Source organism: Rhyacophila brunnea, unplaced genomic scaffold, assembly GCF_057557595.1.
Source record: "Rhyacophila brunnea isolate RB1 unplaced genomic scaffold, BYU_Rbru_1.0 scaffold_22, whole genome shotgun sequence".
Lineage (NCBI taxonomy): Eukaryota > Metazoa > Arthropoda > Insecta > Trichoptera > Rhyacophilidae > Rhyacophila > Rhyacophila brunnea.
The window spans coordinates 24,471,659-24,757,947 of NW_028232882.1; the positions used below are offsets into that span (position 1 = coordinate 24,471,659).

General features: G+C 35.7%; 6 protein-coding genes across 6 annotated transcripts; 3 read left to right on the plus strand and 3 right to left on the minus strand.

Moving 5' to 3' along the window:
• Window positions 1-10,179: 10,179 nt before the first annotated feature.
• On the plus strand, window positions 10,180-23,046 carry Nup75 (nuclear pore complex protein Nup75). The gene is made up of 9 exons (XM_085949732.1): window positions 10,180-10,314; window positions 10,414-11,124; window positions 13,398-13,520; window positions 14,347-14,574; window positions 15,300-15,409; window positions 16,591-16,829; window positions 17,373-17,591; window positions 19,679-19,778; window positions 20,990-23,046. The coding sequence occupies exons 1-9, from the start codon at window positions 10,261-10,263 to the stop codon at window positions 21,207-21,209; spliced, it is 2,004 nt and encodes a 667-aa protein (XP_085805858.1). The 5' UTR covers window positions 10,180-10,260; the 3' UTR covers window positions 21,210-23,046.
• Window positions 23,047-23,535: 489 nt separating this feature from the next.
• LOC147070262 (uncharacterized) lies at window positions 23,536-40,203 on the minus strand. Its single transcript, XM_085949753.1, has 7 exons — window positions 39,951-40,203; window positions 33,820-34,285; window positions 32,807-33,076; window positions 31,851-32,049; window positions 30,680-30,769; window positions 28,198-28,344; window positions 23,536-26,323 (listed from the first exon to the last, which is right to left on the minus strand). Exons 1-7 carry the CDS (start codon window positions 40,098-40,100, stop codon window positions 26,185-26,187), a joined length of 1,461 nt encoding a protein of 486 aa, XP_085805879.1. The 5' UTR covers window positions 40,101-40,203; the 3' UTR covers window positions 23,536-26,184.
• Window positions 40,204-60,179: 19,976 nt separating this feature from the next.
• On the plus strand, window positions 60,180-85,574 carry LOC147070263 (uncharacterized). Its single transcript, XM_085949752.1, has 7 exons — window positions 60,180-60,406; window positions 64,829-65,306; window positions 69,871-70,152; window positions 72,114-72,318; window positions 76,912-77,001; window positions 80,207-80,353; window positions 83,442-85,574. The coding sequence occupies exons 1-7, from the start codon at window positions 60,269-60,271 to the stop codon at window positions 83,587-83,589; spliced, it is 1,488 nt and encodes a 495-aa protein (XP_085805878.1). The 5' UTR covers window positions 60,180-60,268; the 3' UTR covers window positions 83,590-85,574.
• A 2,274-nt stretch (window positions 85,575-87,848) lies between these two features.
• Window positions 87,849-197,370, minus strand: l(2)gl (LLGL domain-containing protein l(2)gl). The gene is made up of 24 exons (XM_085949726.1): window positions 197,244-197,370; window positions 189,325-189,415; window positions 123,157-123,334; window positions 119,868-120,117; window positions 119,008-119,195; window positions 117,989-118,165; window positions 116,871-116,959; window positions 115,000-115,291; window positions 114,294-114,495; window positions 106,286-106,517; window positions 105,988-106,092; window positions 105,436-105,595; window positions 105,187-105,341; window positions 104,329-104,479; window positions 103,628-103,728; window positions 102,993-103,097; window positions 102,343-102,486; window positions 101,964-102,145; window positions 101,640-101,733; window positions 100,100-100,207; window positions 99,669-99,842; window positions 98,651-98,801; window positions 96,635-96,678; window positions 87,849-93,003 (listed from the first exon to the last, which is right to left on the minus strand). The coding sequence occupies exons 2-24, from the start codon at window positions 189,406-189,408 to the stop codon at window positions 92,863-92,865; spliced, it is 3,507 nt and encodes a 1,168-aa protein (XP_085805852.1). The 5' UTR covers window positions 189,409-189,415; window positions 197,244-197,370; the 3' UTR covers window positions 87,849-92,862.
• Window positions 197,371-198,639: 1,269 nt separating this feature from the next.
• LOC147070265 (uncharacterized) lies at window positions 198,640-209,976 on the plus strand. The gene is made up of 10 exons (XM_085949485.1): window positions 198,640-198,840; window positions 198,927-199,074; window positions 200,257-200,303; window positions 201,734-202,022; window positions 203,112-203,217; window positions 204,314-204,422; window positions 205,660-205,816; window positions 207,241-207,331; window positions 207,520-207,619; window positions 208,816-209,976. Exons 1-10 carry the CDS (start codon window positions 198,715-198,717, stop codon window positions 209,713-209,715), a joined length of 2,073 nt encoding a protein of 690 aa, XP_085805611.1. The 5' UTR covers window positions 198,640-198,714; the 3' UTR covers window positions 209,716-209,976.
• Window positions 209,977-218,487: 8,511 nt separating this feature from the next.
• On the minus strand, window positions 218,488-224,776 carry LOC147070266 (uncharacterized). The gene is made up of 2 exons (XM_085949766.1): window positions 224,642-224,776; window positions 218,488-222,182 (listed from the first exon to the last, which is right to left on the minus strand). The coding sequence occupies exons 1-2, from the start codon at window positions 224,659-224,661 to the stop codon at window positions 220,523-220,525; spliced, it is 1,680 nt and encodes a 559-aa protein (XP_085805892.1). The 5' UTR covers window positions 224,662-224,776; the 3' UTR covers window positions 218,488-220,522.
• Window positions 224,777-286,289: the final 61,513 nt, after the last annotated feature.

The window sequence follows — 286,289 nt, forward strand, 5'->3', positions numbered from 1 at the left end:
ATTTCTTCGCGGGCCGCAGGTTCCCAATGCCAAGATTTAAAAAGTGTTGCCAATTTTAATCCGTAACCGTTTGTTTTCTGATTGTCTATCACCAGACTGTCTGTGGTTTGTTAGGAATTATTTTTCGTAGATAAAATAATATAGCAGTGAAAACAACACAAGTTTTACGTTATCTTTTATGAATTTCATAAATACAAATAAAAAAATAATTGATAAATCTCTCATTATCTAATGTGTAAACTAACAAATTAATCAATGAAAATGTTTAAAACAATTACAGATTTTTTCGGTCCAAATGATCAGGTATTAAAACAAATTGAATTTGCATAGTGATTGACGGACGAAATCTGGCAACTCGAATGCCAGCGCTCCATTGGCGAGCCAAAAGTCCGACGACAATAAGTCTTCAGATTTTTCTACGTTCTGCTACTGGCCAACAGACGTTCAACGAAACGAGTATATAATTAATTTGACGAGTAAAACAGTCGACTTTGACAGCATAGATAATATACGTATATCTGACAGTTAAATCGTGATGGCGTTAAATGATACCGACGTTTTATGTTTTTTGGGTTATTGGGTGGCAGATAATGTAATAACGAAGCAAAGGGTACACAAATACTGGGTGAAACATTGGATAAGGAAACGAACGACATTATCCCACACAAATTTAATACGAGAATTGCGTTTGCAACCGAGCGATTTCCGCAATTATTTGCGAATGTCGGAGGATGTATACACAGAACTGTATAATTTGGTCTCCCCATTTATTAAAAAAAAAAATACTATGATGAGGGAAGCTATTTCTCCTCATGATAGATTATGTGCAACCCTGCGATTTTTGGCTGCCGGCGGAACATTCACTGACTTGCATTATAGAACTGCGATTGGAAGACAAACTCTGGGCAAGATAATTCCCGAAACTTGCCAAGTCATCATTGACGTTTTGAAAGGAGAATATTTCAAGGTGTGTATTATATTATACGTCATCTAATAAAGTTGGGCAAATTTACAAATATATCATTAACAAGTAGACATTGGTTGGTCTTATAAAGTGAACGTTTAGTGGATTGTTTTACCTATATAAATCATAGACGGCAACATCATAAGAATGGCAGACAAGATGCATTTGAGATAGGTATATATATAGTCACAAATAAGGCCATCGTTGACATGCTAAATATTCAATAGACCATTAGAATGCTGTACCTAGCCAGGACTCTCCATATAGGCTGTAAGCAAGCTGCTTAATTATTCCTGTTGAATGTATTGTAATACTAGTCATATTCTTCGAAAAGCAAGCATGGAATTTGATTTCTAAATGAGGCCACATAATAATATAGGTTTGCTAACATAGCTCAAATACTTACCATTTGTTGTATCGCTTAAGCTAAGGTTTATAGGCATAAAAACAAACAAAAAAACAAATATTTTTACAAGATATTTATTCATACAAAAAACATTAATTTATTATACCGGCTTTTGTACATTTTTGCTTAATATACGATAAACTGGTTGAGTATGAACAGTAGTTGCTGGCGTTATTTTGTCACTTTGTCCCATAAAGGCAACTTCATGCATCAGCTTCTCGGCCAGCAATCTTTGTCCCTGTGGCATCGATCGTAGTTTCATGGCCATCATTTTGCCAAAAACATCAAATTCATCTTCAGTCTTGCTTAGTTTGTCGGTGATTAATTCTAACACTTTGTTGGCGCTATCATTCGATTTTTTTCGTTTGAACGATGGGGGTTCTGGTGCTCTATTGAGATTCGACCTTGGAGTAGTCGACAACGTGGATGTTGAAGGCGAATATTCTATCTGTAAATAAAATGTTGATTATTTTTTGTTGCAGTTCCCTGATACGCACGAAGAAATGGAGACGATTGCAGAAGAATTTAATAGTAAATGGCAATTTCCAAATTGCCTGGGCGCAGTTGATGGGAAACACATTGCAATCGTGCCACCTGCAGGCGCCGGCTCCCACTTTTATAATAACAAACATTTCCACAGCATTGTTTTGATGGCGATTGCAAATGCTAATTATGAATTTATTTATGTTGATGTTGGAACAAATGGACGTATTTCTGATGGAGGCGTACTGAGAAAATCTGATTTTTTCAAACGTTTAGACGAAGGCAGATTAAAAATACCTGCACCAAAAAAACCTACTGCTAATTCTGATGCACTGCCATTTGTTTATATTGGCGATGAAGCCTTTGCATTACGTAACGATTTCATAAAGCCGTATTCACAAAGGCAATTAAATCACAGTAAAAGAATATATAATTATCGGACATGCAGAGCCAGGCGAATTATAGAAAATGTTTTTGGCATTTTAGCTGCTAGATTCCGCATTTTTCAAGCTCCAATAAACATGAAAATTGAAAATATCAATACAGTTGTATTAGCTTGCTGTGTGCTGCACAACTTTCTTCGTCGCAAATCAACACATTCTTATACTCCTTCTCATGACCTTGATAGGGAAAATCCTGAGACAGGTTTAATAGAGCTCGGACTGAGGTCACAGGACACCTTAGCGCCTTTGGAAGCAACGACTAATCGGAACTCGACTGCCAATGCTAAGACAGCGCGAGGAGATTTCGAAAAATATTTTAATACTACCGGGGCTGTCACATGGCAAGAAAGTATGATAAGCAATAGATAAATTAAACCAATGTAACAGTTTAGTTAAAATGTTTTACCTCAATACAATCTTCGTTGTTTAACGAGTTGGAGTAACTCTCATCAGGAGACATGTTTTCCAAATCGTCCGCCATGCTGGATATTGAGCTCGATTCTGTAAAACAAAATGTAAATTGTTAAAATACAACATAATACTCAAACTTGTTTTTTATTATCTCTCCCCTAAGTACCCATTCCTTCATACGGTTAATATTGATATGATTATTTATATTGGTATAATTGGTGTAATCCAGTATATCAGGTATTTTCAAAATGTGTTTTCCGCTGTATTCCTCATAACCAAACTGTACCATTAATTTTGATTGATGATTGACGATTTATTGATTGTCTCTGAAGGAACCTAACTCGAGCGATTTTTGATTTCATGATCATTTCTTTTCTTCTTCTTTCGACCATGTCCGATCATAATATGGACCTCCACGGAGTGGAGGTTTGTATTGACAGATTTTGTTTTTACGAGAAATGGATGTCAGCCACTTGCTCAACATATTAGGTCCATACTCTGACTCATACACAAATTGAAATTCAATGTGTACTTGTCAGACCCAGGATTTGAACTTGGGACCTGACCACGACTCAATAAGCCGCGCTTCCACCGCCATGATCGTACCTATATATTATTATTTCTTACCTACCTCAGCAAAGAATAAATAATTTTATTGTGACTAGAAATGATTCATAGCTGTATGTTTTAATTGCTTAATAGTAGCTAATCTAATGCGATGTCACTTTCAGAGATACGACAATGTCATAGTCTGCACGTGTATAATAAATAGCTTTAAAGCATTCCCTCGTACCTATATATTATTATTATTTATTACCTACCTCGGCAAAGAATAAGAAATTTTATTGTGACTAGAAATGATTCATAGCTGTATGTTTTAATTGCTTAATAGTTGCTAATCTAATGCGATGTCACTTTCAGAGATACGACAATGTCATAGTCTGCACGTGTATAATAAATAGCTTTAAAGCATTCCCTCGTACCTATATATTATTATTATTTATTACCTACCTCGGCAAAGAATAAGAAATTTTATTGTGACTAGAAATGATTCATAGCTGTATGTTTTAATTGCTTAATAGTAGCTAATCTAATGCGATGTCACTTTCAGAGCTAGGTATGACAATTTCATAATCTGCACGTGTATAATAAATAGCTTTAAAGCATTCCTACGTACCTTCCATTTGGTCGTTCAAGAACTCCAAATTTTTATAGTACCACAGTTTGGGTAGATAAACTGCGTCTGTGCCGGCTCCGCTTCGATATGATGTCCTTACTTTATTTCTCTCCTTTCTGTAACCCGACCTCAATGTCTGTATTTTCTTTTTAACATCGTCGACCCTTGCCTGCGGCTCCACCTTGATTAAAATCTCCAAAAGTTCCGCATACGCCAAGGACTTGGCATCACGATTCTTGTATAGTGGGCTGGTCGTCTTCCACAACGATGGGTTGTCTTTAAAACAACTAATAAAATCTTCCAAGAAACTTTTCGAATGCACTCGTAGATCTACCATTGTTGTTATCGATGTGAGATGTCCGAACACTTTGAATGACAGTAAAATAATGATGGCGCTGTCGTCCGTCGGCATAGATATAAATAATGTGACGGTAAAGCGTGGTGAACGTACGAATTTCAGCGGCTCGGCGAGTAAAATATCAAACATGTTTGAAATCCAACGAGCCTGGTCTGCGGATTAAAAAGTCCGCAGACCTGGGGTGCTCCACGCGAAAAAAAAGTCCGAAGACTGTAAATCGTCTGACTTGCGTGCCAATGGAGCGCCGGCAGAAGAGTGCTAGCGCTCCATTGGCGAGCCAAAAGTCCGAGGACAATAAATCGTCCGATTTGTCTATGCACTCCTACTGATCAACGAACGAATAAAAAAGTCGAGCTGCCAAAAGTTGCGATTATCGTAAAGTCTTTCGATAATCCTATAATGTTGTGTTATGTATATGTAGACTTGATTTATATGTAGACTTACGCAATAATTTGGACCGAAAAAATCTGGGTTATTGTTTTAAACATAATCATTGATTAATTTAACAAAATTAACAATTTACACATTAGAAAATGAGAGATTTATCAATTATTTTTTTATTTGTATTTATGAAATTCATAAAATAAAACGTAAAACTTGTGTTGTTTTCACTGCTATATTATTTTATGCAAGTCTACATATAAATAACACAAAATTATAGGATTATCGGAAGACATTACGATAATCGCAACATTTGACTTTTGACAGCTCGACTTTTTTATTCGTTCGTTGATCAGTAGCAGAGCATAGACAAATCGAACGACTTATTGACCTCGGACTTTTGGCTCGCCAATGGAGCGCAGGCATTAAACATGCTTGAAATCCAACGAGCCTGGTCTGCGGATTAAAAAGTCCGCAGATCTGGGGTGCTCCACGCGAAAAAAAAGTCCGAATACTGTAAGCGCTTGGCCGTAGTCATGGGGCGTCTTCGACGCGGAATTGGCGCGGGGACGGGCACGGGTAGAGTGTCCGTAGTAGCCCGCGCGCGTCCAGTCGTGTTCAGCGTCAAATCAGGGATAGGAAACCATAAACACAGAAAAGTTTTTACTGGAAAACTCCTATTTGAAATGGCAAAACTTTGCACCAAAATATGGGGCCAATGAAATCAATATGGAAAGCACTAATTTAGCAGAAGAATTTTATAACTTATACTTACAAGAAACTGCGGGAACAACCAGACAAGTTTTTCGAAAAAGAGTAACATGAGAAAATATTTGATTAGGTATATTCTAATTGATCTAAGTTTTTATCTATTCTTTTTGAGTAATTTTTTGCGATCCGACTATCGCCTTTTGGCATCTTCAAACACCACCAATGGTGAATATACACTGTCATCTGATACAGTTAATTCCTGTTTATTTGGTAAATTTATATTTATGAATTTAAATTCAAATTCCATCAAGTACCCTTGGTCGATTTTATAATTTGATTATATATTGGATAATATGTAAGTTAAAGTTTAAAAAAGACTTTTCGGTTCATATGGTGTGAATGTAGGTGTAGAATGTACGCTTCATAACTTTGCACCCCGGCTCTAGGGTGGAAATGATGTACCTACTTAATATATTTTATTTTTATTATGTTTATATTTTTTTATTAAGGAAAACAAACAGTTACATAGACTACAAATATGTATAAAATAGACTAGAAAAAGATATTGCAACAAGCAAAGTTTCCATATAAATTATAATAATTATAGTTAATCATATTAAAATTTAAATACAGAGAAATTAGATAAAGAGATAAATGAGAAAGAATATTGAATAATTATAGACAAAAAAAAACATTTTTTTATGTACCTACCTTTATAACTATAAGTAAAATAAGTATACAATATTATATGTGCGTTAAGAATTATTGAAATTTAAAGATATTATTTTTACATAATATATATTTATTTAGTACTACATATTATATTAATACAAGTGAATATATAATTTTTATATATATTTGATATAATTTTATGCGACGTAATAAGGCAAAGAGGCGTATCAGTGTAGTGAAAAGTGCAACGTTATAAAACGTATACCTACTTTACATCACTTCGCACTATCTATGCTTTGTGAAAATAATACCATAAATACACTAGACGCACGCGGTAAGCTCATGATGGTTTGAGACACCCGCAACTCGCTCGTTTCCCGCGTCGGTGCCCGTCCATTCAGTGCGGACACCTCTATGCGCGCAGTATGGGAAGAGCCCGCCGCATGTACGATCTTGCCTGCGTTGAGCTAGACGCGCCAAAACAACACGCGCGAACACCCGTCCCCGCGCATTGTCTACGGACACGTCGAGACGTGTTCATACGTTTGAGTTGCCCGCCCCGCCGCCGCCCCGCGCCCGCCTAACCACCACGGACGAGCACTAAATCGTCTGACTTGCGTGCCAATGGAGCGCCAGCATAAAGCGTCAATTACATTGAGCTTTTTTACGAGCTGTTTATTGGTGAATTTACAATCTGCCTGTAAAGTCGCCCAGTGTACTCATCGAACAAGTTAATAAGCAGGTTGTAAACACTCTACCGAGAAAAATTGAAAACCGGTCAACTTTACACGCTACACGCCGGCGTGTGGGCCTACTGCGTCTGCGCAGTAGAGCGCAGTAGCAACCTCCCGGTAAAAAACGAACTACGTTCTGTCAAAATAGTCGCTGGCTTGTGGCTTCTCAGCGAATGGAAAGTTTTGTGTATAATCATCAAAATGTAGCTGAATCGCCCGCTTTTAAATTCGCCAACAAACAGCTCGTAAAGAAGCTCACTGTAATTGACGCTGAACGCATGCTCAGGAGCGTACGCGCCGGAACCCTTTATTGAGCGCGTAATATCACACGTGTCAGATGTCTGGCTGCTACAATTAACATGTCAACTATATCCTACGCAATAACACAACGTTTTGAGCATGTTTTGAGAAGCGCGCGCCGGGGTTGAGCGTCTAACGGCATATCGCACCTTCATTACGGCGTGATCGTGTGTCGTTGGAGCGTAGAACAGTTCAACGGTTTTAGTGAGAGTGTGTGTGTGTTATTTTGACACACTGCATTTTGAAAGTTAGCTCAAACACAGTTTCGTAAACAAATCATTCTTGAGATAAAACAATTCAATAAAATCCTTCCGCAAGCAACATAACCAAAATATAACGCGTGAACAAGTTTAGCTTTATTTTTATTTAATTATAAATGGATATACGAAGAAGAAATATTACACTAGGTAGCTGTAGCTTGTGCTAGCGCAAGTATGAGTTGTCAAAACAAAAAACGAAAAGTCTGGGTTAAAGACTATAGACGGTGTTTTGGTCACCTACCCTTCATTCGTGAATTACGTCAAAACTATCCCGATGATTTAAAAAAATATTTACGAATGAACAGTTCAGCATTTGATTTATTACTATATAAAGTTAAAGTTAAAATTACAAAACAAGATACTCTTATGAGAAAAAGCATCAGCGCGGAAGAGCGTCTTACAGCTACACTTAAATTTTTGGCCACAGGACGATCATTTGAATCTCTTCAGTAATCAGGAACCAGGAACCAGTAAACAGGAATCATCTCTTAGTATACTCATACCAGAAACGTACAAAGCCATCTATGAAGTACTTAAAAAGGTAAGGAATTTTAATTAGGTACACATGATGAGTCGGTAAACTTTATTTGTTATAAAATACAAATTACAGCTAGGTATTTATAGTGAAAAAATTGGTAAAATTGAAAATAAAAAAGATATAATATTATATAGTTAAGACATAATATGATTAAATTAATTTAAAAAATACTAATTCGGATCTACAGATTCATAATATGTTCGTAGATCTTCATTTTCTTGGCCAAGATGCAAGGACGACGGTTCTTCGGTTTGGAAGGACGAAAATTCATTTGAATAAAACGAAGAAGACGTTCCCGGTCAGGTATTACATTCGCCGTTGTAGGTATACGTCAGTTTCTTCGTTCAGTTTTTCTTATAGACCCATTTTTATATGTGCTTCTGCATAAATGGGTTGCACAGATTTCATTTTTTGTTGTTTCTTAGCCACACATATTCCAGTAGCATCATATTCGCCGATTTATTGGGCGTTTGCCTTTAATGTTACCGTGCAAACATTAAAGAAATCAGCCTGGGAATTAGTCGCCTTCCCTTTTCTAGTTTGTGTGGTTGGCTTAGGAGTGGTCTCATTGTCGTCAACCTGGAATAAATATAATTATAACACGTTACAAAAATATTTTAATTTCAGTTTCCAAATACAAAAGCAGAATGGACCAAGAAGGCGGACGAGTTTCAAAATAAGTGGTAATTTATTATCTGTGGAGGTGCGATGGATCGAGTACATATTCGAATAGTGCTGCCACCACATTCTGGAGCAACATATTACTACTATAAGAACTTCTACATTAATATTAATATATATTATATATAATAATTACATATTACTTAATACTACTATAGTAATAAAATTAATTATAACTCACTTCTACTTTGTTTATTTCCTAGCTCACGGTCGGAAAATCCTGGATTACAGATTCATCCTCAATACTCCCGATCTCCTCACTCCCGTCAATATCAATTTCTATCACCGCATCCATATTTATTTGACATGCTAGAAAACCATTGCTCCTTCGTGAAAAGCAGCAGATCGTAATACCACAATGATGGCTCATATATTTCATCTTTTCCGCTACCGCTACGTCGACTTTCCTCTACTTTTTTTTAAACGCTTTCCGAAAAGAACCCCTAAGGCTTTGATTTTTTTTATCTACAAAGTCTCTATTAGCCTCGGGTAATCCTCTCTCCTTGCAGAAATGAATTATGTATACGCCACATCGCGTAAATTTCTATTTTTATATGCCGTTGATTTGATTCTCCACAAACATGGGAATATTTTGTACATCTCCATAATATCTGTAATAAATTGTCGAGAGAAATCGCGAACGTGGTAAAACGTATTAAATCGTAGTAAATTATCCTTATCTATGGTATGCAAAACGATTTGACGTACGGCAGTCGGCACGCGTGAAAGATTAAACGTGGTAATGCGTCAACATTGAGCTTCTTTACCAGCTGTTTATTGGCGAATTTAAAAGCGGGCGAATCAGCTACTGCGATTTGATGATTACACACAAAACTTTCCATTCGCTGAGAAGCCACAAGCCAGCGATTATTTTGACGGAACGCAGTTCGTTTTTTTACCGAGAGGTTGGTACTGCGCTCTACTGCGCAGACGCAGTAGGGCCCACACGCCGGAGTGTAGCGTGTAAAGTTGACCTTTGAGGCTTTCAACTTTTCTCGGTAGAGTGTTTACAACCTGCTTGTTAGCTTATTCGATGATTACACTGGGCGTCTTTACAGGCAGATTGTAAATTCGCCAATAAACAGCTCGTAAAGAAGCTCAATGTAATTGAGGCTTTACTCATAATTATTGCCAGGTCGTTTTCGAGAAAAATATTAAGTGAGCTTATATCGACTTAAGTCCGCTGATATTAAAACAGCAAGTTTTAGCACTGGCCGTGTCGCTGAAAATCGGGTGTCATTTTAAGAAGCATATGATTTAGCCAGTAGTATACAATGGTATTGAAATTGATTGTGCTAATAAACAAGCACATTCGTCAAAAAATAATGTAATATAAGCATTACGCATGCACACGATCATTCCCGTGCGACATCGCGCACACGAGGTTTTCACGCAGACAAGATTGTGTGTGTGCAGGCAGCTCAAGTGTCAATTTGATTAATGAATAAGTGAACGTCTATAGCAATACCAATAATTTATATAGGTAGATATCTGATTCTATTTTGATTTAATTTTATACAATGCTTAGATTTTAAAACAAGATACCTAACTATTGTAGGAAAAATAATTCCTCACAGACCACAGACAGTCTGGTGAGTCTGGTGATAGACATCAGAAATCAAAAGGTTACGGATAACAATTGGCAACACTTTTTAAATCTGACAGTTATTTGGCATTGCCGCCTAACCGTAGTTTTATAAATAGAATATTCGATTGTTAATTTACAAAAACAAAACACCACATGCACGGCAATATAATGGAGGATACTACAAATATAGGTTTATTGAAAACATATGTGAGTATGTCTACATGCATGCTTCGATAGTTACAGTTTACCCGAAACTTGTCTTGACTTAACCTGTACAGTGTTCTTACTTTGCCTAATCTCTTCCAGATAATTCCCGACGACCTGTGTCGAAGGGCAGGCTTGGGCGCAACATGGATAAAAGGAAACGAATTAGCAGTGTTCCCTTATCAGCACACTCCGATCGGAGCGAAAGACAAATTGAGCCAATTCATCCCGTGCGCGCCGAAAATTCACATGCTCCGTCAACAAGTCACCTTATTTCACCCGATAGTCCGAAAACTCGTCAACGAATCAAACGGTACATTCTTATTACTGCAAAAGATCGTCGAGAAATCAAATCAAGGGGATATACGAACGGAATTGCTCAAGATCTCGCATCAGTACCGCGCGATTATCAGAGCGTGTTTGGAAAACTTGCAGGAAGCAAAAGAAGCGAGTAAAAACAAATTAGAAAAAGAAGAATTGACAGTTTGTGTGACGATATTCTATTGCATCGAGTGTGTGTGGCACCTCTGTGAAATCTTGTACATAGACAAGATACCTGGGGACATAGTGCTACCGCAGTTATTGGAATGGGTGCGATTGCATTTTCCAAATCACGAGCAATCGGCTACGAATATTCTGGAGGCCTGCGAAGTGGGTGCAGAGGAGAATCCAGAGTATTGGAGTACCGTTACCGGGATGGTGATGCAGGGTCGGATCGATATCGCAAGGGGTCTGATGAAATTGCACTCAAATACCGACAGTAGTCATTTTAAATTAGCCGAATCAGTTCTGAGAAGTATGCCCACATACAATGTAAGTTATATAGTCTGATTAGCTAACTATTTAAATCTAAATTGGATAATTTTTTCATCAAGCGATAGATACCTAATTATGAAATAACACAAAACAAAAAATATTTCTTGAAAAAAGAAATGTAGGTAACTTTCTTTAAATCACTTATTTGTCTCTTCTGTACAGAGATGAGGAGTCTTGAGAGAAGTTGTCAATGTGGAATTACCATAGTTTAACTCATGCATAATGAATTATTGAATTTGGTTGTCCAAATTTAAAACATATAGCCCGACAACAAGAAATCGGCGATAACAGGAAGTCGCATGTAGAAGACTTCTAGTGATGTACCTGTCATGGCGACAATGCGTGCTAGAGGCGTATTTAAATAATAAATCGGTTCTTTTTTTATATGTGACTCCTTTTCTTTTTCGCAAAATTCCTGATCGTTTTAGACATATTGTTATTATAAATAGCTTCAAATTACGTAAATTGACAGATCTGATAATGATAAATTTGGGGGCATTCCTCATTTCAAAACGAACGTGCGATTAGCTGCACTGGAGGGGGTTTTTAGTTCACAATTTTAACACATGAACAAGAAGTTCTTGTTCGACAGTAGCAAGGGACATTTTTTTAAAATACGTTTAATTGTATTTAAAAAAAAAAAATTACCTTATTTTCAAGATATTCAACATTAAAAAACCTAGCAACCACGCCTTGCTGATGTTAACAAATTCACTACCTACACAGTATCCATCGAAAACAATTTTGTAACCACGTTGGGTGCCAACTTACACTTGCTGGGTTATACTTTTGGATTGTGGCATTCTTTTATATTAAATTATGGTATTCTTGTTAGATTATGGCCACACTGATTTCAAGTGGACTTTTATTTCATTCTGTACTTATAATACTAATTAACATAATTTGATGAATACAAGAACATTGTTTTCACAAGTGCAATAAATTATGTAGTATTGTAATTATCTAAAAGTACTTGTTTATTGATATTGAATTACATTAAGTAAAATATATTTAAATAATGATTAAAGATGACAAATTTATTGAGTTTTTTCCCCACGGTGATTACATACCCAGACTTTGGAAATTTATACTCAAAAAACAATATTACTACTTTACTACTGACATCTACCCAATAAATATTTTATCCATTTGACATTACTATAATTTTAACAACACCACTGTGTTTTCAATTTAGGAATCCATTATTTCTTGCATATTGAATACCATATTGATTATTATAGTCTTACCATTTTATCTCGGCTACGGACGTCATAACGGCGATCTGGGTAACTACGGACCCCCACTCTCCGCACTTTCTGGTATAAATCTACGGCCCCGACTCCCACTATAGTCAGCAACACTGCATACAGTGATATAAAATCGTAGCTAAGATAATATCGTCCGTGTTTTGTAAAAAGGGCGAATTAACCAAAATGCTATTTTACAGGAGGATTTTTAACTGTTGACATTTATTTGTTAATTACCTGTGGATGATTATAAATATCTAACAAGTTTATAATAAAGCTTAGAAAGAATACTGTCATTATAATAGGTATTATTATATAATATTTTAAAAGGCCTAATATGTCACATTCGCTTTTTATTCGTAATACTAAATGAATATTCGCCCTTACGATTATCGTTTTTAAGTACTTTCCTGTGGAGATACAAATTCGCCGTTTTTACACAACAAAGCTAGTGGGGTTCATATTGTATTTTCATTAAAATCTCGATTTCGCCAAAATGGTTGATTCGCCCTTGTTACAAAACACCGACGATATGATAGTTCTAGTATTATAGTAAAGGCCATAAAACAGTGCAACGAAACCAAAACCAAATTTTATACATCAATAGGAAGTTTAAAATTCTAGATAATACATATTAATTATATTATTTTATGATATTATAGCAATGGGTTTCATAAAAACATGTTTTTTTGCCAGGTCCCTTACTAGGTTTTGAATTTTGACAGTCGAAAAATTGGCAATGCTGTAAGTAGGTATAGAAAAAGAGCTAGGTAATGTGCGAATGGGACAGCTGCTGGTTTGGATTTAACCATCTAGGTGTCGTACTCGCAAGACCAAAAAGACATGGCAATGGATGTGAAACCAACTGGTATCGGAAGAATGGGGAATGTCTGATATTTAGTGGCGATTTTTTAGTCTCACATTTCTTTCGTTCAAGAGAATTTACCCTACCACAACTTTAAAGCTAAATTTTCGATTGTACAAAGTTGTAGTGATATCTAATCGTTTCTTTCTTCATTTTAGGCGTACAGCAGTATATCGTTGAATGAATTTACTGTGAATTGGAAACATTGGCAAATCGACTGTGAGGCTATGATCAATTCAAGCTCGTTTGAATCAGAACCTCGTCTAGAACACATTATGAGAGTAAGTAAACCTTTGGTTCTATACGTTTATCCTGGATACAGCAGCAAACACATTTTGAAAATAGCCGATATATTGGATTATTTGTTAGGATAACCTAACCTAACCTAACCTAAACTAACCCAAACTAAAGGATAACCGACTTGTACCAAACCTTTTAATTTTGTAGGTAAAGGTAAATTACCATTTTCACATAAAACTATATTATCACAAGGCACTTCACAGTTTTCATCTGGTAGAAGTCGTTTTACCTTTTAAAATATTGTTAAGAGTTCTCTCATCGCTGGTAAATGATATAAACAATGTGTCGTTAGTAAAAATTACGTACATTAAATGTTGTAAACAGTTATGTTGTTAAGGCTATACTTCAGTTGAGGCATGGTCTAAAAAGATCCAGACTAGGCGATGCGCGGATTGTGCAAATGACACGAGCCGAACGAAATATAATTTGTCATAAAAATTCCACACGTGTCCATTTAATGTTATGTTATAGTTATATTAGTAATAATAATAGTATATTCATTGACATGTTTTCTTTTTCAAGTAAATGGGTAACGTTTTTTAGTAATTTTTACGCGATTTAAGAATATATTCCTCCGACACCATCACAAAACAAATTGACATGCTTACACCTCGACTGTTAGTCTCCGATTGGCGACGAGTGAAAAATTTCATCCCACCTACTTTTGAAAATTATTTGCCGTTTCACTTATGCATGCTCTTAATAATTTGTGATAGTTGACTATAGTGGAACAACTTAACCTTCAAATTGCGCAAATTGCAATTTCTTCTACTGCGCACGAATTACGTAGGGTAAAATGAATTACAGCTCGTAGCAGGACAGAAAGGTGCAATGGAAGTAGCCCGAGCAGAATGCCCGCTGTGGCGTGATCTCCTCGGTGCCTGGATGCTCTTTGTCTCTCCGGGGGCCCGCCGTGGCGACCTTGGTCGAATCGCCAGGGCCTGCTCTACCATCCGGCCGCACGGCTCTCCCGTACCAAAAGCGACTCAAATGGACACCATTATTTTGGCTCTCATGGAGGATGATCTTCATCAGGTTCGCGCTTTGTCTAAATTATTTCAAATATTCCCAGTAATTTGTGGCGTTTGTTACTTTACAGATACACATTTCTGATCGAAGCTATTCTTGAAGAAGACTAACGTTATGTGCAATAATACGGGTCTTGATCCAAATCACCCTTTAATTGACAATAGGTGGAAATTTAGGAATGTCATAACACTAGACCGCACTTGATTAAATACGGTCATGAGCTGTCTACCTGCCGTGCACGACTATTAGCTACACACTTGCCCATGGCCCCCACACCTGAAGTTGGCCCCCAGGCCAGGATCTTTGATGGGCCCCCTTACCTATCGCTAAGGTTAAAGGCAGCTTGACTCTCCTGTAGCGTTTTCTAAATGGTGTTCGATTTAAAATTAAGGATATTCCATTGTATTTTTGGTAATTTGAATGTATCGTTGAATACATTCAGTCGAGTTGTCGAGTATCAACACACAATAATCAAAAATTGTGTTGCACAACTACATTTTTTTCAAGTAAAATTGCGCAGCGATCAGAATCGTGATGTGTGTTTATCTCACTTATCTGGTCTGCGTGCCACACTAGGCTCCGAGGCTAGAGTCCTGTCAGCCCCCCTCTTATGGGGGCCATGCACTTGCCTTCCAGTTACTAGAGTCAGGTACTTGTCTAACGCGGTCGTCAGTCATATACTTGACCCTGTGGGAATCCCCAATTTACGTCTTTTATTATTACGCTTGCAGGTACTACATGAAATACAGCACATGTCGGATAATAATTGGTTCGCGACTCACTTAACAGATCTCCTCATGCATTGTCACAAACTAAACATCGTGGATGAGAACCAAACCAAGTATGTATTCTATCGATCATTGCTTCTGTGTAATTTTCTTCTTTCGACTGCTTAATCTACAAACCAGCTAACTGCACTTTTGACCAAAAAAGGAGATTTTGATGGCATTTTGTTATAAAGCAAGCTTTCTATGCTCGTACAAAATTTCCTAAACTCCTAAACCTATAAATAAATGGGTTATCATTTTTCACACAAAACAGCCAACTCGAGGGCTTAGTGTCAAACAACACTATCTACAAAAGTGCAACTTTACAGGAGAGCCAAAATTCGTTATTTTAGATTCTTGTAACTCAACAAGGGAAATGTTTATTGAAAACCCAATGTTAATATTTTATAATTTACTGTGTATTGTACATTTATCTTGCTTATGATGATGTTAAAATTTATAGGGATAGTTTAAAAAAAATATGATAACAAGGGTAACTTATGTAGTTAGCGTTAAACTTTACTGACGATTTAATAAGAAATTAAAAAAGATTGACATAACGTTGTTTGACTATCATGTAGCCGTAAATGTAAAATAACGTTATCTCAAAAAAAAAAAAAAAAACACTTTTTTGTAGATAACGTTGTCTGACTTTAAGCACTCGAACTGCAGGTGCCAAATTTCAAATATCATAAATGGAACAACTCCAGTTTTTTATATAAATTTCCTATATATATAAAAGGGAAGCTAAATCGTGTATTAATTATTCATAGTGCAGCTTACAGCAACATACTATAGTTTTGTAACAATTGTTAAATTCAGTTTGATAGTTAAATTATTAAGTTTTTTCTCCTTCCTGAACAATTTGCCCAAAAAGAGTTAGCCGGTTTTCCGATTAAGCAGTCGTTATGCTCTTCCTATTCCAACGAACTGTGATCTTCTCTTCGTGCCGTCTTCTATCGAAGGTTGGTGCCCAACTATCAGTAGGTATACCTCCCTATCCTGGGCCAGTCGTATCAGATCCCCAACGCCCAAGAGAATCTTCTTCCACATACGCTTTTACCTCCTAACTTTCCCTGCATTTTGAAGAGTAAATCACTGAAACTATGACTGAAGTATGCAGCTTTTCTGCTCTTGATACGATATCTACGATATCCATGTTCAATACAGAAACACGCCTTGTTCTAAAATAATTGATCATGAATTGCCATAAAATGAACACTGAATTTATTAAAGAGTTCCAAATTATTTTCAGTGTAACACATCAGCTCCGCGACAGTCTGGTCTTGGACTATGGCTCGTTACTGGTCGGTCATAGATCCCTCTGGCCTGTTGGTTTTTCCTACTTGGGAAACTGCCCGAATCGCAGTGAGGATTGCGGCAACGAAGGGCTGTACAGAGCCAACCTCTTAATGGCTCGCCTGTCACTGGGATCCGAACAGAGGATTATGAAGATTTTGAACGAGGCCAAGAAGTATAATTTACTCGATGTTGGTAAGTGTGAATTGAATCATATATCTCAATGCTTTGAAGAATATTTTGTTTGTTATAACGTGATCGATAAACATTTGTAAACAGCCATCATTTGCCTGATCATATTCAGCGGTCATCGTTATTTTTTAATTTGAATGAACTAAACCAGGTTTCCCAAGCTTTTTTCATATACGTATAGGAATTCATATCAGTATAGGAAGGTGGAGGTATTGATTTGAATTATTTGCCTCTTTTGAGCAGTCTAGCCCTCTTCAGTCTTTTTCTTCAGCCCTTTCTGATTATAGGTTCGGGGGCAAAAGTGTTCATATTTTATTTTTATCCACGGTTATATCTGTACATTTATATTCGAATCGTATCAAACACTCGCATTCCTTTCTTTCAGGCCATTTACACTACCGTGTCAAAACAAGTTTTACATACTTACAAAAAAAACATTGACAGATTGCAGATACACTACATTGCCAGAATGCCCCTGATATATTATATAACTATTATAATGCAGTGATAGAAAAGAATAAAGTATTTAATTTTTGATTATTGCAGCCGAAAGTATCTGCCAGCGTCAGGCGGTGTCATTGGCTAGCAGAGGACGGACGGGTGCTGCCCTCGGCTGGGCTCTTAGAGGCCGAGCCGCTCCTCTTGCTGCCAGGTTGGCCGACACTGCACTCAGACAGTATGCCATTACTGGCCGCCTCACCGACACCGATCTAGTGGGGACCCTCGGCCCAGAGATGATGCTCAGTGACAGACTTGTCTTTTTAGGTAAATAATCAAACTACACTCTTCAACGGCACATCGGTTGAAAAACACTGCATTAACCTGTCTTGTTACTGTGGTAATAAACTCCATTCCGTCCAGTGTCAGAGTTGCGTGATTTGACCATATTTTAAAATGGAAATAATGGTTTTGGCAAAAAATATAGGTTTATAAATATGTCGTCATTATCTACTACAGTAATCTCTCAGTAGTCCGCCACCCCAAAAACCAAAGTGTCCAATTAGTAAAAGCGGCGGATTATAGTGCATACATACAAAATATGGTAAAAATTAAAACAGGTATTTCGTAAAAATAGTTTTTGTGAGAAATTTGTATTATCAAATTACCGTTTTATTTATAATCAAAATCAAGTATTTACTAAATTATACATATATTATTATAAATTAAGTTTATTAACTAATTATTAAACAGTAAGACACACCCAGTTGTTCAGTGAGGCAGATATTCTTGAATGGGTTAGGATTCTTGGCTTTCCCTATGACCAAAAGCTTCATTTTGTGTGTCCCTGTTGCTTTGGAGCACAGCATAATTGTGATGCGGTCCTTGGGCATTTCCTCCCTGGTACATTACTTTCTTTGCGATGAACGTACGTTTTACGAAGGAGAAGTTTCCAAAATAAACCTGTCTCATCTGCGTTTTATACTTGTACGCGGCGGACTACTGAATTTGACAATCGAATATCGGCGAATTATAGAGCTGGATTTTGTGCTTTCAACTAGTAAAAATAACGGCGGATTATAGTGGTTGTCGGATAATCGAGCGGCGGATTACTGAGAGTGTACTGTATTTGTTTTATTGATATTCCATGAATAGTTAAAATATGAAGTGGATGTAGTGATATTAAATGAAATATAAAATATCTACTCATCCGTGTAACATGACTTCACAATCACAGAACGGGAAAGGTTAAGGAAGTAGGGAGTGAAGATGTTTCCTAGAGGTGACCGTGACCGACATTTGGTTGTAGTACTTAAGCCCATATTCCATTGGCAGATTGCGTCTGGCCCGATCCTCTGCCACGACTGTCAAACTCTATTCTCTATGGTTTTCAAGGATCGTGAGCGATCGGGTCGAAAGTGGAAAATTTTCTATTATCCGTCGTGCGATCCTTTCATTATCAAGCGAAGATTGCCGAAAGCGTACGAAAATAGCCGAATATGCGCCTGAGTCATGCAAACGGTCGTTCATTTCATTCTACTGGTCGATTTCAACTGAACAACTACAAGATGGCGGAAACTTAAAAAATATATATGGAGTATCACCGAGGACACAGTCCTCGTCGAATAAATACACGCCAAAGATATAGTGTGGAACGTAAAAAACCCGCCATATTCAGTGTTTTCGTTTACCCTGAGCCTGAGCCAGTTGAAATATAGCCATACTCGCTACAATAAATTAGTCTTTGGATTATTCGATTTCGATATTCGAATTACTCAATTGGTTTGGAGATTCAAGCTCGCCCAGTTATTCATGATGTAAATTAACAATAAGTATACAAACTTTCTATAAATGTCAAACGGCCGCATACATTTTAACAGATCTGATGCTCGCTAGGTTTGACAGCTGACAGCTCAGTTTTGTTGATGTAAAATTGCGCGGGAATGCGTTCAGTGTAGCCACCAATCTAAGAAATATCTAGTTTTCACTCAACCTATATTTTTAATAACAGCAACACTAGTATTATTTTAACCAATCAAATCAAGTACCAACGAGATTGAATCGTTGCGTGTAATTGCAAATAGCTAGCGACAACGGTTGGCGTCGATCGTTGGATCGGGTTGGGTCTGTGCGTCTGCCAATGGAATATGGCCTTTATGATGCCGTGCAGCCCTTGTAGTCCAGTACGGAAGGCCTTTAATTCGTGGGCTCTGGGTTTAATCCTGGTGAGGTCACAATATATTTATGTGATTTTTCAACGCCTGGGTGTTTGTGATCGTTTCACCTCACTATTGTTGTTGGTATTGCTACACATTTGTAGTGCTAAAAAGAATATTTATATCATATTTTTTACATGCCCTAGATACAATTCTTCCATTATTATGTATTGCTAAAACATTTTCTCTTGTTTTCAGCAAAATATTGTGAATTCCATCGTCTAAACAAGAACATGGAACTAAAAGAAGCGGGGAATTTACTAATTTCGTTGTTGGCTTCCAAAATCACTCCCAGCTAGTAAGTATTCTACATTATGTATTGTGAAATTCCAATTTTGCTACTGCAAACAATCTATGCATGCGTAAAATATCCTTAGTTTGTATGGATGGATCCTTTGAAATGGAACATCTGACACTTTCAGGGTGCACGATAGCGCTTTTGAAAGGATCAACAAAGTTTTGTATACCCGGAATCTGCCGTGTTGGTAATCTGTATTGGTAGTATTGGTAGCCTAGAAGAGGAAATAAAGAGAAAAATTGTACAAGTCAACAAATGCCGCTCTAGTCTAACCAAGGTGTTTTTTTTTTTTTTTTAGAATTATTAATAACCATGTCCTTGCTTTTTCGTACAAGGTGGTTGTTAGTAATTTTGAACAATCACAAACACCCAGGCTTTGAGAAAAACACATAAATGTTTTTGTCATGACTGGGAATCGAACCCAGAACTCGGGTGGAAGGCCAGTGCCTGCTACTGCACCACGAGAGCCGCCCTAACCAAGGTGTTACAGTCCAAGGCATGGAACCCACATTTGTCCCACAGGAAATAATCCAGAAGTGTCAAATCGTACGACCTTACATGCCAATTGACAGGCCCATTTCTCAAAATCAACTTAAGTATCACTAATTTTTGATTTCAAAAGGTCATATTAAAATCGCTTCTTGTCTCCATTGACCGTAACACAAGCTCCGGCCTCATTTTTGAGGAAATAAAATTCGATGATGCCAAATGGTGCATTTTTGTAGATGGACTTGTAGGGTTCCTCTGGATTGGTTTCACACCATATGCGGCAATTTTGCTCATTAACAAACCCGTTTAGTCAAAATTGAGCCTCATCACTGAATGCAATTTTGCAGTAAAACGTCTATACGTTGCGCGAATCGACAACTGATATTCCAAGTAAATTTAGTAGCGTTGTTTAAGCGTGACGTTATTTATGATAATTTACCAGATTATACTGATCATAAATGTCATACTGTGAGTGCAGTACCGCAGTTCAGTTTGATAGTTAACCCTTTCATAAGTTCTATCTATGTAAGCAAATTTATAATCAAGAGAAATATTTAAATAAAAAAAAAATGGAGGCAACTGTTTGTTGAAACCAATACCCTCATTTATAAACTTAATGGGTTAACTGAGTTTTTTGTGCTTACTTCACTTTTCCGCTCATGGTATTATTAATTATTTACAACCGAATAAAAATACTGATAAGATTTCAATTTTATCTACAGCTTTTGGGTGACGCTTCTCTCGGACGCTCTGCCTCTGTTGGAATGTGACAGGCCCATCTTCAGCACGGATGACACCTTCGAAATAATGCACTGCGTGGAGGAGAGGATATCGGACGGAGCACTCGATGACAAACTGGAAATGCTACGGATGGCCCTCACCAGGAACCTCTCACGGACTCTTCTTTTAGACGAAGAAGAATACGAAAATGGAGACGGATAGTTCCTACCCTTGTTATGTTTAGGATTTTTTCATGGTGATTCGCAGTGGTAATTAGCTGATAAAGCAATGAACATTGGAATGCATGATTTTGTCATTTTATAGTCAGTTACTCTACCTACTTGTTGGGTTTCAGATTTTGCAATTTTGCACATGTATTTATGTATTTGTAACTGATCATCTGGTCAGAAAATCTGATCACTTATCCTATTAGTCAGGTTGCACATACAAACTCGTCTCTACTTCAACACGTCGAATTTGTTGATATTCGCAAAACAAATTAATTAATATTAATTAAATTAAAACAAAAAAATGTAACTTTATGTACCGCTGCACACAGCATTGCTAAAACATTTTTGATTGAGTAAAGCAAAAAACATAGTCAGCATGTCGAACATAGCAAATGTTGCAGCGATGCAAGCATAGAAGCTACTCTTTGCGGTTAGTGTGCACACACGTGGGGATGGTTTTCAGGTCTAACTGAGGTAACGGAAAAATTATTTAGGTAAATAGAATATTTCTTTTTCTTAGTATTCGTTAGGACCTCATAACTGAGGATCGTGACCTGAATGATTTGGCTGTCAAACAGCCTTCTCAACAGGTTGTCCCCATTCGTCTAGGTGTTGTACGACACCCCATGGCACTCGTAAATTGGTGTGACCTACGGGGTATCCAATGCTCGCTTTAATATTCCGATGCGTTATGTCTAAAAGACAAGACAGCGCAGACGACACAAACAGACACAAACAATCCTAAGATCCTCTTAATTATGACTAAGACACGCTCTTTTGCTAACCACTTGTGCAGTTTGCAATAGCTCGTAGGTGAACACCCTTAGTTACACTGTGTCACTGTCACATCTGTGTGCATGGAAGAGAGTTGCAGCATTGCTGGCACTTTTGATTTATGGCCATGTTGCAATTAAGACAATTTTGTATGTGCAACAGGGCTGAGGGAAATCAAATTTATATCTACAGCATTTTTTTTATGACTTCATTTAAAGTTAAAATGAAGATTGCAAACAAAGATGCTGAGAAAAACCTTCTTGTATAGAAATGTAACCTAAATGTATGAAATTGAAGCAAAAAAATGACATCTCGTCCACTGAATAAATTAGCTACCAATGACTGCAATGCAGGTTCATTTGCAGAGAATTTCACTACTGCTGCTATGACATTTATTTGCCGATTAGCAGGTTATATAAGGATAATCCATCACGATAAGTAGTCATTCAATAATACTACACTTCGGCATTATTATGTCGTTGAAAAATCCTGTAAAATTTGTTTAAAACCGTTAAAAGCACTCAATTAACTAATCAAAATGAACATTAAAAAATGATAGCCATTTTACGTGAGTAAGATAATCAACGAATGACAAGTGAGTGATATTAATTAACCAACTTAACCATGCTTCATGCGTTTGTTAAATAATTTAAAATACCATAATATATGGCTCTTTCTATTTATAGCCCAAATCCTTTGGGTTTAAACAAAGGTATTGAACTGAAGCATTTTCTATTCATGAATTCCAGAAACTTTCACGGAAAATATTCTCTCGGACTTTGTCGGTATTGTTTTCTTGGGAGAATTTCGTCCAATTTTAGAAGTATTGTAATTTTATTGTCACATCACCATGTATCAAGAGGCACCATGTGGATCACGAACTGTGGTTTGCTGACTTGTGTACTAGGTGAATCACTATTGTTTAAATCTGAAGTCAAACTGTCCAGATACTGTATCCAGAGCCTTATCATTTATTTTGTACGTAAATTTCCAAAAATGTTTTGTACCGTGTACTAAAACTTTTGATGAATAAAATGATATATTTTTAAGTAAAATTTGTTTTTTGTTGAGAACACCGTTGAGATTAAAAACAACAAAGCACTAAGCAAAAAAATTAGGTTCCTACTGTATGTAAATTTTCTTTTTTTTTATGCATTTATGGCAGACAATTACCTAATAATTTACCAGAGAACACAAAAATAATGAGAAGTGAGTTACCTTCTTGGAATAGTTGTAAGAAGATACGACTCTTGAGTGTGGAGAAATATGGGAAAAACTTAAGCATGTGATTAAGAATATTATCGCACTGCCAGACCTTCACTGACGTAAGTCTGAATTTTGCTGTTTTGAGTTATGAATGCAGTTCAATTACATTTTTCTCCATCTCAGGAGAACACTGGCGTATCTCTAAAAATATTATTTAACGAGATATACCCCATAACTCCAGTGTTATTTTAAATAAATTGAGTCGAATATCGAGAAGAACACTCCAGTAACTCTGGTACTCTTAAATGAATGCCACTAGAAAGATATATATTTTTAAAATTCTACAAAAAAAAATGGACGTTGTAAAGCCATTAGACATTAAATCAAGTACCATAAACATGGTTCAAAAAGTTTGTTTCGGCTCTCTTGGAAAATGGCTGATTTTGACTTACGTCAGTATAGGTCTGGGGGTGCGTTATGTTATTTTCAATATTTACATCTGCAACGCAATGCGTATTTCTTGGGTTTTCGTAAGTCGTAAATGAGCTTCAAAGCCATGGTCCATGGCAACTGGTTTTCCCATTTATATCTTATTAATCTGTTCTGTGATAATTACCAATGGTAAGACAAACATATTATTACCGTTGAATATAATTATTATGTAGTATATATTCCCTGCGCCGCCTCTGTTCTACATATGACACTGAAACTGGAGCCATGACAATATTTTGGTTGTCAACTAACCAGCCATAGTTTAAAATTGAACGCTTTATTAGCGAAAATTCAATAAGTCAGTTTGATAATGAGAGATTAAGGAAATGCGATCATGCCAGAGATACGGACACTAAACACAGTCACAAACCAGTCAATCGGGAAACTACAGACGTGTGTAGGGACAATAGGACGGGCTAACGGTGGCAATGGTTGGAATGAGGCTGTAACGGCATTGAAAGAAAAATCTAGATAAAAGAGAATTATATTCAAGAAAAGGCCAGTGGAAAAGCAACGCACACGATGGGGTGATAACATTACAAAAGATGCCAATCAGCTGCTAAAAATCAGGAACTGGAAGAGACGTGCGGAGGACCGTTCCGGCTGAAGGAGGCCAGGGCTCGACTTGTGCTGTAGCGCCATCGAAGAAGAAGCATTCACATGTACATCATCATTAGCCTGCTTTAATTCACCGCTGGAAGAAGACATCCTCAAGCTCTTTATACTGAATCGTAGTATTTCGTCAATCCAGCATACCTTAGGGCAGCCTTTTAGTTTTATTATATACCTCGGATACCACTGAATTACCGTATTCCTCCAGAAACCATTGTGTCTACATGTCCAGCCCATCTCCATTATAAGGGTTTTGATACCCTTATTTGAAATAGGTGAGGTAGACAACTCACATGTACATATCAGTTAAATTAAAAGAAAAAATAACGATCTCTTGTAAAAATATATTTTATTTAATAATTAGTACTCACATGGTGTACAATTTATTTATTTACAATATTTTATTAATAAATTAAGGCTTGTCGGTAATCGTAAAAGTAAAAATATGTACCGACATCCATTAACACATCAAGTTTACCGATTAAGAATAAAATGACCTTTATTTTTAAACCCGTTCAGAAAATACAATTATTGATAGTAATTACAGCCAAAATTATAGAATAATAAATAGAAGTTTTAAAATATTTTACTAGGTTTGTAAGTACTGAAAATACATAGAGATCAGTGGCGTGCGGTCCATAGATGCTGTGGATGCGGAGCATGCCAAAATATATTTGTTAAAATTGTATATATGTACTGATAATATTATGTAGGTAATATTATGTTTATGTAGGTAGTAAGAAAGAAAAACATGTTTAAAGTGTAAAACTTGTTACAAAATTCAATCAGTTACAAAACGCGTAGTGGCCCAAGTAGACAATAATGTGTATGTATTTTTTTGACAGCACATCCACTGTAAAAAGTCACCGCATCCCACTGATACACATGTAATTTCCCCTATAAATTATAAACATCAGAGATTGTTGTTTATACAAAAGAGCATAACTGACCACTTCCAACTTTACAGGAAAGCAATTTGTAATAAGAAATTTATGTATTGTTTTCTTCATACATTTTTCATTAACATCCTTGACAAAAAATAGTTCCATAAATCCCGCTGGCTAACTTTTGCTAAACTGAAGACAAGATTCTAAACAATCTACCATCATAATTAACTAACAAAATGTTGTCCCTTACACCTTTCTAAAAATATGTTATAAACATTAGTGTGAGGCATCATAGTTTTGATAGAAAACAATACATATTCAGACTGGCACCGAGCTCGCTATCCGAATGGGAATGGCTGTAGCAACATTCAACTTGATGCGGAGTGTCTGGGACTCACGATTGTACTCGGTCAAAACCTGCTGCCTATTCGACGCTTGTACTGTGACGGTGCTGATTTACGGTAGCGAACCATGGCACCTTACGAAGGCTCAGAGCAACCATATAGTGAGCTTCGAAAACAGATGTTTGCGACGGATACTGGGTGTGCGGTGGTATAACTTTAGGAGCAACGAAGAGATAAAGGAACGCACCAAGCAGCCTGTCATCACGCTGAGAGTGAAGAGGCGACGTTAGACCTGGCTCAGCCACGTGCTGTGGATGCCAGAAGAGAATTTCAACCTGGCTTGCCTATTCTTCAAGCCAACCGAATTCCGGCGTCCTGAAAGGCGGCTAAATACTATCTATATACTGTATACGGCGGATCTGCGGGATGCGGGTTTGACCTGGAATGATGCAAGAAGACTGGCGAGCGACAGGGATTCTTGAAGGCGCCTCGTTGTGTCCAAGGGGCGGATATGGCCGAAGAAGAAGAAGAAATTGTAGTGCCGGAGTGGTTGTCTCAGATTCAAACTTAGTTTATTTACGACGCTGGGATATTATGAGGATCAACTTAATTGTAATTAGCTGCCATCGTAGATATTCTTGTCCCGCAAGTGTTACGTGCCCAATGTTTTCATTTCGTGAGCAGTTTGCTGGTGTCGATTGCGGTGATCAGTGCGTCCAAACTTTATGCCACAGTATTTGCAAGCGTGCTTCTTCTCCTTTGTGTGAGATATCATATGAATTGTCAATGCTCTGAAATCAGACACAACGTAAGATTGTTAACGTTTGACCACATGCAGACATCTGAATGTTATGTTAGCCTTAACTAGGGCCGTCATGTCAAAATAAAAAGAACATTTGTTGGTAATTAGTAAAATTCTCAAAAAAAACTATGCTGAAAATGGTGGTTAAAATATTGCAGATATTTTTATGTATTCTAATCGCCAATCAGTATTTAAAAATTCCAATTAGGGAAAATGGATCGAATGGTACGATATTAACAAAAATTATCGATACTGGTATCATATCAGAAGAAAAGTACCGGTCAAAAAGGATCAATGTTAAATTTGATGACGGCGCCCTAGCATTAACAAAGATCTTTTTATAAGATTAATAACACGTTGCATGATTTTCCCACTTCCGTTAAGCCGCTGATGTTGGTGCCAAAAGGTTAAGGGTTAAGCGTTCCTTAAATCCAATTAGGCACTTATAGCTCTTATCTTGGCTACAGACGTCAAATGGGGAACTGCGGTCCCCGCACTTTCAGGTGTGCATCTATGCCCCAGACCCCCGTTATAGTCTAACACTGCATGCATTAAGTCAGTTTGACAGTAGCAATTTTTAATGTTTCGACTCACCCAAAAGAGCCAGAACCTTAACTGAAAACTTTTCCTCGTACATAAAATAGCCGTCCTTATACGATAAATTGACATTTTCAAATGTTTAGTAGATATACAGTACACTCTCAGTGAACCGCCGCTCAATTATCCGGCAACTACTATAATCCGCCGTTATTTTGACTAGTTGAAAGCACAAAATCAAGCTCTATAATTCGCCGGTATTCAATTGTCAAATTCGGTAGTCCGGCGCCTACAAGTATACAACGCAGATGAGACGGGTTTATTTTGGAAACTTCTCCTTCGTGAGACGTACGTCCATTGCAAAGAAAGTAATGTACCAGGGAGTAAAGTGCCCAAGGACCGCATCACAATTATGCTGTGCTCCAATGCAACCGGGACACAACATGAAGCTTCTGGTTATAGGGAAAGCCAGGAGTCCTAAGCCATTCAAGAATATCTGCCTCAATGAACAACTGGTTGTGTCAAGTGATTTACTGTTAATAAACTTAGTTTATAATTAATTACAAGATAAAAAGAACTTTTTATATACATTTTTAAATTTTCTGTGGAATCATATAAACTTGACTTGACTAGCTTAAACGATCAAAAAAATTTGTCCTTGATAGAAATAATACTGAAATGTCATATTGATTTCCATAGTAACGCACGTATATATTAATAATTTAGTTGCTAGGACCCCAGACCTCTAGCCACCTCTAGCAACCAATAATGGTGTCTAAATAACTTTTCATACAAAACAGAATTAACTGAAAATGAATTCAATTCTACTTAAAGATGGCTAAAAGTATTAAAAAAATGCATTGGCATTGTGTTCTGATATATTCTAAAAGTTTCAAATGTCTAGCTAGTCGGGAAGTTAGTTAAAAATCGATTGCAAGATTTGTACCGGACAAATAAGAATACGAGCTAAGAAAAATGTTGAAATAATGTATATAATTTAGTAAATACTTGATTTTGATTAGGTATAAATAAAATCGTAATTTTCTAGTACAAATTTCTCAAAAAAACTATTTTTACGAAATAGCTACTTGTTTTAATTTTTATCATATTTTGTATGTATGCACTATAATCCGCCACTTTCACTAATTGGACACTTGTCTGGTTTTTGGGGTGGCGGATTACTGAGAGAGTACTGTAATTTTATTTTCACATTCAAGCACTCATGCGTGTATTGAAATAGCCTAGGGTATTAGAGAAATAGGGATAAAAATGTTGTACATATATGTTTTGGGGTATATACACAATATAATTATTGTTACAACTTACCCGGGAGTAAAGAAGCTATTTTGGCAAACTTGACATTTGTAGTTTTTTATTCCGGAATGTTTTAGTTCATGACCCCGGACGGTGGAACGGGTCGCAAACATCTTATCACATATTTTACATTTATAACGCTTCTCTTTCGTGTGAGATCTGAAATATATATGTGACGATAAAAATGTTAAAAACCAAAGAGTTTGGATTACAAAACACATAAATAACAATTGCAACTACATACATTGAGAAGCAGGGAAATTGCAATTACTATCAGGACAAGAGTTTGGACCATATTTTATTAAGGATTTAATTGCGACCTCCTGTCACCTTTCAATTCCTTGACGTTCTTAGACATTTGCAAGTCCTCTGTACCGCTCAAATCTGGGACATTGTACCACTATGTGAACAATGTCCTTCAAAACATCACATTCATCGCAGAGCAGCGAATTGCTTCTCCTCATGAGAATATCAATTTTATGCGCATAGTGTGGACTGCTTTTAGCTTCAGCATCAGCTTGTGCTCGTTTGTGTTCAGAGGCGTCCAACGATTTTAGTGTGGTAGACACAGAAAAATTTATATTCTGTACGTTGGCTTATTGAATACAGCACAGTAATACATAAACTATTGTTTAGAACCACCACCTTTGGCCACTGGCGAAGGATCAAGGTAGGCTGTTGAGATCCAACATAAATAGTGCACACTAAACTTTGTCAGTCATACTTATTTGTTTTCATCGAACTAAGGATACAAATTACAGATGGTGCTGATTACTTTTTAAAATTCAATTAAACCCTGCCTACGGCCTAACTTTGACTTTATGAATGGAAAAATATATAATATTTTAAGCTGATTTAAGCATTGGCGGCTTAATCCGGAATAAACTAGCAGGTCAATTTTGAATATATTATTTTAATTTGCCTTTTCGTTGTATACTGAAAAGACGTATTGCAAATTGACTTTTTATACATTATAGAATAAGTGCTAGAAATTGTTATAGGTAGGTACCTACTTACCCTTCAAAAAATGTCCGTTTTTCATAACGCCAACCCATCGTTAACCGAAATTGCACACAACGCGTTATAATTTTTTGTAAATTAGGTCCACTTTTCTTTCTTTGCGTTTTGAAAAATCATCAATCACACGATTATAAAAATTGTCTATTTTTCCCACATATTTTTTTTCAATACTGAGCATTGCAAGAGCGGTCAGTCTATCCTGGCCCTATTGCGTAGAAAGGTTTTTATTCTTTTGAGAGTGGAAAAACATCTTTCACTTTCAACTGTTGTCATTGGTATGACGCAAATAAATTGGAGAACTTTGATCGACTCGGAAAATGTTTCGATGAAATTATTGCTGAGTAAAAAATGTAGAAGAGAAACTGCACTATTAGCGCCATGCAAATCATCTCGTTGATAAAACACCAATAATTCAGTTTTTAACTTGATTATGTTTATTTCTTCTAACAGTTTTACCAAATTTACTTGACGTGTGGGAAAATTATTTTTAAAATCAGTGTAATTTTCTTTATTGAACAAATCGGATATAATGGAATGATCGTTGGTTGCGAATCGTGCTTCCATTTCCATTATAATTGTATCACAGACTTCAATTGCTACTGCGTGCGTACTAACTGCTTCACAAAAATGTTATAAATCACTAAAAACCAAACGTTGTGTGTATATGCAATAACTGCACCAAAAACTCCTTACATATGATTAAAATAACCAAAGGCATTCATCAAAACCTGTCAACGAATCCGAACCGCATACACAGTTGCGTCTTGAGACCAATTATCTAGTCAGTGTTATCATTCTGTTTCATTTAATTAGGTGAAAAAATCTTTTGTCTCACACTCGGGCATTGCCGATATTACAGTAATTCACGCACCGTTACAAGCTTCGATCTCGTATTTTGTGTTATATCGATCTCTGTCTTATGTATGAGAAACGAGAGAGAAAATTTTATAAAAATATTCAATTTGGGTCAATTTTCAGACTGCCGGCGAACACAATATTTTTGTTCGGGGAATTATCGCCCAAACAAAAAAAAGCCCCATAGACTGGGTCGACACAATATCGCGCGCCCTATAATTTCAAATCCACCGATTATTATTAATATTATTATATATGACATTGCACATATTATTAATATTATTATGTCGATTGTAAGGTATTTATTTTGGCAGGTCAATGACCGAATGACCTAAGCAAGGAGCCGCCAGTGGATTTAAGTATTATTAATGTATTAGGCTGATTTTCCAGTCATGTTGACCGTCGGCGCTGACGACGATGCGTAGCTGCTCGGCACTGACAGTCAGGCCAGACTCACTGCAATGCTCATTGGCAGAGAAGACGCGTACGGTCGGCGCCGACGCTATTTAGTACTGAGCAATCAGCTTTGTTAGGAAACACTACATTTTGATAATACATAATATTCGCCGATCAGCGCCGACGGTCAACGTGACTGGAAAATCAGCCTTAAAGAACTCACATTAAATGGGTGTTCAGACGGTCAATTCTGAAAAATCCCTTTGAGCAATATTGGCAGATGTGACTTCTTTCCATATCATGATCTTTTCTCCTAAAAACAGAAAACAAGTCTCCAATTATCGACTCATCCAACTATAACTTACTGATGATCCACGATATCTCAAACCTTTCTGGCACACAAATAGAAAGATAAAAGGGTCCATTTCGAAAAAAATATCTGTAATATAATAACTACTGAATAATATATACACAAGATTTAAGAATGTTTGATTCTTATTATTGAAAATACATAATTTTGAAAAACCGCAGAAACATACTGATCAGGAAAAAAAGTTGGACCGATTGGGATTCGATCTCACGTCATTTACCATCCAAGTGAGTTAGACGGTTAGCTTGTCCATTAATTTGCGCAAATCTTATAAACTCGTGTGGAATGGGTCAATTCAGCTCTGTAGACTGGACGCCAGACATCCGAGTCCCGCTACAGATGAATGTAATACTACAGATAAGAATTTACATATGTTATAACTTGAACTTCCAAGTAGACAAGCAAGTCTGATATATGTAAAATATCTACCTTTAATAAAGTGAGGTTTATGATTGCTGCAAAGGCTCATGTCGATGGTGTGCTTTCAAATTACAATATTTCACTGAACTGCAGTGATATTTCATAATAATCATTAGAAACTCGAATTTTTGATTGCCACAATATAATATACAACAAACCTTCAATACTACAATCAAAGGATCGATGACATTGCCCAATATTACAATCTCAGATATTGCATAATCTTTTTGATACATTGAAAGTTTGTGTGATAAACTGTGCCAACTGATTTAATCACATTACGCAATTTGCGGAATATCATCCGATTAGTAAATATTATTGTATAACACCCATAGAGGTATTAAATAAAATAACACCCCTGCAGTTCAGTGCAACATTACAATATAAGCCTTTGCAACAACAATAAATCTCACTTTATTACAAGGAGAGAGATACTTTGCCTCTACATGCTAATTCAAGATGTAAAATACGTATGTGTATTTCTTTGCAAAGTTCATTCATCTATGTGGCAGCCCAGATGTCCATCGTCCAGATGTACTGGCCAAATTGTCTTAGACTGAAATTGAAAAGTGTAATAGTATGTTGGTAATGTACAATGACTTACACATGCTGGTTGCAGAGAGATTGTGAGCGGAAAGTCTTCCCGCAATGCTCACACTTAAAGGGTCTCTCTTTGGTGTGAATGGTCATGTGAACGTCCAGTTGCCCCTTTAAAAAGTATTTCTTGTCACATTGCATGCACGCAAATTTTTTTTCCTTATTGGAATGCATCTGACGGAAGTGATCGGCGCCGGCGACGTATCCTGGAACAAAAACCAATTAATAGTCAATGCAACATGAATAAAATATGGTGATAGTTTAGTAAACTGTATTTACTTCGGATGGGATGGTGGACTAGAGGACCCGGGCACTCACCTTTTGTTGTCGGTAGGCAGAGAAAGTCCTTCACTCTGAACTCACTAGAGGCACACATCGTTTATTTATGGTTGTACCACTATTTACATTGATAACTTGGTTGCTGTCAGATCACCTGTAGTTTGGTGTTTATTGTATGAATGTTGACTGTGTCATGGTTATTGAAGTACTAATTATGATATACCCGGGAGACACATACATTGGCAATTGTTTGGTGGGAGGTGACAATGAAATAGGTGCTAGCAAACTATAATCAGAGACATTGAAGAAAACCATCTCTACCAGACAGTGCCTATATGTATGAAAGAGACGCTGGCAAAAAAGGACTACTATTTAATTAGTTTCAATTCATTTGTAGCAACCTCCCTGCATTCGTGAAGAGCTGCAAGCATTTCACTAGAATTTAATATATTCACCAAACCAGTAAATTCTATAAATTTTATTGTTGTGCTGAATTCATGGTTGACAAATCAAATGTAGTTTTAACTATAAATGGGATATTGTGACAATATGTATACACAAATATTATGACTGAAATATTTTTATCTAGTTTTCTTCAATCCCTTGTCAAAATTATACCATACAAAAATCAGCAACCCTTCATGCATCAAAATGACCAGAGTACACTGTACAATATTCACTCACTTTTTTGGCATATTTTACAAAAGTATCTAATGTTTAAATGTACTCTCTTTATATGCTTTGCCCGAGATCCGTACGTCAAGAATGTCTTCGAGCAATCGGCGCACGGCAGCTTCTTTCGGTTTGCGTCGTGTATCTTCATGTGGTCCTTTAGATTCGCAACAGTCTTTCCGCACACCGGGCATATCGTCGGTCCTTGATGTCTGAACGTTGGTACCGAAGCCGACTTCTCTATTCGTTTCATCTTCTGCTTGACATTCACTCCATTTGTGTCTGTAATAATATAAAGGATTATAAAATAATCATAAAAAGATGAAACTATTCAAGAGACAAAAGCCTTGTTATAAACATACCACTGCGAGGCTATTCTAACATATCACTTAAGATATAAAAAGAGCTAAATGAGATAAATATGTCACATTTATCACTTTGCATTTTCAGGCAGTTAATTATTACAATATTTTAACTGTCTGAACTATCAAAAAGTGCTTCCTTTTAACAGCCCCTCTCTTGGCTGTGTTAACTTTTAGAGCAAGATAGTGTATGTCAATTACATATTGAAAATTGAGGTGGGCCGCCGCCTTAATGTATAGATCCCCGCGAGCTGTTAAATATCGAGCGACTAGTAGTAACATAATATCGTGGGTATACTGCCAAAAGTTGGTAAGTCTCGAAATCATGTTATAGAGTAATTGAAATTTGAAGTTAGACATGCCCTCTAAAATCAGGCATAATGGTGCAATCGCAATGATATAACTAATAAAATTGTTTACGTTGATATGTTTGACGTTTCAATACAAAATTTTGGGGTTCGGGTAGATACGCCAGCACATACTCGGATTTGACCGACATGTCTACCAAACTAAACTTTCGCCATATTACGTATTTACCAATTATTGTAGATAACCACCGATACCGTCTTGTGTATGGAATGGCTTCCGTGTTAATTTGGACCAATGAAAATAACGGAAACGTGGTAATGTGCTAACTATTGAGAATAGCTTCAGTCTACTTACTGTTATTTTTTTGTGATTTGCTTTTCGGAGCCTGGTAATCATTTTCATTTTTTACTGCGGTTGAAACCGCCAATATAAGAGGCTTACAATCATCATCATCGTAATCATCAAAATCGTCAAGTTGAAAGTCAGGATGTTCCGGCAGGTCATAATCATTGATTTCATTTTTCTCTAACATCACCGAACAATCATTAAAACTTATCGTCGTGACTTTTGTATCGATGCAGGGGTCAAAGTCTAACAATGTGGTGCCGTCAATAACTATGTTGTCATTGTCTATGATTTCCTCTTTGATGTCTTCTAATTTCAACACGGTGTCGATTTCTTCTTTTTTATCAAGTCTGTCAAAATGCCTCAGCAGTTTCTTGAGTGACCTCTGTGCCAAATATCTAAACTTGAAGATCGCTGCTATTTTTGAGTGGCATTTGTAGCAAATTTTTGGAGGCAGACCATCTCCCTCGGTCGCCTGTAAAGTTGAAAGTTATCAAAATTGAATTATTGTAAGCAGGTTGGGTTTTTTCAATCAATATGCCCGAGGGATGAGTGAACGACTAATGACACTCCTCATAAAGTCGCTGTTAAGCTACACCAAACATGTCCAATGCATTGATCGCATGATAGATTTTGGTTGATCGCACCATAAATCCAAATGTAAAATGTAAAAAGTGTTAACATTCAGTTGTAATCTGATTTCACTGAAATTTTGAAGGGAAAGCATTAACCATTCCCATTTTTATTTTCTTAACCAGCATACGTGAAAATTGTTTTCAAATTAAGCATGAGGAAGCCCGTGTGACCTCGTCGTATCGCATAACTCATGGACTGTCACAGGAGTGAAAGAAAGAGATGTGAATCCCTGCACTTTATACTGAGTCGTAGATTCTCCTTACCGTTGCGCAGTAGGCTCTTAAGTATATCCATAGTAAGTAGGAGAATGGTGCAATGAATGCCCAAAAGAAACCAAATCTATCAAAATTTTCACAATGAATGGGAAATTGTAAATTGAAAATTTAGTATATATATTATTTTTTATTCTCTTATAAGTACAGTAGAACCTCGATATAACGGAATTCGGATATAACGGGTAAAATATCCGGTTAAATGCTAACATTCTTAAAAATATCCTGTTAATGTTATACATGTTTAAATCCAAGTGTCACCGCTTGTGAACAATGTTTTGCGCATGATAATCACATCATACCTCTCGCACTCAAATTCGAATCATAATGCCATCCTGCACATAGACTGAACGTAGCACTGAAGCACGTCGACATCGACTTAACGTCGATATTAACGTAACTCCACAAAGGATGTGTCTGGATATATCATCCGAAGACGAATAAACAGGAGTTTGTTTGTTTTTATATAACGGACTCGGTTTTAACGTACACCCCCTCACCCACATTAGTCTGTTATAACGAGGTTCTACTGTATTACTACTGTATGTGTTTTTCTGTTTTAATTATTTTTTATAGCTCTATCGAATATATTTTTCATAACTGTATTTAATATGTTATTTAATTGTGCTTTTTATTGGAACAATCACTTATTCTTTTATTTGATCTCATATTGTATTCCTTTGTGAATGATCCTGTTGGTTGATCTAAATCAGTGGTGCACAAGCTTTTTGAAAGAAGGGCCAATTTATCCATTTTCTAATTTTTCACGGGCCGCAAAGGGTAAAAGTGTTGAAAAATAATGATACAGTTATACTAGATGAGATATACATTTTATGTTTTATTTTTAATTTAATAGTTTATACATAATTTTATCAGCAACTTCAATCACTCTCCACTCTGCATTACGTGCATATTTGCACGATGGAACTTAGTAGTGAGATTTCTGATACTGCATACTGGCACCAAGCATTTTGATGTCGGGTTCAATGTTTGTGGTAGCCATCCTCAGTACAGCACTGAGGTTATCATTATTCAAGCGGAATTAGTATTTTTTCTGTTAAGACAAGTGATTTTTTAATATCAATTCATAAACGTCGTGCACTGACAAAATTCCTGGAGAACGAACACTAAAATGCGCTTTTTGAAAACAATAATCTAAAAATAGACTGCACCTGCACCACAGACGGTGTGACTCATTGTAAAAAGATGAATTTCGGTCGCAAATCTATACCATACATAATTTGTTCACATATGGAACACAAATTTTTATCATATTCAATGAATAATTTGGTGATGAAGTACTTGTTATTTTTGTACTTGCAACAAATGCCATTTCATGCCGCGTTTGTGCACCACTGATCTAAATAAATAAATAAATTACTTAATAGATAAATAAAAATCTTTGTGATAGTGGATGACAGCTGTTGTTTAATTTATGATACTTCAGTGTCTTTAATTGAATATAATATGTTTCTTTAGGTCACAGAACAAATCTCTATATATATAAAAATCTCGTGTCACGATGTTTGTGGTCGAACTCCTCCGAAATGGCTCGACCGATTTTTATGATTTTTTTTATGTATATTTGTTAGGTATGAGAATAGGTCAACAAGTATATTTCATACCGCTAGGTGATTAGGGTATCTCTATCCAGAAAATTTTTTCTTTAATTTTTTTGAAAATTTCTTTTTGTATTTTTTTTATTATTTTGCATCAAAAAATACCTATAACCCCAAATTTTCACTCTCCTACACCCACCCTCCCACTTTTTAATCGCGATTTTATTATTTTTGTATGAACAAATTTAACCGTCGTTCGTATTTCAAACAGAACGAAATTATTTATGTTGTTGAATGACAGATGGCGCTACGTCCGAGAAGAATTCAAGAGAAGCGTCGCGTCATTTTGACATTTCATTCGGCATATCACAACGCAGTGCGTGCAAAATTTTGTACGATTTATTTTAATTTATCTATTTTTATTTGCGTGTATTACAGTGCACAATGCCATCAAGACGCAAGGGGGGGCATTTGGGCCGTCTAACGAATAAAGCAACAAACATGCGAAATAGTAGAGCAGAAAGAACAGACGAACAAATCCAACAAGATAACAAAAACGTGCGTGTAAGCATGTCGCAATTGCGTGCACCCCAATCACAAGAGGCACGAGCTGAACGAAATCCACAACGACAGTTGGAACGGAGCCAAGCGCGCCGGTTCGTAGTTAACACACGCAGAGCAAATGACCGACAATGCCAACAAGTACATCGAACATTTACATCTGCTTCGTTCCTTCGTCTCGCATTCGAGTACGAGCCAGATATTGGAATATTCCGCTCATCCGAAAGTACTGATTGGTGCTATGGACAAAGAATGTCCCCATTGTCATGCGCTCAAATTCAAACATGAGTCAGCCGGGATGTGTTGCGCATCAGGAAAAGTGCAACTACCAGAAATTGAGATACCACCAGAACCATTGAACGGCTTGCTCATCGGCACGATTCCAGATTCAAAACTGTTCCTGAAGTCCATTCGCACATTCAATTCATGCTTCCAAAATACTTCGTTCGGAGCAACAGAAATAGTTTACAATACTGCGGCAAATGGTCAACAATTCCATTCTACGTTCAAAATCAAAGGCCAAGTATACCACAAAGTAGGCTCATTGCTGCCAATGCCAAACGAACCACATAAATTTTTACAAATCTACTTCATGGGCGGTGAGGACATCAATCATGTGGATGCACGTTGCGGCTACAATAGCCTCAATTCGCCTAATGCCAGGCGCATCGTCGGCGAACTGGACGCCCTGTTGAATGAGCACAATGAATTATTGAAATTCTTCAAAGCACACGGGCACGAATTGCAAAGTGACAATCACGCTATTGTCATCAATCCTGATAAAACACCAGCTGGAGAGCACGTGCTTCGATTAAATGCGCCTGTTGTTGACTAGATTGCTGGAATCATGGTTGGCGACCGCACATCGACGCGAGAAATCGTGATTCGAAGAAGAAACAATAATCTGGAGTTCATCCCTGACACACACCGTTCATACGACGCTCTCCAATATCCGCTAATTTTCTGGAAGGGACAAGACGGATATTGCATAAACATTAAACAACGAGATCCTGTCACAGGTAATTCATTCATTATGAACATCATTACTCATTTTGAATTGAGAAAATGAATGGTTGATGTTTTTTTGTTTTTATCGGCGGTCATCGTCTACAGCGCTCTATTCCTCTTTCTGTCATATATCCCATCCCCACACACTTACGATACATTCGTTATTTTTTATTTAACAACCTAAATATTCACTAGAAATAATTTATATGGCAGAACAACGTTTGCCGGGTCAGCTAGTTAATAAATATAATTCAGATAGGTTATCTAGGTACAATGCACTACAACCAATATGAGTATCCTACGAAAATGAAACACACATTATAGACGTACAATAGTGTGTTGTAACCTTCAAATATACCAATATTGAATGAGCGTCAGTGGATAAATTGAGACCAGTTGTCAGAACGAAGTACAAGCTTAGAATGACGTATTCTTGACACGTGTTTAAGTTTAACGATATTCTTCCACACTCGAGATTGGTTGCCTGTTACTCCACACCAGTTAGATTAATGCGTTAATTCAGTATGCATTAATTCTGTGTTCCCTGCTTTAAATTGAAGAGTGTATTGGATTATAGATCACAGCCTACTTGTAGCTAGACATGCCTGAGCTACATCCGCCATTGTGAACATGCACGTGTAGTAATACTGCTTAATAATTAAAGTGTACAAATTATTTCCATGTGCAGGGCTAATGCATCTATTGTCTTTGGCCGCTGACGCTGACAATGTTTAGTTTTTAGATCACGCTTACTGTATCATTCTATCTCGCTTGACACCCATTCCACTCTTTATTGTTTCCTGGTCAAGCTTGCTGGATGCTTACTTATAATCAGTGCTGCAAACGGTACCAGGACCGAATCTCGAGAGACTGAGACGCTTTAAATTCGAACTGAAACTCTTGATTCCGAATATTGAAAATGCCGAACTGGATCCGGAACTTTTTAAAAATGAGCGAGTTACAGAGTTGTTTCTTAATTTTTGATTCCAGTGTTGAGGTCAACCCAGATATACTGATACTTATATCGTTTTTGTGACAAAAAACCATAACCCAAAACCTAACACTGCAATAAGAAGGTTGCATTAGGTATTTGATCTCAAAACACCTTAACCACAAAAACTATAGGTACAAGTCGGTTATCCTGGATACAGCGGCAAACACATTTTGAAAATAGCCGATATACTGGATTATTTGTTAGGATAACCTAACCTAACCTAAACTAACAAATAATCCAGTATAGGTATAGGCTAGGTGCTTTTTACTGGTTCTCCGTCATCGTAATCTGTCAGTTGCCATTTTGAATTTTAGCTATCTTTTTGTCATCAAATTATAGTACGCGGTCCAAGCCATTATGGTATTTCGGCAAAAATTATAGGACGTGTAGAAAATGAAAGTTTTTTGTTTGTCACATAAACATAACGGAGAATTCGAGAAATTCCGATGCCCTGCTTAATTATAACACCTCTTACGACCGAAAAATGCTAACACCGGCCGCCGTCATTAACCGTCACGTTAGTTTTATAGAGTAGGTATACAACGCAAAACCACGTCCATAGACTAATATCGCACACTGAGATCTTATATTATTTATATTATACACCGTCCCTCGCTTCACATCCCTAACCAAACCGGCAAAAATTTCAAAGTTGTGGTATTTTTAACGTACCATACTTTTTTAATAGTACGCGGACGAAAAAGTAACTTTTCGAATAGTACGCGAACCAAAATGTACTATAATTATAGTTCGGTTGGCAACACTGCGCTCACTGACAGATGACAGCGGCCGGTGGCGGAGAACCAGTAAAAAGACCCATAGGCTATTTTCAAAATGTGTTTGTCGCTGTATCCAGGATGAACGTATAGAACCAAACTATATGTCTACGTCAACCTTGCAGCGTTACTACAACACCGATCTACATGCCGCATGTCTGGCATGGAAAGAGGCGCGCAACCGAGGGAAATACCACATAATATATAGCGGAACGGAGTGAAGTAAGAAGTAGTCTGGATACGTAATAGACAAATATAGATCGTCATAATATATTATAATAAAACAACTTTATTTTATCAGTAAATGGTCTAATAATAAAAGTATATCTCTCACCGACATGGCAAATACGCTATTTATCACTTCATAGCATGATACTCTGCCATCGCTACACGTTGTTGAAAAGATATTGTGATTTGCTGAGGCATCTAAGCAAATGCGACAAGTTGTTTCTAAATTTAGTTCCATGTTTATTATGCCTCTCATCCACTACTTGCGGATTTCCATAATATTATAATACCTACCTAATTGTTTTTTTTTATTTATTAATATTTTGACATTTAACCTGACAACCTGTTGACCATAGACTAATAAATAGTTACGGGCAATGGGCATCAGTGTTGCCATATTTTGAAAGTGGAATTATAGTACAGTGCCTTCAAAATTATAGTATTTCGGCCAAAAATATAGTACGCGTTGTGACCAATAATTTTCTGCATTTTCAAAAAATTAAACGTGGGGTAATTAACGTCTTGTTTTTTTAGACAAAACATCCATGAAGGGTAATTAACGTCTCGTTTTTTTAGACAAAATTCAAATGTTAAGTCAGTGGTTTCCAAACTTTATGTTACTAAGCCTCCATTTAAAAAAAATCTAATCTAGGCGCCTCCCCCTCCCCCTTATTTCATTAAATAATACAGACACATTTTTAAATAGTCAACAATGTACCTACTTACGAATACAACAAAAATAAACAAGGTTTTATTACTTATATTACATTATTTTTTGACGAATGTGCTTGTTTATTAGCACAATCAATTTCAATAGTAGTCAATCCAAATTCATCTTCGTTCATTGACAAATGGATTCTATCATGGACCCCACATCCTGAAGCGGACCCACCGGGTCAGGATTTTTCAACCACATATTCAATAGCTCCAAAATAAAGCAGTACCGCAGGCGACTTTTTTTTACTATTAATAAAATTAATGAAAAGTACATTAGCAAATTCACCAAGAACTCAGTAAATAGATTTTTGTTTGCTTCAATATATCTGGCGTAGAAATATTTAATAGTGGAGACATGGAGAGCTTTTTTTTTGTCATTTTGATTTCCTAAGTTCCAATTTTTTATGAATGCCTTCACTTTGTCGTTTTAAATCAGTGAATGCATTAGTGGTCCTTGGATTGATTTATTCACTGAATTTTTTAAATTTCAACCAAATAGACAAGTTTAGCAATAAAATTATAGTTCCTAAACAAATTTGCCTCAAATTTCAACATTATGATTTATTTGACCCTTTTATTCCATTTTTTTTTACGAGATACCTAGCCATTGCGCTTGACAATAGTATAGAAGTGAGGGATTATAAAATTAGTCTCCACATTGGCAGAAAGGTTTTGCAAACAACCTTTTATGGGACTGTTTTTTGTGTAGTTTATAACTAGCGGCCGTTTTACTATAAACTATGCATTTGCAAACTGCAAACCTGTGGCTACATTAATTGTGTTAAGCTTTTCGCGCCTCCCTTTGCAATATTCCGCGCCTCCCAGTTTGGAAATCGCTGTTTTAAGTAATTAACGTCACCTTTTTATAGACATGGGGATTTTTTTTTTGCTTCTCACGGATTATTTTGGCGTTGTTTTTCTTCTATTGGGAACTTTTTTTCCGATTTCTCAAAATTATAGTATTTTGGGCGTACTATACCTGTTTTATATCGTACATAGTACGTAGACGAAAATTATAGTACAAATACAATAATTATAGGGGTGGGAATTAATCGCACAATGCAATAATCAAAATTCACAAAAAAAAAATAACTTTAACATTTGGAAAGTAGTTTTCACATATATTAAATGATTTCACAAATAAATAGATGAAATCACATAAAATAGTTTGTTTCACAAAACAAAAATCATAAATCACTCATTGTAAATATAAATTCACTCAATTTTGACAACTGCACACATTTGTAAAATTGTTCATCACAAAGAAAAGGTAGAAATTCACAAATGTCAAACTAATAATTGTAGCAGCAATACAATTTATTAGAAGGCAATCGCAAAAATGATGCTTAGGTGTCAATATAATTAATGTTTAACGCAGTAATATAAATATGTGTATATTCGTGCTGCTATCGTTCATATATTATTTGATGTAAATCTACAACCAAATAACACCACCTAGGTATATCTTTTTCGGTTCATCGATATAAATTTTGGTAAATGTGGCGCAGATGCCGTCATGAGATTGTATAAGTATCATTTTTGAACTAAACCTAGCCTAACCTATTATAACGTAATCTAACCTAATATAACTTAACCTAACCTAACCCAACTTAACCTAACCTAACCCAACCTAACCTGACCTGACCTATCCTAACCTAATGTCACCGACAGGTTTTTCTGCCCCTGTGGGGGGCGCTCCCATAAGGAGTAGTGCCACCCAGCCGCTCGGTCTGACCCTGGTAGTCAATGCGCCACCGATGAAATGATGATGACCCTTGGCAAAGCTGAACAAAATATTTCATATGTTAAGTCCCGCAGTTTGCTCTGACAGGCCCCACGGCTTCTCAGAGTGAACTGTGGATGGTTAAGTCGGTCGCCACAGACCATGTAAATAAAGGTAATAGGTAATAGGTAATATAGTATAAGATTGAATTTTTTTGTCGAATATAATATGGTAAAGGGTAATTAAATTAAATATGATTTGTTTGTAATGATAATGTATAGTGTAAATTGTAATATAATATTCATATGTAATGCAAAGGATAAAACAGTAATAAAGGGGGACTTATGGATGGGCGTTAATGGTATGTAATAATTTAGGTAGTTAAGATGTACGTAATGATAAGAGCATATAGATCGATGTCGCTACGCGTCGCGCGTACACGGCACAATAATTGTTAACATATGCTCATAGGCCTGTTGCGAAGGCTCCCATTTGTACGTATGTGCAATCACAAAGCATAGCAACACGTAGGCAATCATCGATCCGATTATAATCACGATCCCGCGTAATTAATTTGCATATCAAATCCGATTTTAATCCGCGGCCATTCCGCGCGCGGCGTTTCCGAATCGGTATTCTGGCAGCTTTCCTGCTCTCACATACGACGGCGTCTCTGTCGTATGTGTAGAAATCGATTTCGCGATACAAATTTGCTCGCTTTGCAGTGACAGAGCCCCACACATTCGCAGACTGGCACTCACCGCGAACAGTCACTTTAAGCTCCGATACGTTACTACAGTTACTACATACAGTTACTACTGAGATTATATTATATACTCTGATAGTAATAATCAACTCGATAAATAATTCGATACGAATTACGTTACAATAATTCGAACAAATTCGATACGAATTCCGCCACCTATCTTGAACGTCACAACGTCGCCAGCTTGCTCCGCCACCTCCGCCGATTAATTTTAATACGAAGCCGCCACCTTCGTTGAAATAATTCCGCCACCTCCGCCGACCCAGCCCGCCACATTTGGATGCCAACGCCATTACGATCGCCCATCCAGAGGACATTGATGCGAGTTCCGCCACCTTTCTCGAACGCCATAACGCCGCCATCTTGCTCCGCCTCCACTACCGATTTATTTCAATACGAAGCTGTCACCTTCGTTGAAATAATCCCGCCACCTCCGCCACTTTTGGATGCTGCATCGCCGTTATCATCGCCGATCTGGAGGACATCTGGTGAATATCTGCCGCCATTGATGGTCTTTTTCAAGATAATTATCGACGGCCGACCGAACTAGAACTTCTCTGAAGCCTTCATAACGACGAATAGAGCAGACACATTCAGATATTGTTACCGATATTGCGCTGTAGTTCGATAAGCGAGTCAAGATGAGCAAGATCCCCTCGCTTACCGGGTTACTGAACCCGGACTCACATGCGCCGATTGATGACAACTTTAAATCCGACCTGACGCAAATCCATGGGCTGAAGAGGAAGCTGAGAGCGGCAGATTTTGCCTACATCTACGGCTTTCTCTGCATCGCTTATGGGGTCCTGCCTCACGAGTCACTGCCAGATCTCCAAAAACAAAAGGATAAGCCAGAGAAAAAAAAGAAACCAAAATCAAACATGCAGAGAGTCTTGGAGGAAATTGAGGCCATCAAACTAGTTAACTCTGATCACGCCAACACGGAGGACGACGCTGACTATGAGGACCTAGACATAGATGACTCAGACTACTTCAACGATGAATCACAGACCACGGATGCTGACAAACCCGCTCAGGCCCCTGCTGAGGCTACCGCCAAAGCCCCGGCCTCAGGCGGCCCTTCAACATCCGCCGCCAAAACCACGACCAGCTCCGAAAAGATGGACACCACTCCTGCGGTGCCATCAATTCCCAGCACTAGTAAAGACATACCAAAAACATACGCAGCTGCAGCCAAATCAGATGCAGCCGCAGCCAAGACCAAGAGGAGTGAGGATGAAGAATACTATAAAAGACTAAAAGCCGTCAACGATCGCTTCGATCGAGAAGAAGACGAAGAAAAAGAAAGAAGAAAGATCAGGAGAGCTAGCAAACGCCTAGCTACCGAAAGCCCCGATCTCAAAATTGCAAAAAAACCAGCAAAACAGACACCTAAAAATCCAGACATGCCAAGCCTCAAAACGGCAGAACCAACAAACGATAAAAAAACAGACAGATCGAAAAAAACTCCGCCTATCATCCTACACGATAAAAAAGTATTTAGGAATACAATGACCAAGCTGAAAGACGCCGGTGTCACTATTTCTAATGCAAAAAATATCAAGGTAGGAATCCTACTCACCCTGCCAGATTCAGACTCCTACAGGCTAGCAGTACGGATCCTGGACGCAGACAAGACTGAGTACCATTCATATAACCTCCATGAGGAAAAACCGCTAAAAATAGTGATCAGAGGTATCCCTGAAGAGACGACTGCCGAAGAAATTCGCAGTGAACTCATTACACTGGGATACCCGATCAAGAACGCCTTCAGGATGACCCAAGGGAGCCAGAAGAAACAGATCCCGCTGATTCTCCTCGACGTCGAGAAGAGCGGCGACGCCAAGAATATCTTCAAGCTCACCTCCATCTTCGGATTATCCATCCAGGTGGAGCCGCTGCGCAGAAGAACGGCGGATGGACAGTGTCATCGCTGCCAGGGCTTTGCCCACTCCGCCTCCTGCTGCCATGCAACTCCGATGTGCGTCCGATGTGCCGGCGAACACCTCACCTCGGACTGCAAGAAGAAAAATACGACCGATCCCGCCAAATGCGCCAACTGTGGTGGCCCACACCCGGCCAACTACAGAGGATGCCCAAGGCACCCCAAACACGCCAGATATGCGTTTACAAACGCCGACAAGCAATTTCAACAACAGCCCAGACAACGCGAAGAACCGCAAAACACATTCAGACCAGCTTGGATGAATACCACCACCAGAAACTCGGAGCCAGACCAAATCAATGAAGCGCTGATGGCGCTCAAGAATGCCATCGATATCGCCAACGAACTCATGAAAAGACTAACCAGCAAAAGGACCTAGATCCAGACCAAGATAGATAGAAACGAACGAGCGCCGACAAGAGTGAAGAAAGAAGAAAGAAGAAAAAGAAACACTATTTTAATTCAAACCAACAAGCCATGATGCAGACATTACAGAAAAACCCGCAAGGGAGGAGACTTCCATCACACGCCATCATACAGATGAAAGGGATATGGGGCTTGCCCCGGTGCCCTACACGCCAAACATACCACAACACAACATGACAGAGCCCCTCTCGCTCGCGTGTATGACGGCATCACGCTCACGCACGACGGGAGAATCGGATCAATGATTTTGGTCGATCAAGGAGACCACGTACTGGAATAAAGTGCGGGAAATCTTTGATCGGCTAGGTATGAGTATGTACTAAGCAATTATTACTGCCTATATGTTTGGTTGACGGAATGACATCCGTCAACTAGTCGTAAGTATGTGCCTGTGGCGACACCGAGCTATATTAGTTGTTAATGTAAGAAAGATTGCGCGACCAGCACATTTATATATTAGAATCAAGTAACTTCCCCGCTTGATATTGTTTAATATTAAGCTTTTATTTTGTAGTTAAATTACCAATCTACCGAGTTCATGTTTTTGGACTAACGTCAAGTAGGTATTCAGGCCGTCGGGGCGCCTCAAAGTTGAGCCCCCCAACGGTAGTTGGCCGAAGGATTGGTATGCGCTGTCGTAGGCCCGGTGCCGCAAATATGTCAATTTAACCACTGGCATATGACGCCTTATCATCCAGGCTAACTTTGTAGTACTCTTGTTTCTGAGTGAGAGGTACCTTCGCGCCGCTAGGGCCCGTAAAGCCGGCCGCCGCGGGAACGCCCCTCCCTCAGCCATGAAGAGCGCCACCACGCGGGGGGTGTGCTGTATCGATAGGTAATTCAACCACAAATCCGTGGATGCCGCACACGCCTTTGTAGGTGCGTTTTTCGTGGGGCTGGCCCAGAAACAATGCGGTACTGCTACAGCAATTACGCGCTCTCGGTACTACTAGGTACTCGAAGTACGTACGTGACGTGTGAGCGACGCCGCCCACCGGCGAGCGTCGACTCGCGCCCATAATTTTACTTAGTCGGCCCTTACGTAGATGTCGCGGGTAATTAGTCATTGTACAATTTCCGCCACTCTCGTAAGGAAACCGTTAATTAATTTTGTCACCCGAAAAACGTTGAGCTAAGGGATGAAATCGGCCAGATTTGCATATAAACCCACTATTTTTAATTTCATTATCAGTCTTCGCTCACATTTACGACCCTGAACCTGCGAAGGTCAGCGGCGTATTTTATTCTCACTTCTCCATACAAGTTTGTCAAAACTTGAGAGGAGGTACTCACCGTAGTTCGAAATACCTACCGGTCGATACCTACCTGCAAATACCTACTGTCAATCTGACAGCTCAGGTCGCGAAGTGTCAGTCAGCGACCTAGTCATTTTTTCGCGTAAATTTTATCTTTCATTATTGGACCCGGTCCTCAACCTTTTCCGTACAGTGACCCGCGCTCGTGCAATCTCGCTTGCAACCTATAATAAATAATTAGTTAAATAAATAAATTGTGTGGTTCTATAAATAACTTTATATAATAATTTAGTATTTGATTATAAACTTTAATAAATTGACTTTTCCCGTTGTTATTGTGGTTATGGTTCAATAAATTAGAAACAATCTAGTAACCTGGTGTTTTTCAATAACTATAATAAGTGCCTACCTGTTCTTCCAAAATTTGAATGTACCTCCACTCCAGGCCCGGAGCTAGCCGAGGATTCGGAGGCCTACATCGTGGCGCCCAACATTATGGTGCTGTCCAGGTCGCATAAACCTGGTCGGATCCCAAGCCCTGAGATCCACTACAGCATCAAATCGACACCTCCTACGTATAGTATTGTAACTTCATAATCGCAACTTTACAGGAGAGTGGTTTAAAGATACAAAAGCTTGGTGTAAGTCGACCTTTTGAATGTTTTGCACCAAATTTGGGATGTCTATTGTCAATTATAAATAGATTTGTTTTGCATTTAAGGATATCTAATATTTTTTGTGGTTTATCAGAAAATGCTGTTACAACATTATACTGCGGAAAAGAGTTTGTTCGAAATATTGTATCAAGCACATACAATAGTTTACGGCGGAACCTCTTACATGCATTTAGTTGTATGTGATACTTATCATAATTTACGTCGTCCTAGTTTTGTTGAAATATATTGTATATACTAAAAACATTTCGTTACCTAGGATTTTTTGCGTATTTTAAATCATAATTCGGAAATAACAATAATTAAAAATTATGGTATGGGTCGTCAGACAGGTAGGTTGGAAAAAATACTCTCTAAATAAAATTACTTAATAAAACATAAAATAAATTTAAGTCTTTCATGACGTGATAAAAATTAAACATTCAGACAAAAATAGAGAAGAAACAATTTCAATCAAAAATCCAATTCAAGGAAGTATGTAAATATTGAAATAAAATTAAAAGCAAAAAATAAAAATTACAGTCACTTCAAACCAACGTTCTTACGAATTCTTGGTAAATTAATATATCAATAATATCAAAGTAAAATCAGACAAGGGAATAACAATGGGTGATTAGATGGAAGGGTGCACTTCAGGTTAAAATATACGTGAAACTGAAAAAAAATCATTATGCAACTATATTTTTAGTTTGGAATTAATTTTCAATTATATGATGTGACAAAAGAACCATGCAAAATTTAAAACATACAACCAAAAAGAAATTGTTTACACTGGCATATTATTAATTATTAAGCTGATTTTATTTTCATCCTACGAGAACACAATTTGGTATAGGTTTTCGTATTCACAAATAATAAAATCAATCTTCCTCAGAATCTGCTGGTGGAATTTTAGTGGTAGGTATTGACATGTATGAAATTACTGAAAAACTCGATATAACTCCAGGAATGATTCCACTGTTACACATATTCAGTAAATCATCTGTCTTAGCTTTTGGAATTGGCAACATTTGTGATTAAAGAAAATGAAGTTTCTCGTTGCGTGGGCTAGGTGTTACTTTTCACGACCATGGTCGAGTAGACAGTGCTAGACAAGTCGCACTTGTAATTAATCTTAAACGGATCATTGTGATTTATAGTAATTTGCATTAGTCCATAATATATGATATTTTAATAGAGCTCTGAAATCAAATATGTCTACGTGATTGATCCCTACCACATCCTCGGGTTTTCTCTCTTGTTTTGCCCATCTAACTAGACAGTACCGTTCTGGAGGTGCAAAAATTTGTGTGTTTTTTGAACATCTTTCAATCAGGGCTTGAGCGCAGTCCTCTTCATTTTGCGTTTGTCCCCATTCCAAAAATGTGTACTTTACATTAACATTATATTTATGGACCGCATACAGTCATGTTAAAGTCATAATTAATGCGATTTCTGTTTGTTAGACCAAAACCTGAAGTCTTTTGCTCATTGGGCACAATATTTGGTTACAAAATTAAGTAAGCAACTTGAGTCCTCATTTGCACCTCGTTTGCCTTCAGCCTTCTGCTACATGTATAATGTAGCAACCATTTGTGTGAATTGAAAAACAGTGAAATTGAAAACCGATAATTTACGTTTATAATAAAATATACTCAAATTCCCGTGAAGGGCATTCTGCCATTTGATGATTGAACATCATGTTTATCAAATAATTTGAACTGACGATCAAGGTTCTTGCCATAAACTGGGAGTTGCTCAGTGGATGCTACTCTTACTTGTAAGTTTTTGAAAATGTGACATTGGTCACACTGGTCCTTTTTAGGGACATAGTTACACAACACAATTTAAAATTTTCATTGACTATGAATAATTGATAATGCCTTTCTGTTTGAGCTTTATGTGTGTATATTGTGGGTTCATACCATTCATTATATAGTTTAAACAGAGGGATAAAATCCAGGTCGCCATCCAAGTAAAATTTGCTTGATCGCTGTCGAACATAATATGATTCGTCCGGTTGGATGGACTTAACATGGTCGGAAACACTGATTTTCATATCATAAGTTAATACAACATTATAATGTTTGTGTCGACTTCGTTGATCAGGTATTAAAACGCAAGTTTCATTATCCACCTTGTCCAAAGCTGTGCATACGAATTGGTTACAAATAGAGAATGTAGCTAGAAACTTTTTTTGCAGACTTTTACCAATTCTATGTTATTTTCATTTCGTCAGATGACATTTAATGGTAAAACTTCGCCACGACTGAGTTTCAGTAAAAACTCTGCATTGCTTTTCATTTATAATTTAGCTACATATTTCCACTTTATTTCGATCACCCAAAACCTTAACCATTAAAAATGGGGGGTTTTTTTAAGGATTATAAATCTCATGCCTTATGGTAACAGTACCTCTTCAGGTGATTTTTCACAATAATAGCTCTATATAATTTATCCAATTACTTTTACTATTAATCTTTTCGAGAGAATGTAGTCTGTTTGTATCAGCAACGCTGGCACTAGTCTCATCATCGTCACAAATAATGTCTAAAAGTTCCATTATCATATTTTAATTAGCACCTGAAGGCAGTGGTGACTCTGTAAAAAGCAAAACAACTAAATAAACATGAATTTATAAAAGTTATCACACGTATACTATTGCAACTAAAATTGTATGTCGCCGTATAATATGATAAGTACTACATACAATTTATTTTACTAAAATAAGCACGACGTAAATTACCATAAGTGATAGATACAATATTTTTTTTCAGTTTTTTCCGACGTAAAATATGGTAAATATTACATACAATAATAGTTACAAGCAAAGAAACGACGAAGACAATGGTAAGTATTACTTACGATACTTTTTGTTGTCGTACGAGAAAAAAATTAAAAATATTAACTTACCTTGAATTCTAAAGTCACAGTTTCCCTGGGTAGAATTTATTTCGTCCATTGTTGTTTTACTATTATTATCCGTTTCTATAATATTATACGCTGTACTATTAATTGTCCCATCTGGCCTAATCACACATTTTTGTGAACGCATAGATTTTCTATCAATTTTTGTATTCTTGACACTAAAGTGCTGTAGAGGCGGGCATATTGCGCAATTTTCATTGGCATTGTCTAGATCTCTTCATTATGGTATTTAATATTTACCAAATCATACAAAAAATACAATATAACCAAAAGTTCACACTGGTAGCGGTGTGTCACCTCCCGTCCGAAGTGAAGTATCGTAATTAGCAGTAACAATACACCCGCGCGGCAAGATCTCCGTGTGTTTCCCGCGTATAGTATTGCTAAATACTTTACCATACTTCACGTCGGAGAAAATTCATGATATTTGAGATACAATAATGTGCAATGCTTGAAAATCGCACTTATAATACAAATTTTGAAATTCTGTAAATGGCATCATATGTAATACATACTATGGATACGAAAAATGAAAAAAAGTGAAAAACGTCATTTTGTTAGTTACAATAGTATACGTAGGAGGTGTCGAAATATAAATAAAATAGTGAGTACGATTTTTTGGTAAAATAACATTTTGTGTACCAAGCTCACAGGAAGAGCAGAGTAGTGCAAATAAGTGTAACTTCAGACATTTTCAAAAAAACTATATATTGTGAAAAAATTAAAAACACTTATAAAAAAAATTTTTTGTGTAAATTTAAAAACACTTATAAAATTTTTTGTGTTAAAATAAAAACACTTATAAAAATTTTGAATAAAAATCAAAAACACTTAGTGAAATTTTTGAATATAAAATACTTTGAAAATTTTTCGTAATCAAAAACACTTGTAAAATTTTTCGGAAATATAAAAAAAAAAAAGACAAAGATTTTCGTAATTAAAAAAAACACTTGTAAAATTTTTCGGAAATATAAAAAAGACTTATAAAAATTTTGGGAACAAGATAAAAACACTTAGTGAAATTTGAATATAAAAAGACTTTGAAAAATTTTCGCAATTAAAAAACACTTGTAAAATTTTTCCAAAATATAAAAAGACTTATAAAAATTTTGAGGAAAATTAAAAACACTTGTGAAATTTTAAAAAAAATAAAACCCGTAGACTTATAAAAATTTTACGAAAATAAAAACATTGTGAAAAGTTCGCGTAAAATGCCATGCCAAATTTGGCACCTTAGAAGACTACGGCCGAACAAAGCGACGCAGCGATGCCAAACAAACGCTGATACCATCATATAACTTGTCAGCATGCGTAGGCAGGAGCCAGGATCGGTGAGACCCTCGTATACAGATTTACGGGGCGAAACATGAACGAGCAGACGAATCCGGACAGGAGTCCGCGTGCGAACGCGAACGCGGCCCCTGCGGGACCAGAGGCATCTGAAGGATGGAAGGCAGCCGTGGAGAGTGCAGCTAACACGCCCGGCACCGCATCATCAGCCATGGAGCTGACGATGGTCTTCTGTCAAGAATAGTGTCAGTGGGTGAAATACGAAATGATGAATGGAGGACATGCATCGAGTGCCATGAAGGTGGACGAATATTATTGACTTTTCTTTGAAAGCGTAATAGATATATTCCTTTTTTTGTAAACCTGAATAAAATTTATATGTCATGTCCAACTTTACTAGGTACTGTCACATGTTATTAGATTTAGGGGTTTTGCATAAGTCCAGCGAAGCGGGTGAGTTGCACAGTTGTATCCGAACGTAGGTGGCATGTTTTGAGCCGGTAACCGTTTGGACCAGAGCCATGTGTCTAACAACACAGGAAATTAAAAAAAAAAAAATATACACGCATCAATTCGCTTCTCTTTTCTGTTGAAAATAAATCATAGCTTAGGATTGTTATCTTAGCAGGATTAGTAAACATTAAATCCCAAGTCTGGCAGCAAATAATATTAAGAAAACAAACCGTAATATTAAGTCAATTTTAGTATGAAATCGCCATGCTTTGATGTGGACATACCAAGGCCGACGCGGTGGGCGGCGCGAACCAGCTGCCCGCCCGAAGGGTGGAGGAGGCCGCGGTGAGACTACAATCGAACAGCCGTTCGACAAACGGTAGGTCCTCTGTATCGACGCCGAAGCTGGCGTCAACATTGTGTAGTAAAATAACCGACTAACATTGTGTCAACTCTGACTAATAATTATTATGCTAACCGATACAGCTGAATCTAGCACCCTGTGTAATTGATTGGTGATTAATACTAAAATTGAAACTAACAATTAAGAAAAAAATTAATAGTAATGATAATTTTAAATGTGCATGGGAGATTTTTATTAGACATATAACTGATAGAAGCGGAGGCGGCGTGTTGCATCAATTGCCGTAGCTTCTGGTGGCTTTGACCACGCGCTCAGGCGAGACACGACGCCCCAGAACCTGTGCACCGTGACTGGGATGACCAGGCGGAGGTGGCCGGAGTGCCCCTCGCGTCAAAGACCATCGCCAGGTTCACCGTGACAGGGGAGATGTAATCTTGGTCGGCTAGAAACGATCGCCCAAGACATGCCATTGAGGGAGCCTGAAGTGATCGCGAGCGCACTGTCGGGGCACACTGGAGTGCGTTGATGTGTGATAGTGACACGTCGCCTCATACAAAATAGGTTCTGGCAAGAGTGGCGGGTTGCGTCATTTGCCGCAGCTTCTGGTGGCTTCGACTACGCACGTAGGCGAGGCACGACGTCCCAGAACCTGTTCACCGTGACTGGGATGACCAGGCGGAGGTGGCCAGAGTGCCCCTCGCGTCAAAGACCATCGCCGGGGTTCACCGTGACAGGGGAGATGTAATATTGGTCGGCTGGATACGATCGCCCCCAAGACACTGCATCGAGGGAGCCTGAAGTGATCGCGAGTGCACTGTCGGGGCACACTGGAGTGCGTTGATGTGAGACAGTGACACGTTACCTCATACAAAATAAATTCTAGCAGGAGTGGCGTGCGAGCGTCGCCAGCCTGAGCTTCTGGTGACCTTGGCGGTGCCCGTAGGCGAAACGCGACGTTCCAGAACTCACGCACGGCGTCTGGATGATCGACGAAGTTGCGCGGAGTAACCTCTCGTCCAGTGATCGCCGGAGGCTGCCGTGGTGAGGGAAGGTGGAATCCTGGGTAGCTGACTCGATCGCGCCCAGGACAGAACGCCGCGGAAGCGTAGGACTAGCCATGGACGCTTCGTAGGGGGGCGCTGGAGGGTGACGGTGGACGGCCGTCGCACGTAGCTCATGTGCAGCGTAGCAGGATGTGTGATTGTTCATTTTAGGTTTCTTTTACAGGTTCTTTCCTTTTCCGCTTGGCAGGACGCACGGGAAAACGGCGCCAAAAAGGGTCCGTTCTACCGGCGTCCGCAGACGTACGGTAGGAGCCCGGAACTATACGTCGTTGTTTACTACCGCTATCCGGATGCGCGCAAGAAGGGTCACGCACGTAGGGCAACTAGTTATGGGTCAAAGGAGTGCACACCTTAGCCCAATAAAGCTCTCAAACAGAAGGCCCTTACGTGGCGTGACAGCAAAGACACCGCGCGCATAAAGGGGACAGAGGCCCAGGGTAGCGGAGTACTCACACGGGTATGAGTTGGGTTCCACCACGTCGAAATGGAGGAAGCGGAACGGCGATATTTTTTTTTTGTTTTTTTTGTTTCTTTACTAATATCTAATGCGCATGTACATTTTGTCTTCTTTGTTGTATATAAAATCCATGTATGTACCAGCGACGTCGAGGATACGACCGGGGGAATCTCCCTGGCGTATGATTCTGCAAGTCCCAGAACGGGCTGCCTGGCTCACACCGGGAAACCTGTACACCCCCCCCTGACGATGGACTGGTGGAAAGATACTTTCTTAAGATCTTGTCCTAGTAAACACTCCACGTCAGGAGGGTGACAGGCAGACTATTTCGTCACCAGCAGCCCGGGAATGAGTTACTCTTATCCTATTTTGCATTATATAAAATTTCGTTTTGTTTCTTATATTCTTGTACCCGACTCTGGGCCAATAATAAATAAATAATAATTACCCTTTCTTTTATCATGTGCATGCCGTAGCGTTTATGATTATTTTAGATATCTTCTTTTTGTACGTTTGATAATTATTTCGTTTTGTCTTGTACATGTACTGTTTTATTTTGTGAGGCGGAGCCAAGGGGGCCGGTGGCTAATTGAGGTCAGATCCTGGCGGTGGTTTTGCTTTGGTTGGGGGGATTTGTCACCGACAGGTTTTTCTGCCCCTGTGGGGGGCGCTCCCATAAGGAGTAGTGCCACCCAGCCGCTCGGTCTGACCCTGGTAGTCAATGCGCCACCGATGAAATGATGATGACCCTTGGCAAAGCTGAACAAAATATTTCATATGTTAAGTCCCGCAGTTTGCTCTGACAGGCCCCACGGCTTCTCAGAGTGAACTGTGGATGGTTAAGTCGGTCGCCACAGACCATGTAAATAAAGGTAATAGGTAATAGGTAATATAGTATAAGATTGAATTTTTTTGTCGAATATAATATGGTAAAGGGTAATTAAATTAAATATGATTTGTTTGTAATGATAATGTATAGTGTAAATTGTAATATAATATTCATATGTAATGCAAAGGATAAAACAGTAATAAAGGGGGACTTATGGATGGGCGTTAATGGTATGTAATAATTTAGGTAGTTAAGATGTACGTAATGATAAGAGCATATAGATCGATGTCGCTACGCGTCGCGCGTACACGGCACAATAATTGTTAACATATGCTCATAGGCCTGTTGCGAAGGCTCCCATTTGTACGTATGTGCAATCACAAAGCATAGCAACACGTAGGCAATCATCGATCCGATTATAATCACGATCCCGCGTAATTAATTTGCATATCAAATCCGATTTTAATCCGCGGCCATTCCGCGCGCGGCGTTTCCGAATCGGTATTCTGGCAGCTTTCCTGCTCTCACATACGACGGCGTCTCTGTCGTATGTGTAGAAATCGATTTCGCGATACAAATTTGCTCGCTTTGCAGTGACAGAGCCCCTCTCGCTCGCGTGTATGACGGCATCACGCTCACGCACGACGGGAGAATCGGATCAATGATTTTGGTCGATCAAGGAGACCACGTACTGGAATAAAGTGCGGGAAATCTTTGATCGGCTAGGTATGAGTATGTACTAAGCAATTATTACTGCCTATATGTTTGGTTGACGGAATGACATCCGTCAACTAGTCGTAAGTATGTGCCTGTGGCGACACCGAGCTATATTAGTTGTTAATGTAAGAAAGATTGCGCGACCAGCACATTTATATATTAGAATCAAGTAACTTCCCCGCTTGATATTGTTTAATATTAAGCTTTTATTTTGTAGTTAAATTACCAATCTACCGAGTTCATGTTTTTGGACTAACGTCAAGTAGGTATTCAGGCCGTCGGGGCGCCTCAAAGTTGAGCCCCCCAACGGTAGTTGGCCGAAGGATTGGTATGCGCTGTCGTAGGCCCGGTGCCGCAAATATGTCAATTTAACCACTGGCATATGACGCCTTATCATTCAGGCTAACTTTGTAGTACTCTTGTTTTTGAGTGAGAGGTACCTTCGCGCCGCTAGGGCCCGTAAAGCCGGCCGCCGCGGGAACGCCCCTCCCTCAGCCATGAAGAGCGCCACCACGCAGGGGGTGTGCTGCATCGATAGGTAATTCAACCACAAATCCGTCGATGCCGCACACGCCTTTGTAGGTGCGTTTTTCGTGGGGCTGGCCCAGAAACAATGCGGTACTGCTACAGCAATTACGCGCTCTCGGTACTACTAGGTAGGTACTCGAAGTACGTACGTGACGTGTGAGCGACGCCGCCCACCGGCGAGCGTCGACTCGCGCCCATAATTTTACTTAGTCGGCCCTTACGTAGATGTCGCGGGTAATTAGTCATTGTACAATTTCCGCCACTCTCGTAAGGAAACCGTTAATTAATTTTGTCACCCGAAAAACGTTGAGCTAAGGGATGAAATCGGCCAGATTTGCATATAAACCCACTATTTTTAATTTCATTATCTATTACTATTTCAACACTCGCTGACTGGCACTCGCCGCGACCAGTCGCACGTCAAGCGCTCCTGACCGCTCCGTGTGAACTACCTACTTATTCCGACTCGACCGATATTCGCCTCGATCAAGCTGCGATCGCACCATTCTGCAAGCAGCGCTACCAACAAAAAAGAAAAAATCAGCCCGATACGCCGCTCACACAGCGACTCTACAAAAAGACCATCACTACCAGTGAAGCACCTACCTACCAAGACCAAACACCAGCAGCGAGTTATCTCTCACATACCTACCATGGATCAAACCAATACCGACATCAAGGCGGAGCTGCGCAAGCTGTCCAGCATAAAAGCGCCACTGCTTCATGAATACCTACCGCTTCATATCTTGTTGCTGGCTGCGTTTCAAGAGCATGCGCTGGCAATCTCGAAAGCCCAAGCCTCCGCTCCGGCCCAAGCGGACGACCACAAAACGAACGACGATGATGAGGACCTAAAAGCCCTCAGGGAAATGGCCCTCAATTCAAAAGCGCCAAAATTCCCTTGCAAGGACACACAGACCCAATCTCACCGGTCGGCGGAGAGGAATGCTGACTTTAAACCAAAGAAGGCACCCTCGCTGCCGCCCGCCAAGAAGGAAGCCTACAAGATCCCAGCCCTCCGCAAATCATCAGCTCCGACACCTATGGAAGACAAAATTCTAAAGGTCGTCGTCAGAGGTATCCCGCCACATGTCAGAACGGATGACATCACAGATGACCTCCTCAAACAAGGACTGCCGATAATCACATCGACACGCATGACTCAAGGGACGAGCAATTATCCAATGCCGCTCGTCCTCGTCAAGCTTTTATCTACCGACAAAGGGCTGAAAATATTTACAACCCGACGTGTGCTACAGACAAGGGTGACAATTGAAACACCCCGACGCAATTACCCGGACAAACAATGCACGCGCAGTCAGAACTACAAACACCTGACACGTGACTGCCCAGCCCTACCGACCCACCAAACCAAGAAATTCCAAGCAGCCCACACTGCCAAATCTCAGCCCAGACCAAATAAAATCACTTGGAATCAAACCACACAGACTCCAAGTAAGCCAGACATACTAAAACCATCAGAGGATATCAACCAGACTCAACATCAGTCGACCATCGCCGCTGATCTGGCCAACAAAAAGATGAAAATCTCCCTCGACGAACTACTTGCCAAAGCCAAACAGACTATACAAAATAAGAGCGGAACACTCCACGAGAAACCGCCACCAAAAACTCGGAAACCCAAACTAACATAGCAGAGACACCGGAAGCGGAAACACACGTTGCTCCAATAACCGAAGTAACCGAGAGCCCGGATATTGAAACCAGCACGGACATAATCCGGAAATTACTTAAACAACTAGAAAACCGCCAGGCCACATCCGCACCGGTAAATGAATCAAGCGAGACACCGGAAACGGAACTCAATGAGACTTCAGAAACCGCAACATCTGAAACCCAGGAACCCGAACCCGAAGAAACCTCGGAACCTGAACAGACAAAGACCCCAGAATCGGATGTCGAAGAGATCCCGGAAACTGAAACATCGAATCCCCCGGATTTTGACTCAGATCCCCCGGATTTCGACTACGAAAAATTCTACGAGGAGGAAAGGATCGCACAAGCCAAAAGACTCAGGGAATCGGAATCCGAAAACGATTTTGAAAGACAGATCCGAGCAGCCACCGACGACCTGATACAACACAAAACAAATCACGATGAGGAATACCTGAGACACATTCTCATATATGCAGAAGAAACCAAGGCCGAATTAGGCCCCGAAGACTCTTACTCAGATACAAGAAAATATTTCTTCATGAACGACTATCAAACAGCAGCGATTAACCGTCTACAAGAACTCGGCAAAAACCCGGACGCTACACCAAATCAGAAGACAAAAAAAAACAGAAGAAAGAACAATCGCCGATAAAATGATCACAGATGACTCACCAAATCAAAAGAGAAAATCAAAGGAGAACAATCGCCAATAAACCTGCTACTCACCAAACGAAACAACGACGGACCCCCTTCCCAAGGCCACCATAAACCAAACGGCGGCAAACACATGATGCACGAAAACAGACGATGCAAAGAATGAAAAGGAGGAGCGAGCAATCGGCAATCGACGGACGGCCGAAAGGAGAATGTGCTAGCTTTTTTAATCCACAAGAGATAATCATAATCGAGACCACAAATTGGGCCTCGGCCCGGTCGCGAAGCCACCGAGGCCCAAAGAACTCAACAACGGTATTAAAAACAAATACCTCAAGGCAATCTGAGAGACAGTAACTAGAGATAACGGGGATGACTCCCATTGAGTCGGCGCCCCAGTAAAATAATTGCCATTACCCCAAGCAAGCATTTCATTATCAGTCTTCGCTCACATTTACGACCCTGAACCTGCGAAGGTCAGCGGCGTATTTTATTCTCACTTCTCCATACAAGTTTGTCAAAACTTGAGAGGAGGTACTCACCGTGGTTCGAAATACCTACCGGTCGATACCTACCTGCAAATACCTACTGTCAATCTGACAGCTCAGGTCGCGAAGTGTCAGTCAGCGACTTAGTCATTTTTTCGCGTAAATTTTATCTTTCATTATTGGACCCGGTCCTCAACCTTTTCCGTACAGTGACCCGCGCTCGTGCAATCTCGCTTGCAACCTATAATAAATAATTAGTTAAATAAATAAATTGTGTGGTTCTATAAATAACTTTATATAATGATTTAGTATTTGATTATAAACTTTAATAAATTGACTTTTCCCGTTGTTATTGTGGTTATGGTTCAATAAATTAGAAACAATCAAGTAACCTGGTGTTTTTCAATTACTATAATAAGTGCCTACCTGTTCTTCCAAAATTTGAATGTACCTCCACTCCAGGCCCGGAGCTAGCCGAGGATTCGGAGGCCTACACTAACCTAACCTAACCTACCTACCCCAACCTAATATTAGGTACCTAATAATGTAATCTTAGATTGTGATAATGAAGTATCAAAATCTATGAGCATTTCAAATTTTAAATTAACAATTATTGGATCGAAAAACCTATATGCAGACAGAAAAAGGTATTTATTATAATTGTCTACTGGAATAAACTGTTTTCGTAAAAAAAATCATAAAAGCTCATGACGGCATCTGCGGCACAATTACCTAAGTTTTAATTAACGTCACTTTCTAAATAGGTATTTATCAAAGAGATTTAGTATGTATAGTATTATTTGAATCTGAAAGTAGGTACCTAATACATACTTATGTTTTGCCAAAATATTGTTTAAAATCGTTAAACCTAATTTTCATAGTGTTTGTATTCTTTTACGATTAATTGGTTACAATAGTATATTGATACGTGAAGACTACTTTTTCCTTAGTGCAAATCGATCATTTGAGTGTTGTAGTTGATTTGTGAATATCATCCATTTCCGATGTGACGAACATCTTTTTAAATGTTGACAGCGCTTTGTGAAAACAGTCTATTCAATTGTGCGAATATATATTCCCCTAATTATAGTACGGTTGGCAACACTGATGGGCATATGAACATGGTTACAGGTGTTGTACACCTGGGTTGTCGTATTTTCCAGGAAATCAGTGTTTTCCAATATTAACTTGTATTTATGACATCGTGTACCTATTGATTTATTTAAAATTGTATTAATTGCTATGGCTTGTAATTTTCTAAAACCATAACCACCGCCACAGATCGCGTTGTCCCGTGTTATCGATTGTCTATGGTATAGGTATATATACTACATCTTATCTATGGTCTAAAAAGATGAAAGAAAAGTGACAGTTGATAATGTTTGATCAGCTTACCGATTAGTCTATGGCTTACCGCTTACCTATGATTTTGATGTTTTACATTTGACACTATTGTAATTAATAAGAAAATATTACAAAACTATAAACTATGGATTTCAATTTGGAGGGTACATGTCGAGTTTGCTTAAGTAACTTAGCGGTACACAATATATTTGTGTCGAAACGAAAACATGCCGATAAGAAAGTGACATACTGTGAAATGATGAATACTTTATTTTGTATGTCGGTAAGGCTATACAGATTTTTTTAAATTTACAATGTTAAACATATATATGTTACGCCGAATGTGCGAAATTGACTATTACATGAAATGGGCAAAATTTTGGCTAATTCATGTAATAGTCAAGCCCGTTGCCATATTCATGAATTAGGTAAATTATCTGCCGAGTGCGTGAATTCGCCAGGGTATGGAATTCTTAAACTGTCAACATGACAATAGAAAAAATAAATTTAATACGGATGGTTTTATTAGTTATAATTGGACATAATATAATATTATTATTATTAGGTTAGGTTTTTTAATTCTGAATTCAACTGAATGTCCATTTTGAGGTTAGCTAACAAGTGTCAAGAAACTATCAAATCATACTATCACAAACATACAATCGACCATTGCACGATTGATACCCAAGCACGAATCAAATCGCCAAAATACCTTTTAATAAAATTCTTCCGTTATCATATTATAGTTCTAGATTTTTTTTGGGTATAGTAAATGGATATGAACGTCATTGTAGTTATTGATTGGTATATTTTTATATAATCAATGACATTTGATACATTTGGTTAGTTTGATTAGTTGCAAAAAATACCACCGGAGCGCGACCATCTATTTTGACCAATGCATGAGCACTTGACACATTTGGTTTAGTTGCAAAAAACACCACCGTAGCGCTACTATCTAATTTGCCCAATGCATGAACTAGGCAGCAAAAATTACTGCCGAATTCACCCACTCGGCAGATATTTTGTCTACTTCATGAATAAGACAACGGGTTTGCATTTTTCATGATTTAGGCAAAATTTTGCCCATTTCATGTAATAGTCAATTTCGCACATTCGGCGTAACATATATATATTAACAGTATAGTAAGTATATTAGTGTATGAGTATAATGTAAAGCAGCGATGTAATACTTACTGGCCATCTTATAAAGTTCTTCCAAGTAAAGTAAAATCAGCATTGAGTATTTTCCCCCCATTGTAAATTTTCATAAAGTGAAAACGGCAGTTCGTGTAAGGTTATATTCTACACATGTCGCGTACTACACGTGGCTACAAGATTACTCATATAAATATGAGTTGTTAACCTAACCTAACCTAACCTAACCTAAAATTGAATGGGGATCGATGTCGGCACTTTTGCTTTGCCAAGGTAAAGGATGAAGCAAGGAACTGAGGAAGTTAGTAGCACCGCTTGGCTGGGGACTTTTTAGATTCCATAGTTGTTTGTTTCCAGCCAAATTAAATTAATATATAATAATTGGTGCTTTTTACTGGTTCTCCGTCATCTTTATCTTTCAGTCGCCATTTTGGAATTCAGCTATCTTTTTGTCATCGAATTAGAGTACGCGGTCCAAGACATTATAGTATTTCGGCAAAAATTATAGGACGTGTTGAAAATGTAAGTTTTTTGTTTGTCACATAAACATAACAGAGAATTCGAGAAATTCCGATGCCCTGCTTTATTAAAACACCTCTTACGACTGAAAAATGCTAACACTGGCCGCCATCATTAACTGTCACGTTAGTTTTTAGAGTATACAACGCAAGACTATGTCCATAGACTAATATCGCACACTGAAATCTTATATTATATAGATTATACTTACTACGTCCCAGTGGCGAAGGGTGGAGGTAGGCTGTTAAGATCCGCCATAAACAGTGCACATTAAACTTTTTCAGACATAGATATTTGTTTTCGTTGAAATAAGACTATAATTTACAGATAATGTTGGTTAGTTTTTAAAATTCAATTAAACCCTGAGAAACCAAGCCAAAATAGATAATAGTCAAAAAATACATGTATATCTATAAAATATCTAAAGTTATGCAATTAAATCATACATAACTTTGAATATTTTATAAATAGAATAATATTTTATATATATTATAGTTTGGTTTAGGCAGGGCTTAATGAATTTAAAAAAAATAACCAACAATATGTGCAATATGTATTTTTAATCCAACGAAAACAAATAACTATGAATGAAAAAGTGTGCACAATTTTGTCGTATTGCCCAAATTAGACCAAAACTATTATGGTTTCGTTTAGGCAGGGCTTAGTTGATTTTTAAAAACTAACTAACACCATCTGTAAATTGTAGTCTTAGTTCAATAAAAACAAATACATATGACTAAAAAAGTTTAGTGTACACTATTTATAGCGAATCTTAACAGCCTACCTCCGCCCTTCGCCACTGCTACGTCCCTTGCTTCACGTTATTACGATTTGCTGTGATTGAAGTACGAACATTTTACGGAACTTTAAAGATCGACAATAGAGACAACTTTTAAAGGCAATGAAATAAGCAATGGTGAATATTCGCACAACCGGCGAATTGAATTAATTCCATTTTTCAAAATTGTGGTATTTTTTACGTACTATACTTTTTTAATAGTACACGAACCAAAATGTACTATAATTATAGTTCGGTTGGCAACACTGCGCTCACTGACAGATGACAGCGAGCGGTGGCGGAGAACCAGTAAAAAGTTCCGTTGCATCTTACTGTCGAACAAGAACTTCTTGTCCATGTGTCAAAACTGTGAACCAACAATCCCCTCCAGTGCAGCTATTTGCACTTCCGTTTTCAAATGAGGAATGCCCCCAAATTTATCATTTCATTTATGTTCCCGTGGTGTATGCATCTATCAATTTATGTAATTTGAAACTTTTTATAATAAAATTATGTCTAAAACAATCAATAGTGATGTTAGAATTATTAATAGTAAACTTTTGGTTTATTGCGAAGAAGAAAAGAAGTTGCATCTAAAAGGAGAACCGATACATTATTTAAACATGCCTCTAGCATGCGTAGGCATGTAATGATAGGTATGTCACTGAGAAGTCTTCTACGTGCGAGTAGAGCGACTTCTTGTTATCACCGATTTCCCCTTTGTCAGACAATAGTGTTGCATTTTTCAACTCTCTAACACTGCGGATATATACTGGTAATTAACACTTCAGATAAATATTCCATTTATAGAAAATTCATACAGGATCTGAAAGGATTAATGACCAGTTCGCCAAACTCTGGAAGTTTTAGGCACTGGTTCATCAGAACTGACTGAATCTATCTGAAACTGAAACTATCACACTACTGAATATCACACAAAATTGTATCTGTGAATTCGGCTGATACCCAGTACAAATATTTTGCCATCACACTATGTGGTCATTTAAAAATCTATAAGCAAATCAAAACCTATCACAACCCTTAGCCGGCTTGCACATCACAACTCGCCTTGTGTGCCTGACCGCCATAAATCAAAACTTCCGAGAACGGGCAGCCGGTGTTCCATAATACAACCTCGCACATCTGCTTAGCGACATCGACATTCGCCGCATGGCGGCTGCTCCGAACGCGGCGACAGTCTGGAGAGAAATGGCCGATTGTGCGGCTGTGCGCATGCGCGGAGTCGATATTGGCCGATGTCGACATGCAGGCTCTGGCCAACGCAACTCGATGCATGCGGCAGCGTCGCAGTTGCATTGGCCAACCTGCGAAGCTCCATTTGATAACGTTTGTTTCTTGGTTTACGATGACGTCACATCGACGAATTCGTCGTAAGACGCATGCGGCGAGTTCTGATGTGCGAGCCCTCTTAATGATGTAGGAATAAGTATGTATGTTATACCCTGTTTACACTGCATGGATTTACTACTAACAGTACGTATTATCCCGGCCATAACAAGAAAATGCATGTGTAAACATATTATCGTGCAAGTTGCAAGTTTGCATGCATGGATCAAAAAGTTCAGAAGCTTCTGAATTTTCACGTAATAGTTGAGACGTAATGTATGCACATGCGCAGTAGAACGATAGTGGCGAATCTGCCGGGAAAAATATGAATTACAGCAGATTTTGACGTATACCAATTTTTACAAACGTGTCTCGCTTACGCTTGAAGAATGAAATTGGTGAGACAATCAGCACTATTACGTGTTACTGTTATTATGAAACAGTTATTATCGCGATGGTTTAATTTACACACTATTGGTGCCAGTAAATCCATGCATGTGTGCAGGCGCTATTATATTATTATGTTGAGTTTAATTTTTTTTAATTTCGAAACCAATTAATTGTAGGTATTTTGGTGCCGGCTTGACTCATTCAGTGCAGACCAGTTAATTACTATTTAATTACCACATTTAAATAACATGCTAATTTGGTACTGTTTGGTTATCAGGAATACAGAGGAAACACATTTTGAAAATACCTGATATACTGGATTGTTTGTTAGTTTGGGTTAGTTTAGGTTGGGTTAGGTTAGGTTAACCTAACAAATAATCCAGTTTATCGGGTATTTTCAAAGTGTGTTTTCCGCTGTATTCCTGATAACCGAATAGTACTGCTAATTTTATTGTATCTAATGCCTAAATAAATACACTACAATATCTTTTGTTTTCGTTGACCTCTATTTAGGTAAGACAGGATGATGGACTTCCTCCGAAGATTTGCAGTAAATGCTACACAGCAATATCATCAAATTATAAATTTAGAAATCTGGCACTGAAGTCATTCAGGACATTACTGGAACATTTTTCTACGTGCGATGTGAAAGATAGTGACATAAATGAAGAAATTGACATAGAATATAAATTGGAGGACATTAAAGATGAAGCTATCGACGAGAGTCACGATTCGACAGCCATCGAAGCGACATTGTCTTCGAAATGTGACGAAAGTGTTGATTATAATGCACTGTCAAGTAATAATTTCACCCAATGTTCGGTTGTAATAGAAAAAAAAGAATTTGACGATAATTATGAGTTTCCCGACTTTGCTAACTTTGATGATGATTGCGAAGATGCCAATGAAGAACCGCTGGTGTTGGAAGACTTAAAAATTGAAGAGGGTGTAATTAAAACACAGTCGACATTGAAGAGAAAAAAACTGAAAAGTATGTCACCATTAATCCAAATACAGTACACTCTCAGTAATCCGCCACTCGATTATCCGACAACTACTATAATCCGCTGTTATTTTTACTAGTTGAAAGCACAAAATTAAGCTATATAATTCGCCAGTATTCGATTGTCAAATTCAGTAGTCTGCCGCGTACAAGTATACAATGCAGATGAGACGGGTTTATTTTGGAAACTTCTCCTTCGTAAAACGTACATTCATCGCGAAGAACGTTATGTACCAGGGAGAAAAGTGCCCAAGGGCCGCATCACAATTATACCGTGCTCCAATGCAAAACGACACACAAACTGAAGCTTTTTATCATAGGGAAAGCCAGGAATCCTAAGCCGTTTAAGAATATCTGCCTCACTGAACAACTGGTTGTGTCAAGTGATTTACTGTTTAATATTTAGTTAACCCATTGGAAACAATTGGCGCCAATTTGGCGCTGCTGTTGACCAAGTGATTCTGGACAATCGGTGTCAGCTGTTTTAGTAAACTCTTGTAAAATTTACTACAAAATTAAATCTGCCTGTTGGTCCAAAATTTTTCCTATTTTAATCTGTCTTCAATGGGTTTAATAAACTTAGTTTATAAAAATATGTATAATTTAGTAAATACTTGATTTTGATTATAAATAAAACCGTAAAGCTAGTACAAATTTCTCAAAAAAACTATCTTTAAATACTTTTTAATACGTTTTAATTTTTTACCATATTTTGTTTGTATGCAGTATAATCTGCCGCTTTCACTAATTGGACACTTGTCTGGATTTTGGGGTGGCGGATTACTGTAGCTTGAATTATAACTGAAAGTATTCAAATGAACTGTTTGTACAACGACACCTGATGGCGATTCTACAACGTTTTTGATGTGGTTGAATTGTTTGTCAGAAAAATCTATGTCATGCATTGGGTCATTGAAAGATGGCGGCTCATTACTCTGGTTTGGTGTTTTTTACATTCCTTCTAATATAGTTAAGATCCAACATAAAACATGTTTGTTTTCATTGAACCAAGACTACAATGTACAGATAGTGTTCGTTAGTTTTTAAAATTCAATTAAACCCTGCCTTATTCAAGCCATAGTAGATAATAGTCAAAAATATTCGTTTACTGTTTGGTTAGGCAGGGCTTAATAAATTTAAAAAAAAATAATCGTCACCATCTGTAAAAATATTATGAATTCTTAATTCAACGAAAACAAATAAGTATGACTATTATATATTGGATTGCCCATAGCATACTTAAACTATTATTGTTTGGTTAGGCAGAGTTTAATTGAATTTTAAAAACTAACCAGCACCTTAAAATTGTATTCCTAGTTCAACGGAAACAAATAAATATAACTGACAAGGCTTAGTGTGCACCATTTATTTCGAATCTTAAAAGCCTACCTCCACACATCTTAACTGCCAGACAGTGAAAGATGTGGGTTCCCACTGGGAACGTTCTCAAATCTTGTGTATATAATAAATATTCAGTATGGAATGAAAAAATAATAAGTAAGGTGAGTTAGGGTAAGTGCGTCTACGGGGTAAGAGCGTCTATAGTCAATAACTTTTTAGTGTTTTAAATATAAGTTGTGACATCTGTGGGTATCTATTACACATGTAAATACACACACACCATCCAAAGATGGCAGTATAATAGCATTGTTTAAGGTCAGTATGACATTTCAAATATTGTCAGTTATTTGAAGTCAACGGCCGAGATCGACACATTCTTTTAATCGATCTGTATCTCGACAATCTTTCGTCCTAAACAAGTGATTTTTGGTAAGTACCTTTATCTTAAATGATATTTTGTTGTCTAAATTTAATATTTGCGATTATTGCCAATGATTATGTTTTATTAGACTAGACACACTTCCCCCGCCAAAAAATATCATTGGGGTAAGAGCGTCCGACGCTCTTCCCCCATGCACTGTTATATTTTTGTATGGATAAGTTTTAGCTAGTGAAGTGCCATGCAATCATAAAATATTAATTTTTGTAACTAATGTGTAGCATTTTTTCACAACTTCTAATTTGAGGCGTAGAGTTACTAAACCCGCTCCAGAGACTTTTTTGAGTTTTGAGTAAATCACGAAAAACTGTTTTGAGGATATTATGACGATTTAAGTGTATTTATTTTAATTAAGTATGTAATATATTTTAGAATTTACTTTATCTAGAAAATATTTTGTAGCCATTCTTACCTACTGGCAGCTGTATAATTTTCGCATTGCACCTACATATTTAGCTGTTGTATTGGTATGTAATATTTAAAAAAAATAGTGGTAGGTATGTACTTCTCTTGGAAATAAAATGCTTTGTGTTGCTACAAAGCATTATTATTTATTTAGAATAACAATAACACATTTAATAATATCAATAGCATAAATGAAAAAACCCAGCGGAATTAAGTACCTGCCTTTAAATAATTAATCACCCCATTACATGTCACTCAAATTCCATGAATGTGGGAAACCTACCATACCTACCAACCTATTTATTAAATGTAAAAATAAAATGATAATATTTTTAAGCAATATTATTTATAATCTACGTAGGTATATTAGTTATTTTATAGTATTAAATTCAGAAAACCAAATCCGACAACTAAAAGTCTACTTTTTAGATACAAATAGGTAATAGTGGGATTTTTTAAATTTATTTTAAAAACGTATTATAAAAATAACGGAATTTCTACAAGTACGATATATTAATAAACATGGGTAATTGAATTAAAATTCATTGTCATTCATATTAACGAATGATACAATTTCAATTTTTTTTTTATATGGCCCAGAGCGGATTTTGTAACTCTACGCCTCATTTTATTTAGTACTTATTATTTATTTCAAATTCTTGCCTATACCGACGTACAATACTAAAAGTAATAATATACATAACCGATTTCAGTGGGTATATACAATTTTTTTATTTATTTATTTTGTGGGGCGGAGATATTTTTTATCACATTGATTTCCTCGACATGTAATAAATGAATTTAATTTCGCATATAGTCACTATATTTTATATTGACAAATTCACTTTTATCAATATTTTAGTTAAATTGGAGAATAATTTGTTTCAGATTCCAAATTCCCAGGAAATTATGTTCGGAAGACAAAGGGGGGTGCTTCTTATACAAAGGACGAACTCTTTGAAGCAGTTGAAGTAGTAAAAAGTGGTCGTCTAAATGGTTACCAAGCTTACAAATAAAATAAAATACCGAGGATGACCATTATGTCTCACATAATTGGGAGGCGAGGTGCAAAGTCAAAAACTATGGGACGAACATCAGCTCTATCACATGAAATTGAAGGAAAAATTGCAAAGAATTTACACGTTATGGAGAAATATGGATTTGCTTTAACGAAAAAAGAAGTTATTGAACTAGTTTCGCAATATGTTGTAAAAAAATAATTTGAAAACACCATTCAAAAATGGAATTCCCGAAAAAAACCTCAAGCCGTCGAATATGCAAGGAAGAAAATTTGTGATCCTTTTATTATCAACGAATACTATGATCTACTTGAAGGCATACTTACAAAGCTGTGCCTTCAAAATAGACCAGAAAATATATATAATTTTGATGAAACTAGTTTTTCAAAAGACCCAAGTAGAACCAAAGTTCTGGGTGAAATTGGATTTTCTTCCACAAGGACGATCAGTTCTGCAGGAAAAGAGAATACGAGAGTATTATTAGGATGCAATGCGAAAGAGGATTAAATTTCACCCCTGATCGTATTTAAGGGGAAGTATGTATGGGATGAATGGACTGATAAAACCCAAACCCAAGATTTTTCAAAACTATTTTTATCGATTATGGTAAATTTTATGTGTTCCAATTACAATTAATGAATAAGTAACTGTTAACGATTTTACGTTGTATGTAACTTATTCAAATCTTTGACATGTGATTTTTCAAAACTATTTTTATCGATTTTGGTAAATTTTATACGAAGTGTTTTCGTATTACAATTAAAGAATAATCAACTTATAAGGATTTTATGTTGTACCTACACATAAAACTTTCCGGCAAATAAAATATCAAAAAAAATATTTGTTCTTTTTATTTTACCACAGTCACATCCCTAGTACTAAGTATGCCGCACTTACCCAACTTTTTTGATTTCATTTAATATATTCTATTTCTTAATGAAATTTACATGCATGAACTATCAAAATATTGTACTTCAAACATTCGATAATACTTATGTTGTCATATTTCGTTTATTAACAATATTTTGAGAGATAATGCAACTAGACGCTCTTACCCCAACCGGGGTAAGAGCGTCTATTCGCCTTGTTACATTAAAACGTTTGAATTATGATTAACCATTAAATATTTTAATGTAATGATTACAGTGATTGAAAAAGGGATAAATTGTTTAGAAGTCAACAAAAATTTCAAAGAGATATTACAATCCGTTAAGAATCACCATCCACTTAAAGTTCATCTCATCGATTTCTATGCCGCACTTACCCTAACTCACCTTAATTTAATTATTATATAATCTTTATTAGTCTTAAATATGTGTTAGTTTTTTAAATCGTGTCCTTTTTGTAGATGGATCACTAAGTGTCAAGAAAAAAAGAAAAAGTAGAGCAAAAGAGAAACCCGCAATTAAACAGCCAGTTGATAAAACTCAAGCGCTGTCAATATGCGACGTGTGTGGGAAGCTGGTGGTAGGATTAAAAGAACATCGAGAGATGCACAAAGAGTTTGAAGCCCGCAAAAAGTATTTCTGCGGAGACTGTCCGAAGATTTTCCTGTCTTACGGTGCTCGCTCGAGACATCGAAAGAATATCCACACCAATGTGAAATATTACTGTGACATATGCCAAAAACGTAAGCGGGAAATTATTACTCAATATACTTACATAGTTTAAAACTTAAGACACATGATTTTTTTTGAAAGATTCTACAACTGTCACTATCCGGACAGCACTTTACCAATTAATCATGTCAATAGTATGCATCCGTTAATATGGGTAATGTCATCTCCCGTCAAGTGCGAGAGCGAGAAGATGCTTCCTGTTCTCACTCAGTAGCCGGTTGCTGGTCATCGTCTGTGATTAAATAAACACCTCGGAATGGTCGAAAACGGCGATTTTTATTTGACTTATACTATTACAGCTACATTTTTATACAATTTTTCTAATTTTTGCAGAGGACGAGTTTGACACTTCGTCGCTGTAGGATTGGTTTCCCGAATAGATCAAATGTTCAGGAGACGAAAAACAAATTTCATAATCCTATATTTAAATACATGGAGATATTTAAATTGTTGTGCTGTGCTGTGTACAAAATATGCAATGTTGCCAGTAATTTTTTCAATGGCTGGGACTTACAGCGTTGCCGGATTTTTTTTTTTTTTCGTAATCGACCACTATGAGTCAGCTCGAAATGGTTCCGGCCTCTTTAGACCCCCAGAGGAGACATCCCCAAATAGGGACAATTTGGGGATGTGACAGTAACCATCTTTTGTAATTTGGAATAATGGTATTAACAATAAGTATGTACAGACCTACAAACTTATCTAAAGAATGGATGGTACCACAGTCGAAAACTACCCAATCAAGACTCGCAATTAGACAGAATCTGACATTCGAATGACGTTTCCTATATGGTGTCCATATGGTAGTTCATAGTTCCATTTTTGACCGTTCTTTAGATAAGTTTGTTTTACTGTACTGACCTTGATTCATAGATGAAAATTTTACAACCCACAACCAACATCTTTCAGCTGAGGTTTTCCAAATTATGTATCTTAAATCTTGCGTATCATTCATTAAATTAACAAATATTAGAAAGTGCAAGTATGTAAAACAACAAACAAATATACACATTGAAGAAGTTTCATGCTCCAAATCAGGTTATATTATATGGCAGGCATGTCCACACGTAGATCGCGAGATGAATTTTGGCCGATCGTACCATAAGGAATTGAGTCATGAAAATGTAAAGAGCGTGTACATACATTCAGTTGTTGAAAGTTGTTTTCAAATTAATTATGAGGAAGCCCGTCTGACCTTGTCACTTGATTTGTATTGCATCACTCACGGCCTGCTACAATAGTGAGAGAAAGACAAGATGCGAATGTGTTCTTCCCATATGTTTAGACGTAGCGATTAGCTGACATTAATTTCATTATTAGTAGCATAACATTCGACCGTGTTTAGGAAAAAGGGCGTAACCCTCACAGAACAAATTTTACAGGAGAGGCAAAAAACTGTTTTTGAATGATGTTGGTTCAATATTAAAAAAAAATAATCACAGACATAGGGTGCATGGTGATTAATGATTTGGTGTGATATCACTTCGATCTAATAATAATTTAAGAAGTTATTACAGAAAAATCAATAAAATTGACGGTAAATGCATTTTTCCTTAAATTAAAACTTAATTAAAGCCTGAATTTAGATAATAATTCGGCATTTGCGGCTTACTTCTTTTTTACAGAACGTACATTGTTAATATCTAATAAAAGCACTTTTCGAAAAATCGAGGGTTACGCCCTTTTTCCTTTAACACAGTCGATATGTTGCGATAAATGAGTGATGACATTGAAGAGTTATGAATGTTTATTAGTTATTACGAATACCAATATCAGGCATTTAATAATGTTTTTTTTATAACATCGTAAGAAGTACAGTGCACTTGTGTGGTGTAAGAGCAGCTGCCACTGTAGAGAATATGTGCTTTACATAATGTAGACCCAAAGTTAAAATCATCTTTATAACTCAAACAATGCAACGATCCGGTGCTGTTCACATAGATAGACTGACCTTAATGTAAAATTATTTCAGATTATAAAAATGAAAGGATTCACATAAAAATGAAGCACTCTGGTATTATCGAAGAAAAACGATTTGATTGCTCAATGTGCGAGAAAAAGTTTGCAAGGAAAAGCTTATTGGCTCACCATATGTTATTACACACTGATGAAAAGCCAGCCGAGTGCCCGGACTGTGGAAAGAGGTTCAGGAGCAAATCCATCTGCAATTCACACCGGTAAGTAGAATATACGTTTTATAACCTTGCACTTTTTACTACACTGATGCGCTTTGTGTATAGTACACAGAATGTGTCAGTGTATTAGTATGTATGGATTCCGTGATTTGTTGACGACGATCGATTAGGTAGATTCAGTACGCAACTGACCTTTGAAGTAGACGCACGCTTGTTTATTTATTGAAAAATACTGTGATCATAATGTCTGAAGTAACGACGTTAGGACAAGGAAAAGCATTGTGTGGACAGACTAAAGTGATTTTAAATGTTTATAAGTACATCAAAAAATCACGCGAGAACATAGAGGTAAATATTTTTTTATTTTAATGTTTTAAAATAGTACCTACTTAACCTTTTGGCTGCCGTAAAGAAGGCCTTGGCAGTACCTAACACGCCAAATATAATTTGCGAAAAAAAAAATCATAAATAACTCAGCATTTATCATTTGTTGTACCTCGAAAAACAGTTTTTCTTGAAAAAAATTAATTTTAAACTTTTACTTTCGGGCAGGGTTTGTTTTGACCGAATTATTAGTACTACCGAGATATCTCGTATCTGGCATAGCGAACTTGGACCGTTTGACGAGATATCTCGTCTCTGGCAGTGAACGGGTGTGATCGAAATTCTTGTGTGAAGTGAATTTTTTTAATATCACATCGTATATTCATAGACCTCCCTTTTTTTGTTTTTAGAGAAGGCCTCTTATTGACAAAGTGTCAATGGTTAAGTACTGGGATATCGCAAAGAACTTTAAAATCAACATTATCTTCGTATAACAAAAATGGAAAAGACGATGCCATTATGTCACGGAAGACGAAAAGAATTTTACCAAACAAAATCTCCTTTGACAGTTTTGATAAATGCATAATGAGGAGATGTATTTACGATTTTCGTATAAAAGAAAAAATGTTGCCTACCGTTCCAAAATTATTGCCAGTGTTACAAGAATCAATCAATTTTCGTGGCTCTGAATCAATACTCAGGAAATTGATAAAAAGTTACGATTTCGATGGCATAAAACAAAAGACAATTTAGATATTTCAAAGCATAAGCACGACATCGTATTAAAGAGAGCTTCATACTTAAGAGCAATAAAAAGATATCGAGAAGCAGGTAGAAGAATAGTATACATGGACGAAACGATCCTTCAAGAACATGGAGTGATACTTCTAATGAAGGACTTGTAAAGCCCATTTCAAAGGGATCCCGTTTCATTAATGTTCATGCTAGAAGTGAAACTGGTTTTATAATTGACGCTCTACTAATATACAACCCACCACAAAACCGACGACTACAATAACGACATAAATTACAACAATTATCAGAAATGGCTTACCGAAAAACTTATTCCCAATTTAGAACCCAGGTCTGTGATGGTCATTGATAATGCTTCATACCACAATAAAATCAATAATCCTGCGCTGATATTGAATTCGAAGAAGGCCGATATGGTTCAATGGCTAACTCAGAAGAGCATTCCTTTTTCAAATGCTCAAGCCAGAATTATATTGGGTAATACTATTAAACAAAAGTGTGTATAAGGAATACCCTATTGATAAATTGTTTCAAGACAATGGATACAACATTTTGCGACTTCCACTGTACCACTCAGACCTTTTCGATTCTGTTAACGGAACCACAGTAACTGCAATTTCCCATTCGAAGGCAAAATAATTTGCATGTCACAATCATCATTTCACAAATCATTTTGGTTAGAGTATTAAAAAATTAAAATTATGAAATTTGTGGACAATTTTAAGAATCCAATTAATAATGTGCCATCCATTAAAAATTGGATTCTTACTTTGGAAGGGATCTTGAAACTCTGGGATATGTTATATCAGGAAGGATTTGAGTTTTTAGCTCCTCGATGCTCCTCAAAGCTAGCAATGTAAGAAGCCATGTGCGCCGCAATAATATTCCAACACCTTTTCAGTTCTCCAGATCATTTAAAATCCTTTCCTCCAACACATGCTGTCGAGATACACAATCGGTAATATCTGCGAAAAGCTGGCGCCGTCGGTCTATTTGACATTTTATTGAAATTCTTTGGGCAAATTCATGTCGAACCACTGCAAATTGTCTGAAAAAAGTGATTTTAAGTGCTCATTCCGTCCCGAGACGGAACCGCACGGGACTGATGCTGCAACCATGCGCCATAGTGCTTAAAGAAGAAAGTTAAGAAATAATTTTTTTTTTTGTTTTTTGGACTGGCTCCGCTGTCCGCTGACGTTAAGCGCTTTGTGTACCCGCATGTACCAGTGCGAAGGTTGGAGTCTTCTAGTTTGGTGCCTAATGATATTAGTTCTCTTGTCGCTAAAGTATACACCGCCGGATATATAGTATGCAAAATTATAAATGTGTCTTGTGTGAATTGTGAGCAAACTGATCCTGCCAGAATGCATAGTTTTGTTTTAGCCCAACAATACACCGATAATAGTGGTTTAAAAAAAGTGTATAGATATGGCTCGCTGTTTTGATACAACAGGATCTTTGATTAAAAAATATTTGTCAGTAAATGTCTTTACATGTAATATAAAAAAGAAAATAAGTGTTGAAATTAAAAATAAAATTAACTTATTATTTTCTCTGTTATTATTTATGTGTGTGTTAGTTAAATATTTATACCAGTATTGAAATACATATTGTAACACTGGGTAGAATGATGTGAAATTCTTGTGGCAGTGCAGGCGACTCGTTTAGGTGTAGCTTAAGGCCCTCCTCCCACGGCGCAACTGAAATCTGACGGAACTGGTTTGTGAAGGAACTCATAAACTGGCACATGTGATGCTTTGCACACGGTGCTAATGAAACTCACTTGAAATAATAATCACATAACCTCAAACTGTCAAACTGGACCATCAGCTGTTTTGTACAAAAACCGACAACACGCACGCTGCTGCGTTTACTTGAATACAATTAGGTTATTTCAATTTTGCTTATCTTGTATTTTTGACGTCTTGGGTTGTTAATGGTTTTTATAGCATGACACTTGTTACGCAGTGCTACCAATTTTGCTAAGAAAATATGATTTTTCACCGAATCCATTGAAATTGGTACCACTGTTTTACGGTAACTGGAAACTTGAGAGACCGCGCGACTAGCATGTCGCGTCTCTTCGCGACCGTTTTAAAACTGAGAGATTCCAGTCTCGCCGTCAGCGAGCCGCCATTGAAATACATTAGCTAGATACTGGTTGGAATTTTAGTTTCAGTTCCATCGGATTTCAGTTTCTCCTTGGGAGGAGGGCCTTACTTTCAAATGACACTAACACCGTTGCAAAGTGATTTCATCGTGTCCGTAATGCCAAAAGAGTAATAATATGTCCTTCCTCTACCTCTGTATTTGCTATTTTACAGGAAATATTTTTCTTTTATTTTAATATGCACTTTAAAACACACCTAATCAGGTTATTAAACTTATTTTATAGTTAAGTAGGTATTCCCACTTATTTTATAGTTGTTACTAGTAATGTTAAATATTTATAATATGTATCTGTTTAAAAAAAAAAACATATTTGCATACACATTCTTCTTTCGACCATGTCCGATCCTAATAGAGAAATAATACGAATAATACGAATACGAGAAATGGATGTCAGCCACTTGCTCAACCTATTAGGTCCATACTCTGACTCATACACAAATTGAAAAACAATATATATACTAGCCAGACCCAGGATTCGAACCTGGGACCCTCGACTCTATAGGCCGGCATTTAACCCACTTGGCCATCGTGGGCCATTGTTTAAATAACATTTCAAAATGTGTTAATGCGAGCCAAACATATCTTTTGAAGAAGTCATTTTAAGATCAGTAATGCAATATTGACTTAAAATTTTATTTTTATTATGATTTTGTGGTTGTATTTTTTTTTATTTCTTTCGTTGTCTGTTATGATAGATAAAAATACATTGCCTGTGTCAAAAAGTTGATGTACCTACCTATTATTATAAAATTGTATTACTTTTATTACAAAATGTCTTGGTTTCATTGTTATTAAGTATTTATGATTGCAATAAATTGTATCTGATTGAAAACTGCGCGTTTTATTTATTTTTGATCCGAATTAATATTTTAAATTATAAATATAAATATTTTTTTGAATTCTGGAGGGAAGCTGATAGTCAAAATTGATAGTCACGTTAATAGATGGCCCCAATTATAGGGGCATCCTCTTGTATGGAACTTATGAATCTATATTATATTGTATATTATAATAGTTAATTATATACATCTGTTATCTATGTGGGTCTATTCTATGCTTATCGACCGCTAAAGTGATAAAGTGAAAAATATTATCAAACTTAGGGTAGGTTTTTATCAAAATATTAGCACTTATTGTAACAATTACACGAAGCCGGTTTTTATTGTTGCAATAAGTGCTATATTTTAACAGCACCTATCTTGCTGCTGTTAAAATATCGCACTTATTGCAACAATAAAAACCGGCTTCGTGTAATTGTTACAATAAGTGCTAATATTTTGATACAAACCTACCCTAAGTTTGATACTATTTATCAATTTAGTGTTCGATAAGTATAGAATAGACCCAATGGTACCAACTTAATTTTTTTTTTCTTCATATTTTCAGGAAAGAGGTACACGAGCGTCTTAAGCGACACATGTGCCAGTACTGTTCTAAAGGATTCTACGTACCAAATCGGTTGAGAGTTCATATGTTGTAAGAATTTCAACTTATATAATTTAATTTGTATGAAATTTTATATAATGTTATATTTTTATACCAAAGAGAATTTCTTTTGACTGTCCTGAAAAAAATTGGACTACCATTAGATAGCTCTTTTTTTACCCCCATATTATAGCCATGCTAATTATAATGTTACAAAAACACAAATGTTAGATTAATTACAAAGCAGAGTGAAGCACAAGGCACAACATATTTTTTATCAAGTGATGGATATCAGTGGCGAATGGTGAAGGTAGGCTGTTAAGATCCGCCATAAATAATGCACAGTAAACTTTGTCAGTCATATATATTTGAAGAGCTCATTATCAAACACGGCCAAGTCATGTTTTGGCCGATGTTCACTTTTTGATTGATTCCGGTAGGGAACTTCAATGCCCACAATTCAATATATATTTCAGTATCGAAAACGGCCAAGTCAGAGGCATCTTGTTATCAAAGCGGCCAAGTCATCAAGGAGCCAATCAGATTGCAGCATTTCAATTTCAGTTCAATTTGCAATTGGGTAATCTTTTGTATGGAGTTATTTTTGTTTGACGTTTAGCAAATTTAAATTTAGTGCCTGTTTGTTTCGTAATTATTAAAGTTAATTAGCATTAAAATGCAACAAGATGTCACAGACGTTACTCCCGATAAAGCATGAAAGCGTTTACTAAACCTGTATCAATGGAAAAGAACATTGGAACAGCAAAAAAGTGAGTTATTTAACACTACAATTTTAGGGAGCAATGTCAAACCATACCTTTTCTAACATAATTTCGCAGAAATAACATTAATTAAAAATACCTAATTAATTCATGCCTTTGTATTTATTTTACAAGATAAATGATAATTATTACATTTATGATACCATTTTAATAGTTTATTATGGCATCCCATTTACTTGCAACTCGTTATGTAGTTGAGATAATATTAACCAATTTAATCGACGTGGTATAAAGATGTGTTCGATAAAAATTCTGCTTTACCTGAGGTAAATGATAACCTTCCGGAGTGTGAGTGTTTTACGAATAGTCATATCCGCGAAGAAGAGACGAGTGTAGATATTATTAGTTCCATAGTAAATGGATAAGATGCCATTTAAAATAAAATAAAATTGAATGTACCCTATTTTTATAATAATTTATTTTATTATTAATCATTTGTGTTATTATTATGAACAAAGACCCTTGTATTGTGACAATTCGGTATTTTATTATGTTTAGCCTTAACTATCCAATTCCATTCTTTGCTCAATAAATAATCATTTTATTATAAGGATAATAAAAATAAAGCATAGCAATTTTATTATTTATTATGAATACAGTCATCATCATCATCAGCCGGGGTCAATCCACTGCTGGATGAAGGCCTCCCCAAGCTTTCTCCAACTCTCTCGGTCCTGTGTCGTTCGCTGCCACGTATTTCCGCCGAACTTTACCAGTTCGTCAATCCAGCGGCTTTTAGGGCGACCCTGTGGCCGTTTCGTACCCCTTGGGTACCATTGGATGACGGCATTTGTCCAGCGGCCGTCCTTTCGGCGAGCAATGTGCCCCGCCCATCTCCATTTCAGCTGTTTGGCAACGTCTATTACATCGCGTACTCTTGTCTGCTTCCTAACCCATTCGTTTCTCTTACGGTCCTTTCGCGTGATGCCCAACATGCACCTCTCCATGCCTCACTGTGTGACTCTTAACTTTTGGACATCTTTCGTGTTGAGGGTCCACGTCTCGCAGCCATACAGTAAAACCTCGTTAATAAGAATACGGATAATTCGAAATTCGCCATAATTCGAAATTTTCGCGAAAAAAAAGTCCCTTGAACATTATTTTCATATAAAACTATCGTTTACCTTTAATTCATATTTCGTAATTCGAAATTATTTGAGTCGATTCCTGGCATATAAAAATATTCAATAAATCGTAATAAAGTACTCTATTTCAAGAGCCAGTCATTGAAAATTGTGACAGACTTTTCTTAAACCATCATAAATTACTTATTTTAAGAAGGTAATAAAAATAATCCTGACATTTTATGACCCATTAACACACACGGAACCGGAAATGTGGTAGGCACATCTGTGATTGTAAACGATATTAATGAAAATCAAAAAAAATTTTTTTTTCAAAATTAATATTCCCCCCCATACATTTCATAATTCGTAATTCGAATTTTTTTTTTGATTTTCGGTCCCGTGGAATTCGTATTAACGAGGTTTTACTGTAATACTACATAATTTTCCTTTTATTTGATCAATCATTTGAATATATTTATTTTTAATCAATAATAATAAACGAATGATTGATAATGAGCTAAAATAACTCACTGCTGTAAAACTGAATTGCCCCTGTAAATTTTAATTTTAAATAACATTTCAACTCATTTTAGTTTCTAAAGCGGCCAAGTCAACACCTTAGTATCAAACACGGCCAAGCCATGTATTCAAGCTGATTTTCTGACAAAACTACGCATCTTCTATAAAATTTTATCTTTTCAATTGTTTTATTGAGAGTATACGAATAGATGTCATGAAAAGGTAGTCAAACAAACTTTCGCCTCCTGAAAAAAAAAGTGAACATGACTTAGCCGTGTTTGATAACGAACTCATTTGTTTTCATTGAAAGAAAACTACAATTTACAGATGGTGTCGGTTCGTTTTTAAAATTCAATTAAACCCTGCGAAAACCAAGCCATAATAGATTGTAGTCAAAAAACACTCGTCTATCTATAAAATATCTAAAATTATGCAATTAAATCATACATAACTTTGGATATTTTATAGATAGAATAATATTTTTTAACTATTATAGTTTGGTTTAGGTAGGGCTTAATGAAAAATGAATCAACAATATTTGTAATATGTATTCTTAATCCAATGAAAACAAATAAGTATGAATGGAAAAGTGCACAATTTTGTCGTAATTTTGCCCGAAGTATACCAAAACTATTATGGTTTGATTTAGGCAGGGTTTAATTGGTTTTTAAATACTAACCAACACCATTTGTAAATAATTATTGTAGCTTAGTTCAATAAAAACATACGTATGAGTAACAAAGCTTAATGTGCACTATTTATGGCAGATCTTAACAGCCTACCTTCACCCTTCGCTGCTGATGGATATATTATGCTCCATTGAAGTGAAAATGGTTGGTGATTTATTTTTATTTTGGTGATCACATTTTTCTTTCGTTTTTCTTGCAGGACACATTCAAATGAAAGGAATTACAAATGTGACATGTGTGATCAAATGTGTAAGAACCAAAGGACACTCCGTATGCATAAGTTGTTACATACCGGCACCAGAAATGTAAAATGCGAACTATGCGACAATAAATTCTATACCAAGGGGTAAATATAACCAAATGAAATATCTCGATGGCCTAATGTTAATATCCCGTAAGTGACTTTTTACAAATTATGTAAGAAGCTAAAGAAACTAAGTATTTAATATCCCGTATCTGACTGTTAATATAGCACACACATGTTGTAGTTACATAGCATGCCAATAACCTGTAACGTAAAGAGTGGTAAAGCAAAGCACATAACGCCTAATATAATGATAACATCCAATAAAATGTGATCTATATATATATATAGAAAGATAAACATCCAAATTTGTTATATTACTTACTATTTTACCTTTTACATAATTTGAATTTTGAAGCTGAATTAAACACACGTCATGCAACACGCTTGACAGCTTAGACACAAGATACGGGCTATTATAATATATACACCTGCAATATTCAGATACGGGAAATTACTAAAATGGCTGTATCATTTTTGTTAAAGTAACTACAGATACGGGAATTTCGCAGTCGATTGGCAGTATTTTTGTTGTTTTTACCACGTTTTTATTAGTTCGTATTCTTGTTTGTCCAGTAAATTTTTTTTCTTGTTTGTCCAAGATTTGTATTGGACGATTGAAGATTTTTAACTAACTTCCCGACTAGCTAGACATTTGAAACTTTCAGAATCTATCAAAACACGACGACAATGCATTCTTTTAATACTTTTAGCCATATTTAAGCAGAATTGAATTCATTTTCAGTTAATTCTGTTTTGTATGTTTCGGAAAAAATTCGTAAAAAGTAAAATACTATTATTGGTTGCTAGGGGGGTCTGGGGTCCTAGCAACTAAATTATTAATATATACGTGCATTACTATGGAAATCAATATGAAATGTCAAAATGACATTTCAGTATTCTATATTTATTCAGTATTTCTATCAAGTACAAAAAAAGTATTTATTAATAGGTACATAGAATTGTCAAGTTTATATGATTCAACAGAAAATTTAAAAACGTGGTATATAAAAAGTTCTTTTTATCTTGTAATTATTTGTATGTCAAAAAGTCATTTTCGTCATATAGGTCAGATACGGGGTATTAACATTAGACCATCGAATTCTTTTACCTTTGATTATCGCTTTATGAATATATACAAGACAGTGACGAAGAGTGGAGGTAGACTGTAGAGATCCCACATATGTAAATAGTGCACACGAAACTTTGTCAATCATACTTATTTATTATTATCAAACTAAGAATACAAATTGCACGTGGTGTTGGTTAGTTTCTAAAATACAGTTAAACCCCACCTCTAAGGCAAACCATACCTAATATATTAAAGATAAAAAATATTATGGTTTGCCTTAGGCAGGGTTGAACTGTATTTTAAAAACTAACCAACACTTAAATTGTATTGAAATTGGAATTGAAATTAAAAAGAAATCGCAAGAATATTCTTAAAATTTAGCAACTACACCATCTTCAGTATAGGTATTAGGTGTGGGGGTGACTTTGATACCCCGTATCAATGACGCCCCATACTCTAAATCAGCATGTTACACAAAAGTGTACTTCGCCTCAATAAATTTGAATTTAAAATATGAAAAAGAAATAGTGATATCACTATAGTATTTGAATAATAATTGGATTAATACGATATTAATAAAAGGGTACTCACATTTTATAGCTCTTCAAATAAGACACCAAATTCACCTTGATGTTTACGGATTCCGATATACAACAAATCGGACACTTAATTACCGTATTTGTAGTTTGACAAGTAGACCAAAGATGTATCTTTTATAGTAGAGTGGTAACTTATAATCATACCGTTACGGTGGGTACTGTGTTGCCAACAATGACATATTAAATGGACAACTCACTTCATACCCGGCGCGCACGAGAAATTGTACATGAAAGTCATTCACAGATGTATAGGTAGATGTCACGTGACCATATGACGTATCCGTTTCCATTATGCGATACAAGCTTCGAGAATTTATAGTAATATAACCTTTATTGTAATGGCGTATTAGTGTCATGACTCATTGCGTTAGAAACAGATTCTCAGTTACTTACGACTTCACGGAGATTAGACGCAAGTGAGCCCAGCGAATCGCAGGCGACTGACTGTCCAATGGTTCCTGTCATTCAATTGCATTGAATAAACATTCATCAATATCTTAAAATGGCATTTTCTAAATAATAAATAATACTAACACATGCAAAGTGATATCCCATCTTTCTTGGAGTGTTTAGTAGATTTTTTTACAATTTTTAACTGGGCACATTGGCATTTTGTAACACAATAATAACGGTGGAGTCGAAACCTGACAGTCAGAAATTTTATATGGGCAGACCCAGCGGTGTCGCCAGACCGCTTACAAGCAGAATGTTCATTTGAGCGTAGGATACCGATATTAAAATATGAATTTCGCCATCCGGCAGACTCGACACAAAGTGAGTGTCATTTTATTTTCTAGATGCTTCGTCCATATTAATGTCATTGGTTGCCAATTTCAAAACATGTTCAAAGTATCAAAGTAGTCCCTCGATTTCAATGACGCCCCATTTGACGGTGTGACGGTTTAAAAAATGAAAGGTAACAAAAATCATTCACTATGTTTTAACACTTTCTGCCCAAATTGGTCACCAAGATGCATTCAGAGTTGATGGCTTTGCACCGTGTTATTTCGAAATCGTGCAAAAAAAAATCATGTGAAAAGGGACTTCAGTGTATTGTATTTTTTTGTGGTATTATATGAGTTTTATCGGGAAAATCTTGATCCAAAAACACTTCAGAAAATGCTTCTTCGATTTCAGGAATTAACATAAACAGAAAATAAATTATAATACAAATGAGGAATTATTTTCACAATACATAATAATTATATTATGAGGAGCATGTGTTGTTAGCTAACGCAATCGAATACAATTAAAATAATATTTTGTTGTAACCGATTATTTCCAATAGCTGGTTAAAATCAAAACTCCGTGCATTAGTTGTTTAGTCATAAATCATTACATGCAATTTAAGATTGACGATTGCTCCGGACAATCGGTGTGAATCATTGAGTTTGCAAGTCTGCTCATGCATATTGATATCAATTATTGGATAACGTTCATAGTCTTGTAATTTTTGCAGGCGCCTAAGAACTCACATAATCTCAGCGCACACGACTGTAAAGAAACATCCATGCAAATACTGCGGTGTGATGTTTCGCCGCACGGAGCATCGGAACAGACATGAAAAAACTGCCCACGAGAACAAGATGGATAAATCAAGTGATTAAAAAAATTCACAGGTACTGTTCGGTTAAAGCGGATACAGCGGAAAACGCATTTTGAAAATAGCCGATAAACTGGATTATTTGTTAGGTTAACCTAACCAAACCTAACCTAACCTAAACTAACCCAAACTAACAAATAATCCAGTTTATCGGCTATTTTCAAAATGCGTTTTCCGCTGTATCCGCTTTAACCGAACAGTACCAATTCACACAAATAAAAAATAAAACAATTAATTAATGGTGTATACTTTATACCAAACTAACATAATTTGTTTATCTGATATACTCTTTGGCTGTACTGTTCTTTTCCAGCTCTCGAGCGACCTGCGCATTATAATTTATGTTCTCTATAAATGTTAAAAGGGAGTGTGCACCCTTGTTGAACCTTTTTGTACTTAAAACATTAAATTTCAGACCTGCGTTTTAAGTTTTGTACTACAGTACACTCAGTAATCCGCCGCTCGATTATCCGACAACTACTATAATCCACTGTTAACTTTACTAGTTGAAAGCACAAAATCAAGCTCTATAATTCGCCGGTATTCGATTGTCAAATTCAGTAGTCCGCTGCGTACAAGTATACAACGCAGATGACACGGGTTTATTTTGGAAACTTCTCCTTCGTAAAACATACGTTCATCGCAAAGAAAGTAATGTACCTACTAGGGAGGACAGTGCCCAAGGACCGCATCACAATTATGCCGTGCTCCAATGCAACCGGGACACACAAACTGAAGCTTTTGGTCATAGGGAAAGCCAGGAATCCTAAGCCATTCCAGAATATCTGCCTCACTGAACAACTGGTTGTGTCAAGCGATTTACTGTTTAATATTTGGTTAATAAACTTAGTTTATAAATATTTATAATTTAGTAAAGACTTGATTTTGATTATAAATAAAACCGTAATTTGCTAGTACAAATTTCTCTAAAAAAAAAACTATTTTTACGAAATAGGTACCTGTTTTAATTTTTACCATATTTTGTATGTATGCACTATAATCCACCGCTTTCACTAATTGGACACTTGTCTGGTTTTTGGGTTGACGGATTACTGAGAGAGAACTGTATTCCATTTGAGACATTGTTTGCGACCCGGGTTTCGGTATCTTCAGGCACTATGTGGTATGTGCACTCACCAAAAGGCAAATACATTGGCAGTGTGTATATTGGTAGAATTAAAAAAATCGTCTGGTATTAATAGATTATACTGCAACAATTATTGTGTAGGTCACCTGGAAAACATTGTAACCAACAAAACGGGCCAAGTTGACTTCAATGAAAAAACGTTTTACTGTAGCTTCCGGACAGTTTGATCTATAAAAAGTTACTCTAGGATTTTTTTTTCACGGCAAAACTATCGTGAAAGTTTGACAGTCAGTGGAATAACATTGTGAGATGACGGACCGTGGTGATATTATTGTGATGAGTCTCGGTGCTTCAAAACTTATAAGGGTAAAAACAACAAAATAAGTATGGAAAAGTAGAGGGATGTGAAGAACAAAATTCTCAGGAATGCCGGAAAGCCATACGCTAGCAGAAAAGGTTATAATGTACCAGCTAAATTACCTCATCTTTTGATAAATGGAAAAATGTACAACTAGCATTGTATGGGAATATTTTTTTTTGAGAATATGAAAGATTTTGGGTATGAGAGGCTCCACGCAAATGACTGTCGAAAAAAGAAAAATAATCTGATCTTGATGTGTTAGTATATAATATACCTTTGGAATATCAAGAGTTTTACGAGTCCTTGCTTACTGCGGAATGACCAATGGTTTAACTATACAGTGGAATAACGTTGTAACACAAATTGCGATGACGCTGAATTAGATATGGTGAAACATTGCAACCAACGTCAGTTACGTTTTCCACCGTTTTTTTTTTTGTGTTGAAATGCAATTTAGCTTTTATTTTTTAGTTTGAGGTCCAAGATAGTCGAATAAATTTTTTGTAATATTTTGTATAATTCTATATTAATAAATTACTGCAAAAATAAGAAAAATGTTGTTTTATTAAGTCATATTTTGTTGCTTACAACCCAATTGTCTAAAATTTTACTAGAGGAAAACTATAAAAAAAATAAACATTAAAAGCTGCGAGCTGCGGGTTGTACATTATTGATTGTAATCATCATTTACACGCATCAAACATCGATGTTATTTAATTATTTTCAAAAATATTGATTTTATAAAAAAACATGTCAACCAAAAGTTGCAGATTCTGGCTTCAAAATCAGCTTATTTTATATTACAACCAACAGGTTATGAAGTAAATACAAAAGAGGGGGAAAAAAACACCATTAGCCAAGTTTACACTCGGGACTTATCCATACGTCTCACGAATTGAACACATGGCATGCGTCGCCGGCCCTCAAATCGGTTTGAAAATGGCCGCCATTTTTTGATGAAAGTACTAGCGCACTGCGATCCGACCGCCTTGGATTTCTGTTCAACACCCCAGCAGCTTCGTATTTTTTCGGTAAGATTCGGGTCGTTCGTGCAGTTGGTTGTCAGTTGTCGTTGCCAATAAATATATTTATTTGAGTCTATTTGATCATATTGGATGCATGTTAGTATTGAAATATTACGATTTTTTGCAAAATGTCGACTGAAATGATGACAATGGATTGTATTGAGGAGTAAGGGCACATTGCGCATTATGGGATATAACCATAAAGACTATACGAACAAACTGAAGCGCAATGATACCTACATATTATTGGCAGGAAAGTTTGGAATGTCAGTTTTAGGGTTAAAAATAAAATAAAAAGCTTAAGATCCTACTTTTCCAAGGAGTACCATAAAACAAAGGAAACGAAGAGTGGCGCTTGGGCTGACAACATGCATGAACCCTCGTGGTTTGTATATGGGTCAATTGGCATGTCGATATCAGGGGTTAAGGAGTTCCACAAGACTAAGGAAACAAAGAGTGGAGCTGGGGCTGACAGCAAACATGAACCCTCGTGGTTCGCATACGAGTCACTGTTGTATTGTATATATTATCTAGTTGTAGTATTGATGTGTCGTATTATGTAGGTACCTACTTATAGATATCAATAAACCAATTACCTTGACGTAATCTTTCTAACATTCAATTACCTACCTACCTATAGCTTTTTAGCACCTCTGCAAGCATTATCGAAATAAACTGCTTTGATACTTTAAATAAATACATAAGCGACATGAAGGAATCACCGATAGGCAGCCAAATACCGAAGGGTGATAGCCAAATTTACTTCGGGCGGTATCGCCTCCCTTAATAAACGAGTATTTTGTTTTTCTATCTTTCTTTTTACCATTCCCAACAACATGTCAAAGTTTGCCTTTGACATCCGTGTAATGTTCTGAAAAACACACACTCTGTAAACACGCGCGTTAACATAATTTTACTCCCTACTTTAATTATAGTTTGTCAATTTATGGCTACGGCCGTATGTTGTAGCTTAACCACTAGGGAATGACAAAAGAAATGGCGTATTTCAAAAAAACACTACCTTATTCTTAGGTCAATAATTATTATAAAGCAATCATTATTCATAAGATGTTTATCACACTTGAATAGTCAAAGACATAGCTTATAATAAGTATCTTTAGAATTATCTTCAAATGTGTTAATCTTGCCGATTTTTTGAATAATAAAATGCCTAATTCTTGTCAAATTTGGGATCACAGAGATTATCAATATAATTTTTTATTGTGAATATTTTACAAAAATTATACTAATGGTTTCATAAATGCGTTTAAAAATTAATAAACGTAAAAAATCTTAACACCACTGCACAGTTATGTACCGAAATATGACTATATTCTAAAACATTAGAGCGAGAGGTTTAAAAGAATACTATTTTATGTAACAAAAATACTTTATGCAGTCATCAAATGTTTAAAATAACTATAAAGGATAATAAGGCTTCAAAATTATATAAATAGATTATCTACAACGTTTAAGGAGTGTCCAGGATCATGGTTTGAAAATACAATAAAAACTCAATTTTGACCGACGAGCATGTCCCCCCTTAAAGCTGGGAATTCGACACTGGTGTGAATATTGACAATTTGTTTTTGGTCTTTATTTTTTTCGTGTGCTCTACGAGTTTGGAAGTTTTGATCTATTTATACATTGGTGCGAAATTATATGTAAAATATGTATGTATTTCTTGTTAGATTTTAACCATACATAATATATGGAAAAAAACCCATCAAATGTAACACACATTGGATATTGGATGTAGTCAGTGGCAGGTAAATAAATGAAAGAAATAATTTGTCAGAAATAGACTTTTATTTTATTGTGACAATGTTAATATAAAAACAATATAATAATTGTGGTTTTCTTCCATTTTTTTTTTCAACAATGTCATGATAAAAACTTACATTGTGTTACATTTCAATAAAAATTCGCTTATAAATATATCAAACAATAAAAAATACCTACCTACGGGGGGAGGGGACGATAACTTTTCAAAAACTATTTCCAATATTTTAATGGTACAACATGATAATTCGTATTGATTCAAAAGTATGACAACAGAAACATTATTAAGAGAATTGCCATTCACGGGAGAAATACAATTATAATTCAATAATGGTAATACTTTTACTAAATGATTAAAAATTAAAAGCATGAAGAATATATTTTATAATAATATTATGTAAAAAAAAGCCTATGATAATAGTATAGTGACTGTACATAATATTGTATAATAAAATGTGAAAGAATCAATATAATAGTAGCTTTAAGAAGGAATGTGATTGAAAAAGTAAATTTAACCAATAAAATGATAAAAAAAAGTAGTACGTACAAAAATATATTATTTAGATTTTCATTTTAACACAAGGAAATTAATTTAAAGTGATATTATCAAGACAAATTAGAACTACAACTTATGAGAATGATAAAAAGCTAAATTTCCTTTAATGAGATTGGGATATTATGAATCGGTAGATTTAAATTAGAAAGTTATCGGCTTGTACAATACGTCCACTTGAAAATTGCTCTACACCTTTGAAGAAACAAAAACACAATAATATAACAGAATTTAAAGATAATTTAATTTATTTTATTACGCTGCATTTTTCAAAGTTTTAGTATAACAACATAATTCCACAACATTTAGCAGAATATACGGAGCGATCAGGTATAATAATAATTATTTGCCAACTGGCGACATTGACTGTAAACTAAATTTTTTTTTTTTTCTATTTCGAGATCAAATCAACTGACAGACTATAAAAAGACAACCGGAACTTTCGTTAAGTTCAATGTATTATTGAATATTTTCGAAAAATCTAAAATTTAGTTTCCCAAATGAGTGCTGGAGGTATCCGGAACTATTAATGGTTCCAAGAACACACGGGCAATAAGACAAATATTATAGAGCTTAATATAAACAAATTGGTAGGTAGGAAGCACAACACCAGCCTTATCTTTCTCATTAAGCTATTATTTTTAATTTTACTGATTTATAATTTCACTTCCGAGCTGGTTTTTTTTAAAATTATTACACAGTTACATAAATATTTGCAGAAATACACATTTTATTAGTTGAGACAGATTTTTTTTTAAGTTTGGGAAACTGCTAAATGGTACTTGAATGACATTTATTTATATCTCTATGATCTACGGCAGAATCAATAGTTACTGTATTCAATATGTATAAAAGAAGACACCAGGAATATTAATACGATAAATTATGTCACAAAATGATTATAAACATTGATTAAAATGATTTCTTATTAATTGAATGTACATAATGCAATGATTAAAATGAAGATTAATATGATTAAAAATAAAACACAACATGATTTTTAGTACAAAAAAGATTGTGATAAATATTGTTTTTATACAAGAAAATTATATTCCAAACGGCTGCTTAAGCTAATACAAGGTTGTATGTTACTTTCAGAACTACAGTATGATCCTACTCCTAAAGTATACATGACATCGTCAGTCCCGTCTTCTAAGCCTCACAAATAGAAAACAACAAATTATTTTTCAGCTAACAGAATAAAACGTCTAATTTTTGTGTTAATTAGGCCGAAAATTAAAAAATGAAAAAGGAATAACACATTATATGAATGGCATTTGTGAGGACACAAATTATTATGAGATTTTTGATGCAAGAAACACACATTTGATAATACTAATAGCGCCTGTACAAGTGCATGGATTTACCGGCAGCAATAGTGCGTATTTTAAACTATTGTGAAAATAACTGTTTACACGTAAAAGTGTCGACTGTCTCTCCAATTCATTCTTTAAGAGTGAGCGAGACTTGATGTTGTCATTTTATGGTACTATTTCGTACTATATGACAGGTAGTGAAAATCGGTCAACCTGAAAATTCATTCGTAATTCGTATTTTGCCGGTAGGTTCGCCACTATAGTTCTACTGCGCAGGTGTAGATTGAAAAAATCCTACTGTCGCATGAAAATTCAGAAGTTTCCAAACTTGCATGTAATCATGCCAACATATTTACCCATACATTTCCTTGTTATCGCCACGATAATACTTACTGTCAACAGTAAATCCATGCACGTGTAAACGGGGTATAAAGTCAAACAAGAACTTCTTTTCTTGTCCACGTGATAAAGAACGCCCCAAAATTTATCATTGCTCCCGTGGTGTACGGATTCATCAATTTACGTAATTTGAAACTTTTTATAGTAAAAATATGTCTAAATGATCAGGAGTGATGTTAAAATTATTATTAGTAAATTTTTGGTTTATTGATACATTATTTAAACATGTCTCACAACAGGTACGTCACTGAGAAGTCTTTTATATGCGACTACAGCGACTTCCTGTTATCGCCGATTTCTTTTTGTCGGACAGTAGTGTATTCATTTTTAAACAAAATGGGATTTGTGAATTTTATAAGATTGAATGACGATATAATATATAACTTTCAAATAATGTTACTTAACTTTCTATATAATGTAAAAGTGTCGGGGATACAGTAATCTTAATAATATAAACCTATAAACACTGGTAAATTAATAATAAAAAAATGTTACATACAACCTTGTGATTTTGAAAGCGCAATATAATTGGTTATAACACTAAACAGACTACATAATAGTATTTATTGAAGTGAAGACTACTATTTTAACTTTTTTTAAATTGTAATTGTAGATATAAAAAAGAATTGGCGTAAAATTATTTATTGTGATTTAGTAATAATAGTTATAAAATAAAAGGCAGTAGCAAAATGTATATAATTATTTATCACTTTAGTTGGATGGTTGATATCGTCTATATTCTAAATCTAAAAATAATAAAATTTGTGTAAAAAAACATACTTTTTAATTAAGACTACTTACTCTAAAAAAAAAAAATCAAAAAACGCTTGAACATAAGTAGCATTGTTTCAATAATAAATACTATTGTGAAACAAAATGAATGGCTGCCATGGGTAAATTAAAAATTAAAATATATATAATATTCATTTAAAATTATTAAAACAATGTATACACTATTTATATAATAATATAATCGTTATCGTTATGATAAAAATGCCTGACATATAATTTAATTAATCTTATAAAAATTAGCATACCAGGATAATTAAGGCGGGGGATGTTATAAAAAACGTACAAAAGCTACCATCAAATTAGTCGAGTCAAAGACTGCCGGACTCACTTAACTAAAATTGTATGGTGTTTTTTAAATGTTTCGGTTCAACGGGAACCGCTCGCTTCACTTAAGCATACCGACGATTCAATTAATACGAGAATCTCATTTAATGGTAAATAATAATACAGAGGAAATCGTGAACACATATTGTAGAGCTGTTTTTATGAACAAGCTATTCAAAATACAATCAATATTGACTTTTGGCAACACTATTGAGAGGCTATACCAGGAGTAAAATTAAAAATGGCCACCTTTTAACAGCTGATATTTGAAGTCTCAAATCTGAGTGTACTAAATGGTTATGCAAAACGATTAAGTTGACTAAAATGGCTATTTGAAAGAAGATGTTCAAGATGCTCCAAATTCACAAATATACCATGATATAAAACTAGAGTAGCTACACATCCAAAAGGTAGCTTATTGACGTCATCAATGGATGCATTATTGGCAGGTTACTGGTATAAGAGAAGGAATGAATTGTATCTGTAAGATGACTGATTTATTAGATGACAGATGCCACGCTCCCGTCTGAATGGGACTGTAGAAGATTGTGAATGTCAATGCCATTTTAAGCGATGAGTAAAGTTGTAGAGTGCCGCCATTTTGAATTTTATAATTGATATAATATTTAGTGCTTCACAATAGTATCGAACTGACAATATTCTTACATGTTTTTTTTTTTTATTGTACACATTCAAAACTCAATAATAAATTCTGTGACTGTTTCAATTAGATGCAAAATTACCGATTGTCAAAATTGAGAACCGAATTTAAAAAAAACCAAACGCACATTATTTTTAATATTACTATGTAAATTATTGTAACGCGTAAATGCTATGCAAAAATATCACTTCTTTTTATAAGGGCATAGGCGAAGAGTCCGTGTTGGAAAACTACGTGCAACCATTAATGTACTATTTTCATTTTTGCTTGCACTATGGCGATGGAGTAGCGTTCTATTTATAATTTTATTTTTAGGCATACAAATGAACCAATCCAGATTGCGTTATTTTTTTCATGTAAAAATTAAGATTATTTAAATTGGTAACACTGAAAGAGAAATTGTGAATGCGCATTTCAAAAATAGAACATAATAATTATTTAAGAGAGTGAAATACTCTTTGTATGATAGAATAAAATAAAAAGGACATAGGCTGTTATAACATGCAATTATTTGACAATTTTAGTAGTGTCCAATTTGAAATTCAGATTCAATGAACGTTAAAATGATAGATATATATTCACAATACAATTCTTCAAAAAGACAATGTGTATGTATTGGGATTTCGAAAACGATTTCCTATACATTTTCCCTTGTCAAAATATTCACTGGACAATTTCATCACAGCTACAAGGCTATATTATAATATACCCCACTCATGGAGAGAACATGTCATAGAAGAATTTAGAAACTTTTCAGTTCTCTCGCAGATTCACAAAATCTGGACGTACTGGACGTATACAATTTTCTAATGTAAACAACAATAAACGTGACATGTTTCTAGGACGAGGTATTCAGGATTGTCAAAAATTGCATGTGACACAATGAACCAAGTTTACAATTAATTGATATTCTGCAATCTGGATTGAACCAAACGGATGTTGATTGTTTAAATGCTGATATGGGAGGGGCGCATCGGTTAATGTGTTTCGGTGATGGTGACAGTCTCTGTCTCGGTGTCGTCTCGTGCCAGCGGCGCCGTGAGGGGGGTGCGGTTCCTCTCAAACATCTCCAAGATGGTCTTTGGGTCTGTACCGGCAGGTACCGTTACTGTGCTAGTCTGCGGAAATAGTTCAGGACAATCAGAATCACGCATTCATTGTTTACTGCAAAGCATGTTCATCATATTATTATACTTTACCTTGAAGAAATTATATGAATGTATTAAAAAGTTATTATGTTTTTTATTCAATACTGAATAGACATAAAGATTAAGAATGTTAGACTCTTTATTATAGAAAAATTCAATTTTGAAAAACCTCAGAAAAACACATATTATAAAAAATTTAAATAGAAAGTTGGACCACGATGGACTCATTCTTACATCTTTCACTTTCCGGGAGAGTGATTTGTCTCTAAGCTATCGATACGTCTATGAATCATGCAAATTATTTCATATACATATCTACGTTTTACCTGAGGTACTTCAAATAATTCGAGTCCCACTCGGGGTCCAACATTTTTTTTTAAATCTGTTTCTGCACTTTTTCAAAATTGCGTTTTTTTGTTTATAAAATTAAGATTTTTTGTTTACAATAACTATACATGGTTTACGAAACAATACTATCAAAATTATTTTACAAATAGAATTTGATTTTTGTTGCATATTATATTTTAAATAATGTAAAAAAGAGAGATTTACCGATTAAGCTATAGATACAATTTCTAATCACACCGAAACTTCCTCACAACTATGTACCTGAGATATTCATATTGGTATCATGTATCAAAGTAATAAAATAAAAAAATGGATAAGAAAATTAAGCGATTGTAGATAGAAAATTTATAAAAAAAACTGTGGTACGTAATTTGATTGTTGTAATCCGAAAACGGAATAAGAGTGTGATTATTTAAAAACTTACAGCCTAAGGAATAAATCAAAGATTTAATAATATTTACATCGATTAAAATTTGTTGTTTTGTGAATGTGTGAAAGTATAGTTGAATGTAGTGTTAATAAAAACTTAAAAAGTAAAACAAGATAATATGTATGTATATAAAAAAAACACAAATAATATAGAAACGCAGAACTAACAAAGGAAACCAAACCAAAGGTAACAGGCAGACAAAAAAGGGTGTGCACATTATCGTGAATAAAAAATATAAATACTTATAATATGTAATATTATATTGTGTGTTAGGGGGTTATAGTGATAAATAATTGTATAAAATTATGACATATAAACGATTAATTATTGTTTATGTGAAAGATTTCATGCTTATTCTGTGTAGTTATCTACGAAACGATAGATTCAACTAACTACCAATATCAATTCAATTTAAAGACGCTTGTCTCTGTTGCTTGAAGGTAAACATATCCATAGTGGTTATTTAAAACATAATCCAATGTTTGATTAATCAATGGAAATACGACGATAAACTAGAAAGGTTTGAATTGTTGCAAGAGCGGGAACCAAAGGTAAGCAACTAGATTTAGGTTTCACAGGATGCCTATGGTCGAATCTATCTTTCGAAGCGTCCGAATTAGCAAGTGTGGTATAAAATTTAATAAGTATTTAATCGATAATTCTTCAGTTTATTTCACATAATATCGTACCTTCGTCTCCGGAAGAAGTCTTAAAAACATAAATGAAATAGTAAAATGTCTCGTCAAACTGTGTAATTTTATTATTTCAAACACAAACAAAATCATTAACAGTTTAAAACAGTTAGAAAAAAAGAATACAACACCTCTCCCATTATTGAAAACATTCAACAATTTTTTTTCATTGTAAAAATGACAAACCATGGATGTACAATATAAACTTTGAAATTAGTATGCAACATTGAGGCATATATTAATATTACATATGCCAGTACACCCATTATCATATTATGCCAATATACCCGTAATAACAATAAATATAAGCAAAATAAAATTATGTAATGACACATTTATCAGTTTAATTAACTCATTTAGTGCTGACAACGCGACTGGCACGTTTGCATTACCTGGCCATTAGATATAATTAACATGATATTAAATGTGGTAATTAAATATTGATTAACAGGTCAGTAGTGATTGTGTTAATCAATTTCATTAAAAGGGTTTTGGAAGTTATAGATTGTTATAAATTGTGTGAAATTACACAAATGGAATATGGATATAAGTGGGTCTCAGTGGTTTTTTTCAAATGAGGATTGGTTGTTAGCCAGCTACTCAATGCGATGGGTCTATGTTTTACAGCACATATTAGAAAGACAATACGCCAATTCAATCTAGCTACAGAATTTGAATCAGGGCTTCGAAGCGTTATTTTTTTTTGTTTCAGTTTTCATTCCGGTTCAAAGAAAAAAAATATATATACCGGTTCGGTTCCGGTTTTCGTTTCGGAAAAAATAACAATTTTTCCAGTTTACGGTTCAGCTTGTTTAATTTTTAAAAGTTTTTATTTGTATTAAAATTTATTTTCTACCATAATTTAGAACATGTTATGGTACTTGTACGATAGCCCTGCGCCACACTCCGAAACCAATGGTTCTACTGCACCACACGGCCGTAGCCATAAATTTTTAAAATAATATATTATAAATTATGAGAATTATGTCAAGATGCGTCACACGATCGTGAATGATTTATTTGCATCTTGAATAATGATACACATATTTCAAATGAAAAACAACAGCATATTTATTTTGTATACATATCTATTTGCGCATGTTTGAATATTTCGAAGTCCAGATTTGAATCCACAGTATACAAGCAGACACACTGTCCACTACGCCACATCAGAGTGCTCTATATACCTGCTTATTCTTCCCCCTTGCCTTTACAATCCAGTGAGGATTTTTACTACCTTTTGGGGAAATTTTCAACAGTTTTGGTTCTTAACCACTTGTCCAACTGACAGTTGACACTCTAGATTCCTGGGAAGTGGTTTACCGGGTTTTTAAATTAGTTCACTATATTGTATAGACTTGTTATACATCGGAATCAGTAAGGTATGAATATAAATGAGTCGCTTAGAATCATAACTCACATATTGCAATTTTGTCATTTTTTAGTTAAATATGCCAAGTGATTCTAAATGAATTAATCTATATACCGAAAAATAGTTGAGTATTAAAAGTCAATTTAAACCATGTGAAAATCGTTGACAAAGTTCATTGTTGGTGTAATATGTCGTATATTTCAAAGAATAGAGTTTTGTCACCAACGCCTTCCTAACCAATCGGGGAGCTCTATTTCTCATAGTATGCTGTATGTCTGCAACGTTAGGAGTATTAGGTATATATATATAAAAAAAAGTTATTCGACTCTCTCACTCATTAATATTCTAGGGAGTTCAATACTGTTCTTCTAGATACAAAAAATAGTGCTCTGTTGGTTTTTAGCGATTATATCAAAACTTGATTTTTGAAATATGTGAGTTATGATTCTAAGCGACTCAAATGATGTCTAGACCTTTGTGTGTTTGTGTTAACAATAAAATATACGTTATATACTAATTGATTAATGTTTTGTACTACTCGGCGAAAACCGGGCCGCAAAAAAGGCTCAAACGGAATAGTAAAAAACTGAATTCAAATTCCATCAAGTACCCTCGTTCGTTAGTACTAATTTTTTACATGTTATATATTATGTTGTATGTCCATGGTTTTTAAGGCATTCAAAAATCAGCACATCCTTCAAAATGGGTGTGGCAAATTGAGAAGGAAAAAAAAACAAAAAAATAAAATGAAGATTATACCTCGACGCGGGTGATTTGTCCCTCTTCTCTGCTATGCTCTAAGACTACAAACAAAAACAAGCCAAGGATCAACAACACGGAAAGCATACCTGATGATGTACAACGTCAGGAAACAGATACACTAGAATCTCTTTAATATAAACAGAATCATTTCGACCCTTCAGCACCAAAGAAACCTATCTCAATTTTTAGGAATTTTGAGTTACATTTAGTACTGGACATAGAATAACATTGGAATGTAAATTTACTTGTGTTTGGTGTCTCCAGTAAAGTAGATGAAAATGAGATATGTTTATTTGGTCCTAAGGAGTCAATTTGTGTTCTTCATTTTTTAAATTTCTCAGATAGAAACTGGGGCTAAAAATTATTAAATAGATTTGTTGCAGCTAGTATTAGTGGCAACAACTGCCTGTTGGACGTAGGTGAATGATTAAAACAAACGAATATAACGATAACACACTTGGACAGTGATTAAAGTGTTATAATTTCATCATCATTTGTGGCACTAGAACCCTTGACGGGTCTTATCTCCTCCATTCTAGACTCTCCAGTTGCTTTGACCTAGCATACTTAAATCTCCTTTGATACATATCCACAGGTACGTTCTTCTTTCACAAAATGTGGCATCAACCACATATTTTGTTCATACAAATATTAGTTATGATTACAGACCCAATAATTTTATCGTATTTAAAGGTATCGCTACTTTACCATGCTGCAATTTCAAAACAGATCGATTGAATAATAAATTAATTCGCACTATTCATGTTTAGAAATTCTCAAATTTAAATTTTTTTCGCCAGTCGAGTACTGAGTATTTGCCACTGGCAAGTATTATGGTCGGTTTGCTGAAATTTCGGTCTATGCCTAATACGTTCACAGTGGTTTGAATTCTATTCCCACAGCCACAAACTCTGACCAAGCGATTCGATTTATGCTATCTTAAAAAATTTACTTAACCTAACCTAACATTCAGAAATTATTCCAGAGTTTTAAGATAAATAGACTTGCTCAAATTAAAGAGATTGTACTGTACAGAATCACAATAAACTTTTGGAAAAAATCTTCATATCAATCTAATTTACAAACATTGAAAAGTAGCAATTTTTAACTAATTAAAACAAACAGTTTTTAACTATGTAAATAAATCCCAAGATGGTTTTAAGCAGTACATAATTTATTTTACAATTTTCGAATTGGCGAGGTTCACAGCTGATTCTGACGCATCTTCAAAAATGTTTGTGATGAATAATTCTGTAGATGGGCCAGAAACAGCAGTCGAAATTACCAGTTAAAAAATTGTTGATTCAATTAAGAACTCTGCTTCAAAAAACCGGAGGTCTACCACGTATACGCCAGCTCGATCAATAAACCTTACAGTCATCGTGCGTGCACTAATACTTCAAATCAAATACATTACGATAACGTACATACTACACACTTTTTATTTTACTTCTCATAGTTGACTTTTGCAGCATAAATTATCGTGTAGAGATTGTTAATAATAAAGTTGTCATCATACAATAAAATATTACTTACGTAATTTGTGCAAAATTAGATGTTACATGTTCATTTTGAGTTAGGACAAAAACAATAAGCACGTTCGGTAACGCATATTATATTGTGACAATTTATTCTTAAGTGACAAGTGAGTGGGGGGGGGTGTGTTAACAATAATAATAATTATATTGTGACTGGATTGATAATTTAAAAAATGTGTGTATTTATAACAAACAAATAACCATTACATACACCACAACCTACAAATAAATTATTTTTCATTGAATTAAATAAAATTGTATTTTTACTCACTAAATTAAATAGCCACAAAAAAATTCATGACATATCTTGGGTCATAAAATTTTTCTTTACAGTTTGTAAAATTAATTTTTAAGTTGGTGCTTCTGAAATTCCTAAAGTATTACATACCAAAGTTTACTGTACTATATATAGACTTGACATAACATAGAAAATAATTTCAATGAGAAATCAGATTTGCTTTTGTTCAATACTCACTATTGTCAGTGGTGGTAGAATTGGAGTGGTGCGATGTTGTGGTGGTGTTGGCTTCCGTCGTGCCGGCAGGCTGTCCGGTGCTGGAATTACTGTTCAGGGTCGTGAGTGTCGTTGTTTTTACTATCACTGAACTCTGGTTGACAGATGAGGACTGAAATGGAACACAAAATTTGTGTAAACACGAAATTTAATTTCCTTTAAACATAATATTATAAGAGTTTGAACTACAACTAGAGAGAAGTCTTATGAACTTTTTGTATTACAGATGGTGTTCTCCAATGTTTTAACTATGATGGAATTGGTAGCCAAAAAAAAAAATATTAAATATAGCATCTTTGGGTCGTTTTGACATGTCATTATTATGTACGTATAGTAAAATCCTGTTAATTTGAAATTGACAGGGATGAAAATCGAAAAAAAATTATGGTTAATTTCAGTGGTGATTATTATGATCTATTCATCGAATTAGTGGAAATATCTATAAATAGGTTACATAAATTTTAGCAAATATTTCAAATTACAGCGAATTTCCAATTAACTGTGTTTGTATAAAGGTGGTGTTAGTGTAGGTATGTCATTTGTAAATTTTTGTGATTGTTCATCTAAATATTCCAAAATAATGATGATTCGATATATTTGTCTCTAAATGACGTGGTTACATTAACAGTCAATTATATGTAACTGCATTTGTAATATAATTAACATGTTTTGTTTCCGAAATAAGTGACAATAAAATGACATCCATCTTTATCTTGGCAATATATGCAACTAAAATGCTTGCAGCTTTGGACAGATACAGATGCAGGGGATAAGCGTATGAACTTTGCAACACATAAGTAAAAAATGCGAAATAACTTGTAGCTAATTTAATATTAGCTTAGTAAATTTTGTTCACCTTCACTTTCATATATTTAGGCTTCAACGTCTTTCATTGCGTATCATTAAATCCATTTTGCCAGAAAGCGGATTATAAGAAACCAATGATGAACTGACATGTGAATAATATCTGCCGTATTACCTGTAGATTGATTGTCCCCAGTCGTGCGGCGAGGTTCTCCGGACTGCTGGCTCCACTCCTGTTGTTGAGCGCCTGGATGAGATGATCTTTGACACTATCCACCGTGATGTCTCCGATGCTCTGCGATGACAGTGTCACGTTGTGCTGGTTCTCCTCTGCGGCTCCATTCTCATCCTAAATCAAATGATAGACATAAAGCAATTGGATTTCTTATTGGTATTATATTTTTGAAAATAAGTTATGCCAAACAGTCAGAGATTGATAACTACAAAGATTTATATAATTTTTAGAACTTTTAATAGTAGCCATAGAAAAGTTTTTACATGTTATAAAGGATGTATGACATACTGTTTGAGAATGTTTTGAGAATTGTCAAACTTTAATGAGACCTTTAAGCCATCTGTCTTTTACAGAGGTGACTAGACACTGACCTTGTGTTCTCCGTTCAGCATTGGCGCTTCATCAACAGTCAGATTAGAAGGAGCTGCGATGAGCCGCGCCCACATCGGCAGCGTCAAATAACACCGTGCACGCGTTACCTGCAGAAATATCATCGGTACAATAAATAAATAAGCACTGTATGAGTTACCGGATCTGTTCAAAATGATTCTTGATGGAATTTGAAACACTTCAGAAAACATAGTTATTAGCAATTATCCTTTACATGAATGACAGTTGGATTGGTAGCTTAAAGGGAAAGGTTTCGCTAGGTCATAGCTACACATATTGTCATTTAGAAAAACCTCAGAAATATAAGTATCCTCATTGATCTGTTTAAAACTTCCAATGTAACAAATTTGAAATTCTACAGGAGAGACAAAGAACTAAAAAATGAAGGTAGACTTTTTTGCAAGACTGAACGTTTTGATTTATCTAAATAACAGGTAGTGGAGAAGCTCTTCATCATTGAGTGTTTGCAACGGCTCAAATGTAATGACTGTGTATATTAGAGGTATTTTATTAAAACGAGACATCTTAAATCAGAAGTTTCTGTAAACAGGTATATGTCATATTTAATTTTGGTGGTACAGTAAAACCTCGTTAATATGAATTCCATGGGACCGAAAATCGAAAAAAATTCGAATTACGAATTATGAAATGTATGGGGGAGAAATATTAAAATTTTGAAAATTTTTTTTTTTTTGATTTTCATTAATTTCGTTTCCGATCATAGATGTGCCTACCGAATTGGGTCATAAAATGTCAGGATTATTTTTATTACCTTCTTTTGATTTTTTAAGAAAAGTCTGTCACAATTTTCAATGACTGGCTCATGAAATAGTGTACTTTATTACGATTTATTATATTATATTTATTGAATATTTTTGTATGCCAGGGACTCTGAAATCATTTCGACGAATTACGAAATTCGAATTAAAGGTACAGTTTTATATGAAAATAATGTTCAAGGGACTTTTTCTTCGGGAAAATTTCGAATTACGGCGAATTTCGAATTATCAGTGTTCTTACTAACGAGGTTTTACTGTATATAGAACAATGAGGATTTTACGAAACTATGCCGTCAAAAATGAACAAACTGAAAATATTTGATAAAAAAAAAACATTTTGACAGAATTGTCACATTAAAGGTTTAAAGAGCTCAACGACGATACGTATATTTCAGAGGTTTTTTCTAAATCATGTATTTTCGATAATAGTCAATCAAAGCTGATTATATTGAGTTCGTTAATATTAGTGTTGGTTATTGATTATCTTCAAATACAATGCGGCGACCTGTTCACAATATATGAAGATTTTCATTGCATATTTTGTTCAAATTAATACCATTTATTCCAATATGCAACAATCACCATTTTCTACAAACAGTTTACTATATTACATTCGAAGTATGACTAATAGCACTACCATTGCAGTTTACAGTTTCGTGTCACGGCTTGACGATTATATAGTGGGATATGGTGGACAATGAACAACAATCCTACAGAGTAGAATTGGTAAAAGAATGTTTACCTTATTGGCCGATACAGTGATGCGCTGCAATTCGGAAGAGGAATGTAAATAAAGGGCTTCGCCGTATTTCGAGAACGTCAAACTTGAAATTCCGCTGAAAAATAAACAACAAATTTTTCTACTAAATTAAAATAAATTTCTTAAAACGTAACATGCAACAAGAATAATAAATGCAGAGTGATGTAATGCGTATTAGACATAAAAAAAATTATGTCTTCTGATTGACCATCATTAATATTTACACAATTCATTAAAAATTGCTCGCTCCGCGCTAAATTTAATTGTTATATTTGCCGGATTACAGTGTTAAGTGGAATGACTAACTTGATATCCTCTTTCCGAACGGCAGCCGCGTTCAGTTGTCTCCGAAGGTCAGGCACGCTGAGGACGAGGCAGTCGCCCAAGTTTGTGAGACAGAGAAGGCAACACTCCGTGTGCAGACCTCCCTTTCCTGACACCGGCTCGCTGGGCATACAGGAGAAGTTCGCAAAGGCCATTCGTCGCACCTTAAAATAAAATCACCAATGAATGTTTACATTTATTACATTTAATAATTATCCTTAGTAACCATATTTTCAGCTTTAATTTCACATATTTAGTCTTAACCATCCCACTGATCGATAATGGAAATAATCTTGATACACTAGGGGTGCAGTGAAATGAAAAAGTTGGAACACCATTTTTTTATAAAATTTCCACTTACTCTGGCTCCTTCATGCGCTGTCAGCTTATATTTGCAGTATGGTTTTAACGAGGGCAGTGAGAATATCTTGAATTGTTCTTCGGAGGCGATGATCACTCGGTGCGGTTGGGTGGCGTCAGGCAGTGGCGAAACTCCTCGTTCAACCTATCAAAAACAAATATCAACTTGTACAATTATTGTTCCCAGCATTTATGCTTAATAGCGACTTCATACAACTTGTTTAGAATAAGACATCGACAAACTTGTTTTTGTGATCATTTTCCATCAAAATACATAAAAACTGAGGCAACTGCCGCAACTATGTTGATACTAAACAGAAAAATAAGACTGTATGTTTGCAAAGAGAGCATTAATTGTACGAAAGTAAGTCTGCCAACCGTATTTTGAGGTGATGAGTTAAAAGCACCACATGAATGCGTGTACTTTTATCAATTCAACAATAATCTGAGGCTATGGTCAAAATCTAAAAAAAAATAAGTCCATTTATTCTATGTGCAATTTCACATAATAACTGTAATGGTGTATAACTCCTAAATTGCCCCAAAATCATACAAAAATATGTTTGAAAAATGTATAATTAGATGTTGACACGACTGATTATATTTTACATGTGTATTTTTATTCTTGAGAAATAGAAATGAATAGCAAACCTCTAATGGTTCAGGCAGGGGTACTGATGATCCGTCCAAGACAGTGATGCCTATTACGGGGGCTCTGTGTTTCAATTGAATTTCTTTCGCCAGATTGCAGGTGACCTGAAAACAGAATAATTATAACTATGACAAGGTGTTTTATAACGTGCAGAATCGGGCGGAAGTTCGGATCTTCTTCAGCTATTGGCGTTGGTTTTGAGAAATTCCCCGCACTTTAAACTGAGGTGTAGTTTCCCATTACCGTCACACAGTAGGAGACTAGTTTGCGGATGAGTGCCTCCTCTCTGAAACGCTTTCTAAATTGCGTTACTTATTGGTAATCAGCTTTTGTAATGTAATTTAATAACAGAGAGTATTATCAAAACCACTACTACTTCAACGCACTTAGATAGGACACGTATAGCTTAACAGTCATAGTACATGGATGCGAATCCACAGAGGGCACAGGTTCGAATTTCTGGGTGTCATATTTATTTCAAAAAGATTTTTTCTACTGGTTACTTATATATTTCGCAGAAGCGTTTTCAAATTATGTATGTTCAATAAAAGAATGTTACATTCTACAATAATATAAATAATTAATATAAAATTTTAACATTACATGGTGAAGCTTGTAGTAACGTTAAACTAACCTCATCTTCCGCTCTTCTGTTGGTAGGTGGAACTGTGATGGTGAAGACGTACACGGTACCGTTATTGGTGCCTGCCCACAGGGTTGGGATGGTATTTTGAACTGAAAACAAAGGCAACTATTAATACGCAGAAGTTTTAATTTGTGATATGAAGTGGGTGAAGTGCACATTAGCTGAAATACAAAATATTTACGCACTTATGGATATGACTTGACATCACAGAATGACAAAGGTTAAACAAGATATATCGAGTGAACTTAAAAGTTAATTGGACTGAAAAATTTCACTTTGACAGTGTGAAAATACTAACTATTGTCCGACAACAAGAAATCGGTGATAACAGACACTGTAGTTGCATATAAAAGACTTCTCAGTGACGTGGCATGGCGGCAACGCTTGTTTAAATAATGTATCGGCTTTCCTTTTAGATGCGACTCTTTTTCTTCTTCGCAATAAGCCAAAAGTTTACTAATAATAATTCTTACATCACTCTTGATTGTTTTAGACATATTTTTATTATAAAAAGCTTCAAATTACATAAATTGAATTTACGCCACAAGAGCATAAAATGAAATGATAAATTTGGGAGCGTTCCTCATTTGAAATCGGGAGTGGGATTAGCTGCACTGGAGGGGATATTTAGTTCACAGTTTAAACACGTGGACAATAAGTTCTTGTTCGACAATATACATTGAACTCACCACTAACAAGGAAACTTCTTGCAAAGTAGAGGCATCGGACCATGGATCCATTGGAATCATCCACAGGGCGGGCTTCAATCTGTCTTTCAATCGGCTTTGCTTCGAGTGGACTGAACGAATCTCCTGACTCTGTTGTCTTTTTCGGGGCAGCCTGATTGAGAAAAGAGATCATAATTAGATTGCTTTAAAAAAACTTTCTCCATAAAACACCAAGAATATCAATTGCTTAGTGCACAGACACGTCTGTTAGCATTATACTTTTACGCTGGAAAAATATTTTATTTTCAAATAGGGTATTTGAGAAGATATTATTGTCTCATTTGAATATATTATGATAAGTCCATATCCATTTTGAATTCGATTTTCTACCAATTTGGATATTTCAAAACATACAAAACTGGACATACAACGTCTGTGCACTATCGATAAGCTCTAAGTGAGCCTGAACCTCGTCTGTCTCTTCTTCAAATAAGTTGTATTCGGTAAAACTATAGAATTTTGTTACGACCTGGGAAGAAGTAAATTGACAGACAAGAAACAGGGATTCATGAAGATATTGCATGCATGGTATCCCGAATGTTTCACTTATGAAGATTTCATGAAAGAAAAGGACAATGAATAATAATTTCATTGTAAATATTGTTATTAATATTTTTTTGTAGCCATTTAAAATATAAAATGACCATACATCCTCTTCATTGGATGATAATAAAAGTAAAATCACGCATTTTTTCTCCAAGACATATACTGTACAGTACATACATAATAGACTTTTTTTTAACAGGAATGATTTTTCGCATTCAACCCATTGACCCATCACTCGCAAGATCAAATTAAAGCAATAAAATAATTGTAAACCTGTGCAGGTGTTTTTTTTTCAACGACAGGACTGGGCGACGATTGCGGCTGCCTTCTCTGTGATCTTCCTTTCCTCAGTCTCCGGAAAGACTCCCGCAAGGATTTTTTAAAGGACTTGCGTCTAGAAATCGGAGTGTCTCCAGCGCCAGTGAGGTCTGCAAGATAACAGAACGATAAGAAATTTTATTAAAGCCAATTTTAATGGGACGATCATGTATACAGATGATTTAATATGCATAATAAACTAACCGTTGGGGTTTAGCGTGCATCTGATAAGAACGGGTGCGAGACGTCTATAATCGTAGAGCGCCAATCCGTGCGCCGTCCCTGCGGCCAACAGTCCCCACTCGGCTTGTAACGCGCAACATGTAACCGCTGCCGGAGGCACCAATTGCAATACACTTGAAACCTGTAACAAATTATAAGAAAGATATTTCAATAACCATTGTAGCTAATCAATATTTGTTTTCTATAAAATATAATAACAGTTACGAGCGGACATGAGCTATAAAACGAGGTCAAACATCGTTGAAAACCAACCAGAAAATTGAACACTCTTATAAAGTTGTCTATTTGCGAATATAAGGTTATTGTTTTTTTTTTTGTTAGAATCAAAGTCAGAAGATTAGGAATATATTGCTGTAAAACTGACTTCAACAAATAAATATACAGAAATCATAAAATAGCAAATTGTAGACTTTTTCATACATGTTAAGTTAGGTTAGGTTATAGTGTGGCATGAAAAAATATGGTTAATCTATTATGAGAGCAAAAAAGAAAAACGTCAAATGCAAATTTTACCTGGAAGCCTGGTGTCATAGCGATATCGCAGCCTCTCAGATTGAGCTGATCGTGTCCTTTCCATACGAAACCATCTCTATCCGACACAATGTTCATTGTGACAGACTGCAAAATAAAACAAACCAACATATTAAAATACATTGCAGTGAACGTTCAACAGTATTTTACTTTGATGTGGATTTATTTCTAAGACCAAAAATATTGAAGAAATAGTTTTTTTATGGCTAGTCGTTGCTAAACTCGGTTCAATTATGTTCTGAATGCAGAAATAAGTATGTAATACCACTTTTATATTTACCTTTACGGGCTTGGAGACTTGCTCCATACCAATATTAGCCGTCACAACATGACCGGCCGTCCCCGCGACGATGAGGGTACCAGAGAGTGGACACAGCGCAATCTTTTTTACCGCCAAACGGGGGTCGTCGCTGTACGGGTCGAATACGCCAGTCTTACGGAACGGAGGCCACTCCTCCTCATCGTCACCACTCTGCGGAGAGTCTACACCGTCGTCCACGATATCTTCACCGCTGGAATGATTAGTAAAGAATTGATAATCAATCAAATACATAGCTGTGTTAATCAGGTTAAAATTCCATTTATGATATGTTTTTAACCTTTAACTTACACTTAACTGTACAAAATATCATGGACCATTTTTTAATAAAGCTTTTTATGTTATATTAAGATTTACCTATACTTGGCACAAATCAACCATGATATAAGTAATAAGAGTCAGTATTTGTCGAAATTAATTATATAGTAAAGTATAAAGTGTGGAATATGCAGTGCGATTTACAATTGTTTTAATTAAAATACAAGCAGTTATGTCATTGAAAATTACCGTCAATTTTAAATAGAAATAAAATATTTGTTGTCAAAATGCATACATCATGCAATATTAGATAATATGTAGGGTATATATGTCACCTACTCTACATATTATATTTAAAAATTGTCTTATATGACAAAACATTTCTGGGAGTTATTGTGTAAACTTATATCTCCGTTACGAATATGAAATAGCTTAGTTCATTCGACAATCAACAATAAGTACAGATGTGTGAAAAATGTCAAAATGACTTTTTGATGTAATTTGAATAACAATCACTATATTTCTATGCAACAGGTTATATTGTCGTAACAACATAATACACATCTGGGTGACTTTTTGTCAGAACACATTTTACATTTCTAGAATACAATAAAATGAGAATCGATTGGCTGAAGTCGCGTGCATATATGACACTATAATGACTTGTGATTTTTGCATGCAGAATAATTTATTCAAAGATAGCATTAATGGTAAAATATTCTAACAAACTATAACATCAGAAAGCGACAAGTCCTAATTTTTCTAGTACTTTCAAGTTGGATCGCACATACGAACTCGCCTCAGCTGCACGACGAATTTCTCCGCATTTGACCTTCGTTGGCATTCGCAAAACACATGTAACTTAATGTAATGCCGCACACAGCGTCCATGCAACAGATTTGGCTGAAATAAGCATCTGGTCAAATATAGAAAATGTTCCGCGGTCGGTTATTTCTAATCCAGTTGTCAAACTCGCCGCAGCAAGATATGCCTAATTAATGTATGGGTCCAATAATCTACTTGCATGCCTCGTCATAATTCCATATGTGAAATTTATTTACTGAATTTTAATTGAGGTGTCAACAAAATTTCATTAGTTCTACGACAAATAAATTAAATGATCTACATTCTACACAATAATTAAATTATTTAAATAGATATAAATAACTATATGTAAGTAAGCAATTTTTTAAACAGGATGAAGAAAGCATACAACATAAATTATACAACATTTAGTCTACTACGTGACTTCTATATTGTGGCCGACACTTCATCACTGTCATCTGAGGAATTGATATTCCGCCTTGGCCATTCATGTACATCTCTATGTCACCGCTACCTGAATCCGTTCTTTCACACTACATACACTTAACTCCCGTGTAACAAACACTTGTTATATGGAATTCAGCTATAAGGGCATTGAAAAATAATTCAAAAAATTCGAGAAGATAGCTGATTCAAACACGGCAACTAGAAATTTATTTAGAACAGAACGGTGTACATAATAATATATAACTGGAATATTAGATAATCGAAAAATGCTGTAATTACACAGTTTTAATCATCTTGTAAACAGGAGTTTGAATACACATTTCCAATCAAAAATGCGTTGCTGGTGACAGGTAACGACAGCGATATGTAGCTTCACATGTCACACGTGACAGTTGCGTAGAACCAATAGTCACTGTGTTCAAATGGCAAGCTTTACAGACTTTTTTTAAAATACAAAAATAAGCCAGATAACAGTGAATCAGACATCCATTTTGACATACAGAAAATTTAATCTCCGTTAAACAAGAAGTAAGCTAGAAACACATTTTAATCGAGGGTTCATGATAAGCTTATGGCACGGCTAAAAATTGGTTAATTCCATTTTACTTGGTACATGTATCATTGATTTTAATGGTTTCTACGGGAGCTACAAATGACATGTAATTGACACAATGTTTTTGTAAATTGTCAGCTTTTATTTTGTTGAATGAGCTCACGTAACGTGATGATAAATAATCTTCATTTTAGATGCACAGCAACCTGACGTGTTGGTCACAATATAGAAGTCGCATCATACTAATTTACAGAACAAGCGACATTTTTGCCACACCGAGATAATTAAAATATGGTTTTATACTTTTTGTCTTAACTCAAAACCGACATGGATGAATATTTTCATGTGGTTATATTTTTCTTATTTAAGTTGAAGGTTTTGCTAAGAGGTGGCATTCATAACTAAAATGCCGCTTGATCTGTATACGGATAACATGGTCCAATCAGGATTAAGCCATTGTAACATAAACTTGAGTCAGTGAAACAGAAGGTTCACTAACTTGAAGGGATCTAGGTATTTGGCATAAACAACATAAAAAGTCCTTCAAGCAAAGATAGTGTGCAATGGATATCAGTGACAGAATAACAATGGGTACATGCAATTAAAGATGATTTACGGAAAAATTACTTTGCGACACAATATAACTGAAGAAAATTTATTTAAGTATAATATAATGTCTATATTCCGATCTTTTCATGAGATTCAGCGCTCCTCTTTGCGATTTATCCATTAAAACTTCTCACCCTCTACTCAATAAGTAGTTTTATCACCTGTCTCTTTCCCACATGAATTAGCTCCTTTTCTATCTCCACTACACAGTGTTGACATTAATTACAGTATTACTGTCCAACAAGAAGATTTAGGCACTAGCAGGTCGCTGTCGTCGACTAAATAGGAGGAGTCTTAGTAGTTCACAGTTTTAATACGTGGACAACTCGTCACTAACCGGAAGTCGCTTCAATCGAAGTGCGGTTAAAAATGGGAGGAGCTTGTTAGTTCACAGTTTTAACACGTAGCCAAGAAGATCTTGTTGGACAGTACATTGGTATTGGGACCACACTGAAACTATATATTATTATAAAATCTTCCAATAGTATTCGAGAGAAATCAATAAACTACATTTTAATGATAAACGAATGTGTAATAATAAGATGAAACCCTCCCTTTATTGATACATATTATTTAAAATATATTAAATTGCAGTTTTAGTATTCTGTCGCTAGATGCATTACGATCACCGGTAAAAAGAGAGTAATCTGAATTTACATTGACATTTCGTAGATTATGTTGCATGTTACATTGGCTATATTCTGATCTACATTTTTGACGGAAAGCACAAGGAAAAGAGTATTTCTAGGTTAGGTTTAGCACATACCTCAGAGCAATTCGCTTTAGCCCACTTTAGCAAGCCAAAAGCATTACACAGGCATTAGTATTGGATTAAATATGGTTAAGTTCACATCCAGAGGACAACAATAATTGTTACGTTACATAAATGCTACAGCGGAATCTCGATTTTATCTCTCATTAGGCCCAAAATATCACAAACAAATGCATAAGTTAATAAAAGTGATTTAACATCAATTATTTATTACAATTGTAATAGATTTTTGAGCTTCCACAGTGTGTTCTTCCTCCTTCTTTCCTAGACGTTTCATGCTCGTTGCAGAGGTAATGTGTTGACGATTACCTCTTGAGAATGGCATCTGCAACAAGCACGAAACATCGAGGAAAGTAGGAGGAACACGCGGTGGAAGCCCAAAAATCTCTTATGGTAACAAAAAACCGTGAAAGTCTCAAATATTATATTTATCATAACAAGACTTTAATGTAATTACAAAACTCAAAGCTAAAAGGGTGTAATGATTCAAATCGAAGAAAAATGCTTCATTGAAAATACTTTGCAAAAACCAGCCTCAGAATCATACTTATTCGAAAAATCTTGGACTGACTAGATAGAGTTCAAAGACGTATTACCGCATGCCAAACGGGTGTTTCACATATTGAATTACCAACTCATGTACTAGGTATAAACACACCACATTAGTGTGAGGTCCGATAGTTTTAACAGAAAATAATAGATACTCAGAGCGGCGCTAAGCAAAAGCAATAAAATATGCTTGGTGTAAGTGCATTCGAGAATAGCACCGTAACGATAATCACATTCACTCTGTTTAATTCCTGCGTTAATGGTTAATTTATTCTGATATATCCATGAAGATATTTTATAACAAATGCACATCTGAGATGTTTGCATATTCCCATCGCCATCTTACGTATTATAATTTTTATTGACAGAACAGTTGTGAATGAGAGAAAGCAATGTAATAGGCTTGATGTAAGCAGTCGACGATAGCAATCGTAACAATAATCCCGTTAGCCCTGTCTACGGAAAGAATTTGCATCTGAGCATTTTCATGGTTAAATGGTTCCAATACAGTGCTTGAGTTGGTAGGTTAATTGGTAAAGCACTCGCCCGGTATGCGATAGATCTGAGTTTAAATCACAGTTTAAACGATTTTTCTAGTAGAGGTATATAATAGTTTATGAGGCTGTTCCAAGATAATATGTATTTTCAATGAAGAAGTCTTGAATAAAAAATAATGGCAATGAAAAACGCTTATCGATACTATTCTATTACTCGATAAGTTTTGCAGTGCGCTCCCAATGAAAAGAATTTTGTAAATCACCGGCCGCCAATGATTGTTTTTATCTATCAAAGCGCATTAAAATTTCAACCAATCTCTTTCAGTACGACACTGTAATTTGGTTAAATGAATCATCAGCATGCCCGTTTGAGATTATTGACAAATAAATTAAAATCGAGATTTCCCTGACAGTCTAGTCACCTTAGGCCAAAACTCACTGAAGTCCTTATGAGAGAGTGAAATAAAATCGTAAAAGTTTAATATAAAAAAAAAAACTAGATATTAAAAATAAAAAACAATTAATCACAACGTCAACAAGAATTTAAACGCATAGTGAGCTTTGTGCTAAGTGGACAGTTTTAATAAGGTACGTGGGGTTAGTTTTTAAAGTGAGATAGATAAATGTATGTTTAATAATATAGACTTTCTATGATAAAACAAGGCTGACACTGAACTGTGATCGAAGCGTTTGCCATTGATTATCTTCAAATGCAATGTGGTAACCTGTTCGCAATAAATAAAGATTTTCGATTGCATATTTCGTTCAAATCATTACCATTTATGTCAATATGCAATAATCATCATTTTCTACAAACACTTTATCATATTGCATTCAAAGTATGAGCAATAACCAGCACTACCATTGAAGTTTACAGTTTCGAGTCACGGCCTAACTGTAATGGGGCTTGTGATAAATCAATTTTTTTAGGTTAGGTTAGGTCAGTCTCAAAATAGGTAAATATTTTATACTAATAATTTCTGGGAAAATATAATATATTACTATGTAATTGTGTTCATTTAAAATAGAGGCATTATTGATTGTAAAATTTGTCTTAATTCAGTGCTTTCATGAAGAACATCCAAAGGTAGTACATATTAATAATTATTCATTAGTTAACATCAACACAAAGTTAGTATGTAGTAAGATTGTCAATAACATAATATACGTCAGTATAATATTCCAATTCAGCTAGTGAAACAGAAAAACTTGTCAATGTTTTAATTTACAGCATATCCATTACACAACACAGCAAGAGTATTCTGCCAGCTAGATTTACTGCTAAATCCAAAAATATGTAAGTATCACGTGCATTAATTTATCTGATACGATAGAAACTAGTCTGTGCGTGTTGGGACTTGTGTTGTGGCAATACATACACAGTTTCGGCTCTGTGCGATTGTGACATTCAAAGTAACAACGTGGCAATCGGGTCCTCGTGTGAGTTTACTAATAAATTGTTTGATTTGGAGTACCGTTCAGTGATAAAAAGAATATCCATGAACGTATGTTGGTAGTTTATGGGGAGTATGAGTATGTATGCCCCTTATAACATAAAAGGCGGATTTTGGAGCAAGCGGATTAAGTAGAATAGAGAGTAAATTAAAGACGACCCGTGAAATCAACATGTTATGAAGATATTTGCAAGGATTTCGAGATATCGTTGAAGGACACGTGAATAACATGGATTCAACAGTCAGGGGTCTACATTCAAAAATAAATTGTTTTAATTTTCTTACTGAGGTGGATAAATTAATGAACACTCCTTATATGCATGACTGTTTCTTACATCAAAATTGAACATATATGAGGCGTCTAATTCCAAAAAGCGATAAGTCCACATTTGGTCAAAATCGAGAAAAAAATACGCACGTATTCTTTGTATAATTTTACACAATATGTATTGATCTATAAATTCCAAAACGCGACATAACCCTACGAAAAAAAATATTTTAAGTCTCTGTGTTCCGTGTTTCATATTATTTAAAGCTTGGTTGATTTCGCGCGTGTTTAAGTCAACCAATAAGGGAACGTTAAATATTGAAAAGGGCGTCTCCCATGCTGTAGCATCTGGTAAACTTATGACAGTGCCATGGAAATATGTGCCTTATGCGGGATAAATTAAAAAGTGAAGTACAAGTAGCGCTAAGTCCAATTTTATGTTGCCTATATTTATTACATTTAAGAGTTTATCGGCTGAAACAAATTGCCATTTGGTTCTAATTTCGACATAGAATACAACGGGAAAAAAAATCTCACGTTAAAACAAATAATTGAAGCTAGAAACATAAAAACGTTGTTTCCCGATAATATTGAATTGTGGACTTGTCGCTTTTTGTAATTAGACGCCTCATATAGTGGATTTATTTACTTCGAGAGAATCGGGTGCTGACCATTGGTTTCATCCCTTTCCAGGGAATGAATAAAGAGAATAAGGTGGGAAGACAGTTACAGAAATATTCGAATTTTGGTTTGATTTGACCATATTGATAGAAAAAGCAATTCATATTTTCATTCTACTAAGATTTCAGTCCAAGAGGAACTAATGGAGTTTAATGGAGGAGTTGTTGTGAATAGTTGGAGTCCAACGCAAGACTGTTAGTATGAAACAACATCAACTTGCCTATGGCTATCCCCGGAGATCATTGTCAAGGTTATAAGTCATTGTATAAGCTTAAATCTGCTTCACCAATAAACTCTCTCATAATAGATTAATTCAGATTAGGAATCACGGACATTTTAGTGTATACCAGGCAAGCTTAAAAAGTTGCTCACGAGCCACAACATTTGCATATAAATATTACAGCTATATTTAATGTCTGATGTATGCCGAAGAGAGTCGTAGAAGAGTAGGATACGGCATACAGATCAGGCCAATCGGGAGCAAGCCCTATTTGACCTACAGCACAGTAATTGAAGAGGAAGCCATAAATCATAATTTTTATAAATTTTTCCATTTCACTAACTAAACTAAATTCTCAACTTAGAAGTGTCTTGAAAAAAAACATGGGACCATAAAAAGTGCACTTGTAGGAGACATTCGTGAACATAAAACGTTTGATTGACGATGCTCTAGAGACAAATACAGGACATATTTAAAAGACAGGCAAAATATAAGTTTCCATATTGTGCAGTTGTAGTCTCTGGCTAACATAGACATGCTGTCCCCTTGTCTTGTCTTTGGCTTGTCCCGATAAATGCAATATAGGATGAGAATGGAACAGCATAATATCTTCTGTTTTATGCACCACGGGCTGTAATTTTCTCATCAGATTATTCAGCCATGTTGATTTTTACCACGGATGTCATCGGGTGTTTTTCAAATATATCGAATAGGTTAGTCTCTGTGTTCATATCAACACATAATATACCTAATATATAAGTGGTTAATGTTGGTACGTAATTGGTTTCATTTCATTCTAACAGGCATTACACTCAAATAACAAGCTGTTGAACTACCTGAACAGGTTAGAGGTGGAGAACTTGTAAAGAGGATTGAGGGTGACTCCGGAAGCATCCCAGAAAGCGACGGTGCCGTCCTCGTGTCCCGTCAAGAGCAGCTGACGAGTGTCATTGGGCTGTGCCGGCTTAGCGCACAACAGCTGCCCACCGGACACGGGCCACTGCGATTCTGAGTACAGGTGTTGGGTTTGTTTCTTTCCTGAAATATTGACAAGGATACTAAATAGGTAAATTATGATAGTTTCATGTCTCTATTTGAGTCAGCATCAGCAAGAGTCAGACAGAGAAAAGGTTAAGGTGACGCATCAGTGAAACGCCAAATAATTTTCAACTGTACGCGCGACGAAATTTTGGACTCGCTGCCATTCACTGAGAGAATGTTGACCCGGAAACACGTCACTTTGCTGCGTGATGGCGACGGGTCAATTAATTCTAAAATCGTGTAAAGATGACTAAAAACGTTACCCATTTACTTTAAAAAGAAAACATGTCAATGAATATATTATTATTGTTACTAATAGAACAATAAACAGAACATAAAATGGACGTATGTTGGATTTATATGACAATTAATATTTCGTTTGACAGGCGTCATTTTCACCCGCCACCCGCAATCCGCGCATCGCCTAGCGACGATCTTTTTAGACCGTGCCTCAACTAATGCATGGCCTTAACATGGTTGATAGAATAACAAATAACTTACCAGCCTGTACAATATTATTATAGACTTCCTCATCCACGCTGCTGACGTGATGTGAACAGGTAACGGCGGACGCATGCAATGAAACCAGGTACGGCAGGCGCATCATATTCCACGACGGATCAGTTAGATCGATCACTATGAGCTCCTCCTCTGCCAGTACCACCAAGGAAGTGGCTGGCTGACGAACACTCTGCGGCAGGAAAAGGCCAGGGGACTGGGGCCGAGGGGCGTCTACCTCGTCTTCAGATGCTGCTTCTGTTGGTACAGCTGTCGTTGTGAAGAAATCTATTACCTGTGTAATAAAAAAATAATATAAATATATTACTGTCTACCCATGAGCCATGATGTTAACATGTAGTTTAGGCCGTCCTAGGGTCGCAACAAGTAAATGCAGCCAAATATTGGACGCTACAAAACAATAATGCTATCATAACGAAACCATCTTCATGAAAATAAATACTATAATGGAACAACTTAACCTAGAAATTGTGCAGATTGAGATTTCTTCTACTGCACACGAATTACATAGGGTAATTTTAATTATTATTACCGATATTATTTCTGCTCTTACATGAAGCATTGTTTTGTTTCGCTCAGCGTCGCTCTAAGTACGTCATATTTTCTGTCAAAACTATCGAACTTCACGCTTATGTGGTATGTTTATAACACCTAATTAATACTATTGACTGAGAGTATTTGAATACGTGTATTAATTAAGGCGCTAAGTACCAAAAACAAAAAAACTGACATTTTTATAGAAAAGTGTTCTACATACTAACGCCAATAACTTCAACTATGGTCTAAGTGCCTCAAGCAAATCAAAAAAATACAGCAACATATTTAAACCTGTCGACGTTGTAAGTCCGTTGGCCTGTTTTATTTATAATGGTGTAAATAGCACTACAGTGGTCAACCTCATTCAATATAAAATGGCTGACGATGGTGTGTTGACACTTGCGAGTTCTTAATACCTAAAATTATAGAAGCTGCCGTGATTGCTTCACACTGTAAAACCACATTTTTCAAAAGGTCTGCTTCATGAAATTTTACTGCAATGACTCGGTATTTTGTAACTACAGGCAAAACTACTTTTTGGTACTTAGAGCCTTAATTAATACATGTATTCACTTGATGGAATTCGAATTTAAATTCCAATTATTGTTCACAGAAATATGCTGATACAGTAATTGAAAGATGTAACTATCTGTAATAAGAATATGTAAATCTTTTCTATATATTAAAATATTTTTATTCAGTATCGAGTCTAGAGTATAGATCAATTGAAAATAAGGTAATTTTTAGTATGTCTGGTAGTCATATGTGTTGATGGATATCAAACGCCGTAAAGTCCACATATTGAAAAAAATGACTTTTGATATACGTTTAATAGAGTATGCAAATCTGCACATTATGGTATACTGCAAACCCCCAAAAGTCCACTGTTTACGTATGAAATCACGTTTCGAAAGATCAATATTTTTTCAAACCACCTTAAGTCCACAAGCTAAAGGTGAACGATGGCACCTATCATTTTCCTTAATTTCTAAACAATTATAACATAAAATGAATGTAGAAGTGGATTTTGTGGATCCAGACAAAGCCAGAAAGAGGTCGAGCACCGAAGCTAAGAAGAAAAATCCTTGTAGCCATCGTGGGTATTAGATTCAATTATCTTACAATATCTCACATGTTACAACCATTTGTATTACAAGATATGATAAAACTGCATTTTTCTCAGTTTGACATTCAGTGGACTTTACGACGTTTGATATGTGTCAACACATATAACGAATGCATTCGGTCGAATAGGATATCATCGGCGACAACAGGATTGCCTTTATAAAGTATTGTTAGAGGTTAAATTTTCTTACCCTGCTTGTAAAGTCGAAGACGACATGTTTCTCATCCTGCATAACGGTCACGGTATATTTATCAGAATAGGATGATCTGGGCATGCCACCTGAAAAAGAAAGACGGCAACTCAGAGCAACACTAAAATTAATAGACTTGAGACAATCACATAGACGACCAGTAATCGAACCAGTAGCCCCCGGATGAAACGCCAGTGCCTTACACACCGGACTACGAGGGCCGGTTGAAAAACTATAGTACAGTGTAATGAGCTTATAATATTCAAGCAGATTTAAACTTGGCAAGCGATAATGTTTGATCGTTCTCGGCGATGGGTGGAATCCAAATTGTCCAAGTATCGACACCTATTACCTTCCCGACTTGCCTTCTTGGAATTTGGAGTTTTTATTACACTAAATTGCAGCCAACTAACTTTTGGTTGTGAGACTGTCAGAAGCCAGTTCCCGCCTAATCCCTGAACGACGGTCAATTTAGTGGATGTCAATGCTTTTTGATAACTGCAGTTTTATTAATTATATACTGAAACTGTTTCTTACTGCTTCAGGTGAGTTCTTTATTCAGTCGGTGAGGTTAATTGAGAGTTCCGAATTAAGACCACGATGTAGGGATAGTGATATAGAAAAATAAAAGTAATTGCTTTGTGAATGTCACGTAAATACATACAAGAATAATAAAATTATATCAAGTCAATATTTTTGTCAGTTTACTTGGTAACTCCCTATAAAACACGTTGTAACCCGTGTGATAACCCATTAATCTGTGATTTAGAATAACCTTAGACATATATTGTACCCCCGCAACTAAACCGCCACAAGTCCAAATTTACGTGTTTTGAGTTAATTACTACATTTCATTGTCTATCGTTCATAGTATATGTACTGAAAATTTCGTATATCTAAGTCATCAAATTCAAGTCAAAAATTCATTTAATATCTAAACATATTTCAAAAACACAGTACAAAAATGTGAAATGTTTCAAACCTGATTTTCTCTGTTTGACGTTTTTTGGATTGTGGCAGTTTAGTTGCGAGGGTGCGATATATCGAAGTAACAGAAACCGGATTCAATAGAACAAGACTTCATGTTTTACCATCTCGACTATGTAAAGAGATCTGACCTGCAAATATGGTGACGTTGTCATCGGACTGGCTGGACCGCTGCACCAGCTTCGTGATGGCTTTGCAAGGGAAGGGCCCGTAGGGTGTGACGGGGTCTCGGAAGGGCTTATCCGGATTTATCGCCAGTTCCCATGTCATGTATGAGCCGTCATTGTGTGATGATGTGAATTCGGTACCTGTAAAAATTATAAAAAATTATTACTACAATGTCATTAATTGTTCATTGTTTAGGTTTAGATAGACAGAGCCCTAAATATGAAAGTGATGATAAAAAAAGGGTTACTAATGCTAATGATTAAATTAGCTGCAATTCTGCATTTCAGATTTATTTGTGGTAGACTTATAGACCTTAACTTTGAAATTTCACAGGTTGCGATTTATTCTACAGCGCACGAATTAGAGGGTTGCTCTTACATGAAGCCTATTGCATCGTTTTCTCTCGCTTATCACTCTTAACTACATTATATTTTCTGTCAAAACACGAAGTTCACGCTATGTTTATATACCATATTATTGTCCAACTGTCATTGAACACAATTTTAGATTCATTCAATCAATTATATATATATGCCGATTTCCCCAAGATGAACCCTGAATGGACATGGATTCGATACGAAATGATCACCATCTTTCAATACGCTAAAGACCAAAATATAAATTATTCTATGCCAAGAAATTCAACCGCATTAAAGAATTTGTGGAATCGCACTATTAGTGCTGAAGAACAAAACGATCAAAGACTCCCTCCCCGCTGATTATAGCGTAAACTCTTAGTGACATAAACTATATCATTGGGATAGCGTGCAGATATTGTATGTCTAGTTTTTATACACAAAACAGTTGCCTGTATTACACTTATATATCAAGATAATATTGTCTCATCCAAATAGATAACATTATGTTAATTGAATAAATATGTACATTTTTTCAATGTATGTGAATATCCTAACTTAAATTTTCTCAAAACATGACTGGACATACTGGCATTAAATCGATATTGCAAATAAAGTTAGGTTACCGTTTTCATTCCAGCAGACGCTCTCGAGTTGTTGGTTGGAGACGAAGGTGTTCTGTGCGCGGCTAGCCTGACGGTCCCACACCACCATGAGGCCTCGGTTGTAGCCAATCAGCAGCAGGTGGGACTTGGTCGGGTGCTCACTGATGCATTCCACTGCACCAGGGGTCAGTTTGTAATCTTCCGGACAGCTGGAAACCATAAAATACAATGTTATAATTTTATATTATATTACAATTGAAATTTCGGTAACAGGAGTAGTAACTGTGATTATATTAAATCAATACAATAGTTAGTACATACTAAAATGAGTTCAAAGTGACTAGAGTCAAATGTCTGGTGTTAAAAAGAATTCGTAAGAAATTGAAATAAATGTGTAAAAAGCACTTTTGCAATTAATACTCCCCATATGACCCACCCACAATGGCTGCGCGGCTTGATCGTTGGCCTATAGCGTCGTGGGTCCCAGGTTCAAATCCTGGGTCTGGCAAGTACACATATTGTTTTTCAATTTGTGTATGAGTCAGAGTATGGCCTAATGGGTTGAGCAAGTGGCTGACATCCATTTCTCGTAAAAACAAAAGTTTTCAATAAAAAACCTCCATTCTGTGGAGGCCCATATAATCTTATTAGGATCGCACATGGTTGAAAAAAAAAATATGACCCATCTGGAAAAGAAATACTAATTTTACGTCACTTAAAAAATAAAAAATTATCAATCCACTTTTGAATGGATGGACTACGTCTTGGCCCAAACTCTATTTAAGAAAATAGAAGACAGCCCCGAAAAAAGAGATTACTAATATTGCCTTAGGAAATAGACACATTTATAAAAGCGTCAGGAGTCATATTATGCTACTCACTTTTGCATGACAACATCTTGGTAAATAATATTATCGCTCATTGTGAAGGTGGCCAGATCGAGCAGATAGATGTTACCGCCTTCCGTTCCCAGTAGCAGGTGGTCTCCGGAGGCCTCCGTGCATATATTGGAAATTCGCTTGAGCTTGCCTTCGAGGGCCTGCAACCCCACCTCCACCAGGGAACTTTCACTTGCCGTCTCCCACAGGTGCAAGGAGTTGTCGTCGCACAGGGAAACCAGCCGCCCCGTGCCTAAAAATATATCATGTTTGTTAAGAGATTTAATTAAAGAAAACCAATACTAAATCATACCCAAATAACGACAAAATTTTGATGTATTTTTACAATAATTATGGGTTGATCCTGTCCCAAAAGACCCAAAAGACAGCCCCTAGGTAAAATACCATAAAGCTGCACTCCCCAATCATTTTGACAAAAACATTTTTTTTACTTTGCAGAGTAATTTATTATCAAGAAATATTTTATTATAAATAATATGTACAGTATCCCTCAAGCCGAAAAATAGTTTCTATCAGTGGCGAAGGGTGACTTTTGGAAAGAGGTAGGCTGTGGAGATCTGATAAAAAGAGCACACTTGTCAGGTATACTTACGACAATAGTACGATATTTACTACTAATGCATAGGTACACACTAGTAAATGACAACGACACACTAATTCAATGAAACTTCAAAAACTCATTGACGACATAAAAATGAGCGATGTGTTTAAATTACGTATTTTTCAAAACATGTATACCCATCAAAAATCATTAGATAAAATTTATTTTTATTTATAAAAACAATCTATACTTGCTTATTTATTAATATTCGATTAAACGCCGCTGAAATAATTTTTTTAATTATCTAATTATTAATGATTTTGGACAAAGTGCGCAGTCGTGACAACATTATTATGCGCGAATGTTTTAGGCTCTGCGATAGGAGCTTACCTTATTTCGTTCAAATCAGCAGACTTGCTGAGGTTACGAGACGTAAAGTCCATACGAAAAAAATTCAGACTCATTTCACACATAATCGGAGATTTATTTACGTTGAGAAGTCGCGGCGTTTATTATTTATTTACGGCGCGCTGTGGTATATTTTTCCTCTGACCTCTTTGAAATCACGTCAGGAGTCAAGCAAGGATGTGTACTTGCGCCCTTTCTTTTTATCATCATGATGGATTTCATAATGCGTAAGACGGTTTGCCCCGACAGTGGGATACGCCTACATCATGATGACACAAGCGATCTATGCGAAGAAAGACTGTGCGACTTGGAGTATGCAGACGACGCAGTCGTGTTTGACTCGACGATCGAGAGGTTGGAGGTGACCGTGAACAGGCTAGCCGCGAACTCGATGCGTGTGGGTCTTCATCTGAATGCCGCTAAGACCAAATCCATGTGCAGTGCTGCTTGCATCGACGCCGACACTCCTCTGCGGGTTTCTGGTCTGCCCGTCGAGCTGGTGTCCAGATTCAAGTACTTGGGTGCCACGGTTGCCGATGATGGTGGTATTTCTAGTGAGCTTGGAATCCGCATGGGTGTGGCGGGCTCTGCGTTCAACCAACTTGGAGTCGCATGGAGGTCAAGGCTGTATTCTGTGAGGACCAAATGTCGTTTGTTTAACGCGTGCGTGCTACCTGTGCTCCTGTATGGCTGTGAGACATGGCATCTTACTAAGCTTCAAGAGTCACGGCTTTTGAGCTTTGAGAATCGATGTCTCCGCAGAATCTTAGGGGTACATTGGTACGACCGCGTTACAAATATCCGAGTTCGTGAGCAGACACAACAGCCTTCGGTGATTGAAGTTATCACGAAGAGACGATTCACGTGGCTGGGACATGTATTCCGGATGCCGCCAAAGAGTGCGGCACTTCGTACCCTTGTGGCACAGCCTCAAGGGTTCCGTCGCCGTGGCCGGCCCTCCCTCACCCTGCAGCGATGCTACAAAAGCGACCTACGTGCTGCAGGTCTGACATGGCGGGAGGCACAGGAGTTGGCGATGGACCGAGGGAAGTGGCGCCAACTTGTGCTTGCCCTATGCCCCAATGTTGGGACGTGACAGGGTGAAAGAAGAAGAAGAAGAAGTGGTATATTTTTTAATACCTTTGCAGTTTTGTAAACTGTGTAATACTGTAATACATTCCTACATATACGACATCTCTCGTTGGCAAAATAAATTATTTTTATATAACATAAAATAATGAAGTGATTAAGTATATATATATGTCAATATGCAATTAAAAAATATTTTTCTTTAGAAGGTATAGGCTTTAAATAATCGCCTAGTATGGAGTCTTCGCCACTGGTTTCTATGTTTCTGTTGTTTCTATGAAATGTCAATAAACTGGCATAATATATTGCACAAACCTTCAATAGATTAACTAAATAATGATCAATACAATTGCGCAATGCAATTGTTGGTCTTTACATTGAAGTTTTGTATACTATAATAATTATTGTCCCAACAATTGTTACTTTGGATTTCGTAAACATCTGAAATTAAAAATGCTATCTTCGACCACAAAAATTCAGATATACAAAATACTGCTGAGGCCAGTCATATATCCTTTGAACGATATTTGGAGCAAAGAATACAGGCGTAGGAACCCAACATAATCCAAAGCATAAACAACGAGTGGACCTGGGCCGACTGGCCTGGAATATTTTTAATGTTGAGAGACCCAAATTATGGAGGATGTATGAGCGATTGTAATCCCGGATTGGAGGAGGATCGCAGTGGATAAACTACTTGAGGAGGCTGGGGCTATCCCCGGGCTGCCGCGCAACGAATGATGATATTATGACAAAAGTTTATTGAAATACATAATGTGCAATTTACGGAATATTGATCCGTTTCTTGCGCAACATTGGAATGTGAAAACACAATATCGACATGAGTCTCTGCAACAATCATAAACTTCTCTTTATTTTAGGTAGAAGCAGTCCACATGCGTGGCGTGTGCGCATGCGCGAAATCATCCGCAGTGATCAATAAATGATCCAAAGTAGAACAAGTTCAACTTCATTCACTTTTGATTTCGGATGATCACTTTCAATGATTCGTTGATGAATGTGCGTTTACACGGGTCACTGTGGATGATTCCTCCGCGATGATCGTCAAAACTGAACCATGTAAACGGGACTTTACTATCAGAACTGCCAGGTGTTCGTTGGTCAATACAGTGACAGAGTAACATCATTTTTTCAAAATCTCCTAGTATGGCGGATGGGTCGGAGAATAGAAATGACAAAACAAGAAAGAAAGAAGAACCACTAAGTTCTCACCTGGTAGGAAGATAATCTGTGTGACGGCGATCTCGCCATTTGTGTGCTGGCCATAGAACTCGACTCCCGGCCTGCCGAACACTTTGATACCGCCTGACGCTGTGCCGATTGCCATCAGCCGCAGAAGCGGGTCCCACGCCAACGCCATGGGTTTGTTAGGGAAGCCATGTTGGACTGTCTGGAAACAAAGAAAATAACACGGTCAACAATCATGACAATACAACATATTGAATTCAAACGTCGAAAATGGTGGCCATTCAGATCTGACAAAAGAATATGGGTGCTTCATTTCAAAAAATATCTCTAATATGCCCTACGGAAATCAGAAAGTCATACCTAAAACCGGTGCAACTGATTTCATTGTCATTCCCACCGCAGACCCCTGCACTTTCCCATGTAAATTCCCCATGCCTAGGCAATCCACTCTTTGGTTCCAACAATGAATGCCTGCAACTACAACCACTGGTGGTATGCTCACTGACCAGTCGCACCAACAAGTATTTACCAATCATGTACACGTGGTTCGTCTTCCGCCCGGTGCTCTACTGTCTTTTAAACATGACGCAATGCAATATTAATTAATTCACACAAGTTTTCCGCTGCGGAAAGTGATATTCCATTCACTTAAATAATTTATGATTTTTTTTCCATTCCAGAACGGGGGAGGGGGGATTCTGGACTCGAGAACTCTCTCTTATGTGTAAGTACAAAGTACAGTAACTGTTAACAAGCATAATTCTTATCATCATCAGCCGGGATCGATTCACTGCTGGATGAACACCTTCCCTAGCTCCCTCAACTCTACTTCGTCCCTAGTTCTTGGCTGCCCCGTACATCCACCAGACTTAATAAGTTCGTCTATCCAGCTGGTATTAGGGCGTTTAGTACCCCTTGGATACCACTGTATGACAGATTTTGACCAGCGTTAGTCCACTTGCCGAGCGACATGTCCAGCCCACTGCCATTTCACCCATACATGCACACTCTAGTCTGCATCCTTCTTATACATACCTACCGTTTATATTAAATACGCTTTCGGTACTCAATAAGTTAGGGTTCATCCATAAATGACGTGATTTTCAGATTTTTTAACCTCCCCTATCCCAACGACGAAGTTTGGCGTCATTTATGGATGACCCCTAAATCAATACAATAAATAATTGAATGCATGAAGCAACTGTAGTAGATACGATTTGCTTTTTCCCATGGGATATCAGTATCTTCAATAATTATTGTAAAAACAGGTTTTAAACAAAAACGATAAAAAATCATGTAACACACCTTGTTATTGACAGACTAGTAATTTAACATGACTCATGGAGGGTTGAATTTGTCACCAAGAGCAAGTTAAAAAAAATAGTATTAACTGCAAACATGATAATTTGATAATATTGATAATACAATCATTGGTATCATGTAAAATTTTAAATATTAAATTGTTTATCATTGAATAAATACGTTTAGATATCTACACACTTTGTAAGGAATTGATTAGACTAAATTCACAGGAAGTTTACAAAAATAATATTATTTTACCGGGAATTTATTTATATTTAGAAACTCGTAAACATCTGGAGCCCAAAATATTACCGTAAAACGAAATTTCAGATATAATAATTATATTATACTTAAAAAAGTTTACATTATAAAAGTCAAAATATTATGTTTGTTTGATTTCATTTTCTTACTTAGACCCAAATGGCATAGGTACATATAAAAATACAAAGTTTATTTGATCAAATAACTTTTCCTACCTACCAATTCTAATTTTGAAATTTCAGGACAGGATAAAGTTTGTATATTTCGGATTCGAATTTAATTTATTTTGTTTAACCAACTTGACTGTCAGGATTATACTCGTTTTGACATGTTGTATGCCTAGATACAGATATGATAAAAATCTAATTAAATAGGTATTATTGTTTTTTTTAAGTAAGATATATGTATTTTATGCATACCTCGTGCAAAGCCGAGTACTTCGGCTAGTAGGTATCTATATTACACAAAACACCGCCCAAATGTGGCGACCACACGCACTAGAAATGGAACATATTGTTTTGCTCACGTTCACATTAAATTTGATAGTTTTTTTTTATCTTATGTATAGCCCCCACATGGGAGGGCTGACACGGCTCTAGCCTGGGGGCTCTGGCACAGAAGGGGCCCAGAGTGGCGGGTCGACCAGCTAAAAGAGATGAACACACATCACATATTTACTTTAATACTAAAAACTACTTTGCTTCAGGACTGTAAAATATTGAGAAAAAAAATGGTTGTGCGTTGCAATTTGATGTTATATAATGAGTGATAAGTATACTTAAATGATAATTCCCGTGTAAAAATTGAGAAACACTACAGTAGAGCATAACATAGCCTTAACCATAACCATAGCGATAGGTAGATGTACCCGCTAAAGATCCTGGCCTGGGGGCCCGTTTCAAGATGTGGGGGGCACGATATTATGCAGTTTCTTTTTTCGCGATATCTACTCTTTCGGTCGTTGTGCGGCAAATTTCGCCATAATCGAGTCGACCAATGTTATTTTTTTAGCATTGCGAATTGTGGCTTTACTGGCGTTTGAGCGCGTCATGTGTCTGACAGTATTCGGTAATCGCGATTTACCGGGCCTCTGCCACAAGGAACCTGTTTCGTCCACTATAACATTCCCAACTGATACAAAACATACACTCTCACATTTATTATACTTAGGTACTAACAAATTGAAATAGGGTTTTTTTCTTTTTTCAATTTCTCGCAGTAGTGAGAGAAAGACAATATGTGTTCCGGCGCTTTAAATACGAAGGCGTAGTTTTTGCAAATCACTCCCACCCCACCCTAACCCCCCCCCCCCCCCCAAATACATAAAGGTGTAACAAAACCCCCGCAAAACTTTCTAGATAAAACTACCAAATGCCTGGATTATAGGGCACTTTGGGATTATGTTGCGTTTACTTCCAATACTCTGAAATATATACATAAGTAAATGCTTCAGTCAAAATACATAACAGATTGTCAGTAGTTACCTATCTGCTTTGACATTATCCAAACAATTCGTTCGAAATAATATTATGTAAAGGTGAAGATGTTCCAGGTTATATAAAAATTGCGTAAACTGGTGTTTAAAAATATGTAGCAATAAATTTGGATAAGCCAAGTGCTGGGCGCAAACATGGCCGTAATGATAAATTGATAACGGTGTTGTCCCTAGATAAGAAACTATCACGTCATGTACGTGTGACAGGTAAAGCGTGGGATACAGGCATACTTGATCACGTTAACAGTTTTTTTTTATTACTATTTACATGATTTCGTTTTATTATGTTCAAATAAAGTCCGAACCATATAACGATTGAACACGCGGTATCTTTTACCATGTCATTGACATGTCGTACGGCGGTTACTCAATCTGAAAAAAATGGAAACAGCAGTGACGAAGGGCGCCTGTTGAAAGTAGGTAGGCTGTTGTAGATAGGTAACTGAAAAAATGTCCTGGAAGAACCATATTTACAGTAGGTACTTAAATACATTAAATGTCAACACTGCAGCCGATAAATTTTGTTATCATCGGATGCTATGTTTGTTATTGGTTACAATTTACAAAAGTAACAATGAAGCAGCTTAGAATACTACTTCTTTGTTGGGTTTGTTTTTTCAAGGACGAACACTTAGAACCTTGTAGTATTAGGCTCACGAAGTGTCAGTGAAGACGAGTGCATGCATTTTATTTAAGTTAATAAATCCAATTCAACATGGCTAGTGAAATTAAAGAAAACAAAAAATATTAGAATCCAGCAGCGGAGACTTTCAAAGTTGATGGACTGAGTATTAACAACGGCAATAAAGCAGTATGTAGGTATTTTGTATTCTAGGTCCTAGGACAGTAAAGTTGTATCAAATTGTGTGTATCAAGTTGTGGCAAATCATAAATCAATCCTTGAGAATATCAAGGACGAACAATAATTATTTATTGATCGGGCAATTAAAAATAAATATAAGATAAAAAAAACTTTTTATACACCACGTTTTCAAATTTTCTGTTGAATCATATAAACTTGACAATTCTATGTAGTAATAATTTAGGACAAATAAGGCAATTGTCAACAAATCATTAGTTTGCTATTTTGCAACAAACAAACAAATATAGAATACTGAAATATCATTTTGATTTCCATAGTAACGCACGTATATATTATCTAATAATTTAGTTGCTAGGACCACCTCCTTAGCAACCAATAATAGTGGATTGTATTACGGATTTCTCTCGAAATAACTTTTCATACAAAACAGAATTCAATTCTACTAAAAGTATTAAAAGAATGCATTGGCATCGTGTTCTGATACATTCTAAAAGTTTCAAACGTCTAGCTAGTCGGGAAGCTAGTTAAAAATCGATTGCAAGATTTGTACTGAAACAACCACCGGACAAACAAGAATACGAGCTAAGAAAAATGTGGTAAAAATATTCAATCAACAAACCTAATGAAATTTACCGGCAATCATTCAAATATGTAGATACAACAACTGCTTATTATTTTGCGTCACATATAATCGCTAAAAATGGAAAAGTGTTCAGTGATGGGGAATATAATATGAAAGAACTGTGGTTAAAATGCTCCCACAATATCTTCGAAAATTTTGAAAACAAGGAAAAAAATATTCAAAGAATAAAAGATATGCCTTCGGCTATAAACACGGTGAAAGATAGAATCTTTTTCATTTTTTCCCCATGAAAAACTGCTCGCATATCTGCTAGTAATCTTTGGAAAATTTTGGCACGCGCACGTGTAAAGGTTCGCTAACCCTGATCTCAGACATGAGAAAAAATAATCGGTGTTAAAACCTGAATTAAAAACATTAAAGTTTTGGAAGTTGAAAGAAGTGAACGAATGTAGACAAATCTTTACGTCATATTTCATTCTTATGATGAGTTAGTTATCAATAGATTCACGACATGCACGGAATTTAGAAGTAGAATGTCCAGTACTTAACTCCAGGACCTACTCTTAATAACATAAGGACGGTAGCACTCGGCAGATAAACATGTTCAACGCTGTGAATCAAAGATGTCATCAAAGGCAAGTAAGCGCTGAGTACAAATTAATTTATTGCAATTGACTTGAAGTATCCAATTGATTGCCCTGCTCGAGCATGGGCATACTTGATCACACTATTTGCACAACACATCGGATTGGACTGCTGTGCGGCAGGACTTGTACAGACAGATAAAAAGGCATATTATTATGATATTTTCACAAACGATGCATAATATTTTTACATAGAATTTTAAGGCGGGATTAACAAAATCTACCAGCTGCCACCGGACGTACGTTCAAATACGCACGTTCTCAAATATATTCCTCATACCCAGACACTCCACGATTTGAGTTTAGCTATAAACACCCGGTCTAAGCCGTCTTATTGCGAGCTGTCGCATCCACGGGTGGCTATCGAATGCGCGTGGCTTAACGGTCATAATTATTAGAATCGTTAATGTTCGTTTGTGTCGTCTACGTCGTCTTGTCTGTATTATTAAAGCAAATATTGGATGCCGCAGATAGTTTATAAGTGCAACGGGTCTTTCAGTAGACACATGTCTTGCGTGTCGTAGAATGCCGAGAGGAGTGGGGCCAGTCCGTTGAGAAGGCGTTTCGACAGCAAATGAGGATCTGACGAAAAAGAATGTTCCATTTACCGTTTCAGTTTCTGGAGGGGGGGGGTTCGAGGCCGAAAAAACCCACTGGTGTGCGCGATGCATGATGGGACGAAATAGCAGTGGCGAAGGGTGACTTTTGGAAAGAGGTAGGCTGTGGAGATCAAAGAAGAAGAGCACACTTGTCAGGTATACCTATACCTGACAAGTGTGGGAAATAAGAAGGTAATACGATATTAGTACAGAATAGCGCTCTACCACGGAGCCATTTAGTTAGACCTTGATGATATTACAATAATGATAATTAAATTACTGTAAAGCTGGCCGACGAACAAATCAACAATGGCTGTCTACTTCTACTACACTACATAGTTGTAATGGTCCATTGTTTGGCATTGCGAATACTGAAATTGCATCAATCGCGAAGTATAGCATTGTGCCTACCTTGTCTTTTATTTGTGTAGTTGCGAAATACACCACCGGGCTGATAAAACGTAAGAATGATTTTAATAATGCCGTTTTGGCGGGCAACTCACTTCGATGTGGGCATTATTAAAAACTGTGCAAAACAGCTGTTACATACTGCTTGAACTCCGATCTTTAAACAAAGTATGTATTCAATTTATAAATAATGTGGGAATGCCACAATCATTTCCATTTCAACCAAGAGAATAATAAAACACATGTTTATGAACCATTCTGAAGATGATTTCGTCTTATATAGAGATATGTAAATTTATTGTATTTAAAAGTTAAACATCTACATCCGCAGTGTCGATTTTGGTTATATTTTTTTCACCGCCATTCACATATATTATAATTCGCCCGATTTGATTATTTTCCATAAGCCATTATTTACGTTTAGATATTGAAAAGTTACTTTAAATTTGGTAGAAATATGATTGTTTTGTAACTACTAAAGAATTTACACTGAACATAATAATAATATATGAAAATCCAAATGCCGTCATACAAATAGTAAGTTTTTCGTGTCCGGAAATTGTACGCATGCAGTTCGAAGTATCACACTTCACCATGAAATGTTGTATCGGAAGTATATGGCCGAATAAGACCGTACAACCTCTTTGATTCGTATAGTACTGATATAAAATTCATGTCTAAATAAAACACGGTCCTTGTCGGTTTACACGTTACAGGAAGCCAGCAGCAAAAAAAATTTGAAAATAGCCGATATACTGGATTATTTGTTAGGTTAGGTTAGGTTTTCATTATTGAATTCATGAATTTTGCCAAAATCAGCTATGAAAATTGAATTAATGTTCATATTGAATCTAATAAAATTGTAGACCGTATATTATACGGTCATCTCTTTCCGATAAGAAAGCTCACGGCGAACTGTGCCACGGTGAAATGTTTTACGTGCAATTTACATTTAACAATATGATAACAGGTAAACCAATGGTCAAAACACCAATCTATAATAATCCCTTTTCAGTTTCACTTTCGTATAAATTTTATTTGGGCACGATCTTCATATAAGTAGGATGTCTTGAACGGCTTTAGTCGAAACCTGAGTTAACCAAAAGTTATATTAAATCTATGGTCGAAACACTTTGGTTTCGTACACTTCACAGGGAATCGATCTTTACCAAAACATCCGCAGTGTAGATAGACTGTTACTAGCACGAAATGCCTACAACTCTGATTGTAGTTTACAATCAAGATGGATTGCCGAGCTGTCTTATGGTCGCGTGATCGGCAACCAATCAAATAATTAGGTCGCCGAAGTTCACTGTTGGCAGTTCCCCAGTTAGCACAGTCAACAAACATATCATAGATATCATAATAGATTCTTGGTTTTCCACCGCGTGTACTTCTTCCTTCTTTCCTCGACCTACACTCTTCATCATAACACATATCTCTTGATAATGGCCTCTGCAACGAGTCCGAAACGTCGAGGTAATAGAAGCATTGTACACGCGGTGGAAACCCAAGAATCTATTACGATAAAAAAACAACCGTAAAAGTCTCAAACATTATATTTCATAGATACTTAATAGTATATAAGTAGAATTATTGACGTTATTGTAATCTTATGTAACGATTGACCAGAAAGATCTCCTTTCAATCGAAAAATCCATAAATCAATGAGTTTGGTTTGTACTAATAATAAAGAGTAATAAGGTGAGAGTAAATAGTGCGTTTGTGAGAGTTTCCGAACCGAGAAGGGAGTTCGTCAGGGATGTGTTTTATCTCCCCAGTTATTCAATATATATGGAGAGCATATAATGCGAAGAGCCCTAGATCATTGGCAAGGCGGAATAACAATTGGTGGCCAGAAAATAAATAACTTAAGATTCGCAGATATTACCACACTAATCGCTGTTGATGAAAGAGAACTCACAGAGCTGCTACACCGGGTAGAGGAAGAGAGTCGCAAATACGGCCTCCTTATTAATAGGAATAAAACCAAGTTAATGGTTGTTGATCGGGCCAACCGTCTACCAACACCAAGTACACTCCAAAACCTCGAAACAGTCGACGAGTTTGTATATCTTGGATCGACCATCAGTGGAAAGGGCGGATGCGAAGCGGAAATAAGAAGGCGCACACAAATTGCAAAAAGTGCGATGACACGACTTACCACTATATGGAAGGATCGGGGAATTTCGATTGCCACAAAAATGATGCTTGTGCAAACATTAGTGTTCTCGATATTCCTATACGGAGTCGAGTCGTGGACCCTGAAGGCAAGAGAACGGAAAGCAATTGATGCCTTTGAGATGTGGTGTTGGCGCCGAATGCTTCGCATTTCTTGGACGGAGCACAGGACGAACCAGTCAATCATCCAGGGACTGAAGATAAAGGAACGGCTCTCGACGATATGTCTGAGAAGAATTCTGCAGTTTTTTGGACATATTGTCAGGCGCGGACCGGATAACCTGGAGAGACTGGTAGTTTTGGGTAGCCTCCAGGGAAGGCGAAGCAGAGGAAGAGCGTCTGCGCGATGGAGCGACCAAGTGAAAGAGCTGACTGGGGGCACCGTCCATTCTGCCCTGAGAGAAGCGGAAGATCGAGAAGGATGGAAAGTCTTGGTCGCTCAAAGGATGGCGAAATTTAAATGTGGTCACGATCCTCAGCCATGAGTGCACGAGCGAGAAGAGAGAATAATAAAGATGGGAATGGAAGTAACGGATTCTATTTCAGAAGTGTTTGAAGCCAAAATTTAGCTTAGTTTTATTATATCTCTAGTATGAAATATAAGCTCCATATGTATAGTATGTGAAATAGTAATATGTGATTTCTTACCTTACAAATCGTGGTAACAGTAGTGGAACTTCTTAAATGAACAACCCAAAAAGCAACCTGTTCCGGTAGCGATACCGACACACACCAACAATTTAAATTGTAAATGGCGGTCAGTGTTATACAAACGTGTTGCTAGATTTAAAAAAATACATATTTATACTGGAAATTTTTCGCAGTCATGCTAAAATCGTGGTAACGGAATGTGGAATTCCACTTTTTCAAATATCCTGGGACACACTTTAAACGTGATTTTTTTCAATATTGGTCCAAATTTACGGAAAAACTGTATATTTTCCAAAAATATATAATGTAAGCTGTTGAAGACACTACAAATTTAATTTTACACACTTAAAATTAATGACGAAATCAGACTTTGTTTATTTGAATTTAGGGGTGGGACATGGTAAAAACACACTACCTTTCGATCTAAATAATCAATTAAAATATATATACAGGTCAGGCAGTTGTATTTAACTGACCAAATAAAGTAAATTAATAAATTTGCATGTTAAAAATACATAACTTTCCAATATTCTATAAAATCAAGTGAGGCTATTGGTTTCGACATCAGTTACTTACTTACACGAAGCCAATGGTATTACTTAGGACTGCTTAAAAGTTATTCACTAGGCGCCATAGTTTTCCGTACATTGCAAATTATACTTGTCAGTTATGCTTGTAATAATATTAATCCAGATTCCACTGACATTAAATGTACCGTCGAATAAATGACGATATTAAAATCTAAAACAAGGTCTGAACAAAAACGAACCATAAGTGCGAGTGAGAAAGCATTCGGCACGCTTATGTCTCCGTAATATGCGTTAGAGTAAGATAGACTTTCTACGGCTGAATTAAATATTTTTTTGTACGCGTCGCCGGTAAATATTGATTTGAATGATTACATTCATTTAAAAACTGCGAGCACGTGTTGCTGAAATTTATTACTTTTGTGTTAAACATAGGTAGGTACTTAAAGTTAGTGGTTTTTATTTTTAATTATTTTAGTAGAAAATATGGTTAACTATTATGTGGTGTTTAAATTTGGTAGCCGTACTGAGAAGCAACATGATGGTATAACGTTTCATAGTTATGTTAATAATAATAAAATTGAGGTTCCACTGTGCATTATACGCAAAAACACGGCTTCATTTTGCAGAACAATACCCACTCTCAGGGAACTCATAAATAATAGGAACTGAAATACCTAACGGATAACGAGTAGCAGGTAACCGATCTCGAGTAAGGAAGAATCCGGGATAAGCTTAAACACGTGTCAAGAATACGTCATACGTCTAATACTGACAACTGCTCTCGGTTTATGCATTGACGCTCATTTAACATTGGTGTAGTACACACACTATTGCACGCGCATAACGCGTGTTTCATTTTCGCATGACACTCACACATTCAAAACCCTGCATCAAAATGTAGTGTATGGAATATTGTCTATCGGAATTATGTTTATTATCTGTTCTGAGCCTACTCTCTTTATATTATTACTATGAGCTCTAAACACATTTCTTTATAAGTCAAGTTAAATGTTAAATAATCGTTTGATTTTGAGTCTTCCCCCATGGTATTTCTCTATCGCTGAATGAAGGTATCCACTCAATTGACAGCACCTTTCAAGAGCAATTGCTGTTACTGACAGGTAATCTTTAACATGGATCCCAACTATACTCACTAACTCATGTTTTAGTCAAAACTCTTTGTTACCTACACACACACACACCATACGTAATATTTGATGCATTTTTTGGTTGTTTTATAGCGCCGGAGGTGGTTAAGATGGACGGTTCTTCCAGAGGTCGTTTGCCTGCAGACCACAAAGAAGTTAAATGTTGAACTCGGAGAGCTGCCAGGTACCGTTGGTCAGCGTGCCTAATGACGGCACATCTTCGGATATTTTGATCGATTTTAAGACTCGCGAATCATTCTGCGGTGATCGAAATCGTGTTATATAATATCGTAAATATTATATGTAGACCGATGTAAATATTATATTATTATACCGTTCAGTTATGTCAGATAATATGTAAATTGAAGCGGTTCCAGATGAAAGCATCTCTCTATGTTTCAATCAGACATAACGGAAGCTACGAAATATCATGTAGGTGATTCTAAACCAGATAATAGATGGCGCTGATTGACAGAATGGATACTCAAATTAATAACGATCAATGTTTTTTGTGTTTAATTTTAAATTATATATACTTGACTCTTTATAGTGAGAATGGCAGAGAAGTCAAACGGGACATTGAAATATTGGTCGACCACCTTCTAGATGGGCTGATGATAACAGAAGGGTCGCTGGACTGAGTTCACAGTCGTTTTTATTAGAGTATGGCTTTAGTTGGATGCAAAAAGCACAGAACATAGTGGAGCGAAATGGAAGAGGCGTATGTCAAACAGTGGATGTTTTCAGACTGATAAAGAATAATCACAAGATAAAAAGAACTTTGTATATACCACGTTTTTAAATTTTCTGTTGAATCATATAAACTTGACAATTCTCTGTATTAATAATTTAGGACAAATAAGGCAATTGTCAACAAATCATTTTTTTTTTTGCTATTTTGCAACAAACAAACAAATATAGAATACTGACATGTCATTTTGATTTCCATAGTAACGCACGTATATATTAATAATTTTGTTGCTAGGACCACCCCCTTAGCAATCAATAATAGTGGATTGGATTACGGATTTCTTCCGAAATAACTTGTCATACAAAACAGAATTAACTGAAAATGAATTCAATTCTACTTGAAGATGGCTAAAAGTATTAAAAGAATGCATTGGCATCGTGTTCTGATGTATTCTAAAAGTTTCAAATGTCTAACTAGTCGGGAAGTTAGTTAAAAATCGATTGCATGATTTGTACTGGATAAGCAACCACCGGACAAACAAGAACACGAGCTAAGAAAAACGTGGTAAAAATGTGAATGTCGATAAATGTCTTCAGATATTTTTTATTTTATCTTAGATCTCGCACACTGAAACATGTTATGATGTCAATTTCAAATAAAATATACATGATAATTTATTATTTTTTTTTCCGTGGCGGAGGGTGGGTTCACAAAACCTCGACCATATTTACCCTTAGGTTGTAGTCGCTTCAATCGCGGAATATCTCACTTTTCCAGGCACATTCCCCATACCAAGACACTACGCGCTATCAGTATAGCGAGCAAGTCCGAGCCAAGTGGTTGTCGAATACGCTTGGCCTAACGATCAGAATTATTTGGATCGATAGCATCCGTTTGTGTCTTTTAGACATGCCGTATCAAACAATTCATGAGTGCCACGGGTCTTCCACTGAAGCAGGCCTTGCGTGTCGTAGAATGCCGAGATGGAAGGGTCAACCTACTGAGAAGGTTATTCGATAATCAAATCACCCGGGTCACGATCCTCAATCATCGGATCCCGACGAAGAAGGAGAATCAGTAATATACTATTCACTTTAAATATTTGTATTTTTTTCGTTCGGGGTGGGTATTGTATACACCCACGGTGGCCGCGCGGTTTAAGCGTTGGACTATAACGCCGAGGGTCCCAGATTCGAATCCTAGGTCTGGCAAGTACACATATTGTTTTTCAATTTGCGTGTGAGTCAGGGTATGGACCTAATAGGTTGAGCAAGTGGCTGACATCCATTTCTCGTAAAAAACAAAAGCTGTTAATACAAACCTCTACTCTGTGGAGGCCCATATGATCCTATTAGGATCGGACATGGTCGGGGGGGGGATTGTATGCGCGCCGTTTTTGGCATTTAGTCAGACATTTGATACCGTTCATTGGTCGGCTTATAGGTATTATGGTGTATCCGGTCAATGATGTGAAATACACAAAAAAATCTCCAAATCTACATAGGTAGGTAGGTACACACCATCTGCTAAGAATTAAAGCATATCCGCAAAACCCAATCTCAAACAGTGGCGGTTTGATTTAGGTACGTGAAGGGTCTGTAGCGCTGACAGGTATGGAGGCATCCTTGTAAATAATTTACCTGTGAGAGTAACCGCCATAACAGTATGCATTACAATACATGTTATGGTTTGTTTCGATTATTTTTTTCGTTTGTATCCATTCCTTCATTCGCCGCTCTTCATAATACGCCGCCCCTATGCAACCCTATAACCTGCCTACTCCCACGGGACGTCACTATTCAAGTATAAGTAAATATCCAAGTTATCGGTTGCACTAAACTTATTCTTACAATATGGAAAACGCAAATAATAGGCATCTACCTAACCAAAAAAGTCTTGGAGTCTCCGAGCAATGTGCAATTGATAAAACCAGACTCGTCTACCCGTAAAACTTACCTCAAGCGATGGGGATGAAAATGATTGCCAAATACATACAAGTGCATATTGAATCAGGTAAGTACTTATCTAGCGCTGAGCTGGCAGTTTCAATGTAATATTTACGGAGGCTGGGTTACCAAGTTCAATAAAATGAACAACTTTACTATTGTAGGCATTCTATTGATTGTTGGTGTAGATTCGAATCACAACTAAGCGAAAAAATGTATTAATTAAACCCATTGACGTATAAGACACCCTTAAATGATCGCATATTTCCAATAGTTCAGACATGTCCAACGCGTCACAACTACAATTTTTAATTTCGCCTCTACATGCTCCTCTCTCCCATAAAAACTCTTAACTTGTGCATGTCGACCTCACTTTTTGGTCCTGAGACATTGCCAGTCATAAAAAATGATGCTCCACATCGAAACGTAGGGTCCCGTGATACGCCCAATTAAGATCGGGTGTGGTTTGGTGCCATTAACTATAATGTCCAACGCTTCTATCACGGGATAAATTTTGTTCGATCACACCATTGGCCCCATATGAATTGAATCGATAAAATGTAAAAAGCGTGTAGGTATATTCGATTGTAATGAATGACAGTTTACTTGAAAGTTATTTTCAAAATTTACTGCATCGCGTACGGCCTGCCACAGGCGTGAGCGAAAGAGGAGATGTGAATCCTCGCTCTTCACAGCGCCTGGACACGTGCATGGGTTTACTTGCACCAATAGTGTGTATTTTAAAATATCGCGATAATAATAATTGTTGACTTATCAAAGTGCTGAGTGTCTCTCCAATATCATTCTTCAAGCGAAAACGAGACACGGTGTTGTCATTGTATGTTGCTATTTGACAGATTCAGGCAGGTTCGGACATATTCGTAAATAATCGGTAAACGTTAAATTAATGTTCTGTGCGGTGTATAGTTCGTATTTCTTCCGGCAGATTCGCCACTATCGTTCTACTGCGCATGCGCACCGCCATGCAAGTACTAATAATTATTGCGTGAAAATTCAGAAGATTCAGTTTTTTTTTTTGATCCATGCATGTAATCTTGCAACTTGCACGATAATACGACGTGTTTGCACGTGCATTTTCTTGTTATGGCCGCGATCATGCGTACCATCAGCAGTAAATCCATGCACGTGTAAACAGGGTATAAACCTTAACACAGTATGAGAATGGTTCAGCGATGAGTGAAATGAATGCCCAAAAGAAAATTAAGCCATACAATTTTCACGACGAATGGGAATTGTTTAATTTGACACGTCTCAGTGTCATCACCCAAATATACGTTTATCTAAGTTGTAGCATGACATTGGGAGAGTTTAGTAGAGATTTAGTATAGATTAGTAGATCACGTCCTACTTGAAGTTGGACATGCCTGGTAAAATATCATTTATTGTTCACTCGCTTGGTCCGGATAAAAACAGAAATCACTTATTTCCCAATAGAAAGTAGGTACACTAACGCAGTATTTTTAGTGGATGACTACACTCTTTCTGTGTGTCGGGAGATTATTGCAGTGTAACCAGTGTCCAATCTAAAATAAAAATAATGTAAACACAAAAAACATCAAAAGCGAACGATAGTGCATCGCGAACAGATTCAATGGGTGACGACTGTGTACGAAATATTTTTATCTGAGCCCGAACGAAGCAGCAAAGATAAAACATAAAATGAATAACAAAATTAACCGATGCAAATTTATATTTTATATTCCGAGAATATAAGTGATAATAATAATTATGACTATTATCTGTGACAAACTTAACACCCTGAGACTAAACTTAGTACAAGTCATACTGGTCTCTTCTTATGTAATGTCCACACGAGAGATGCGACTAGCTAGACCAGGGGGCAAACTTTTTGGATGGAGGGCCAAATTCAAGAATTCAAAATGAGTGGCGGGCCGCAAGTAAAATACCATTTTTAGATATACACTATTTATTATCACGAAAAATAAACATTACAAAAAAATTAATTAGAAGAACGAAACTGTTTTTTTTAACATTTTTTAAATTCAGGTGTTAATTTTGTAGTTGATATTCTCAAAACTGCTTGTAAATGGGCATCGGAGATATTTGATCGTAAAGAATTTTTATTGAGGTTCATGATCGAAAATGTTTGTTCACATATAAAGGTTGATCCAAAAATAACGAACATTTTTCTTGCATAATCTTTAAGTTGGTCGAATTTGTCTGAATTAAGGGCTCTGTAAAATTTGGAGATTTCTTCACGACGATGCAATTCTCTTAAATCAGTGTCACACTGCAGATTAATAATCTTAAGTTGTAGCTCTGTCGGTACACCATGCCCCCCACATTTTGACGCGGGCCCCGAAGCCAGGGTCTTGGGCGGGCCCCCTACCTATCGCTATGGTTAAAGGCAGTCTGACGCTCTCCAGTATTGTTTTTCAAATGGTGTTCGAGGTCAAATAAAATTCAGTGTAATTTAGCGATTTTTTAACACAGTATTTCTCAACACGTCCCAACAACTAGAGGAAGGGTGCCTATTATGAGATACTTTTTTTTGAGACATTCTCAAATCTAAAATAAACGCATTGCAGGGTATCTATTATTATAAATACATCAAACATACTGTTTACTAATAAATTTGTAGTCATGAGATTTTTCTTTCAGCCAGTTTATTTTAGATTCACATTTTAGTGAAAAATGTCAAATAAGCTGTTCTCCAAAAAGTGTTCCTAATTTGAGATAGTCACTGTTCCTAATATGAGACTATCTCATATTGGGAACATTATGAAAAAAAAACAATAGCTGTAATTGATATGAATAATTATATATTTGTTTACATTTCACATGGTCTCATTTAATCCATATCCACCTTTTATTCAAATATTATCATAACAAAATACACAAATAAAAACATCTCCTGCTGTTAAATTACCACAATCTTCGTGACTCCATTTCAAACACCTGCGTCCATTTTTCTACTCTTGTATCTTCCATAAAATTCCAACTACAGTAAATAAATACACATCGCATTATTTTCTTCATCGTCGTCATCAGCACTATCATCTTTTCTCCACCTTCGCTTGACGACGACTCAGATTCCTCCTTCTTCTTTCTTTTAATTTATATCTAATTTTTCTTTCCCATCGCTTTTTCCATTCTAGTTTTTTTTTTCCTCAGCCGTCTTTTCTTTTTGTATTTTGATTTCGTTCGCTTACTGGGTCTCGATCATCTTTGACATAACGCTTCAGTGTGCCTTTTGGTACTCCGAACTGTTTGGCAGCTTTCAGATAGCCCATTTCTTTCTTGCAAACGGCATTCATAGCTTGAAACATAGACCCGGGGTCCCAGCTTTTCTTTTTTGACGGAGGCATCTATGGACAATATAATATAAAACATACACACGTTATAAACGTTGATATGGTTTCAAAGTAAAATGTGTCCCTAATATGAGATATCTCATATTGGGCACACTCAAGTATCTCATTTTAGGCACATTCAAAATTTGACATAATAAAATTAACTATTCTTCTTCTAGAGTCGATAATGATACAGAAGATACTCAAATATAAATTTAACTACCAAACTACGTGTTTAATTAAGAAATAAACATTGTACGATACCTTAGAGATGTTCTACGATCATCAAAAGTAGCATGCGGCAAAATTTCTTGGACGAGTGATCGACGAAAACACACATACATCACCAAAGACAGGCGCTGCACCCTGTGCACCGACAGTCGTTTGGAGCTATTACTCCTCGCTACCGTGTGACACCATCACCATATTTTATTATCGTCCGGTTGCTGAGTTATTGCTATATCTCATATTAGGCACCTATCTCATAATAGGCACCCTTCCTCTATATGTTTTAAAATGGTAATAAGTTAGAAGTAAGCTAGCGCCGCAGGCGACTTTTTTTTGCTATTAGAGCAAAATTAAGATGTGTGTTTATCTCATTTATCTGGTCGACCCGTCACGCTGGGCCCCCCCGGAGCCCGGGCCCCTAGGCTAGAGCCCTGTCAGCTCCCCCCTTGTGGGGGCCATGCGGTACACTATCAATATCTATTGAAAATGGATTGCGTACTATTGCTAAACTTGCCTCAATTTTTTGGAAGTCACCAAATCTTTGTGAAAAATCGTCATTCAGAGCTTTAATAATTTTACCATATTATTCAAATTTATATTCTGGTATATTCAGCAACTTCAAAGTTGGAAAGTGGTCCACGTTGTTATTCGATATTTGTCTAAGGATTAAATTGAGTTTTAATTGAAATCCAATCAAACTTTTTACCATATCATGGGCATATATTTTTTTTCCTTGCAACGCGGAGTTAAAAGTATTTAAATATGTCACGATGTTCAACGTCGAAAATATTGGTTACATAGTGTGAGACGAGACGCAAGGAAGACGTACCTACTGAGATAACACATTTACGAAACAACAAATTCTTCAAATTTTAATCTATTGTCAATATTTCTTAAAAAATTATAAAAAAGTTATTCGTAATCAGAAGTACAATTAATGATGGCGGGCCGCAAAAAAATACCCGGCGGGCCGCAGTTTGCCCCCCCCCTGAGCTAGACCATGGGTGGCCAACCCGCGGCCCATTGGGTGTCAACTTGTGGCCCGTGGAGCAGTGAGAAAATAAAAATAATATCAAATGCTGCCGCTAGATGTGCTAATTTCGCAAATTTAGATTCGATATTGGCTCAAGATTTTAAAAAGCACCGTGTGCTTTTTGCTGCATTTGCAACGCTATTCTCCATAGACGTGAATTTATTACCGGGAAATTTACAAATGGAACATTGTGAAATATGTTGCGATGAACAGTAAAGGAGAAATTCCATAACCCCTTGGTTTGGAAGTTTTACAGATCATATTTGGACAAGGAGAAAAATATCCTGCATTTTACAAACATGCTCTAATACTTCGCTATTTGGGAACACTTACACGTGTGAACAGATTTTTAGTCGGATGAAGCATATCAAATCCCGAGAGAGAACACGAATCACTGCTTTGAGAAAACTGTTTGCGTGTAGGAACAACCTCACTCGATATCGATATTGATGCACTCAATTCTGCCACACAAAATCACTAAAATTTATTAATTGTTTATTTTTTATTATTTAAAAAAATCTAATCTAATAAATATGTTTGATTCTCATTTTTGTTTTATTTTATTAATATATATTTCTATTTTTTGTATAATAAAAAAAATCGGTTGTGCGGCCCGGTAGGTAATCTCATTTTTAGAATCTGGCCCGGCTGCTGAAAAGGTTGGCCACCTATGAGCCAGACTCTTTCCAACCATGCCATTGGCTTCAAACATCGTCGATGGCGCATCTCGTTGAAACGGGCGGACATACCATCACACGTTCCGCAGTTTCCTTCCAGGGGGGGGGGGGGGGGGTATGGGAAGGAAAAGACCCTCAAGTCGGTCCAACACATGGAACACAGAATTAATGGGAACTGAAATATCTAACGGGTGTGGAGTAACCGGCAACCGAACTCGAGCGTGGAAGAATATGGGATAAACTTAAAACACGTGTCAAGAATACGTCATTCTAAGCTTGTCTCGGAAAGTCCTGTGGCGAAAATCTATCCAACATGCTTTGGCGCATTTTCTTTATGGACTCATTCCAGTCCACATGCAACGGGCACATGCCCTGCGTGCCGCTTAATGATGAGGCAAGTGGAGCCAAACTGTGTAGAAGGCTACCGGGCCTTATGTTAGAACTTGCGAGTCCCAGTCGCCCGGTCGACATGACGTCATATGACATCATTGTGACGTACTACCGGAGTGATAATAGCATTCGAGACATTAACGCTGCTCAAACACTGGCGCTATCCATTGTCCCCATACACAAATAGGTGTTTCAGCATGTTTGAGCCGAGTGCGTTGGGCGGGCTTGCCTCGACCGTGTATTGGCTTACGTCACAATTACGTCATGTCGTCGGGTGACTTAATATCACAAGTTAGAACATAGGCCCCTGAAGGCAAAATCATTTTAGTCACGATTCTGTCACTGGACGGGGGGGGGGGGGGGTAGTTTTTACACCACTGCATAACTATGTATACATGAAACGAGACCCAACTGTAGGTGTAGGTACCTAAATGAATTATATGAACAATTAATTAAAAGCTTTTCATTCCCAATGTTGGATTAAATTTCTCTTGACTCTTCTGTATAAATTGTTAGTAGGTATATTCATAGTAACATACTTGAACATCTAATTTGAATGTTTTGGCCTGACTTCCCTTTTAAATACTAATAAAAATAATGCAAAATCAATAGTTTTCTTGGCATGGGAGTATCAATTGAGAACCAGACCTCATTAATTGAAGAATCTTAAAAGAAGTTATTCAGAATTTATAATCGCATATTTAATTTTAAAGACGATTAATTTACTCAAATCGGTTACCAAGCACTTGATTCTCTTTGATCGTCAGCTTCTCAATAATAAAATTTTATTTGCGAGGTTCCGCCATTAAGTTCCGGTTGGTTTAAAGGTTATCTCATGTCTTATGTCAGTTACCGGAAATATAAATTACAGTAAGACGGTCTTATAAAACTGATCATCGGATTATTCTTCTTTTGTGACGCAACAACAACGAATGGACCATGAGCATATTAAGCAGATTCTTCGATCTTCTGCAACAGATGATGACTCCCTGTCATCTGGACACCGTGGTCTTTATTTTTCTTCTGATCCACCAAAAGCGGCGCATAATCGATGCCTGATCATTATCACCAATACGTGTTACGTGATCGGATATTCTTAAAAACATAAATAATTATTGATAAAGTACCTATGTACAGCGCTCGAAATGGAAAAGTTTACGAACCGGAGCGCTCGAAAATTTTCTCAGCTGGTTATGGTTATCAAATTTTATGGATATTTTATAAACATAAATGTGCTAGATTTTTTGTTATCTAGCTCAGACGGTCAAAATATTTTAACCACGAGACGGAGCGATAACTTTACAGATTCCACTAACCGGAACGGCGCTTCGGTGCGCTCCGGTCCATTTCGAGCCCTGCCTATGTATGCATAACGATGAAAAGTCAGGTCCGCCCTGCCCTTGCGTGCATTGCAATAATGCGTCCGAATTGAGAGGGTGGTGAAACTGAATGCTATCAATGTCTAACAAAACAAACACCTCACAAGTCACCTAAACAAAAAGTGTTTAAGTGACCACCATCTTTGAATAGGATAATATCATGGCAGCTGACCACTTCCCAAAAATAGCTATTATAAGAACGCACGCATGGAACGTAAAACATATTTTTAGATATTTTTTATTATATTGATATACCTACCATATATTTGTATTGTTGTTTTTATTTAATAAAAACAACAATACAATGCAGTTCCACCATGAATTGACAGTTAACAAAATAAAAGAAATATATTTGTATACTTATATCTCATCTCAATGGAAAAAAATGAAGAATAAATTAAGCACACACTCAAAACGCTTAATATAAGTCCAAATGCATGGTCATAAATATGTGGCCCTAAGCAACACTTAGTCTTACGTCACCGAAATCGGCGAATTAATACAAGTGAAAAAACAAGTGACGTGTTTACAATTTATTATAATGTAATTACGCTAACATTACGGCAAAATCTGTGCATTTGGCCAATAAAATTTGACGATTATTGCTTTTCCTATTTCAAAAGTTCAATTCGAATTTCGAACGAACGGGAAGAGGCGAGACGTTTGAATTCGGAATGGAAAGATGACGTCAACGAGCATCGGGCGCGCTCGCCGAATCCAAAATCCGATTGTGACGTCGGATCCGCCCGCCAAAGACGCGGCCCGCGAGCTGCATCCGGCCCTGTCAAGATGCCATTTCCGGGAACAGCTCAATACCGATCCGATCTGTAGTCGTTCCATGCACAATATTCACATAATATAATCACAATCACAGTCTGACTATTTACCAATCTGTGAATAATTGAGAAACAAAGTCTATCTAAATGACTTTTTTTAATTTGTCGAGATATGTGGTCTGCATCTCTCGTGGTGCAGTGCGTAAAGCGCTGGCCTACTATCTGTGAATAATTGAGAAACAAAGTCTATCTAAATGACTTTTTTTAATTTGTCGAGATATGTGGTCTGCATCTCTCGTGGTGCAGTGCGTAAAGCGCTGGCCTACTATCTGTGAATAATTGAGAAACAAAGTCTATCTAAATGACTTTTTTTAATTTGTCGAGATATGTGGTCTGCATCTCTCGTGGTGCAGTGCGTAAAGCGCTGGCCTACTATCAATTAAACCCTGCCTAACCAAACCGTATTGGTTTTGGTATATTTTGGGCGATACGACAAAATAGTGCACACTTTTTCGTTCATAATTAATTATTCGTTTTCGTTGGATTAAGAATTCATATTACACATACTGTTGGTTCATTTATTTTATATTCATTAAGCCCTGCCAAAACCCAGTTATGTATGATTTATCATAGTTTTAAATATTTTATAGATATACGATTATTGTTTGCTAACTAAAACTAACCAACGCCATCTGTAAATTGTAGACTAAATGAAAACAAATATGAATGACTGACAAAGTTTATTGTGCACTGTTTATGTCAGATCTTAACAGCCTACCTCCACCCTTCACCACTGGTACACCCACATTTCAAGCTTCAAGCTTTATGATTGTCCCACAGCCGCTAAACATTCTCATTCCTAGACCAACGTTTATGTCGTGGCCACATATTATTTTCTTCAGACGTGTAAAAACCACCACTAGCTTTCTCCACTCATTTCACTTCAATGGTATTGTCCGAGATCGCACATGCGTCGTGTAAATAATGTATAACATTTTTTTTTATTCGGCAAAATACAAAGCGATTTGAAAATTCATCAAACTTCCGAATCACGAATCCCGTTACTATTTCTGGATATGTACTGACACTGACAAATGCGGATGCTCTAAAATAATATAATAATTATGGCGCGAAAGTGACATCAACGCACGCGCCAGGGACAGTCTATTTAAATTTAAATGCAACCGTGACCTACGAAGAATGATGACGTAATTTTTCTTGATTATTTTATTTCGTCAAATTTTCTGCGGGGTCTAGTCATAATCACTACGAAAATATTGAGTGGATTAGAAGCAAGAGAGCTTATCTCAATTTTTGAAATTCACAACATCACAGGAGTTGAAAGTGATGTATCTAAGGAGGAATCGGAATCATTCCGTTCTCCATATCATAGGTTCTTAACCGGTATCACGAAGATTTTTAGGTGGGCCGCAAAATTTTTGTGCAATTCAAAAATAGTTAGTATTTATGGTAACAATCGAATTCTATGTTGTATTTTATGATTTTTTTTAATTATATTTTTTTGTTACTTACTGTCTGTTTTAGGGCTCGAAATGGAACGGAACGCACCGGAGCGCCGTTCCGGCTAGTGAAATTTGTAAAATTATCGCTCCGTCTCGTGGAAAAATATGTTGACCGTCTGAGCTAGATAGGCCATAGAATAGAAAATCTTACACACTTATTTTTACAAAATACACATACGATTTAATGACAATGTAAATATCTTCAGAAACATTGTCGAGCGCTCCGGTTCGTAAACTTTTCCATTTCGAGCGCTACTCTGTTTTAATATACTTAAATAATGTTATATCAGCATACCTACTGTGTCGCAAAATTAATTGTTTTGAATAAAAAATCAATTAGGTATATAAATATTTATTATTTTATTCCAATGTTGATGGTCCGCATAACATTTTTTGATTTTTTTGTGGTCCGCGGATTTAAAGAGGTTAAGAAACATTGCTCCATATGACGCAGCAAAATGATTTTGATTCAATTGTTTTTAATACTATTAAAATAAACAGTTATCGACCACTGGTGTGACGTCAAACGCTCTATTAGGCCAGTCGTGGAAAACCATTTCGGCACAAGTGCCCCGGCTCGTAAAAAGGGTCATGAAACAAAATGAGGACGGTAAAATTATTTGCACAATAGTTGTTATAGCGGAGAATAGAGGCGATAAAAACGACTCGTATCAAACGCCTGGCATTTCCACCTGGGCAGGTAGGTGGAGAGCACAATAAAACAGAATGAAAGTGATGTCTACCTGGGTAGAGCAAAAATAATGTCTACTCACGCTAGATTTTAAAATGTCAAAGTACAAAATCAACGGTTATTTTGATGTCCCAATTACCAAAATAATTGATAGCCGCTATTTCCCGCTCCTAACAATGTAGGTATACCATACTTTTATCAGAAAACCACCCAAAAATGATATACTGAAAATAAAAATTTAGTCTATTAAAACTGCGATGTTTGTTCTTCTACAGGCAGAACTTATCATCACTTAAAACACATACAATTAAACGACATGTAAAAGATCATTGAAATGTATTATTATGCTTAAAAAAGCCGAATGTTTTACTACTTAAAAATACATAACATGACACACAATAAAGACAAAATATTTGAATGTGACATTTTCTTATTTTCGTGAACACAAATCGCAAGACTCCTGATACAACTTAAAACACAACAATTATTCACACTTGCAGGTGAATATGAAAGATATAGATTTGTATTAACTGCCCATTTTGAGCATCCTAGATTTTCCCTAATACTTCCTTCCATTCCAGCGCCGAACAACGTAGGTGCTACATTTTAATATTGAAGCAGTAATATATGTACCAAGGCCTGAACAAAAACGATGCATGAGTGCGAGTGAGAAAGTATTCGGCACCCTTACGATCTCTGAGACACGCGCTAGAGTAAGATAAAAGGTCTACACATGTGTTGGTTAGTTTCCAACAATGTCGCTGGCAAATCGTGGTGAAACGCTTCAGAAAGCATCCATAACCGCGAGCTCGTGTTGCTACAATTGCATTTTTTTGTGGTAAACATAAAGTCAGTGGTAAATATTTTTGGTTAATTAAGTAGAAAAGATGGTTCTGTGTGTTGTCTTAAAGTGTGGTAGCCGTACTGATAAGCAAGAAGATGGTATTACGTTTCATAGGTAAGTTGATACATGTTCGTGATAATTTATTTGTATATTATTATATATTTTAATATCAAGTGACCTAGTGTTTTTTTCGAAATAACTTTAATTATGCATATCTTTATCGAATGGTTGCATTTTCACCGCTTAACAATACTATATAATGTAAAAAAATAGAAAATTATATTTTAATGCTGAACGTCTAGTGCGAGCACTTTGGGCGAGCACTAGCGAAATGATTATTCATAGGCGTCCGCAAAAACTGGGTATGTGGTTAAAATTGAAGTAACAAAAAACTGAAAAAAAATATTAGTAAAGATTACCTATAGTAGGCAATCATTTTATTGTTTTGCTAAAGAAATGGAATTTAGTATACATGTTGAAAAACTCCCCAGGAATAATCGATTTAGTGCCCTGTTTGTGAACATTTTTGCTTCGTGATTTCCTAAATGTAATTGGTTTATGAATGTTATTGTAATGTTGCTCCCTAATGGATTACAGATTCCCAAAATATGAACCAAAAAGGCAGAATTGGATAAATCAAATACATCGTGTCAATCCTTCCAGCTGGGCTCCGACTTCCAGTAGTTGTATTTGTTAAGTAGTTGTATTAATAAAAACATTTCGAAGCGGCATATCTTAAAAGAACGAAAAAAAGGGTATGCTTAACGTATGACGCATTGCCCACGCAATTTGAAGGATTGAAACATTTTTTGAGGGTAAGTAATTTGAACAAAGAGGTTCCATAATATATAATTTAAACGAATTACAATAAAATACCAGTTAAATGTGGCAACCGCTTGAACGAAAATACAAAAATAGATAAAACATACCTACTGGCATGATTCATTATGTATTTATAAAATTTTATTTTTAACAAAGCGTTAAATGTAGAAAAAAGTATTTTTTTTCAAAAATACGATTAAAACTCGCCGGTCCCGCAGAAAAACTTGGCGGGCCGCTTGCCCAGACCTGTTCTATATAATCCAAATATTATAATTTGTATAGGTTTTTTTTGCACGTCCTTCAACTTGTGTTTTAATAATCTGAATTTTTCAAAGTGATTTTCTTTGATCCATATTTTGTATTCGATTCGCTATTGTGCATGTCTATTTATATACTCTGTAGGTATATATTTTTAGATGATGTGATTTCATACCTTTGAATTATTGATACTTGTAAATTAATATGATAATTTGTCAGTTTAATATTGATTATACTCATGTACCTACTTAGTTATTTACTTTGTTAATTTTAATGTAAGTACCATATTATTATGATAATTAAATAATAATACATTTTGAAGTTTCTGTATTTATTATATTGAAGATATCCACCAATGAACATCAATGAATATTAATAATATTCCGTTTCTCCCGCACGCCTATGGTCTCGAACGTTTGTATTCGTATATGTCCACTCACTCACACAACCAAACACACGGCAAGCAGCTTCACGTACCAAGGCAATGTGAAGCGTCTATCTGTATCTATTGTCTAAGATATGTACCAAATTCACCTACAGTAACAGACAATTCAACGTAATTAAATATATTTTATGAGCTGGGAAACGAACCGGAATATATCCCTGGAACTCTTAAAAGATCATTGAAATGTATTATTATGCCTAGAAAAGCCGAATGTTTTACCACTTAAAAACACATAACATGACACACAATAAAGACAAAATATTTGAATGTGACATTTTCTTATTTTCGTGAATACAAATCGTATGACTCCTGATACAACTTAAAACACAACAATTATTCACACTTGCATGTGAATATGAAAGATATAGATTTGTATTAACTGCCCATTTTGAGCATCCTAGATTTTCACTAATACTTCCTCCCATTCCAGCGCCTCTACCGTCCACTACCTTAATATTGAAGCAGTAATATGTACCAAATTCACCTACAGTAACAGACAACTCAACGTAATTAAATATTTATGAGCTGGGAAACGAACCGGAATAGATCCCTGGAACTCTGGTTTCAAAATTTTGAGAACCCGACGGAATTAAAAAAAAAATAGACGTACTGTTTCCACGTGCTCTTTAATACTACTGATAATTATATTTTTTAGAGTTAGCATTTTATTGGTAAAATTTCATTCTACAAAGTGATACCTAATATAAAATAATATTAAATTCTACAGGTTGGTTTATTGGTGGCTATTTCGATTGTCACACCTTGTTATCTTGATAATAGAGTGACACCAGAAATAGCTACCGACTTTCGTCGAATTAAAAATAATTTAGGTATGCATACTACGAGGGTGGGTCAATAAGTCCTTAGAAAAGCCGACAGGTGGCGCGACTAGTACTGTAAGCGGTTTGTTTTCATGCAGCGGCACTACCGATTCAGTATGCTGTGAAGTTTCAATCAGATTGGTCGGGTTGTTGTGTGTTTCTCGTACATTTAAAAAAAAATTTGCTTGTGGAAAATGGAAAAATGGAAAATGGAGAAAATTGAGTTTAGAGCGGTTATTAAACATTTTAATATAAAAGGGTTAACAGCAAAGGAAATAAAAAATGAGTTGGATTTAGTTCACGGCATATCTGCTCCTTCACTTGCAACTATTTATAACTGGTTAAATGAATTTAAACGTAGTCGTACATCAACAAAGGATGAACCACGCTCAGGACGTCCTGTAGAGGTGACTACACCAGAAATGATCAATAAAATCCACGATATGGTGTTAAGTGACCGAAGATTAAAGTTGAGTGAGATAATTGAGGTTACAGGGATCTCAAAAGGTAGCGTCATTTCTATTTTACATGACAAATTGGGCATGAAAAAAATTTCTGCAAGATGGGTGCCGCGTTTGCTCACAGTCGACAATAAACGCAATAGGGTGGTGGCCTCTAAAGCCCTGTTGTCGCTCATGCAACGCAATCCGGATGATTTTTTTCATCGCTTTCTGACTGTAGATGAAACATGGATACACCACTATACTCCCGAGACGAAAGAACAGTCAAAGCAGTGGATTGCGAAAGGCGAACCATGTCCAAAGAAGGCGAAAACCGTAAAATCAGCTGGTAAGGTTATGGCTACTGTATTTTGGGATGCACGTGGAATTATTTTCGTTGACTATTTGGAAAAAGGAAAAACAATAACAGGGGATTATTATGCATCTTTATTGGACCAGCTAAAAAACAAAATTGAAGAAAAACGGCCTCATTTAAACAGGAAAAAAATCCTCTTTCATCAGGACAATGCCCGTGTTCACACATGTTTACGATCAATGGCTAAAATTGAAGAATTGAAGTTCGAATTGGTCGACCACCCACCGTATTCGCCAGATTTAGCCTCCAGTGACTTTTTCCTTTTCCCAAACTTAAAAAAATGGCTAAGTGGACAACGTTTTTTTTCAAATGAAGAAGTCATCGATCGGACAAATGCTTATTTTGAGGACCTTCCGAAAACTTATTTTTCTGACGGTTTAAAAAAAATTGAGAAACGTCTAACCAAGTGTATTGAGCTCCAAGGAGATTATGTTGAGAAATAAAAAAAAAATACAAAAATAAAAACTGTTTTAATGCTTTTTTCTAAGGAATTATTGACCCACCCTCGTATTATCTACCATTTTGTGAAATCATTGTATTTCAGAGTATAAAAAAATATTGTCTTATGGGGTGTTTAAATGTTTACCGTACAGAATTTCTCGCGATTTATAACACAGGAATCGAGCCCTTAAATCTAAGAATTTCACAGCTCTGATTAGAACAGTAAAAACCTGCGTACGCCAATGCATCCAATCGTATTCGATTTGTTCTACATGAAACAGCCTTTGGACACGTTAGGTTTTTTTCGCGGCAATTTCGCTATCCCAACATTGTTGTTTTTTTTTTTTAAACTAAGCCCATCTATCGTAACAATACATAATATACATAGTTAAAATAACTGAAGGTGGGTGTACATTAAAATACTCACCACTCAACCATCACTTTGTAACTGTAATGCGATCGTACGTGTGAAGCTAACGCGGTTGGATAAACCTTTTTATGAACTTTGAGGCTGTCGAAAATAGCTACATAATATGTATTATATGCATTTGAGAGGCAATATCATTGCATAATGCTTGTCCTCCGTGACGAGATTGCTCGTAGATCCAAACTGACATGGGGTGTGTCTAAATCTAAATAACATATTCAAATGTAACAGTTCGATGTGCCTACAACGTAAGTGTTCAATCCAACAAGGTTCGAATTATCACTGTGCTTGCTTGCTTGGGGTATTAGCTTAGGGCCGTATGTATGAGATTCCCAAATTCTTTATAAGCTATTTAACCGATTTTCCATCATATAGCGTATAGCACAGTCTGTGACGTAAGCAATCTGACGTCACACGCCATTGAAAATGGCTGCTTTATCTGTCACTTTCAAATGTCAAATGTCAAAGCGCACTATTTATCATGGAGAGATAAGATGGATTTACATAAGATTACGATAAAATATCTCCGCTAAACGACCGCAAAAATAGGTACCTACTGCTGTATCTGGCATTAAAATATGCAATTGGAAGCATTCTGCATTCTTCAAAATATATGGTACCTACCTACCTAGTTAATTATTGTAAGATAACTGTAATAAACAAGGCAGAACTCTCAAATACACTGGATACATCATTAGTGTCATACGGTGATTGGTATAAATGATAATATTATACAGAGATCATTACATATTATTACCTAAATCCGTTTGCATTTCTGTCATTTATTCTTATTCTGTTTTGACATTTCATAATTAAAGTGAAGTTAGTCATAATAATATGTATGTATTCAGTATTGCCACCAAATGGAAATATTTACTGGCAATACTTTATCCTTTCGTACAGTAGAATTATAAAATAAATGTGATAAAATAACTGATAAATTATTTAAAGTTCATAATAATTATTCATTTATAATTATTAAATTTATATGGTACCGTTCGCACACTTTCAGATACATTTACAATTTCAAAATTTTGAATTATTGATCGATTGAGTTGATTCGATTGACTGGGGAATGAAATTTTATAAGATTGCCATTATACGGATACACTGACACATGATGACGTCACATTAAACAACGAATTACGTTTGTACTCCTGCATACAAACGTGTAGTATATAGCCTATAAGGTTTTTGGGAATCTCATGCATACGACCCTTAGATATGGGGCGCCAGGCAAACGTTGCCTATCCCCGTTATATGAAGTATCTATCTCTAGGAGTGCTTTTAGGTAGTTTTTTATTCCCTTTCTTTTGAAGTTGGGCCTCGGTGGCTTCGCGACCGGCCCGAGACCCAATTTGTGGTCTGGGTGAGTTTGTCTCTTGGTGAACATTTTTTAGGGTTTGCTTCGTGCATTCTCATTAGGAGGTCCGTCGATTCCGGTCTGCGTCCGATTTAGTTCCCCGTTTTCTGGGGGCTTCTACGCAGTCTTCAGGTTTTTCAGGAAGAAGATGCGCTGGTTCCTCTGTATGCCCTGCTCCGTGAGTGGGCCTTCTATCACTGTGCTCATAGAGACGCCTTTATAAGCGAAAATAGTGGAGACCACGTTCAGTTTAGACTCACCTGCGTTATATAAAACCTCACTGGCTGTAAACTGTCCCATAGCCATTGGCGGCATACCGCCTAATATCAATCAATAGCCCGACCAATAAATGGTCTTGATTGTTTTACGAAATGTTAAAAATGAAGTACGTGTTAAACCTATGCGAAATTAGGTAAAAACCTATCATATTATGGTAAATCAATGGTTCAACCAGTAGGTAGGTACTAGCGTGTATGAATGTAAAACATGGACCACTAATCCAAAAGAAAAAAAACAACGTGGCATGGAAAGGTGCTTGTTGGCCATATCGCTGAAAGGCACAAAATAAAACAATGGATAAGGAGACAGAGAAAGGTATAGGTAAATCATTCTACAGTGGCACCATAAGCGATTCGCGCGTGTATTGAATTGCTTGCGACAATGCCTGTTTCAATGCTAGCAAACAATACCACTACAACTGCAAGCCACATTTGCCGTACCCATGGTGCCACTGTAAAACGATTTACCTATACACGATGTGATAGAGGTTGCCAAGCTGATGAATGGCCTGTTGTTTGGATACGTTGACAGATACAGTCAAACAGTGGCACCTAAGGGGCATTACACGACCACAGGCCCCTAAACCCACTGGATCAACGAACTCAAGAAGTGGAAGGGAGAACTTCGTCCAGCATTTATCAATACAAACATTGAACGAATTATTACACATGCATGTGTACCAAGAATAATCTATGTGTAACTGATGGTACCCATAAAACTGTATACCAGAGGTTCCCAAAGTTACGCCCCCCGCCCCTAGAAAATGTTTGATTAATGGTCACCCTTAGCCGGTTCTCACATCTAAGCTCGCACGTCTGCCACACAGCTATAAATCAAACCTTCCAGAAACGTCGTTCCTATGCTGCAGATGAAGACCGCGCAAATCTACCTAGCGACAGTCGCGCGTAACGTCTCGAAACGCATATACATTTGGATGCGGCGACCGGCGAGCGGGTATAGGAATGACCAATTCGTAGGTGTGCATATGCGTTCTAGCGTCTTCGACTCGCAGGCCGAAACGCATGCGATTTGTTGATAGCAGCATTATATGTTTTTTCAAACTAAAAAGTCGCATTCGACCGATCTACGGAGCTCCACCTAACAACGTGTGTTTTGTGAATAACGATGACGTCACATCGACGTATTCGACACGTTGCAGACGAGACGAGTTGTGATGTGCGAGCCGGCTTACACAATTGTCGAACTTTATTTATTTTTCGACCGATACAGCATTTCAGACGAACAAATGATTTTACTCAAGAAAATAAGCGAGAAATTGTATCAAAATGGGTTGATTAACCATTCTGACATACCGACAAGACATGTATAGACGTCCCCCCGCCTCACTCATCCGCCCAGAGAACTTAGCGGCGAAGACACTTACATTGGTATGTTTATATGTTCCGCCGATATGATTATAAAAACCAAACATAATAGAATTTTATTACTCAAAGATGCTGGTGAGATATACGTCCCCCCGCCTCACTCATCCGCCCAGAGAACTTAGCGGCGAAGACACTTACATTGGTATGTTTATATGTTCCGCCGATATGATTATAAAAACCAAACATAATAGAATTTTATTACTCAAAGATGCTGGTGAGATATGTACCTACTTACCGTGAAAGCACGCGTATTCTATGACAAGCGTTAACATCATCGTAATAGCACACGGGTCATTGTCACCAATCGCGATAATTATTGCATCAGAGGTGATGCGAGGTACTTCCTCTCCCCACCGGCCCAGTGCCTTCCGTGCGATATTTCGCAGTGGTGTGCCATATTTATAGAAAAATAACCAATTCATTTTTGTACCTACAATAAATTACTATATTCGATTTGGACAGTTCTCCCTTTGTACATCAACCAGCAGCCCTATGTTGTAACTTGTGACATGAAGTCACCCGACGACATGACGTAATTGTGATGTATGCTCAATACACGCATCGAGGCGAGCCGCCCAATGCACACGGCTCACCATAGATATTATTATGCCGAAACACCTATTTGTGTATGGGGACCATGAATAACGCCAGTATTAGAGTAGCGTTAATTTCTCGAAGACTATTGACTCACTCCGGTAGTACGTCACAATGATGTCATATGACGTCATGTCGTCGGATGACTTCATGTCACAAGTTACAACATAGGGTTGCAGTATGCTTTACTCTGAGCAACGTTCGCACTCATCCACCTAGCAAAGACTACAGAGTGCTGACTGGAAAGATTAACGGAAGACGAGGTATACCTAAGACTGCAATGGCGAAGGGTGAGGGTAGGCTGTTAAGATCCGACATAAATAGTACACGCTGGCTAGTGCCCCCTAAGACCGTTGCAGAAAATAAACACAAATTATGGTGAATCTTGATGAAATGAAAATGAAATATCGCGTGGCTTGGGTCGAAGGTATCACGTCTCATTGAACGGTGTGTTCACTCCATCCATTTCATCAGTTTGGCAACATACATCACCACTAGGTACTGTCCGACAACAACATCTCGACAACAGGAAGTCGCTGTAGTCTTATATAGAAGACTTCTCAGCGACGTACCTGTCATGGCGGCAACGCGTATTTCAATAATGCATCGGCTCTCTTTTTAGATGCGACTCCCTTTCTTCGAAATAAACCAAAAGTGTACTACTAATATTTCTAACATCACTCCTGATCGTTTTAGACATATTTTTATTATAAAAAGCAGCAAATTACGTACATTGATAGATCCGTACACCACGGAAGAGAAAGATGAAATGATAAATATGGGGGCGTTTTTCATTTGAAAACGGAAGTGCGATTAACTGCACAGGAGAGGCTTGTTAGTTCACAGTTTTAACACGTGGACAAGAAGTTCTTGTTCGACAGTACTTCATAAGGAATTGGTTTCTTAAATGATGTTCCGTCTTATGCCTAACATACCCACCCTCCGAGGCGCTATGTAACATACATACTAAAAATTGTTTACTGGTATTATCTCATACATTAAAATTAAAAGTTCATATTTCCATAGTAAAACAAATCGCAAACAATCTAACAATAGTAATAAGATTTTTGAGGAGGTTTAATTTCTTTCCTCTCTAACAATATAACGCGAAACGTCACTGTACCGAGCGCTAATTGAATTACCTCACCTGTTCTAAACCGTACTGACTCGAATGATGCACCTCCGGTCTGCCTCACCTCCGCAAGGCACCAGACGGAAGGTGTATTCTGTATTGACTATGGACTATGGACACAATGAGGTTATCGACCTTTAAACCGATAGATGTAAATACCTACACAGTAAATACACGACCACTGTATATAAACCACTGTATTTAAATACTTCGAAAACATACTGTAAAATGTGTAGGTACCTACCACGTTAAAGCTATCGACCTATAACACCTTTCGAAATAATAATTTATTTTGCGATTTCTATACGGCAGAGTTTCCCAACCAGCGTGATGCGACACACGAATGTGCCGCGATCGATTTAGGAAGTGTGCTGCATCATTTAATTTCCATACATAAATCACGTAAATACTATAAAAGGTAATAATTTCGTACACTTGTCAAAAAAAAAATGATACTAATTGATAATAATTGATAAAATGTATGATAAGGGAAAAGGTCGCCTGTGGGAAAATTTTCTTTGATATTCGTTAACATTGTTCAAAAATGTATTGCGCAATAGGACATAGATTTTCGATCATACGGCTGCTCTCGTGGTGCAGTGCGTAAGGAGTTGGTCTTTCCTCCGGGAGTTCCGGGTTCGACCCGGTGAGGTCACAACTCACAATAAATTTATGTGATTTTCTCAAAGCCTGGGTGTTTGTGATTGTTCCACTTATATATTACTAAATACACTACTGTTTCACTATAAAGTGTTATAAAGAATATATTGTACACTTATATAGGTATGTTTTATATTTATAAATATAGTTTGGCACTGCCATCTAGTTAATAACTTTTTAGAAATAGTAGGTAGTTAGATTTGTAGATTGGACATTTTAAAAAATCAACAAGAAAGTATGTCATCTCTTTGACGCAGATGACGCGATCGATTCGTCAAAAATTATAAAAAGGGGTCTCGAAACAGTTGAAACTAGTCATATAATTATTAAATTGTACCAAAATCTTAATTGCCATTTTAATGTGTCTGCGCCACTTCTTCCTCGATGGCGCTACAGCTCAAGTCGAGCGCTGGCCTCCTCCACCGCCGTCCTCCAGCCGGAACGGTCCTCCGCACGTCTTTTCCAGTTCCTATTTTTTAGCAGCTGGTTGGCATCTTTTGTAATGTTATCACCCGTCTGCGCCACTAAATATTGCATTTTAAATTATTTCAATATGTATCTATTTTTTTATAACTCATTAATGTAAAGGAAACATTCTCTATGCCCAGGCGTGTTGACTTTTGGCGCGAAACTTTGTAGTACGACTTTCTTAAATTATCCGTGATTGGTGGGCACGATTAGGCTCTTTTTTTCATTTTGGTTATGTGTCGTTCGGTATCGCGAATTAACGCCGGAGTTAATAATGATAATACAAACTGTGCATAGCTCTAATTTACTCGCCAATCCATTACTGAAACATGTGTCGAAACAAAAAAAAACCGTAAAAAAAACTAACGTCGAATGTAGGTTAACCTAAAATATGCGGCACGATCTGTACACCGTCATATAAAGATTCATAAGTCAATCATTCAAGAGATACAGACATGTGGCGTTTCTCAGATACCTACGCGAAGAAGTATGGATACAGTTGTAATCAGGCGCCGACGCTTTTGTCTAGTTAAAGGGCTGGTAAGCGGCGCTTTGCTTCAGTATAAATCACTGCATATTGGTATCACTGTATATTACACGTATACCTACATAATATTATTGTAACATTTTGTAGGCCTGAGTTCCTCGAATTTCCAAAGTGTTCCCAGTGCTCCGCCTACCAATACAGAAAGCCATCATATTAACACTTATGCTTCGATTTTGTTCAGTCCTTGGTTACTAGCTATACTTACATTTTTATAATTTTAGCCAACGCTGTGAGAGTTACGTCGAAGGCTTCCGTGGCGGAAAATGGCCGCAGACGTGTGGTGAGCACGTGCGTCAGTTCAATTCAATCCAATAATAATACAAATCAATGAAATTTCACTACATCCCACATAGCCATCACCCGTAATCGTGACTGGGATGCTCGCAGCCAACAACCGAAACATGAGCGACTCCCATTAAGTAAAATAAATATGTATTCACTTTTACCATTTTCATTAAAAAAAACTAGCGCAGTGTGAAGGTATCTTAAAAGACTTTTAATGCGAATTGATTGTTGGCCATTCGCTCAACCCATCACTTACAAGCGCTTTTATGTATTGATTGCAAATAAGAGCATGTGACTTTGACTCAGGGAAGAAGAGATGTAAGTATAATAAATTATAGCCTCCATTTCCCAGTGATCACTCTCTTGTGTAGGCGAATAAACGAAATTTACATTATTTTGTAATGATACTTATGGATATTTTACATAGGATCTCCGTCAATACGTGCGACCGACGCCTAAACCACGAGTACCATAATCATCATGAGAGCCTGTAACGAATTGTTGAATTAAGCCATTCTCAGCTATCCGTTCATATACCCACAACTAGAGTTGGGTTTCGGGATTTTCCCGACGGGAATTCTCGAGAAATTTTCGAGATTTTCCATCCCGAATCTCGAGAATTGAAGTTTTTAACATTTCGGGAAATCCCGGATCTCGAGAATTTTTTCTCGGGATTCGGGATTTCTTTATTATTAAATATTAATTAAAACGATTTTCTATATCTATCTATTCTACTGAAAATGAGCGCAATTTTTGCAACATCAGGGAATTTTGTATCTCAAAAGCGTACGCGATTGTCAGACGCAGCCATTGACAGTCTGTGTTTTTTGAAATTCTATTTTAATAAGTAATGTTTTGAAATATTGTTGTTTTCTTACTTCTATTTTGTTTGTCTTCTTCATATCATACAATAAAAATCATATTTTTTTAGAATTTGTCTGTTTTTACACTGATTTTACGATTTTTACAGGTTTTTTTTTTTAATTTCCCGATATCAAGAATTATTTTCTGGAAATCCCGAATCTCGATAATTCAAAATTTCATCATTTCGGGAAATCCCGAATCTCGAGATTGAGATTTTCTCGGGAAATACCCAACTCTACCCACAATATTCAGTGGTTGAAAACTAACATACCACTGTAAATACAGAGGCATTTGATGAATAGGTGCATGTTTTTATAATATTTGAACAGATATTTATCTCAACGAGTCATACTTAAATCAAGTTTAACTGTCAAAAAGACAGTTCTATAATATAATATATTAAATTTGTCTGAGATAAGAAGACCACTTCCTAATTTAAGGGTTGGGGCAGGTCAAACGAAAAAGACTCATTTTAAAAAGCTAACACATCTTAGTTGAATAAATGTTTTCACTCTGTGAAATATTTGAATTCGTTTCTAACTAAATGACAGAAAATAAAATCTCTCACACCTCAGCCTGGTCAAAAAAATGTTTTGACCATGTCCGATCATAATATTGAGTAATAACACATAGTGGAGGTGGTTTGTATGGTGGTTTTTGTTCTTTTTTTTTTTACGAGAAATGGATATTAGACCTGCACAACCTATTAGGTCCATACCTTGACTACAAACACACATTAAAAAAACAATATAATTATTTGCCAGACCCAGGATTCGAACCTGGCACCCACGACATTATAAGCCGACGCGTAAGCCGCTCGGTTATCATGGGCGTTATATAATACGAAAATATACAAATCGCTACAATAAGTCCCTTTGTGATCATGTAAAACAGCACTTTCTTGACATAAGTAAATAATTTTCTTGAAACATACAAGGGATGGGATTCAAAAGGGATTCAAAAAAACATTTATTGGAATTGCTGTGATACTTAACAACGTTTTTCTTGGGTCGTATTCTTATTTGTCCGGTGGTTGTTTGTCCGGTACAAATCTTGCAATCGATTTTTAACTAACTTCCCGACTAGCTAGACATTTGAAACTATTAGAATATATCAGAACACGATGCCAATGCATTTTTAATACTTTTAGCCATCTAAGTAGAATTGAATTCATTTTTAGTTAATTCTGTTTTGTATGAAAAGTTATTTCGATACCATTATTGGTTGCTAGGGGGTCCTAGCAACTTAATTATTAAATAATATATACGTGCGTTACCATGGAAATCAATATGAAATGACATTTCATTATTCAGTATTTCTATCAAGTACACATTTTTTTGATAGTTTAAGCTAGTCAAGTTAAGTTTATATGATTCAACAGAAAATTTGAATGCGTTGTATATAAAAAGTTCTTTTTATCTTGTGATTATTTTCTACTTTATTGACTTTATTATATCGACATATTAATGTTAATAATATAAAAAACGCGTTTTTAAAATAAGCTTGTTATTTAATTTGATTACCTATCTGATTTTTTATAACATTTTAACTCACCTTGGTCAAAAATATTGAGACAGATGTCAATGCTAGAATATCGATAATACTTCAGTTTATTTTAAAGAAATGCGTATTTTTCCATTACAGCTGTAGGCCGTGGCAATCGTAAAAATAAATGTAGATATTATCTTCACAAAAATATTGAATGTGCAAATTATTAATATCGTGTGACTATAAAGAAAGTCCACGTTGTGTTGTGCTATGTTATCAGTGTTATCACTTATAAACAATATACATAATATGTTATTTTATTCGAAATATTTGTAAAATAAATTCTCCAGCACACTTGGCGAATTAACCTTTAACCGCCGATACCATGGCGATTGCGAGGAAACGCCCAGTTGCCGGTAGCCATTGAAAGGTTACTAAACAAAATCAGTCATAAGAGGACATATTATGGGGCCCGATCCTCCATAAAAATTGTATGTAACTTCTTGTTAAAAGAACAGAGAAGAAAAAGAAGACTGATGTCATAACAGAGATAATAATACTTGTACCAAATAGTCGCTTCCATTATTTATGCATTGTGTGCAGGTTTTAGTTCCATAAAGCGCCGTTGCAGCGTAGTTAATACAATATTAATAAAGCAATCCTATTTTACCTTTAAAATATTTAAAAGGATGTATTTAGATATCTAGCGTAGTTGTAGTAGCCTAGTAGGTACCTATAACCGATCTGGCTAATACGCGGGAAGGGAATGGGACAACTGCACGCCAGGACAATTGGACGCCGCACTGTCGTAGACACGCATACAGAACGTAGACGAGGAATTTTAATCAGTTTCTATCTACTACTTAGTAGTTTTACTCTTAACATAATGTTTTTTATTGCGGATTGAGAATTACCGTCCCTAAGGCTTTACATAAAATAAAAAAACTCTTTTTTCGTTGGAACTTAAACATATTAAATCATAATATAATAATTTAAATATAAATAATAATATTAAATATTTTTTTATAAGTACCTAACGTCTATTTAATTTCGAATTGCGTGACGTCTAGTTGTCCCGGCGCCAAATTGTCCTAGACCACGCGGGAATGTTCCGGGACTGCTGGCAAGCCTACAATAAATGATTGCACCTACTATTCAAAGTTGAATATGTACTACTTTTCAACTAAAATTCAGGACACCAATACGATATAACATCCTTTTCCCATGCGTGCCCTATTTATTGCAACAATGCAATGTAAACAAAAATGAAATGAAATATAGGTAGTACAACTAAATTTTATGAAATTTTATTTGCAGGTATTGACATTGCGAATCGTGTCGTAAACGACCATACTCATATATATCTGGATCTGCCGATATACGCGTTTAAAATTAACAAGGTAAGCAAGCCTTTCTGATTTTTGATAATGTAATGGCTTAAAAAATACCACTTTCTCGTCGTGCAAATTTGTCTTCATGACGTAATTCCACCATTTCAATAATGAAATTGTGTATATAACTGTCGATTAGAAAATCAACTGTATTATCTATATACCTAGGTAACGGTCGCATTAAAACGTTTTAAAAATAATAATTACTTTACGCTGTTGCAATAAATCAATCCATCCCACATTTCTGAAAAATAAATTTATTAAAGTTGGGAGTTGGATGGTTTCTGCGTACATTGACCAATGTGTATAAAAGTCGACAATAATCAATTACTATAATGTAAAGATTCTGAAGGGTCGGTATCTTAATATTATTAGTATGAAATTCGTCCATGTGTAGCTGGTTGGTATTTACGCACGTTTTATTTTGGACAGTGGCGTAGGGCGTTAAAACGTTCTATAAATACCCGATTAACTAAGGAAAATTAATAATTTATTTTAAGCTCGTTTGAATGGGAACGTTTATCTTCTAGTGAATACGCCTCATTAATCATCATTTACAACAGTGTTGCTTAATCGAACGCATGTAAAAAGTCGTAAGTAGTACTAAGTTTACTACCATATTACCGAAACTAGTAAGCAACAAACAACACACGTCATATTATAGTTTTTTATATATATATATATATATATGTATTATTATTTAGGTCAACCAACAGGATTAATCACAGAGAAAACATATGATGCATGTTGCAATGCAATGCAGAGTTGCATGTTTAAATATTTTGGATATACCTAACTAAATAATAACATTTGGAAACACCTCCAAAGATATTTAAAAAAATCTTTTAAATATATGGTGCCCGGATAGGATACGAACCTGCAGTCATTGGCTTCCACCCAATATGCTTAACCAATCCAGCCACCTGCGCCATAATTAAGTAAGTACAATGAAATTAACTAGGTTTAAAACAGCAGTGCTTATTTTTTTATTCGTACAAATAGCAATCTATTAAGAATGTGGCCGGTTAACCGCGTAAAATTATCCGGTATTCGGTTAGTTTTAGAAATGCGCAGTTACCCGGTTTCGGTTTAAACCGGTTTGGATTTACAGTGACGTCCCGTGGGGGTAGGCAGATTGAGCATCGCTTGGGGGCGGCAGTTACTTGAAGGGCGGCAAATCGAGATTTGGTATACTTATAGAAATGGCTAAAAATATTTTGTTTACATGTTGAACCTACCTACAATAATAGCTTTGTAAAAATATTATGTGTATTGCTAAATGGTAAAAACCAAATGTGTCAGAAATATCAACCAAATACGACATCAGACTTTGATGATTTGGGTAAGTGTGTAACTTAATTATGTTTATTTGCTTTTTATATCTAAATTTAATTTGGTATGCTTTATGGTGTATATTTTGTTAATAATGTATCAATACAAAACATTTCTTAGATACTGGAGTCATGAAAGGGTGATAAAAATACTGTTAAAAAATGGGGCGGCTTTTTGGCGCTGCCTAGGGGCGGCATTTTACCTAGGACCGTCACTTGGATACTCTAGGTTCAAACCAAAGAAACGGTGTGCTTGGAGAAGTCTGATGCCGTGACAGTCAACCTTCTTCCCGACACTTTACATATGGAGTCCAGACATAAGAGTTGTGTCTTTTGATCTCTGAATGCATAACGCGGTCTGATTATTAACTAAACACCAGCGTATTAACCTAATCCATAAGTGTATTCATCGCGCCCTCGCCTTTCCAAATTCACTAATCCTTGAGTATGAATTTAGCAATGGCAAGTCAAGTTTAATAAGATTACTAAGTGTAATAAAAATAATAGATTCGGTCTGGTGCGGTGATTCCGCCTGTGGCTCGGAAACCGCATACTAAGGTTTGCGCCAAAGAGATTGTGCAATTACTCGAGGGTTTCAATTAGTTTGAAACAGAGTGCTTATTTTTGGTGGCACTTACTTTTTAAAAATAAAAAATAAATCTAATTTTCTGATTTGTACCTAACTGTGAATATTGTACAAATTATGTATTGTTTTGCACGTCGGTATTGCAAATTGGTAAAGAGGACAGGTGCCTACGTGATATAGGTATTGAGACCTGGGTTTCGAGAATATTGCGATAAGTCGTCCGTGTCATAGTTTGCCGAGTCATCTAGAGCGGGCGTCACTTTTACTAATCAAATTTGTTGACAATAAATAACCTCGTTAAATTATTCGACATGTCAAAAAGCAGTATAAATCATTAATGTAATGAAGAATGGTTATTTTTATTGGCTGGCCAAAGGACACGTCCTTTTAGAATTAAGAGGCAGACAGTATGCATCATTTCTGATACTACAGGTCTATTCTTAACGCTTTAGCACGTTTCCGTTATTTTCATTGGTCCAAATTAACACGAAAGGTATTCTACAAACAAAACAGTTATCGGCGACTATCTCTAATTCATAATAAGGCAAAATTTCAGGTTGGTAGACATGTCGGTCAAATTCGGATATGTTCGTGCTGCCGAACTCAAGCAGATAAGACCGAACATAAGCGGATAAAGCCGAACCAGTGCCATCTAGTCGGTATTGAGCCAAACACTAGAATTTTGTATTGACACATCAGACATATCAACATAACATACAATTTTATTAGTCATGTCATTGCGATTGTAGTACAACAGTTGAATCTTGCATCTCAATTCTCAATATGTAACATTGACGTACTCTGTCTCATCCTCAAAGTTAGCACGGTCAAGAGAGGGACTATTAAAAGATATCACCTTCTGAACTGTCAGAAGGTTGACTTTTTTACACAATTAACCGCCAGAATACGTAAAGTGATAAATGTGATATGTTAGAATAGGCCTGCAAAATGTTGGTAGCGCCAGAATAATGCAGACCACTGAAACATGCATTGGATTTGGAGGCGGGGATTTATTTATTGTTCCACTGGGTAGAATACCAGAAGTACAATTAATATAATACATATTATATTAAAAACATTTCAAAATTAACTGAAAAATTTTTACAACTTACAGCTGCAGCGATAGCTGGGCACATATTTAAATGGCATTATTTAATTTAAAACAAAATGGACAACGATTTGTCAAAGGATCAAGATTGTATTTTGATTGATGATAAATTTGATAAAATTTGCGAGTGACCGGATTACTCCAGTGGGAAGGTCTATCAGTCAGAGACCGTATTGCACGATGAGATCACTGCTTTGAATTCTGCAATGCGAGAAACAAGTGGGAGACGAAAAATAATATAATCTACATGATGGCAAACGGACTAACTACACGTTATTAGCTTATCAAGATGAAAGTGGTTTGAAATGCATAAGCTAGCTGGTTCTAATATGGAATAAATTAGTTATAGTATGCTATATTTCGCACGAGGTGTAGTGACCTAACTAGCAAAAGGTACCTACATATAGCACACATCGTATTTAAATAGATTAACAATGACATAATAAAATGCATCATCGTGGTAAGCTGTAACGTCCGGCTGAAAATAAATTAACCCCTTTAGAAAGTTACGTCATCCTTGATTAACAATTAGCCGAGTTAAAGTCACATTGTAACACTGATCCGTTGACGTAATAGAGACACTACTGTAGTTGTCATAATACTATACAGAGGTTCCCAACCTGGTACAAATGTCGGTTTAGGGAGTATAAGATTGAGACAAAAAATTCACCAAAGAATTCTAGAAAAAAATTAGAACACTCGACAGTGATGAGTTGGGGTAGTTGTTGAAGGGGCAAGGGAAACATAAAGGGAAAAGAACTAGAAACTAGTATTACAAGCGGCATCACTTGGAAAAGAGACCCACAGATGGAGCTGGACGTCGCAAGCGCTATGTAGACGAATTAATTATTTAACCCTATATTAACTCCGTAATTTTTACCACAATCTTACAGCCAGTCAGCTTAGTCTGATTAGCCTGACCCCTTTGATCATACAGGTCCTCTATTTTGAAACTAGGCACCTACACTATCGAGATTTGTTTCTAGTGTTAATTGTGGTTATCTAGTTGTCAAATGCGATACCTACCTGAACTGAACTATTTTTTGGCAAGTTCACCTGGTTATTTGATCGAGCGAGTCATCTTATCTTGTTAATCAATTTTTGTGTACCGTTTGAAGTATTCTCTGTTATTGTTTACATTTTATAAATAAACCGTCCTATTCCGTATAACTGTCCCATCTTAATATTTAGTTATCATAAGCATGGTTTTCACTCGAACGAAGATTGACAAAGAACACAATGTTTTCGCAACTAATAAAAAAGTCATACAGTAAAATAATGATTAATTTGTGTAAAAAAATGGTATTTAAAATCGTGCTTTTTATAAGTAATTTTAAAGTTTTAAACTGTTTACAATGTCGAAAATGTAAAGCCGGGGACTCATTACCGAGCCGTAACTGTAACCAAACCATATCCCAATAACATTACAAAAGATGCCAACCAGCTGCTAAAAATCAGGAACTGGAAAAGACGTGCGGAGGACCGTTCCGGATGGAGGACGGCGTTGGAGGAGGCCAGGGCTCGACTTGAGCTGTAGCGCCATCGAAGAAGAACTGTAACCAATCCAGATACTGTAACCAACTCTATGCGCAAAATAAATATTGCTCGCAAACTAATTATTTGGCGTCCATAATGGATTACTGTATCTGCAGCGGTTACAGTTACGGATCGCTAATGAATACCCGCCATTAGATTTAACGCCACACGCCAAGTGTATATTTTGCAAGCCGTATTCAATGCAAAATAATATATTGTCAAGATAACGCAACGCTGGTAACACTGTAATTTTGCCTACTCGTTGCTGCTGCATACTGTACCAACTTAAAATCGCAAATCGCGGCTATGTAGCGTAGACTGCAAAATAGATTCAGTGAATTGCGGTCCTAGCCTCACTGATGTCGCACGTCTGCTCGATACCTTATGTAAGTATGTATATAAAAAAAAATCAAATTTCGAACGTCGATTGTCATTAAGTACTTCCTTATTCCTAGTTTGCTTAGCAGAGCTAATCGTAAAATCGACTGCGGTCATGGTATTATAATACCATCTCATGCCGTAACGCGTGTTGATTCCACATTCCGCGGCCGATTGCATTCCTGCGCATCTCGTTGAAGGTAATGCGGTGAATTGTGCACCTACCTCCAGTACCACGATAGCCTACGGTTTCTTGCGCGTGCGGCGAATACCTCATGCAAGGACTACATTGCAACGATATGTGCCATAATAAAATCGTAAGGGAAAAAAATAATTTCGAAAAGCGAATTGTAGTTCCTAGAACTGACTAAGCATGACCCGACATCAAACATCATCATTTTCTATTAAATATTATATCAAACTCTAAGAAGTAAAAAAAATAACTGATGGGAAATGGATCGCCTTCTGGGTGATTCTGTAAAAAGGTTTAAATCTTGAGTGTAGCAGCATCATATCGTATTCTGATAATGCCAATGTTTGAATATAACCACGTGAGTACATGTAGATGAGGAGGATGTAGGATGTGTAGATCCGTCAAAAATAAAATTCAATTAAACCTTTCCTAAACCATTTAGACACAGCTTAGGCACGATTTAGAGTCTGTCTTATATAAGCTGGCGTGCCGGTTTCCCCCCCGCTTCACCATCCATCTCGTTCCCTCCCATTGAAAACTTGAACAGTTGAATGCGATGGCACAATGCTTTCCGTGTGACGTGTACGCCAGTTTATAGAATACAGACTCTAATAGAATTTAAAAAACTAACTGCAATTTGTATTTATTAGTTCAATGAAAACAATTAATAAGTATGACTGACAAATTTAAATGGGCACTATATATGTCTGATCTCTACCGTTCACCATTGCCACGTATTATTTATACGTGCATATTTATGTTAGGTTCCCCATCTCCACCCGTCGTGTAAGTACAGCCGTGGATATGCAGGGCCGCCTTCCGTGACGCTTAAAACGTGTCTGAAAGAGAGAAAAAAATGTGCTCACTCTGCTACCCCGATACGAAGCCGCACTGGACTGATATAACAATGATCAAATAGAGACCATCAGTTGTTTATTCTCCCAAGGTGCAGAACCAACCTGCCACTGGTAATGCCAATTGGGAGGGCGATAACTATGTTCAACGAAATTGCTTCGGGTGTTGATATATTCCACCTACGTGAGAATGAGTATAGGTGGACGTTGTTTTATAAATTCTTAAAATAGGGTCTGCTTAACTCATCCGGTGTACCTACTTCCTTGTACCTATCTAATTTATATTAATTGTATTTACACATTTCTCTTCTTCTTCTTCTTTCTCGGCACTACATCCCGGGGCGGGATTTGGCCTCCTATACAATTGTCCTCCACACGCTCCTTTCCCTGGCTGCTACTCTCCAGTCTCCAGCCCTCCCCATCTTTCTCCAGTCCTCTTCAATACAGACAGCCCACCTCTTCTTTGGTCTGCCCCTAGACCGTTTCCACTCAGGCATTCTCTCAACGTGTCCAGCCCACCTTAGTCTTTGGGATCTACAGAATTTCACCACCGTTTCATGTTTTATTAACTCTTTACACATTTCTACTGTTTAATAACATACTATCTATCTCTATACTGATCTATCTCTTTTTTATGTAATACTGTTTTATATTTCTTTCTTTCTAAATGTCATGTTGTGAACGTCTTAAACTTATAATTTGCAATGTCCACAATATGTTAAAAAATAAATAAATTGAATTGAAATTGAATTGAAATGCACCATGGGGCAAAAAGAATTTAGAGAGAAAAGAAAAGAGTAGGACTCAGTCTCTGTGACATTATGTATGTGTCCTCTGTATTCGGATACTGAATATCACGATTTGAATTCGATGATGACTCTACTCAGCTCGATTAGCCTACTCTCCATACGACGCTTCAAGTTTCTCAAATGCCTCGTCAGCGTGTGTGGATGGACCCTGGCAAACAGCTCCGCTAGCTCAAAATTCACAAGCTACCAAACCCAGGACTAACTTGTTCAATGCCTTGGTGGTCATGGCCGGTAAGAGGGCTCGCACATCAGAACTCGCCGCATGCGTCTTACGACGAATTCGTCGATGTGACGTCATCGTAAACCAAGAAACAAACGTTATCAAATGGAGCTTCGCAGATTGGCCGATGCAACTCGACGCTGCGACGATCCTGCATGCAACATGTCGCATTCTGCTACAGCCTGCATGTTGTATCTAAAAAAAGTCGACTCCGCGCAAGCGCACAGCCCGCGGCCATCGGCCATTTCTGTCTCTATCTATGTCTACACTGTCATTGCTCGCTCATCGCTGGTCACCGCGTTTGACGTTTGTTCATACAATCAACACAATAAAAATGGCAGACGAGAGACTCTCCGATGCGGCGAATGTCGATATCGCTAGGCAGATGTGCGAGGTTTTATCAAGGAACACCGCCTGCCCGTTCTCGGAAGCTTTGATTTATGGCGGTTAGGCACACGAGGCGAGTTGTGATGTGCGAGCCGGCTAAGGAACTGGCTAGTCCAGTGGGTTATATTTAAACGTGGACGATATGATGCTGCGAATCTTGCTCTGGCTGTGCGACATTACAAGATGAACGCCGAATTAACAAGCGACCACGAAGATGTGCACTTTAAAAGATTGACTGACAGCATAATGAGGGGGGAATCATTTCGCATATATTTCGTTTGGCGCGGGTGTCCAAGCCGCGAACCGGCAGACTGGCCAGGACAGTTCAATAAGAATGGACCGAATCGAGGTCGCCGCTTGACGTACTGCCCAAATAATAGTGATCAATGATCATCCATCCCGCTGTGAAAAGTAACGATCCATTCAAATGCAAATAGTGACATGTCAGTTCGTAACAAAAATGATAATGTCCTGCATGTAATTTGCTGTGGTGTTCGGTAAATTGTACGTATGCAGTTCGCCGAATACAATTTATATTTTACGAGCTTTAAACCAGTAAAAGGTGACAGTAGCGTTCAGTCCAATCGACGCGTTATTATTCGTGGAGCGTTTGAACAGTTAATTCAGACACATCACAATATAAAATACATGCACTGGAATAAACTAGGAACACAAGCGAATGCAGGTAGGTACTTCCACAAAACCATATACCTACTTACTACAGTACCGGAAGAATTCTGAATGATCTAAAAGTATATATACTCGATTCAGTGGCGAAGGGTGGAGGTAGGCTATTAAGATCCGACATAAATAGTGCACACTGCACACTAAACTTTTTCAGTCCGTCGTATTTGTTTTCATTCAACTAACTCGTCTCGCCTAAAAACGTGTCGAATACATCGTCGGTGTTTTGTAAAAAGGGCGAATCAACCATTTTGGCGAAATCGAGATTTTAATGAAAATACAATATGTACCCCACTAGCTTTGTTGTGTAAAAACAGCGAATTTTTATCTCCACAGAAAAGTACTTAAAAACGATAATCAACTAAAATTAAATTAATTAAAATTACGAAATAAAAAGCAAATGTGACATATTAGGCCTTTTAAAATATTATATAATAATACCTATTATAATGACAGTATTCTTTCTAAGCTTTATTATAAACTTGTTAGATATTTATAATCATCTACAGGTAAAAAACAAATAAATGTCAAAAGTTAAAAATCCTCCTCCTGAAAAGTAGCATTTTGGTTAATTCGCCCTTTTTACAAAACAACGACGACATCATGTGACGTCATCGTTATTTAACGAAACAACATAACACGCGTTGTCAAATGGAGCTTCGCAGATTGGTCGAATGCAACTGTTTGACTACAATTTATAGATGATGTTGGTTAACTTTTAAAATTCAATTAAACCGCGCGAAAACCAAGCCATAATAGATAATAGTCAAAAAAATGTTCATTTATCTATAAAATAGCTAAAATTATGCCATTAATCAATCATACATAATTTTTGATACTTTATACATAGAAAAAGTGTGCACGATTATTTTGGATCGCCATAGCATACCAAAACTATTATCTTAGGCAGGGTTTGATTGATTTTTAAAAAACTAACCAACACAATCTGTAAATTATAGTCTTAGTCAAATAAAAAGAAATACGTATGACTGACAAGGTTTAGCGTGCATTATTTATGTCAGATATTAAACAGCCTACCTCTACCCTTCGCCACTACCTACTCGATATTACCTACTATAATTATTATAATTTAATGTCAAATTTTATATTTCAATTCGATTGGAACGTCACTCAAAATCACAGCTGTAAAATGGTATGTGACATTTAATTTAAACTAAGTACATATTTTAAACCGTCCACGTGCAAGTATTTCCTATCCCTCACGTGGTGACTCTTTTACCATTGTAGAGGAAGGTAAACGTAATATGGGAGGTTATAGTAGGTTACTTGGGGTTGTCAACAGATAATTAAATTATTATAAAATACGCACTCATCAGCTGACCTAGAAATATTTACTCGGACCCAGTAACGTATTTACTCGGATTATAATTTTGTCAAAATGTCGTGGGACGACGCTGGCGTAGGTGATAGACTAATTTTGCTTTAAATAAATCACTCACCATTGACAAAAATGTTCGCTTCCCGCTGAACTGAACTAAATTACTGACCTTCCATTACCGCGCGCCCAATCTGCTCTTGAAAATCTCGGCGCGAGTATGTACGTATGTTGAAAAGCGGAAATGAAGTTTTATTTATATTATTGTGTTATGTTATGACATTATTTTATACACAAGCCTACGCCACTGTCACATAGCCAAATGGCAGTGATACAAGACTGCACTGGAAAGATACGCATTTATTGGGCAGTGTTTAAAAATAAATAAGTGTTTGCGTTAAGGTCAGTACCTAAGTAAGTTTAGTACTTGGCATATTCTCCTAAACTTAGTTTTCATTTATATGCTATTTTAGACTCGAACGTAAGATAGCACATTTATGCATAGAAACAACGTGACGCGATGACAACAATGCAGATACATGGTATATATATACCATAGAGGTATTATATAAAAAGAGGGGCAAGGAATCGGCTTTCTCATACAATTGAATGAAGCAGGCCAACAATAGCCGACTACTTACGAGAAATAGCGACGCAATAAAAAAAAATGCAGGCCATCACGGACGATTTACTTTGGTCACTATAACGTACCCATATAATATAATGTTAAGGTGTAAATTTTGCCGCAAATTGATTACCAGCCTGCCTCACCATACTTGCCTGCTTCACCATACTTTCATATAACCTGCCGCCCCTAGGTATATACCAATATGGGATAAAATCAATGAGCGTTTCGGCTATTTCCATAAACCTAAACATAATTTGTTTTAATTCTCGTCTGGAAACTTCTTGAAAATAGCTCACTAGCAACAATTACAATTCAGTAGTGGTCAGGTAGTAGCGATGGAGTGGTGAGGTGCAGGTAGAGGGGCGCGCACCTGAAACTAACCGTTGATTGATTTGAAAAATAGTACTTATATGAATAGATTGCATTCAAAACGAATGTCTATTTCTTCATTCCGTATATCATTGTTTATTTTCTCTCTCCGTATTTCAGGGTCACAAAGACGTGGGCGATCGCTAGTAGTTACTCTAAAATATGAAAATACTGCGCTGGGGTCTAAGGCGCTGGGTCACTCACGTAGGAGAAAAGCTGGAATAAGGAACTATGTATTTGACTTTTTCGCATCTCAACCTTCCATGCTCTGTATGCAACTGCCCCTGCCGGATTGATGCACGTGTATATAGTACATAAAATCCCTATGTCAAAACCGTTCGTGAAATGAAAACACCTGACATGATAATATTGCGACAACGTACTATTAAATTTAGTCGTGGTGTGCGCGCGGCCTAAACACAGTCAGATGTAACTGTGGTTATTTTTATTTTGCGTTATTCGCATATAAATAATTAATTACCTGGTAAAAAAGATAAAATGCATTTCAGCTTGCGAATTTAGGCCACGAAGGTGACGCTTGTTTGTAAACAATCAAAATAGACGAATTATAACCACGATAACTTTGAGCGAAACTGGCAGTGACGTGCACGCACTTTAAACGCTGGGAAGAAAATAATATAATAATTATTATTGTGTTATTAAAGTATGTAGTAGGCAATATTTAAATTATTTTTCTGTACATGTCCGTTTCTTAGTTGGAGCATACGGACACCACGCCTCAAAGAATTCATGGTGCTCGCCAGTCTATACTTCTTCCCAAGGCATATCAACATCACGTCGTAGTAGGAATACACTGTGGGCAATACTTAACTTCCTTCCATGACGCCGGAATCCGGTTGGCTTGATGGTCCATGGCGACTTTATATCGTATTAACTTTATATCTAATTATCCATTATCTTCAAGAGTGACCTACCATTATGTCTTAAGCGTAGGGTGTTCAACCAATGTGTGCTACCCGTGCTCACGTATGGCTGCGAGACGTGGACCCTCAACACGAGAGATGTCCAAAGGCTAAGAGTCACACAGCGAGGCATGGAGAGGTGCATGTTGGGCATCACGCGAAAGGACCGTAAGAGGAACGAATGGGTTAGGAAGCAGACAAGAGTACGCGATGTAATAGACGTCGCCAAACAGCTGAAATGGAGATGGGCGGGGCACATTGCTCGCCGAAAGGACGGCCGCTGGACAAATGCCGTCATTCAGTGGTACCCAAGGGGTACGAAACGGCCACAGGGTCGCCCTAAAAGCCGTTGGATTGACGAACTTGTAAAGTTCGGCGGAAATACGTGGCAGCGAACGACACAGGACCGAGAGAGTTGGAGAAAGCTTGGGGAGGCCTTCGTCCAGCAGTGGATTGACCCCGGCTGATGATGATGATCCATTGACAACCCCAAGTAACCTACTGTAACCTCCCATCTTACGTTTACCTTCCACAACAATGGTAAAAGAGTCACCAGGTGAGGGATAGCAAATACTTTCACGTGAACGGTTTAAAATCGTTTAAATTAAATGTCACATACAATTTTACAAACATTAGATGACAGATCGCGAGGCGGTCTCAAACGAAAGACACGACCACGCCATCCTGACCTTATCTATGATCCTGACTGTCCAAAGAGATTACATTTTATAACGTAGACGATCGGGCCAGACTGTCAGCGGAGAAGGGGTCATAGCGTGTAGTTTAAACACCACGATCTCTGCCTTGTACCGCCTGATAATTGGGCTATCACTGTGATAGGAATGGATATTGTGATTAAGTTAAAACAAGGCATAGAATATGGACAATACACAGCCTTATAAATATATGTTTTGTAAAAATTGATCCCCTTTTAACAGAATTTAAGTACGCCACCGGAACGACCCTGCAGCCAGCGGCATTTCATGTAAATATTTAAACGAGAAAAAGTGAAAAGGCTCGCATATTTTATGCACAATTGTTAGGGACCTGTTGCACGCGACTGCAGTAGGGTATGACGCGCCAGCCGCTGACTCACGTCTATTCAATTGTCTTTAATTGACACAAAAAAAATGCATAAACAAACACAAATGCAATTCAGTGTTAATTTGTAATCTTTAATGTTACAAGCGTTCGTGATATGAGACGATGGGAATTCATTATTATGTTTGATTCTTAGAACTATGCAAAACTATCCACGCAAGAGTATCCAAAGTGAATAATTAAATAATAACACTTAGTTATAGCATGCATTTTGAACCAATGCATCTCGGTATTGCCGGGGGTGTCATGAAAACAATGTTATATTCAGTTTCTCCTACTTTGAATCAGTTCTGTCTCTGTACGAGGATAATTCTTCGGATCTGAGAAAATAGCGGACAGAACGCTTCCAACGTTACCAACATTCACAAAATATACCAGATCGGGTGACAAAATAAGCTAGATGACAGGAAAAAATGGCAGATTTTCTCAAAATTAAAAAAAAAATAGAAACTAGCATTTCAAAAGATAAGTCATGTTATTTTTACGAGAACAGCGACTAAAAACCAATGAAGGGTACGAAATTTGGTTATCATTTAAATATTGTAAGTAATATTTATTTTACCACGTTTTTCTTAGCTTTCTTGTTTGTCCGGTGGTTGTTTATTCAGTACAAATCTTGCAATCGATTTTTAACTAACTTCCCGACTAGCTAGACATTTGAAACTTTTAGAATATATCAGAACACGATGCCAATGCATTATTTTAATACTTTTAGCCATCTTTAAGTAGAATTGAATTCTGTTTTGTATGAAAAGTTATTTCGGAAGAAATCCGTAATACAATCCACTATTATTTGTTGCTAAGGAGGTGGGTCCTAGCAACTAAATTATTAATATATACGTGCGTTACTATGGAAATCAAAATGACATTTCAGTATTCTATGTTTGTTTGTTTGTTTGTTTGTTTGTTTGTTTGTTTGTTTGTTTGTTTGTTGCAAAATAATGATTTGTTGATAATTGCCTTATTTGTCCTAAATTATCAATACATAGAATTGTCAAGTTTATATGATTCAACAGAAAATTTAAAAACGTGGTATATAAAAAGTTCTTTTTATCTTGTAATTATTATGGAATGATCTGTTTAAATCAGCTCAATGTTACCTATTTTTTCTTAAAGAATTAAATAAGTTATTTAATTTATAAGTTATATTATGACTTATCTACTTCTTCCCGGTGATGCAGATACCATGTTCTTGGTATATTACATTAGCATTATACAGAATAATACTTTGGTAACGTCGCCCACAATAATGATATAAAGATCACAAAAATTGGAAGCATCCGGCGGTTCATATCTCAAATTATTGTCAGAGCGAACTTTGAGACGTTTTAAATGAAACAGATTTGTTGTACATTTATTTAGTTATGGCGCGATTCGATTCGGAAACAATGGACCGATTAAGGACACGCGCGATCATGTGAAACGGTCTACATATCATTCGCTTGTAATGCTGTTTGAAATCGATCTCGCTGAAACGCCTTCAAGATCAAAGTAGGTAGTTACATGGATATCTATATATTATATTATAGATAGATTTGTTTCAATTGTACCCCTGAGACAAAACGCTCGATTTGGTGTTTGAAGTAACAAATGCATCGGGGTCATAGAATTCTAGCTCCAGGGCTATTCTAAATAGGTAACACGTTTCGGTTATTCTTATTGCTAAAAAATAACACGGATATTATCATTCGGACTGATTCCATAAACAAGACAGTTATTTATTTATTTAAGAAAACAAAACATTGTAGACATAACAAATCTAAATTCAAGACGTTCAAAACATGAGATTTTCATTTTAACAAATACTACCTCACGAGAGAGAAGAAGTGAATATAATAATAATAAAAAAACATAAGTACAATTTTATACAGAAAAATAAAATTTCAAAAACAAAATATATGGCAAGTCACTGAAAATGTCTTACGTCTTTGAGGAGCGCATTGCCTAATCTTGCACCCCTCGCTAAATAAATACACGAGGAAACGGTTCCGATCGAGAATAAATCATGGCTGCGACCACATAGATAATTAATTGACAGGCGCATGTAAATTCAAATTCTTTAGGACACCAGGATTGGAAACCATCCCTCGCGATAACAGATAAAGGTTATCTACACTCTACAGCACAATTAAAACTTCTTACTTGATTCTAATGGGATGCATTTGCAATTAAGTAAGACGTGTTAACTATGTTACTCAACGACATTTGACAAAAGCGCCTAAAAATACCACGCCTGACAGTTAACTCCCAGTGATAATTAACTGCCTGAATCAACTATTATCATATGTATCACTTTTTTATTGATTTTGGAGTTAAGTGATAGGTTAGGATTTTGTAATGCAGTTCGATTTTCGAATTGAACGATTCATTATTTTTCTTCTTATATTGGCAACCCCGAAAATAAAATGGCGACTCGAGCTCTGGTTTACACAATCTACATACGAATTTCATCGTTTTTATCTGATTATTCAGTTAAATAATAATGGTCAATGGTATTGCTTTTGGCTGAATACCTACATAAAATTAACGAAAGAGTATTTTTCCATATTTATAGCAAATTTATATACTTATTCAAATGTCTGATTTTATACGGCAACATGTGAGATGCGTGAAATGTCAAATTGAAATCGATTTTAATAATAATACATTATCCAATCCGACGACTATAAGTATTCAAGGCTTGTTGGTATTATCTGCACATATTATAATCAATCACGTATGTAATTAATTAATTATGATAATCTATAATTATAGTGGACTTGCATAGTGAAAGTGTAAAGTTCTCTTCAAATGAACCTGCAATGCAAAGTCACATATAGCTAACTTAATCAGTAGACCAGAGGTATTTTTGCTTCAATTGCATACATTTGTCAGTGTGTGTTTGCCTTCGGTGAGTGTACACGGCGCCTGAAGGTGCCGAAAGGCGAAACCCGGGATTATTTAGATCTCTAAAAGTTTTTTTTTTCCAATATCTTTGACATGCAAATCAGACGCTCCAGCACTGCCTATGCAGTATCGTAGTAATGAAATGTTTGCCAATCGTTATCTCAAAAAGTAGTTCTACGGCATGCTGTTGTACATTGCTACTAACAAATCGACCATGATGAATCGGTAGGGGCCGTTTACGAAGGCAAATTGCGTCAAGTGGCCCAAGTGCCCCTGCGGGCTCTCTAGTATTGGAATACACTGTATTTTGCGCGATCGTCTCCAATGAAGTTTGCGCCAGTTCTAGACACATACGTTTAGGCGGAACCGTGACGATTTGGAGATTGCAATATCTACTCATTTAATAGTGATATCCTCTATTCGATAGTTCGTCCATATGAAGGACGCTACAGGCCTTTCCATGCCTTGAATCATGAGCACAGCGAAATGCAGACATCGTTGAAGATACCTATACTACAGAGGAATACGACAACGAAGAAGAAGATAATTAATCACCACACGAAGCGCTATCAAAATATAATAATTATATAAACTTACTTACTCGTCTATGATACATCTATAATATATCAAAAATTCGCTTATTTTACTACAGTTTCGTTTAAAATAAAGAAAAAACGATAAATTCTCGTAAGATACAATAAATAATAATATATGTACATTGTAGGCATGTGAATTGGAAGAAAAGGTCAACATAAGTCAAGTGGGTGTCTCGTTTAAATACCAGGGCTTTCCACTGCATTCCATACAGGATAATGTGCACTTAATAAAAATATTGTTAGACATTTAATAAATTGACATAATATAATAATTATAGCCACGGACATTGAGGTTTCACAATCAGGCATATCAAACTAAACAATAAATAATATTGACGTAAACCTATCGATCTGTTATTCCCAACCAAGACTCGCGAGATTTCGCAGAAGCTTTAAAATTTGGTGCATCTTGACACTCGGGGCCTGAGACAGAGGACATGAGAATGAACCATTTTGAAAGTTTAACTTGGTTAGATAGTCGCGTGATGGGTTATTTTTTAACTACTTATTACAGAAACACACATAGGTTCATAGTAATACAAAATCATTACCAAAGCTTTTCCTACACAATGTTCAATATTGTATCTGGACGTATTGTGAAAATGTTTCGTAATTTTCAAGGGTTCATCCAATTAGGGATTGCAATACCGAATGAATATATCAATACCGGTATTTCTTACTGAATACCGGTATTCGTCAAAACATATTATAGTAATAAAAAGAAGTAAGTACATATAAATAAATATAGCTATTAAAATCTTTCGAAAACACTATTTTATAGTAACCTAAAGAACCTACCTACATTTATTATATTAACCTTTATAAATATGCATGGATCATAATATTTTAGAACTACTAATTTTTACAAATACTATAAGCCTAGGTAGAGGAAAATTTCTCTTAAATTCAATGTTTGTTGGATGTACTATCAACGTTGGACCAATAGTTATAGAATAATTGGAAATATTTGCCACGAATGTTTTCTATTTAGAAATATGTTAATTCATCGCGACAGTTCTATAAGTATATTAGAGGGATTTTGTTTTATTATTATTTAATTTTTGTTGGTTTCAGTCAATATATTTGCGGTTTGGCAGCATTAATCTTATACACTAAATTTAATATAAGTACAATATATAGTAGTAAGTATCTAATGAAAATAAAAAACTTAAATTAATTTTCAAAAACATTAATGTGTATGCTTTCTTAATACCAAAAATACCGGTATTTCGGTATCGATAAATAATTGAATACCGGTATTGCAATCCCTACCTCCAATCAAATATATTGGGTCTCACTGCTCTATTTCTCTGACTTCGTTATTGTAAAATATGAACATATTTTTTTTATTAAATTGTTTTAAGAGACTCAGTGCTTCCCAAACTCATGCAGCTATAGAGCTTCTGATTTCGCAAACTTGAACGAGGATCAAAAGAACACACGTTACGTGGCAGCACAAGAAAAATTGATCCTTATCAGTTCAGATAATTCGCTTGAAGTTGTATTTAATGAAAAGAGTATTTCAGAATTTTGAAAAAGGCGATATTAAAAATATCCGCATATTGCAAAAGCATCATTGGTAAACATAATAATTCCTTTTGCGACAACATATCTATGCGAAACAGCATTTTCGTCTTTACTCGTAATAAAAAATAAGCAGAGGTCATGTCAAGCCTTTGACTTTTTTGGAAGTTCGCTTGCGAATTACCAATTCCAACATTGGACCCGATTTTGATTTGTACGGTAGGGTTGCTTCACGTATAGAAAATTGTTCTTATTTTATTTGTGATATTGTTATGTATATAGTCATAATTAATGCCAAATAAAACTTTGGCCGAGGCCGTGGTATTAAAAAGTTTGGAAAACTGTCAAAAAGGGCTTTGTTTTAACGGCCCCTCTCTTGGCTGTGTTAACTTTTAGAGCGAGATACGGTTTCGACAGTTTAGACGGCTAACTTATTGTAACAATTTATAATACGTCAATACATAAATATTAAACATAACTACTGTCGATAGCCGCCTTGTGTATACAATAGACCCACTGGTATAAAAGTATCAAATGATCCGATAGGTACTGACAAAAAAGAACCCATTGATTCAGATATTGTATCGAAGTATGGAATTATTCACACTATTACTTTTATTTGCCAATTTACAGTACATATTATAAAAAGACGGTTAGATAAGCAGCCAATAATACTACACTTCGACATTATAATGCCTGTACGTGTGCACGGATTACTTGCATCAATATTCTGTATTTTAAACTATCGCGACAATAACTGTTTACACGTAAAAGTGCTGACTGTCTCGCCAATTTCATCCTTCAAGCCTAAACAAGACGCGATGTTGTCACTATACGGTGCTATTTGACAGATTCGGACAGGTTTGTAGATAATCGGTGTTATAGATCCACCAGAATAAGTTGACTGCCGAGTGTGGGCGCCACAATTATGCCAACATTTTACATAGCATTCAATACTTTTCATACTGTAATGAATGAGCTTAGTTCTAAATTCGAATACCGGAAGATTTATGATGGCACATGTGTAATTAATTTTTTTTATTTGGAAGGAAACCTTTTCATAGCGACATTATTGCTACTTATTGTATCAATAAAATGCACGATATTTAAATAAATAATCACATCGCGTAATCGCAAATGCGAAGACCAAGCCGCCAGCTTATATTTTATAATAATAATCATGTTCGGATGATGGATTCACAATCGCTTTCATCTCCCAGTAGGTAACTATAAGACATTTTGGAATTGACACAATAACGTTTATCACGTAATTAGGAAGTTAACATGCATTTTGGCCACTTAATGCGACATTATTTTATCGTTTACCAGAGCCTCGCGAGTATTATTTTTCCAATATTCGATGCAGGCGGCTCTCGTGGTGCAGTGGGTTTCCACCCGAGAGTTCTGGGTTCGATTCCCGGTTATGACAAAAACATTTATGTGTTTTTCTCAAAGCCTGGGTGTTTGTGATTGTTCAAAATTACTAACAAACACCTTGTACGAAAAAGCAAGGACATGGTAATTAATAATTCTAAAAAAAAAAAAAAAAACGATGCATGGCAGAGTTCTTTCGCGAATACCATACAGGCGCTACAAATGTCGGGCTTCGTCTTACGGACTTCCCGGGTCTTTTCGGATGTTACGGTATTAAAACTTTTGTTTTATCCTTTAGTTCGAAGCAGACTTGAGTGTGGGTCTATTGTTTCGGATACTATCCGTGGCTTTTTCCAACTGACTTTCTCTTAGGTATGCTTACATACTGCAGTCTGCAATTTAGAAGAGATCTTTATTTAGCTACGTATTTTTTTTCGACTTATACGAGGTATAATTGAGAACTCTGCTATTCTGGGCAGTGTTGACCTGTGTCTCCCTGATAACTAACTATCTTAGAAATAGAGAGCATCAGTTGTTTATTCTCGCAAGATGCAGAACCAACCTGCCACTGGTAAATGCCAATTGGGAGGGCGATAACTATGTTCAACCAAATTGCTTCGGGTGTTGATATATTCTACTTGCGTGAGGTGAGTTTAGGTGGACGCTATTTCATTAACTCTTAAAGTAGGGTCTCCTCAACAAACTCGGTTTACTTCTTTGAACTTCTACAGATGTATAATAGCATTTTCACTGCTTTTGTTTGTTTATATTATGTTCTCCTTGTTATATTTTAATTTTTATCGTTTTTATTACTTTTTTCTTTATAATAATGTTTCATGCAGAGAACTCAAGAAATAATGGGAACTGAAATACATAACGGGTAAGGCGATAGCAGGTAACCGACTCGAGTAAGGAAGAACCCGGGTTAAACTTACGCACGTGTCAAGAATACGTTTTACGTCGAATATTGAAAACTGCTCTCGGTTTATGCATTTACGCTCATTTAATGTTGGTGTATTACACACACTATTGCACGTGCATAATGCGTGCTTCATTTTCGTAGGACACTCGCATATTCAAAACACTGCATCAACATGCGGCGTGTCCACGATATGTTGAAAAATAAATTGAATTAAATTTAAGCCCGAGAAGAATCAATGTCTTCATCGTAATTATTATTCAAGGGATGATTTCCAGAAAATGACGTCCTTGGAGAAGAAGACTCCATCCCATATCAGACCAGCAGACAGGCCGAAGAACGAATGTCTAATAATGAGGTCCCCCAAGTAACGACTAGTTCCATCGACATAGTTACGTATTCCGAGTTTTCCCGGTTAAGAAAGTGTCAAAGTGCGCAGGGAAAATTTTTAATTGGGTATAATTAAAAGTTAGATTAGGACACGACCTGCCGATGAAAAATAAATGACAGGGCCGCGGCGATCGGAAGGTCCGCCGGGCAGCTCGTCAACCGAGCCCAGCGGCCGGGCGTGGCTCCGACCGACGAGCGACAAATTAATTATGTATTAAATTTCTTCTCTACTCAGTACCCCGGAATTTTGTAAACAGTGGGAGGATATCACCCGGAGACCATTATATTAAAGAATAATGGCTAAACATGGTATGGCGAAGAACCGTCAGACAGACAGTGAAATAGTATGTAGTTAGTTATTTAGTTATGTCCTATGTCTTATAGTTTCAAAATACAATCTGAATAGTAAATGTGGCACCCACAGAATAGACTAATAAGATAGAAATGTAAAAGCCAATCGCCATGGATCAAAGCTGTACAGCCGTATTCGTGGTACTATTTTATAACGGTCGGGCCATAAGACACTTAAAAGCTATTCTCGCAGGAAAAAATATCGGAGCTTTGTAATGACCATATTTCCTTAGTAAAAATCACAGAACAGATTAATAAGATAGAAATGTAAAAGCCTGTCGCCAAGGACCAGGGTTTTGGAGCCGGATTTGATGTATTACTTTATGACGGTCAGGTCATTAAACTCAAGGACTACAAAGTGCGCCGACTGTCCTCAAATATTGTCACTATTTAGTTTGCATGACAATTTTAATACATATTATTATGATACAACCAATGGCATTATTAATGGACAACGCACTCACTACAGTAGCTAGCAAGTAAAAGCGACATTCGCACATGTATAGGTAGACGTCATGTGACAAAATTTCGCAATTTCCATTATGCGATATTACGCATCGGGAATTTATAGCAATATCACCTTTATTGTAATGGCATTAGAACAGTGTTTCTAGTGTCAATGTTTATTTTAGCGAGCGATATTGATATTAAAATTTGAATTATGCCATTCGGCAGACCCGACAAAAAGCATCGGAAATGTATAGCAATATCACCTTTATTGTAATGGCGTTAGAACAGATTATGCCATTCGGCAGACCCGACAAAAAAGTGAGTGTCATTTTTTTTCCACGTGCTTCGTCCATATTAATGTCATTGGATACAACACAACACATACATATTTAAGTTCATAGAATACTTACCCAAACTCGAGAACTAAACCTTGTTACAGCCTCACCCACCCCCTTCCCATTATTGTTGTATTCCCCTGGTCGTATCAAATAGAGATTCAAAAATGATTTTAGTAATGTTGTACAATATAAAAATCAATATTATCTGCGTTATCAGTCAAAACACGTCGTGCTCAGGTTATTTACTTACGTACTGTTATTTATGTGATTGTCAAAACGGATTGCTACACAAGTCATTTTTATCTCAATGTGAGTCTTGCAAAAAAACATCAAAACTGTAAAATTTACGAACAAATTAATCTGCCATGCAAAACGTCTTTCAGCTAATTTAATCATTATCCTTTGTAACGTTTTTCGTCTTTACTGTAATATTATGTTATTGAGGTTTTATTTTTCATATAATATGTAGGTTTGCTTCAGCACATCGTTACCAATTTGATAGCTGTGAGATGTGTAGTCACAAAGCAACATCATTTTAGAACGTTTTTATTAGGTCGTATTCTTGTTTGTCCGGTGGTTGTTTATCCAGTACAAATCTTGCAATCGATTTTTAACTAACTTCCCGACTAGCTAGACATTTGAAACTTTTAGAATATATCAGAACACAATGCCAATGCATTCTTTTAACACTTTTAGCCATCTTTAAGCAGTATTGAATTCATGTTCAGTTAATTCTGTTTTGTATGTAAAGTTATTTCAGAAAAATCCGTAAACAGTAAAAGACTATTATTGGTTGCTAAGGGGGGTGGTCCTAGCAACTAAATTATTAATATATACGTGCGTTACTATGGAAATCAAAATGAAATGTCAAAATGACATTTCAGTATTCTCTATTTGTTTGTTTTTTATTTACTTCATATCAAGTACAAGTTTGAACATATTGAGCATAATAATTCAACAGAAAATTTAAAAACTTTGTATATAAAAAGTTCTTTTTATCTTGTAATTATTATATATTTTGTTTCACATACATAACTAACTATTAGTCAGGAAAAAATATTTATAACAAAATCGAATATCGAACATATTTTCTTTAGTAAACGTTCAGTTTACTGAAAAACGGGTCAATAATTATTAATTCCTGTGACATTTGGGGATTTCCGTTAAACACACAGCAGTTTGTAAAACACTGTAGTATTTATAGAGAAAAGACTAGCTAATACTGAGTAGGCTGGCGCATTCATATTTTAACGACCCTATGAATAAACAGGATGAAAGTGATGTTTATCCAATGTCAACATTGGAAAGCTTCAAGTTGTGACAGTTATGCTAATGCAGTAAGGGTTTGGCTTGACTACATCATTAACCATTCCTGCTGCCAGCAAAAGCTTAATAGTGACTCGCAATTAAAATTCAGTAAATAAACCGTAGGTACTATAAAATATTACTTGAAATGGAAATTATGTAATCTCATTTTTTTGCTACGTATTTATTTATCTAACTAGGCTATGTATGACAATGGCGAAGTGTGGAGGTAGATGTTAAGATTCATTAATTAAATCATTCTTTTCTTCTTTCGATCCCAATAAACTCATATGGGTCTCCACAGAGTAGAGGTTTGTATTCAAAATATTTTTACGAGAAATGGATGTTAGCCACTTGCTCAACCTATTAGATCCATACTCTGGCTGCAGATACAAATTGAAAAACAATTTGTGTATTTGTCAGGCCCTGTATTCGAACCTGGGCCCACGCCAATATAAGGATAAGCCAACGCGTGTCTGCCTAACCAAACCATAATCGATAAAAAATATTCTTCTATCTACTTATCTATGGATAAATAGTATGCTTTTAGATATTTTTATAGATAAACGAATATTTATTGACTATTATCTACTATGACTTGGATTAAGCAGGGCATTTTAAAAGGTAACAAACGCTATCTACAAAATGTACATATTCGTAGTTCAATGAAAACAAAAACATTTGACTGAGAAAATGTAGTGTGCACTATATTCATGTCGAATCTTAACAGACTGTCTTCACCCTTCACCACTGTTTTATGACTCTTGTCACATATATGCTATAGGACTAGTGTCCAGCGTTACCAACTTAGCGTTTATCTTGTCAGGTCTAGCATTTTTCGATAGGCATCTAGCTTGCAAAAAGATGCATCTAGCTTATGGCGTTTTTGTTAGTGTTTTTTGATACCTTCAACAGCTTTAAATGTGCTGAAAATAAGTTAGATATTTAGTTTATTTATTTTCTAGCACATCAAATATCTGACCATCAATCAGATAGGTAGGTATTTAATGAACGTAGGTCGGTACTTGAGAAATAAAACAACACAATGAAACAATAGGAGAATTCTTGGCGTTATAGTGATATAATGGTATCAGATATTATAATTTAATGTGTGCTATAGGCAAAAAAGTGATATTTTCACCAAAACATAGCATTTTTCCTGCCAAATAGCTTGTTTTGGTACCCCGTCTAGCATGTTTTTGTCAACGACAGTTGGCAACACTGTTAGGCCCATGAGATAGTTACGTGTTCATGGAAACGCCATGACGTACATCCTTCCCCATCCCGTATCCGGAAATTTGTACGTATGCAGTACGAGATGTATCGGAAATAAATAGTATTGACCATTTATCTTTAGAAGATAAGACGCCTATCAGACTCATCTTCAACAAACCTGAATAGAAATAGACGCATCAGTGGAAACCATATTTGTAACGTTCTGACAGTAGGATAGGGAGTTTACGCCAAGTGGGAGGTGGGGGGGGGGCAACCAACACCCACATCGAATAGTATAATAATTATTGTCGATAATGATTATGTTAACCTACTTTATCGTAAGCCTTATCACGATATTATTGTGTAAAAAATAAGATAAGATAAAAACTCATGTCATATTCCTTGAATTTTATTTATCGGGTGGGTACCTACCAATAAACTTGGATTGGTAGACCCCTGTTTTACCATATAGCAGGCATATCAAATTTCAAGTAGGCAGTGCTTAGGGATTGCAATACCGAATAAAAATACCAATAACGGTATTTCGGTATTTCCTATTGAATACCGGTATTCGTGAAATATATGAAAAAAATCAATCTAACAATAAACTATAGACATAACAATCTCTTTAAATATAAATATTTTGTAGGTAAGATACGGTAGAGATGCTGATGTTTACAAATACCTAGTAGTTGAACTATTGGCACTTTCTTTACAATTATACAAGCGAACCAGTACTTAACCAGGATTTAAGATATATGTGCCGCTACATTTCAAAATCAGACAAGTCCACCTTTAGGTATTTTTGACTTTTTTTATAAATTGCTGAAGAACTACTGCTTTCTAACATTTCTGCATTTTCAAAATGTGGAATTTATTAATTTTAAATATTCTATACTCGGAATAATATAAAATTTCACCCTTGTGACTGTGTATTTGAGAAAACAAAAAGCTGTTTTTCTCCTATTCATCTATTATGGACTTGGCTGATTTTGAAATCTAGCACACATATCTACTTAAAAATACACCTGACAACTTCTAAAACCCGCGAGCGATTGGCGAAAATATTTGGATGAATTTAAAGTTACGGAAGTAGGTACCTACCTACTTACCTTTAATGCAAATGTATTTTGCAAATCTTCACGTGTCATTGCTTTTCAAATCAATAGGTACTAATAGGGTAACAATATTCACAGCTAAATAATGCGTCGATTTGCATATCAATGCGCGTGAACGAAACGCATATACGTTACTAAACGATTAAGTACAGCACGCATGAGAGGGTTGCAATGTGGGTGTTCTATTTGTGAGATCGCGCAACAAAGACGCGTGCATGCGTCATAGAGAGAGAGAGAGAGAGAGAGCTTATGCGTTACAGACATCAAGAAAATATAAAATGTAATACTTGACGGTATTTACATTTTCACGGCTCAATTCCTGTGGACCATGGCGCGATCGTCGCATTGGACATACCTGCCATATAGGACAGGAGTTTAGTTAAATCCGCATAGGTTTGATTACCCTACACAGTTTTTGACATTTTTTGAGGCAGCCGAGGGCGTTCACTGGTCGTACTATTGGTATATAAAATGAGGTATCACTATCGCCAAGGTACAAGTGTACCAAACCTGAAAGCTGTATGTACCATTTTTACGAGCAATGACGTCTACGTTCTAAAAAAAAACCAAACCTGATTTTATTAAACTATAAGTCCCTATTCGTAATTTATTTAAATCAATATTATTTGTATGTTCATAATGGCACAACTGAAATGCGAATAATTTCCATTGCGGTTATCCATTGCGGTTATCGAATTCCATTGACACGGAAAACCAGCCCGATATTATTTTTAGATGATATCATGACATTCAGGTATGTAATGCATGTCATTAGTATTTAAATATGAAATTTAAACACAGAATTAAGAATGTCATACTCATTTTTTTAATTACGTAAGTAGTTATTAATAGGGATTCCAAGCTATTTTCGATACCTATGAATCCCGGGATTGATAAACATAATCCCGAAACTTTCGGGATTGATTTTTTATCAATTTTTATGGAAAATATAACAGAAAAAATACTTTTAATAACAAATAACTACATTAGAAATAAACTGAGTTTGAATGAAGTTTGATTTATACCCATCTATAAGTTGCCGATTCATTTTATTTTTTCACATAAATTAATAAAAATGAGAAAGATTGGAAAAAACAATGCTTCGCACTATTAACAAAGTAATTCCACCATGATCTCATACGTTTTACGGCAGTTTCATATTTGGCTGAATAATTAGATTTATGAAGCGGACAGACCATAAATACACCATGATTTGCTTTACTTTAAATCTCGCTAACCCATTCATTAAGTCTTTACTATCAGAAACAGCAATCTCATATTAAATTCACATTATTATTTAAATTCCAATATTATTTACTCCATTAAACTTATGTATTTCCAAGATTGAACGTATATATTAACAATAAATGTCTTAAATAGTATAAATTATACTAGATTTATTTTTGACCGATTTTACTAATGTTATTTGTAAATATAAAATTTTTATATTAACAGTGGAAAAAATGCCCGGGATCCCGGGATTGTCAAATTGTAATCCCGAAATCCCGGGATCAGAATTTTGGCTCGGGATTGGATTCCCTAGTGTTATTAACATACCTATTAGAATCGAAAAGAGAAAATTTGGCTTTCGCATTGAGGAGTGATTCTCCGCGAAGTGTGTTAGGGGCTTCATGAGAATTCGCAAAAGCTACAACTTGAAACAAATTCGGTAATAGAGTAAAAAATGATTTAACTTGACCTACACTGTTGAACAATGAAGTATTTTAAAGTTTATTGTCAAAATCGAGGAATTCAGTTATCAGTAATGAAGATCAGCACCGGATAGTAATTGCACATTCTGTCAAAGCGTTTAAATTTGTACAAAAACGTTATATGCAGTTAAAGCACAGAAATGATTTATTACCATACGTTTATTGGCCAGCCCAATAGTTTTGGACAATGGTATGTTAAAATAACTATTCCATCAAAATTTTCGCCAATATGCTAAGCGGAACATAGTTTCAAGTATAACACTATCTACAGCCGTATAGCTTGAATCTCAAATTTGACCTCTTTATCCAACTGGAGATTCTAATCGGATGAATTTGGAATCAAGTACGATCTGCGTCCACACGCTGCAACTTCAGTGCCGTGTATCTGAGCCTTTACATGTAGGTATATTAAAATAATTGCCTTAGCAGGCAATGTAGGCGTTCCTCGAATTTCTAGAAAATATCCCATGGGTACCCCGAATGGGAATTGTTATAATATGTGAAAGCATAAACCGAGATGAAGAGTATGTAGGTAGACCAGTGTTTTTAATCTGTGTGCCGCGAGAGTCCCTCCCAATCTGCCGCCAAATGTTCCTAAGTTTAACTTATAAAGGTCACAATAACAATATGTGAACATGAAACAGTCCTAACTAACCCTTTTAACAATTACTAGCTAGGCGCAAATAAGTAATCAGTAGGCATTAGTTATGCACAGGGTTTCTTAACCTTTTTACGCCTCAACCTAAATTCGGATAATAAGTAATGGTTTTGGTAGCGCGACCCAAGAATCCTTTCACCGTTGGTCATTGCTTATTTAGATTGTGTTCCGCAATACTTACTAAAAATCGGGTCATTTGTTTCCGCGAATCGCTTGTTTCAAAAATTAAATATATAGATACAGTTCGTAGCAATTGTAATGTATATTTGATCGTTGAATAAAAACTCACCTTTCTAAATGCAAAAAGTTCCCTTTGCAATTTTTGTCTTTCTGCCGAAGGCTGTTGCCCCTTCCCCCTTATGAACTTCAGCATATTTAACCTGCAATTTAAAAAAACGATAATTCAGTAAAATAAATAAGTAATACGTTTATTAAGAAGTGAACAATACTAAACACTTACAAAAAAAGTAAAGTATAGAACAGTTAACGACAACATTGGTTGTAAAATAAGAGTCTTTTTTGTTGCAGAAATATCAATACGTACATCAGTGGTTTCAAAACAACTTAATCTTGGCGCCTCCCCCCTTTATTTCATTTAATACATTTTTACAGAAAGTGTTTTGTTCTACTAAACGGGCTCGATATATGGATTTCATTGCATCTAATGCAGAAAATTCCGTTTCGCATAAATATGATGTTACGAATGGTAGCAGTACCTACTCATTGCTTTTCTTGACAAAGTATTATATTACTCTTTAGTTTGATTCAACCAAAATTGAACAAATGTTGTTTCCATATAGCCATTTTTATTAGTCAGGAAATATACTACAAATAATTATAAAATAAAATTCTGCATGTGAATTATCATCAATCACACACACCACACAATCACATCATATTATGGTATCATACACACATATTATATTATAACATGTTAATATTCTGTAACCGAAACTGCGCCGCCGGCGACTTTTTTTTACTAATATAACGAATTTTTGGTGTGTGTTTATCTCACTTAACTGGTCTCTTGTTATGGGGGCCATGCACAATAGTATAGAAATGAGGTATAATAAAATTAGTCTCCATATTATCTTCATACAGGTTTGCAAACAACCTAACTTTTATAGGACTGTTTTTTATGTAGTTTATAACTAGCTGCCGTTTTATAAACTATGCACTTGCAAACTGCAAACCTGTGACTACATTATTGTGTTAAACTTTTCGCGCCTCCCTTTGCAACAGTCCGCGCCTCCCAGTTTGGAAATCGCTGACGTACATAATATCTATGTAGGTACCAAGACCTTGCACTAAATTGCGAATTACGATGGTAGTGCTAGTTATTGATGATTGTCTTAGAATGCAATGCGGCAACTTGTTCGCAATAAATGCAGATTTTCGATTGCATATTAAAGTTCGTTAAAATTATTACCATTTATTTCAATATACAACAATCATCATTTTACACAAACAGTTTACTATTATTGCATTCGAAGTATAAACAATAACTAATACTACTATCGAAGTTTACAGTTGTGTGTCACAGCCTGACTATAGTGGGGCTTGGTGTACCTATACATCATTCAACCATATTCATTATTGAGTTGCAAAAACTGTTCAGGACGATTTTTTAATGAAAATGACCTGTGAATGCCATCTACTACTTAATTATATAAAGTTAGCCGGGTGAGAGTTTCAAATTGTGTTCTATTTCGTCAGAATATTTGGGTAACTTGCAAAAACCACTGTTTGAAATATATTTTACGGTACTGTTCGGTTAAAGCGGATACAGCGGAAAACGCATTTTGAAAATAGCCGATAAACTGGATTATTTGTTAGTTTGGGTTAGTTTAGGTTAGGTTGGGTTGAGTTAGGTTAGGTTAGGTTTGGTTAGGTTAACCTAACAAATAATCCAGTTTATCGGCTATTTTCAAAATGCGTTTTCCGCTGTATCCGCTTTAACCGAACAGTACCTATTTTACTGCTTGGTATCCAATACGAAAAACAGTTTTTTCTTATTTTTTTCGAAACTTGAAAAAGTTTCCAGAGTGCTTTTTACTACTCAATGATTCATATTATATTCGAGAACAATCTTCCTCGTCGAAGACGACTATCAAGGACAGCTCTAAAATCATTTTTTTAATAGTTTGACATGGAATTACGAGTAGCTCTTCCAAGCATCGATACACAAAACACAAAATTAGTCGTGTCCTCTTACACAAGCGCAAATAATACAACATCAAAAAAATGATTACTTAAAAATTGATAGAACTTTATAATTATTTTTTAATAGCAATCCTCCAAGATAAACGGACACTATTGATTGTATAGACTGTTATGTGACATGCCGGCGTGCGAATTCCATAGGTATGTGTGTTTTACGCAATAGATTAAGAAAAAAGTTTTGTTTAACGAATTACAATAGTTTAATATATAAATACATAATATGCAACATATTATTATGTTGCACTTATTCTTCCGACCTTCTGTCCGATCCTAATAGGATCATGTGGGCGCCTCCACAGAGTAGAGGTTTGTATTGACAGATTTTGTTTTTACGAGAAATGGATGTCAGCCACTTGCTCAACGTATTAGGTCCATACCCTGACTCACACACAAATTGAAAAACAATATGTGTACTTGCCAGACCCAGGATTCGAACCTGGGACCCACGTCGTTATATTCCAGCGCTTAAGCCGCGCGGCCACCGTTGGTGTGTCTTATTCTTAATATTATACTTATTCTTCAGAGGGCCGCGAATTTTTTTATAAACTGAAGTGTGCCGTGGGTTGCGAACAATGTTGGGATGCACTGCATTGAAACGATTTAAAATTTAAGTTATGTTCACGCAATCTATTTTAAAATAATATTTCCGCTCTAAATGAGAGACTATATTCTTGCCGTGGCACTGAATTACGATTTTCGATGGTAGTGCTAGTTATTGACAATCTTCGATAGCACATGTCGTTTAAAATATTACCATTAATTTCTACAATAATTTAACCATATCGCATTAGAAGTATGAACAATAATTAGCACCATCATGGAAGTTACAGTTATTTTTCATGGCCTGACTATAGTCGGCATTGAAGGAAACCCCACCCCATAGTATTTTAACAGGCATTTTTAAAATGATTGTAAGACATTATTTGCTAAACACAAACACATGTGGGTATTAAACAAAAATTAATTTGACACACGACGTGGGATTCGAACAGGCAAGAAGAGTTCTAGCCGTGCTCCGCAATTCACAATCCTCATGCCTGGTCCACACCGGCAACAAGTCGCGCGACAACTCGTTAAATTTTACGATAATTATCATGCTTATCGTAAAATTTAACGAGTTGTCGCGCGACTTGTTTTCGGTGTGGACCCGGCATTAGACTACTCAAGACAACTTCAATGAAAATTATTTAAAATACATTCACAATGTAAAGTAATTTATTATCACGAAATGGCGATAATCACAACAGTTAAAATTGTTATTTACATCACTACTTCTGCCTGCATTTTTGATTTTATTTCTTGCATTGCGTGTTGCGGTATCAAATGTAAATTCACTACTAAAATGCATTAATACGAATGTAAATAATATTCCCTACGTTCTACTGTAGGGACGGTAAAGTGTGTAAACAAGGTGAGTAAATCAATATAGATAAAGGCGAGATAAAAATAATGGCTGAAATATGCAGGGAATATAAAATTAATACACCGTTTTTTACGGTAAACGAAACTCTATAGAAAATACATACAGCCGATATAACGGGGGATATTTTTGTTTTTTATAACAAATCAGTGCCAAAATCTGATTTGATGATATTGGACAACAGTGAATACAGAGATAATAGACGATTATGAGTGTTTATTTGATGATTTAAAAACAAAGCATTTACTACATAACAAATTAGAATTCAGGACATTCACAAAACATGGTATTTAAATAAAATACTAGTTTTAATCTTTTATAAAAATACTAAGCAATCAGCACCTTAGAAAAAATATAAATTTAAAAACAAAATAATTCACAAGAGTATAGAGAATGTCTGTCTCTGGGGAGCGCATTGATTAGTCTCGCAGCCTTCGCTAATGGTGCCTATACACGAGGAAACTGTTTTGATCCAAAAGAGGTCCCATTCTCGGGCCCGGACAAGGAACGACAAAAAAACACACCTAATTATTTAGGTGAATGGAATATTACGGAGATGCTGCAGTGTGCAGCGCGGCGTGGCTGACACAAACAGACAACAAGAAATAACTTAGGATCGTTAATTGTGAGCATGTGTGATCACAGGTTCAGGCTAAGTGTAGGTATATTGCTAGAATCAAATCAGGGAGCGTCTGCACGTGGGGGGCGTACGCGGACAGGTGCGGGACGTATCAGAACCGGAAATCATCTACCAGACTCTACCGCTGTCGTTTATCAACTTGAAGAAACATTATTAGGTAATAATATGTTATATTTAGTTAGTTAATATTATAATTGTCACATTCGTCTTCAAAATGATATGTTAAAGCGCGGGGATTCACAAACATTCTCTGCATCTCTCATTCACATCTGCGGCAGGATACGACGAATCCACGCGGGCTCTCTATTGGTTAATTTGATAACTTAGAATTAAAATTAGCAATAGTTAAAATGACTCCACTTTAAAATCATAATGGAATCATATTATATTATAATTGGGTGTAAGAAGTAGGTATGTAGACGCTTTTTAAGACTAAAGTCTAGAATGTCTAGATTCTAGGCTTGTGATTTCTTGACATTTTTAGTTTCTGGAGATTCTATATTGTTGTTTTTTTTTATTTCTCACGAATCCCCATTTACAAAGTTTATTTTGTGAGATTTTCAGATTATTTCGTGAGAATTCTCGAGACGAGATTTCACGACCACAACCTTCTACTGCGATAGACCATAATTCATTATGCGATCAATGCGTTGAACACGCCCGTCCCACACTGCTTTCCACGCTCCAGTCTTCTGAGCGTCTTTACCAGACCCTGGATGTCTACAGCATATTTCCAGACATTATCTTTTAAAATTTACAGACTGACATGAACCCAACGCACCCATTTATCGTGATATTTATAAATGTAAGGCGCGAAGGTAGATATGTATATCTATCTTTTATCACTTTTTTTTATCTTATCTTGACTTGAGATAAGTGATAACTTATTATGCATATCAATATTTCACAAACATAACACATAATTAAATGTAGAAAATGTAAGTCAACAGGTAGGTGCATGTACTTATACCTAGGCCCTGGGGTTTCAAGTACTTAGCCAAGGTGATCAATCGTCGATCGCACCTAATTAGTGTTGCCATATCTATTAAACAATTAAAATATCAGTATATATACCGGTATTATTGGTCTAAAAAAGAAAAAAACGGTTTTAGTTCCAGAAACAACCGCGGTTGTAGGTAGGTACGTCTCGATCTAGAAGCCGTAGTCTACCTAGGTACCTACTGAATTGTTTCACACAAAAAAGAACACAAAAAATTTGAAAATTGTATCTGAAGACAGACCCAAATACAATATTATAATCCCACAAACAAATTATACAAATTATTTTTGAGCTTTTCCTCAAAAAAAATTAATGCATATACATTGAGTAGGTACCTATACAATACTGTTAATCACAAATCATAAATGGTCAGGTGTTTGAATTTAGAACTCAACTGTCAGTATAAAAAGTATTGAATGGTATGTCGAATGTTAGGATGTGGCGCCCTCACTCAGCGGACAACTTATAGTGGTGGATCTATATTTCGCATACAAAATAATTCAGTGCAAGCAAGCAATTCAGTGATTGCCTGATCACATATCACAAAAATTGGTGGCTTGAAGCTCGTCTACCCAACGTACATAATTATTGTTATTATTATACAATCAAATGTATTCCGTCTTACTCTCGCGCGGAGATTACGCACATGCCCAATAGTACTTTCTCACTCGCACGTATGCTTAAATTTTGTTCAGGCTTTTGCACCATAACATAAAATACACGTGTACAAACATGTGTTTGAAACTCAACGCAATGCCAGACCAGAAAAACCTTCATCAAATTAAATGTTGTTCGGACAGTTCACATTTTTTTTTTAAATGCGCGCTTTAATCAAAACAACACTCCGCGAGACGACGCGTCGTTACTTTCAGTGAAAAGCTTTTTGTGTGTTAATTTGCACGTCATGTTGTCAATTATGGGCATTTGTATAAAAACATTTAAAATGTTTGTAAACAGACTTATTACATTATACAGATACCTACATGGTTTATTTTTGTGGGTTTGTAGGCCTGCACCAGATAAGGAGCACAAAATTAACGGGAATTGGCTTACCCTACCGGGTGTGGTATAACGAGGTATAGATCTCGAGTGTGAACAAATATGGGATAGATTTAAACACGTGTAAAGAATACGTTATAATATGCATTAAATTTGTCATGTAAACAAAACGCGCGTTTAATCTTTGAGGACAGTCGGTTTTATGACCTAAAATAATAAAGCGAATCCTGCGTCAAAACTTTGGTCCATGTGCGACTGGCTTTCACATTTAGATCTTGTGTTCTATGCAATGACATTAATATGGACGAATCGTCTGGAAAAGAAAATGACACTCACTTTATTGTCAGGGTCTGCCGAATGGCATAATCTGTTCTAACGCCATTACAATAAAGGTGATATTGCTATAAATTCCTGATGCTTTTTGTTGGGTCTGCCGAATGGTTCGGTTCGAACGGGTTCACTCAAATGAACATTGACATTAGAAACACTGCCCTAACGACATTACAATAAAGGTCATATTGCTATAAATTCCCGATGCGTGATATCGCATAATGGAAATTGCGCGACGTCTACCAAAACATGCGAATGCGCGAATTTACTTGCTAGCTACTGTATTGAGTGCGTCGTCCATTAATAATGTCATTGGTTCTATGCAACATTGGTCTCACTCCAGACGATGAATATTTGGCCTGGACAATGTGGGAGTACAAAAACACTCAATCAAAGAGGTTTTTTCGATAGGCTTTTACAAAGATTTTTATAACAATTTATTCAGCCTTTCTTAAGGGCTTAGTCATATTAAGGTCAGAAAAGGAAAAAAAACTATATTAAAATTATTTCATAGATAATTTTCAAAATATTCGACTAAATAAATAATAAAAGGTCCTGATAGGTTTCCAACATAAGCTCTCGGGGGCGTTTATTTATTTTTATTGCAATCTGGGCTCATTTGATGGATGTCATTTAAACGATACATTATTCACCCGCCAATATTGTTAACACTTATTATAATATTTTGATTATGTTGTGCAAATGTGAAAAGGAATGACAATTTCCATATGATTTTTTGGAATGTAGTGTTATTTTATTTTAAAACGCGTGGGTAAAAAAATACAGTTACAATACTTTATTTTATTTATTAAATTGCAATATTGCATAAAAATACTATGTAGGTTGGTAATAATGCACGTACATACATTTTATTATTTATTTTGTTCTAAATTTAAATGTTTTCTCTCCGATGACCGAAACATTGTTTGCTAACATTTTTTGAATATTAATCTAGTTTAACATTATAATATACCTACCCGTATTACACCAATTATGCTGCATTTAAACTAAACATACACGCTTGTTATTTATTATATTAGATTGATCGTGTACAGAATGTCGAGAAGCAATATAGGTACATAATCACTGTTTTATAGTTGCACATAATTTTATCTAGATTCCCATCAGTAAGTAATCAGGAGTTTTTGATTGAAGCCATAAAACCGGCATGTGGGGGCAAATAATGAAAATAATACTGAATTCGTTGCAAGGTGTATCGGTAAAGGTTCTCAGAATTAGTTCGCAATGACAATGGTAATAAGAGTATTCAAAATACCTTAGATTTACAGTTATCGGGCATCGGTCGAATGCTGTCAAACCTGTTGTTTTCGTTAAAAAAAAACATTATGCCATATCATAAACCGACGTTGATTGTACGAATGCAGCGATTTTAATTATGTTGTAAATTGTAATATAAAAACAGGGCCTCTCCAAACATATAAATATATTTTTGGCATTCTTCGCCGGGTACATTGTCCTTTTGCAGACAACGCCTGCCTGACAGGTACCTACATATAACTTTGAAGTACAAAAAACATGACAAGGATTTCTATAAAATGGGCAAAACGATAGACAGAATTATGATCTAGGACTTACGTTTTATAAACAATGTGTATTGTATATTATTATAATCCAATTGGTAAGTAAAAAACTATTATTCCACTGAACGTAACCGCACCACTGACAACAACACGTCAACGACAAGCGCGACCAATGAGTCACTGCCGACAATATGGCCAATATTCAAACTATTTTAATCAGGATCAAACTTCATTTGGGCAAAATGATAGCAGTAATCGACACATAAAATTTTATTAATTTTGAAAGACAAAATAGCTATCAAAATTATGCAAAACTATATAATATTACTCATTTAGACTCTCGAGCCAGTGATATTAAAACATTGGACGCTAAAGATGCGCCCAGCGCGTAACGATTAGGTGGCCGTTCGATATAATTAGCATGCTATTTAAATATGGTAATTAAAAAGTAATTTCCATAGGTTAGGTTTGGTTAGGTTAACTTAACAAATAATCTAGTTTATCGGCTATTTTCAAAATGTGTTTTCCGCTGTATTCCTGATAACCGAATAGTACCTTTAAATGTTTACTTAAAGGCCACCTACAAAAAATAATTACCATTGCTCGTTGATGTTTTGCAAATTAAGAACACGTTATTTGTATTATCATACTGCACTTTATCATATATTAATAGAATGCAATTAATAATAGCTTATTACACTATACATATTTTTTACCGACATTGATTCTTTATCATTGATGATCAGAAAAATAAAATATATAAGTTTAAAAATATTGAAAGTAATCTGTTTATTAAATCACTAGATTACTTGTATTTTTGAATGAACCTCGACACTAATTGATTTGACCATATCATTTTGAATGATTTTTGTAAATCAATTCTCAAGCAGAGTGGTTTTTGAAAGTAACCCAAATATTTATTCTAAATGACTTTCTGACAAAATATAACACAATTTGAAACTCTCACCCAGCTTAACTTGATAGATTTTATGTTAATAAAGCAGATGGCATTCACATGTCATTTTCATTTATAAAAGTCGTCCAGAAAGGTTTTGACAACTCGATTATTCATTTAGATGATAATATAGTATAATAATAATAGAAGTGTTACAGTTAATGCAACACACCCATTATGCCACATTATTTCAGCAGGATTTCCAAACATTACGAAATCGTTGTACCTACAGTAAGTACATATGAGTTTAATAATTGATTATCAAAAAACGACATAAGCACCAAATGTAAAAACTGTGTACTGATTTTTTTCAATAATATTAATCAATTAATCTCTTTTAAATATCTTCAGAGGTGTGTAATAAATTTGTGTTATCAATGAATGATTACCAAATTTACTGTTTTTGTGCGTATAAATACCACAGTACGGCCCTGTATTCGCTGTCATTTTACATGTTGACCAACATGATGATATCGTAAAACTTGTGAAGAACAGTGGTATAAAAATATTTATAAAAACGTAAAACTGTTTTGTGTGTGAAAAGGGACATTTTAATCCAAAATTAAATATAATGGAGCTGTGCAATGAGAATATTTGCCTGCTGTGCTTATCGCAAAATGAAACCCTTATAGATATATTTGATTCACGACCTGACATCAAAATACCTCATAAAATCTACGTTTGTACAAATTTACAGGTATGAATATTATTATGACTACTGGCTGAAATCGTCAATTTCTGGAAACTGGAGGAAATTAAATTGATGAATTCTATTGTTTTTAGGTTGATGCTGGTGATGGATACCCAAATTCAATTTGCAAATCTTGTAAATTAAAACTTAATGACGCTTATCAATTCAGAATGGACTGCATTCGATCATACTCGATTCTTAAGAAAAACCGGAGCAACACCAGTGAAATTAAACTAATAGGTACCTAACTACGTAAGCCTTCTTTTTAATTGTCTACCTTCTAAATATGTGAGAGCACATCTAATTAATAGGCACCTACATCAGTGGAAGTTATGATATCTTTCACTGTTATTTTCTTCATTGCCTCTATTTTTATCGTGATTCCGGCATGCTATACCCAACGTACACCTTTCCATATTTGCTTCAAAAATTCTAAGAGAGGAGACATTACTAATGACATAGGTATAAACTTCGTCAATGAAAAATATTGAAGAAATGCTAGTGGACTAAGAAGGCACAAAACCCTTCTTGATTGCAGAGACACCCAGGTTTGGCAGAAACATCATGGAAAATAACAACTAATGGTTTACTAGAATATCTTGTTCAAACAGTTAAATAATTTATTAAAAAAAAATTAATGACACATTTTTTGTCCTGGATGCCCATATTAAACTATTCGATAAATCATCCATTCTTTATGCCATTTTTTTTAAATTTCGTTAAAGAACCTTAATCAAGCCCTCTGTAGTCCCCAATGTTAGTCATGTATGTGTTCTGACGGTGCTACTTTAAGGTAGATAGTGAGTCATGGCACTTTACGCAGGCTCTGAGCAACTGTATACTGAGCTTTGAGAACAGATGTTTATGACGACGTATACTGAGTGTGTGGTAGTATGACTTTAGGAGTACAATGAAATAATATAGCTGACCAAGCAGCATTTTATCACGCTGAGAGTGAAGAGGCGACAGCGGACCTGGCTTAGCCATGTTAGAATTTCTACTTGGCTTGCCTGTTCTTCAAGCCAACCAGATTCTGGCATCCTGGAAGACCGCTAAATCCTATATACACAGTGTATACGGTGGAGTTACGGTATGCTGGCATGACCTGAAATGACGCAAGAAGACTGGCGAGCGACTGTTGTGTTCATATGCTCCAACTAAGGGTCGAACATGGTCAAAGAGGTACAATGTCCTCCTGAACATCATATCCATCATAGAGGTGTGAATCACTTCTCCCCATGAGGACATTAAATATTTTACCCATTATGTGTCCTGACCTCTGCCTCAGCTTGAGTTTATTTCTGCTCAGAAGTGATTCGAAATACCAGGGCACTAGACATGGAAAAAGGTAGTACGTTATTGATATGATATATTTTCGAATTCCAGAATAAAATATTAAATTAAACATTTCTGTAATTCCAGGGAGTAGACATTGTAGCAGTCAGAAATCCAAATCAGTTGAAGGCCTGGTGAGTGTGTCTAGTATATTATTGTATAGTCTTGTATAGCAAATTGTCACCCTTGTCGCATCACTGGGGAATGAGGAAGGGTCAATCATGACACCAAAGTCCTCGGAGCTGGACTATTAGAGCTATGGAATGCAATCATAGAATCCTGTAATTAGATATAAAAAAATGAATTTTTGCCCATGAATTTGCTAATAATAATCAAAAACAAACAAAATCTTGAAGTGATCCGTGACGTCGGTTAGTAAATAAAGTAATACCTACTTTCATTTAAAATACAAAAGCTGATCGCCAATAGTAGCTCAATTTGGAAAGCGCTTCAGTGAATATTAAAAGCCATTAGTTATAATTTGTCGCAATTAAGTATGACTCCTTAAGCATAGTGGTCTATGTGCATGGGCACGGTACCCGAGAGATGCAGGTTCGATTCCTGCATTCCTGATCCTGATTTCAAAAAGATTTTTTCTATTGGTTATAATTTATAATATATTTTCTCAGAAGTGTTTTCAGAATTATGTATCTTCTAATTAAATTGTTGTTGGATGGCACTTTGCCTCGATATATTATTGGTACAGACCGGATTATATGCAATTGCATATTTAGCCCATTCTCACCGGTTATTGCATATTTTACCTAAAATCTAGTGATGATGCATATTTTCGCTATATTTACAATAAGTTTGAAAACATTTTGAGCAATAACCTAGGCTTTGAACCTTTGTGTCAAATTGATAGTTTTATTAATGGGACGGGTGAACTTTTGCCAGAAGTGCTAACAGCACCCAAATTCAAATACTGCCAAGTTACCTCAGTGGATATACTACTTATATGTGGTACTTATAAAAATATTTTGAGTGATCGAAGACACAATCTTACTACCGAACATTTGGAACAGTAAGTACCTGATTGTTAACGTTTACAAGAGTAACAAAATGTTATATAATTGTTAATTAATAATTATCGTTGATACATACTAATAAAATTGTATGCTAATTTTGAAATAAAAAAACTAAAAATTACTATTTTTTGTTGCATATTTTGACATTTTTCATGCATATTTCAAGCTTTTTATGTTGCATATAATCCGGTCTCTAATTATTGCCTACTGCTTTACCCATCTATTTTTTAATAATATTAATACTATCGACCGAAAGTACTTGATTTACATATTATGGACTTTAGTATGTGTCAGCTAGGTAAGGTTTTTTCGAGATTCAAGGCTTCCGCTGTACATAAACAGTTGGGAATCATCACATACTATTGAGCATCACATTCCCGGAGTGGACATACCTCAGCAATGCGATAAAAAAAAGAAGGAATTTATAAAATGAGACCCAAAACGTTTGCATGTAAAACTCTTTCTTCAGGTAACAACTTTAATATACCTATCTTCAAATTTCCTTCATAATAATATAAATTTTATTTTGCTTTCAGGAACGTCAAACTGAATTAAAAGTCTCCAATAAAAAACGCGAGTCAAGTGTGGATAATCGCAGAAAGACGAAACCGATTCCATCTCATTCTAAACATGGACTACCGTCTCCCAGAGATGTCATTAAATTGCCTGCCAAGAGGGTCTCAAATCGTGTTAGACTCAGAGACAAAATTAAAAATCAGAAGATCCGGAAGATACTATCGGATATCCCGAATGAAAAATGTAATATTTGTGGAAAGACATTTAAATCCATCGGCTATTTATCACATCATATGAGGGTACACACAGGTATTGCTTATTAAATTACATAGTACAAATAAAATAATATTTTTGTTCTTCATTTGCACAAACATATTATCATTATTATTCATGTCACAACAGGTTAGGGTGGGCCCTGGTCTACTTTAGTTACCGTCAATTCGAATCTTTCGTAAAGCTTTCAATTAGCTGGGTTAAAATACTATCCGATTATCGATATATGAATAAATACCATTCTTCTTCTTTCTGTTGCTACAACCCTATGTGAATCTTGACCACCTCCAGTATCTATCCACATCCAGATCTCCCCATAGCCGCTTCTTTCTAATTTAGGATACCTGAGGTCTTTGAATCCAACTCGACAATCAACTTGTATGATGTTGACCAGGTCGTCGTTTGCCTTCCAGTTTCTCGAATGTCAGTTTCTTTGTTATGCATGATTCATTCATATTCTGTACATTGCCCAGACATCTAGGGCGGTCTAATTTTATGGACATTAATATACCACAAATTCATATAATATCCAGGTTTATCTTAGCAATATCTGCACATTTAATAATTTGTGGAATCCAATGTAAGAACTACTATAGTCAGTCAGTGACACGAAACTGTAAATTTCGATGGTAGTGGTAGTTTTTCATAATACTTCGAATGCAATAATATGGTAAACTGCTTGTAAAAAATGATAATTGTTGCATATTGAAATAAATGGTTATAATTTTAACGAAATATGCAGTTGAAAATCTTCATTATTGCGAACAGGTAAACGCATTGCATTCAAAGATAATCAATAACTAACACTGCCATTTTAACTCACAATTCATTGCCAGGGCCTGAATGTAGTCGGGCTTGGTTGAGTGACACTAAAATTGCTTGAAAATGCATGCGGTTTTGATAATCAGTTGTGTGCGATAATAGTCTGAAAATTACTACAAATGAATCCGTAATGCAAAATAACTTGTAGCTAATTTCATCATTAGTCCATTAGTCCTTTTTTTAGCTTCACTTTCATTTATTTAGGAGTGTGAGAAAGAAAAAAAAATCCTGCTCCGATCTTAGAGGACAACGTATGACCGCAATATCAATTTTATTATCATTTATTATATTTGTTATTTTTAGGTGTTAAACCATACCACTGTAAAATCTGCAGAAAAACATTCTCCCAGAATAGCGCCTTGATTGTACATTTGAGAAGACACTCAGGAGATAAGCCTTACATTTGCAAGTAAGATTATAAATTGTATATTTACCTATTTGAAGCCGTCGACACTCACCGTCTGAAGTGTCAACAGCTTCAAATACCTAATGGTACACATCGCGGGAGATAGAAAAAATAGTGAATCATGGCACCTTATGAAGGCTCAGAGCAACCGTATACTGAGCTTCGAGAACAGATGTTTGCGACGAATACTGGGTATGCGGTGATATTATTTTAGAAAGCGGACCAAGTAGCTTTCATCACGCTGAGAGTTCAACCTGGCTCGGCCATGCGCTTCGGATACCTGAATGCAATTACAACCTGGCTTGCCTATTCTTCAAACTGGCTGGATTCTGATCTCCTAGAAAGCCACTCAATACTATACAGGGTGTATACGGCGGATTTACGGGATGCTGGCATGACCTGGAGCGACACAAGAAAATTGGCAAAAGGCAGGGATTCTTGGAGGCGCTGTGTGGTGTCCATATGCTTCTGCTAAGGGGGCAGACATGGTTAAAGAGAAGAGGAAAGATACTTACCTATAAGCAGTGAGATTCGCGTGCCAGGGATTTTATGAAAACTCTGAAAAGCTTGTGAAAAAAATATGAGTGGAAATCTTTTTGAAACAAACATAATATGTAAAGGGTACATGGCAAAAACAGGCTCATCGCATTTTTCTCAGTTTTGAGATTTAAATGCCACTTTGTTCAACAAACTACCAAATCGATTTCATTGCTTCGTAAATGAAGGGAGAAGAAAGTGTAGTCAAGGAAAAAATCAGCTCATTGTGTATGAAACTGCATAAAAATGTAGAATGTGTTTTTATAACTTTTTTTCACTTCAAAATAAATGAGAAGTCAATATATAAATTATTTCTTATTATTAAACCCATTTTCCAATCAATAATGATTTCATTCTTTTTTTTGCTCTACTGCACAATTATACCTTTGTCAATGAGCTTATTTTTGCCGTGTACCCTTCATATATCTTAGACCTTCACACTACAATAACTGGTATTTTTTAGGGTGCCGTTGAACGAAAGAGTTTAAAACCACTGCTATGATAAATTGATATTTACGCATTGCAAGATCTTAGTTTGATGATGTAATTTTATTGATTTCAGTCTATGTGGGAAAGGATTTACTCAATCTGGCAACCTTGCTGTACATCACCGATCACACACCGGCGAAAGACCATTCCAATGTGACATCTGTGCCAAGTCGTTTTCACAGGTACGCCATGCTTACATACATAATTTATTAACCCTCAGAAACATACATATTAGAATAAATATATTTTTTTAAATATCTGTAGGTACTCAAACTTGCGTCCATCGGATTCTGACCAATATGCTTTACCAATTAAATAATCTGTACAATAATAATCACACAAAAATTGACTATCAATTTTGTGTCTGAGGGTTATTTCAAATTCAGTTAATATTAACGAGCATCTTTTACAGTAATTTCATATTAAGGCTATACCTCAGTTGAGGCATGGTCTAAAAAGATCGTGGCTAGGCGATGCGCGGATTGCGAGTCGCGGGTGCAAATGACGCATGCCGAACGAAATATAATTTGTCATATAAATCCAACATGCGTCCATTTAATGTTCTGTTTATTGTTATATTAGTAACAATAATAATATGTTCATTGACATGTATTCTTTTTAAGTAAATGCGTAACGTTTTTAGTCATCACACGATTTAAGAATTAATACCCCGTCGCCATCACGAAACAAATTGACGTATTCACACCTCGATGTTCGGTCTCCGACTAACAGCGAGTCCAAAATTTCGTCGCGCCTATAGTTGAAAATTATTTGCCGTTTCACTGAAGTATCGCCTTAATAGTTTATAAAAACTTTTAACAATGTAGTAGATACTCTATCTGTGGTTTATTTGAATAAATGCACACACCACGGATACAGCGACCTTAAAATTTGGATAATATTATGGGTAACCCTCGTTGATTGTGACCCCGACGAGTGTGAATTTGTCATTTCGCGATTGATTTTTAATAATATTTTTTGTCATGCACCTATTTTGACATGTGCCACATGCCAGGAATCATCATAATGAATGGACTCATGTGTGTATGATCAGATTATTTGACAGTTCAGACAGATTCTTTTTTGTAACATGGAACTAAATGAATGTTATTCTTTCAGTTAATTTCAAAGTTATATTACCTTTTTATTTTATGTATGGCGTTTATTTTGTTTTTACTTTTGGTTAATACTATTTTCAATTTTAAATTGTTTTGTTTTTCAAATCCCCCATTGGTTGAAAAATTTTGATTATCGCGGCTGTGTCCAAAACATTTCCCCTGCGACTAACCTGTAACAAAATACTATTACTATATATTGTCCGCAGGTGTAATAAGGTTGGAAAACACAATTCTACACCACTCCACTAGACGTCTTCAACGTAGTGTCATGTATTATAAATGATTATTTTTTTGTTTTCAGGTTGGCAATTTGTATATTCACAAGCGTATACATACGGGAGAACGCCAATATGTGTGTGAAATCTGCAACAAGGCTTTCAAATTCCCTTCGCACCTCGCTGAGCATTCCAGGATTCATTCCATCAAGAAACAATACCATTGCTCCATATGTGATAAAGGTGTCTATCAATCATGTTATACATATCTACATTTTTAGTTTCAGTCCATGAAGTGAAACTGTAGAAAAGACACTATCCAAATGTCATTAATAGATTAGGAATAGCTCAAGCCTTAAGGTTCAATTACATTATGATTACATCACGTACTCTCACATGCTGGTACGGTGACAAAATTTAGTATATGGTTTCGTCATTCCGCAGAATATTTTAAATGATCACTGTCTCTATAAATTCAATGATGGGGAGTGCCAACTATAATGTATTAGTATTTTGAATTATTTTTCATTATTTGCTAATTTCAATTAATCTTAACAGTTTCTACGTGTGCGTACGTTGAAATTACTTGCGATATTGCATCCATACTTAATATTTTGAACAGAATAGAGTGTCTGACTGACAATGTGCTTTTAAAGGTTCAAAATGTGCTACGGGATGGGAGCATCAGTCTGACAATATTTTAAATACCAAGAAAAATGACATTACACGCGTTTTTTTCCCGTAGCAGCAGCTTACTGTGACAGCACATAACGTGATCATAATATATTTGAACCTTGAATGTAACGCTTTGTGTATTCTTGGCATTTGTACTGTCATCTCCGTAAGGTTAAGGGCGTAGGTTGCACTGGACCCCCCTCACCCCCCTGGATGAAGTTGTTATAGTTATCGTCTGCTGGCTAATACATTATTTACAGGTTACAGCGTATAGGTACAATTGAAATATTTATAAAATAAATAAATTTGCAGAGGCGTCAGCTCCGAGCAACGTGAACGAACCGACGCCTCGAGAGCCCGAAAACCGAATGAATCAAATCTTCTAGGGCTCAGGTCAAGTCTCCGGAAAACAAAACCGATTGTTTTCGCCCCAAATCCGCGTTGTCAATTAATACGCATGTCCCCGAGAGAGAAGCCAGCAGACGATAACAATAACCACTTCATCACGGGGCGGGGGATTCCAGCGCAATCTACGCCCCCCCCCCCCCCGTCCTTTCGGAGGTGGCATTTGTCACCCCACGTTGGGAGATTGATAAATTTGTAATATATTATTCTTAATCCAACGAAAACAAATAAGTATGAATGAAAAAGTGTGCACAATGTTGTCGTATCGCCCAAAGTATACCAAAACTATTATGGTTTGGTTTAGTCAGGGTTTAATTGATTTTTAAAAACTAACCTACACCATCTGTAAATTGTAGTCTTATTTCAATAAAAACACATATGCATGACTAACAAAGTTTAATGTGCACTATTTATGGTGGATCTTAACAGCGTACCCCACCCTTCACTATTGCGATATAGATATTGAATATTCCTATGAAGTGTAGGGATTTTTCAGGCTTGGACTTTTTCATTTGTTACCTTTATACAGCACCATAAGCTTTGGAAGTGTACAAATGACAATGCTGATCTTCATTTTATTGTTTCAGGATTTCACAAGCGAAGTTACCTCTCGACCCACATGAGGATTCATACGGGAGAAAAGCCTTACAAATGCGAACATTGTGGAAAGTCCTTCAGGTCAATATTTATATTATGTATACAAACGTCTTATTTTAATTCCAATACTTACTTGTATAAAACTATTTTCCAGCCAAAAATCATGAACAGATATAAGACAGTTTCAGAAATCTATTTGTAATATAATTGTGGGTTAATTGAATTGACACTGTCCCATACACCTAACCTATTTGTTTTGTTTCTTACAGTAATTCCAGTAATTTAGCGGCACACATACGAATACACACAGGGTCCAAACCATACGTTTGCTCGTATTGCAGCAAAGGATTCGCCCAATCGTCAGCTCTGGTAAAATATTCTATTGATCGAATTTTCCATATGATCCTAAATTGTAACGGGTTCAAATAGACCTAGTGTAGACACAAACACATGTGGTTAGGATTAGAAGCAACCGTACTGTGTGTATTTTTCATACGTTTGTAAAGGACGTTTGCACACACTGTGTTGATGCGTCAAACATGTGCAACTTGTTATGGTAATTCATGGCTCATCAGCTCATTGCAGTAACTGCTGAATGATCTCCCTCCAAACACATACCCACTACGCTTCCCTACTGCCCTAAATCGGAGGTACAAGTGGTCATGTCTGCACTAAGTCTGAAGCCCGTATGCATAGTAGTACTTATCGAAATAAGTTGGCTTAAACACATCGGGAAACCAGGTAGGCGAAAGATTGAAACAAAAGTGACAGTTTGTTATGTCATGTGTTTCCGACAAAGCAAAATTATTTTGAATAGTTACGGATTATCTACGCAAACACAAAAGACTAATAGAATTAAATAGTCTTAATATATTATTCAAACTGTCTAAACTAGAGTGATATACTATATTGTATGCATGCGTCAATTGACGCCATTTGAATAAATAAAATTGCATTGCCATGTCAAATTAAAGAATATATGAATGATGAAGACACTATGTACTGTATCTGCGAATCGTTCATTTGATCACCACTGATAACGCAACCATTTAATTATTTAAAGTATATATAAACCATTTCTACCCCTTCAGCGAGTTTTCTCGCTCTATGAGGCCATGATTGACAGGCAGCACATACAAATTTCACGAGTTATTTCATCCGAATTTAAACTCAAATTACTAGCCACTGTCGATTGATTTGCATAATATAAAAAATTAAACACACAGTGACATCTGTTTGAATAATTATGAAATACTAAGCCACAAATTATCAGTATTACGGCGATTTTAGTAAGAGCTTCGTACTACATTCAATGTGTGTCGTAAAAATCTGCATCCTGTCAGATACTGCCATAGTAATATCATGAGGCATGGAAAGGGTTAATAATTTTTGGGAAAATAGAATTATAAAAATGGCACGGGAAGCAATGTTGCCATCTTATTCATGGGTTTGGTATCAGTCATTCCATTTACATCTATGCGTGGGCTTCGATGTTAGTTATATGTTGACATTAGGACCCGTAGGATGTAAACCAGCTACATAATATATTATTTATTTTCTTTTAGGTACGTCATATCAAACAGCATAATAAAGCTGTGGTTAAAAGTAACAAGGAAATCAAACTAAACATACAGAAAAATGCAATAGCAAAAAAAAATTACGAGATAAAAACAGAAATATCAACTGAAAATCTTCTACCAACAGTTATAGTGAATGAAAAGTCTCATTCAACTAAGAAAATTCCATCGGTAACAAATATATTGCACAGTATGCAAACAGGTGTCGTTTATCAAGAAAATGTACAATCGAAGAGTATTGTCATTAAAGAAAACAAACTTTTACACGATGTTAAGAAGTCTTGGACTAATAAAATAGCTATTCAGAATGTTAGCATTTTAAAGAGATGTCACGTGGAAGAAGCATCTAGAAATTATTCGGAGTCTTCTGTAACAGCAGAAGTAAGTAACCACCGATATCATGAATCAAAGATGATCAGAAATATCGAAAGAGTACCGTCTGTTATTGAGAACACTCCGCAATTGTTTACATTTCAGCCGATTAACGAAGGCAGTAACATTGGAGCTTATAAACTGTATCAAGTCGACAGTAATACAGAAGGGACATTGCTGTACGATGCGGAGAGTGCGGTTCCGTGCAAAATAGAAAATACTTTTCAGATATTTGAAACCGCAAAGACCGATTCGCCGGCGATTGAAGACAATTGGAAGAATATTAACTACGTGTCGACGTTGCGAAATCCGTTTTACGTGGAGTATCAAACGGAAGATAATGCGAGGGCTGACGACAATATCAGCCTGGTGGCGCCAACTTGCGATTATCGGGGTGCCTCGTCGGTGAATGGAACTGATAATTTGATGTACGAATTAGTGAATCCAGATTTAAAAGGAAATGAAGTGAATGTTATTAACTTTGTACAGTCGAATGATCACTCGAATAGATATTGAATAATAAAAACATTTGACACTTTGTGAATTATCATTTTTTTATTCTCGTCGGAATACGTAAAGTGATAAATGTGATATATCTATCACAATTAGGTCTTTTTCGATGTAAAGTGATATGTTAGAATAAGCCTGCTGGTAATAAAATAATAAAAGGTAATAAAACTTGTATGATTAATGTATCCCCTTCAAAATCTCAATAAGAGCATATTTTATTACATCTGAATGTACATACATGCTTTTTACATTTTCATGACTCAATTCATTTGTGCCTATGTTATTATTTCTACCAAAATCCATCCCGTGACATGTTAGACACGCCTGTTATAGATCATTACCAGGGAACACAGAATTAATGTGGACTGAAATACCTAACGGGTGTGGAGTAACAGGCAACCGATCTCGAGTGTGGAAAAATATGGGATAAACTTAAACACATATCAAGAATACTTTAATCTAAGCATGTGCATTGTTCTGACAACTGCTATCAGTTTATGCACTGACAATATTGGTGTATTTGAAGTAGAGATGGGAAAACTGGTAGATTTTGAAGACCATGTATACTTACTACCGGTATCAGTGTTGCCATCTTTTCAAAGTGGAATTATAGTACAGAGCCTCCAAATTTAAAGTATTTGGGGAAAAAATATAGTACGCGTTGTCATCTGTTGAAAATGTATAGGTTTTTTTGTTTCTCAGAAAAAAATAACCGAGAATTTAAGAAACTCCGAGACCCCTTTTTATTCAGGTACCTCTTCCGACCAAAAATGCTTACCGACGAATTCAAGAAATTTCATTTTAAACCAGTCAACAAAGAAACTAAAACCAACTCCTTATTAGTATTTGAAATACGTATCGTCTCAGGGAACTCCGTGTATCAGCTTCAATAGAATCGCTAAAAATACGCTGAGCTCGGCTTGTCGAAAAGGCCCATTTGTTATAAAATTTTAAACACATTTTAAATTTATGAGTTTTTCTGTTAGGTTACAATATTCTTGTTAACAAAAATGGATGACAGTGATTTTTTTTTAAATTTCAAACATGTTTTGAGCGGTCATATAACAAGCCTAAGCCTGTGCGTCATCTCACCACTGTGCTGCGACACATAATTTTTTACCTATTATTCATACATTCGAACGCAGTAGACTAATAAATTAAAATATACCTATATTCAAGGGCTATCTCGTTCGCGTGCATTTAATGTCAATGGTGTTGAAAGTCTACCAACTGGCGAGTGCACAGAACAGCGACTCGTGATGGATATCATCACAAGTTTTTTGGAAGAAGTTTATTGGGCCACACATACTGAGTATGGGTAGTTTCATCCGAAACTTGAGTACACAAACTGATGACAGTATTTCCAACTCACCTCTAATTTGAAGGTTGCAACATAGACTAATGCACGTCTATAATGTGTTTCATTTTCGTGTGACACTCACATTCAAAGCTTGCTTCAAAATGTAGTGTATTGGGTGTATAGCCTATATGAATTCTATTTATTAATCTGTTCTGTGATCATTACATATTATTGTGTGAAATTATATACAGAATACATATCTCCTGACTGCTGCAACGTCTTGTCGTACTCTTGGATGTGATGATAGCTACAGAATCATGTACCACACTGTGAAAGCCATGACAATGTTTATTTTTTATCAGATTTTGACCATAATATCGCACCCTCGCAACTAAACTGCCACAATCCAAAAATCGTCAAACAGAGAAAACCAGCTTTGAAGTTTTTACTTTTCGCATTTTTGTACTGTGTTTTTGAAATATGTTTAGATATTGAATGAAGTTTTGACTTGAATTTATTGACTTAGAGATATGAAATTTTCGGTACATATAATGAACGATAGACAATGAAACATAGTAATTAACTCAAAACACGTAAATTTGGACTGGTTTTTGGACTTTTGGTGGCGGTTTAGTTGCGAGGGTGCGATATGTGGATATACCTGTTTTATGAAAGTAAAATTTTAGGAGGCTTCATAGGAGCACTTACCAGAATTAAAAAATATGTGTGATATGATTGTATTTCTAATTTATTTACCTACCTATTTTCTTCTGTCTTTTTTGCATTCCGTGGTTTCATTACAAATCTTGTAAATGTTTTATTTAGACATGAATTTGATCTCAATACTATACTTTACCACATGATGGCTGTGCGCCTTAATACATTGGACGCTAAAGACCCGCCCAGCACGTAACGATTAGGTGGCCATTCAATATAATTAGAATGCTATTTAAATGTGGTAATTAAAAAGATTTTTTAATTACCACATTTAATACTAGGATCAAAGAACATTTAGCCTGTGCCAAAAATGGTAATGAATCTTCAGCTTTTGGAAATCATTTAAGTTTAAATAATCACTCTTTTAATATCAGTAAAAATTTTAAAATCCTGCATTTGAATGAGAAATCTATAAAATTGGATAAACAGGAAATCCTAGAAATTAATAGGTATAAATTTTTGCCCAATTCTAATTTGTTAAATGATCAATTATATTTTGTGTCTTCTCCATTATTGTACCCTATTTAATATTTGGGATTGTCATAACATAACTTTATATATTGTACATTATTTATTATTTTTATTGAATTCTGACTCATATTTTGGTTGTATTTGTTTTTTATTCCATCTCACTTCAATTGATAATTTTATTTTATTTTTTATAAAAAAAAAAAAAATTATTGTTAATTTTGACTAATTATAATTATTTGTTGATATTAATGTTATTGTAAGTGTAGATTGTTTTATATTTTGTGGTTTGTTAATATTTTAAATAATTTGTTTAACGCCCCTGACGTAGTATGAAATATTAATGTCCAACCTCATTAGTTTTAAATTAGTCTGTTATTGGGAAGGTATTATTGGACGGATAATTATTATGTACCTATTGTTATATTATTTCTATCGCTTTGAATTTTGTTTGATAAATATTGTTTTATATAAAAAAAAAAAAATGTATTCAGTCGAAAATGTCCCACTGAAGCGGACGAAACCGGTCCTAATATATTAATTAAAAGTGGAATAAGTACTATAAAAAAAATTGCGTTTTATTAAATAAAAACAACAATACAATGCAGTTCCACCATGAATTGACAGTTAACAAAATAAAGGAAATTAAAAAGTAATTATCTAGTCAGCAGTCAATGTGTTTTATTAAGCATCGGCCTATAATGTCATCGGTCCCAAGTTCGAATCCTGGGTCTGGCAAGTACACATATTGTTTTTCAATTAGTGTATGAGTCAGAGTATGAACCTAATAGGTTGAGCAAGTGGTTAACATCCATTTCTCGTAAAAACAAAATCTGTTGATGCAAAGAATCAGACATGGTAAAAAAAAAAAACACTGCTGTCATCTATCGCCGATACAACAACTGCATATATAGATACAAATTTCCAGACACGATTGGTCCGATAATTTGATACATTTACAATAATTGGATAATAGACAAAAAAAAAAGGAAAACAAATTTTCATTTTTTGAATATAATTTATATTCACTATAACTGCTGTTGTATATATATACTAATCGTCATTTCACATTCGAAAGACATGCGTACATCTAAAACAAAACCATTTTTGAACAATTTCCACACGAGTACACCAATCTACACTTTGATTATAAAGTGGTTTGATAATGATGTCTATCGTAAAACCGAAACTGCATCCACCTCAAAACCAATACGATCATAACTAAAATGGTAGACTCTCTACTAACGTGGAACTCATCTTACATAACATCCCACATCGAAACAGTTCACATAATTAAATACAATATATATACACATAATATATAATATATATACAAAGTTCATTAATAATTAGACCCATTGATTAACATACAAAGTAGATTTCAAGTAATTTTCAATAAAAATGTATTAGTAATAATTCTTCATAATATAAAATAATAAAAAAAATTATATTATTATATTTTATCGACAAAACAATCAATTAAAATTAATATTTTAATAATCAATTAAACAAATTAGGCAGTGGACCCAATAACTAACATTTACCTGCCCAATATCAGATATTTTTATGTAAAAAAAAATAGCATTGGATTATAGGACAAAAGCAGTGTTGGCCACGTTTTTCTACATCGATTATTAATAGTACAAATGTGTAAAAATTATAGTATTTTGGCATATTTGGTGTAAAATTATAGTATTTTGTTTTTCACATAATATACGGTATTTTTGTTATGTGGTTATAGTGTCTGTACCATGGCCCCCACATCCTGAAGCGGGCCCCCAGGCCAGGATCTTTGGCGGCCCCCCTACCTATCACTACAGTTAAAGGCAGTCTGACGTTCTAAAGTGGCGTTTTCTAAATGGTGTTCGAAGTCAATAAAAATGTATTTTTAACACATCGAATATGGAGTTGTCGAGTATGAACACACAATAACCATAAATTGCATCGCACAACCATTATTTTAAAATGGTAATAACACCGAAGTAAAATAGTTAGCGCAATTATGTGGTCAACCCGCCACGCCGGCCCCCCCCTGAACCCGGGCCCCTAGGCTAGAGCCCTGTCAGCCCCCCCCCCCCCCCCCTTGTGGGGGCCATGGTCTGTACACATGCATGGATTTACTAGTGCCAATAGTGTGTAAAACTATCACGATAACTGTTTACACGCAAAAGTGCTGATCTTATGGTGCAGATTGTGAAAATTGGTCTATACACCCACGACGGCCGTAGTGTGAAGTTCTCTGCAAATGAACTTGCAATGCGAGTCTCTTTTATCTAACTAAATCAGTGGACCAGTGATCCTTTTTTTGCTTCAATTTCATACAATTAGGCTTTATAGAGATAGAAGGAGGTTTTCAACATCTTTGAGTATTGTACCATAATTATAGTACAGTTGGCAACACTGGATAGGAGTATTATTTTGAAGGTTTCTACTTTATAGCAATCAAAAAACAATTGATATTACCTATGACAAATCATTAATTGAGCTGCTGAGGATCAAACAAATACAAGTGAACCGGTGACCAAGTCAAATAAATCGACTTTAAAATGAAATATTAATTATACATGCGATTGTAAATTATAGATACCTAACCGTTTTCAACACTCTGTAAATGAGGTCTCGTTCTCAAATGATCATTTATTACTATTCCACGAATAAATATTGCTATTTCTTTACATTCATTATCAATGATTTTAGTGTTTGATGGACTTATGATCAAACTAAAACATTAAAATCATAATATACGGTTGCTATGAAAATTATAATGACATTTTATATTATACTCCAATATTGAGAATAAAATGCTTATGTACTCAGACCTTGGATTGTGAGCATAATTTATTTTGGATACGTGTTGTATTCTAAATCACTCGTACATCAAAACGGAATTCCTCATAAGAAATAATGGCAACTCAAATGATGAATTTATTAATTATTGTGTAGGAAGACTTCCACTAACAAAATCACCGCTGTGTGTTGGCTGGCTCCTTGAAACCTTTTTCTTTTTGTGCGACATTAACAAAAAACCTATTCAATAACACTTGCTTTTTCTACCTTTTGAGGATTTCACAGTGAGAGGAACAGAGAGAGAATAACCATCGGCTCAGTTGTGATCATGTAATGCTCGGCAGACTAAGCGTATACATACTACTCGCATTTCAAGACCTCACTCGTTTATAGAGTTGGGTATTTCCCGAGAAAATCTCAATCTCGAGATTCGGGATTTCTCGAAATGAAGAAATTTTGAATTCTCGAGATTCAGGATTTCCAGAAAAGAGTTCTCAAGAAATCGGGAGATTTCAAAAAAACATGATTTTTTTTTATTTATGTAAGACAAACAAAATAGAAGTAGGAAAACAAAAAAAATTTAAAACATTACTTATTAAAATAGCATTTCAAAAAACACAGACTGTCAATCGCATACGCTTTTGAGACACAAAATTCCATGATGTTGCAAAAATTGCGCTCATTTTGATTCGACGTTGGCTTAATTGTGTTAAATGCCCCGCCCTGATCGGTCCTAGAATTTTGGGTTTTCTGTCCACTTTTTCCATATAGAAAATCGTTTTTTCAATTAATATTTGATAATAAGGAAATCCTATATCCCGAGAAAAGATTCTCGAAATTTCCTGAAATGTTAAAAATTTCCATTCTCGAGATTCGGGATGGAAAATCCCGAAAATTTCTCGAGAATTCCCGAAACCCAACTCTACTCGTTTATCAAGTTAAAATTTATATTTTAAAAAATTTACTTGTCTTGCAAAACACTCATAGACCAAGTTACTCACAATTCAAGGTTTTATTGTATTTTTATACAATCTAGTTTCAATCCTGTTTTACACATAAATAAGTATGTGGTGATGTGATTCGCCGCTAGTATTCATTTAATCCTTAGCACCTCAACTAGATTATTAAATTAAATCACTAAGATTAGTTAGCTACATGATATGATAAGAAGCTAAACCAATGACAATGAATCATTCATTTACCAATGTAGAATTAACATTCATAATAATCATGTAATTATTGCAGGGGTAACAAATAATGATGAGTTATAAAATAAAACGACACATTCTCACCCCTTCTTTTAAGATATTATTTAAAATTAGCATTATCACATTACTAACACTATGAGAACAATCAAAATATTGGTGCTAAACGATAAATATTAAAATCAGAAGTCAACCCATTTGATGGTAATTTAAAAAAAAAATTAAATGATATTACAAAACCATCATAGATTATTAAATTTATTTAACAGCCTTAGAAAAAATTCAAAAATGGAATCAACAAAATTTTATATATTTTCTGTCAAGACATTTCCTATATTTTTTACCATTTCTCAAATTAGGGGACTTTACTTTAAATAAATAATACAAAAGTATCTTTTATAATACTCAAAAATTTAAAAGTGTTAAGTGAAGTATGTTTTTTCTTAATTAGTGCAGTTAATTTTGATTATTCTCATGCTTTATGAAATTCACCAGATCAATTTCAGTCTTCCATAACATTATTATTTTAGAATAATTTCAGAAATTATTCAATCATTTCTCTCACAAGCAGCATTTAAAATCGTATTAAACACTTTTACACATAATAATTAATTAAAAAAGATACTATATAGTACCTATATTGAAAAATACCCAATAATGATATACCAATAATTGTAAATTTACACAACTTCAAGGCGAAGATTGACACCCCATAACTGACAAAAATGTTTGTTATATACGTTTGAAAAGCCATCCATAATTACCATAATTCAAGAGTAAAAGCAAAACATAAACTATTAGGTACTTGGATTACTGGAATTATTAAGGCAATTACAAATTGTGGGTTTGTATTTAAAACAAACATTCGACGATTTTTACTATATCCTGTAAAAAGGTTATTTTGGAATTATGAGGTTCGCAAGGTAGAACGAGGATATGGTCCACTTATGAGGCAATAATTATAATTTACCGTTTACGCACACATTTCACAAATAATAATTTAATATTTCAGAAAATTTGATTTTCAGTAATACCTTCACTAACAGGTTAAACTTATGCAAGATATATTTAATTAAAGTCAGTATAATATAATATATAACTTAAACCATCTCTAATTAACCATTAAAATCAATATTTTCACTGATAAGTTAGTTAAGCGTCAATTACATTGAGCTTTTTTATGAGCTGATTATTGGCAAATTTAAAAGCGGGCGGTTCAGCTACTGCGATTTCATGATTACACACAAAATTTTCCATTCGCTGATAAGCCACAAGCCAGCGAGCGATTTTGACGGAACGTAGTTGGTTTTTTTGCCGGGAGGTCGCTACGCTCCATAATAATGTTTCCATTAAACGTCAAAAAGGTAAATTTCAAAATGAGTAGTTCGTTTTTCCACCACCACGCTCTACTGCGCAGACGCGATACGCCCACAAGCCGGCGTGTAGCTTATAAAGTTGACCGGCTTTCAACTTTTCTCGGTGGAGTGTTTACAACCTGCTTATTAGCTTGTTCGATGATTACACTGGGCGAATTTACAGGCAGATTATAAATTTGCCAATAATCAGCTCGTAAAAAAGCTCAATGTAATTGACGCTTTACTGTCATATGATTTTAGATAAAACATCTCTCATTAAAATAATACATCATGCATCATCAATCAGTAACCAATCATTTAGTCCTGAGAATGGTTTAACACTCCCGTTACTGTAATGTCACTTTAGGTTACCCAGAACATTAAACTGCAAATATTTCAGTTAATATGCACTTTGTTATTTTCATATTTCGGCTATTCCTAGAATAATCAATATTACATCTAATTAAAATGTTGTTATTTTCAAAATCGATGGCATTATCCAGTTAATACATATAATTGATAGATATCAGTCAGATTTCATTTACCTGCCATAAATTATAAATGCACATTGCAAACAGAGCGTTGAATTCCATTACGAACAAAAAAAATAGTCTAAAAGTATGTATATGCGGCAGAGACATACTCAATTGTGAGGATGAGATAAGAAAGTAAGTGAAATCAAGATAGTATTACGACTTGTAGGCTGTAAGAATGTGTATACCTGTATGGTTTTAATTAAGTTTTGATCATTTAATCGATAAAACAAATAGTAATTAATAATGATGAATCTTATTAGACTTATTTACGTTGCCAAAATAGACATTTCCCTTTTACCTATTGTAAAATTGTCAATCTCATACGGTAACCCAAGGTGACGTCTCCGGAACGGATGAAATTCATTTGCTTCGTAAAGGGAAGGTTAAAAAATAGAGTAGTTATTGGGCATTTATAATAAGCTATAATTGAACTATTTTTCAATACCGTATCAAATGTCGTACAGTTATTAAAATCTTCTAGTAAAAAGTCTAAGGCCCAGATTCATAGAATGTCGACATTATATTAAATCAAAGGTATACCAAAATAGTATTGACAGATTCGAAAATTATTATAATTAATGCAACGTTGCTTTCCACAATCAAAATTATTACCATTTTTTTAAATTTCGAGCGCCCGATTTATAAAGTTTCTTGTTAAAAAACGCAAGTATTATGACAGCCGTCAAATTTTGCTACCCGCTGTGAGCATCTTAACACACGTACATAAGGACAAAACACTATTTATCTTAATAACAATATATAGTGATTAGTGACATTCTATGCATTTGGGCTTAGGCAGATAGAAATAGATATTTCTACGCATCTTAGTCATACACTAACTAGTATTAAACATCCTAAAAACTTATATAATTATCAACATTTGGCCAAATTACACAAACAAACTCGACAAAAATATTAGAGAAGACTGTTTATACCTAGGGGTGGCAGGTTATATGAAAGTATGGTGAAGCAGGCAAGTATTGTGAGGCAGGCTGGTAATCAATTTGCGGCAAAATTTCTACGTTAACATTATTTATTATATTATTTTTTTTTCGACCATGTCCGATCCTGATAGGATCATATGGGCCTCCACAGAGTGGAGATTTGTATTGACAGATTTTGTTTTTTACGAGAAATGGATGTCAGCCACTTGCTCAACCTATTAGGTCCATACCCTGACACACACAAATTGAAAAACAATATGTGTACTTGTCAGACCCAGGATTGGAACCTGGGACCCACGGCTTTATAGTCCAACGCTTATGCCGCGCGGCCACCGTGGGCGTGGGTTTATTATATGGTTACGTTATAATGACCAAAGTAAATTCTCCGTGATGCCGTGCATTTTTTTTATCGCGTCGCTATTTCTCGCAAGTTTTCGGCTATTGTTAGCATGCTTCATTCAGTTGTATGAGAAAGCCAATTCCTTGCCCCTCTTTTTATTTAATACCTCTATGGTTTATACTCTATTGTAGCCACAAAGCTGATCAATGTTTTAGTATAATTTTTAACACTAGCAACATAATGTTTGTTATGAATCAATCACAAGTTTCGAGGCAATACAATAATTGCTAGACTGCGGCAAGTTTAACGTAAAGCGTGGCCGTTTCGAGAACTACAATACTGACAATCCTTTCATAGTTTATAGCAGCGCCAAGACGGCCGCCATGACACTTCAACTTATAATTTTCGCACTCTACCTGAATCGCGTGTCGATCGGTATGAGTTGTTGAGTCTGCTTGCATAATTAGAGCATTACAATAAGGGTCATCTATATATGATGTCACTCTAAGGTGGGGGAAAGGGTAGGTTATGATGTAACGACATAACAAAACACCTAAAATCATATGACATCATTTATGGATGACTCCTAATATAACATAATAAGCTTTTAAGTGTCTAGAAACCGCATTTTAAATGAATATTGAGAAAACGCATAGACTTCAGCAGATCTATTCCAACATATTATCACTTAACTCTAAAAGTGTGATGTTGTATTCTATGCGTTTAGTTTGCGACATTAGCGATAGCGGATTGCGCAACTTTGCCAGAAACACGAGTTCAAACTTTGGACGAAACACAGATACCAAATCAAAGATTCTCTTTTAGATAACCGTTTTACACACAGAACATGTCCGTAACATATTGGGGTTATCTCGGATTGCAGTAATGGTGTTATTGGGTGTTACGGTGTGACATAATTGGAATAGACCTGCAGTTATGTTACAAGTATTATTGTTGAATCGCATTGACCCAATGACCAGCAATGAGCCATGAAGGCAAGGTGGAAACAGGAGGTTTATGTAGCTGAAATCACATGTTATAATTTTATTTTGTGTGCATTATGAGTTCTCCTCAACATTCCAATCTATACGAACTTTGTTTTGAACGGGCAAAAAGTGTTGTGTCAATTGATTTTTTCACCAGGCCAGATGCAGAAAGAGACTAGTGCCTCAACATGCTTTGAGAGACAATGGAGTACGACATGATAGGAACCTGCTGGGAGTTGGATATAACCACACCCTGAGAGGTCCCGCCCATTAACTGCTGCGAAGCCTGTGGAGTCAGGACCAGTTGCTGTCCGACCAGCTGAGGATTATTCCCGGATACGGCTATCGTCAAGGTCTGCGGGTTATTTGAACCAGAACCCATCAGCTGCTGAGCGGAGCCGTTTGAGATCAGAGGCTGCGGACCGGAGATCAGTTGCTGCGTTGTGCCGGCGGACACGAGGTGCGGTTGAGAGTTGCCAGTGATGATGTGATCAACAGCGACCAGATGCTGGCGGTCGGCGTTCGTGACTATGAGCTGTGTATCTCCATTAATTAACCGCTGGCCGTCTGAAGACGCAGCGAGTAGCTGACGCCTCTCCGAAGCGACAGTTATCAGTCTATCCCCGGAGCCGTTCAACAGCTGCGGATTGCAGCTCGCGGCCATTACTTGCTGGTGGCCCGAACTCACTACTATGACTTGTTGCTGACCAGAACTGGGCACCACGATCTGTTGTCCCGAGTCCGTTTCCAAAATTTGCTGCTGGCAGGAAGTGGCCGGTAAATACTGGCAGCCAAACTGCTGCGGACGGGACGTTGTCACAACGGTATTCCCTAGTCCCGACCGGACCATGCTCATCTGCTGCGGCTGGGAGGTGGTCACGGTGATGGTGCCTATGGGATGTGGGGCGAGGGTGAGACGTCGGGGCGACTGCGTAGTGCTCATCTGCTGCAGGGTCAAGGTGGGAGCGGTGCCACCAATCAGGACAGTCTGGGGGCTGCTCATGGTCACTATGGGTGATGATGCCTGCAAGGAAGCCATGCTCGCCACTGCAACGGTTACCGGATCAGTCGACGACATGCTCTGCAGTGCTCGCGGAGATATTACACATTTGGACATCGCGGGAGATGAAGTTATGTGCGTTCCCTGAGTGGAATAGCTTCTTACCCCATCTAACGCGAATTCATTTCCGTTTTCAAAGTGACCGTGAGGATTCTCCAGCTGCGATATCTTGTTCAGAACCAGCAGAACATTCTTCTCCATGGCCGCTAGTCTCTGTTCCATTGCTGCACTGTGGACACAATGCTCGACAGTGTTCCGGTCAGGGGACGGATCGTCAGAGAACCGGGACACTTTGGCTTGCGGCGGTCCCCAAGATTGAGCGCCCTGCTGCCAGTTGTAATAGAAAGCATCATCCGCCGTGTCATGCGCTCTTTTCATAGTAGAAGGCGGAAATTGCATTAAGCCCGGTGCGCCACCCATCGTATTGGGATCGCCAGGCTGAGGGAACACAACGGCCGGTGAATTTGGCTCCGAGTACGGAAAGACCCCGGTCCGATAAAACTCTTCCTCTTGTTCCAGGGTCCAGTGGAGAAACTTGCAGTTGATCCTCTCGCACATCTTATTCTGGTAGTCGTGGCAGAAACTGTAATACTTCTTGAAGGCCCGTCTGGTAAGCCTGTGAACGAAGCGGCAGGCCTGCCGCGTACACTCTCCCCGCAAGAAGTCCCGGCAGATGGAATCGCAAGGCGGTGCGCTGAACTGGTCGTCAGGAGGCTGGGGATGAGTCAGTGAAGGGGGATTCGGTGGCAGCGGGATATCCATTGTGAAATTTTGTCTGAAAATAAAATAATTTATATTTATCTTAATGTATATTCTGTAATTAGCTGTCTATCACTCTGTCTGTAACGCATGAGCTGTATCTTTCTGACCCACGCACGCATCTTTGTTGTGCGATCACATAAATAGAATACCCACGTTGCAACCCTTTCTTGTGCACTGGATTTAATCGCTTAGTCATGTATCGTCACCTCAGTACTAAAACTAGATAACTTGATTTTCACTGTTTTTGAGATAGCTATTGAATGATTCTACATTTCCTACTCTACAAAATGATAAAACTCGGTAAGTCAGAAGTTAATGGGAACTGTATCAATTTTTTGTTTGAAAATATTAGATAACTTTAAAACCATAAATGCGTTAAATAAATTAAAAAATATATCTACAATAATTTTTCATACAATTCAACATTATTTAATTGATCCGAATTAGACAAGCACAATTTTCCATTTTTATTTTAAATAATAATTATATCCTAGATTTATGTTAATCAAGTAAAGTTTAAATTTCATTTTCCCAACAATGACCAAATCAGAGTTATCTAGTTGTACTATTGAGGTGACGATATGCATTTCGCTCACATGCATTGGTATTCAAGTCAATGTGTTCTTCAGCCATGAGTATTGTTACCCTGTGTTGTTTTGCTAATGTACTGTTTTCGTTGAATTAAGAATATATATTACAAGTGTTGCGTTAGTTTTTTAAAATTCATTAAGCCCTGCCTAAACCAAACCATAATCGATAAAAAATATTCTTCTATCTATAAAATATCTAAAATTATGTATGATTTAATGGCATAATTTTAGATATTTTGTAAACGAATAATTTTTGACTATTATCTACTACGGCTTGTATAAGGCAGTTTTTAATTGAATTTTAAAAACTAAAAAATACTATCTGCACATTGCAGTCAGTTCAATGAAAACAAATAGTTTCGACTAACCGTCCGAGTGCTATGTACCTTATGTGTATCATTTGTGTTTAGAATATGCCAGCATTATTTGGAATCCTCACAGTGTCCGACCACACAATGAAGTTACAATAGATTTCTTAGATTTCTCTACTTAAAAACATATGGATTCTTTCCTTATGATAATGATAAAATGAATTTTCCGACTTGTTTTCTTCTGGGTATGCTATCAATGCAATTACTGTCCACTCAAAGAGTGATTGCTCATTTAAAGCAATTCTTTTTACTTCTTCGTAGATTCATTTACCATCTGGCAAATATTAATTTTAATGTTCCCGCCAATATCACTTGTAACTCTGCGGTCTTCATGATACCCCGTCGTAGGACGGATGTGATGTTTCATGATGCTTTGTACCGAGCGATTAACCTGTTTGATGGCACCATGAAGGTTAATTTTTTTTAAACTATATAATATTCGTGGATGTATAGGTTAAATTTGTAATTGATTTTATCATTTTACTTAAAATATTTATATAACATGTTGTTTCTATTTTATTGTTATATTGGTTATGTGTAATTAAATAATTTTTATATTATGTATTATCTTGCATTGCCCAATATCTGTAATGCCATAATACTCTTTTTTCAACAATTATCATTTCCATCAAACAGTTTACCATAATTCGAAGTATGAGCAATAACAGGCACTACCATCAATGTTTACAGTTTTATGTCATGGTCTGACTATAGTGGTCTTTGACTAAGTATACTCTAATGTTGGGAATATAATGTATATATTTGTTGATACAAGGCAGTTACAGCGTGAGTTGGGTATTTCCCGAGAAAATCTCAATCTCGAGATTCGGGATTTCCCGAAATGATGAAATTTTGAATTCACGAGATTCTGTATTTCAAGAAAAGAATTCTCGGGAATTCTCGATATCGGGAAATTAAAAAAAAACTGTAAAATCGTAAAATCAGTGTAAAAACAGACAAATTCCAAAAAAATATATTATTTTTATTTAAGTAAGAAGACATCCCTTATGTAAGAAGATTTCCTGAAATGTTAAAATTTTCAATTCTCGAGATTCGGGATGAAAAATCTCGAAAATTTTTCGAGAATTCCCGAAACCCAACTCTAGTTACAGGTAACTCTCGATTTTTAATATTTTTTTGTCCCACACTTGTTTTGATAGCTCATACATGCCAGAAATCGTCACGTCTAATAACTACACTGCGGTACATAGCCCCCCTGCACCCTCGGTCCTGCGCAACTATAATTCATGCGATCAACATTCCCGAAATTGTCTAATAAACGTCATCCATTTTTCATGGTGACAGGACAACAATTACTATGAATAATCAAGGGATACATCCAATCAAAACGTATTAATTAGTATCAGCGAAATCATCGTATATTAAATAACAAAAAAAATCGGCAAACTGACCTCTAGAGACATACAAACACTAATGTTGACTTGGCTAAGAATCTAGAATTGTTTAGATAGGTAAGTACCTACAATTAGCAGATAAAATATAGGACCTACACTTCTTTCCTGTGTTCCATGTTATATTATTTTCTAGTCGTTCATGTTATGCTGCAGGAAATCTAAGATTTTCATTCAATATGTTTATTGACAGATCGTGACAGTTTGACAGTTGGTATAAAGCAGCTATGGTGTAGCCACATAAAAGAATTGGCGCGTTCCACAGGCCGCATGAAAAAAATATTATTACAAGAATAACAACAATATTACTCAAACCAGACTGACATAAAACATTTAGTTGATTTTTTTACATCATAATATTGTTATTGCCGTGCTAAGCCATAAAATCATTTTATTCACTGCCTGTATAATGTAAATATAGATCACAGAATAAAAAAAATGCTTCAAATTAAAATATACCATAAACAATAATTACAAGAGAGTATGAAAAAAATTAATTGAAGACAACTTCTTATTATATTATTCAATAAACAAACTCAAAGGTTTATCTTGATTGCATTTTTCGTGGATACAAATGAGGCACTTGTTTCCGTGGTTTTTATAGGAAAACCAAAAAATAGTAAAGTAAGGTAGGTACCTAGGTAATCGAAAAAGAAAACAGTTTTTCCGATGCAATTTTATTTATTTTCCACGATAAGTTCTTTTTAGCTAGTCAATCATTATTCGGGGGCAATTATACAAATTTTCTTGTTTCATCCTATTCCTATTCCTAGGTACCTATCTTGGCTGTGCTATCTTTTAGAACGAGATAGACAGTTTAGACGACTAACTTAATATCTCAATAAATTAATACGATAAACTACCCTCGATAGCCGCCTTGTGTATTTAATAGATACCACGCAGATTCTCCACACCCCACTCACGGGTCCGTATATCCGAATCTTCCTGTCAAAGCTATGGAGCACTAAGTATATTTTGACAATGTGTACTAGTAAGAGATATATAAAGGCACTTGGTTGTATTAAAAGAAATAATCACAAATGTTCCGGGATATTGAGAAGAGAACAAACAGCACATTCCGACGCAAATCCAGCAACCCTATTAAAGTCAGAAATAATTTTCACAACTCTCTCAAGAATTTAAAACGTGGGAGGAAACAAACGGCTAAGTTGTTTGTTGTTTTATAATAATAATCCATTAATCCTGAATGTTTTAAATCTGATAAATTATTTAATTTTACATAATATTATCATACCTATTACATAAATTATGACGCATATAATAATATATTATCGTAGTATGTAAGTACTTATAAATATAATATAAGTATGGCATAATTCTATCTTAGGGGGTGGCCGTCTTAGATAACTCCTTGTACCTACCTATACAAATGACACAACGTGATATCAAATACTTACGTTGTTAAGGGATTTCCCGCACATACCATTCAATATTCAGAAAATACGCCAAATTCGATAAGAAATTATGCAAGATGGTAGAAATAAATATACAAAGTACATTTATTGTCAAAACTCAAAAAGTGTGTAAATAATAAACCATATTAAATTTCATAATTTCGTATTATTTTACAACTAATAAAATTAAAAAAAAATGACGCAGGAAAGAAATTTAGTTGTAACATTTATAAAATACCTATAGGTACGGTATATAAACTATAAAATAAAGGACCAGCATGTAGATAAAACGCTAGATTTAACGTCATATGCGAATTTTTAAAGCTATGTTAGTTGCCTATTCAAAAATGCTAGATCTATAGCAAGGAAAACGCAAAGTTGGCAATGCTGACCAGTACCAATTTTCTGCATGACTGGTAGGTACCAATACCAATTATTTTCATGCATATCAAAAAAGTCTTGGTCGCTCACAAGATGGCGGGATTTCAAAGTGGTCACGATCCTCAGCCATGAGGGAACAACCGAAAAGAAGATAAATTCATTAAATTTATACTTTTACTTACTATAACATCCCAATTTTAATTCTGTATAAAATATTCTTTTATTTTAATGTGGTCGTTATAACCTGTGTTGACTGACAAATAAAATTAAGGCGATACATCAGTGAAACGGTAAATAATTTTCAACTATAGGCGCGACGAAATTTTGGACTCGCTGCCATTCGGAGAGAGAACGTCGAGCTGGTAACACGGAAATATGTTTCGTGATGGCGACGGGCGTATTAATTCTTAAATCGTGTAAAGATGACTAAAAACGTTACCTATTTACTTGAAAAAGAAAACATGCGAATGAATATATTACTATTGTTACTAATAGAACAATAAACAGAACATTAAATGGAATTGTTGGATTTATATGACAAATTATATTTCGTTTGGCTTGCGTCAATTGCACCCGCGACCCGCAATCCGCGCATCGCCTAGCCACGATCTTTTTAGACCGTGCCTCAACTGAGGTAGCCTTAAGAGGGCTCGCACATTAGAACTCGCCGCATGCGTCTTACGACGAATTCGTCGATGTGACGTCATCGTAAACCAAGAAACAAGCGTTATCAAATGGACCTTCGCAGATTGGCCGATGCAACTGCAACTCTGCGACCCTGCGACATTCGTCTAGTTGCAATGGCCAAAGCGTGCATGTCGATCTCGGGAATGTCGCCTCCGCGCAAGCGCACAGCTGGCGGCCATCGGTCATTTCTGTCTTTGTCTCTGTCTACAATGTCATTGCTCGCTCACGCCGCCGCGTTTGACGTTTGTTCATACAATCAACACAATAAAAATGGCAGACGAGAGACTTCTCTTTTTTCGTGTTTGACGTTTGCCGCTGGGCAGATGTGCGAGGATGTACGATGCAACATTCGTCGAAATTTTGTCAACTTTTGATTTATGGCCGTTAGGCACACAAGGCGAATTGTGATGTGCGAGCCGGCTAAGTCGGCTCGCACATTGGAACTCGTCTCGCCTAAAAACGCATCGAATACGTCGATGTGACGTCATCGTCATTTAACGAAACAACATAACACGTGTTGCCAAATGAAGCTTCGCAGATCGATCGAATGCAACTGTTTCGTCTGAAAAAAACATCTGGCTGTTGCATTCGACATGTTGCATCCTTCTCGGGCTCCGAGTCGGTGGGTCGAAGTCACAAAGAAACACATGCGAATTGGTCATTCCTATACCGGCTCGCCGATCGCCGCATTGAAATATCAATACGTTTCGAAGGCTACGCGCGACTGTCGGTAGATAGATGTGCGAGGTTGTGTCATGCAACACTGGCCGCCTGTTCTCGGAAGCTTTGATTTATGGCGGTAAGGCACACGAGGCGATTTGTGATGTGCGAGCCGGCTAATGTTTCCAACCATCAAATAGACGAAACGGAGTTTCTTAAAAATAATAAATATTTACGTACCTACCTACTACCTACTTAACTACTATGTATTGTATAAATTCCAACTCTCCCTAGTAAATCCATTTCTTAGAATTCTCTGTAATGCCTTGACACTGTCCATCGACAAAAAGATTTTTTGTGTAATCCGAGGAAATAGACATACCTAGAATACCTAGTAAAGTTTTCTGTACCTACGTAAACTGCTAATTGGATTCCGACGAGATAAAGTTTTTAAAAAAATAATGGAAATTAATTACTAATGATGGAAACTCAATCTATATGACGTCTGTTTCTTCTGTGTTCTTAAATTTAATATAGCTAGTGTTAATATTTGATTGAGAACAATATTTGTCTATACAGTCGAACTTGGTTATTACGAGAAAGATGGGACCGACCGAATTTGCTCGTTATAAGTAAGCATTACTTGTTATATCATTGTAAGATCATTGTATAACATTTTTCGCGTCATGTTCTATTTTAGCATAGAACATAAAAAAATCTGAAAACCATCGTAAAAATCTTCGAAACAAGCATGTCATTCATAAACTACAAAAGAAGTTGTTTATTGTATTGAAGTGCTGAGCCGCCGGCGCTGGGAGGTACATACTGACTTTACAAAGCTTGGATTTTTACTTTATTCATACTTTTTCAATGTTGTCGGCGAAAACACGAATTAGGTAGTTAGACACTTAGCTAGTGTCATAAATGTAATCCGATCCCGGCGGCATCGGTCTAGTTAACTGTCCAGTCGGATATTGCTTAGGGTTGAAAATGATGTTTTTAAACGATCAATACCTAGGGGTGGCAGGTTATATGTAAGTATAGTGAAGCAGGCTAGTATGGTGAAAAAATATGGTGAGGCGGTCTGGTAATCAATTTGTGGCAAAATTTCCATGTTAACATTATATTCTATGTGTACGTTATAATGACCAAAGTAAATCCTCCTTGATGCCCTGATTTTTTTTATCGCGTCGCTATTTCTCGTAAGTTGTCAGCTATTGTTGGCCTGCTTCATTCAGTTGTATGAGAAAGCCGATTTCTTGCCCCTCTTTTTATTTAGTACCTCTATGATCGACACATTAACAGTTTTGCTCGGTTCACCCGAGAAGTAGCTCGTTATAAAAGTGAATAAATGTACCTATGGAGAAAATTATAAACTAAAATGTCAATGAATGTTTCCTCATTTCATAGCCTTAACAAATTATCCGAAACAGGGGCGTCTAAAAAGGAGAAGAAAGTATGACATACCTACACATCTCGTGTTGAATATGTGATATTTTATACCTTTGTTAAAGAAAGTGAAAGTAAAAACTCGAGAGTAGCGAAAGTCACTAAAACTACTTTCATTTACAGTAAAGTTGACATTTTAATGAGTTATCTAACTCGGATGGCACCATACGGATACCTAGAAGTTTTTCAATTTACGCAATAACTTTTCAATTCATACTTATTACATATTTGTGTAAGTTATATTGTTTTATTAATTTAAAATAATTTGAGAAAAGGTCGTCATTTTCAATAGGTAACATCAGAAATAGACAAAAGACCTAGTTAGTAGGTACCTACCAGAGCTGTTAGAACTTAGAACCCCCAATTGTTTTAATATTTCGGTTCCGTCAAATGAAAAATCGGAACCGAGCATACTTGGTTTGATTCTAGTTCTTTACAAATCCAATATAGGACTACTTTCTTACTCATACATATCTACTTTGTTATAGGTAGGTACTAGCTAGAACCTAAAACTCAGTGGCGAGGGGTGGAGATAGGCTGTTAAGATTCGACATCATGATACCTCGTCGCAGAACAGATGTTATGTTTCATGATGTTGTGTATCATGCGATTAACTTATTTGATGGCACCGTAAAGGTTGATTTATTTTTTATTAACTATGTAATGTTTGTGGATTCGGAATTAAGCATTCCAGCCTATTGTTATTAATTGTAATAATGCATTAAGTAATTATGTCCCTTTAATTATAAAGGGTTATCAAGGTTCTAGGTTTTGTACAAATCACGAAATCACTGAACACCATCAGAATCATTTGGAAAGTAACGTGTATTTATTCGATATGTCACTTTCCTGCCTCAGATTGTGGGTAAAAAAGTAGCCAATTAAAAGTTTCCAGTGATAGTTGACATGACAAAATATACTTAATAGCGCGTGGTCCGTTTGAAAATATTGGATGCGCCGATCGAGTTAGCCGTGTCACAAAACATAACCTAATTAAGTTTGTCGGCCATTTAATAATTTTGGCGGGCATTCTGCCAGATACCTATAGACGCAAAATCGCTCGCGTCATAACAACAAACTAAAAAGTGGCGCTAAATTTTTGACAGCGTCATTTTCTCAGTCTGCGCTTTCTTCCGTCTGGAATATTTTTAGGTCTTTTGGCAAATAACAGGTCTCGGGAGACATGCCAAGCATTATTTCGGATCTTCGCGGGAAAATTCGCGAAAAGTGTTGAATATTTAACATTTTAATTATGTGTCCGGCTATTTAAATTGTTTGTTTTGTCTGCGAGGGACAGATACAAATAAATTGGCACATTTATTTAACATTTTTAAGAACGCATACCAACCAAAATAGTTATTTAAAATACTGCTAGTTGACATATTATTGCATTAGCAAATGACAGTCAAGGCTTCGAATACCTACTTCATATTCCGAATGGAGATATTTTACATTGTTTTTAAATTATGCCACGTGTTCTTGGTTAAGCTGTTCAAGACGATAATAACGAATAACCAGGGGGACAAAGGAAAATTATATTTTTTTAACTAAATTGAGATAGCCAGATTATGTAAACGCAGTTAATCAGACTTTCATTTTTAGTTTAAAATTGTCAGCAAATTTGCTAGCTACAAACCAAGGAACTCAGAGATAATGGGAATTAAAATAGGTACCTGGTTGAGTAACAGGCAACCGATCTCGAGTGTGCAATAATATGGGATAAACTTAAACACGTGTTAGGAATACGCTAGTCCTTCGTTCTGATTGATAACTGCTCTCGATTTATGGACTGATGCTCATTCAATATTGTTGTATTTAAAGGTTGCAACTTGCAACACACACTATTGCACGTCTATATGTGGCTCATTTTCGTAGGACACTCAGACATTCAAAACCCTGCGTCAAAGTGTAGTGTATTGGGGTAAGTATAGCCTATCGGAATTATCTTTATCAATCGGTTCTGTGGTGCCAACTTTTCTATTTTAGGTAAGTATTATTTATTTTCAGCTATCTTAAACAAACAAATAAGTACACCAAACATCTTATATTGACAATCACGCCATTTTCTAAAAATTAGAGCATTTTCACAAAACCTACTTTCAAACAGTGGTGGTTTTACGTAAATAGAGATTTGTGGCGCTGTCAGATTTGGAGGAACCCTTGTGAAATTTTTGCCTGTGCGGTAAACAGCCATAAAAAATATTACAATGTGTATGTATTACAATACGACAGCAGTTATGTTGTGAGGATTTTTTATGCTTCGATATTTTTTAAACAAATATGTTAATATTAATACTATCGACCGATGGTACCTACGTGATGGAATTCGAATTTAAATTCTAATGAATTTAAGTTTTGTACTAAGTATTTCATTTGAGTATCCACTCCACTCCATATCCACTCAAATGGAATAGCATCCATTAGAATTTAAGATGTTAATACTTGCTAATGAGATTACCGCATCGTCTGTTTTATAAAACCCGCCACCGTTCTCAAAAGTTATAATATTTTTGTATTCGTTCCTTCATTCGCGCGCCCTTTATAATGTGCCGCCCCTATGCAACGCAAGACCTGCCTACCCACACGGGACGTCACTGTGTGAACGTAAACGATGCCATTAGAATATGCCTCCAAAATTAATTGAAATCTAAGTGAAGGAACCTCGAAAATAATTCCTGGAGGCGACTAAAAACCGCGCCAGATGTATGTAGTTATCTGGTAAGTATATGGGTATTTGCAGGATCGCTATTTCATACTTCGCGCGGGTGTTATGTTATAAAGTTATACGAACAGTTGGTTACAACTAGGGAATCCAATCCCGAGCCAAAATTCTGATCCCGGGATTTCGGGATTACAATTTGACAATCCCGGGATCCCGGGACTAGTACCGGGATTGGCATTTTTTTTCATTGTTAATATAAAATTTTTATATTTACAAATAACATTGATAAAATCGGTCAAAAATTAATCTAGTATAATTTATACTATTTAAGACATTTATTGTTAATATTGTATACCTACGTTCAATCTTGGAAATACATAAGTTTAATGGAGTAAATAATATTGTAATGTAAATAATAATGTGAATTTAATATAAAATTGCTGTTTCTAAAAGTAAAATTTAATGAATGGGTTAGCGAGATTTAAAATAGTAAAGCAAATCATGATGTACTTTGGCCTTTCCGCTTCATAAATCTAATTAGTCAGCCAAATATGAAACTGCCGTAAAACGTGAGATCATGGTGGAATTACTTTGTTAATAGGGCGAAGCATTGTTTTTTTACAATCTTTCTCATTTTTATTAATCTATGTGATAACATAAAATGAAGTGGCTCCTTACACATGGGTATAAACCAAACTTCATTCAAACTCAGTTTATTTCTAAAGTAGTTATTTGTTATTAAAAGTATTTTTTCTGTTATATTTTTGTTTTTTATTTTATTTTCCATAAAAAATGATAAAAAAATCAATCCCGAAAGTTTCGGGATTATGTTTATCAACCCCGGGATTCACAGGTATCGAAAATAGCTCGGGATCCCGGGATTGGAATCCCTAGTTACAACCAATCCTGAAGCAATATTTGGTTAGATAATACCCACCTCATACCACTATGTATGTATTTAAAATATTTTATCCTTCTTCGTGAGGATCGCGATTCACGGCTCACGGACCATGTGATTAGTGACAAGCAGGCCTTGATTTACTATAGGACAAAAGCGACTATAACTTATAGCAAGCCCCCAAACTGTCAGGGCTCAAGGAGACTGAAAAATAAGTTGATTGCCAATGATGAAAGTGTTTGTCCCATATTGCGACGAATTAAAAACACCAGCATCATTGATTAATCAATTATCACGCTTAGAATGACTTCAGCAGGGGAAAACCATAAAACAGATAGATAATTGATAAACTACTCAAATGTAGAATAGATCTTATAGGTAAGTATACCTATCTTCCTAGGGAAGCTATAATTTAGTGCTACTCAAACTTTTCACGATACGGTCACTTGTATTTGAAAAAATAAAGCTTCCCGTAAACTTATAGTGACGTACAACAGTATTATTTTATTATTATTATCAACAATAACCAGTATTTCTGAAAGCTAATAAATATCTACTGCTTATCTTCTTTATATCCTTATTAAAGCTAATTAGTATCTAGTATTTAGTACTTTAAAAAATAGGAAATTGCATAATGAGGTTTGAAAATGTTCAATTTGCCCATAGGTCTTAGCGAAATTTGTTGTACAGACTTCACATTCAGTTTGGGCTCACTTGTTCCTTAGTAAATTTAACAGTGTTTCCAACCTTTTTACACGTGCGGACCGGTAAAAATAGGAGAAATATTTCGGGGACTATTAAATCTTATATTGTAATTTATAATATCAGATATGCATAACATACATAAATTATAATGACAGTCTGATTGCGAATACATAAAAATTAACTGTGAAATTCTTAGATTAAAGAATGTGACATTATTGTTTATTGAAATAATGAAAAAAATAATAACAATTGCTTCATGACATGTTTCTCTGTTTCGTTTTGTTGTACTGACGTCCAAAAAGTCTTCTTTGGTGAATATGTATCTACCTAGTCGAAAGTATGGACGATACTTAAATGGCTTTGTAATTAAAAAAATTGTATTACATGTATGGATATGATATGATATTCATGTATCGAGACAGGGAGAAGCCGTTTTATAGGGGCATAGAAAATAATATACGTGTCTATCTCAGAAAACATAAATTTCTATAAGAATAATTCTCGATTCAAATTGAAGAGATTGCAAATAATTTGTGTTGCAAAACTAAACGGGGCACGCTTCTCTATCTGAGTAGCACTCAGTGACGTCCCGTGGGGGTAGGCAGATTGAGCGTCGCTTGGGGGCGGCAGTTACCCAAAGGGCGGCAAATCGAGGAGAATCATTAGGTATATATATAAATGTCTACCTAAACTTAGTAATAATAATAACGGAAATATCTTTCCATTAAAAAAACTTAGCTCACTGGTTGGAAACAAAGATACTATACAAGTTTTACCAGGACTTTATTTTTTTGTCGGGTTCGCGATGTCTAGTTTACTTCCGCTGTCATTGGACGTTACGTTCTTCGTAAACAGCAATGACACGTGCATACCTAATTTAAAATTTATCCAAATATGCCACTCGCGAGTTTAGGAAGTTGTCAGGTGTATTTAAATGACTCGCAATATTGTTTTTTGAAGCAGAAATGGCATTTAAATTAGATTTAGTGGTACCTTGTTAGTAATGTATCCATACAACACATTTCTTAGATATTGGTGTCATGAAAAGATGATAAAAAGTACCTACTGTATAAAAAAATATGGCGGCATTTTGGTACTGCCTGGGGGCGGCATATTATCTAGGGACGTCACTGGTAGCACTGACCAATTTAGATAATAAATAATTTGATGATATAAGATGGTTACGTCAAATAAAATGATGCCTTCATGTTATGAGATCACGATAAAAGATTACTTAGTAAGTATCTTATATACCTTCTTATGAAGATATATATGTACCTACATATTTAGATGTCTATACCTGGCGTCATAAATAGAATCCAAGGAGCACCAATTAATTATATTTATAGTACTGTGCAGGTGAACGAATTTCGAATGTGACGTAATCTTCTTGGAAATTGTCAGTTTGGTTGTTGGCAGACGCCGATGGTGGTGAATCATAGTCGACAGTCAGCACCCTGCATCAGCATTCACCACGGCTGACGTAATGAACAACGTATTTTTTTACTGTACAATTATTGCATAAATTAAATACATGCCTGTCTGAGGATGCAACAAAGATATTAGATTATATTATTACAAGTAACGTGACCATACTTCCCGTTTTTAGGTAGCCTATCCCGGTGTCCCCAACCACAGTTTCGGGACGCCGAAATGTCCCGTTTTCAGAAAGAGAGCAACCTCCGGTAACAATTTCAAAACAAGGCGCGAAAAATCAAAAAACCGATAGAAAAGCACCGGTAGAAAGGGTCTTTCCTCTTATTTAAGAAAAATGCAGTTGCGAGTCGCAGTTCTTAAAGCAATGTTAATTACCAAAGTAAGTAAATTTTAAGAAGTCCTGTCAATAATTTCATTCTTATTTTAAATCAAAACCAAATATACATTGTTCTTCAGAAAAATATAAGACCACATAAATAATTTATTTTCACGTGTTCATTCCTGTTCTTTCATTAAAAGAAATATGCGTTTTCTTGAACACACACTACCTATTACCTAAAAATTAGTAATGTCCCGTTTAGAGGAAAAAAATAAATGGTCACGTTAATTATTATAAGTGTTCTCTGCATTCGGCCCTTTAGTTAGACTGTGCGTGGTTGATGTGTACGTATGAATATTTGGACACACAATAATATTATTGTTCAATTGTGTATTTCAATAAAGCATTTCTCAGAAGTTGGTAACAGCAATGGGGTAGATTTGACGAAATAATAGCCAAAAGCAAACTGAAGGGCAATTCAATTAGTCCCTAGAACGTCAAGAAAATTCTAGGAAAACGTAGGTACAGTCAACAATCAACACGTTTTCCATTGAGTCCCACGTGCCGTTTTTAAGTTGCCTTTTTCATAATTTCCGTCCGATTTAGCCGGGCTCAGTAGCGTGCAATGTTTTTGACGTAGAATTAATGCCAGCGCTCCATTGGCGAGCCAAAAGTCCGAGGACAATAAATCGTCCGATTTGTCTATGCTCTGCTACTGATCAACGAACGAATAAAAAAGTCGAACTATCAAAAGACAAAAGTTGCGAGTATCGTAATGTCTTCCGATAATCCTATAATTTTGTGTTATTTATATCCTGACTTGCATAAAATAATATAGCAGTGAAAACAACACAAGTTTTACGTTTCATTTTATGAATTTCATATATCAAATAAAAAAAAATATATTAATCTCTCATTTTCTAACGTGTAAATTAACAAATTAATCAATGAAAATGTTTAAAACAATTACAAATTTTTTTCGGTCCGAATGATCGCGTAATTATGTCAAATCGAATTTGCATAGTGATCGACGGACGAAGTCTGGCAACTCGGAGAGTAAAATATCAAACATGTTTGAAATCCAGCGAGCCTGGTCTGCGGATTAAAAAGTCCGCAGATCTGGGGTGCTCCACGCGAAAAAAAAGTCCGAAGACTGTAAATCGTCTGACTTGCGTGCCAATGGAGCGCCGGCTTAACTCTCTCGGTCGCCAATCGATCTCGAAATAAGTGGTACATTACATAATTGCATATAACTTTACTTTTCAAGAAATAAACATAGCGAATAAATTATACTACTGATTCCTAACCGTGGTTCGGTGGAACCCCGGGCTCCGCGAGGATTTGAAAAAGCTCATCCAAAAGGTAGATCTTGAAATTCTTCTGGTAGGTACCTAATAGAAAGTAACGTTTAACGAATTTACCTAAAATGGCGTGCCTATTTGAAAAGTTGAGATTGTTTGGGCTTAGATATCTATTTCGGAAGGAATATGAGGGCAACACATTCTCAGAAGAACAGAAGAACATATTGAGAAAGGAACATGAATAATACAACTTTTGATGGTAGATTAAGTTAGGATCACAAAATCTTCGCCTGAAGCGCTAGTATCCTGTAAATTTGTGTAGAGGTGTAATTCATGATAATAAAGATTCTTTATGGATATTTAAAATTTAAATCTAGCGGGTGCCAATGACTTTTCGGATACATTCCCCATGCCCAGACACTTCGATTTCTTTTTTAAACCTAACGATGAACACCTGGTCTGCAGCTACGGGTGCCATGAGTCAGTGCAACCTGTCGCACCCACAAGTGGTTATAGAATGCGCGTGGCCAACTGTCATAATTATTAAGATCGTTAGTGTCCGTTTGTGTCATTTCTTTATTTTACGTAGAACGCTAGGAGGAGAGGGGTCAATATATTAAGAAGGCTGTTTGACAGATAAATCATTTGGGTCACGATCCTTGGGGGAGGTTCTGCCAGTGAGTCATTTCCTAGAAGGCCACATCGAGGCACTGGGAGAAGACGATGATTAGGTGCTGTGGATGCCAGAAGAGAATATTTCAACCTGGCTTGCCTGTTCTTCAAGCCAACCGGATTCCGGCGTCCTGGAAAGCCGCTAAATATTATCTATAGAGTGTATACGGCGGAGCTACGGGATGCTGGTTTGACGTGGAACGATGCAAGAAGACTAGCGAGCGACAGAGATTCTTGGAGGCACCTCGTGGTGTCCATATGCTCCAACTAAGGGGCGGACATGGCCGAAGAAGAAGGTATTATATATCACCACAGACTGTTTCCGTCAGTGACGTCCCTAGAAAAAATGCCGCCCCATTTTTATACAGTATTTTTTATCATCCTTTCGTGACTCCAATATCTAAGAAATGTGTTGTATGGTTACATGACTAAGAAAATATATACTTACCACTAAATCTAATTTAAATGCCATACTTCAATAGACAATATTGCGTGTCCACGGTTTTAGATACATGTAAATGTACACCTGACAACTTTCAAAACTCGCGAATGACTGGCAAAAATATTTGGATAAATTAATTAGGTCAGTGTGTACCTACCTACCTATAATTCGCAAATATGGACGTGTCAATGCTAGTCATCAAGGATGTCACGTCCAATGACAACAAAAGTAAGCTAGGCATCGCGAGCACGACAAAAAAAATCAGGCCTGTTAAACCTTTTATGTTAATTAATACATTTTGTTTCCAACCAGTGAACTCAATCTTTTAATAGAAAAATATTTCCGTTATTACTAAGTTTAGATAGGTACCAACCTATTTTTATATACACCTAATGATTCTCCTCGATTTGCCGCCCTTCGCGTAACTGCCGCCCCCAAGCGACGCTCAATCTGCCTACCCCACGGGACGTCACTGGTTACCGTGTTATTTTAATTATTTAATTTAATTATTAATAATTAAATTGCACGCTCTCTGCCTTGATATTGAAAATGTAAATCGTTCTCCATTCAATTTGTTGATTATTGAGTTTAAATAATGACATCACATGTCATTTAATGGTTGTTTTGCTATCTGTCACTGCGTTTGTCAGTCATGCAGATCTTTTCCTGTAGATAGTTTGTTTAGGCACCGCATCAGTTGAAGTATGGCCTTATGGTGGAGAGGGTACAGAAGAAATTCTTGAGACTCCTTTACTCAGTGACGTCCCTAGACAAAATGCCGCCCCTAGGCAGCGCCAAAATTCCGCCCCATTTTTATGCAGTATTTTTTACCATAACTTCACGACTCCAATATCTAAAAAATGTGTTGTATGTATACATTACTAACAAAATAATACCACTAAAACATACAAAACTAAATTTAGATATAAAAATCGCATACATACAATATAACTACTAAGTTAGACACTACACAAATCACCAGAGTCTGAGGTTTTTAAAAGATACACCTGTTAAACCTTATATTTTATTTAATACATTTTGTTGCCAACCACTGACCTGATTTTTTTAGTGAAAAGATATTTTCGTTATTGCTAAGTTTAGGTGCCTATTTCTATATATTATACCTAATTATTCTCCACGATTTACCGCCCTTCGAGTGACTGCCGCCCCCAAGCAATGATCAATCTGCCTACCTCCACGGGACATCACTGCCTTTACTTGAGGTTGTATGGATACTATCTGTGGCTTTATCCAACTGACTTTCTTTTAGGCATGCTTACATACTGCAGTCTGCAATTTAGAAGAAATCTTTATTTAGCTACGTATTTTTTTTCGACTTATACGAGGTATAAATGAGAATTCTGCCATTCTGGGCAGTGTTGACCTGTGTGTCCCTGATAACTATCTTAGAAATAGAGACCATCAGTTGTTTATTCTCCCAAGGTGCAGAACCTACCTGCCACTGGTAATGCCAATTGGGAGGGCGATAACTATGTTCAACGAAATTGCTTCGGGTGTTGATATATTCCACCTACGTGAGAATGAGTTTAGGTGGACGTTGTTTTATAAATTCTTAAAATAGGGTCTGCTTAACTCATCCGGTGTACTTCCTTGTACCTATATAATTTATCTACTGATCTATCTCTTTTTATGTAATACTGTTTTATATATCTTTGTTTCTAAATGTCATGCTGTGAACGTTTTAAACTTATAATTTTTAATGTCCACAATATGTTAAAAAATAAATAAATTGAAATTAACAATTGAAATAACGCCGATATTTGCATCGGGCCAAAGTCATGTACGCCACTGCGTGCGATTATTATCTCCGTGTTCGTCTTAACGACCTGTGACCATGAAAATAGTTACGTTGCGTGTTTGATGTTTGAAAGGGTGTACGTGGACTTATTTTCAGGAAACCCTGTGCTATGTGCCAATAATAGATTTCCCGGCAGTTTTCCTAGGAAACTCGGTCGTGAAAGGCATTCTCGAAATGTATACAATAATATTATGTACCCTCGTAGAAAGACGCACAAAGATTAATTCAATTTCGATTCTGTCAACAGTACAGTTAAGTACGCATTTGCTAAAAAAATAATATTATGATTTCTATGACTCAAAATATAAAAAGAAAAGAATATTTAAAAATTATAATGAATGAGTAGGCAGGAATATCATATGAATTGTCTTATTTTATTTTACAACGTTTTTCTTAGCTCGTATTCTTATTTGTCGGGTACAAATCTTGTAATCGATTTTTGACTAACTTCCCGACTAGCTAGACATTTGAAACTTTTAGAATATTTCAGAACACGATGCCAATGCATTTTTTAAATACTTTTAGCCATCTTTAAGTAGAATTTGATTCATTTTCAGTTAATTCTGTTTTGTATGAAAAGTTATTTCGATACCATCATTGGTTGCTAGGGGGTCCTAGCAACTAAATTATATATACGTGCGTTACTATGGAAATCAATATGAAATGACATTTCATTATTCAGTATTTCTATCAAGTACAATTTTTTTTGATCGTTTAACCTAGTCAAGTCAAGTTTATATGATTCAACAGAAAATTTAAAAACGTTTTAAGCTTTTTATCTTGTAATTATTGTCTTTTTTATTAATAACTGTGCCCTTGCTTTTTAGTATAAGGTGGTTGAGGGGTAAAGCGTTGAGATGAAAATATGGCTTTTTTGTTCGTAAATCATTGCAGACAATAATGAATTTCGTCAGCATCTCACAATTTTGCCTAAATCTTACATACCCAAATATACTTCTATCTACAATGTCAGGTTTTTTCAATGTGTGTTTGGATACAATTGGAGAATATCTAGGTATAATAATCTGTATATGGGATATATCAGATGTGAACAATTACAATTCATATTAGGTACTTACTACAATCTCTACAAGTAAAGTTAGTCTACAATATTGTAGGAATATAGCTAGTTCTTAAAATTACACAAAAAATTATCTAACCTAATCAGTACTTAATCTAAAAGGCATCCCTTATTTATTTATATCAAAACATCCCTTATATATATATATTTAACAATATAACATACTACCTACTGTGGGAATTCGGTCAGACATAAATTTATGTCTTACATCTAATAATATTTTATACTTAAGGGGGGGGACATGCTCAGCGTAGGTCAAAATGGAACTTTTATTGCATTTTCAAAGCATGATCCTGGACATTCCTTAAACGTTGTAGATAATCTATGTATATAATTTTGAAGCCTTATTATCCTTTATATTTGTTTTAAACATTTAATGACTGCCTAAAGCATTTTTATTACATAACATAGTATTCTTTTAAACCTCTCGCTCTAATGTTTTAGAATATGGTCATATTTCAGTACATGCATGTGCACGGTGTTAAGATTTTTTACGTTTATTAATTTTTAAACGCATTTATAAAACCTTTAGTATAATTTATGTCGACATTATTATAGTGAAATATTTACGATAAAAAATATATTGATCTCTGTGATCCCAAATTTGACAAGAATTAGGCATTTTATTATTCAAAAAATGGGCAAGATTAACATATTTGAAGATAATTCTAAAGATACTAATTATATGCTATGTCTTTGACCATTCAAGTGTGATAAACATCCTACGAATAATGATTGCTTTATAATAATTATTGACCTAAGAATAAGGTAGTGTTTTTTTGAAATAGGCCATTTATTTTGGCATTCCCCAGTGGTTAAGCTACAACATACGGCTGTAGCCATAAATTGACAAACTAAAACTGAAGTAGGGAGTAAGATCATGTTAACGCGCGTGTTTGAACATGTACCTAACCGATTTTTTTAAACATTGTGGGCATAACAACTGACGAAAGTTTCATTGCAATCGGGTGAGTGGTATAGGAACCATACGAATAAAAGAAGATAGAACGAAGAAGAAAAAGAAGAATATGGTTGTACTAATTCAGAAACCTTCGCGGGTGTGGGGATAATAGCTGACGAAAGTTTCATTGCAATCGGGTGAATGGTATAGGAACCATACGAATAAAAGAAGATAGAACGAAGAAGAAAAGAAGAATATGGCTGTACTAATTCAGAAACCTTCGCGGGTGTGGGGATAATAGCTGACGAAAGTTTCATTGCAATCGGATGAATGGTGTAGAAACTATGTGAATAAATCAAGATAGAATGAAGAAGAAGAAGACGAAGAAGATGGTTGTACTAATTCAGCAAACCTTTGCGGGTGTTACCACAACAACTGACGAAGGTTTTATCCCAATCGGATGAATGGTATAGGAACCATACGAATAAAAGAAAATATTATGAAGAAGAAGAAGATGGTTTTTCTAATTCAGAAACCTTCGCGGGTGTGCATACAACCACTTACCAAAATTTCATCGCAATCGGATGAATGGTATAGGAACGCATACGGGACAGACAGACAGACATTCATTTTTATATATATATAAGATATAGCCTATACTCTTCGCGCAAGTGCAAGCAATAAGTTGACAAAGTTTTATCGCAATCGGAAGAACGGTATGGCAGCGCATAAAATACGAACAAACAAACAAACAAATATTGATTTTTATATATAGAATATAACATAATCAAATGATTAGGTAGGCTATAAATATGTCAATATGCAATTAACAAATATTTTTCTTAAGAAGGTAGGCTTTAAATAATCGCCTATTATGGAGTCTTTTCCACTGCAATAAGTAGGTACATCCATTTCACGATAAAAGAAATCTACACCCACCGCTATTAAATGAAACTAAATAAATTTTCTTTAATATAATTTTTCGTAGGTATGTAAACGTAATGTTACCGATTTGATAACAAAAGAAATACACGTTTCAAACTTGTAATATTTCCAACGCGTATTTGAAGAGAAACAATGAAAATATAAATTGAGCAAATGGGACTGATTTCTGAGAAAAAATATATTTCAGTGTGCGCCGGTGTTTAGCGTTGTTTTTAAACATTTCCAAAAAGAAACAAACAGATCGCGTGATAACGAATACTTTGGTCGTAAAAAACGTCGGCTGAATAAAAATAATATCCAATTTTTGCTTTCAAATGAATCGAGGGTGATATTATTAGTGTAAATTTTCGTGAATCGCTTTCTAAGAACGGAGCTATTCTGGGAAGAATGGCGAAAAAGGGAATCGTTTTTCCGAGCAGCGGAAAGTTTTGTGACCGTTTCGCTTGAAAACGCATTGTAAAATTATTGGAAAATTCATAAAACTGGGCGCAAATCTTTCACGGTAAATGGTTATCAATTCAACCATTATTATTATTATGGTTAGTCCTCCCAGTGGCTATTTATCCCATACCTATCCCATGTCAGCGCATCTATTCTATACACAAGACTGCTTTCGGCCGTTATCTAGATTCTAGAGTAGGAAAGTATCCAAGTATTAACACTTATTGTAACAATTACAATAAGTTAGTTGAAAATTCTTACAATAAGTGCTATGTTTTAACAGCACCTATCATGGCTGTGATAAATTTTAGAGTGAGATAGACAGTTTTGACAGTTCACACGGCTTATTGTAATTGTTACAATACCTAAGTGTTCATATTTCGATACTTGCCTACACAGTTAGCTGCCGTAAAGGCCAAAAGCAGTCTTGTGTACTTATAGAATAGATGCGCAAGGCCTTTTAAAAACGCATATTTTCCACAAAATCAAAATTTGGTCGACCTCGAGGTCAGGCTGTGGTATTATAATTACACTGACGTAATACGAAGCTTGCAATTTGAGATATTTTTTTTGATAATTTACAATTTCAACTGTATTAATTAATAAATATGTATCTGAAAACTTTAAAAAGATTTTTTTTAAGCCATAAACTTACAATTGTAAAGAAATGTGAATTTGTTACATATTTGTCATATATTTGGTACATAGGTTACGTTATTATTACATTATTTTTATGGTTATATTTAATTTTAAAATTTAGTTTAATAAGTTTTCAAATTTTCAGCGTTTAGATTTTTGACTAATTCATAGTTTTAATATTTTTATATCTATTTTAAAAAACTTTTTAATAAGATTTTTATAAAAATGTAAGTGTGTATAACTTGAAATCCTTTTTATCTGACTTTCGCTCACACACCTTGTCGTTTCTCCCGATGGATACATGCACCTTCCAGTATGCAATACCCGCCCAGAGAGTCATTCTAACAACCAACTCCTAGCCTGAGGTTAACACCATTGATGGCATCCTCAACTTCGAGTCGTTGCGAACTGGCGCACCCACACGTGGTCATCGTCTGTGCATGGTCTCATTATCAATTAGCTTGTGGACAACAATTACAGCTCACATTGGAAGTGGATTTAGTCTCTGAGGTCCACCGATTTTCTCTGAAGCACCACCATGTTGAATAAAACCTTCTTCTATAGAGATGGAGCCTAAATATATAAAATTGAAGCAAAAGGATCTCTGATCTACTAATTAAGTTAGTTATAAATGTGACTTCGCATTGCAGGTTAATAATTTGAAGATAACTTCACATTTCTATTATGTCATTTGAATATAATTTCAGATTCACCCAATTAGGTAGTTAAAAACCTACATGATTATTTTTATGCTAATATTGCCAAAATAAGCATTGCATACTTAAATAATATTTATTATTTATCACCTACGATGGCCGCGTGGATTAAGCGTCGGCCTATAGCGTCGTGGGTCCCATGTTCGAATCCTGGGTCTGGCAAATACACATATTGTTTTTCAATCTATGTTTGTGTCAGGGTACGGACCTAATAGGTTGAGCAAGTGGCTGACATCCATTTCTCGTAAAAACAAAACCGCCAATCTGTGAAGGCCCCCATATGATCTTATTAGGATCGGACATGGTCGAAAAATAATCATAAAATTGGGTAGAGTATAATCACATTTGACCTTTCATGCAGCTCAGATATTTATTGTCTTATCAAAGCAGATATTTTAATATCAGCAATATTATATTGGGCATACCGAGAAAAATGCGTAATTAGGTTATGTAAACTGATGTAGATAGAGCAACACATTTCAAACCTGAACCCAAGCCGCCACCATTTTGTTTTTGGGGATGCCATAATAGAAAAAATAATGTACTTGTTACATACGACACGTATAAATTGTTTAATTGTAAAACCGAGCCTAATTAAAAATTGCTAATACGTAATGCGTATTAGACACCTACTGTACAACACAGTACGCACGTATTGTACACTGTTTCATAATACCTATAAAAAATGTACAAGTATTAAGTACTTTATAATCCTAATAAAATTGTTGAAAGAAACAGTTAGTTAAAAAGCTCTGATTTTGGATAGATTTTTTCCTTGAGTCGCAAAACCTCTACTCAGGGTCGCAGGCCAAAAAAAATAAGAAACCCTGGTTTAAATACATTCTAAATATACCAAACTTTAGTTAGTAACAAAAATGTACCTACTGCAGTAATGTTGCTGGGTTATTTTATTACTTTAAGTAAATATTTTCTCCTACGTTGTTATTTCCTCGTGCTTTAAAGAAAATAACATTTCTACGTACCTATATAAAAGAAAAACAATGAAACCGTAATTTGATTTCCTAGTATTTTATTTACTATGCGATAGCATATAGGTACCTACCTCCAACAATATTACAATAATGTATATTCTGTACATATATATATATATATACATATAATCGATTGCGCATCTGTACTAAATCGAGCCAACAAGCTTTAAGTATGATTTAAAACGAGGCTCTATGACGTACTACGATTTTCAGAATAGTAAATAATACAATTTTCTGATTAATGTCTCATGCGTGCGTGTCATAATATATTTATGGTACGTGCTTGATAAATGATTCAGCCATTGATAATTTAGGTTACGGTGAATACTGTTTCTAAACTCTATAGATATACCCACCTGTATTTATAGTTTCAGCTGAAAATTTTTGTTTAGATAACTTCAGACGCTTGAGAAATTTACAACTAAACACAAATTGATATCAACAATCAACATAGTTGCTTACATTATTAGTAGTAATTATGAACGTAAGAGGGTCGGTATCGATTTTAATCTTTTTTCTCAGTATTTAATAAGAAAAACACGTGTACCATTTAATTTAATAGCACCTGTACACGTGCATGGACTTATTTGCACCAATAGTGTGTATTTTAAGCTATCGGTGATAATAACTGTTAACACGTAAAAGTGCTGACTGTCTCGTCGATCACATTCTCCAAGATTAAGGGAGGCGTGATGTTGTCAGTAATGTCATGTTTTGCATTGTTTGGTACTGTTTGACAGGTCGTGAAAATCGGTTAACCTCACAATGAGTCTCTGGCAGGTTCGCCATTATCATTCTACTGCGCAGGCGCAGTTATCGCACAGTCCAATAATTGTCGCGTGAAAATTCAGAAGTTTCTGAACATTTTGATTTAACTCGCACGTATTTTGCTTGCGTGTTTTTTTTTTGTTATGGCCGCGATAATAATATGTAGTCAGCAATAAATCCATGCACGTGTAAACGGGGTATAAGAACAAAATATATAATATAGAATCATACTGTAAAGCGTAGACCTTCCTTCGCAGGCATTCGACTAGGTACCACTTTAAAATGGACGACGGGTAAGAGGGGGAAAAATGCTACAGGTCGGCTCTACATCTCAGGGAGTGTGGTGTGGTACCTACCTAATTAATAAAAGGCATTTAATTTACAGCTGCCTTTATTTTGTATACTAACCTTAATTGCCTGAACATTCGACAAACGACTTTTATATATTATTTGTACACGACTTATAAAGCGAAACGTTTAACTTGATGTGCGACAATTGGTATAGGTACTAAAATCCCCTCTCGTTCTTCCCTATTAATTTCCCTCACCATAATGTTTCTTATCTGTGTGTGCTGTAAGTCATTTCGATGTGTCAATAGTGTAAGAAGTCTTTAAAAGTGATGGTAGGAAACTAGGAAGATTATTAGTCATACTGCGAAGAAATAACAACGACGAAAAGAGCTTATTTGGCTCATAAACAATGTCGACGAAAGAATCAAGACGATGACAGATCATTTGACATTTCAATGTTGCCATATAACTAAAAATATCCTTATTCAACGGGAAAAAATTGCCGTTTCTCAAAATCTTGCCGTCAAATTACTGAGCACGAGTGCAAAGCAAAATAAGCATATTATGTTTTGGCATAATTAATTATTCAAGTAAAAAAAGCGCAAGGCATAAAGCCCACCAAAAAAGCGCTCGGTGCGCTCACTACTGAGTAAGTCCCCTCCCACCCGCGCATTATCCTTCACCAATGTAATAAGGGGCCCAAGAAGCACAAAATAATTATTATTACAGCGTCTCTCATAACAAAGCAATAAAAATATTATATTATTTCTCGGGGCTTGTAATTAATATTCACGGTGACATCATTCTACCAGCGAAATATTGGACACGCAGCAAACTAAACAATGGGTTCACTGTTATTAAATAATGGCTTCTCGCCCGTCTATCGACGATGCTTCAAGGAGCGTGATTTTGCTTGCCGTGTTCAATGAATGGACTACGTTGTATTTTCGTTAATTCGTATCGCTGAGAAGCCAAAAAACGATGAATCATGGGGCACGCGGGCACAATGCGTCGTCAAATCCAGTGTGCGCTGGCGTATTTGATTACGTTGTATTTTCGATGATTATTATTTAATTTTTTAACCATGAATTGGCACTCCGTGGTAATTGATTATCATTTTTTACAATTACACCACATACCCATGTTCGTTGTATCGGTTTGAATAAAAATAACACCCAAATGACATGAGCCTTTGCAATAATCATAAACCTCACTTTACTATACAGGTAGCTAGATATTTTATATCATTAAGTTTGCTCTAATTACTGCCTGCTGGTCCAAGAGATAATGTACATTTATTTATTTATTTTATTTTATTTATTTATTTATAAAAAAGAGTATTACGGCATTACAGCTTTTGGCCAATGCGCCATAATACATACAAATATATAAAAATATCTTAATTACAAATAACAACTAATATGACAAGAAAGAGGAAAAGACAGCATGTGTAAATATTAAAGTACAATGTACTATAAGTACAATGTACAATATTAAAGTACAATGTACAAAGTACATGTGTAAACATGTCTTTGCATATTTCATTCATCCTTATGGCGACGGGATGTCCGTTGTCCAGTTGGCGTATATTAGTCCTAGATCATTTTAAATCAATATTTAAATTTTTCAACTACCAATACGATTTTTTAATTTTACACATTTTGCACATTTTAATAAGCCAAAAAGATTATATTTACTTTGTCGAAGTAAGAATTTTGGCGGGTTGTAAAATGTAAGTAAGAATAGTTCTGCATTCAGCTGACGAAAAGTTAGCCATGTCGTCAGTGAATGGGGCTACATGATGAAGTTATGTATAAAGTTCGAAAAATAACGGATATAGTAATCGATATAGTTATAAATATTAAATAACCTCAATGTGACATTTATCATATCACTCACTATAGTAAATTTTTTAAAGCATGTCACTTGCCGAAACGTATGTATCTCCTATCTCTCGTTCACGATGAGAGAATTAATATACAATAAAAATACTATATATTTACTTTCAAATAATATAGTAACCTATTATGTACGTCTATAAAATGTTATGTTGAACAATCTATCGTCTAGGAAAAGCGTCAATGATAGATATTTGTGTTCGCGAAGTGACAATCTATGTTGTGGATGCTATGTATAGTCGTATTCCGTTACAATAAATTTAATGTTTTTGATATGTATATATATATCTCTCAGTGGCATGCGGTGGCTTTTGAGATCAGACATGCTATTTAAAATAAGTGGTTTTATTAATCAACCACGCTTAAAACAAATTATGCCATATTGTTTATTTATTGGACTGGTTTAATAAATATCTTTTAATACTTTATGCATGCCCACGATGGCCGAGCGCCTAACGCGTCGGCTTATAACATCGTGGGTCCCTGAGTCTAGAAAATACACATATTGTGTGTTTGATGTCAGAGTATGGACCTAATAGGTCGAATAAGTGACTAAAACGCATTTCTTTTAAAAATAAAAATCTGTTAATACAAACCGCCACCCTGCAGAGGCCCATAATATGATCATCTTAGGATCGGACATGGTCAAAAAACTATGATCACCAGTTTCCTATACGTACCCACCTATAAGAAAAGTGTATGATTTAAAAAAAATATACGTTATGAAAAAAATGAGTTTTCGATTATCCAAATTTATCGTTACGATCAGGCCTATGACATGACCCGGCTCACGGCTAGCTCAATAATGCTACCGGGCCGTCACTGAGGAGACTAGTGATGAACTAGGAGAGGTGGATCTCCTTTGTAGTATCACAACTTTTGAATTCCCGAATAAAACTCTCAGCTGGTGTGGTGCCGAATTTATTCAGGTACTAGAGTTCACGGTCACACAATAAGGTTAACTGTCATTGTTCCCGTAATTAAATCTCATTAAAGTATCAGTAAACTATTTATTTGTTCACTATAGGATCTCTGTGAAATCTTTCACAAATTCCTGAAAAAGTCACACCTAATTCAGAGAATGTATACGCAGATATTCTTTGGATATTGTTAATTCATGAAATATTTTCCCATAAGAAAGAAAATATAAATTATTCTTTGGTCACACAGTATTAGGTTTATAAAAGAATAGAATTATTTTATTGTTGTTTAGAAAGTTTATTTATGTTCACAGTGTATTTACAAATATTTATTTGTGTTTACAGACTTGTTTACAAAAGGTTTGCTTAATGTTTACAAATTTATTTACTAAAATTTGTTTTTATGTTTATGAATTTGTTTACTAAAATTTATTTTATGATTATGTTTACTTAATAAAGTTTCAAAAATTTATTTTATAATCCCGAAAAAGATTTGTAAAATTTATTATTACAGACTGAGTTTATTAATTTGTTTTTATAAAACAAATCCGATCGCGTAATTTATCTCGATTACGTCACCTCGTATGATGAGTAATGAAAAATAAAATTAATCCGCGAGCGCGTCACTATCGACAGATACGTAGTATTCGTGCTACGTTTTAGCGGCCGACGTCACTACCGACAGATACGTGTTATTCGCGCTACGTTTTGCCCGTCGAAGGGGACTTACTGGTACGTAGGAATCGCGAATGTACTGAGAACCGTGTCCCACAAGCTCGCAGAGAGGTCTGCTGCTTACTGAAGATCGCCGGTGAAGAGTGTAGAAACTAATGATTTTACGGGAAAAGTGGTCGCCTTTTATACCCTTCGGATAGAGGTTTAACAGGAAACAGTCCGTAAGGGATAGCAGATGTATATCTTTCTCTCACGGGATAAATTTACGTATATCTCCCGTTCCTGGCAACTTTCTAATAGAGATATCTTCTAATTAAATCGGGTTAAAATTACTCTACCTTATTTTCACAAAATAAAGTTTCAATAGGGGTGTTTCAAGTACCCTCTAGAACAAGTCCCTTAAATACGGGGTGGCGATGACGTACGCAAAGTAGTTGATTTTATATGATTTTTCGTGTTCAAACGAAGGGGAAAGTTTCCAGCTTTCCATCGAGGTATCGGAATAAGTATTCGGGTACTAAATAAGGGAATGGCAGTCTTTAAATTTAAAATGTCAAAATGAAAGGTTGACACCCACGTACTAGTCCTTTCCACCACTCTTGGCCTTTTTAGGCCAATAGAATTTTACTAAGTTTTAATAAAACTATTTGGAGCCGCAGAAAACGTTTCATTCGATATTTACCTTTCGAACGAACATTATTACGTGAAAATACTATAATATTATACTTAACATTTCAACTTAAATATATAAATGCTTAATCCTAACAAGATGTTATTTACAAGCGACTACAAATTTATTTAGTCTTTAATAGTGGCTTTTCCATAGTAATCTAAACGTAACCTTGAATCTATTTTTACCTCGCGAGCCAGCACAGCTGGGCCGTAAATTCTAGTCGGACAGAATTCAGTTAAGGTTCAAGGTCACGCGTCAATTTGTATTTTTAGTCGCAGTATTTGATTCTTTTATTTATCCAAGATGCGATTAAGATTTATTATTGTTTATGGGTAGAAACCCATCTATACCAGAATCTTAAGTTTTTCCAATTGTTACTTTTACAATATTCATTATAGTTAGCGAGTTATAGCATTAACAAAATCTATAATTATAATTACGCGTCTATAGATATAGATACGCGTTTACAGTATTTTTATAACGGTAGTTAGCTTCTATCTTGTATTGATAAAATTAGTATTAAAATTCTTTATTTACAATTATACAGTATATAAATTTATAAATATTCAATTTTCTTTTTCAATTTTCACACACTTCCATTATTGCTATAAAAGTTATTGAAGCATGTACTTGCTAAATTTTACGTAAACAATCTCTCCCATAACTTATTTTCTAAGTTTAATGGAGATTTCCCGGAAATTATTTCCAAATGAGATCGCGCCCAAATCTACGCGACGTGTCATCTCGAGGCCTGTGGTCACAGCGTTCCAATTACACTGGAGCACTCTTGATTTTCGGAGGCGAAAATTTTTTACGTAAAATTTTATTACATTTACAAAGAAAAGGTAAACAACATACATTTTACTTCCTAATACTAAACGATTACGCTACTGGTTACCTGTTCATGGTCTTTTTCGACCATTTCTTCCCTGCTTCTTCCATAGTTTAGGACCATGGGACTTATATATTCTGTTTGTACCTTGTCGTGAGGTTGTCGCACGGCTATTGAGAAGTAGAATTGACTACAAGGCTAGATTTGTATAGTTATGTCGTTAAACCATACTCTGCCATAAACACTAACTGAAGGTCGGCGTTTTTGTTCGTGTCACCTATCTATATCCTCAATCAGTCCGGCTAATCGAGTTTCTTCTGTAATTGTTCAATTATCGCAAGAAAAAATATTTTGGCGACCTACATTCAATTTATAATTATTTTTTGACTGCCGATGCTGTAGGTAATAAATAATACTTAAATAAATAATAATTAAAGCCTTTTTATTTCTTACAAACAAAAGTAAATGACAGTTAATTGACTATATCCAATGAATATATATATAACCTATGAATATATATATTATGTATATATACCTATCTATCTATGATTGTATTATCTACTTATTTTCTAGTTTATATAATATTATTTTTTTTTAAATATATTTTTGTGTAATACATATGCCGATGCAGTAGGTACCTATGTAAAATGATTAAAGTTGTGCCCCGTCTTGAAGAAAAGTTGCGGAGCGCTGCACCGACCCCACTATAACAATGGTTTGCTTCACAAATGGGCAGAACATTTCGGAAGAATAAGTGAATGCTATTATGTCGTGTAAAATTTTGACAATGGTTTCTGATAATATAATAGACTTCTTGTGAAGATTTCACAACATCTTAGGTTTCGCATAGAATCGTTTCCCGGAAAACGACGCGAGTGTGGAGTGAAGTTACATCGTTTTGACTTGACATGTGACAAGTTGACGCCATTTGGTGAACTGCGACATGGACCTATCAGCGTCGTGGATCTATATCAATTCTCTCTGCCGGCAGGATTCCGCGAAAACGAACAAACCACAATATCGCGTCGTTCAAAATGTTGTCGTTTCCGCTGGTCGCATAAGGACCGACCACACTGTGGCAATACGCAACAATATATTGGTCATCTCAATTAATTCTACAATAAAATTTTCCATAACTTCGGCGTTGACATTGCTAGAAAAATCGATTTTAAATTAGTGTCCGGATGCAGTTAGCCGAATTACAATTATTCAACTATTAGCATTGCAGACAGTAACGTTCCAATTTAATTAGATTCAAAAATAAGTTTAAATTTGATATTGATTGGTATAAAATAAAATAACGCTGTCATTACAATCAACTATTTGATAAGTACGACTTGATTTGATTCTTCATAATAATTATATACTTACTTATAAATATAGGTATATATTATATGATATGATTGAATTTCTATTTTACTTACATACATACATATTTTCTACTATCTTTCAATTGAATTCTGTATTTTGTAAGTGTTTTATTTAGACATAAATTTGATCTCAATGCTACATAATCAACTGGTTGGGCCATTTATGTTCCCATTCCACTCCTTATATCCTCACCCACCTCCTAATCCCCGGTGTTATTGTTACCAGACAATCAATAAGCAATTACGGGTCATGAGAGACGGTGTTACATAGAACATGCAGTTGCATCTCGACAGCGGGCGTGTGCGGGCTTCTAATAGCTTTCCGTCACTTAAGTGATTGACTCAATAGATACAGACTCATTCAGAATCTATCATCATCATTCATACACCTCACATATAATCCATAAAACTGTCTCACAAAGTGCGGGAGTGTACGAACCGGGTGACCCAAAACAACGATACTCGAGTGAAAGTTGAAACCAGACCACGGAGCCATCATACATCATCACAAAGGTCAGTGTCTGGCACTATGTTTCATCACCCCCGCCCCTACATCCGACCTTCTCATCTTCCCTTAAAATAATTACAGTCCACTTAAAAAAGCTCAACCACCAACTGTTTCCGATACAAAAGCTCATGGTAAACTTTTACACTGCGAATTTCATACATACAATTTTCCGAACACGCATTTAAAACACCAAGAAAAACGACATTGCAGACTTTTTGCTTGTTGCCCGAGTTTACCGTGATCTCACGTGCGTTCACGTGATGTTATGGTAATATGTGTCTAATATAACATAGGTATCACGATGGATTTTGATTTAATATGCATTGTATACTTATAAGATGAAAGATACATTATTACCAGGGAACACAGAATTAATGGGAACTGAAATACCTAACGGGTGTGGAGTAACAGTCAAACGATCTCGAGTGTGGAAGAAGATGGGATAAACTTAAACACGTGTCAAGGATATGTCACTCCATGCTTGTCCTTTGTTCTGACAACTGCTCTTGGTTTATGCACTGACGCTCATTCAATATTGGCGTATTTGTAGGTTGCAATACACACTATTGGACGTCTATAATGTGTGTTTAATTTTAGTAGGACACTCACACATTCAAAACTCTGCTTCAAAATGTAGTGTATTGGGGTATAGCCTATCTGAATTATATTTATTAATATATTAATCTGTTCTGTGATTATTAAGTACCTACTAAATCCTTATAGTACCTATAACCACAATCCTACTAACTCAGTTATAATATATTAAAAACACTTTCGATGCACTATGGAGAGATAGGAAATATTGAGAAATTTAGATATTAAATAAATAATGCAATGGTGTATTATTATTAATTTGATTTACTCATTGTCTACGTACCAATATGCATTTTACTTGTGTCAGCGCATCTATTCCATACGCGAGGCTGCTATCGGCGGTTATCGAGGGTCATATATTTTGTATTGAGGTATTATAATAGTTACAATAATTTAGCTGTCTAAACTGTCTATCTCGCTCTAAAAGTGAACACAGCCTAGAGACTGTTAAAACATAGCATTTTATGACAGTTCATAATATGGTTAACTTATTGTAACAATTAACCGCTTCAATAGATAGATTTGTTAACTATCCTCGATAGCCGCCGATAACAGCCTTGTGTATAGAATAGATGCGCAGTTATGTCAAATTAACGACCGGATAAGGCAAAATAATATTATCCAATATTGCTGCAGCCAGTACAAAAGCGCCTTTACTTTTTTTGTTTAAAGTTTCGGGTTTTATGAAGAAATTAATTATTTCGATGGTGAAGTGCAATATGTACGCATAATATCGGGCTTATAATCTACCAACACAATTCTCTGAACTTACAAACTTCAATAATAGCATAATGTTGGCATCTACCACTTATCTACCAACTGAACAAATGGAAACAAACATGGCGAAGTTTTAATAAGAATTAGGATTCCTTGAAAATAATTATTTTCTCTCCGGAAACCCGGCCCACACATCAATTCTTGCACTGTTTATCATATTTCAGAACTATTTCTGGATATTATATAAATAATGCATATTACATTTTCCTTAGCGGAAAAATGTATCTACGTACCTACCTAATGATTTTCTCGAAAATTATCAAGTTTGACAGTTAGTAGTGGTTTTAATTTTTTTCATAATATCAAGATAGATAAATTATTGTTTCACCCTAAAAATACTAGTTCGTGGGAAAGGTTCGACCAGCTACGTCCCTAGGCGAAATGCCACCCTTAAGCATAATAGTTAATTAGTATGCCTATACCAGTGGTTCTTAACCTTGTTGGAGGTACTGACCCCCACCAGTTTCATGTGCGCATTCACCGAAACCTTCTTAATTAGAAAAATAAAATATGATTTTTTTCAAATTCAAAACATAGGTAGGTATATATTTTACTGGTGAAAAAAATGAACCGTGCAGCAACATCACTGTGTTCAAAGAACAAAACCATTAAAACATGATTTTCATGGGTGTGTGTCTTGAACTCCGCCGAACCCCTGAGACTGACTCACCGAACCCCTGGGGTTCGATCGAACCAGGTTAAGAACCACTGGCCTATAGGTACCTAACTGATTTCGATTTACCTAAATGATGTAAAGTTTTTTTCTATTAAACCTATACTCAGATGTAGATCATGGTCGCCTCGCGAAGAGGTTTAGCTACTATCAAATCCATGTTCTGGGTCCAAACACACATCAAAAAACATCACAATAATCTATTTGCTAGAATATTAATACTATCGACCGAAGGTGCTTGATGGAGTTTGAATTTAAATTCTAATGGATTTAAGTTTTGTACTATTCCATTTAAGTCGTTTTTGCAACCCGGGTTTCGCCTTTCGGCATCTCCAGACGCCGTGTACACTCACCAAATGCAAACACAGGTCAGTGTGTGTATAGGTAAATCATTCTACAGTGTCACCATAGGCGATTCGCGCGTGTATTGAATTGCTTGCGACAATGCCTGTTTCAATGCTAGCAAACAATACCACTATAACTGCAACCCGCATTTGCCGTACCCATGGTGCCACTGTAAAACGATTTACCTTTACACGGCGCCTGAAGATGGCGAAAGACGAAACCCGGATCGCAAAAATGACTTAAATGGAATAGTACAAAACTTAAATCCATTAGAATTTCTATTTGCTAGACATGGGATTCGAACCCGACTTCGCAAATAGACAAATTACCACTCAGTCATCCGTATTTTATTCCTTCTTCTTTTTTTTTATTAAGCCATACATTATCGGAGGTCGGCCACCATCGGCGTAATCTTCACTCTATCATCTGCCACCTGAAACAGTTCGATGGAGCTGCACTCTTACTAATAACGGAGGTTCTTAATCCACTAAATGCGGCGTTGTTCTCTGCTACATTTACCGTTGCTTTTTCCTTGGATAACGAATTTAGGAATAGGTACCTGTAATAGCCAATATTGTTAACGCAATTTGATAAGCATTTCATGTAAGAAATATACTTAAAATCGTCGTAATTAAGTAGGGTGCCCGTAGCTTAATTTGAAGAGCATACTGGCGTGAATTCAGCAGTTACAGGAGATACACGTGAGATGTTTTAAAATTATGTATGTGCCTGAATATTTTAGTGGGTCAAACAGGGAATTCAGAAATAATGGGAACTGAAATACCTAACGGGTGTGGAGTAACAGGTAACAGATCTCGAGTGTGGAAGAATATGGGATAAACTTAAACACGTGTCAAGAATACGCTTGTCCTTTGTTATGACAACTGCTCTCGTTTTATGCACTGACGCTCATTCAATATTGGTTGCAACACACACTATTGCACGTCTATAATGTGTGGTTCATTTCCATATGACACTCACACATTGAAAATGTATTGGCCCGATTGAGGATATAGCCTATCGGAATTATATTTATTAACCTGTTCTGTGGGGTTACACTTTTAATCGGTTCGCTGTTAGGTAATAATAAGACTATTTACTTAACATTCAATTCAATTTCAATTAATTTATTTTTAACATATTGTGGACATTCGAAATTATAAGCTTAAGACGTTCATAAAATGACATGAAACATTATAATACAGAAGAAGAAAAAAGTAATAAAAGCGATAAAAATGAAAATATAAAAAGAGAACATACGATATAAACATACAAAAGCAGTAAAAATACAATTATACTTCTATAGAAATTCAAAGATGTACACCGAGTTTGCTAACGAGGCCCTATTTCAAGAATTTATAAAATAGCGTTCACCTAAACTCACCTCACGCGAGTGGAATATTTCAACACCCGAAGCAATTTGGTTTAACATAGTTATCGCCCTTCCAATTGGCATAACCAGTGGCAGGTTGGTTCTGCACCTTGGGAGAACAAACAACTGATGCTCTCTATTTCTAAGATAGTTATCAGGGACACACAGGTCAACACTGCCCAGAATAGCAGAGTTCTCATTTATACCTCGTAAAAGTCGAAAAAAATACGTAGCTAAATAAAGATCTCTTCATAGATTTGTATAATATAATACTAGCTGACCCGGCAAACGTTGTTCTGCTATATAAATTATTTCTAGTGAATATTTTGGTTGTTAAATAAAAAATAACGAATGTATCGTATCGGTATGGATCTATGACAGAAAGAGGAATAGAGCGTTGTAGACGATGACCGCCGATAAAAACAAAAAAACATCAACCATCCATTTTCTCAATTCAAAATGAGTAATGATGTTCATAATGAATGAATTACCTGTAATAGGATCTCGTTGTTTAATGTTTATGCAATATCCGTCTTGTCCCTTCCAGAAAATTAGCGGATATTGGAGAGCGTCCTATGAACGGTGTGTGTCAGCGATGAACTCCAGATTATTGTTTCTTCTTCGAATCAAGATTTCTCGCGTCGATGTGCGGTCACCAACCATGATTCCAGCAATGTCGTCAACAACGGTCGCATTGAATCGACGTACGTGCTCTCCAGCTGGTGTTTTATCAGGATTGATGACAATAGCGTGATTGTCACTTTGCAATTCGTGCATGTGTGCTTTGAAGAATTTCAATAATTCATTGTGCTCATTCAACAGGGCGTCCAGTTCGCCGACGATGCGCCTGGCATCAGGCGAATTGAGGCTATTGTAGCCGCAACGTTCATCCACATGATTGATGTCCTCACCGCCGCGCCGCGCCCATGAAGTAGATTTGTAAAAAATTATGTGGTTCGTTTGGCATTGGCAGCAATGAACCTACTTTGTGGTATACTTGGCCTTTGATTTTGAACGTAGAATGGAATTGTTGACCATTTTCCGCAGTGTTGTGAACTATTTCTGTTGCTCCGGACGAAGTCATTTGGAAGCATGAATTGAATGTGCGAATGGACTTCAGGAACAGGTTTGAATCTGGAACCGTGCCGATGAGCAAGCCGTTCAATGGTTCTGGTGGTATCTCAATTTCTGATAGTTGCACTTTTCCTGATGCGCAACACATCCCGGCTGACTCATGTTTGAATTTGAGCGCATGCTAATGGGAACATTCTTTGTCCATAGCACCAATCAGCACTTTTGGATGAGCGGAATATTCAATATCTGGCTCGTACTCGAATGCGAGACGAAGGAACGAAGCCGATGTAAATGTTCGATGTACTTCTTGGCATTGTCGGTCATTTGCTCTGCGTGTGTTAACTACGAACCGGCGCGCTTGGCTCCGTTCCAATTGTCGTTGTTGATTTCGTTCAGCTCGTGCCTCTTGTGATTGAGATGCACGCAATTGCGACATGCTTACACGCACGTTTTTGTTATCTTGTTGGATTTGTTCTTCTGTTCTTTCTGCTCTACTATTTCGCATGTTTGTTGCTTTATTCGTTTGCTGGCATTGTGCACTGTAATACACGCACATAAAAATAGATAAATTAAAATAAATCGTACAAAATTTTGCACGCACTGCGTTGTGATATGCCGAATGAAATGTCAAAATGACGCGACGCTTCTCTTAAATTCTTCTCGGACGTAGCGCCATCTGTCATTCAACAACATAAATAATTTCGTTCTGTTTGAAATACGAACGACGGTTAAATTTGTTCATACAAAAATAATAAAATCGCGATTAAAAAATGGGAGAGTGGGGGTAGGAGGGTGAAAATTTGGGGTTATAGGTATTTTTTATGCCAGATAATAAAAAAAATACAAAAAAAATTGTCAAAAAATAAAAAGAAAAATTTTCTGGATAGAGATACCCTAATCACCTAGCGGTATGAAATATACTTGTTGACCTATTCTCATACCTAACAAATATACATGAAAAAAATCATAAAAATCGGTCGAGCCATTTCGGAGGAGTTCGACCACAAACATCGTGACACGAGATTTTTATATATATAGAGATTATCATTACTAGTCTTTTCAAAGTACATGATTAGGTATTCAGGCTTTACTCCTAAAAATAGATAAGTACTACAAAATCTTAATCTTGACCTTTTTTCAGCACGTGGGCATTTAAGTGAGTAAGTACTTTTCTACTTATTATTAAGTTATATTATTAAATTACTAATGCAACCAATTAGATGGAATGCTATCAAAGTATTTCGTTATTACGACAGCAGCTGCATTATGAAGAATAAAGAAATACTTATACGAAAAGTGCATGCATCACCACTGTGTTTCTTGGGAATATTTGATTGACTAATATTTATTTCTCGGAGGGCTGATTTTGAAAAAAACCGCACGCGGGGTAATGAGTATCCAAGTGACGTCATTCAACAAACGAATGACGTCCATCGTGTTGTATTTGACACAGGAAATTACAATTATTGTTATTGGCATAAGGGAGGAAAAACGAATTGTTTTTTCGTTTATGTTTATAATATGATTACTTTGACACGAATAAAATGACAGATAAGCTGTCAGCATCAAAGACAACCCGTGTGATGGAAGTAAATGATTATAATAGACGTAAATTATAACAATACACCCTTTAAATGATAATACCAGGGAACTCAGAAATAATGGGAACTGACATACACAACGGGTAAGGCGATAGCAGGTAACCGACTCGAGTAAGGAAGAATCCGGGTTAAACTTACACACGTGTCCAGAATACGTTTTACGTCTAATACTGAAAACTGCTCTCGGTTTATGCATTTACGCTCATTTAATGTTGGTGTATTACACACACTATTGCACGTGCATAATGTGTGCTTCATTTTCGTAGGACACCCACACATTCAAAAGCCTGCTTCACCATGCGGTGTATTGAATATAGCGTATCGGTATTCTATTTATTATCTGTTCTGTGGATAATACCATGGTCCACACAAGGGGGAGGCTGATTGGGCTCTAGCCTGGGGGCCTGGGCTTAAAAAGAGCCCGGCGTGACAGGTCGACCAGTTAAGCGAGATAAACACACACCACAAATTTACTCGTACGTTTTAAAAAAAGTCGCCATTTCACGAATATAGTTTTATTTTATAATTAATTTTAGTGTGATAAAAATGACTACTTATCCAATATGGCGAAGGGTCACATGTTACTTGGCTATCAAAAAATGGGGTGTCGATCTTCATAATAATATGATTCGGCCGACAATTCAAGTGGATTTATTTAAAAATACCAAAGATTGCTAACAGAATACCGATTATTTTACACGCAACCCCGGAGTTCCGCTGAATACCGTTTGGGGAACACTACTGCCCTTAACTTTCGCGATACGTGGGGGGGGGGGGGGGGCGCCAAACATCGTGGCCCGGGGGCCCGCTTCAGGATGTGGGGGCCATGGATTATGCAGATAGTATTTAATTCCATTACCTTATTCATCGATCGCCATGTCAAACTTTTGTCAAGAGTCAGGACTAATTTATCTAGATTACTTGATAGTCTTGATTGACAACCAACATAGCAGTGGCTAATAAACCGATTTGATTTTTTTTATATAATTTATATTACGAGTACATAATATAATATATACCATTTAAATAAAATAAGATAACTCTACGAAGTAAATAGGTAAGTATTAAATTATTTATTAGAATATTTTTTATCTAGGTATACTTCTTAACGGTTTGATTGGGCAGGGTGTGCATTTGTAATCTTAGTCAAAAGAAAATAAATAAATATAACTGACAACGTTTAGTGTGCACTATTTATGTCGGATCTCTACAGCCTACCTCCACCCTTCGCACCGTAGTAGGTAAAGTGGTGAGAGGCAGCGATGGATTGGTAATGTGGGGTCGGATATTGGAATGCGTGTCCGGAAACATGTACGTATGCAGTTCGCCGTATCACATTTCACCGTGAAATGTTATATCGGAAATATATGGTCGTATATTAAGACCGTTCATCGTCTCTGTGTCGTTTAGTACTGACATAAAATCCATGTCTAAATAAAACACGGTTCTTGTCGGTTTACACTTTAGTTTACATGAAGTCAGCAGCAAACAAATTTTGAAAATAGTCGACATACTGGATTGTTTGTTCGGTTAGGTTAGGGTTTCATTCTTGAATTTATGAATTTTTGCCAAAATCATCTATGAAAATTGAATTAATGTTCATAATATTGAATCTAATAAAATTGGAGACCGTATAGTATACGGTCATCTCTTTTCGATAGAAACCTTATAGTGAACTGTGCCACGGTGAAATGTTTTACGTACAATTTACATGTAACCTAAATCATCACGGTGAGATGGACACAACGTACAAACGTAGACTAGACAGAACATCTTGAAAGTATGGATAACAACTAATCTTACCAAAAATTTATATAAGTAAGTACTATTTACTTATTCCAATAATAAAATAATATGTACCCACCTACAAATGTCAAATTTAATGCTCAATGTGCTAAAACTTGTACTTGATATGAAGTAAATAAAAAACAAAGAATACTGAAATGTCAATTTGACATTTCATTTTGATTTCCATAGTAACGCACGTATATATTAATAATTTAGTTGCTAGGACCACCGCCTTAGCAACCAATAATAGTCTTTTACTTTGTACGGATTTTTCTGAAATAACTTTCCATAAAAAAACAGAATTAACTGAAAATGAATTCAATTCTGCTTAAAGATGGCTAAAAGAATTATAATAATGAATTGTGCATCGTGTTCTGATTTATTCTAAAAGTTTCAAATGTCTAAGTTAGTTAAAAATCGATTGCAAGATTTATACCGGACAAACAACCTCCGGACAAATAAGAATACCAGCTAATAAAAACGTTGTAAAATGACGTACGCGATAATAATTTGACATTATTGGTTTGATAGCATAATGGATAGCATACAAAAAAAATGAATTGACGACATTTGCGTTCAAAACGTTGTTGATGCAAACGCTGCATGAAAATATTTGTGCATATTTATAGTTCATAGTATAAATTACATTCCTTTTAAAATAAATATTGTTTTTGAGAACAAAAACTTGACATACGTCAGATCAAAGGAGATAACGTAACGTGCTATGTAGGTATTTCAAAATAAATAACATCAGTTGATCCGTAACACAGAAGTAAAATAAATATTGTTAAAAAAAAGTCTTGTTTGTAAGAAGGAATGACAAAAACCCACTAGTCATGCAGTTATTATCAATATATCCGAACTATTAAGACTAGACTGATGGATCCACAAGCTTATTAATTTTAATAAAGTACTAGCTGCTCGAAACTACTCCATATGGGAGCAAATGCGGTGTGGTGATTCGCTATTTGGTAGTGAAAAATAAAATTGGTATAGTGGAATCCTTAAATTTTGGTTTTAATATTATGTACATAACAATAGAATAATGTACTATACTTATCTATTAAAAAAAAAAAAAAAGTTAATAACGTTTAGCTTGCCCATTACATATGCAATTTGGGTAGATCAGTAGTAATTTCGACCTTGTTTAGGAAAAAGGGCGTAACCCTCACAGAACAAATTTTACAGGAGAGGCAAAAACGCTTTTTGAGTGATTTTAGATTAATATTAAAAAAAAAAAATTGGCAGACATTGGGTGAATGATGATTGATGATTTGGTGTAATATATTTTCGATCTAATAATAATTAAAGAAGTTATTACAGAAAAATCATTAAAATTGAAGATAAATGCTTTTTTCATAAATTAAAAATTAATTAATCTCAATTAAAACCTGAATATAGATAATAATTCGGCATTTTCTGCTTAATTCCTTTTTATAGAACGTGTATTTAGTTGTATACACTGTTAATATCTAATAAAAGCACTTTTCGAAAAATCGAGGGTTACGCCCTTTTTCCTAAACACAGTCAGTTTTTATATATTGATCTAAAATCTAAGTTGACAAAATAATTTACCATTTGGTAGTGAAAAATAAAATTAGCAAAGTGTAAATTTTAAATTTTGGTTTTAATATTACATAAAAGTGGAGTACATAATATTATGATCATCTATTAATAATTTAATATTTTTTACCTTGCCCACTCCACACACAATTTCATTACGTGATTTTATCGTTAAAAATGTGTATTGTTGGTAAAAAGCCAAAAAACAACTACAAAATTAAATTTTAATTACTAACAGATACTAGTGGGCGTGAAACCCAAGAGACGTAGGTTCGATTCCTGCCGGGTGTCTTACTTTTTTCGAAAAAGATTTTTTCTATTGGCTGTATTTTCGTGAGTTGAGTGTTTTCAGAATTATGTATGTTCATACTTATTTGTTTTCATTGAATTAAGAATACAACAGATGGTGTTGGTTAGTTATTTTTTTTAATTTCAAAGCTCTGCGTATTCCAAACCATAATTGACAAAAAATATTATTCTATCTATAGAACATCTAAAATAACGGATGATTTAATTTCATATTTTATAGAGAAGCGAATATTTTTTTACTATTATATCTACTATGGCTTGGATTAGGCAGGGTTTAATTGAATTAAAAAAAAAACTAACAAAAACTATCTACATATACGGTAGTATTAGTTCAATGAAAACAAATACATTATGACTGACAAAGTTTAGTGTGCACTACCTCTACCCTTCGCCACTAATAGGTATCTACTTGTTTTGTATTACGTAAGAGGGTCAGTTTTCGTTACTTTCCCGAGCGCTAAAATACCTTGCTATGGGTCACGAGCTGAAAATGTGTCTTTCACATTATGTATACTGTATACAAATTAATTAGGTCCCTCCATCTTGACCACTACACAAGGTATCGTATTTCAAAGAAAAGCGTTCTGTTGCCATCTTCAGAAGAATATTTTCCCCTTCATCGAAATTGAGTGCGTCTGGGAAATTCTCTTTAGTGTGGCGTACTGAGAAAAAAATTATTTGTCTGTCGAATACAGGGAATGACATCGCTTTTATTATGTCGACGCGGATCGCTTTTCGGTGAAAAATACGCGAGAGCCGGAAACTACTGGAATGGTTCGTAGTACGTATGTCGAAATTTATGTGTACGTATGTATTTATATTGACGAAAAACCTTCTCTACCAGATGGAGCCTAAATATATGATAATTAAACTAGAAAAAATAAGTTAAAGTGAACGCAGCTAGGGAATCCAATCCCGAGCCAAAATTCTGATCCCGGGATTTCGGGATTACAATTTGACAATCCCGGGATCCCGGGACTGGTCCCGGGATTGGCATTTTTTCCATTGTTAATATAAAAAAAATATATTTACAAATAACGTTGATAAAATCGGTCAAAAATAAATCTAGTATAATTTATACTATTTAAGACATTTATTGTTAATATTGTATACGTCCAATCTTGGAAATACACAAGTTTAATGGAGTAAATAATATTGTAATATAAATAATAATGTGAATTTAATAGGAGATTGCTGTTGCTGATAGTAAAGACTTAATGAATGGATTAGCGAGATTTAAAATAGTAAAGCAAATAATCATGGCGTACTTATGGCCTTTCCGCTTCATAAATCTAATTAGTCAGCCAAATATGAAACTGCCGTAAAACGTATGATATCATGGTGGAATTACTTTGTTAAAAGTGCGAAGCATTGTTTTTTTTCCAATCTTTCCATTTTTAATAATTTATGTGAAAAAATAAAATGAATCGGCAACCTATACATGGGTATAAAAATCAAACTTCATTCAAACTCAGTTTATTTCTAATGTAGTTATTTTTTATTAAAAGTATTTTTTTCTGTTATATTTTCGCTTTTATTTTATTTTCCATAAAAATTGATAAAAAAATCAATCCCGAAATCCCGGGATTATGTTTATCAATCCCGGGATTCATAGGTATCGAAAATAGCTCGGGATCCCGGGATCTCGGGATTCGGGATCCCGGGATTGGAATCCCTAAACGCAGCTTACCAATACGAAAACATGAAGCTTCTAATGTGAGACAATTTACATTTTAAATTACATATTTCAATTCATCAATATTTAAATAGACGTAATTTAAAAACACCTCAGAAAAATAATTTACTTACGAGTATAATTGCTATAAAAAAACGGAAAAGATTTTTTTCTGGTAGTTATAGATTATATGTATATTTCTCTGGGATATTTTAAAATTATGTATAGTCAATAATTAAATCTTGTGATTCATTCGTCGAATAAAAAAAAACAGTTATTAATCAATGCGTCTCTAAAATCATGAAAAATAAAAAAAATAAAATCAAAGATAAACTTACAATTAAAATTTAAAAGTTATAAATTGTGAATTCGAAAGGATTCCATACAGTGGTGGGTTTAGGCACGTGGATGACCCCCACCGATTGACAGTAAAATAAAAACCATACATTCTAACTTCTAACTATAGATAATAGCAATTATCAAATTATTATAGAAGGTTACAGTTATGACACAATAATATTATTGGTTTATTTTTGAATGTGCAAGTTGTTATGTTATTTGATTGGTTACGAGGTAGGCTCATTGTTATTTGCGACTTTGGGTAATATTTTATACCTACTCAAAATGTGAAAAATAAGCATACAATATTTAAGATCTTGGCATAATTTAATATTTGTATGACTGGTTTGAACGGTTTCCAGGCCCCCTCTTAAATCTTCCGACGAATTGATTGTTTTATATGCCGACGATCCCATATTATTATTACATATGTAATTATTATTTTATGGTTATGTTCATAATTTAAACTTGGTTAATTAAATTTTCTCCTGTGAAGCAAAAATATTTTTGATTAATTCGAAGTTTTTTTTAAGACATGAACAAAAACGAATCATAAGTTTAGTGTGAGTGAGAAAGTATTTGGCACGTTTATATCTCCGCAATATGCGTTAAAGTGAGATAGAATTTCTACGGCTGAATTAAATATTTTTTGTACACGTCGCCATTTAATATTGGGTTGAATGACTCCATTCATTCAAAAACTGCGAGCATGTATTGCTGAAATTTATTGTTTTGTGTTAAATTAAAAGTAATTTTAAGTTAATAATAAAGTTGATTATTTTTAGTTAATTTAGTAAGTATAAAATATGGTTAACTATGTTGGGTTTAAATTTGGTAGCCACAGTGAAAAGCAACATAATGGTATAACGTTTCATAGTTAAGTTAATAATAATAACAATGAGGTTTTACTGTGCGTTATACGCAAGAGACACGGCTTCATTTTACCGAACAATACCCACTCTCTTTATATTATTACTCTGAGATTTAGGTATTTTAAAAAATATAGTTTATAAAAAAATTAAAATGCCGATAAGTAACAAAAAATCATGCTTCTTTATATCGAATTTAGTTGCCGTATGGTCACAATATTGCAGTCGGTCCAACTTTTCACACCGTATACCTATTTATTTGTATAACTATGTTGATATTCGATGTCGTGGAATGCTGTGAAGATTTACAGTTCGAACAACTTCCTGAAAAATAAAATATAAAAAACTACAAGGAATTTCGCGAACAGACAGTTTAATAATGTCACTGCTACAGAAAATTGTGTCAGGGCCGTATCGGTGTAATATTTGGGTACCTACATTGTGTTTAATATTATATTATAAACATATGGCGATGAAAATAAAAAATACGCCAGAAAAATAAAATTAGTAGGTAAGTAACATAAATACCTCACAGTGTTACTGGTAAAGAATCGACCCACGCAGTACCCTCAGATTCCGTGTATAGATAAAACCAGTAACGTACCAAGGTATTACCAAGGAGTACATGGAATACCGTGCCCAAGGCCTGAACAAAAATGATGCATGAGTGCGAGTGAGAAAGTATTCGGCACCCTTACAATCTCTGCGACACGCGCTAGAGTAAGATAAAAGGTCTACATATCTGTGAGCTAGTTTCCAAAAGTATCGCCATCAAATCGGGGCGAAACGCTTCACATAGCGTCGATAACTTGCGAGCTCGAGTTGCTAAAATTGATATTTTTTGTGTTAAACATAAAGTCAATGGTAAATATTTTTAGTTAATTAAGTAGAAAAGATGGTTCTGTGTGTTGTCTTAAAATGTGGTAGCCGTACTGATAAGCAAGAAGATGGTATTACGTTTCATAGATAAGTTGATACATGTTCGTGATAATTTATTTGTATTTTATTATATATTTTAATATCAGTGACCTAGTGTTTCTTTAAAATAACTTAAATTATGGATATCTTTACCTAATGGTTGCATTTTGACCACTTAAAAATACTATATAACGTAAAAAAATAGAAAATTATATTTTAATTCTGAGCGTCTAGTGCGAGCACTTTGGGCGAGCACTAGCGAAATGGTCTACGGTCTCGAACATTTGTAGACGAATGCGTTCGCTCGCCCACAAACCAAACGCAAGGCACGCGGCTTCATTTAGCAATGCAACGGGTGGGTCTAGATGCATCTATAGTCTAAGACCGTGCCCTTCCATTTTTAATCTCAAATTATTCGGAAATTTGGTAGGTAAACATCTATCTTTTTATTACCCATAACAACAAAATCTTGAAAAAATGATTTAGAGATCTACTGATGAATGATATTCGGAATCGAAGGCATCCGTAGTTTGTTCTCTCAAGGTGCAGAACTAACCTGCCATTAGTAATGCCAATTGGTAGGGCAATAACTATGTTTAATCAAATCGCTTCGGATATTTACATATTCCACTTACGTGAGATGAATTTTATTTAGGTACCTAGAGGTTGTTTTATAAGTATTTAAGATAGGGTCTACCAACCTAGTTCACCCTGTGCTTCCATGAACTTTTATTTTTGTTATTTTACTTCTTTTCTTATTTTATTACTAATTATTGTATTATTAACTCACATTGCCTCGTATTTTTATTTGAAAAATTGTCAACACTTTGTTTATGTCATGTCGTGAACGCTTTGAATTTATAATTTGTTATGTTCATTATATGTAAAATAAATAAATTTGAATTTGAATGAGACCCTATACACCAAGCCTGCTCTCTTTTAGGTACGTAGAGGTCTGAGGTAGTGACAAGTTTGGAGGCCCCTTATGAGTTTTTAAACAATGCTGTCGATACTTTATAGCAAAGCGACCGCATATTCTGCTTTAAGAAAAACGGTCGTTGATTTCGATGGTCGCATTCGTTCCTTCATTCGCCGCCCTTAAGCAATGTATACTTTGCCTAACCCCCGGTACGTCACTGTATGACACTCCTATGGGAATAGCATACCCACAAGTTGCAGGACTCCACGACGTGTTCTATAGTCTTAATCTAACCACACTAGCAAAGTTGTGACTCCCAGTGACGTCCCTAGATAAAATGCCGCCCCTAGGCACTGTCAAAATGCCGCCCCATTTTTTATACAGTCTTTTTCATCATCCTTTACTACTCCAGTATCTATGAAATGTGTTTTAAGGATACATTACTAACAAAATAAACACCACTAAATCTAATTTAAATGCCATCTCTACTTCAATAGACAATATTGCGAGTCCACGGTTTCAGATACATTTAAAAATACACCTGACAACTTTCAAAACTCGCAAGTGTCTGGCAAACATATTTGGAAAAATTAATTAATTAGGTAAGTATGCACCTACCAATAATTCAAATATAATTCGCAAATCTGGACGTGTCGTTGCTGGTAATCAAGAATGTGATGTCCAAGGACAACGGAAGTAAATTAGACATCGCGAGCCCGACAAAAAAGTCATGTTAATTAATACATTTTGTTTCCAACAAGTGAGCTGAATTTTTTAATGGAAAGATATTTTTGTTATTACTAAGCTTGGGTAGGTACCCCTTTTTATATAGGTATACCTAATGATTCCCCCCGATTTGCCGCCCTTCGAGTAACTGCCGCCCCCAAGCGACGTTCAATTTGCCTACCCCCACGGGACGTCACTGGTGACTCCCGCTTATGCAATGTATAAGCAAGCATCTTACTGTATTCGGATCAGACCAAAGATGTTTAAAAACAACTTCTTCTCTAGAGATGGACCCCAAATGTATGAAATTGAAGCAAAAACGGCCCATGGACTACTAATTAAGGTGACGCATCAGTGAAACGCCAAATAATGTTCAACTGTACGCGCGACGAAAATTTGTACTTGCTTTGCATTCATTGAGAGAACGTGGAGTCGGACGCACGTCACTTTGCTGCGTGATGGCGACGGGCCAATTAATTCTAAAATCGTGTAAAGATGACTAAAAACTTTACCCATTTACTTTAAAAAGCAAACATGTCAATGAATATATTATTATTGATACTAATAGAATAATAAACAGAACATAAAATGGACGTATGTTGGATTTATATGAGAAATAATATTTCGTTTGACAGGCGTCATTTTCACCCGCGACCCGCAATCCGCACATCGCCTAGCAACGATCTTTTTAGACCGTGCCTCAACTAATGCATGGCCTTAAGTTAGCTACAATATTGACTTCGCACTGCAGGTTCATTTGAGGAGAACGTCACACTTGTCTTGTATTCAGAATAGATTCATCTAATTACAAGCTACGTCATTATTAAATGTGCCGACATCGCCAAAATAGGCCTTAAATACTTAATTTCATATAATTGGATAGTATATAAAATGTATAATTCAATTTGACATTTCATATGTATTACATATTGCCATATAAAGCAGATATTTGAATAAGTACATAAATATAATTTGGCTATCAATACCCGTGGAAATATATTACATCGTCAATTATAATATTATGTAGGCTGACAAAACTAATACATTGACCATTTTTTTTAAATTATGAATAATCACATAACAAACATCGAGAAATTATTACGTAGGTTATAATATTAACAAACCAATAAACTTAAAACTGGCAGGTGAGCCGCCATTTTGTTTTCTGGACTGCCAATAGAAAAAGAAAATAATGAATTTGTTACCAATACAACAATACGTAAAATCATTTGATTCGAAAATCGAACTGCGTTCAAAATTTTTGAAAACAACCAATTTTTGTAAATTTATTCCCCTAGATATACCTACCTCCAACATTGTCAAGTTTGTAATAATAAGCCTAAGCATGATGATTTTAGTATTTATATACATATTTATATATTATTTTATTTTCGAAATAAGTACAATTCGACACTATTGCCAGGATTGAAAAAAAGCAGAAACATCAGAGTTCAATAGATTATTGTTTTTGCTATCCCATTTCCGGAATCCAATTGTTGTCGCCATTCGCGGGTCGATGGACTTATATTATTCTGCAAAACAAAGAAATAATTGTCTAAATAAGCATAGTGCAATCATAAACTACAAAGCTGTGATAATATTGACATTAAAAAGTCGTTAATTGAGTACCTACTTACCAGGGATGGCAAACCCGGAATTTAAGGATTATTGATTCTGTAATAATAAAATTGACACTGTGCCCGGAATCATATCACTTCTCGCTAAAATATTGTTGGTTGCCTTCATAGGGTTCTTTTTCATTTTATTTGACCCCTTATCAGGTCCATATTGACATATGGATTAGATTTGTTGGTCTTACTTATTAGAAAAAAATATTGCCAAAAATATTGGACATGGATAGGTCGATACCTCAGTTCAATAGGGGGACAACTCAAAATTTAAAGGTTTTGAGTTAATATTGTCATTCGATGCAGAAAGGTCTTCTCTTTATAATTCAGCAAAAAATGGAGTCAAAAATATCTTCAATGTGTCATAAAATCGAATAACTCTTTCTGAGATTATCAGTAATTCCGTTTTATATTGAAATTTATTGGTTAATTACTTATTAAACTGTACAATTTCATTGTGCATTGCTGAATTATACTAAACTAAATATAAAAAACATACACTTTCGTCAAAATCGAGGCTTTAAAAAGTTTAAAATTAAAATGAGAATTTCTGCAATAAAATTCAAACGGCATTATCTTGGAACAAATTTTTTGAGTTGTTCCCCTATTGAACTGAGGTATCGTGGTGTTTGCTTTATGGATGCAAACACCATATATATAAGAATCCCCGCAATGTTTCTACAAATATTACGACCAAAAGTCGTGAACAATAAGTGGTTTATTTTTTGTGTGCAAGTACTTATTTGTTGTGGTTATGCTATGTGTCCATATTTAAATGTTAGTTGCAGGAATTTTTAGAATTGATGAAAATATATATAATACTTATATACCTACATTATTGATTTTAACACTACAACGGGCCAAGAGGCCCAATGACAGTAGTGTAGTGAAACAGTAGTGTATTTAGTAATATAAGTGAAGCAATCACAAACACACAGGCTTTGATAAAAATCACATAAATATATTGTGACCATGGCCCCCACATCCTGAAGCGGGCCCCCAGGCCAGGATCTTTGGCGGGCCCCTACTTATTACAAAGGTTAAAGGCAGTCTGACGCTCTACAGTGGCGTTCCCTAAATGGTGTTCGAGGTCAAAAAAAATTCAGTGTATTTTTAGCGATTTTTAACACATATAATTATGGAGTTGTTGAGTATCAATATCTACACAATAACCAAAAATTGCATCGCACAACCATACTTATATTTTAAAATGGTAATAACCCAGAATCAAAATAGCGCCGCAGGCGACTTTTTGTACTATTAGGGCATATTTAAGATGTGTGTTTATCTCAATTATGTGGTCGACCCGCCACGCCGGCCCCCTGAATCCGGGCCCCTAGGCTAGAGCCCTGTCAGCCCCCCCCCTCTTATGGGGGCCATGATTGTGACCTCACCGGGTCGAACCCGGATCTCCCTGATGAAACCGAAACCACTAGAGCCGCATGTTTGAGCTGCTTTCGGTAATATTTTATAGGTACCTATATAAGGTTTTTACCGCGTGTTCTTCCTCCTTCTTTCATCGACGTTTCGGGCTCGTTGCAGAGGCCATTCTCAAAAGATAATATCGTCACTGTTCTGGCAGAAGACACTAATTCGAAAAAATGTTATATTGAGTTAGTTATACCAAAATGTTCCTTATTTCAAACCTTACCATCTGGAAACCTTCTTAATAAATAAACAGTCTTTATTTTAAAGTCATCCTTTTTACGATTACTTAATAAACTCACACGATAAACCATTTCAACAACTTGAAAGTCAAATTACTCAAAACTAGTATTCTCCAGTTAGTGTGTTCTGCCAGAACAGAGACGAATTTTGATGAAGAGTACTGTATATTATTGAGAAATGCGCATATTTTTAAGATTTTTGTATAATTTAATAATCGTATCAACTGTTTCAAGTTATTAAATTATCTGACGGATCAATTGCATCATCTGCGCCGCTCCTTTGTTACTATCGATATCAGTAGGTACATAGCAACCAAATCGAGATCAACTCGAATGATATTTTAATTAATATTTTGTCTTTATCGAGAATACCTCGAATTGGATATCTAATATTTTAACTACAGCGGGAAAGTTATTAATATTAATGGCCGTTATTATTAAACAAAACAATAATTAATAATTTAGGCGCCATTTATTGAGTTTAATTTGTTGTTATTAGTCTGGGAACGTTTACGGCATGTGTAATATTATCAATTATATTATCGATCTACGTCAATGACATTATTAAAATTAAATAATGCAGTACGTCTGATATTTAATAATGAAATAAATGATTGTGGTAGATTCAGCGGCATTGCCAAAGTGGTCTGAATTGGAGGTGCTGATAGGGCTCTAGCCTGGGGGCCCAGCGTGGCGGGTCGACCAGCTAAGTGAAATTAACATACATCACAATGTTACTCTAATAGTAAAAAAAAGTCGCCTGCGGCCCTACTTTCCTTCAGGCATATTAAATATCTTATATACGTGGTTTTTTGATGCAATTTGATGTAGTGTGATGATTTATATACCTACTTCCGTCCGCAGCGTTCCGTCAGCAGCTACATCTATCTCGGACAGCAGGTGCCCATAGACGGAAGCATGCACGATGAAATTGCTCGAAGAACAAAGCTTTCGGACGTCTGAATTATCTTGAAGAGTGACCTACCATTATGTCTTAAGCGTAGGGTGTTCAACCAATGTGTGCTACCCGTGCTCACATATGGCTGTGTGACGTGGACTCTCAACTCGAGAGATGTCCAAAGGCTAAGAGTCGCACAGCGAGGCATGGAGAGGTGTACGTTGGGCATCACGCGAAAGGACCGTAAGAGAAACGAATGGGTTAGGAAGCAGACAGGAGTACGCGATGTAATAGACGTTGCCAAACAACTGAAATGGAGATGGGCGGGGCTCGCCATTGCTCGCCGAAAGGACGGCCGCTGGACAAATGCCGTCACCCATACCCAAGGGGCGCGAAACGCCCACAGGGTCGCCCTAAAAGCCGCTGGATTGACGAACTAGTAAAGTTCGACAGAAATACGTGGCAGCGAATGACACAGGATCGAGAGAGTTGGAAGAAGCTTGGGGAGGCCTTCATCCAGCAGTGGATTGACCCCGGCTGACGATGATATACCTACTTAAATGATAATTCCCGTGTAGAATTAGGGAAACACTACTGTAGGTGTAGACTGTGTCATCACACTGGCCGTAAAATGGATAATTTTATTACTAAATTCAAATATTTTTCAATTTACGCAGCTCTGATAGGACTCTTTCTCAAGCATTTCTTTCAAGAGCACTATTTTATAAAACATGAAATGGCATGCCACACTGCGTAAAATATTTTACAAAAGTTAAGAATATAAAAGTTTGGACAACGAATGTATGTCAGATCACTCGTTTAAATTTCTAGAATTTTATTTCTATTTTTGTGTATTATTTATTATTAAGTATTTTATATATAGTGCGTACGTATCTGACAATCAATATTTTTTTTTTGTTAATTTCTTGTCGTTTTCCATTTTCCAATGAGCTGTCAAAAAGCAATTACTCAATGTTCCCATGTTTACTGAAAATTCTGTAGATCTATTTATAATCATACATGTAAATAATATATCATATTAATTTAAAAGTCACATTTACGTATTTTTAAACGATTTGTGAGATTATAACACTAGCACGATTTGAAAGCCACTCACTAATCATCAATTCATCAACTAAAATCGTTGATTGTATACATTTTTGTCAATCTAATGAATTTAAAAAATGTCTTCTTATAACACTGATTAGTGCTAGTTATCGACTATTTTCGAATAAAAATGAATTTAATGTATTAAGGTTGTACCTCAGTTAAGGCACGGTCTAAAAAGATCGTGGCTAGGCGATGATTGCGCGTCGCGGATGCAAATGACGCATGCCAAACGAAATATAATTTGTCATATAAATCCAACATACGTCCATTTTATGTTCTTTTTATTCTTCTATTAGTAGCAATAATAATATATTCATTGACATGTTTTCTTTTTAAAGTAAATGGGTAACGTTTTTAGTCATCTTTACACGATTTAAGAATTAATACGCCCGTCGCCATCACGAAACAAAGTGACGCGTTTCCAGTTTGACGTTCTCTCTCAGAATGTGAGCGAGTCCAAAATTTCGTCGCGACTATAGTTGAAAATTATTTGCCGTTTCACTGATGTGTCACCTTAACATTTATTTCTATATAACACAATTATCATTTTATACAAACAGTTTACCATATTTCATTCGAAGTGTTAGCTACTTAGTGTAACTACAATCGGAATTTACAGTTTCGTGTTGCGGTCTGGCTATAGTGGAGTGGGCTAGTGCTATTACATTTTATAAAAGATTCTTTATGAAAGATATATTTCATAAAATATTATTAGGTGCACTGCTGTGCACTGTAAAAGATTTTATAAAATATTCTTCATAACAGTTATTTCTTTGATAATCTAATGCCAGCCTTAGAATTGGCGAACCATTGTTAATATACCGGGAAACCTTTTCATTGAAATGTTAATACATTTAATATGACTTTCACGAGTGGCAGCAATAAAATTTCTCTACGGATAATGCATATAAAAGACTGCAAAAGATTTTTCCCGCGAATTTCTCGCAGCGATGCAAAATGGCGGAGACATGTTCAAGAAAATTCCCAGAAGCGAGAGAGAAAAATATAGTTGGAGAAATAATTTTATTATGTTTAGATAAGCGGTGTCACTGTTTGAAATTTACTCCTGTTATTTAACTTGTTTTGATAAACGTTAACTTTCATCGCTTAACCCAATTAGACTAAGGCTTAGAAATGATTCTTTAAATTTAACTAAATGGAATAATAGTAAGAAACTATTTCATTTATTCAACTAATAATTATTTATAAGCTTTGAGAATGTAATATCATTTATATGAGGCGGGCACACAGAAAATAAATAATTATAGGGGGGGTCCATTTCGAAAGATAAATGTGGTGTGGGATTTGCCACTCCACATGCAATCCTGTTAGATAAGCAATAATTCTTACATCGAAGTAAACTCGGAAAAAACTGTACCTATGCAAATTTATTATAAGTAGACAAAAAAAATACCTTTTAACCATTTCAAAATTTCAAGCACCCAAGTTGTTCCGATAGCTGGTGCTAAAATTCGTAGCATTCAATAAAACAAAATTATACTATTTTTGTTATTCAACAAATAATTCGCAGGATTTAAGAATGTAACATTCTATTATTGAACATATCTTCCGAGAAATATATAACCACTAGAAAAAAATTGTGCCTGACCACTAAGCTATACGTGTCCTATTTAATTGCGACAAGGTTAATTAAATTTATTAGTGGTGTTTAGTGTTTTTACAATACTCTCTGAGGCGTGTTAAGAATTATGTTACTTTTGGCAATCGCTTTTTGTATATTAAATTAAATATTAATTTAATTATTAACCGGAGTCAGGATCTCTCTAAATTTTAGTTTTAACGTACCTACTTGCACCAAATTTTCTAATAATTTAATAAACTATATTTTTATTCCACGAATAATTCAAAAGATTTAAGGAGCATTCTTTTATTGAACATTCATAATTTGAAAACACTGAGAAATATATAACTATGTAGGTACCTACTAGAAAACCACCCAGCAGGATTCGAAACTGACGCCCCATGAATTTTGAGAGATTCTATGAGATAAACTTTTTAGAGAACCTAACACCGAAAGGCCGCATTGCCAAAAATGTTTTGAAATTATGTACTTACCTACCTGTGTTCGATAAAACTAAAATACGTTTTAAAAATATTCCTTTCTAACATTAAAAAAATATTATTCTTCTTCTTATATTCGTATGCGTTCCTATACCATTCATCCGATTGCGATGAAACTTTAGAGAGTAGTGTGCACACCCGCGAAGGTTTCTAAATTAAGACAACCATCTTCTTCTTCTTCTTATATTCGTATGCGTTGCTATACCATTCATCCGATTGCGATGAAACTTTTGTGAGTTGTTGTGCGCACACCCACGAAAGTTTCTGAATTAGTACAACCATCTTCTTCTTCTTCTTCTTCTATTCTATCTTCTTCTATTCGTATGCGTTCCTATACCAAATTTGGAAAATCCATGCTTCTCACATGGACAGCTGGCTATAATGTGGCCTGCTCACGCGTTGGAATTCGTGTACGCACCTGACGGAAAAACAAACAATATTGTCTATCCAAAAGCTTTTCAATAAACAGAATTATTAAAACACAAACAATTTCTTTCTTTGAGTGGTATTGCAACGCATGCCGGGTACTCGCTAGTCTTTTATAAAATGAGTGGATATCAGAATAATGCGTTTTGAATTTGGAATGGTTAAATACAAATATAAACAAAAAATTATTTCGGAAAAAACCTCTTATAAATTTGATAAGTATATTATTATTATGATCGAGGCTGAATATAGAAAATTCGGATCACTAAAACCGATTCATAATAAACTAGAATTTAAATTGGATTTCCATTGAGTTGAAAAAATCTATAAATTTTCTTTTACATTCGATTTATACAGAAGGGATAAGAAAAAAAAGTTTTTTTTTGCTTCAAACTTGAAAGAGCTTGATAATAATAAGACTTGTGTATAATATAAAGAGATCTCCAGTGTCACCTGTCAAAGTTTTTCCATTCAAGATTCAGCCACCCTGTGTATTACGAATATAGGATAAAAGATAAAAATAATATTATCATCGTGAATGTATAGAGAGCAATGTCAGTGGCGCGCGCAGTGAAATCGGTGACACGCGAAATTGATAATAATAATATCAAATTCGCAGAAGAGCTTGCGTCGGGTTTCTGCGAAATCGCTTTTGTCAAAGTGTGCCAGGCAGCATGTATTTAATATATGAAAATAGACGTATATTCAGCTTTGTATAAATGTGTTCATTATTATTACTATACAAAGATATTATTATGCACGCGATATTGTTATCTACGTATATTTCTAGCTCACCGTATCCAAAACTATTTATAACGAGGTTGCTAAGCCAAATGGTGTAGAGTTTTTGATAATAACTTATTATTTTGTATGAGGTTAGATTGTTTACATTTAGAATATTATGTATTATCTTTAGCACCCCAAACTTATTCCACAATGGAGTAACACAAATATTTTGGTAGGACGGTTAGTGAAAAATATAAGACTAAACAAGGGATAATGTTTCATAACTTTGCACTCCGGTTCTAGGATGAAATTGATGTAAGTAATATATTCGGTACAGTTCGGTTATGAGGAATACAGCGGCAAACATATTTTGAAAATAGCCGATATACTGGATTATTTGTTAGGTTAACCTAACCAAACCTAACCTAACCCAACCCAACCTAACCTAACCTAAACTAACCCAAACCAACAAATAATCCAGTATATCGGGTATTTTCAAAATGTGTTACCGCTGTATTCCCCATAACCGAACAGTACCCTAGAAGTTGTGATCGAGAAATAATCAAAAAGGTTAATCTTGAATCTCCAGAAATATTTTTTTAAAAATTAATAAAATTATTATTTCTCAGAATTAAAGAAAAAGCAAGTAAAAAAATATTAAGTACTTACTTAATAAATTTTGAAATGGGTAAAAAGAAAGCCGCCAACTTTGCTCTGAAATGGAAACCGGAACTGATTTTCTAAATTTTCCGATGAAAAAACTAAAAGCAAGATCTCGAATTTGATCTCAGATTCAGCCGGCACATACATATTTCTACTGTTTAATAACATACTATCTATCTCTATACTGATCTATCACTTTTTTATGTAATACTGTTTTATATTTCTTTGTTTCTAAATGTCATGTTGTGAACGTCTTATACTTATAATTTGTAATATCCACAATATGTTAAAAATAAATTAATTGAAATTTAAATTGAACTATAGGATCGACGAAATTGCGGACTGGCTGGCAATCGGAGAGCGAAAGTCGTGTCAATACGTCAATTTGTTTTGTGATGGCGGCGGGGGAATTAATTCTTAAATCGTGTAAAGATGAGTAAAAACGTTACCCATTTACTTGAAAAAGAAAACATGTCAATGAATATATTGTTATTATTACTAATAGAACAATAAGCATAACATTAAATGGACGCATGTTGACTTTTTATGACAAATTATGTTTTGTTCTGCACGCGTCATTTGCACAATCTTCGCGACGTGTAGTCACGATCGTTTTAGACCGTACCCCAGCTGAAGTATAGCCTTAATAATTCATAAACTAGATTTTTAATAAAAACCACGAAACGGAGCGATAGTCTCGTGGATTTAGCTGCGTGTCCGGTCCTCTCCGATCCAAACCCTGGTTAGATGAGTATATTAAATGTAATTACATCGAATATATATAGGTAGATATAATGTATAGATTAAATATACTGAGAATATATTTTTATACGAAGTGCTTCTAATTAGTGTGAAAAATTAACACTTGTTTAAACTTACAACATTAGAAATAATTATACATATTTTTGTTCTGATAATTTCTGTTCGGAGTATTCATTTAAACACTGTATAATTAACATTATTACTTGAGTAAACTCACTGAATAGCTGATAGGGTTTATATTCTAAGAATATAAATTATAATTACTTACATTCTCTGGAATTTTCCTCTAATCAGCTTGGCAGGAACGGGTTTTATTAAGGTTTTCAAGATTAGAGGAAAGATACTATTTTCTCTCCAAGACAGAGCATTTTAACATTTTTTTATAAAGAATACTTACGTGTATTAATTAAGGCTCTAAGTACCAAAAACAAAAAAACTGTCATTTTTATAGAAAAGTGTTCTACATACTAACGCCAATAACTTCAACTATGGTCTAAGTGCCTCAAGCAAGTCAAAAAAATACAGCAAAATATTTAAACCTGTCGACGTTGTAAGTCCGTTGGCCTGTTTTATTTATAATCAGCGCTCGAAATGGAAAATTTTACGAACCGGAGCGCTTGATAATTTTACGAAAATATTAACACTGTTACTTATCTAATTCTATACATATGTGTATTTAAGAAAACGATTGTGCTAGATTTTTTTTATAATATGACATATCTCGCTCAGACGTTAAAAATAATATTTACACAAGACGGAGCGATAATTTTGGGGATTGTATGAACCGGAACGGCGCTCCGGTGCGTTCCGGTCCATTTCGAGCCCTGTTTATAATGGTGTAAATAGCACTACAGTGGTCAACCTCATTCAATATAAAATGGCTGACGATGGTGTGTTGACACTTGCGAGTTCTTAATACCTAAAATTATGGAAGCTGCCGTGATTGCTTCACACTGTAAAACCACATTTTTCAAAAGGTCTGCTTCATGAAATTTTACTGCAATGACTCGGTATTTTGTAACTACAGGCAATACTACTTTTTGGTACTTAGAGCCTTATTTAATACACGTATTCAAGTGTAGTTCTTATACTTACTCTTCTTTCGAATTTTTTACACTGCAACAGGCCATGAGGTTCAATGACAGTAGTGCAGTAGCTAGGTATGCGTTAAGGGTGTCAACTCAAAATTCCCCCCCTCCCAAATAAAAAAAAAATGGGGAAATAAGTTAACAGTCAAAGAAATGTAAATATGTAATATTGTTGTTTCATTGTTGTTCTGGCGATTTCGGCTGATTTTCCTAACTGACAATGTTCTTATAAACTTTTAAAGGTTCAAAATGTTCTACGGGATGGGAACATCAGTCTGATAACATTTTAAATATCAAGAAAAATTTTACACATTTTTTCCCGTATCAGCAACATACTGTGATAGCACGTGACGGTACGTAACGTGATGATAATGTATTTGAAGCATCATCCGTCTACCAGCTACCCGATGTCGCAGCTCAGTGAGTTTGCTTTCAGTTCAGCAGTAGCGAGAGGGAAGTATTGCATCATCATCATCTACCAATCTCAAGTTATATATTTTCTGGTCACTAATATGGACACTAATATATATGGACATAATTCTATTTAAATTAAGCACATTATTTTAAGCTGGACGAATCACTAGATGGATTTTTCCATGATGACCCATGATGGCCGCGCGGCTTAAGCGTTGGCCTATAGTGTCGTGGGTCCCAGGTTCGAATCCTGGGTCTGGCAAGTACAGATATTGAGGTTGAGCAAGTGGCTGACATCCATTTCTCGTAAAAACAAAATATGTTAATACAAACCTCCACTCTGTTGAGGCCCATAATAATATGTTAATTGGATCGGACATGGTCGAAAAAAAAATATTAATTAGGTATTGTTACTTTAACTACTTGCTTAGCTAAATTATTTTATTCATTCTGAATGCTTCCTGTACTTAGGTACATTTTAATATGATTTCTTTATTAAACGTCGGACAATTTTAACTCATTGATGGATAGTTTTACTCAGATAGTTATTTTTAATACTATTCACTTCAAATAGTTCAAATGAATATTTTCTATTATACCGTATTCTAACATGAAGGACTATAATTCTATAGCGAGGCAACATTTATCTTTGTAGTAATGTATATAATGATAATTATGTATTTCTTCAAGCAAATGTGACATAACTTCAATGGAGTCATTGAAGGCATTCGCGGAAGCGGTAATGGTCCCTTCGTGCAATCGCATTTCATGATTATACTGGCAATAAAATTAATGTTCACAAACCTATCCGAAGTTGCAAATCCTCGTATGTTTGTAAAACTATCACTGGGTAACTTTTCTTTATAATTAATAATTATCACCAGTATTACCAAAGAAGTTAAAGAAAATATTCTTCAACGATCTTCAACCTTTTCTTTTATATTTCTTTTCTAGAATGTCTTTTGAATCATGGTTTATTAACCCTTAATTGCATATCGTTGTCTTTCAGCACCATAATGAAGCAAAGTGGCGCCTCTTTCACATTGAGATATGCGAATAAAAAGTTCTGAGAGGTTTTTCGTTATAACATTATGTTGTATTTTATTATACTAATATACTTACCGTTATTTAAATTATATATTGCAAACAAACGGTTACCTACATATTTATATTATATTGAGAATCATATTGATAAGTAATACATCACCAGCCGGGGTCAATCCACTGCTGGATGAAGGCCTCCCCAAGCTTCTTCCAACTCTCTCGGTTCTGTGTCATTCGCTGCCACGTATTTCCGCCGAACTTTACCAATTCGTCAATCCAGCGGCCGTCCTTTCGGCGAGCAATGTGCCCCGCCCATCTCCATTTCAGTTGTTTGGCAACGTCTATTACATCGCGTACTCCTGTCTGCTTCCTAACCCATTCACTTCTCATACGTAATACGTCGATAGGTAATAAATTATAATAACATTATAATAAAAGAGTAAAACATAATAAGTAACAAAAAAGTACACATATTATAATATATAAACCAATAAAATAATGATATAATTATTAGTCTAATTTTAACATTTTAGAGAGTGACTGTTTTGCATTTCAAAAATTGGGTTTCTAATAGGTTTCTACCCTCCCTGCCTCACCATATTGTATAAAAATCAAAATGTTGAAGGAAATATCAATAATATTTATAATAAGTAGTAACTACACAGAAACCAGTTTTTCAAAATAAAGTTGGTGGTTGTAAGTAAAGTTAGGGTCCCGACAAAACCGCCCGGACATTGCCAAAACAATTTAGAAATACACAAATAAAAAAAACATACGAATAAAGATATAAAAAATAGTAGATATTCCTGGTATTCCATTGGGGAACTCAGGTTTAAGCTATACAACTGCATTGGATTAAACACGTATTATCGGATTTTAGTACTAAGTGTTAAAAGCTGATGATTTTAAGTTATCACTCTACTAACAGCTGCAATGGATTACATCTCAAATTACACTGATTATCGTAAGCATGTAAAATTCTATTGATGCGCAATTCGAAAAATCAAAATAGCACTTGTTTTATATTATATTCCTGTATTTTCGGCCGGTTTTGTCTAGGCCAGGGGTCGGCAAACTCTTGAACCAAAAGATTCAAATATGAGTGGCACAACGGTTAAAAAAAATTCGAGAGCCATACGTATATTTTTATAAATATGATTTATTTAAATGAATTAATTACTTACATTTTATAATTGTTTGTGTATTAATTGAAAAGATTTCCCGAATAAAACTAACGTAAATACTTAATATTATATGTTTTTATTGTTGACATTATAAATATAATTTTTACAGAATATGAATTACATACAATTTTTACGCATTCCATAATACTAATGTGATCAATGACCTTCCTTGCATTTCTTTGGAGAGTGTGTATGTTTGTTATGTTACATGTAGTTTTTAATTTCAGCCGCGACTCCAAAAAATTCTCATCGGTTATTTGGCTTCTCTAAATGCTATTTATATTGTTCATGTTTTAAATTGATTGTTCACATACTTATTATTATGTAGACTCGAATATGAGTTAGGAAAGCTATTCCATAATATGTATTAAAAATTGAAGTATCTACTTTATGTAGATCTTTTAGAGCGCCCCACTTGTGTTGTGAAATTAAATTGCATTTTTCTCTCTCCAAATCCTCAATTTTGGTGGCAAGACCTACAAATTTTGAGCTCCATAACTATTTGCTTGTTAAATCCACCAATAAAATTGTATTTCAAGAGTGCTCGTGTCAATATCAAATGGAGAAAAAATTGATTAGTCGACTTTTGCAATGGGCGGACTTAAAACATCAACAATCATACCTTTTTGCATCAACCATCACGGAGGATAAATGAGGCTCGCGATAATGTCATTATATAATATAATAAGTGTACAAATCAATGACAAAAAATAAAAATTGTGAATTTTGCAAAAGTTTTTGTAAAAATTGGAAATTTGGCAAAGAGCCGCACGCCAATACCAAAAGAGCCACATGCGGCTCGCGAGCCACGGTTTGCCGACCTCTGTTTTAGGCGGATTTGTTCGGGCGGTACTGACGAGCACTGGTACGGGCGGATTTGATTTGGCGGCAATGTTCAGCGGTTTTATCGGGGCGTCGTAAAGTTGCGATAATGACGAAAATTATTAAAGATTTCATCATAGTAAGTTAAGTATGATGATAATTAGGTACACAGTTCATTGACTACGTTAACAAGAAAATAATTATTAATTGCTTTACAGAATCGTATTGATGACAAGTAAGTTATAAAGAAAAAATATCTTCTTGGCTGTTGACATTGCCATGAAATGAATAAATACTTGGAAGGAAAATCATTCGATATTTCTTAATGTTTTGTTATTGCTTAGTCAGTATTTTAAAGAGCCACAGTTCATGCTGTCTAGTTCTACGAATCTAGTATGCAATTACCTTAACAGCTGCTTTGGATATCAATGAACGATGAATAATGCTTTAATTTATATTCATCTAAGTAAGTACCTATGTCCTCGTTTGAGTTTACAAAGTTCGGTTCAGACAGCATGTCTACAGCAGATTCATCAGCAGGTTCAGAGACAGTGACGTCCCGTGGGGGTAGGCAGATTGAGCGTCGCTTGGGGGCGGCAGTTACTCGAAGGGCGGCAAAACGAGGAGAATATATAGAAATGGCTACCTAAACTTGGTAATAACGGAAATATCTTCCCATTAAAAAAACAGCTCACTGATTGGAAACAAAATGTATACATTAACATAAAAGGATTAACAGGACTGTATTTTTGTTGGGTTCACGATGTCTAGTTTACTTCCGTTTACCTTGGACATCACGTCCATGGTGACCAGAAATGACACGTCTAGATTTGTGAATTAAATTTGAATTATAGGTAGGTACATACTTACCTAATTTAAAATTTGTCCAAATATTTTTGCCAGTCACTCGTGAGTTTTGGAAGTTATCAGGTGTATTTTTAAATATATCTGAAACTTTCAACTTGCAATATTGTCTATTGAAGCAGAGATAGCATTTAAAATAGATTTGGATGACATAGTTACTGACTGTGCAACAAAAAGGGCCAGGAAAGTTTTATTTTTATTTTGATGGTTGAGTGTTGAGACTATTAACATTTGTATTTATGATTAAAAGTAAGATATTGGAGTCATGAAAGGATGATTAAAAAATGGGGCGGCATTTTGGCGCTGCCTAGGGACGGCATTTTATCTAGGGACGTCACTGTTCAGAGATGGTTTGCACTGAACTATTGCTTAACAATATTAGTTGGATATCGTTTTATTATCATCTGAAGATGACCTACTGTCAGTCTTGCCCGTATCTAAGAAAATTCTTTCCCATTTCCTGCTGCAACCTCTCTCCATATAATATCAGCTGAGATATCCTATATATTATAATGGATGGATTTCTTATATCCTTGAGGCATAACTTACCCACACCTTGTCAAGTCAAGACACCTTTTAGATTGTATATCTATACACGATCCGAATTAAAATACCAAATAGCTGGAATATACCTACATACATGCTGTCTCGTTTTGACATTTCTCTCGCCAAATGGCCAATATAATTTAGCACAGTACTACGTCTTATCTATGATTGCAGTCATATAAGTTAGGATAAGTATAAACACGTCAGTTACAGGACGCACAAATTTGCGTTTTTGCTAATTTCTTTTCAAATGCAAATAATACGTTAATTACAAAATCAATTAAAAGTCCCCGTTGTCAAACCTTAATTCTGCAGCATTGTATGCTCAGAAGTTCAGTCCTAGTGTAGTAGGTACCTACAATGTATTGTAACATTCAGATTATAAAATCGATAGTTTATGATTTTTTTAGTAACATCTGCTGAATAATGGACCTAGAGATTCTCCACTTGACCCTTGTACGTGGGAAATATCGCAAGTACAATAAATCTATGTTCAGTATTCAACCTATATATGGAGCATGTATCCAATGTAAAAGAGAACTCTTGTTTCAGACGCCATACCGATAAAAAAATTTCAATTAATTGAATCCAATAAAGTATTTTATTAAGATAAAATCGGTAATTATATTTTTTTTGATAATTATATCAGCCTGGTTAAACCATGCTATAGCACCACAGTGCTTACAACCAGAGGGATGGAGAAGACAGTTTTTTGAGTTGCTCCGCTCCAGGTAAAAAAAATATATTTATAAAAATAAAAAATATATAAGTAGTTTTGAAATAATGTATCATTCGTCATTTTCATTATTAATTCTATTAAACACAATTTACGACAGCAAATCGTCTTTCATTATTTGCCTCTTCTGTCAAAAAAGGTGAGATTATTTATCACTTGGCAGTGCTGCTGTATTTCAAATAATTCCAGTGTTGTAAAGTGTCAAATATAATATTTTCATTGGATTTTAGGACGAAATTTTAATAATAAAAAAACATCCGGAGCAGTGGAGCACTACCAATTTTCGGTGCTCCGGGTAAAACCCCATTGCTCCACTGCTCCGTGCTCCTGCTCCTAGCTCAGCTCCATCGCTATGGTTACAACTTACAATTCAGTTTTACAACAGCATTACTCCACACGCCATCTTCACAAACGGCTCCGAAGACTCATCTTAATATCATTCTACTAATAATACTTCGAATAAGTTGTTTTAAATATTTTTTTTTAAATTTAAATTTAAAATTTAAATATAGAATCATATAGAGGGGGAAAATTTTATTTGGAAGACCTAAAAATAATCGCGTAGACAAAATCTTTTTATTCAATACCAATATTGACTTTCTCTTGTTACAATACGATGCCAAATGTAAATAATATATACTTTTACTTTCCATTCTGTCCGTCCTTAATCTTTCCTATTTTTTTTATAATAGCATTACTGCTTTTGTTTTTGTTTAATCGGTTAACGATAATAGCAGAAATTTAAAGAACCATCACTGAATAATGTATATTATTTATGGTGATGTTATAACTGTTTCGCAAGTAGTAATAATTATTGCTGGCAATATTGAGCGAACTCGCACATACAAATTCGACGCAACCAACACTCAAGCTATTCAATTTAGTTGACATTCACTTAGCAGGTAACTTTATTTGACAATGAGTTTACTTAACTTTGTTGCTTAGGAAAAAACCAGCAACACGGTATACTATATTTCGTCACTTTCGCTGTCTTCAGTCCATCTGTCAAACTTACACACGATATTCCTAGACGATCGCAATAATATAA

What these genes read in the sequence shown, in the direction of transcription:
- LOC147070265 (XM_085949485.1), top strand. Translation starts at nt 198,715, where the DNA reads ATGGAGCTGTGCAATGAGAATATTTGCCTGCTGTGCTTATCGCAAAAT. An exon ending in GTGCCAAGTCGTTTTCACAG is followed by an intron (nt 204,423 to 205,659) that starts GTACGCCATGCT and finishes TTTTGTTTTCAG; the next exon opens with GTTGGCAATTTGTATATTCA. An exon ending in TTGCTCCATATGTGATAAAG is followed by an intron (nt 205,817 to 207,240) that starts GTGTCTATCAAT and finishes TTATTGTTTCAG; the next exon opens with GATTTCACAAGCGAAGTTAC.
- LOC147070263 (XM_085949752.1), top strand. Translation starts at nt 60,269, where the DNA reads ATGGATTTCAATTTGGAGGGTACATGTCGAGTTTGCTTAAGTAACTTA. An exon ending in GAAGAGAAAAAAACTGAAAA is followed by an intron (nt 65,307 to 69,870) that starts GTATGTCACCAT and finishes TCCTTTTTGTAG; the next exon opens with ATGGATCACTAAGTGTCAAG. An exon ending in CGGTTGAGAGTTCATATGTT is followed by an intron (nt 77,002 to 80,206) that starts GTAAGAATTTCA and finishes TTTTTCTTGCAG; the next exon opens with GACACATTCAAATGAAAGGA.
- Nup75 (XM_085949732.1), top strand. Translation starts at nt 10,261, where the DNA reads ATGCACGGCAATATAATGGAGGATACTACAAATATAGGTTTATTGAAA. An exon ending in TAGGTTTATTGAAAACATAT is followed by an intron (nt 10,315 to 10,413) that starts GTGAGTATGTCT and finishes AATCTCTTCCAG; the next exon opens with ATAATTCCCGACGACCTGTG. An exon ending in TCCAAAATCACTCCCAGCTA is followed by an intron (nt 19,779 to 20,989) that starts GTAAGTATTCTA and finishes TTTTATCTACAG; the next exon opens with CTTTTGGGTGACGCTTCTCT.
- LOC147070262 (XM_085949753.1), bottom strand. Translation starts at nt 40,100, where the DNA reads ATGAGAGGCATAATAAACATGGAACTAAATTTAGAAACAACTTGTCGC. An exon ending in TTGTAAAATATGCCAAAAAA is followed by an intron (nt 32,050 to 32,806) that starts GTGAGTGAATAT and finishes TTTTTGTTCCAG; the next exon opens with GATACGTCGCCGGCGCCGAT. An exon ending in TCTCTCTGCAACCAGCATGT is followed by an intron (nt 30,770 to 31,850) that starts GTAAGTCATTGT and finishes TTCTGTTTTTAG; the next exon opens with GAGAAAAGATCATGATATGG.
- LOC147070266 (XM_085949766.1), bottom strand. Translation starts at nt 224,661, where the DNA reads ATGGAACACAGGAAAGAAGT. An exon ending in ATGGAACACAGGAAAGAAGT is followed by an intron (nt 222,183 to 224,641) that starts GTAGGTCCTATA and finishes TTTTATTTTCAG; the next exon opens with ACAAAATTTCACAATGGATA.